Source organism: Haemaphysalis longicornis, unplaced genomic scaffold (assembly GCF_048455015.1).
Source record: "Haemaphysalis longicornis isolate Haplotype H1 unplaced genomic scaffold, Haemaphysalis longicornis Haplotype H1 scaffold_3, whole genome shotgun sequence".
NCBI classification, from domain to species: domain Eukaryota; kingdom Metazoa; phylum Arthropoda; class Arachnida; order Ixodida; family Ixodidae; genus Haemaphysalis; species Haemaphysalis longicornis.
Genome location: NW_027526335.1, coordinates 224,234,713 through 224,506,696, shown reverse-complemented (window position 1 = coordinate 224,506,696; position 271,984 = coordinate 224,234,713). Strand labels below are relative to the sequence as shown.

General features: G+C 48.5%; 2 protein-coding genes across 8 annotated transcripts; both read left to right on the top strand.

Annotated features, from left to right (window-relative positions):
• The first annotated feature begins 46,634 nt into the window (after positions 1-46,634).
• Positions 46,635-196,586, top strand: LOC144176015 (putative D-lactate dehydrogenase, mitochondrial). Of its 2 annotated transcripts, none has more exons than XM_077705118.1 (7): positions 46,635-46,787; positions 104,741-104,967; positions 126,522-126,863; positions 131,179-131,337; positions 152,173-152,388; positions 180,176-180,522; positions 195,911-196,586. In XM_077705118.1, the coding sequence occupies exons 2-7, from the start codon at positions 104,749-104,751 to the stop codon at positions 196,074-196,076; spliced, it is 1,449 nt and encodes a 482-aa protein (XP_077561244.1). In that variant the 5' UTR covers positions 46,635-46,787; positions 104,741-104,748; the 3' UTR covers positions 196,077-196,586. The 2 variants fall into 2 exon arrangements, with proteins under 2 accessions (XP_077561244.1, XP_077561245.1); XM_077705119.1 differs by lacking the exon at positions 46,635-46,787 and adding an exon at positions 72,222-72,363.
• A 39,497-nt stretch (positions 196,587-236,083) lies between these two features.
• LOC144176013 (uncharacterized) lies at positions 236,084-261,680 on the top strand. 6 transcript variants are annotated; one of them, XM_077705113.1, is made up of 5 exons: positions 236,084-236,614; positions 240,735-240,909; positions 243,795-243,926; positions 258,539-258,661; positions 261,060-261,680. In XM_077705113.1, the coding sequence occupies exons 2-5, from the start codon at positions 240,821-240,823 to the stop codon at positions 261,391-261,393; spliced, it is 678 nt and encodes a 225-aa protein (XP_077561239.1). In that variant the 5' UTR covers positions 236,084-236,614; positions 240,735-240,820; the 3' UTR covers positions 261,394-261,680. The 6 variants fall into 6 exon arrangements, with proteins under 6 accessions (XP_077561239.1, XP_077561241.1, XP_077561238.1 ...); XM_077705115.1 differs by lacking the exons at positions 236,084-236,614; positions 243,795-243,926 and adding exons at positions 236,625-237,840; positions 251,265-251,578 and having other exon boundaries at positions 258,539-261,198; XM_077705112.1 differs by lacking the exons at positions 236,084-236,614; positions 243,795-243,926; positions 258,539-258,661 and adding exons at positions 236,633-237,840; positions 251,265-251,363.
• The last annotated feature ends 10,304 nt before the right edge of the window (positions 261,681-271,984 follow it).

Genomic DNA, 271,984 nt, shown 5'->3' with positions numbered 1-271,984 from the left:
TTGGGGCCGCGGAAAATTTAGCATGGCGGTTATTTTGTGTGGATCGAAATGAATTCCATCTCGAGTGACTACGTGACCATGTACTTTGATTGATTTGCTGGCGAACTTGTATTTTTTTTTTGTTGTTAAGCTGAAAGCCGGCATTGCGAAGACACATCGTAACTTCACCCAGGCGCAGTAGGTGCTCATGAAATGTATATAAAAGAATAACAATGTCGTCCAAACAAAGGGAAGTTTTGCAGTTGAGGCCTCGAAGAACATTATGGATCATGCGCTCAAAGGTCGCTGAAGCGTTGCACAACCCAACGGGCATTACAATCAATTCATAGAGGCACCCAGGCCTGACAAAACCTGTATTAAGTGCAGAGCACTTTAGGGGGGACTCGCCTTGTCGTAGCTCGTTCGCTGGACTCAAGTAGAGATATACGGCGTTCCGTCTTCGCGGCGTGATATGGAACATTCGAAAGCCAAGCCAGAGTATGAGCGCAGACACGGGCACGGCAATAACGACAACGAATGAACTCGATCCACACGAACGTAACAAATGCCGTACCGATGAGGCCACGCGTACGACACCAATGAATGTGGGGCCGAACGGCCGAAACAAACCACGCCAGCTCTCCACCACAACGACTTCATTTCCGAGCACGGTGTACACCGTGCTTCCGAGGCAACCACGGCAAAAGCGAGCATGGAGCCGCAATGATTTTGAACGATCAGCGACTCCACCTATAACTCGAATCTGGTAAATCATAATGTTACTTCGAAACGAAAGTAACCTATAGCATAAAGGTTACAATGGAGCTAATTATATATTTTTATATCATAGTAGATCTGAAGGGTTACAGGCGTGAATTTAAAAGTGGTGTAAGGGTTACGGCCCCGATTTAGAAGTTACTTCAACAAAATCTTACATGTAACCTTTACGTTGTAACCTGTAAAACATCCTGTAACTTATAAGAGATGCTTGTCGCGCCATCTCGACAGGCGACATGGGATTTCTCCATTGCATGACGGGATATAGAGAAATGGCGGCGCCCGGAAGCCCGGTGGCCGCGTTTTCGCGCCAGTCGAGCCTTTTTAGCGCTGGGATACCCCTGCGATAAAGCAAGGATTGTTGTTACAGGATTTGTTTGTCGGCATGAGTAGCGGAGGCTTCGGCGAGCCCGTTTGTGACTGGCAGCGCTACACGGCCCATTTTTCTATGACCAGCATCAAGTTCGCATGTTGGACCAATGCCCCGGCGCCAGTGAAAGCTAACTCGGTGAGTATATTCCCGTAACGGTTTCTGTGTTTTCATTGGATCTATCTTTTCGTTGGGCGCTTTTCAATTTGAAATTGCAGCATTCGAGAGAGATTTTCGTTACCTGACTGGTTTCTTCGCTGGATGTTTTCTGTTGTCGGCGAAGGCGATTGAATGAAATCACGGGCTTGCGTTCATTGCGTCAAATTAGAGCGGGCGATCGGGCAAGCCCGAACGTTGTAACAGATTTTCGGAAATCTGTTACAACATGGTTTTCGGAAATCATATTCCTGCGAGACCCAGCTCATATCATTCACACACAAACTGCATTGCATTTTAGATCGTTCTTCGTGTGTTGATTGTATTTTTTTAGATTTTTCGAAAGCCTTCCACAAAGTGTCTCACAAATTACTACTTCATAAGCTTCAGCAACTAAATATTGACTCAAATTTATTGAAGTGGATTGAATGCTTTCTAACTAACCGATTGCAGTTTGTTTCAGCCAACGGTCATAACTCTCTACCCGGCCAGGTTCATTCAGGTGTACCACAGGGATCGGTTCTTGGTCGCCTCTTATTTCTAATATACATTAATGACCTTCCTTCTCTTGTAAATTCTAACGTACACCTTTTTGCCGATGACTGCGTAATATTTCGTGAAGTACTCTCTGATTATGACACTACCACTCTTCAATCTGACCTCAATGTTGTCGCTAACTGGTGTAATTCGTGGCGTATGGAACTAAATATTAACAAATGCAAAGCTATGCGAATATCCCGCTCTAATACCACTACATCTTCTTACTATCTAAACGACACTCCGTTAGAAGCTGTAGAATAGTATAAGTATTTAGGTGTCCACATAACAAGTAACCTAACCTGGTCCCTTCATATTCAAAATATAATAAACTCCGCTAACCGCATGTTAGGTTACTTACGACGAAACTTCTATAACGCACCGCTAGAGCTTAAATTACTACTGTTCAAAACACTAATTCGACCGAAATTGGAATACGCTACGAGTGTTTGGGACCCTCACCACGCTAATCTAATTAACGCACTTGAATTGGTACAGAACAACTGTGTTCGTTTTATACTATCTAATTATAACCGAGTGCCCTGAAGTCAAACATTGGGCTTCCATCCTTATCATCTCGCCGAAAGATTTCTCGATTAACCTTGTTTCATAAGCTTTATCACCATGTTGCTCTTCGCGATGAACTAATCCCCCGGCCTCTGTACCTTTCTTCTCGCATCGATCATCGTCACAAAGTGAGTTTTCAGCGAAGCAACACGAAATCGTTTTATCAGTCTTTTTTGCCGCTTACATCTCGTGAATGGAACCACCTTCCCGAAGATATTGTTACCATTGCCGATAACCATTTGTTTCGCGCATGCGTAGCAAAGATTGTATAAATAGGAGCAACGTCATGTATCTTCTTGTTAACAATTACACTGTATTTGTATTCTGTATTTCTTTGACTTGTAACCACTCCCCTCTGTAATGCCTCTGGCCCTGAGGGTAAAATAAATAAATAAATAAAAATAAATAAATAAATAAATAACGGCGCTTATGACCTGCCTTCTGCGCTGTTTGCGCGCCTTCATCATGTGTTGAGCGTTTTGTTTACGCTGGCTGCATAGTGAGTGAGTGAGTGTAGACTATTAAAATCGCCTGCAGGCGGCCTCCGTTACCGAAGTGCCGTGACGCGGCCCTACGTCTTTCCGGCTGGGCTCTTTACTAGGCAGCTCCCTCGCTACTAGCGTCGAGGTCCTCCGGCCTGCCCGCGCTGGGCGGCCGGACCCTCTCGGCTTTCGCTCGGGCGATGCTGTTCAAGTGCCGCCAGGATCTGCTGGACGGCCTGTAGTTGTACGTCCTTGTCACTGCTCCGCGCCGCGGTCAGGTACCACGGCGGGATCTTTGTCTCCATTGACGCTTCTGTAGGTCTTGCCGAGCAGTCCCACAGGATGTGAGCCATCGTAGCCCGCGCGCTGCGGCACACTTTGCACGTATCGTCCTCGTATTGCTCGGGGCACACATGCTTCATGATGACCGGGGTCACTAAGGAACCCGTCTGCAATTGTCTTAGTACCACCGCTTGCTCCCTGGCCAGGCCGGGGTGCGGCGGCGCCATTTCTCTTCTTCTCATCCTATAGTATGTCGTGATTTCGTTATATGTCCCCATCCTGTCTTTGGTTTCCCCCCACAGTTCTGCAGACGGGTTCGCTCCAGCCGCGCGGCCAGTTAACACTCGCGCGGTAGAGTTCGCCGTCTCATTGTGGTTCACATATTGTTCTGACACTTCGTTCCCCGCGTGTGCGGGGAACCACTTCACTGTCACGTGCCTGTTCGCGAAGTCCAGAGAGGCGAGCAACCTCACTGCTCTGCTACACACTCTCCCTCTGGCGAAGTAAACTATACACCATTCTGGAGATATGCAGCGAGAAAAATGAGCATTCCCCGACGCCTGAAAGAAAATGATAATACCCAAAGAATAGCGCGATAATATAAGTGTTTATTGAGAAAAAAATTCAATTATTCAAACAGACCTACCTGACAATTACTTGGGCCAAGAACTCGGGAAGTGCGCTCTATGCAGCCAGCGCACATCCGCCAGTGACTTCAGGCCGGCCGGCGATGCAGGCTATTTGTTGTTTTTTTGATGATACAGAAATTGTGACGAATTTGGTTGCAGGATGGGCTGGCCAAGTTACGCTGCACCCTCATCGGTTCCTGGCTGTTCAAAAAGAGTGATTGCATCTGGCTACCTTTGCCATGACTTATCAGCACTACTGTTTTTCTTGCAGGCAATGTTCCTTGAGCTGACAAATGGGACTCTCCTGCGTATGACACCAATTGAAATGAAGTCTGATTTTAGAGGGAAACAACGGTATGAAATTGCAATAACTAAAACACATTCATTCAAATATTCTTTGTAAAGATGGCAACCAGGCCTGCACAGACAAAAGTACAATTCCCTTGTAAAAATTCGAGGCCTTTCTTCAAGTGTTATGGTGCTATATTTCGTATCTTATTTTGCCTCATGTTTAGTGACTCTTTCTATCAGTTCGTTACTTCATGTTGGTTAGGAATTTCCATAATGATGTCCTCAGCATGGAGCTTTGTAGTTTTCAAGCAACTCTAGCTATTCTATTTATTTATTTATTTATTTATTTATTAATACTGCGATCTTTGTTCAAGATCTTAGCAGGGTGGGAGAAACATAATTTGCATGAGTAACTTTCGCGGCAAAACACACACACAAACATAGACCAAAATATACAGAAAACAGAAGAAGATGCATCATGTGAGCAGGTGCGACTCGAACGCAGATAGTGTTTTTTCGGTTACCGCATTGTTAGAGAGGTTGTTCCAATCGACAATGGTTCTTGTGAAGTATGAGTATTTGAAGCAGTTGTTGCGTGGATTGAGTGGTGTGACTGTTAGCGTATGTCGGCGTCTTGTATCGTAACCAGTTGAAAAGTGAAAGATGTTGGAGGTGTCAATAGCATAATGTCCAGTAACTATTTGATAGAAAAATTTAAGGCGTAGGATTCGATTCCTCTCAGATACTGTGGGCAGATTGCTCTTATGGAGAAGTGCAGTTAGCGACGTGCACCCGTAAGCATTGTATATAAACCTTACCGCCTTCTTGTGAATGTTTTCTAGTTTTTAATATTGGTTTGAGTGTATGGATCCCAAATAATTACCACTACTCTAGCATGGGACGAATAATTGTGCTGTAAGCTAGGAGGCGCACAGAGGGGGTTGAATATTTTAAGGCACGTCTTAAAAAGAAGAGTTTTCGAAGAGCATTAGCCGAGACAGTACCGATATGCTTATTCCAGTTAAGAGCGTTCGAAATCCACAAGCCCAGGTACTTATATTGGTTTACGTCTGTCAGACTAATCTCGCCAGCAGTATAGATATGTGAAAAAGGGGCTTTCTTGTGTGTTATTTTCATAAGAACGCTTTTGTCAAAATTAATGCTCATTTGCCACTGCCGACACCAATCCACAACTTTTTTCAAACTCACGATTCAGCCTAGTCTGTTCCTCAGCACACATAATTTTGTTGTATAATATACAATCGTCGGCGTACAGTTTGTCACCAACTGACAGTTCGGTAACAATGTCATTTATAAAAATCAAGAACAATAAGGGACCAAGCACCGATCCCTGGGGAACGCCAGAATCAACACGAACATATCTGGATGACGTATGATTGAAACAAACAAATTGTTGGCGGTTAGATAGGTATGCTGCAATCCATGCGACTAGTTTGTCGTTTTTTAATATGGTGTCTAATTTGTGCAAAAGTTTATTGTGAGAAACTGTATCAAAACCTTTTTTTAAAATCCATAAAAATAACGTCAGTTTGAATTCCATCATTAATTGAACTAGCCAAGTCGTGAAGAGTTTCAACTAACTGCGTACAGGTAGAATGACAGCGCCCAAAAGCCATGCTGAAATTTTGTGAGGACGTTATGCTCTTCAAGAAAATGAGAAATGTGCTTATGTGTTATGTGTTAGAAAATTTGGCATGAACAGGATAGAATTGAAATTGGGCGGTAATTTGGAAAACGCGACTTGCCTCCTTTTTTGTGTATCGGCTTGATTCTGGCTGTTCTCCAGTCATCCGGCAACTCACATTCACTCAAAGACCTAGAGAATAAAACAAATAAGTACTTAGCGCACCATTCTGCATAGCGCTTTAAAAACATATTGGGGATGTCATCTGGGCCAGAAGACTTCTTCATTTCGAGCTTCAAGAGTAAATTAAGAACACCCTGTTCAGAAAGAACTATGTCGGGAATACTCGGACAAATCGCAACGAATACAGGCAAATTACCGTCATCCTTCGTGAAAATACAGACGTGAAATATTCGTTGAACTGAGAACAAATTACAGAGTCGTCACTAATGCATTCGTTGTCTGTCATAAATCTATTGTTTGAGCTTGAGATGGGTGTTACCAACCTCCAAAATTGCTGGGGAGACGTCGTTATTAAACTTGGAATTGTTGTACCGTAATAGTAGGCTTTATCTGCAGCAATTTTTAGTTTTAATTGCCGCGACGCTTCATTAATTTTTACTTCGATTTGAGGAATGCTTGAGCGTTTCGATTTTTTTCTTAAGGCGCTTAAGCTTACGCTACAATTGTAACGCCTCCCGAGTAATCCAGGGGTTGTAGTGTTTCGATTTTTTGGCTATTTTGGGGACATAACGGTGTATACAATCGAAGACAATGTCTTTAAAAATGAACCATAAATTATTGATATCACAGGTACTGTTGTAAAATGTATCGAAGTGAAGGTCCAATGCATCAAGAATAGCTTCGTCATCGGCCCTTGAAAAATGTGGGTAAAACTGTACCCTGTCTGAACTGGTAGGAGGAACGTTTAGTAAACGTAATACTACAGCTAGGTGATCAGAAATGCCAGCTGTAACCTTACATGACACTTCGTTTTTGATAGTTCCGCTAACAAAAACTAAATCAAGGGTTGCCCGAGAGTCATTCTAGATCCTTGTGTAATTGTGTACCACTTGGATGGGTAGTTTTGCAGAGCCAACAAGAAAAAGAGCTCTTTGTTGAAAAGAACTCCTATAACGAAAAAAGGCTGTTTTAACAAAAAAAGGGGCTTTTTAATAAAGCTTCAGTTGTTAGTAAATGCTTGTGTTGTAATTTTTTTCGTCTTGTCAAGTTTGCGGCGTTTTTTCATTATGAATGTATACCAACTGTCCTAACTGTAACACCCAAATAACCCTTCGGGTCATTACAGGTAGAGACCTCCTGGAAATTCCACTTGAAGATCGGGGCAAGTTCTAGATGCATCCACTCCCACAACACATCCGGACGAAGAAAGAAATGCACGAGAGCGATTCCTTTTTACTAATCACCGAGGATGAAACCACCGATCAGAACACTTTACTAAAATGAAAAACTTTTCGGCTTCCACATGAGATCCTTATTTAAAATTAAACTGGCAGTACGAAGGGGGGAGAGTAATGTTTAAGTTCAGCCAAAAATGTTACGCGGATGGCGTCAGCATCATGAAAGCACGTTTCCTGGGTTGAGTGTGATGTTCATTCTGTTGCGTGTGCTGCTAGTGATTCCACATGAAGGCGCGGAAATGTTTTGTTTTCTTTTTTGCAAATGTATGTGCGGCACCCCAGTTTATCTCGTAGCCCGAAGTTTGTGCCTTTTCTGGGTGAGCCCGCAGAAACATTGCGCGAGATAAACTGGAACACGGCACGATTAAAATTCTAGAGGGTTGGCCGGTATGACTACAGTGGCTTCGCTTGTTCTGAACAATGCGGCCAGATTACTCTCTGAAACGATTACTGAAGTGATGTGAAATTATTTGAAAGGCTATAAATCGCTCTATCTCTGGTGTGGCCTTTCATTTTAGATGCGGAGCGTCTTATGCTCGGGGGTATGTCCCGCGGCCTCGGCGGTGGTCCGGCGTCCGCACACCACCTGCGCATGCGCCACCGTCGTCATCTTCCGATACGGGAACCGCTGAAAACGAAGAAGGAGAAGAAGACAAAGCTGCGAAGAGGAGGGCGTGTACGCTGCTGTCGCCCCGTCCGCAGCACTTCTGATGATGAGTTTGGCAGGATACCCCTAGGGATTGGCCACATGCTTCGCTTGACTCCGGTTGTGCTTGCGCTTGACTCCGTGATTCTTCAGATGAAATAGGATGAAAGCAACAGCCCCCTCAGTGAGTGTGCTGACGCAATTAAGTGAGAGCATCAGCGCAAACACTAACAGACCTTTAGATACCACTTCAATCTCGTTTCACTCGCGTATATACGCATGCAATAAGGAAAATTACACCCATCTCCCCGAAGGGAACCATGAGTAGGATATATGAGCATTACGGGGTTCGCTACATTTCCACCAAATTTAGCTAACCAACATCACGGAAACGCAAACGGAACCCCCATGACGTTCCGCATCCTACTCATGGTTCCCTTCGGGGAGATGGGTGTAATTTTCATTCTCTGGTCTGCGTCTTAATTTCCGCGCAATATATTTTTTGTACTTCACATGCGTGCGGTTTGGTGTTAGGGTGTGAGGTTGCACTGGATTTTGTTCTTTTTCTGAAATTTTCTGTAGGTGAGTCTTCAAGGTGGGGCAATCCAAGTGACGGCTCCTCACATATACACCTCCACGTACGGCAGCAGGGAACAAGTTATTCAGATGTCCTCGGGAAATCTTCAGCGTGCCCTGATTTTGTGCCTGCTTGTGCACTACGTCAATTGCGAAGCTTATCTCTGAATTTTTCCAAGTACCCTTTTTTCGTACAGGAATTTTCGATCCCACTGAACGTTTGTACAACAGACACCTTGCAATCGGCCTAAAAGTTGTTAGTGACGCATAAAAAAAGATAACTTGGCGTGGGAAGCACAACTCAGGTGGAATTGCAAAGAGGAACCTAAGGGGTAAGTGTAAAGATGGATTCGTAAAGACTAATGAATTTCTAGTGTAATATTACATACTCTGAGTGAAACGGAGAATGTAGGTAATATAGCCATAAACACTGCTTTGTATGAAACAGTGATTTCGTAATAAATGTTCTTTCTACTTTCCCACATTCTGCGTTTTTTCTGTGCGGAACCATGACAATAACGCTGTACTGGGAAAGTGCACATCTGAGAACCATGTCATAAATTTAGCTCAAAATATAACTTGTCTAAAATTTTTTAATGACAGTATCCAAAGAATTCGAGATTATTTGCCTACATCCGTGCAAATCTGGAGGTAAAGAATTTACATTTGGCCATGGTTATGAAGCTGTTCACACATTTATTAAATAGGTTTAATAAGGATATAAGAATAAACCGAATTTTACCTTGGAATCTAAAGCAATATAGGAGAAGTCTAATTCACATAAGGGACGATAATACCATTGGGGTGATTTGCAGCTTTGGTTTTTAATAAATAACCAACAGGTGTTTCATAATATTAAATGTGAATGATCAAAAATACTGATGCCAAAGTTCTGGAAATGTGTTCCTGTTGCATGTGCACGTGATGTGCATGTGCATGAAATGTGCATGTGATGATGTTAAAAAGCACAAGGACCAGTTGCAGAGACGCAGGAATGAGCACTCGCAACACGGGTTTTGGGAGGAGGCAGGACGAATACATTTATGACGGGCGATCACAAGGGCGGGACGGTAATAGAACAATGGGCAAAACAAAATTTATGTCATAGAACGTATCAAACATGAAGTCAGCTGACATGGGGAAATTAGTTCCAACGGAAGTAGAAATAAAGAAAGTTCCTCACACCATGTAACCGGTGGACGTGGCTCGGAAAATGGCGTCGAGGGCGCCAAGCGTCTCACATGCAGCGGGGCTGTTGAAGGAGCGCTGGGGAGGACGAGGTGAGCAGGACCACGAAGACAAGGGAGGTTGGTGGCGGTGAAAATACCACCACAGCCCAGCGTGGCCGGCGACGTGGTGCCCGGACGCCCTTACGACGGCCACAGGCCACCTGGCCGTCCCGAAGACAGGCCCTGGAAGTGCCGCCCTGGAGATGATGGTGGTGGTTCCGGTGAAATGGCGAATACCCACTCAGGGGGATTGACCAGGAAATGGGCGCCTTACCGAAAGAAATCAAGTAATTTTTCTAGGGAAAGAAAAATATTTAAATATTAGTATTGATTAGCAGTAGATGACTAGAGCAATAAAAGTAAGGAGATTAGAGAAAGAAATAAAAAAAGTGTAAAAACGAACATCATTTCATGAAAATTGGAAGTAAAGAACACGAAGAAAGTGGTACAGACGAAGCAGTGAGCTGGGCGCGCATATAGATGCTGCTTCTCCAGCGCGAGCTTCCTCCTCCTTGCCTTCTTTGCTCTCCGACCTTCCCCCGATTCCTGGCTCACTTGACTACGGCGACACCTTCCACTCAGCCTTTTCTTCTTCGGTTTCCTACTTGGTTTCGCGCACCATACCGCAGTTCAAGCATGTGTGCATGTACTGCAATTCTTTTTTGGTAATCATGACCAAGGTTGTCACACAAGAACTTTTGGCTTAAAGGGAAGGTGAAGAGGTTTTAGAATTCAAAGAAAAGTTGACTAGCAGCAAGTACGCATTGAATAGTTCCCGTGTACGAAATATTTTCGCAATACATGTTACAGAAGCGGCGCAATACGCAAACAAATGTGGCCCGATGCCCCGCCACCATCTCGGCGCGCGGTTCCGGAAGACCGAAGAGCGGAGGCGAAAACCGGCCGGAAATCGTCATACCTAAACTTCCGGCCGGATCGGTCGCCTCTGTCATGCTCTTTTCGTCGTGTTTCCTGTAGAGGCACGACACAGGAAGATGATACTTGTTGTTGTTGACGATGATAGCACTTATTTGTACAATTTTCGTGCTCAAAATGTATGCACGAACGCCAAACGAGGCATACGTTATCATGCCGTATTACTAATCAGGATAATATCACGCCCAGATGTTTTATAACATACGGAAGCGACAGCCGACGTGGCTGTGCTTGATTACAGAGAATATACTACACTACGTTAAATACTTTGTAAAACGCTCCAATGCGTTTTTCCTTTTTTTTCATGTGACGGACATGGATGTTCACATTAGATGCTAGATTTACGAAGGATGGTGAATATTGCTGTAGCGTTGCGCTGCTGAGCACGAGGTCGCGGGTTCGATTCCCGGCCGTGGCGGTCGCTTTTCTGATGGAGGCGAAAAGCAAAAACGCCCGTGTGCACGAGATTTCGGCGCACGTTAAAGATCCCCAGGTGGTCAAAATTAATCCGGAGCCCTCCACTGCGGAATGCCTCATCGCCTGCGTTGCGTCGGCGCGTTAAACCTTACAATCAATCAATGAATATTGCTGTACCTTGGCCCGGGATGTTTCGTTCAGTTCCAGATAAACAAAGTCACGTTTGTTCAGGAAATACCTGTTTCGTTAAACGTGACGGTTTTATTTTCCTGATGGGCTTTGAGCAGTGTTCAAAAACCCTGTTTTTTGCGGAAGTCAAACAAGGTGCCAGTCCTGATAAAAATTCTCTCCCGGGTAATAGGTAAACAGCATTCCTACAAAGTAGAAGAACCGAGACCACCACATTACTTATTTTGCAAGTATAGATGCCTCGAGAAGGTAATATTTGTCTGGAATGAAACAGCACCGCTCCGAACCACCACCGTGCCATAATTTGTGAGTGACTGCGGGGGCCTAATTCCTTGCCTAAGATTCCGTGTGCCTGCATATTATAACCTGGCAAGCACTTTTTGCCGCTGAACCTCAACTGTGCTCCACCGATAGTCGTTGATATATGTAACGATGAGATTAAAAAAAGTAAAAGCGAGAAGTAAATACACGGCCTTTGTCCGACTAGCGCGGTAAATGCTTAAATCTAGAAATCCTGAAACAGGCCAGCGATTCATTATCACAAACGTTTGGTGATTGTTACCCAGGTAACGTAACTACAACGTAATTGGCTTGTCCTACTGGTCAGTTAATTATAACGAGCTGGCCATACTATTGTAGCAGAATGCGCAACGCACACGCGAAAATCAAGCCCTACTAGAGCCGATAATGCTACGGAGGCACCAGCATCCTACAATGTTTTCAGAATAAATGCTAGTCAAGCAATAAGATGCCACTCATCGAAGTGCAGCTAGCGATCGCGGAGGCGCTTTAGCGCCGCTGCCCAAATGACTGGCGCACGCGCGTGTGGGTGTGTGTGAATGGGGATGAGTAGAGGGGGTGGGGTGGCGACAACGAACAAAGGAAATTCGGAAGCAGGGTCCCTTTGTTGGTTTGTGCGTGTACCGGCAAACATATGTCTCGCATATACGTTTTACAGCGGATGAACGCTATGTTTTCGCGCAGTGCACGTACGTGCTTTTCGCTGGTACATTGTTTATAAAACGCCGCTTAATCGTGGGCATAAATGGTTTGCATATAGTTGTAAACAGTTAGGCAGTACCGAATATTAACATAAGGAATAGAAACCCCCTATGCTGGTTGTCCAGTTCAGAAATATTCAGACGCGGAACCCTTTACCCGACGCCACAGTCACTGCTTTGGGGTTCTCGGTTGTGTAAAGCAAATTCAAGCTGCAAGGTTCTTGAACCAACAGAACGGGAAGTTGGAAAACAAGTTTGCAGTCATGCAGGAACACCAAAATGCAAGCTAAATTGCCGAAAAGGCAAGCGCCGCTGTCATGCAATCATTCCCAATGCTTCCACAACCCGCGCGGCCGAAGGGTGTCTTCCTTTGACGTCATGACGGGCGTAACCAATCAGAGGCGCCAAATGCGTTAAGCGCACGTCTTTCAAACGCGACCACGCGTTTTGCAAGATAAATGGCTGTTGGACTCATGTACGATACAATTCAACGTGATATTGATACAAGAAATGATACAAGAAACTATGCAAACGTGCCTCTAACTCATTTATTTGGAAAGCGATTCAGCTTACCTTTAAGGCTATGTTATCAAACATTTGGGGACCTTTGAAGTATGCTATCAGTGCATGTTTCCAATAAAGCTTGGTTTCACTAAAGCCTAATATTGTTTAACTAAAGCTCAAATTCATGCTCACAATTTACTCAAAGAACTATCATGCATGTTTGATGTTCGTTTCTTCAACGGCACAAAGCTCATGCAAATATCAAATTAAGTTATGCATGTTCGTAAGACTTAATTGTTGCCAATACTCGCGAATATTTTGGAGTGACAACCTGGGTAACGATTATCGAACAGGTAATGCAATGCGTGTATATTAAGAGAACATTGTCAAGTTTTCTAGCACCACAATTTTAGTAATTATAAAAGTAACTTCTTTTAGTCACAGCCGTGTGGCCGGCAGTTTATTCAAGGGACGAACAAAAGACACCCGAGGCTTTCCCAGTTTAGACGGCGCAATGGAGAGCATGGTCGCACATATCGTCTTCCACTAACGCAATGTTTGTTTACCACGTGGGAAAGGCGCCTTCAGGGTGTCGCCACAGCGGCGCCGCTGAAATCTCGCGTGGCACGCAACATGACACCTTCCAGGTGTGGGACCTTGGACGACGGTAGATGTCACTTATATGAAGGTATACATGCTTATAACTGAGTAACCCTTACGTTTGTACGTATATAAAGGTTACTAAGATATGGGTTACTTTTGTACCTTATAAATTATAGGTTACAAAAATTCGAAAATAAGCACGTCTATTAAGGGTTACCGACAAAGCCCTGCCACCGCACGCTAAACGAAAACAATAATGGCTCCCGCACCAAACGCAACACCCACCTCAATCAAAGCAACGTCCTCAACGCGCCAAGCTGTGCCAGCCGGGCACACCGCAGCTCGCCACTGGACAAAACGGACGCCTACGCTCCCACACGCTACCGCTACGCTCTTATGCGACGCTCCCAGGCTACGCTCCCACATGCATCAAGCACGCAACTAGCTACAAGAACACAATCGTCGACGGAAGCGACGTGACTAACCCAACGCCGTAAACGCCGAGGAAGTGATTCCCACAGCACGCAAAAAATCAAGCAAATTTGAAATACCCCGAACCTCATCAAGACGAACGCCCTCTTAACGAAGTTTCTAGTATCCGGAACAACGAAAAACAAACGCCATCATTGAGGAACTGTGAATAAACGGACAGGGATCTGGATACGAACGGACGTCAATCTACGGGAACCTCTAACTGTGCCTGGGGGCAGGCACAAACTTAAAGGAGCCATGAAGAGAAAACAAAAGTTTGTTTTATTCGAAAAATTAGGTGTTTCATTGTACCCTAATCGCTTTCCCGGAAGCAAATGATGCTTTATTCACTGAGAAATAAGGCAATTTAAGCCAAAATTTTAAATCTCCCGCTACATTGTACATTTCGTGACGTAAACAATGGCGTCATATGAGCCAGTACGTAAAACAGGTACTTAGTATGTCGCCTCCATATAGCACCGACAAGCGGGAATCAAACACGAACCGGAACTCATGCCGAAACTGAGACGGCGGCCATTTTAAAAATACTAGTAAAACCTACTATACCCGCAGCCCTACTCATGGGATCGCCTGATCTGGACAACAAAGCTCTCGCCGAGAAGCTCGGGCTTCTCGGCGAGGCTGTCTGCTTCGACCAGAAGGATACGAGCGTGAATGCGCGGTGTGTACGGCATTTTTTCCCTCAAGGTCAGAGCGCTTTGACGTCGATTTGACGAAGTCGGCGACGAGCGCCAGCATGTCCCAGGAGTGAGCTAACGTAAGGGTCCCTGCCGTAATCACTTCCTCGGAAATGAAGGGAGCACACTCGTACTTCCTTTAGATCTCTTTCTCCTCCGTTTGCTAAGTTCACGAAACGTGGCCACTTGCTTCGCCGAGGTTCGTCGTTGGGCAGCACATGGAAGGAGATCTCCTCACCAGCGGGGATGTCGCACTCCCTCGACGATTTGCCCGTACTACAGGGGCATTTCAAAACGTAGCAACGAAATTTCATTGTAAAGTACTCGAACAAACTGGTTTTCAGTGGTTGTAAACTGGAAACGAGCTCCTAACAATAGCAGCTAGCCAACATCATTCCGAAACTGCGACGACTGTCACTATCTCGTCGCTGCTTGCTGTTTTACTCCCCTCGTTTCTATTTTTACCTTTGCTGGTTGGCGGGCGATATGACGACCAACCTCCTGTGAATGGATTACGATACGAAGCAAGGTCGCGGCTGTGCGTGCTGGAACGGTTTGTTGGCCCCGAAGAGCCTCGAACCCCAAAATTCGTCTGCGCGACGGTGGCGACGGCGAGATGTCGAGTTCGGCTGGCGGTAGTTTCGTATGCATTGGCGTACACGCTTGCGTGTTTTTTCGGAACTTCAACCGTTTACTCCACCGTTCTTAGTGTCATAAAAGGAATGTGCAGTATGTTAACGGGCATATAGCTCACTATGCAAACTGGTAAGCCCTGCCTATTGCGTTTGTTTTTGCCGGCCTCAGCCAATCGCAGAGCATTCTCGTGTGACATCATAGGTTCTGTTGCGGGAAATGAGCTGGTGGGTCGCATGGTCATTCCCTTTTTTCCTAATTATGTAGCTTATTTGAGCGAAGTTTGTGTTAAAAGTGGTGTCAGTATGGTTCTAACGAGGCAATCTTCCGAATGAACCAAACTTGTGTTTTCTCTTCATGGCTCCTTTAAGGGGCAGCGTGCCAGATAGCTCCGACGATTCGGAGAATATCAGATCGCCGAGAAACGGAAACGAACGACAAAAGGTGCACTCCGAAGACACGCAGAAAACCGCAATTAATGGTCACGGCAGCGCCGAGAAGCCCCGAGCCCCAGAGAGTACGACGTGCCTCAGACTTCGTTGTTTTATTCCTGAGAACACAGGGAGACACCAGACGCAACGCGAATGTTTACGTTCCGTTTCTCTCTCACGCGCTTTACGTGCCCTTTGGCAGTGAATCGCCCTACGACAATGCACCGCGTCAGCCGTTTTCTTCCCCTGCTCCTCCGTCCTCACCTACATGTAACCTCAGTTTTCCTAATCAATTAAAAATGAAAATTTTTCCTATTTAGTATTGCACCCGAGCCACGACATAGCTAACAGGACAAATGAGTTGAGTACTCGCGAGTACAAATTAAGTGCTCATGAGTATATTGAGTACTCATGAGTACAGATTGAGTACTATTACTCGTTAGTAAATATGGGTGCGAGTACTCGTGAGTACAAATTGAGTATGATACAATTGAGTAAAGATTGTGTATGAGCACAAGTGAGTACAGAAGAATTGAGGACTCTAAGTACAGATTGTGTACGACTACGCATGAGGACAAATGAGTTTGAGTACAAGTGAGTAAGATTACAAATGAGTATGTGATTAGTGAGTACGAGTGATTTTGAGAACAGACAAGCTTTTTGAGTCTACGTTTGAGTGAGTACAGCGTTAAGAAAAAAATGCGGTTGATCCTTCTTTCATAGGTACCAGTAAAACACGAAAGTGAAATGTGCCTTTGTGCCTTTATTGTGCATCGATATTTATATTTCGTCGGCATTGCACCACTAGATACATCAACATTAGACACGGGATTACACGCGCCGGAACATTGTTGGAAACCCGCCGCAAAAAACTTACCATTAAAACTTTCTCATGCAATTTATCATTGTCAAACAGGCATAGTACGGGAAAAGTATCTCTTGGCTTCCCATTATACATCAAAACGTACGGATCACGCATGTAAGGTCAGGGAATACTTTTGATGAACTCAACCTTTTCGGTCGTATTTTTTTTTCCCACAGAGTATTCATGACCGGAACAACACTTCCTGCGACATTGTATCGGTGATATCTAATGATTCGTTCTTTTCGAAGTTGGTGCAGCGCGTTTTGTTGTTCTGAGTGTTTTTATTTGCGTTCTATGAACTTAACGATTTATGGGTGCTTATTTGTTGTGTATATCTCCATTGCAAGCATGTTTTGTACACTCGCAATGCTGTAACTCCGTGTTATTTAGTGGGGTTCTTCCCCCACATTGTAATGCTCCTGGCGCTGTGGGTATTAGGTAAATAAATCAATCCAATTGAAACTCCAGGCGCTCGCAAATCATGCGAACAAAACCGAACGGGTCAGCGAAAAGTTTGGTGAAGTCACACTACGCTACAGCGAAAGGAACATGACTTGCGGGTCGGCAGCAGTCTTGTGGGTGTGCTTGGCCAGCGACGTCCTGCTGGTGGGTCGTTCAGCAAAGGCGCGACCACATTGGTTCTGCTCCGTCGCGTGTACGCCAGACGCTCGCGTTGCGACGGGGTCAGCTGTGGCACGCGGCGGTGGCGTTCCACAAGCTGAGCGGCCTTCCACATAGATGGCGGACGGATAAACACAGCAGCTTCCGCTGCAACACGCTGCCCTATCGAGGCGCCAACTACCCGCTGTCATTACCCTTATGACTCACTACTTCGCTTCACCGCTCCTAGACGTGCAGCACAATCTGAATGGTCAAGTTAGAGGGAAAGACATACGGCGCATTCCTAGAGCTATCCAGGCATAACTTCATGGCTCAGTCTGTAGAGCGTTTCACACCTCCCGTTGTGGCCGGGATGATCGTGGGCCCGAAACTTAGCGCCACCACGCCAATGAAACTTTTCCTGGTGGTGCCATTTCCGTGACAGATATGACATCGGTGAGGTTTGTGTACCCCTGCATAAAACACTTTCGTGTTTAAAAAAATGTGGCTGTGTTTTGGTGATTACTTGCTGTTTTGCCGAGCTATGCCCTCTGGTTTTTTTTTGTTGGGAGCGTCTGTCCGCGCAAGCTGTCTTATCTAAGTTCGGAGGGGAGCGCGCGTTCATGTTTCTTTTGTATGCCACGCAGACTATCTGAATTGATAGGAAGAGTGTATTCGCTTTCGTCACTAGAAACGAATGTTCGTCTTCGATCATCAATCTATATCCCATTTGATGGTTCTCGAAGGTTTAACGCCGAAGGATAAGAGCTCGCAAGGCAAACACTCCGGCATTCGATTCGCCGACGCCAATCTCAGCACTTCATTTCGTTGTCTGCATCCACGGCGCTTCTATTAGATGCGACTGCATCTCATTCACTCGCCTTGTCCATGCAGCGTCGGCGTTGTTGTCGTCCGCCCCTCCCCCATTCTCCTCGCCGCGCGAGCTGCGCTCTTCGCCGCTCACCCCCTTTCCTCTCCGATGCCCCTCTCTCGTCCACACCCCTCCCCCTACACTATAAAAAAATAATAGTTAGCGGCGCCCGGTTTCGATCCCACGACCCTGTGGGCGGAACGCGAGGTACATGGTGCTCTTCCCACTGCGCCACAAAACCGAGACAGAATGAAATGCTACGAACGCGCCTTATATCCTTGACTCCTTCAAACTACGTCAAGGAGCTACTGATACAACGCATGATGGGGCAATGATTAACACTTGCAATAAAAGAAAATAAGCTCCCCCTTACAGCAACAATGATGGAGTAAAGGTCGTTGTGACAGCGAAGCCCCGAGCATACTACTTAGAGAGATTGACCAAGATTGGCCAATAAAACATAATAATAATCATAAAACATAATAATCATACGCGTTCCCGACACGTTTCACGCGATTTCAGAATCAATCCAACGGAAACACCAAGTGAACCCCACGATGCGTCGCATCTACACAGGGTTCCCCTCGCGGGGAGGTGGGCGCAATTTTTTCTGTGCGTTCTTGTGGAGCACACGTTCGCTCCAGTAAACGTTGTTCCTGCAAGAATCCTGCGTCGTCTCCGGCTACGTGACATCTGGTGGTGGACCTGGGTATGCACCGTTATGCTCCCCACGCCCTCTGGAAGCCAACAAGCCAGCCCAAGCCCAGTCAACCGCCGACTGCAAGGTTTACCGACCAAGCTTGGTCTTCTGGGATAAAGAGTCACGAGGAAGACTTCCCCACCGGCAGCATGGTGCAAGAAGCCACATCTTGCATCGTCCTACAACAGCCCGGGAACCACCGTTCCGCGGATCACCCGATAAACCCCCAAGCACTGGTTGGAGAATATTGAGCGCGTCCGGATTTTCAACAGGTGGGATGACGATGAAACTGTCCGGGATGCATTTGGGTGATACGGCTCGAACCTGGTTCGGGGACCACAAGACCTCGCTGACAACCCCAAATCTATTGAAACATGCCTACCTGAAGACGCTCAGTACGATTGCACGGAAGGAACAAGCCGAGCGTTTACTATAAACACGCAACCAACACCCCAGCGAACGGGCTGCCATCTTCTTTGAAGAGATGAAGAAATTGTTTCGTCGCGCTGTCCCGCAGATGAGCGAAGACCATAAACTGCGGTTTCTGATGCGTGGAGTTACGCAAGAAATTTTCGCTGGCCTTGTTCGCAGCCCACCAAAGACTGCACCGAATTCCTTTCGGAGGTTGCCACAATGGAAAAATCTTGACACCCGCTTCGCCCCTAACTTGCATAAGAAAGCTTGGCGGTGCAAGACGTTCGCAGCAAAACAAAACCAGAGAGTTCACGACAATATATGCAAGAATAAACTACATATTGCCGAAAACGTATGTAGTAGCCGAACGATTTTTCGGACCTGGAGGGGAACGAAAAATTGTCCGAATAAAAGAGCAGTCCGAAAAATCCGCGAGAAGCAAAAACGATCTTTATTTCATTCCAACAGGACTTAATTATTCCTGAATGGTTCCTGGTCCCAAATTCCTCCTTCGTGTAAGAATATCTGCTTGCATCTCTGCAAGGTTTACGTTTTCTTCGTAAGCATTGAAGAATAACGCCAAAACGTTGACAATGTCCAGATGTGCGTTGGCGATTGCGGGCGGTCGGGAGTGTCTTCGTCGGAGTCAGAGTCGCTTGGCGGCAGCGCGGTCACTTATCGCACGATCTCGTCGTCCATTAGCCCCGCGCACAACACTGTGCTGCTGTCACCTGCTGCAAACTCGCGAAATCTAACAGCAGTGGGAAAGTCCATGCAAAATTACGACCTCCAAGATCAAGGTTTGTTACGCCCGGGGGTGCGTTTCCAAATGCTTCGCTGCAGAGAGCAGCCACGTGACATGTGTGATGCCACTGCGCGCGCTATTCTTTTGAGCGCCTGCTAAAACACGCCCACCTTTCGGGCTCTGATCTGTAGCCTCGATGAAGTGTACTGCATACTGGCGCTTACGTCATGGGTCGTAACCCCAGAAGGTTTATCTTAGTTTTTTTTTTTCAATGATTACTTTCTTTTCTAAATTTGATTTCTTTTCCAAACTCAAATCTATCCGTTTTCTTGTTAATAATGGTGATTGGAAATGTTTTAGTTCGCTTTAGGTTTGGGGCGCAGCTGATGACCACGTTTAATTACCGTTCTCCATCGCGCGAACTGACATGACTCACGTGGGAACTGTGCGCAGCGAAGCGTTTGGAAATACGCCGGGGCGGGAGTCAAGACAATCCCCATCTAATCGGAAGCTAGTCAGGTGGCTTAGGATTCAAAATGGCGTCGTCCAGGCGTCGCACCATGGCTCTGTCGTGGGAAATTTTGTTCTGGAAATCTAACTTTTTGCTTTGTTTTGACTGAAATATCCGTTGTTCAAATAATTACTCGTATAGGGCAACTGGCGGTTAGGAAAGTCCAGAATATCCAGCTAGCCTGAATTTTCGGAGTCGAAATAACGGTCGGCTACTCAAACATCTTCGTATAGCTAGGTTTCGCCGACAGAAGGTTGAGCTCTCAAGGACGCGAACACATTATGGGAGGCAACATATAGAGTACTGAATTGTCCGAATAAAAGAGCAGTCCGAAAAATCCCTGGAATTTCAATATGGTATATAGGTTTTAAAAAGAAGGTATTGAATGATACATTTCAAGCTATATTAATAGAAAGTAATATTCCCTGCCCTTTATTTGTACCTGCGCCGATTGTTTGCTTCATATTGTGATGTGCTTAGTGAATAAGGACATTCTTACGTTGGTTCTACGCAGCGAACATGGCGATGAAGCAGAGCGCTTGTTTGCGAAGCGAATCAGCGTCATCTCTTCACACGTTGGTGTCAGCAATTCGCTGATTGAGTGCTCTGGAGGCTAGACGCCCCTTCTCCTGGTGTTTTAAACCCTCATGTAGAAACTCCATGGCCACCATCATTGCTGCACCGATGAGATCGCAATCATCGGCGCCCGCATTCGTGTGGGCAGCTACAGCACCAGTCTTTCACTCATCGCCATCTTTGTCAATGGCTCGGATTGGAACCACATCCCTGCTTCCATCGCAACAATCATCGACACTACTAACTTCAAGATGACCTTACATGACCTTCAAGATGACCTTGCTCCATTTTTTCTATTATTTGTAAAACGTTTTTCACCACTCCTCTCTGTAATGCATTGCCTTGAGAGTAAATCCTTTGTCCTCTTATTTTACACCTCATTAAAGCCCGCGGTACCCGGAACGCCATTTTTCTGTGCGCTCCACTGTGTACGGACTATCTCTTTTTTTCTCTTGCACGTTTTCTTGTGCTTGTTTAATATGGCTCATTAATGAAAAATATGTTAGGTATGCCATTATTTTCAATTAACAGCCGTATATTTTTATTTTCCTTCTTTGCGTGTGCTCACAGAAAAAAATATCTTTCTCTGCCAATTTGCTTCACATGTTCTGCTTTTGCAAATTAATAGCGACGAATTTGGTAAACGTGTACCTGCGCGGCACCTCTGCTCTGAATGGAGGCCTCTGTCAGGCTTGCCGCCTTGTGCCTTCCCCCAATTTTTCTGTATCCAGACTTTTCTGTGTCCTCATTTGCATACAGAGAAAAATAAATACATAAACAATCTTAGACATGAACGAAGACCATGTTTGCTACCGGTCTTCTCCCAGCGCCAAAAAGGGCTCCTGGGGGATGACTCAGCTCCACCTCAGTGAAGAGACGCGTGGCCCAGCTTTGGCTCGTGCCGGCTTTCCGAATCTTGCGCGCAAGTTCGGTCCAGTAACTCGTGTTTACTAAAAGGCCCTGCATGGTTTTTGGCCACGTAACAATACACGCCGTGGGAGACGCTCAAGAAAATATGGGTTGCGAGCGAAGCCGAAGAGAATGGCGCTTACGTGGTGCGTCCAAGTGGACACGTTTGTGAAACACGCGATACAAGTGCACTAGGGAATTTCTCGCAGAAAAAAAGAGGACCTGGTGTAGTCGGGAAAAACGTACACACAAAACACAAGTTAGCCTGAATGGGAGTTTCTTGGCTTGAATACGTCTTTGAAACTCCTCATGGCAGGCGGCCTGCTCCCACGTGAGGTAGTATGATGGAAAAACTGCAAGTTTACACCGGGGGCCACAATCCGTCGTAAATAAGCGCATTTACACGATTGTACCTCTTCACAAAACGCAGTATCTAGCTGTGATTACTGCGTTTGTCCTAATGGGAGTATTAAAAACTACCACGCCTCCTCCATTTACTTCTCCTCCTCCTGCACCCCTTCCTTTTCTACGCGTCCTTACAAAATGGCTGCCAGTTGGTGTCGTGTGTCGTGTGAGCTCCAGCGTCCCCGAAAATTTATTGCCGGTGTGAACTTGTGGCCGCACGAACGGATGTGAAGTGCTTCCCAACAACCGAAGCTCGTTGCGAACATTGGGGAACCAGCCTGGACTGACGTGCGACGGACTGCAACGTCGCCTCCGTATCACCGACCTTCGAGCCGCAGGAATACGCCAGCGAGCCGACGCGAGGCCTAAATGCAGTGATCGCTGTGAGTGGCTCGTTAAAAACAACGCGGTTGTGCCTCTGCGAGGTGGTTGAAGGTACGATTTTCACGTTTTTTATTGTACGCGACATTTTGGGAGACTTGTGCCCCTTCTAGTGTCAAATAAACTCAACGTGTTTCCCGCGCCAGTGCAAGGGCGATTGTCCGCCACTGGAGGGGAGCCTTGTGCGTGAAGGATGGCGCCATTCCCGGAACGTCATTGGGGAGGCTGAACAGTGTGAAAGCAATGCGTATTTGCGCGGGTCTCGAGCAGAACACTCACTCATTCACACTCGCACGCAGAATGAAAACTGTCCGAACTCTGAACGGCTGCTAGGTGTCTTTGTTAGGCTGTGTCTGTGGCTTACTGGCAGGCGAGGGTGAAGTTGGCCGGTCAAACGTTGCAGGGCGGCCGCTTTTCTTGAGAAGTACGTGTGGTGCCAGCCGCGCCTGCTACGAGGAGGGTGACTGCCGCGTGCCGCCGGCGATTAAGCTTTTACTGGAAAAGGAGAAGGTCGGGGCCCCGTGGGAGCTTTCCGTACGCTAGGCGGGTGTAACTATAACCAGTAAACGCCATTCGAGGGAGCATTCTGTAGAGTCGACAGACCACTGCTTATTATTTTTTTAAGTGCGAATGCACTTCTTAAGCGACCCTGAACCTGCGTCCACCGGCGATGTCCGCATAGCATACCCACGTGGGGGATTCGCCAGGAATCTTCTCGTCTTCCTTGGCAACTGGGGGAGATGGGCGCGCGCTGCCTGGCCGCTGACATGGCACATACCCACGTGGGGGATTGGTCAGGAATCGGGCGTGCGAAGGGCTAATGCACCCGCTTAAAGGAGTACTGACACGAAATTTCAAAGCTGAGATCCGCTCTAGCAATCAAGTACAACGACAACACAAATAGGTGTCTGTGAATAAATGCATCTTTCTTTCTTTGTAGTTGTGTGTGTGTGTGTGATCTCTCTTTCGCGAACATTACCGAACCGCGCAAATTCAACTCGTGCATTCGCACTTTCACATTCTTCCCCTCGGGGAAATGCGGGGAATTTTTTTGAAGGGGGGCAGGCGCAGGCGTCACACCGACCGAAATTTTTCCTTAACTTTCGGTGAGGGGAGAGTGGGGCAGTGCGGGTGGTAAAACCTGAAGCTCCTTCCCAGAACACTACACGCAAGGAAAAGAGGGAAATGAAGATTTTGAGAAGTTGGTCGCCACAAGGGTCGCGCACCCTTTTGAAAAGCAGAGCACTTCGTTTTGATGAACTAGTGAGCGCAGATGTCTCGGACAGAAGTGCAATTTTGCGTAGCTTTAAATAAACATTCAGACATTACGGAAAGTTGGACACAAGAGTGACAAGTTGAGCGTCTTTACAGTGCCGTTTCTTTTTTCTTTTTTTCAGGTCAGATGCCCAGTATTTGTTACCGCAGATTTAAAGCGTTTTGCTATCCCTCTAATGAATGTGCTGCCGTGGCTTCCAGGGGAACGTGCCAGGGGGTGCGGCAACGTCATCGTTTGGGAGGCAGGTGTAAGCAAACAGCGCACCGACGACATACTGACCTCATTGTTTGCAAATGGCTTAAAGTTTTTTCGCTGAGGAGTGTTGTAGTAGATAAAATTCTTACCAAGATACCCTGTGTTCTCTATGTAGGTTTTTTGTTGATTCAGTGTTTTTATTGTCTTATTAATGTGTTCACACGTATATCGTATTCATGTAATTTTTATACAATAAATTGACTGTGCAGAAAACAAACTTTTCACTTTTCGCCATTCAACGTTTGAAGCGGAGAAAGACTAGAAATTACGTGATCAATAAAAATGCGGCCTGTGCCCTTATTAAGAACTCCCAAATACAGTAATAAATGCTACTGCAGCGCATATATATGAACCGCACAAAAACACAAAAAAAACTCGAATGCAGGTCAACACTGCTCCCAACGCGCCCCCTGAAAACGCCCAGTTGGAGGAAACAATACACTCCCAATGGTACCCCTGGAAACTCCCATTGTAGTGGCAGTAAAATGGAACTCCCATATGCTACTGAAAAAACTGCCGAATTAATGGAATTAAGGCGAAACTCCCATTGGAAGGAGTTTTGAAAACTCCGAATTAGTACTGAGTTATGCAACAAGCCGTTTACTCCCATTCCGGCTTATTTGTGTTCTATGTGTATATGATCTCTACGAAAGAGAAAAAAAAGCTTATCAAATATTATTTTATCTCCGCTTCTGTTCAGTGAATAAACACGTAATAGCACACCCTTGGAGCACTGCCTGTCAGGTGAATTTTATAACAATACAGAATGTTAAAAACTATCCCGTCCGGCAGCTTCGAAGCCAGGTTGTTTTTTGTACGTGTGGAAGCATCTTCGTCATATGTATTTACACTTTTTATTCTTTAATGCTTCCGTTCGGTGATCTGTATTTGGCTTCTGTCAAGAAGGGAGAAGTATGGCACCTGCACTATTATAACAAGCAACTTTTGTAACCAAAAGTAGCATTCAAATTTATGTTCGCGTTACAATCGGGCTCAAAACCGAAATCGACATCAGAGCGGCCAGTAGAGTTTCTAGGGACGTGAACTTCTCCTAAACTCCATCTCTACCTAATTAAAAAAAATCCATCAACATCCCGTGAGTAAATTTTGGAGCACCAGATTCACCCTGCATATACTTAAAGGGGCCCTGAAAGGTGTTTTGAACACACTAAATGAACTAGCCAAATCGTTAGATTGGGTCCTCAACGTCATCTGCGCAAACTATTACTCTTTTACGTGCAGCGGAATGCTCAGACTTTTGTTGCAACGTTTGTCGCCCTTCTTTCACCTTTTCCTGCGTGTTTTTGGACGCCGCCATCTTCACATGTCTACGCAATCGATTCCCAGGTGTGCGTCATGAGGTAGATACCTGCTATTGGGTGGATTTTTCACGCACTTCCGGCATAGAGATGTGTCGTCTGCTCAGCGTCGACTCGCCGGCTCATCTTCCAGCGGACTGCCGGAGTGCTTCGACATTTTACGACTATCAAAAAAGTGTAAACAAATGCTTTACCGTTTGTACTAAATGCAACATGGCCATAACACGACATGGATATTCTCTTACCTGAGTACGTTCCATAAAGAAAGCGTTGAAGCCCCGTTGCACTGCTTTCGTGCAATCGCAGAGAACGCCCTGAGCCGTATGGCCCGGTTTGACGCATACATTTTATTCAACTTAAAAACAATCCAGAGATGCGTTTCGAACGAACACAACGTCACAGCATGCGTTGCAAGTCCGAACCGTGATTGTCAGACTATCACTTGCCTCCTCCTGCCCGCCGTAAATTCGGCACTCACTTCGCGCACGGTTTGCGGGTCACATAAAAAGTCACATAAAAAGTCACATACCGCCGATAGCAACCGCAGCAATGTACACCGCGAAAGGGCAAGGCCAGGCCGCACACATGTGGCGAGGTCTTTCGTTCGCTTTCCCAGGCTTGAGCGGAGTGCGGGATCCATGGTGTCAACAAAGATGAAAAAATTACACCATCTTCCCGTGAGGAACCATGAGGAGGATGCGAAGCATCATAGGGGTTCCGTGTAGGTTTCATTGTGTTGCCGTTATGTTGTTTCATGTATCGGAGCACGAATTGGAACCTAGTGTGAACCCCCATGTAGAGACAGAGAAATGTAGAGAAATGTACAGACAGCGAAGAGACTGATACCGGCGTTACCTGATCGAACACATCCTGGTTCTCGTCTTTCTTTATTTCGTGCTCAAGCTCCTACCCCGCTGCCCGCTTTCTTCGTCCTCTTCTCTGGTTGAGCTGCAAGGCGCGTGGCGCTTCCCGCCACAGTTTTCCCACGGGAAATTCAACATCCTCCTCTAAAGTTTTCAGTTTTTTCGTTTCCGTTGAGTAGTAGTAGTAACTTTATTTGAGCTCGAGGCGTTTTCAGACGCCAGACGGAGCGGTTCCCAGGTCGCGGGAACCGTATTGGACCAGCAGCTCCTGGCCCCTGGCCGTCAGCGCGAGCTGGGTCGGCCGGGCGGGGCTGGACCGCAAGGTCTCCCATCGCTCGTGGAGTGGGGTAGGGGGGGTGGAGGGAGGGTGGGGGGGTATAGGGGCCTTGAGTTTAGTGCACTCCGCCAGTATGTGTGCGAGCGTGCCGCTGTTTGCTTTACAGAATGGGCAGCTGTCCCCCTCGCGTTCAGGGTAAAATGTATGCAACAGGACGGGGTGGGCTAGTGACCCCGCCTGGATGCGCCTGAGTATTGTCTGTTGCTCCCTGGTCAGGGTGCGGTGTGGCTCGGGGAGGGTACGCCACTCGTCTGTGTATTCGTTCGTAATTTCTTTATATGTGAGTGCCGGAGTTGGGGTGTCCGTGTCCTGCCTTGCCCGGAGGGTCATTGCTCGGGCGTGGTAGTCAGCGATGACGTTGCCGGCTACCTTTGTATGGGCAGGCACCCATGTGAGCTCTATGGCTCGGCCCGGTACCCTCTTTTTCGATAGTATTGTGGCTGCCTCTGAGGAGATCACCCCCTTTCTGAAACCGCTGTAGGCTCTCTTTGAGTCAGTGACCACCACCCCGACGCCCGGTTGAACGAGCGCCAGCGCTATGGCCACTTCCTCCGCTGTCGTGGGCTCCTTAGTCTTTACCGCCGCGCTGTTGATGAGTCGTTCTGCATCGGTGACCACCACCGTTGCGCTATTGCTTCCTTTCACAAGAGAGGCGTCTACGTAGAGCACTCCATTTTCTTGTTGCAGTTGCTGGGACACTGCTTTGGCTCGAGCCTGCCTCCTACCATCGTCCATGCCCGGGGCCATGTTCCGGGGTAGGGGCTTGGTCTTTAAGGTCCTCGTCCATCCTGTTGGTATGGTGGTCTTGATTGTTCCCTGTTCTTTGCGCCATCCTATCTTGTCCAGCACCGCGCGGCCGGGAATTGTCTGGCTCAGGCGGAGACGCTGGCTGGATAGGTGGGCCTCGATGAGCTCATCAACCGTGTTATGTACGCCCATGGCTTGTAAGCACTGGGTTGACGAGTATATCGGTAAGCCGAGGGCCTGCTTAGTGGCCTTTCGGATGATGGTGTCGAGTGTGGTCTTCTGGGTCTTGTTGAGATTGAGATACGGTGCCGAATATGTAAGTCTTGATATTATGAACGCTTGTACTAACCTGAGGGCGTCGTCCTCCTTCAGGCCTCTGTTCCGGGTGGTGACTCTTCGCAGCATCGCAAGGATCTTCTCAGCACTGTTCTTAATTTTATCGACGGCGGCGTGTGCCTTTCCGTTATCTTGTAGGGTAAGCCCAAGGATTCGGCATTTGTCCGTCGGCGTGATCTTGATGCCTTCGATTTGGATAGCGATGTCAGGCGGGAGCTGTTGGCGGGGTCGTCCAGCTTCGCGTGCCTTCGTTGTATCAGTAGCTTCTTGACGTAGTTTGAATGAGTCAAGGACATAAGGTGCGTTCGCAGCACTTGCTCCTGTCTCGGTTTTGTAGCGCAGTGGGAAGAGCGCCACGTAACTCCCGTTGCGGCCAGAGAGTCGTGGCATCGAAACCGGGCGCCGCTAACTGTTTCTTCTTTTATAGTGGAGGGGGAGAGGTACGGATGGACGGACGACGGAGCCGAGAGCAAGAGATACTTCGCATCTAAAAGCCAAACGAGCTTGCCCGTGGCAGATGGCAGTCTGAGGAGCGCAATAGCAGAAGTACGTCACCGCTGAGGAGCGCAGCATCATGGGAGGGAAGGCCTACGCGCCGTCAACAGCGAAGAAAAAGTTGAAAGGAGGAGGAAATGCGCCGCGACGATAATGCCCGTTTTTTCATTTATGATTTCTCAGCTAATACTCATCGCTTTAACAAAAAATTTTCGGGAGGAGATTGCTAATACATTGCTTTATTTAGTTACATGTACATCCATGCATCGGCGGAAGGTATTTCAGGACCCCTTTAAGCTAACTGTAGCCAATATTTTCGCTGCTGCAATTAACACCTCGTGTAAATTGTTATGACTCCTAAGAGGTACCACTATGAAGCGCCAATGAAGAACCACTGCAAGAGAGCTCAACAATCAAAGTCCTTGGATAGATGATGCACCAGTCAGGAACGGCGACAGCTTGGCTAGCTCAGACTAAACACCAAGCTGCTCAAACGCTAGCACTAGCACGCCGTATCGCTCCCCAAGCTGGGGGAGCCAGCTCACACGTGGCGCGGCAATATCGCGGCAATAGCGCGGCAACCAAACCTTTTTTGGCTTGGGCTGGCCTGAATATGAATTCAGTGCTCTGAAATGAAGATTACCATTATTATAACCGCGCTTGGTTCCAGCATTTGACGGCTTGGTTCTACTTGGTTCTACTGTGTGGTACTTCTGGTTTGGTTCTACTCTGCTCGTCTTGGTTCTACTCTGCTCAGTTCCAGCATTTGACGGCAGCGCAGTGAGATCGATTGGAAGCAATTAACAGAGAGGCTGTGAGAGCAATTATTGCGCTCCCACGCACCACCCCAATAGTCGCCCTCCAGAAGGAATCATCATCCCAAGGACTGCACAACCGCTGCGCCCGGTCTCCCCGCCCGTGAGCTGGTCTGGAGTCGCCGCTGTACCACCCACTGATTCAGATAAATTCCCACCCCTCCCTGCATGTACGAAGTCCCCACCCACCCCTCCCATGGACCCCCAGTATTCTAAACTAGAACCGGAAAACGCCCAACTCCGCGAGAACTTTGGCGAAAACACTAAGAAGTTCGCGCTTCTCGAAGAGCACATAGCTCAGCTCCGTGCACAAATTCAACCGTCAACCCAACCGCCCCAAGAAATCATAGCAACCACACAAACAAATGAAAGCGCCCCAACCCAGCTGTAGTTTCACCCCAAGAAACCATACCAGCCCATCCAACAACTGAAAGCGCCCCGATTCCAGCTGTCGTATCACCTATGATTGAGGACCTCCTACGCTGCATCCATGGACTTCTTTCGGACTTGAACGCGGAAATTCAAGCGGTTGACACACGTGTTGCCGCCCTAGAAATTACCCAGAGGAAAAAGCGCGTTGCCGCCCTAGAAATTACAAAAAGGAAAAAAATCGCGCCAATCCACCCTGTGAATGTGGTTGGAAAGCAAAGCTGTAAACGGCACCCATAGCGATTACCCATGCGACGTCACTTAAATTCACTCACATCGCTCTACAAATAGCAAAACCAGAGAGAAGTGAAATGCACCTAACCACAATTACTTAAAAGGCGTATTCTTGGTAAGGTTAAATCAATGCATGAAGCATGAACGGTGTTTAGTTCAGTTGTATTGGTATAGCACAAGAGTGGAAACTTTTGAAAAAAATTCCCCGCATTTGCCCGAGGGGAAGAATGTGAAAGTGCGAATGCACGAGTTGAATTTGCGCGGTTCGGTAATGTTCGCGAAAGAGAGATCACACACACACACACAATTACAAAGAAAGAAAGATGCATTTATTCACAGACACCTATTTGTGTTGTCGTTGTACTTGATTGCTAGAGCGGATCTCAGCTTTGAAATTTCGTGTCAGTACTCCTTTAAGCGGGTGCATTAGCCCTTCTCACGCCCGATTCTTGGCCAATCCCCCACGTGGGTATGTGCCATGTCAGCGGCCAGGCAGCGCGCGCCCATCTCCCCCCGTTGCCAAGGAAGACGAGGAGATTCCTGGCCAATCCCCCACGTGGGTATGTGGCATGTCAGCGGCCAGGCTGCGCGCGCCCATCTCCACGTGCGCGGACATCGCCGGTGGACGCAGGTTCAGGGTCGCTTAAGAAGTGCATTGCACTTAATAAAATTAAAGTAAGCTCCAACTCGGTGTTAGACGATCTGTCTTCTCCGTCTTCGCGCCGCGGACGGAGGCGACGAGATTTGCGGCAGAGAAGGAGGAGGAGGAAGAAATACTTCTGTTCAGATTTCTCAACGGCCAAGAGTGCAGCCCTGGGGAGTGATTCCTTCTTCTGTGGGGCTCATATGCAGTCTGCGCGGCCTGTGTTCTGTCCACCCGCAGAAGCTGGGTAGACAGAGAGGGCCTGGACAGCAGCATCTCCCATTGCTCTGGTAGTTGACGGAAAGAGAGGAGGGTACTCAGGGCTAAAGTCGCACACCCCGATTACGGGGCGGAGTGTTCCTACTTCTGAGAAAAATTTACATTCAGCGTCGTAGCGATTCGGATACATTAAGTAAAGACGCGTAGGCTGTGGGAATGAGCCCGTATTGTATAAGCCGTAGGGTAGTTTGTTGTTCTCTGGAAAGGTCAGGGTAACGCGAAGGTACGGTCTGTCTCAGAAGGCGATAACGCTGGGTTATCTCACTGAACGTGACAAGCGGGTGACTGTCCTCGTGCAGCTCCATAGCACGGGAGGTAAAAGCGCAGGCATGTTGGGTGGGCGTATTTGTTGCCCTCCATTGAATCGTGAGGGGGAGTCCAGATGAGCTGAATGGAACCGTTTGGGGAGTGGTTTTTTAGCACGCGCAGTGCGGGTCAGGACACCCAACCCTACTGGTAATTCCAGTAGGCTGTTGGAAATCGTTGACTACCCTCCGAACTCCTGGTTGAGCGAGAGCCAAGGGGATGGCTGCCTCTTCTGCTGCCGTCATTTCTTGGGTCCTAAGCGAGGTACACGCAAGAAGGTTGGTTCTGGAGGTAGCCAGGAAGATGGCGTATTGCTGCCCTCGATGTTTAGAGGCGTGTGTGTAGATAACTGCATGATCCTCACCGAGGGTGGTGTATAGCGCTTGAGCCCGTGCTTTTCAGTGACCCTCGTCATGTGAGGGGTTCATATTTCTAAGCAAAGGGAGCATCTTTAGTTTTAGTCGCCAAGAGTCTTGGAGTAAGTCAAGCGGAGTGACATTCTGGGCTGCCCAGCCAATCTGGTGAAGCATGCGGTTAACCATCACAGTTCTGAGTCGGACCTTCTTGTTAGAAAGAAGGCCTTCCACCGTGTTGTGGAGCCCCGTGCTAAGCATCCTCTGTGTGGGCGCACTCATGGGAAGACCAATGGCCTGCTTGACCGCCTTTCTAATTATTATATAAAGCATCTCTATGTCTTCCTTGTCGAGATGAAGACAGGGGTTGACGTAAGTAACTCTCGAGAGGACAAATGCTTCTATTAATCGAAAGGTACCGGATTCCTTTAGGCCTCGCTTCCTGGTGGCAACTCGCCTGATCATGTGTATGATTTGATTAATGCTGTTTTTGAGGCGCTGCAAGGAGACGTCTCTCTTGGTGTTAGCCTCGAGATGTAGGCCCAAGATCTTGATGCTGGGGCTTGGAGTGATGGCCTGGGCATCAAGGAGTATTTGAATGTATTCCTTGTTTGGCGTGAGGGCGGACGACAAGGAGCTGTGATTCTTTACGTGAACACTGGAGGCCACAGGCTCTAGAATATTGGCGTACTAGAAGTGAGATGCCATGCATTGGTGTGAGCTTACTTTAATTTCTGTAACTCTTAGAACATGAGCAAGGTGCGCAGAGGGCCGCTAGATGGGCGTGAGTGGTCGCGTGAGGCTTTCACGTGGCATTCAGCGAGAGCGCAGGAGGTGAACCCGTAGATGTGCTTGGTGAGTACACCACCTGTCTTCCCAGTCTTCGCGTCGGCTCGTAGCTAAATCGGTCAGACAACGGGCTCTGGCGTTGTTAGTCTATTAGTTCCAGGTTCGATTCCCGGCGGTGCCAGTAAATTCTTTCATTTCTTCGCTGGAGTTTTCTGGTGACACCAACGGTCGCGAAAGAACCCTTGGGGGGTAGAGGTAAAAAGCTTTGCTTTAAAAATGCAAGAAACCCAAACAAGGCTCTCGCGCACATCCCACCGGGAGAACAGTCCCGCTCAAAGATGATGGGGACACCCCCTTCCTCTCCGCCTAAAGCCGTCACCCCACGCACCACCCTCGTATGGCAATGGAATTGTCGCTCATACCGTAGCAAGAAATCATCACTCCTTCATTTCACTCAACACCAACCCGACATCATCGCTCTACAAGAAACAGACACCACCAATGTCACCCTCACAGATTATGCGACATACACTACAGACACCCTTGCCCGCACCGCCACCACCACACCCTCCCAAGCCTCCCCATCAGCATCGATTACACCTTCGTGGAGGTCATCCCCCGAAAAAAGACGCACTCATGTCTATTCGTCCTAAACATCTACAGCCCACCCGCTGCTCTCGTGTCAGAAATTGACAAGCTCCTCCGAGAAGTGAAACTCCGCACTAAGGGACATAAATTATTAATACTAGGGGATTTTAATGCCCATCACATGATGCGGGGCTACCATAGCAACGATCGGAAAGGCATTCAACTTCATGATTCAGCAGCATCGTCTTCATCTATGCAACAACCCAGACACACCCACACGGATTGGAAACAGCGTCCCCCGAGATATCTCACCGGATCTAACCCTAACTTATAACTTCAAGAATGACGAATGGACCTGCCTAGACGAAACACTAGAAAGCGACCAGCACGTTATAGAACTCCGAATTACTCATCACAAAAACGCCAGGCAAAGAATTGGTACAGCCAGACTTACTGATTGGAAGGCCTTCAGGGAAGACTCGCCTACTGAGTCAATCCAAAAGATTTAGTATTGGGCTGCTGAGATTATCACGACATTCGCCAAGCACACAAAAGGTCTTCCTCTTACCGAAGACAATACGGCCATAGACAATCACCTCAAGCACTTATGGGAAGCCAGAAACGGCCTTCTGAAGAGGTGGAAAAGGCGCAAGACCAACCGGAAACTACGCACTCGTATAGCCTTACTCACACAATAAGCAGAAGAATATGCTCGACAACTAAGCCAGCAAAATTGGAACCAATTCTGCAATACGCTCCAGGGAACACTCGGCACCCGGAGAACTTGGCACCTTCTCCGTTCCCTCATAGGCTCCAAAGAATCAAAAGCCACGACTGCACACAAGCTTAAAGTATTATTCCACAACCACCCCGGAACAGATGAAGACCTTCTGCAAGAGCTGCAGAAATCATTCGAAGCTCAGCCCACTACACAGGTACAGCCGCCACTGCAGTACACCGGTCAACCGAACCCAGAACTGGATACGCCTTTCACCATTCAAGAAATTAAAGCCGCGATACACGTCCTAACAAGGAACACCACTTCTGGACAGGAGAACATCCCCAACAAACTTCTGCGCAATCTAGACCCCATCACCCTTGAAAATCTGGTCACATATATGAATGAACACTGGACGAAAGGAGCTCTCCCGCCAAAGTGGAAGCATGCCGATATCACGGCAATCCCCAAGCCCGGAATACCCCTCACACTCAAAAACCTCCGTCCCATTTCTCTCACATCGTGCGTGGGCAAACTTATCGAGCATATGGCTCACAGTGAACAAATGTAGCGCAGCAGAAACACAAGGGACGAAAGAGAACACACGGACGAGCGCTCACTTACAACTGATTCTTTATTCACAAGACGACAAATATATATGCTTAACCTAACAAGAAACAAAAAAAGACGTAGGAAACAAACACAAAACAGCAAAAAATACTGACAAAGAAAGATCGAGTACACCCAACATGCGCGACACATCTACACAATCACAGTGGCCTGCCGCGTATGGAATCACATTGCAGAACATGTAATTCACGGTCAGATAACGCAACCGACGGTTTGCTAACACAGTCGTTTTTTTTTTCGTGCAATCTGAGCTCCCTCACTGATTAAGCGCGCTTGCTTGTCCTTGATTATCTCAACGACTGTGGTGCTAGAGAACTGCGCAGTGCAATCCCTGCACGTGCTGACATGCTGTGCCAAAAAACCTTCCTTGCCATTGCGCACCTTATTGGCATGCTCGCGTAGACGCTCATTGACACATCTGCCAGTCTGTTCCACGTAGCTCGCACCGCACGCCAAAGGAATTCTATAAACTACATTTTGAACACATTCTACGAACTGTGTGCTGTGTTTGACAGACAGTGCATTGGACCCCACGTCGCTTAAAGGAGCCATGAAGAGAAAATGCAAGTTGGTTTTATTCGAAAGAGTTCGTGTTTTATAGTGCCCCCAGCGCTTGTCCGGATACAAACGGTGCTTTATTCACTGAGAAATAAACAATTTAGGTTAAAATTTTGATTTTCCCGCTCAATCGTGCGTTTTCGTGGTCCCAAATGACATCACAGGAACCGACCGCTCTGCAGCCTAGAGTACCTTCATTCACGCATCCGCCGTACAGGGTGGAGACACGTGTACGCTGGCGCCGCCATTTTCGGTTGCTCGCTCGCCGCCGAAGCAAGTCATTGTGTCAAAACCGAGCTACAATTATCGCTGAAACGCGGTTTACTGAAGAAGTTTGAATCATATTGTCTGTTTCGCGTTGCTAGGTCTCGTGGGAAACGAAAAGAATAACGCGTTGAGCCCGTTGGCCCAATTGCGGCGGCACGGGACCGTTCAGAGGTTGTCTCCACCCTGTACAGCGGTGTTAGTTTGTTCCCGCGTTTCTTTACGTTCCGTAACCTAGATGGCGCCACCATACCGTGGCAAGCGTTTGGTTTGTTTTTGCCCGCATTTAAACCTGGCTTGTTTTTGTTCTGGGAGAAAATATTCGTTCCCTGAAACAGTGTTCGCTCGACAAATGGGGTCACGTAAGACACCGTTGCTTGCGTCAATCGGCCAGTGTCGTCTGAGACAACCCCAAGCCCCGTAGTGCTGTGCAGCTAAACCAAGCATGCTGTGCGCAATACGAACAGCAGAACGCATCAGTACTTCTATGTTTACATGTGCTTTCGTAACTTCAACTGTTTGTTCCATCATTCTTATTCCTTTGTAAAGAATGTGCCCTAAATTTAAGCGCAAATCGCTCGTTCGTCTAGTTTGTAAGCTCTACCTAATTTGCGTCGGCTTCTGCCAGCCTCCGCCAATCGCAGAGCTTAGCTCATGTGACATCATGGGTTCTGTTGCGGGAAATGAGCTGGTGGGTCGCATGACCATTCCCGTTTTTCCTAATTATGTAGCTTATTTGAGCGAAGTTTACGTTAAAAGTGGTGTCACTATTATTCTAACGAGACAATCTTTTGAATGAACCAAACTTGTGTTTTCTCTTCATGGCTCCTTTAACAGGACAAGTGCTGCTGGCCAACTGGGACAACTCATCGGGAGCGCTGAAAAGAACTTTCACATTAACACGTTGTCCCATTTTTTTAAGGCCATGGGACACGGAGTGCATATACGGAATCACATACACTCTCTCCCGTGTTTCCGCTGTAGCTGGACCTTGTGTGCCGCGGTCAGTACCTCTACTTTTCTGTTTCCTACGCATTGTCTCAGCTACGGAGACAAGCAAAGGGTGAGGGTACCCCGCTTCGCCTAGGCCCTCAGACTGAGCCAAGAGACTGGCTGACACGGCGTGGTGGCAAGACATCTGCAAAGCGTTCGAAAAACATGTCTGCACAATCGCTCTCTTGACAAGTTTGCTGTGAGCTGATGTGAACGGCAGAATTGGCTTCTGCGCTCGAGGCTCACAACACCAGCACGTGTGGTTCTCAAGGAACGAATCCCCAGGTCTAGAAACCGAATATTGTCCCCGTCAGGCAACTCGTGAGTTACAACAAGCGGCTTGAGGTATTGTCTGAAAGTTTCTAGTACCCGCGCAACCTGAAGGTGGAACGTTTGCGGATCACAGCACAGAAAAATAAGATAATCATCCACGTAGCGGAGTGTCTTTACGACAGAAAGTTCACTCAGCCGTTCCTGCACCGCCCGGTCCACCTTCGCCAACAGCAACTCACTCAAAAAAGGTGCTATGGACGACCCGATAGAGACGCCTTGTTTTTGAATGTGCACTTTCTCATTCCATTCTACAAAAGTCGACGTGACGTACAACGACAGAAGAGAGTTGGCCAGCAGCACTTGTCCTGTTAAGTGACGTGGGGTCCAATGCACTGTCAAACACAGCACACAGTTCGTAGAATGTGTTCAAAATGTAGTTTATAGAATTCCTTTGGCGTGCGGTGCGAGCTACGTGGGACAGACTGGCAGATGTCTCAATGAGCGTCTACGCGAGCTTGCCAAGAAGGTGCGCAATGGCAAGGAAGGTTTTTTGGCAAAGCATGTCAGCACGTGCAGGGATTGCACTGCGCAGTTCTCTAGCACCACAGTCGTTGAGATAATCAAGGACAAGCAAGCGCGCTTAATCAGTGAGGCAGCTCAGATTGCGCGGGAAAAAAACGACTGTGTTAGCAAACCGTCGGTTGCGTTATCTGACCGTGAATTACATTTTCTGCAATGTGATGCCATACGCGGCAGGCCACTGTGATTGTGTAGATGTGTCGCGCATGTTGGGTGTACTCTATCTTTCTTTGTCAGTATTTTTTGTTGCTTCGTTTTTGTTTCCAACGTCTTTTTTTGTTTCTTGTTAGGCTAAGCATATATATTTGTCGCCTTGTGAATAAAGAATCAGTTGGAAGTGAGCGCTCGTCCGTGTGTAATCTTTCGTCCCTTGTGTTTCTGCTACGCTACATTTGTTCACTATGAATTACCAACTAGCCCAGTCTACAGCTTTACTATGGTTCACAATCGTCTCGCCCATTACATAGAGGACAATAACCACTTTCCAACCACCATGCATGGATTTCGGCCGCATCTCTCCACCAAGACATCCCGATACAACTTAAAGAAGACATACTAATGAAACTCTCAAACAACCACAAATATTCCATTGTCGCACTGGATATAAAAGGGGCATTCGACAATATCACACACCAAGCCATCCTACAAAGTCTAGCTACTACCAACTGCGGACCCAGACTTTAAAACTACGTCGCGGAATCTCTTACCAGCCGAACCGCCACTGTGCGCATCAGCCATCTGCGATCTGACCCTTTTGCAGCAATTCCCAAAGGAACACCTCAAGGCTCGGTTACTTCACCCCTACTTTTTAACCTTGTCATGAAGGACCTCCCACCCTTGCTCCAAGATATTCCGCATCTCCTACACGCTTTCTACGCGGACGACATCACGCTATGGACACCCACTGGATCAATCGGAGATCAGAAAGAGGCACTTCAAATGGTAATTGACACCGTTCAACGATATCTACAATCCAGAGGACTGGAGTGCGCCGCCGAAAAGTCCGGTTTACTTGCGCTCAGCAAAAGAACTACCCGCAAGATCACACACAGAATACCACAACCAGAATTGTATATAAATATTCACCCTGTCCCTAACTTCCCCCACATTCGGATACTGGGCCTCATAATACCTAGAGACGGATCTGGCTTGCAAGCCATACCGCACTTACGGCGCACACTTAACCAGCTCATGCGCATCATCCGCGGCGTCTCCAATCGTCGCTTCGGACTTCGCGAACACGACACCCTACGCATGGTCCAAGCTATCTCATCAGCAGGATAGCGTATGGCACGCCATACCTGGCCCTCAGACCACAATAAATACGGAAACTCGACGCCACCATACGCCAGGCCTATAAGACCACTATGGGGCTCCCAATCAGCATGGCAAACAAGAAACTTTTGCAGCTAGGGGTCCACAACACCTGGGAAGAAATACGAGAGGCCCACCACGCATCTCAGATACGCCGACTACAGATCACGCCCACGGGAAGAGAGACACTTCACCGTCTACACTATAATGTCCCACCCCGACAAGATCAGAAGATTCGAATCCCAGCAGACATTCGGCAACACATCCGCGTAGCCCCCTACCCCGAAACATGCACCCGGTTTTCAACAAGCAACGGCGCACGGCACGAGCTCGATTAATTCATAAGGACAACCACCATCTATCATGCATTCGATACACAGATGCATCGCCCTACCCTCATCAGAAAGCGCATGCAGCCTGTGTCGTTAACACGCAAGGCACAGAACTGGCAGCAGCGACCGTTCTCACCACTTCCATCGAGACTGCTGAGGAGTGTGCCATCGCCCTTGCTTCAACAACAGACGAGGAATTTCTTACTGTTATAACTGACTCACAGACCGCCTGCAGACACTTTCTAATTGGCCGCATATCTCAACCCGCACTGTACCTTCTTCGTCAAGTAAGAAGACTACCAGAAATTAATATCATCTGGTCACCCGGCCACCAGTCCCTCCAAGGGAACGAGGGGGCACACGCCGCTGCCCGTGCTCATACACACCGGGCCGTTACCTCAGAGGGAGAAACCAACTACCGAAGTGCTTCAAAGACAGCACCACTCCACACGTACACCGAAATCTTAGCTGACCACAAAAACGACCGCTGTCGCTTCCCGCTACCTCATTCACTATGACGAAGAAACCACTTTCCGGCGCCTACAAACCAATTCGTATCCCCATAACACCCTACTAAACGCTATGTACACCACCCAATACCTAGCCACCTATAACTTCTGCCCTGCTGCTGGTACCCTATACCACGTGGTATGGGAGTGCCAACGGACCCCCACTCTAACCCAAAATCACAACCCTACCTAGCAGTGGGTGGAGCAGCTGACCAGCTCCGAGCTCTCGGACCAGCGCCGACTGGTGGAACGGGCCCGGACGGCCAGCCTGCTCCAGGGCCTCTTGAAATAGGGATGCCTCTCACTGGGTGGAGGCCCTACGAACATCTTCCTGCTCAACAGTATAATAAATGTTTGTCTCTCTCTTTGTCTCTCCAGGAACATGCCCAATTGAACACGTTAGAGGAACTTGCTCATCAACGTCGCAAAGCTCGAGAACAGAAGGCTTCATTGTGTGATCCTGCGCGAGCATTAATAGCTTACGCAGTCTCGCAGACGCTGCCAGCCCTATATCACAACGAGTACTTCCCCCGTGGCTGTTCGTGCAATTGAGCGGCAACAAGCCAACTGGTTCATGTTTAAAGCGCGGACAGACGATACCCTAGAAGAGGACAACACGAACGCTTTCTATCAGCTGTTTGTTCAATAAAAGCGCACACACCCATTTACACTCGATCGTTCATTCACAACACATGCGCGAAGAGCATGAAGAATGAATGAATGAATGAATGAATGAATGAATGAATGAATAAATAAATATGCTTTATTTAAAGGAGGTACGAAGCCCTTTGGAAGTAGTAGGTAAGTAGGGAGGGGATGAAGAGGGATACCACTAAAGTTCATTGTGGGATCATAGGTCCTTTTGTAGGCGTCTTCTTTCTTGTGGGCCTTTCTTTCTTGTGGGTTTTCTTTCTTGTGTGTCATCATTTTTGGGTTACGTCTGGGGTATATGCCACGTTTGCGCAGGCCTTATTAATAAAAATTTCTTCTTGCCGTCTACTTCTTGCCGTCTGAGGGAGATTCCAGCAGGCAGGAAGCCGTGAGGGGTAATGTCTTCGAGCCACTTACCGCTTTCTTGTTGCAAGCGTTGGCGATGCGCATACCATGTTACTGGAGTAGGCGCCGGCGGAGGGTTGGAAATCATGGGAGGAGAGGTTAGGAGGCACTCCCTTGCAGCGTCGTTGGCTTGCTGATTTCCATCCCAGGTGTCCATGCAAGTCGAACAATCATGCCTTGTTGCTGGAGGGTCTGTATTAGTGCTATGATGTGATTGGCAGTTGCATTGTGAGTGTAGGCCTTGTTGCGCTCGTGTAATGCTGTATGAGAGTCCGCAATTAGTCTGAACTTGGTGACGTTAATTGGGGCAGAGTGTTGCAGTTGTTGAAGCACCCCGAGTATTCCAAGCAGTTGAGCTTCTTAGGCGAGGCTGTAGGTGTGCGCAATTTGGCGGTGGCCATTTAGGGCAGGGTTTTCAGGGCATCCCCAGGCAATGGCCGCTTGCGCCCCCTCAAGTGAGACATCTGTGAAGATGTCCCATTCATCAGGACCTTTGTCTTGCTTAAGTTTGCGTATATTTCGTTCCCATACAGCCGTGTTTCGTCTTGAGATTGGTTTCCGGCGCACGATACCGGTTGTTCGACGATCCCAGGGTGGGGTTGAAGGGGGCATTAGCGTGGGGTCGACTTCGCTGTTTCGCAAATCCCATCGTCTGAGTGCTTGGCCTTACGGCGTGAGGTCAAGGCGTTGCTGGTGCCTAAGTTGTGTTTCCTCCACTATGCTGGTGAGTGGCGGCAGTTGAGCGGCCTGTTCGAGGATATCAATGCGGATATGTTTAGGGAGCCCGGTGATTGTGCGGATTGATGCGCATGAAGATAAATTTTGTTTTTATGCATCCCCATCCCGCATGAGCCTCGATTGTTGCATTCAAAAATTTAACTTCATTTTCCTGTAGTATTACGTTTTTCGCCCAGCCATCGATAACACTACAGGAAAATGAAGTTAAATTTTTGGATGCAACAATCGAGGCTCATGCGGGATGGGGATGCATAAAAACAAAAGTTATCTTCATGCTCTTTGCGCATGTGCGGTGATTGAACGATCGAGTGTAAATGTGTGTGTTCCACCTCCGACTTCCCCCTTAGAGCTGGATGATGCGACTCACCTGCTGACTAGAAAGGAACATTTCCGGCGCCACACACGCGCTCTAATTCCACCGTGTTTGCCACCCTCCCCCAGGGTCTTACCTGTTGCGAGCAGATTGCGCTTAGGAGGATCCGGGTGGGGGTAGCCTTAACTCCCGCCGCGACCCGCCAATGTCCTCACTTCAAAGATTGTTTTACAGACCCCGGTTGCCCAGTTTGCTACCGCAGCGTTGCAATAGCCGACGTACACCACTTGCTGTGGTCTTGCCTCGCTTTGCGTCCTACGAGAATGCGACATCTTGCGGCGATGGGCCTCTGCGTAGACGACGCATCCGCATACAACGCATGGATATATGATCCCCAACATCGTTCCATCCTAGACTTTATCCGCGAAGCGAACATCATCTAATCTACTTTTCCCATCATCAACTCATACCCCTTATCTATGCCCTGTGGCAAAATAGGTGGTGGTGGTAACACGCATTTCTTTTATGTGCAAGGGATACAAAGACGCCATGTCACGCTGTAGCGAATTTTGCTGTCTAGGGGAGAGGGATTATGTAATTGGAGTTGGGAAAAAGTATGATATATTCAATGGTACATACATCATCATCATCATCACCAGCCTATCTATGCCCACTGCAGGGCAAAGGCCTCTCCCATTATTCTCCACTTACCTCGGTCCTGTGCCAACTGTGACCAATTTATCCCCGCAAACTTCTTGATCTCATCTGCCCATCTAACTTTCTGCCGCCCCCTGCAACGCCTGCCTTCTCTAGGGATCCACTCTGTTACTCTTAATGACCAGCGGTTATCTTGCCTTCGCATTACATGCCCTGCCCACGTCCATTTCTTCTTCTTAATTTCCACTAATATGTCTTTAACACCAGTTTGCTCTCTGACCCACTCCGCTCTCTTCTTGTCCCTTAATGTTACACCTATCATTTTCCGCTCCATTGCCCGCTGAGTCGTTCTCAATTTAAGTTGAACGCTCTTAGTGAGCCTCCAAGTTTCTGCCCCGTAGGTGAGTACCGGTAAGATGCAGCTGTCATACACTTTCTTCTTCAGCGACAATGGTAGGCTGCTATTCATTATCTGAGAATGTCTGCCGTATGCACCCCACCCCATTCTGATTCTTCTAATTATCTCTGCCTCATGGTTGGGATCCGGGGTCACAACTTGGCCTAAGTAGATATATTCGCTTACCACTTCCACTACCTCGCCACCTATCTCAAACTGCTGTGCTGTCCCGATGTTATTGATCATTACTTTTGTTTTCTGCATATTAATTCTCAGGCCCACGGTTCTACTCTGTTCGCCCAGTGCGGAAAGCATGCTTTGCAATTCGTCCCCCGAGTTACTTAGCAAGGCAACGTCATCAGCAAATCTGAGGTTACTGAGGTATTCTCCATTAACCCTTACTCCCACCTGTTCCCAATCCAACGTTCTGAATACTTCTTGTAGGCATGCTGTGAATAACATTGGAGAGATTGTGTCTCCTTGTCTGACACCCTTCCTTATAGGTATTTTACTGCTCTCCCTATGGAGGATGATGGTAGCTGCAGACCCACTGTAGATATCCTCTAGTATTCTTACATAATGCTCATCTACCCCCTGGTTCCGTAATGCCTGAATGACTGCTAGGGTTTCGACCGAGTCAAATGCTTTCTCATAATCTATGAAGGCTATATATAGGGTTCAGTATACTCAGCGCACTTCTCTATCACCTGATTGATCGTGTGAATATGGTCCATTGTTGAATAACCTTTACGGAACCCTGCTTGTTCTTTAGGTTGACTGAAATCTAAGGTTGCAGAGATTCGGTTAGCGATTACCTTGGTAAATACCTTGTAGACGACTGACAGTAAGCTGATCGGCCTGTAATTTTTCAAGTCCTTCATGTCGCCTTTCTTATGGATTAGGATGATGTTCGCGTTCTTCCAAGATTCCGGTACCATTGCGGTCATTAGGCATTGCGTATACAGGTTTGCCAGTTTTTCAAGTACAATTTCTCCGCCATCCTTCAAGAGGTCTGCTGTTATCTGATCCTCACCAGGTGCTTTGCCCCCTTTCATTTCTTTCAAGGCCTTCCTTACTTCTTCGGTCGTTACTGGTGGGATGTCTATCTCCTCTGAACTGCTGTCTCGTTCGGCATTATCCTGTATGTCCCGGCTACTGTACAGATCCCTATAGAACTCCTCAGCCACTGTGACTATTTTATCCCTATTTGTGGTGACATTGCCTTGGTTATCCTTAAGTGCATACATCTGATTTTTCCCCACGCCAAGACGTCTCTTCACTGCTTTCAGGCTGCCTCCGTTCTTCACAGCGTATTCGATCCTCTCCATATTATACTTCCGTATGTCAGCTGTCTTACGCTTATTGATTAACTTCGAGAGCTCGGCTAGTTCTATTCTGTCAGCTGCGGTAGAGATTCTCATGGTTTGCCGTTTCCTGATTAGATCTTTCGTATTCTGTGAAAGTTTACTAGTATCCTGTCTGGCCATAGTGCCCCCGACTTCTATTGCACACTCCGTGATGATGCGTGAAAGGTTGTCGCTGGCTTCCTGGGTCGTAGGTTCGGCTTCCTCGTTAAGTGCGGAATATCGGTTCTGCAGCGCGATCCTGAATTCTTCTACTTTACGTCTTACTGTTAGTTCGCTTATCGGCTTCTTTCGTACTAGCTTGTTGCGGTCCCTCCTCAAATCTAGCCTAATTCGAGATCTTACCATACGGTGGTCACTACACCTTACCCTTCCGAGCACTTCCACATCCTGCACGACGCCAGGGTTATCGCATATTATGAAGTCTATTTCATTTTTGTGCTCCCCATTCGGGCTCCTCCAGGTCCACTTCCGACTCTCCCGTTTACAGAAGAAGGTATTCATTATGCGGAGGTTATTCCGTTCTGCAAACTCAACTAGTAGGTCCCCCCTGCTATTTCTACAGCCCAGACCAAAGTTCCCAACTGCCTTGTCTCCAGCCTGATTCTTGCCTACTTTAGCATTGAAGTCCCCCATAACTACGGTATACTGTGTTTTTACTTTAGCCATTGCCGATTCCAAATCTTCATAGAAGCGTTCCACTACTTGGTCGTCGTAGCTGGATGTGGGCGCGTAGCCCTGTACCACCTTGAGCTTGTACCTCTTATTGAGCTTAATTACAAGACCTGCTGCCCGTTCGTTAATGATATAGTATTCGTCTATGTTGCCAGCTATGCTTCTATTGACTAGAAATCCCACTCCCAGTTCTCTTCTGTCCTCTAGACCACGGTAACATAGGACGTGTCCATTTTTCAGCACCGTAAAGGCTTCGCCTGCCCTCCTAACCTCGCTAAGCCCTATTACATCCCATTTAATGCCGTCTAGTTCCTCGAACAACACCTCGAGACTTGCTTCGCTAGATAAGGTTCGTGCGTTAAACGTTGCCAGGTTCAGATTCCATTGGCGGCCTGTACATACAACGGCCTGTACATGGTACATACAACTTGGTATTAAATTAAAGGAAATTGTGAAGGCCACAGTTCTTGACGAAGTTTCGTAGAGCGGCGAGCAGGCGCCGTTCTTCGCTATGATTAGAACGGCTTGGATGAAGCGAATAATTAATAACCGATCTAAAAAAAGATAGTTTTACTTGCGGACCGCGAGGGGAACCGAGTAGAGTCATGCATGCTGGGCGTTCCGGAGACACGAGTGCGCGATTGGCGCCAACAAAGCTGAGCCATATTTCCGTGCAAAGTTTTACCTGCCCTGGGCACGAACGTCTCCGCAGAAAAAACTCCCAGGTGGAAAGATTAAATTAGCAGCGAATGAGCATCTCAAATATTCAATACTTGCTGGTCCAATTCTAATACCAGCAGGAGCAGGAGAGGAGAGTTCAAAAAGCATGGGGTTGCTCGCTCTCATGGTTACGTGCGTTAAATAAAATATCTTCTGCCGGTACGTGGAGACGTGTTTTGTACATCTTTCGCGGTAGAATCGGCGACAAATCATTATTTTTTTCGAATTTTCACAGGTCAAATTCCCTGCGCCTTATGAAGATGCGGTATACCCGATATCCTCTTTCTTATCTGGGGGTGGTGGTCCCAAAAGATATGGCTCATACCCACTCAGGGGGATTGGCCAGGCCTGGGGCTAGCACGGGAGACGGCCAGATTCCGAGATGAATAAGTGCACGGCGCAGCAAAGATCTGCGCTGCTAAAACCCAGTGCTTCGCCCCGAACGATAAGATTAGAGCAGTGGTTCTCAGCCATGACTGCCCCGGGGACCCCTTTTGGGCTTGCTAAAGTGATGGGGGACCCCACGATGGAGCATACGTTGTTTGGTGTCATAATGTCAAACAATTTCTACTTGCAGCTTACGTAGCCCACACACTTATTCGATACCCGCATTTTATGGTTGACGCTAATGACGATGCGCACCATGTCAAACAATCTGTTCTTGAATTTAAAATTCTTCTAAACACCTATATATTGCCTCTTCTGTGTATGCTTTTTTCCTTCTCATAGCTGGCTTGTCGTGCAAAAAGCAGTTGTTAAAATAGGTGCTACGCGGAGAACCTAAACGTACATGTAATGCGACAAAGCTACATTTTTTGCATTGCAAGAAAGTGCTGGCAAAATCGAGAAAAGCTTTGAGTAAAAGCTTTGAGGTAGGCTTCGCAGACCCCTCGAATGCTCTCGCTTACCCCCAGTGGTCCGCGGAGCCCCATTTGAGAATCACTGGATTAGAGGAACAGGCAGAGGGAAGGCCAATCGGTTCACACGTGTTGTGCAAGCTCCTTGTTTTCTTTGTCGTCTTCGGCATTTTCTCTGCGATGCGCTGTCTACTGGTCATGTACATAATTTTCCATGCGGTTGTTTGTTTCTTTGTTCTTTGTTTTTTTTTTTAGTTTGAAGTTTATTGGAGGGTCACTGTTCATAGAAGATGAACCAATAAGCGGAATACATGAGGAGGGCCCAGAATAAGAACTGTTCGGGGACGCGTCCTAGCACATAGTGTATTAGATAATGCATAATGTGCAGCAGACAATGGATGTCATGGAATAGTTTTCACGAAATGTGTATGTACGCTGTAGGTACGGAGTACTAACTGCAACAAAGGGAATGATAACACTTCATGCAATTTAAAAAAAAACGAGGATAAGGAACAAATCTGCAATGATTATAATAGCAGGACCAAGCCGTATGTAAAACAATGTTTTTGTTAAATGGAGTGTAAATCTCTACTTACACAATAGGAACAGCGACACTAGAACTACACCTATAACATAGGACTCATAAAAGCAATGTAAAACAAGCAGAAAGTGCAAAAAAATGAACCAATGTCAATTTCCTAACCAATAGTACATCTAAAATTGTGGGATTAGTTAATAACTATGCATTTTTTTGTATGCAAAATGAGCCTGTCGTTAAAGGCTGTTTTTTTTTTCAGGGGGAATCGAATTCCACGCGGAGGCACCGCCAAATTTAGCAGTCGTTTTTCCATAGTTTGTGCGAACCTCGGGCAAAATAAAATTTTCACCCGCTGAGAACAGAGGTTCATCATTGTTCAGGGGTGAAACTTTCTATGCGCAAATTGTGATAAAAAATGAGAAAGATGATGACTGCTCACTTTAAAGTAAACAGAGACCATTCTCCCGCCTGCTTTGTGTCTCCAAAGGTGGCCCTACCGAAGTAGTAACTCGTTGAAGTGACGATTGCGTTTCAGGAGGAACGAACCTGAGCAGCATACCCAGCCGCAAATCCCATCTGCGCTGGCAATCGCTAACGATCGCTGCGCTCACCTTCGCAAGTGCGGCATTCAGAAGCAGCGCTCTGTCAAACTCCGTAGCAGCCTCACTAGGCGTCGCCCGCGGTAACAGCCACCGCCGCCAACCGCCGAGCCGTTCAACACCGAACGCCCTCGCCTCCCGTCCTCGGACGGCTGCAGCCCGTGGAGACCCGAGACACCAACCGCACACGAGGTACGTCGCCGTCGGGCTTCTCTGTCGAGCAAAAGATGCGCCGAATGCAATGACTTCCGCCGTGACGCCTTTCCACACAGCTGGCAAACCGGTCGTCAGCGCTCCAACGTCGGTCCCTTTTTCCGCGTGGTTTTCGCTGCGCGCCTGTTCATTCATTCGTAGCCGGTGATTCGCGCCGTGTGACAACGCGCTCTGCAAAGTTTGTTCGCTGCCGCACAAAATTTTTTTTCATACCGCTACACGTACGGCCAGTTAAGGGCTCTAACTTGGTTACCGTTCGCACCGGCCGTTTGTATTGAGCAACTAGAGGACTTCCAGCGAAGTTTGTGTCCTTTCGGAACCAGCTTCTGGTTGGTTTCTTTTTTCGCGCCGGCCACCGCTGCTGCCCTGATGTGGTTTCAAAACACCGACCGGTAAAGCGCCCGATAGCGCTGGTCTGCATCCATTTAGAGCAGCGAAGCTGGCCTACATTTTTGCTCACCGTGGCTCTCAGGCTGGCGTTTTGGGCGCATTTTGAGCTTTTAATCTGCGTCTCTGGAACAAGCAATAATGAGGTGATAATTAGTGTTCAACACGAAACAATCTTCATGGCAGTAAAGGTAGGGCCAAGGTCACTGGTTTCCCCAGACGTCGGCGAACCTGGCGATAAACTGTTTGTAAGGGGTAGAAAGGGAAAGGGCAATGACGCACTTTCAGGGGCACATCAGGGAATTGTAGATAGTGGCAGGAGAAATCTTATCTTGCGTGCTTCGCCCTGTAGTGGATTTTGAGCGGCCTGATAGAGCTGAAGTTGTTCTTTGGCCCTGTGCGTTGTTTTACGCCTGCATTATCAAAAGTGAAAAAAATGGAGGGCACCGTAACGGCGCACAAAATTGTGCGACGAAGTGAGGTGGATTTGTTGTTTTGCACAAACGAGCCTCATTTCGTTCATTTGCGTCATTGGGTGAATCTATGCGGATCTCTCGTATTCTCTTCAACGCCTAAGACTTGGCATAACTCGGCGCTAATAAAGCGCCGCCGAGTGCACCTGTGCGGCTTCGGGCTTCGGGGCACCCTACTATTGCTTGCGCATACTTTAATTGAGTAATTAAATTATAATTAAATATTCGCTATAAATGTTTTCGTTATGTTGACGATTTTCTAGTGTGCATACCATCCAGTAGCCACGTTCATGACGCTTTTATAGGTATTTTGGAGATGTTTAAGGCTGTCCACTGTGGTCTCCAGTTTACATATGAACTTCCTGTCAACGCCTGCTTGCAATTTCTAGATCTTAGCATCAAAAAATGTTCTGAACACACTTGCTGGTCCTATCGAACTCGGTCAGAAAAGGGCTTACTCCCTTTCGACTCTGCCTATACAAAGCTAATCAAGCGTGGAAACGCGTTTTCCTGTCGGTCAAAAAAATCCTGCCACCACCGTATCACGGCGAGCCTTAGCTCCTCGTAGCCTTAGCTCCTTAGCCCCTCTCTTCCTACCCAGCTTCAGCTGGTGGACAGAGCACAGGCGGTGCCAACTATATATGGGCTCCAGTGAAGAAGGAACCACTCCCCTGGGCAGCGCTCTCGGCCATTCAGAAATCCGAATAGAAGTATTTTCTCCTCCTGCTACTCCTCCACCTCCTTCGTATCTGCAGCCGATCTCGTCGCCTCCGTCTCCTGCGGCAGCGACGGAGAAGTGAGATCGTCTAGCACCTGGTTTGAGCTGGCTTTTATTTCATAAACAGTTTCCACTCATGCCCTTCACCAACAAAACTCAACAAACAAACCACCGTTCATGCATCATGCATTGATTTAACCTTACCAAGGATATCTCTTTGAACTAATAAAGGGTGTGGTTAAGTGCATTTCACTTCTCTCTGGTTTCCGTAATGTAGAGCGACGGGAGTGAATTTAAGTGAAGTCGCATGGGTAGTCGTTTTGGGTGCCCTTTACAGCTTTGCTTTCCAACCACATTCACAGGGTGGATTGGCGCAATTTTTTTTAGAGGCGGTACTCAATCTTAGGCTACTTAAACGCAGAAATTTTGGTCTGTCTCTATGTCTGTCTGCCTGTGACTCGATTCAGCTACCCGGCCGAAGTGAAACAGAAGCTACGCACTAGTCTTATATGCCCACAGCCAAATCTAAACGTAGAAGCCCGGTGTCAATGTTCATACTTGTAAACATTGTTGAACAAGAACAAGACATTACGGAAATATAATGCGGAAAATCAATGAATCAGTGATATTTGCAGTGTTCCCTAGTTAAAAAAATCATATATGCTTGGTTTTTGCGATAGCAAATGAAATATTACATCAGTTGCAGAAAATCGTCGTCTGCTGTGGCCCGCGCTACTATAGCTCCTGGTGGCATTCAAGAAATCAAATGGCAACAGCAACGAAAGGTTCCACTAGATAGGTTCCACATTCCGCTTGAAGCGCACGTGGATAAACGTTGTAGTAGGGCGCCTCAATTCACGCCCGTCTCCGCCCTACGGCAGCGCTGGCTTCGACGCACCCGGCCTGATTGACTTGAGCAAACCTCCAGCGTGTTTACCATGGGAGAAGCGCTACGGGAGAGGAACAGCATGAGAAGTGAGCGAGAAAGCGAAGGGAGGCATTTACTTGGTCTATCGCCTATTGAAAAGTCTCTCGTATTTCGTCGACATTTGCGACGAAAGGAGCAGATTGTACTGTCTGCTCGGTGAACCCTTAAAACTCACTAAGTGCGTGATCTCGGTGTAATGATGGATGTAAAACTACTTTTCAACTCAGATGTGAACTACCTCACCAAATCCTGTCTGCCTCCGAACGCCTTGTGTAATTTCCCGGGCAACCCATGAATAATCGAGCGATCATACTTCGTCTAATGGCGAATTCCATTGGGAGAACAGGAGCAAGTGGAGCGAGCAGCCAGAGCAGCACACGGGAGTAATGGGGACGTGTGCTTTCGTTCCGCGAATGAAACATTCGCGCTGCTCCGGGAGCAGTGAAAAGAGGGGGAGGGCATGATGGCAAGAGTCATGTGACCAAACTTTTCCCGCTCTCGCTTCCCAGAGCATTTCGCGTGCTCGTGTTTTCCGCACGCTGTTCCTCGCCAGTTTTGCCAGGTACGTGCCGGTGCTTTTGTGTCTGCCTTCCGCATGGCGACGAATGAAGAAGCCGAGTGGATGCTCATGTCCATGATAGGGTCACCATCGTATCTCCCTAAAATTAGCTGCGAACGATAACAGCATCTGCCGTCTTTTCCAGATACGACTCTACCTTCGGTCGCTGCTCCGGCGGGGTGAACAGGTGTTCGAACATAAACTCATGCAATGTCAAATCGTCGTCGTCGTCGTCGCTGCTGCTGCTGTCCGATGATGAGTTTGCGCTTGAATCTGTGGTGCTTTCATCATCTAAAAGTTGCAGCATCGTCCAGACAGCCGCGCTTAGCTGCTGCCGTACGCACTGAGCGACTATCGCGGCTGCTGGATTCCGCCATTTTTCCTCCGCCGCCCGGGGATAAAACCATAAATGAAGTAAAAGAGGTCATGTCACTTCCTCGACGTTCCCTGTTACTCCGCCGCTGGCGACGGAGCACTGAGAACTGCTCTCGGCTGCTCTCGGCGCCAAAAAAGTGCTCCTCCTCGACCAATGAAACACAAAGCCCCTGCTCCTGCCCGACCACTGGAAGAAGCCAGAACTTGCGAGAGCACTTTGGGTGCAGTTAGAAGTGCTCCTGTTCACCCAATGGAAAGCGCTATAAGGCACGTTCCCACTGGCGATTCGCCTCCTCGCGCGACGGCGCGCGAAGTCGCAAAGCGATCAGCCGGTCGTCGCTTTTCGTCGCTTTGCGACGGCGGAGCAGATCGCTCTCGGACGGAATTCCCTCGTCGCGGGACGGCCCCGCAAAACTGGATAGCCAATCATGGCCGCGGAGAAGGCTGACGTAGGCTGATGTAAACTAACGAAGCGTTTGTTTACATCCGGCAATGCAGCGGCGGCCTGCGGCGGCCGGCGAGTCGCCGCCGCTGGGCTCGCTCGCCCCGAGTGGCCCGCTATCGCTGGACACGGCGGGTCGGGCCGGCAAGCAACTTCTCGTGCGCTTCGGTTCTTTGGTCAGTGGCTTCAGCGTACGCGTGTACTAATCAACGAACAGCGTGGAACTCATCAGTGTGGAGAAAGGTGTATGGATTGTAAAATCAAGTAATCATCGTATTGTCACATAGCCAAAGACGACGCAGCTGTCTTGGAGAAAAAAAATAACAAGTTTCTTGGAGTGAACTTGTGCTCCCCTAACAACTCAAACAATACACAGGCGGCCAAACAGCAGTCAACAAAGTGGCGTGCGTAGACTGGTGTCGACGATTCGAATGTTGCGGCATCTGCTCAGCGGGAAATTTATCACTCGGCGCGAGCGTTTCTGGAATAGTAGAATTGTATCCAGAACACTGTAGATCAACGAAGATTATTATAGGCTGTTCGCGTTAGTTGGGAACGCTCTCCCTATGAGAAGAGATAACACATGCTGCACAGAAAGAAAGAACGGAACACGCGCCTCCCTTCGCGCACACAACACCGATAACACAGACCGGAGCAGGCGGGCGGCAAAAGCAAAACACAAATAACCAAACCCAAACCATGGTTCGCGGCATTACCCCCCCCCCCCCCCTCTAAGAGTGCATCGACCCGATGCTAACACAAGCGACAGTCCGAACAAATAAAAAAATCGCTCCAATCCACCCTGTAAATATGGTTGGAAAGCAAAGCTGTAAACGCCGCCCACAATGATTACCCATGCAACGTCACTTAAATTTACTCACGTCGCTGTACAAATAATGAAACCAGAGGGAAGTGAAATGCACTGAACCACACCATTTATTACTTCAAAGAGATATTCTTGGTAAGGTTAAATCAATGCATGATTCATGAATGGTGGTTGCTTGAGTTGTATTGGTGTAGCACATGAGTGGAAACTTTTTTTTTATAAAATAAAAGGAAGTTGAAACTCGGTGTTACACTATCTTGCTTCTGCGCCGCGGACGGAGGCGACGAGATTTGCGGCAGAAATGCAGGAGGAGAACGAGGAGGAGCAGGAGGAGGAGGTAGAGGAGGATATACTTCGATTCAGATTTATGCACGGCCTAGAGTGCGACCCTGGGGAGGGGTTTCTTCTTCACTGGAACTCAAAATGCAGTCCGTGCCGCCTGTGCTCTGTCCACCAGCTGAAGCTGCGGAGGCAGAGAGGTGCTGAACAGCAGCATCTCCCTTCTCATGTTTGGTAGCTGACGGAGAGAGGGGAGGGAGCTCAGGGCTAAAGTCGCACACCCTGATTTATGTGGCGGAGTGTTCCTACTTCTGAGCAAAATTTGCATTCAGCGTCGTAGCGATTCGGGTGCATTTAGTACGCGTCGGGAGTGGGAAGGAGCCGGATTGTATGAGCCGTAGGGTAGTTTGTTGTTCTCTGGAAAGGTGAGGGTAAGGCGAAGGTAGTGTCTGTCTCTAAAGGCGATAATGCAGTGGAGCTCCCTGAACGTGACAAGCGGGTGACTGTCCTCGTGCAGCTCCATAGCACGGGAGGTAAAAGCGCAGGCTTGTTGGTGGGCGTTGTTGAATTTATTGTGTTGTACATAGCAAAGTAACCGAGAGGAAGAAGAGGACATGGCTCGAGGACGCTAGGGAAGAAAGATGAGAACGACGAGGAACTTTCGGACGCCATGATCGTAGTGATAAGCACGTCCATGTGATTGAAATGCAGTTCTTGTTTCGTTGCGGCGGCTACGGACTCCGTTCTTCCGCAACAGGCGTATTCGCTGCCCTCCATGGAAGCGTGAGCGGGTTCTGGATGTGCTGAATAGAACCGTTTCGGGAGTGGTTTTTAGCACACGTAGTGTAGGTCGCAACACCCAACCCGACTGGTAATTCCGGTAGGCTTGCTGGGAATCGATGACTACCCTCCGAACCCCTGGTTGTGCGAGAGCCAAGGTGATCGCTGCCTTTTATGCTGCCGTCATTTCTTGGGTCTTGAGTGATGTACACGCAAGGAGGTTGGTTCTGGAGGTAGCCACGATGATGGCGTATTGTCGCCCTCGATGTTGGGAGGCGTCTGTGTAGATAAGTGCATGATCCCCACCGGGGGTGGTGTTGAGCGCTTGAGCCCGTGCTTGTTGGCGACCCTCCTCGTGTGAGGGGTACATATTTCTAAGCAAAGGGAGAATCTTTAGTTTTAGTCGCCAAGAGTCCGAATCGCATCAAGTGGAGTGACATTCTGTGCTGCCCAGCCAATGTGGTGAAACATGCGGGGACCCGTTGCAGTTCTGAGTCGGAGCTTCTGGTTAAAAAGGTGGCCTTCTATCAGCTCTTCCACCGTGTTGTAGAGCCCCGTGCTAAGCAGCCTCTTTGCGGACGCACTCATGGGAAGACCAATGGCCTGCTCAACCGCCTTTCTAATCATCATATAAAGCATCTCTATGTCCTCCTTGCTGAGGAGAAGACAGGGGGTTGACGTAAGTGATTCTCGAGAGGACAAATGCTTCAATTAAGGTATGAGATTCCTTGAGGCCTCGCTTTGTGGTGGCAACTTGCCTGACCATTTGTATGATTTGATGAATGCTGTGTTTGAGGCGCTGCAAGGACACGTCACTCTTGGTGTGGCCTGGAGATGTAGGTCGAGGATCTTTATACTGGGGCTTGGAGTGATGGCCTGGCCATCAAGGAGTATTTGAATGTGTTCCTTGATTTGGCGTGAGGGCGGGCGACAAGGAGCTGTGATTTTTTACGGAAACACCGGCGGCCACAGGCTTTAGCACATTGGCGTACTAGAAGTGAGATGCCATGCATTGGTGTGAGCTTTCTCTAATTTTTTAACTCTTAGCACATGCACAAGGCGCGCACAGGGCCGCTAGACGGGCCGTGGGCGGACCGCACAGCGACGCGAGAGGTCGCGTGACTCTTTCACGTGGCATTCAGCGAGAATGCAGGGGGTTAGCCCGTAGATGTGCTTGGTGAGTACACCACCTGTCTTCCCCGTGTTTGCGTGGGCTCGTCGCTAAATCGGTAAGACAACGGGCTCTCGCCTTGTTAGTGTACTAGTTCCAGGTTCGATTCCCAGTGGTGTCAGTAAAGTCTTTTATTTGTTCCCTGGAGTTTCCTGTTGACACCAACGGTCGCGAAAGAACCCTTGGGGGGTAGAGGTAAAAAGCGTTGCTTTAAAATATAGAAGTCCGTCATCGTGCGTAGAAAGGTTTTAAGCGAACCACGTGGACGACGTCGGGCCGCGTGCGTTGTCGTGATGTTCCAGAATCACCATCGGGGATCACATCGTAGGTAAGGCGGCCAACACGTTGGAATCTGGTAGGGTCCAAAATACCGTCATAGAAGTTTCTCACGGAGTCCACGTCGTCGGATGGGAGTCGAAACCCACACACGATCCCCTGGGCGGTACTCGGCGTCTCGGCGTCGGAGGTTGAAGCGTCTCGCATCCACCAGCTGCTGGTCCTTTGTGCGAACTCAAGCGAGCTGTCGGCCCTCCTCCGCGCGCTGAAGGTATCCTTCGACGTCGGCGTTGAGGTCGTCTTCTTCCACGTGGGGAAGCATGGCGTCAAGCGTCGTAGTTGGCCGTCTTCCGTAGACAAGCTCGACCGGTGTCATCTGTGTGGTTTCCTGAATAGCCGTGTTGTACGCAAACGTGACATACGGAAGGACTTTGTCCCAAGTCTTATGCTCAACGTCGACGTACATAGACAGCATATCCGCGATTGTCTTGTTCAGGCGTTCCGTTAGTCCGTTCGTTTGAGGGTGGTACGATGTAGTTCTTCGGTGATCCGTGTTGCTGTAGCGTAAGATTCCTTGCCTAAGCTCCGCAGTGAAGGCCGTCCCGCGCTCCGTGAGTAGTACCTCAGGGGCTCCATGTCGCAGCACAATTTGGTTTGTGAAGAACTTGGCGACTTCTTGTGCAGGCCCCTCGGAAGAGCAGCGGTCTCTGCGTAGCGCGTCATGTAGTCCGTCGCTAAAACAATCCACTTGTTCTGTGATCGTGACGTAAGGAACGGGCCTAGAAGGTACATTGCGATCTGTTGAAATGACCTCGACGGGACAGTGATCGGTTGCAGTATTCCGGCGGGTCTTGTCGGCGGCGTTTTTCGTCGCTGGCAGTCACGGCAAATCCGAACGTACTGGGTGATTTCGGATATAAGTCGGGGCGAGAAGTACAGTGGGGGACTTAATTTTGCAGACCACGCGAGTGCGTGGCAAAAGCCACCGACGCGCGCTCTGGAGGCCCGGCGCCTGTTGTCGAGACCGGCGCGGCGTGCATGCGCGTCCTGTTTTACTCGCAGGCACGCCGATTTTCTCGCTTCCTGCAGCGGTGCTGCAATGGTCACTCGCGCACCGCATAGGGACGCCTTCGTAGCATTCCTTTCTTCCCGATGGCACATTTGGGGCCTAACGCGACGATTGCGAGGGCTTTGGCGCAAATGCTCTTCGCGTCCTGATAAAGACTTGCGCGTAATGTTTTATTTGTTTGTTTCGTGCTTTATCGTTTATAGACGATGAGACTAGCGGCTTGCGAATGGCGTCCCGGAATGAAGCGCGTACGAAGCACAGTCTCACGGTTCCGTGCTGCCGACGACGAAATGCCAGCTATATGAATAGCGGACCTTTATTCAACTTGTTCATTGTATAATTTGGCCCATGAACATATATTCCAGTTTGCTCTCCGCTGCCCATAAAGTAGGCGATTTGCAATTTTTATAAAATATATCCTCTGTTTTATTTTTAATGTCTACTTCCTTACTTTTTAACGATTTAAAGACATACCCATATGATTTGTCTGTTCGTTCTGCTCGTCGGCATTATTCAAAACGGCACCTCGGGTTCCCATCGAAGAACGCCATAACAGTATTCGCTACTTTTCTCCGTAATATTAATCACTACTTAGGGCCTTCCGAACATTTTTGTCACTAATGAACGGGTGTTTAACCACTGAAAAACAATCAGCTTGTCCTCTTTCGTTGTTGACCTTGCCCTTTCGCTCCGCTGGGCATCTGCAAGGTGGCCATTTTCTGATGGAGCCGAAAAGCGAAAATGCTCAAGTGTGTTCGGGATTTCGGCGCATGCTACACATTCCCAGGTAATCAAAATTAATTCGGAGCTTTCAACTACGGCGCGCCTTATCGCCTGTGTAGCATCGGCGCGTTAAAACCTCATAATCAATCAATGCAAGCCGACCTTGAAGAATTGCTCCGGTCTTGGAGCAATTCATACCCGTAGGCGTGAATTCCTCGGCTAACAGCTTCTCTTGGCCTATTAGTAAGCCGGCAAATGTCCCTTTGAAAAACAGCTTCTCAAAAGTAGCGAATAATTTTACGGCATTGAATGGGAGCCCGAGGTGCCATTTTTACGAATGCGACGGGCAGAGCGAACAGACAATTTATGTGAGTCCGTATTTCTATCTTTTTTAAGTAATGAAGTAGGCAGCAAAAACGCCGAAATAATTTCTTTTATATAACTTGCGAATCGCCTACTTTGTGGGCAGCGGAGAGCGAGCTGGAATATATGTTCAGTGGCCAAATTACACAATGAACAAGGTGAATAAAGGTTTGCTATTCATATAGCTGGCATTTCGTCATCGGTAGCGCGGTACCGTGGGACTGTGCTTCGTACGCGCTTCATTCGGGGACGCCGTTCGCAAGCCGCTAGTCTCATCGTCTATAAACCATAAAACACAAACCAAACAAATAAAACATTACGCGCAAGTGTTTATCAGGACGCGAGGAGCATTTGCACCAAAGCCCTCGCAATCGTCACGTTAGGCCCTAAATGTGCCCTCGGGAAGTAAGGAATGCTACAAAGGCGTCGCTGTGCGGTGCTCGAGTGGCCATTGCAGCACCGCTGCAGGAAGCGAGAAAATCGGCGTGCCCGCGAGTAAAACAGGACGCGCATGCGCGCCGCGCTGGTCTCGACAACAGGCGCCGGGCCTCCAGAGCGCGCATCGGTGGCTTTTGCCACGCGCTCGCGTGGTCTGCAAAATTAAGTCCCCGACTGTACTTCGCCTTGATTTTTGCAATAGTGCGAGCTGTTCCTAGATATCGGGAAGACCGGTCGTCGTGGCACGCTTCCAAAATTTTGTCACGAAGGTCTGCAGGGATGACAAGTAGATTATTCGTTCTCGTTCCGGGGCTGAAATTATTCTTCACGACGACGGAGTTTTTGAGGGTGAATGCTGGTAGGTTCCTCTTGAACGCCCTGTGCACGGCGGCGTGGGTCCTTCGAGGTAGTCGATCATGACGTGCAGGTCGGGGTCGGCACGCTGCTTGGCGGCTACGTCGCTCTCTGTCACGACTTCGAAGAACGCGCTGCCCTCATCGGTGTGTTGTGGTGGTGGGTCCACGGGAGTGCGGCACACGCAGTCGGCATCGGAGTGTTTCTTGCCGGATTTATAGACTATTGTAACGTCGATACAGGCGCAAGCTCCACCGCCCAAGACGGCCAGAGGGGTCCTTCAAATTAGCGAGCCAACACAGAGCATGGTGGTCTGTCACAACCTTGAACGGTCTGCCATACACGTATGGACGAAATTTTGAAATGGCCCACATGATAGCCAGGCACTCGTTTTCGGAGGCAGAGTAGTTTTTTTCCTCCTCCTTCGACAGACCACGCATGCATAGGCGATTACCTTTTCGCAACCCCTTTGCTTTTGGACGACTACGGCACCCAAACCTATATCGCTGGCGTCCGTGTGCATTTCCGTTTCGGCGTTGTCGTCGAAATGAGCGAGCACGGGCGGGTTTTGCAGGCGTTGTTGCAGCTCGCAGAATGCTTTTTGTTGGGCTCAGGTGAAAGCGGTGCTATCTTTTGTCAGGCGAAGCTTGCGACGAAGCGCCGGTAGTATGCGCATAGTCCGAGAAATCTTCGCACGCTCTTTTGGTCTTTCGGTCTTGGGAAGTTCCCTATGGCTGATGTTTTCGCCGGGTTTGGCAGGACTCCCGCGGCGTTGACGGCGTGTCCCAAAGACTTGAGTTCCTTGTAAGCGATGCGGCGCCTTTCGGGCTTCAGCGTTAACCAGCGTTAACCCCGATGAGCGAAAACCTTCGAGTACAGACTGCAACCTTGCAAGGTTTTCATCGAAAGTCCGGGCGAATGCCACAACGTCGTCAAGGTATACGAGGCAGGTGTGCCACTTCAGACCAGCTAGCACAGTGTCCATGACCCTTTGAAACGTTGCGGGTGCCGTGCCGTTTGCGGCTGCTGCGGGTGCCTTGCGTTTGTGGGTGCCGTGCCGCTTGCGGGTTGCTGGTGCCGTGCCGCAACGTTGCGGGTGCGGGGCCGTTTATTTGTGTTGTGCTTTTGCCGCTCGGCCAGGGGGATGAAACTCCGCCGTTTTTCTGTCCCGTGACTGCAGCGATCCTAACATTTGGGGGCTGTACTACATGCGAGCATAAATGAACGTTGTTGTTGCATCTTGTATTTAATACTAGGTTAATTATTAATTATGAAGTTTTTAATATGCAAGTAAGCGTAAACGTTGCAGTTCGAGATTGCGAAAATACGAGCGCCACCAGCAGTGGAAAACAGGAACCGCGCCTTTCGGCTTCGCACCGCTGAAAAGGGGCGTTTCTTGTCGCGCCCATAGGTATGCTACGATCCACGGTGTTCCGAGGGCCGTTTTTACCACTGTAAAGTCTGTTTAATCAAAACAGACGCATGAATGGATTCGCGCCGTCATCACAGATCGTGCTGTACTGAGTGGTGTCAAAATTCTTCACGCCAGGCCGGCATAAACTGCTTTTGGATCCCGGCGGACGAAAGGTACGGTCTGCATGCTGCTTGTTTTGCTTTTCTACGCTTGCACGAGATAGCTGGATGCGGTTGCAGCAGTAGCTGTATAATTTAAGTGAGCATGCACGTGCACTATCTATTTATTACATTCTTATTGTCTCCTTTGACTCGTGTCTGAAGCATGAAATGCGCGGCAGAGCATCTGGTAATTAATCCAATCACAACATTAGCTACACACGTTTGTTTATACGTGCGTTATTGATTTATTGCCTTTAGATCGTGTGTTTTGCATTTTAGCGCAAGTGAATGCGCGGTATGCAGCAAAGTGTATATGAGGCAACACATACACTAATACAACATATACACTAATGGAACAGTGTGAGCTTATCTGCACTTTTTTTATTATCTTTTGATTGCCTGCGTTTAGTTTGTTTTCGTAGCATGCGTTGCTGTTATTATTATTATTATTATTGTGATTATTATAATATTACTACCAATATTATTGTTATCGTTATTATTATCAGCCTGTTTATGTCCACAGCTGGAGGAAGGCATCTCATACACTTATGGCTTAAAGGAGCCATGAAGAGAAAATACAACTTCGTTTAATTTGAAAGAACTAGGATTCAGTATCTCACTCAGCTCCATTACAGCCACAAAAGATGTTTTTTAACGAAAAAAAAAGCAAGAAGTATTTAAAAACTTTCAAATTTTGCGCCACAGTGACGTGTTATGAGCAAGAATGACGTCATACGGGCCAACAATAAAATATAATTTTCAGTGCGTTAACGGCACGTTAGCATTCAAGTGATGCGGTAAAATGGAACTAGAGGGCCCATTACAGACGTCCAGTCATGTGTCGTCGCGACAGGTCAGTTAGGCGACCGCCAATCGCACAAACAAGGTTCCGTGACGTCATAGAAAAGTTGCGGGAAATTGGCTAGGGGGTCGCCACGGCTTCACACGTTTTCTTTAATATCTCCGTTATTTGTTCGAAGATTGCGATGATATTGGTATCATTGTTATCGGGACTAAGCAGTCTTTCTAATAAACCCAACTTGTATTTTGTCTTCATGGCTCCTTTAAAGGGTGGGTCCGCAGGTTCATATCGTGTTGTTAGCACTAGGTTAACTAAGTAGTGACTACATCAATTATTTTATTGCGTTTCAATTGTGTGTTCTGTGTGTTCTGCATTTTGTCGTCACGTGAATCAATGGCACATAGCAGAATAAATTTGTAGCAATAACTATACAAAGTAAGCAATTACTTTATATGTTTATAATACAATCATAACTATAAATACGCCACTTATAATTTATAATTTAACCTTCAGTTCCGTGCTTGCAGTTTCAGCTTTAGCACAAGAACAATGGATGTATTCACAAGAACGCAGTTACAGCTATAAGCCAATAAATAATCACAGTGCAGGCTTAACCTTTGCTAGGAATTTATTAGAAGTTTTGAAATAAGGTTTTTATAACCGGTTTATTGCAGCGCCCGAAAAATACAGTCAAACGCTTGTATAACGAAGCGTGCGGGACCGTGGTAATTGTTCGTTATACACGTCACTTTGCTATATGCGTCATGCAATAAATTGACACCCTACAAAGCAGATAACCATATATAAGAAGCAGAAGTTTATTCAATCTTACAAGAAGATGAAGGTTACAAAACAAAATTATACAGACGAGGGTCCCATAGTCGAGACTGCACCAGGACCCTCGGGTAAATATTACATAGAAGAATAAAACAGTGAAAGCCGCTAGAATCATATCATACAGTAGCATATTATAGAGCTATATGCATTGCAGAGTAATAATATAAATTATAAATAAACATTGACAATATAGCAATACAAAATAAGTGGTATATTTAGGGCGGACTCGAAGGGGGAGAAAAAAAAGGACAAATAGAAAAACAGGAAACGCAATATTATTTATGTAAAACTATAGTAATATTCAAAAGAACACTAAGGAATTTTCACGAGATAGAAAACACTAAACCGCGCATCTATGTGAAATTTCTAAACACCCTATGCCACAAGAAACAAAAGCAGGCATAATTACATTCACTCAGTATGAGAAAACACAATGAAGCAAAAAGGAAAAGAAGGAATTAAAGTGAAATGTAACATAAAATAACAAAACCCAGAGCAGCACTACAAACATACATTCAGCGAGAAAAAACAATACGCAAAAGTGCAACAAATAATACTCAAAAATACACAAAAAAATTTAACTGACAGTTATGTACCATTCAGCACTCTAGCAGAAACTTTTTAAGAAGCCTTTTAAATAACGATAAAGATGATAGAGCTTCAATTTCATCGGGCAGGCTGTTGTAGTTTGCAATAACTGAAAAATGCGAATGCATTTTACCGTAGTGACTACATCAATTATTTTATTGCGTTTCAATTGTGTGTTCTGTGTGTTCTGCATTTTGTCGTCACGTGAATTAATCAATGGCACATAGAATAAATTTGTAGCAATAACTATACAAAGTAAGCAATTACTTTATATGTTTATAATACAATCATAACTAGAATTCCGCCACTTATAATTTATAATTTACCTTCAGTTCCGTGCTTGCAGTTTCAGCTTTAGCACAAGAACGATCGATGTATTCACAAGAACGCAGTTACAGCTATAAGCCGATAAATAATTAGTCAGTGCAGGCTTAACCTTTGCTAGGAATTTATTAGAAGTTTTGAAATAAGGTTTTTATAGCCGGTTAAATTGCAGCGCCCGAGAAATACCTGATGAATACATAGGGCGCCAAAGTATATATATGCATGAATAATTGCTTAGCGATTCTGGTGTGGGATGGCTGCTTTTGTCTGCAGAAGTGTATTTTGGATTAGGAGGAAAGGTGGGTCGTTGCCACCGAACATTATCAGCGCACAAATAGAAAAACGTATCTGCGTCTCTTAATAATAATGGCTATATTTAATTTAAAATTTGCCTTTACAATTGGTCACAAGTCGTATTTGTAGCCAAAATCAATTTAAGAAAGAAAGATTCCTAATATAACGTTTATTCCGAATACAGATGCTAGTTGAAAGCAGCAGTAAAGCTAGTATTAATGCTAACCCAAATATACACACGTGCTTGATGTTCCAGATCTCGCTTTTGGCTCCAGTATGCGAGAAGGCAGAACCTGGCTCATGTACCACCTCGACAGATCTACAGCAGCTACCGGCTGTGTCCTGCCCATATCACCACCAGAGACTACGAGGACCATGGACAGACAAGGCACTGGACAGATATGCACTGGCTGGATATCTATTTAGCATGCGGCCATGTGCCATACACTTTTGTTTGCGACCAAAAGTGTAAAATACCCAAGTTGTGTTTTTACTGTATGAATGGTACATTTAGCAATAAAAATGAAAATACCTGTACTTTTATCCTTGTCTAGATTGTGTGTACTAACAAACCAAAACAACGTCGTACTTAGAATAAGTGGTGCAAAAAGAAGTGGACGCGTAAAACTTCATCAATCAGAACAAAACAATTGCCCTTTCGATAATGTGGCGGGCTGCGCAACAGGAAAAAGGTCGTGCGCTGGCCATCTGAATATCTTCCACTCGCTCAATTTACCTTCCATGTGCGTCCCAATTGAATTTGGCGCTAATTTGCCCCCTCCACCCATTCCGCTCGGCTTTTCAGTCCTCATCAAGATGGCGTTTCCTAGCGCATGTCTGCAACACGCCGCCATGTTTTTAGTACCGCCCCCAAACACTAGGGGTTTTTCCGGCGCTTCGATCGAATATCGCGTCCCATGCAAGGTATAGGAAGTTTCACTCCCCTGGCTCGGCTGCGCCGGTCTGTGTTATCGGTGTTGTCGGTGTGCCAAGGGAGGCGCGTGTTCCGTTCTTTCTTTCTGTGCCCCATGTGTTATGTCTTCCGATAGGGAGAGCGTTCCGAACTAACGCGAATTAATCTTCGTTGATCTCCAGTGTTATGGATACAATTCGACTATTCCAGAAACCCTCGCGCCGAGTGATAAATCCCCGCTGAGCAGATGCCGCGGCATTCGAATCGTCGACACTAGCCTACGCACGTCACTTTGTTGACTGCTGTTTCTTCGAGGAACGTAATTGCAGCGCCCTTGTTTAATTGCTGGTACTCCTCGGTGAAATTGGTGGCCAAAACGTGGCATCTGCGTTTCTTAAACCGCACAATGCCTCTTGCGACATACACACCGCGGTCGAGAAGCAACCTTTGGTCATTCTCCACGATAGCGTCGACGTTAGGAGCACCACCTTCACAGTAGACGCTGATCCTCACGCTTGCGCGGTGTGGCAGGGTGACATTTATTTATTTATTTATTACATATACCTATAGTGCCGGCATGGCATTATTGTGGGGGGTTCTAATCTTGATGCATAAGGCAATCACTGAAAAGGGCAATACACAAAAGGGCAACGTCACCCAGAAATACAATGGCGGAGCATAATACACAACTGTTACATGTTACATCACGAAATCACCGATGGCAGTGTGAAAATCAGATGCGGCAAATACTTCACTGGGTAGAGCATTCCAATCTTCAATCGTTTTAGGGAAAAATGAGTATTTAAAGACATGAAGTATATAAAGACATCAATGCGACACTGATACGGTCTCATTTTTCTTGGGTTATCTCGTCTAGTAGTGATGTAATGAGGTTATTTTATATAAATGTTTTTATTAATTTCTGTCTTGTCACTTAGAATGTTAAATAAAAATTTTAACCTCAATACTTTCCTACGTGCTTCCAAAGTTTTTCATCCAAGTCCGTCAACAATACTCGAGCTTCTGACAGTGAAATCGTAATTGGCTGTGGCAAAGCGTGCTGCTCCTTTTTGTACGAGCTCTAACTTGTCAATATTCTTATTAGTAAATGGATCCCATGATTGGCAAGCGTATTCTAGCACAGGCCTAATGTTAGTGACGTACAACGTTTCCTTCAAACCTGTAGGGGCATGCTTAAAGTTCCCCTGAAAAAATACAACATCCGGGACGCTTTCGCCGCAACTGTGTCCACGTGTGCAGACCAATTCATATTCGAAGAAAATATGACACCCAGATATATAGCTTCATCGCACATTTGCAAGGCAGTTTCATTTTTGTGGTATGAAGTTACTAACTTATTTATCTTATTTGTAAATTTACATGGTAGCACTTCTTTATATTCAATGACATTTTCCATTTACCACACCAACTAGTTACGGCGTCCAGGTCAGACTGCAAAATTTTCGCGTCATTTATGCACGGAACTGGAAGGTATAACGCACAGTCATCTGCGTATAGTCTAACAGTAGATTTAAGATCAGCTGGCATGTCATGTATAAATATTACAAATAACAATGGTCTGAGCACAGACCCCTGTGGTACACAGGATAAAACTTCAACAGGGCAGCACGACGCGCCATTGACGACGACGCGTTGTTCACGCATACGTGGGTAGTCTTTGATCCAGGCGAGTAAACGCTCTGGAATTCCTAGACTTGATAATTTAAACAAAAGTAGGTTATGCGACACCACATAAATCGCCTTTTAAGGTCCAGAAATACTGCATCTATCTGTACGCTGTTGTTTATACCAAGTGTGATATCGTGGATAAATTCTATTTATTGGGTTGTGCTAGATAATCCGGAGCGAAAGCCGTGCTGTGTAGCTGAGAAGAAATCATTATCCTGGAGGTGTTTCAATAGGCCTGAATAAATTATATGCGCTAAAGTCTTACAGCAAACCGATGTTAAGGACAGCGGCCGATAAGTGCGCACGTTTCCTTTATCACCTTCCTTGTGAATCGGAGTTAGCCAATTTCCAATCCTTTGATAACATTGCTTCATGCAGTGATTACTAGGAAGGGAGAAATAGTAGATGCGCAACGCTTCAGTACAGGATTTCCTGTTCACGTGTTTCGCCCAAACAAAGCTGTCCGAGGGCTTTAGTATTTTTTTTTCTACGTACTGCCTTGGAGTAACAACATAAAAGCCTAAGGGGGTAACATTGTGTAATAAAACACAATTCTGGATGTAGTAATAACGCTCTAAAGCTTGCTTTGAAAGAATCCCGGCCTGCGCTAAATGTTTGGCCGTGGACCCACTATACGCCTCGAGCTTCGCGATGGCTGCGCCGCCTGCCGCCGCTTCTTCGCGGCGTTTACGGGATGAGCGCTGCGTGGCTGATATGTGGTCATGCAGTGTTTTGGTTCTGTTTCGCTTCTCTTTGCCTTTCCGCGCAATAAACAACTTGTTATGGTGACGTCTGTAAGCAATTTGCACGTTTGGTGCACTTACAAAAAACAGCCGCGTCTTGTTAGGGCGCTGGAACGCCAACAAGAGCTGCCCGGGGAGGCGGCTCTGCGCGCTTCTTGGCCGCTCTTGCGGGCGTCGGCAACAGCAGCAGCATATCACCACTGTCATGCACAAATGATTTCTGTTGTCGCCTCGTTTCGACATGATATTGGCACTGTAAGAGGTTGGTTCGCTTTGCAGCGCAGACAACAAATGCGGCTTTGCTTCAGATATGTACGTCCTACAAAAATATGTTTCGGGGATGTGATAACGCAATAGCTGACAATAACTTGGGCCTTTTGTGGGAATATAAGCCACTCAAAGCCTGTGCCTTGTTAAATATGTGCCCACTCACGCCTTATAGGAAGAACCAAGGTATAAGTTTATGAAACCACGGAGAAATGAGTGGCCTGCAAGACAGAAATAAATAGAATAGTCAAACGGGAATGAAAAAACCTAGTGCAGCTTCGGAAGGTAGTATTCACCAGACCAACTAGATGTGAAATGCGCTGATATTTCGCAATACATTTGGGAGGGGGCGGGGGACGCTTAACTATCGTTGTTTAAAATTGAGGGTTGAACGGAAACCCGTCTGCTCAGGAAAACACGTGACAATAAAAACTGGCACTGACCAAGAGTGTTTAAAATCCAAAAAAGATGTTTCGGCTCCCGTACGGGTGCCCTGTCCACAATAAAAAGTGGGGGCGAAAGTGATCCGGTTACTTTTCTTCAAGATGTGACGTAGGCAATGTGCGTACACGTGTGGGAAGTTGCCGTCATTGCGATTAAGTGTGTGCTCCGTGGTCTGAATTGTCAGGAATTCAAGATAAAGTCGTGAGGTGCAATTCTCCTCTTTTCGGATTATTTTTGCATTGGCCCAATCTATTTCATGGTGAGTTTCTTCTGCGTGTTCAGCGAGAGCGTTAGAAGACACGTTCTTCTTTCTTACGTCGTACATGTGCTACTTGAATCTTTGCTGAAAACTTCCTGTCTCGCCGACATAGCTTCGGTCGCACTCAGCGCTGGGAATGCTGTAGACAACGCCTGGGAACTTTTCCTCTATGAGCTTATCCTTCACGTTCACGAGGGAGTGCCGTAACTTTTGAGTTGGCACATGCGCTACCTGTACATTGTAAAATTTTCAATAAAGGCTGAAGCAGCACATGTACGACGTAAGAAAGAAGAGCGTGTCTTCTAACGCTCTCGCTGAACACGCAGAAGAAACTCACCATGAAATAGATTGGGCCAATGCAAAAATAATCCGAAAAGAGGAGAATTGCACCTCACGACTTTATCTTGAATTCCTGACAATTCAGACCACGGAGCACACACTTAATCGCAATGACGGCAACTTCCCACACGTGTACGCACATTGCCTACGTCACATCTTGAAGAAAAGTAACCGGATCACTTTCGCCCCCACTTTTTATTGTGGACAGGGCACCCGTACGGGAGCCGAAACATCTTTTTTGGATTTTAAACATTCTTGGTCAGTGCATGTTTTTATTGTCACTATCGTTGTTTACAAATGCGGAACAAAAGAAACGAATGAACGTTTTAGTAATGACACACACAAGCTGCGTGTTCACTTTAAGTTTGTTTTTCGCCTTCGACGAACGGCTGATCACTCGGTGGACGCATTTTTTTAAGAATACAGTGTAGGAAGTTCACAAGCGATGCGAAGTGTCGTTGGAAGAGTTGATTGATTGATTGATTGATTGTAGGGTTTAACACGCCGACGCAACGGAGGCGATGAGGCGCGATGAGGAGAGCTCCGGATGAATTTTGACCACCTGGGGATCTTTAACGTGCACCGAAATCTTCTACACACGGGCTCGTTGGAAGAGTGTGGTATCTGATATGGTATCTGATAAGGCCTTCTGATTTCGGTTTATGCTATATTCTGCAGTCTGCCTGTGTCATATGACGATGTTTCTTAGAAGACTTTAACCGTGGAAGCGGATTATTCTACACGCCCGTCTACGCGCTTCTCGTGGAGGATAAATGTAACAGATGAAACTTTGCGAGCGCTCACCTCGCGACGAGGCGACCCAGCGTTAAATTTGTCGTCGTGTGCTGACTCCTGAGTACAATTTTGCACTATCCATAGTACTTCTTTCGTTGAATGCTTGTGAACTTTATGCCGCATTTCCTTGTCCAGAGGAGTGATCAATATCTGATATGTGATATTGCAAAGCGTAACTTGCGTGCTGTCAGGTATGAGTGCTCCGCTAGATTATGTAAGCTCACAAAGCCGATTTACATCATAATGTATGGCCGCAACATGACCATCGGAGGAAACACTGCTTACGGAGACACTGCCACTAAATTTCAGGGCAGCGAAATTGCAATCAGCTGTATGCATACGCCGGCTTCGGGACGCCGGCCTGTGAGGCGCTCATACAGACCGAATGCACCACACTACGTTCGCGTCATAAACCTTTATACTCTCGTAAACACAATACGTTTGCAAACAGATTGGCTGCTCCACATTATTCTGTATTTCGAACACGTACAAACGGTAAATCGCAGTCTTGAACGAGCCCGAAAATCAATGGCGACCGGGGGGCCGGGGACTCTCGCGGCTGCTTTCGAAACGGGCCGCTAGGGGGATTTCAGTGGCGCCCCTACAGGCCGCACGTGAGGGGTACATTATAAATATGAATGACTGCAAAACAAAACAGTCGTGCATGGTTGTGGGAGTTGTCTATTATACCTTTGCCGCCTCTTGTTGTTTCGACGTACGATGAAAAAGCTGCAGCGTCAGCGTTAGGGTCGTCAGCTGACTTACAGCTGACCCGGTCTGTTTTGTATACCAGTACCGAATTATCTATCAGCGGTTACCTGTTCGCTATGGGCTAAATTGTGGCTGTGGAAAGACACACGTTGAAACTGCCAAATGGCGCATTCGGTGGACGGAAAAAATCGCATGTTCGTGACTTTTAAACAGTCTTGTACGGAACGGCGTTCTTGGAACAAGTTGCTTTTGTGAGGAACCGAGGAACTAAGGTAGATAGCTGTGCAAGTTGGTTCATATTCTTTGAATAGGGAACCAGCGTTTAAGGCGCTACACAAGGGACGAATACAGACACAGACGGCACTAGACTTACAACTGATTTATTGAAAACACACTCTGCTGGCTAAATACAAAAAATTCCTTCGCTTTCGCATGCGCAGAAAAGCCACACCTTACGCAACAAGGAGGCAAGCAAGGCACAAAACCCAATCTTACACGTGTTGCAGTCGGTTAAAAAAAGCAATTTCTTTTTCGGTGATTACCACAGAAGGTGTTGTAAATAAATGAGATGGGCGCAGGCAGAGGGCGATAGCTGGGGTGAGGAAGAAGACGAAGCTGCGCCCACTGCCTCGCTCACAGTTGGTTCCATCGCCTTACGAGAACGGGTGCTGGGTCGTGCTTCTCTCTTGGATCCTCCATACGCTGGTGCCGTGAAACCCGGGATTCGAGGCACGAGCGGACCTGACTTTGACGGCGCAGCGGCTGCGAGGCTCGCGGGGCCTGGAACCTTCGCGCTATTTGATCCAGGAGGCCTTGCCCTCGACCGCTGCCAATGATGGCTCGTGCCCAAGCCGACCCTCGTTTTTCTACGCCACCCCTTCCATTGGAACGCCTGAAGCTGCGCCGCAGGCTCCTGCGAGAGAAAATCACAGGGCTCATTACGGCAATCGACGCCCTCCTCCAGGACCCGGCTCTGCACGTGACCGACCTTACCGCCAACATTTACCACTTCCACGACACGCCGAGCGAGATACGGGCCCTCGACGCTGCAATTCAAGGAAACCTGACCGGAGACAAGCTAAAGGAAGACGCTGCCGTATCCCAGCATTTTGACGACAAAATGCGCTCGTGTCAATGCGCGTGATGCTCCACCCGGTTGGCAAAGCCGCTGTGAATTCAGCCGCCGATGGCTACGTCCGAACCACCTGGAGGAGTGACAATCGAGAGCGCACGGGTGTTCCCAACGTACCGCAGAACACCTAATTTGTCGCTCTTCCGAGGGTTCAGCCAGAGACGCGTCAACAACAGCCCGAGCACACCATGCACGACGAACACACAGCCAATAGCGGCTCGTCCATTTGGATGACACCTGGTGACTCTGCTGTCAACGCCACTCACGGTGAGTCTCCTGTAACGAAACCGTGTACTGTGAAAGCAGAGGACCACACCCAGCGTCAATTGACTGTCCCGATCTGTCATCAAAGTACCATCCTCGCCGTCTTTCCCGACAGTGAGAGCATGCTGCTTTCGAGCGACAGGATAGAGGCGCAGGGTGACGATCAGGCAGACGCGTTCCTGCCGGTCTCTTCTACAACCGATTGCCGTGCCTTCAGACCTTCTGCTGAGGCATATCCGCGACCGCACCAGATCAAGGAGCTCAGTGATTATGGCGAGAGCGAGCACAGCGGGCCTCCTTGCCAGCCCAAGATATTGGCACCTGGTGATACCATCCGCAGTGTGCACCTAGATGACGCTCCTAAAGAAAAGAAAACCGCGCGTTTGAAGTCGCGACGGAAGGAATTGAATCGACGCCCACCTACCCGAACGAAGCTGAGGAGCCACGCCTTGCGTCACGTCATGGAAAACCGCGACCGCATCCCAGCTAGACGCCGAATATTTCACCGAGTCCACAGATGCCTGCCCAAATCGAGTAATTCGAAAGTTTTGAAGCTCCGGTCCACATCCCGCTTCAGAATCTGGCGCCTTCCCCGAGCGCGGAATCACCGCCAGTTCAACTAGACAGCTTGAGAACCGAAGGTGACAGCCATACGAACACCACGAATTATGCTAGACTTCTTCTGTTTTCCCCAGCTACAATCGTTTGCCCACCGACCAAGCAGTGCACCTTCTGGAACGTGCTCGTTATCAAGAATCACATGAAGCTACCCAAACTTATCGGATTCCCTTACGACCCCGGCGGCTACCCCAAGACCTGTGGTGCGAAGCGCGTGATCCTGATGCGCAGGGAAGCGGGGACGCTTCATCAGATGAGAATCATGGCTTCAAGCTCCACCCGCACCAACAGTCCGACATCATTTATTTTCACCTCATCACTTACTTGGACAATGTTCAGGCACCTCATATGAAGGGTCAGCTTGAAGGCCAGTCCTTGGCTTTCTGGCCGGGGGGGGGGGGGGGGGAGTGTGTTGTAAATAAATGAGATGGACGCAGGCAGAGGGCGATAGCTGGGGTGAGGAAGAAGACGAAGCTGCGCCCACTGCCTCGCTCACAGTTGGTTCCATCGCCTTACGAGAACGGGTGCTGGGTCGTGCTTCTCTCTTGGATCCTCCATAGAAGGTTCACTGACACATTTTTCACCGGGTTTATATATCAAGAAGGCTTCGATAATATCCCGCTCCTGCTTTGTCGCACCACGCCCCACTATGCTGTACTTCAATTGCGCATAAACGTAACGAAGACTGGAGAGAAACGACACGAGACAGAGCGCACATTCGGCAAACTTTATTTAGAAGTCACAAATTTATACTACCCACTTTCTCTCATACACACTCATCCAAAAAAACAAGGAACAAGCGCCTCCTCCCCTCTTTGCATTACCACAGTCTTAGGGCACGTGCAACTGCGATTGCGGTTTCACGACAAACCGTTGTCTTGCCTAAGGAAGTGCATCGCCTTTTCCGTAAGTGCGAGGGAGGGAGTGCTTGCACAGCAGTCCCCAGCACTGCACTTTCATTGGCCTCAATGATCTCGCGGGTCGTTTGGTTCCTGTTAATCGCTATAATATAACACTTATCAAGCATGGGGGTACATTTGCAATCCCGACAGTGGATTGCCTAATAGCCTGAGTTGGCATTTTTTACATAGTTGGCATGTTCGCTTAGTCGATCACTGATGCAGCTCCCCGTTTGCCCTACGTAAATCTTTTTGCAGTCTAACCGAATGACATACACTACACACGTAGCGCAGTCAACAAACCTAACCTTGTGCTTGACTTCACAAGGTTGCTTTTCTGATGGAGGCGAAAAGCAAAAACGCCCGTGTGTACGAGATTTCGGCGCACGTTAAAGATCCCCAGGTGGTCAAAATTAATCCGGAGCCCTCCACTACGGCGCGCCTCATCGCCTGCGTTGCGTCGGCGCGTTAAACCCTACAATCAATCAATCGACTTCACAAGGTTATTTTTTGTGTTTACAGAAGGTAATTTTGCACAAGTATCCAAGCTTCAGGGGTGCGGAAAACACGACATTGACGTTAGTTGCGGCTCGATCTTTTTTACCCGGTGCGATAACCCATGGTTGTATAGAATGACGGCATAGGTTTGTTTTTGCTGTTCGTTTGCACGGTCCGGTTAAAAAAGATTGTAGCTGCAACTAACGTCAATGTCGTGTTTTCCGCACCCTTAAAGCTTGGATACTTGTGAAAAAAGAGCTACTGTAAAGACAAAAAAACACCTTGTGAAGTCAAACACAAGGTTAGGTTTGTTGACTGCACTACGTGTGTAGTGTATGTCATACCGTTAGACTGCAAAAAGATTTACGTAGGGCAAACGGGGAGGTGTATCAATGATCGACTACGCGAGCATGCCAACAATATAAAAAATGCCAACTCATGTCATTTGGCAATTCACTGTCGGGATCGCAAATATACCCCCATGCTTGATAAGTGTTATCAGAGGCCTTCAATGCTTTTCTGGTAATGAAACTCCCGGCCAAGTTTCGCACGGGGACAAGGGCTACCGCGAGGGACGCCACCGCAGATCGGAGGGCATCGGGCGGCCGCCGCTGCCCCGTAGCCAAACCGGCAGGATGCCCGTTCGCACCATATTTTTTCGCCACTCACAAAATGACAAGTCCTTTTGAGCGGCCCACGACACCTAAAGCTAGAGTTCCTATATAGAGCTCACCTAGGGCAGCAGAGTTGCGCGTCCATCCACCATCTTGAGTTCCAGTTCGTGTGGGAAAGCCACCCTCCTCGCGTGAAAAAGCTGCCGCCGGGCCGCCGCGCCAGTGGCAGCGGCGAGGAGGAGTGGCGAGGAGCGGCCGGGCAAAAACTGGCGCACGATATCGGACCGCTTATCAGATGAGCGGCCGCCGCTGCCGCCGCTTCCACAACTGCGGATGCCCAGTAGAGTAGAACTGACTGTGCGCAGCACGGAAAGCGGGCTTTCTGTCGAACTGGAACCCGCGGCATGTGGCAGTCAGACGCGCAACTCTTGCGCTAAGCGATATACAGGAACTCTACCTAAAGCGAAAGCGCACTGCTGATAAGGCGACGAGCGTCTGTTTTATCTTACTCCGTGGTCCGTTCCCTGCCAAACGCACTCTGATCACGCCCCCGGCTGCCCTCCGATCAACACCAGCGCCGCGGCGCGGCCTCCCTGGGCAGCGTACGAAGCTCTCCCATAGCGTGACGGCGAAGTTTCATGACCAGAAAGGCATTGAAGGACTCTGGTGTTATATTGTCACGGGACCGGTGGACAATGCCCCATTGCGCCATAGCCCGGTGTCGAAGACGAAGAGGAAAAACCGGGCTTGCAGACAGAGCGGACTCTGCCATGGCGGATTGTAAATAGTGTAAGTAGATCATTATCGTTCATTGTTCGTGTCCTGCCGCCACGTAACAATGTTAAGCGATGAACAGGAACCAGACGACCGGCGAGATCATTGAGGCCAATGAAATTGCGCGTACTGGGGACTGCTGTGTAAGCATTCCCTCCCTCGCACTTACGGAAAAGGAGATGCACTTCCTTGGGCAAGACAATGGTTTGTCGTGAAACGGCAATCGTAGTGGCACGTGCCCTAAGATTGGGGTAATTCTCAGAGGGGAGGAGGTGTTTGTTCCTTTTTTTTTAATTATTGTGTATGAGAGAGAGTGGGCAGTATAAATTTGTGACTTCTTCTAAATAAAGCGTGTTGAAAGGGCGCTGTGTCGTGTCGTCTCTCTCCAGTGTTGTTACTTTTGTGCGCAATTGCAGTACAGCATGCATTACCAACTTGCCCGAACCTACAGCCTACTAAGCCCCACTATGGACACGCTTTTTAGATCCGGGCTGCAACGACATTAACGCCCATGTTCCGCCAAGTTGGTGCCCCTACGATTGTTGAGGCACGTGCGGGGTTCGCGAATTCGGTCATTAATCCACCGGCCCGTTTGGCCGATGTACACCCACTTGCAGGACAACGGAATCGAATATATGACACGGTCTGCGCAGTCAACGAATCTTGTTCGATGCTGCGTTTTGGACGGCTTTTTCTTGGTCTGCTTGTTGTATATACGAGCACACAAGTCCGAAAGATTGCTAGGGGCAGAAAATACCATTTTTGCATCATGTTTTTGGGCTACCCTTTTCGTGTTGTGAGAAATTGCGTGGAAATAGGGCATGACTTGCACCTTCCACCGTTCATTTTCCGGGGATTGAGGTTTTGCGTTGACTGTTTTAACTTCCTGGACAAGGTTTCGGCCACCGCATGCAAAAATGTCTCAGGGAGCCGTGCGCTAAGAAGGCGCTCAACTTGCTGGCGAAAGCTTTATTCCATCGTGTGACAAGAGCTCTTGTTTACGCGTTAGAAAAGCATATATTGGCAATGCTGCGTTTTACCAATTTTGAATGGGCGGAGACAAATGGTAGAAGACCTTTCTTTGAGCGGGGTTCATACATCCAACGCAGATGGTCGCCAATGCAAAACGTTACTCTCAAATCCGGAAACCTGATGGTGTTATCTGGGGGTATCGCGCGCGTGAAATTTAGTTGCTTGGAACAGTTTTTAAAAACGGTCATGATGTTATCAGCCACACGTAAAAGCACGTCATTAGTGCTCAAATTTAAAATTATCAAGAAATCGTCAACATATCTAAAATCTGATCACACGTGTATCGTCAGAGGCTTCTTGGAGCATGCCGTTAAACTTGGCTTAAAAGGCATGACATAAAACTGGAGCAATGCAAGAAGCTATAGAGATGCCTTTCTTTTGTACGAACAAGAAATCACCGTATTTCACTACTGTAGATGAGAGATACATGTTTAAAAGCTCAAGAAAGGTCTCCGTAGATAAACCGCGGCCATTTTGGAAGGCAACTGCCCCACAAGTATCAATAAGTTCGCGCAGTGCCACGAAAAGTTCGTTGTGCTGATTGAGTACAGCAGGTCTTCGATATCGACCGAGAATGCTGCGTTGCCTCCAGCCAGTCAAAACTTCAACCACTCTGAGAGCTGTCCACTTAAAAAGGGGTCAACGGTTTCCAGCAGTCCAAATGAGTGTTTCAGGAAGTTCCCTATCAGCTTTTGCCAACACTCTTCTTCTGTCACAATTGCCCTGAACGGGCAATCCGTTCTGTGAGTCTTGCCAGCAAAGGACACTTGATGGACGTTTTCCTGGCATTTCCTAACTTCTTTCCCTAGGGTGGATAGGTTCTGTTTGTTTAAAAGTTCGAGGGCTAGTGCTTTTGCCTTCTGCAATTTCACTTTGACAGGCCTGAAATGTTTCTGCATCGCCTCAGAGGCTTTTTCAGAAAATGTGGCAGATGGCAGTACAACGAACCCACGTTCTTTGTCGGCTTGTACAAGGCTGAGCTGATATACTTGGAAGTGCTTTACCACTCGTTCCAAATCCAGTCTGTGTCAACGCTTTTTGTTCCCAGTCTTGCTCAGGCAGTCCACACCTTCTGATACACACGCTGCTTTTTCTTCGCAGTGTACCTTGTCGGCCACGCAGTGTACAGTCCCCAGACGCTGAGACTTCTTGGCTTCGGGCTCCATGCTGAACTTTGGGCCTAGCTTCAATATTCCTTCAATGTCACTTGGGACTGTGATGCCCTTATGGTATGTTACCGTAGTGCCCGAGGGTTCGTTTCTCTGTTTATTTGGAAGTCTTCGACGAACCTCATTCGAGTAAGCTTCCGTTAGTCGCGCGGCAAGGCGGCGGTGTTCACGGAGTCTCTGCTGGGCGTACCACCCGTCTTGGTTGTGAAGGCACAGGATGCGAAACCAGTCGTGAAGATGACGAACCTGCCGGTGAACCTTGGACTTCAAAATCATGGACGTACGCTTCCAGTGTCCATCCGAAGGCAGCAAAGGGCCGAAAAGTGCAGCGACGTCCGGCGGCGGTGACCCCACCTTGATCAAGTGCGACAGGGTGCGGGCACGGCAGGAAGTGATGGCAATAGCATTGACGTATGCCAGGGCTTGATCCCGGCGAGTACGAACACGTAGAAAGAAGCCCAAAGTACAAGAATAATAGTTGACCAAGGTAGAGAGCTTAGCCAGCTTGTTCACTGTCTTTGAAGTGGGAACCAGTGCTTAAGACGCTACACAAGGGACGAATACAGACACGGACGGCACTGGACTGACTACTTATTTATTGAAAAAACTCCCGTGGCTAAATACAAAAATTTCCTTCGCTTTCGCATGCGCAGGAAAGCCCCACCTCACGCAACAAGGAGGCAAGCAAGGCAGAAAACCCATTCTTACACGTGTTGCAGAACGCTAAGAAAAGCAATTGTTTTCGGTCATTACCACAGAGGGTTCACTGACACATATTTCACCGTGTTTATATATCAATGAGGCTTCGATAATATCCCTCTCCTGCTTTGTCGTACCACCACGCCCCACTGTGGACACGCTTTTCAGATCCTGGCTGCAACGGCATTGGCGCACATGTTCCGCCAAGTTGCTGCCCCTACGATTGTTGAGGCACGTGCGGTGTTCGCGAATTCGGTCATTAATACACCGGCCCATTTTGCCGATGTACACCTCCTTGCAGGACAACGGAATCGAATATAGGACACTGTCTGCGCCGTCAACGAACAGTGTTCGATGCGCGTTTTGGAGGGCTTTTTCTTGGTCTGCGTGTTGTGTAAACGAGCACACAAGTCCGAAAGCTTGCGCGAGGCAGAAAATACCATTTTTACATTATGTTTTTGGGCTACCCTTTTCGTGTTTTGAGAAATTGCGTGGAAATAGGGCATGACTTGCACCTTCCACCGTTCATTTTCCGGGGATTGAGGATTTGCGGGGGCTGTTTTAACTTCCTGGACAAGGTTTCGGCCACCGCATGCAAAAATGTCTCAGGGAGCCGTGCGCTAAGAAGGCGCTCAACTTGCTGGCGAAAGCTTTATTCCATCGTGTGACAAGAGCTCTTGTTTACGCGTTAGAAAAGCATATATTGGCAATGCTGCGTTTTACCAATTTTGAATGGGCGGAGACAAATGGTAGAAGACCTTTCTTTGAGCGGGGTTCATACATCCAACGCAGATGGTCGCCAATGCAAAACGTTACTCTCAAATCCGGAAACCTGATGGTGTTATCTGGGGGTATCGCGCGCGTGAAATTTAGTTGCTTGGAACAGTTTTTAAAAACGGTCATGATGTTATCAGCCACACGTAAAAGCACGTCATTAGTGCTCAAATTTAAAAGTATCAAGAAATCGTCAACGTATCTAAAAATTCTAATCACACGTGTATCGTCAAAGGCTTCTTGGAGCATGCCGTCAAACTTGGCTAAAAAGGCATGACATAAAACCGGAGCAAGGCAAGAAGCTATAGAGATGCCTTTCTTTTGTACGAACAAGAAATCGCCGTATTTCACTACAGTAGATGAGAGATACATGTTTAAAAGCTCAAGAAAGGTCTCCGTAGATAAACCGCGGCCATTTTGAAAGGAAACTGCCCCACAAGTATCAATAAGTTCGCGCAGTGCCACGAAAAGTTCGTTGTGGGGAATTTCCTTCGCGAAAGGGAAGGAAATTTTTGTATTTAGCCAGGGGAGTTTGTTTCCAATAAATCAGTTGTAAGTCCAGTGCCGTCCGTGTCTGTATTCTTCCCTTGTGTGGCGTCTTAAACGCTGATTTCCCACTTAAAAAACGGAGGAACGCCACCGTTCCACCAAGAGTGGGTGGAACTGTAACGGTAACTCGTTACGTTTACGGCGGAACGTCAGAGGGAACGGCGTTCTTTCTGGAAACGTTCCATCGCAAGTATTTGGTTGTTTTTGATGACAACGCTTTAGGGCGCTGATGCTCGTACAAAAAGCTACAGGCCGGCCTCTACTTTGTTTATCTCTCTTTAAGCTGCCCAATTTGCCCGTCCTTCCGCAGCACGTGCTTCCTCGAATGTCAAAGACAGAAAACTAACCACGCAGCGAGTGTGCACGGCCTTATCGCCACGTCGGCTGGAGATGTGCATGAGACAGTTGTTTCGGCACCCCTTACATTCGTTTTCTGCGGCGACCTCTTCTTAGTTCATAACAGTGGAACGCGAAAGCCGAGCAGAAGAAGACGCGACTGTACCGTGTTCATCGCACACGTTATCTACAGTACAGGCGGCCGTGCCAGCCGAAGGTGGTGTACGAGACTTCTGTGCTGTCTGTCAATGGACATGCCGGGGTTGCGCTCACCGCGTGTAGAAACAAGGCATCAAGTTCTTAGCCTCAGATTCTTGAAATATTACCGCTGCCGCCCAAAGCGATGCGAGGGCTCTCTGATCTCATGCGGAACAGCAACCACCCCGAGAGCTGCAAGCCGAATTTTACCTCGGACGTTCTATCGTCCCACGTCACGGACAAGGCGCTAGAACGCGCCGCCGTAAACTTCCTCGCGCAGAGGGCAGACCATCGGTTTCAGGATGTGCCCACTGCCAGGTTTGCTTTGACGATTGGTTTTCGAATTTTGCTAGGAGTTATTCCGCCACCTTCCCTTCGCATCATAATAGTAGTGCGACGATTGTAACGTATAGTTACAGACCGGTTTCGACCAGTAGTTCAGCCGGACACCGATGGCGAACCAAGTAGCGTATAGACCTTATGCAAAAGTGCCGCCATCTACCGAACGAAAAACGAACGAGCGCGAGGCGCCATGTTAAGGGATGGCGGTCGCGGAATTTCTTGGTACGCGGAGCATGCTTTCTCCATGAAACGGAGCGTGTGAGGGGCTTTCTCGGTTTGGCGATCCTTTTATTTACAGATTAAGCGCAGCATAATGAGCGAAGAGTGGTCTGTGGACCTTTCTCTGTTGCCTACATTTCCGAGCGACGTCGTAAATACGCAATATGCATCGAAAAAGCAGTCATAAAGGCACCGACAGAGAACCTTTTGGGGGCTGTCGCGTTTTTTTTTTTTTTGCTTTGAGAACACAGTGTTGGTGATCACATCCTGCGGGTTTCTCAGGAAGTCATTCCTGAAACGCTTCGAGCTGATGCGGGCCGTCCTGAGGTTGCAATGGGGGGGAGGGGAGGGGCACTCCGCGATATAGCTATACGTTGAGAGGAAATCTTCAAAAGAAAAAAATACACGTACTAACAACAATTGCTTTCCTGGAAATATTTTTAACAGCGGAGCTGTTGTACCTGGCCGTACGTAGTATGCAAATCGTGACGCCTTTTGAGTGTAACGCGTTAAAGGGACACTGAAGTGATTTGTAAACAATGCGGGATGACGAGCGCAAACTGTAGTCCGGAGTCCCTGGGGCCTGTTTCGACCACTCTGTGCGCGTTTACGCGAATTTATTTAGTAGAAAAATCAATTCGAAAATGCTGTCCTCCTCTCTTTACGCTCGCCCATTTTCTGTGGCGTTTTCGTGTGACGTCAGCAGGAGCCGAGCTGACAATTGGCTGCGCTACTGCGCGGCTCGCCGACCTTCTGCGGCCGAGTCAGTCGGCCCACCGTTTAGTCCGCCGGCTGCCAACGGGCGGTCGCAATTCGCTCGATCAGTTGAAACTAAGCCACAACACGTTTGGGAATGGAAGAATGCGCCTTTATTTACTTCGTTAGTTTGTAGACTGTATCTAGCAAGTCAAGGTCGCTTCACACAAGCGCTGCACAAGCGCACATGCGACGCTTCGCTGACTGGTACGCCAGTAGGAAAATATAAGGCCTCTTGAAGGGGGAGAAGAGTGAGCGAAGTCAATATAGGTACTAAGGAAATAAAATCAACTGATATTGTTACCGTACAGCGTAAAACTAGGGTGCGGGAAGCACTTTTTTGCGCTGGGCGAACAAGCAGAGCGGTCAGCAGCACGACTACGCATCTGCGAACGTTTTCCCGTCTACGGAATGCAATTGCTAGACGTGAGCTATTGTGGAAACTCGGGGGACGCTTACTGCACGAACGCAATACAACAAATAGTCACCTAAGCTGCTTAAAATACTAAAACTAAATAAAAGTGTAAACTGGTCATACATTATATACCTTATCTTTTCCATCGCCGCCAGCGGCCAACACGACGTTTTCGAGAAGGACGCGTCGAGGAACAGGCTTAAAAACGAGATTGAGCAGTACGAGGACGTCTGGCGGCAGAAGATGAAGAAACGGGGCAGCGCCGTCGCTCAGCTGCAGAAGGAAAACTCCAAGCTGAGCAGCTCCCTCAAGGAGAAAGAGTGCCGCCGTTCCCAGCATGGCCAACCGTACAGCGTGATGCTGGATGATGACGTCGTTGTGCTTGAGGGACTACGGGATGCCTTTCACAAGCAGTCGGCCAACCTAAGCCAGTGCAAGGGAGAGATGGCCACCAGTGCTGCTGACATTGAGTCGCTGCAGCAGCAGATGGAAGCGAGCAAGAAGGCAAGCCAGGAGCAGTGGCGGCGGAAGGGGCGACTTTCTTCTCTCGGAAGGTCCTCGGGCATCCGAAAATTGTTCCAGTGCGTTATGCACAACCTACAGGTGCCCGGCGAGGATCCCCGCTCAGAGATCTTGCCCGAACGTTTCAGTTTTCTCAGCGCCCTGTGGCCCCACGTCAAGCCTGGATGACCCCGCCGAGTGGCCTGGCGGGAAGCCTTCTGAAGGGACTGCTCGCCCAAGGCCCGCCACCGGAGTGGCCAGTTGACATCGCACCCTTCTTCGAATTTGCCACAGCCTTCCTTTGCTTTTCCCCTCCGGACTCTGGACTCCTGCTGTGACACCGCGAAGCTCTTCTTCTCGCGCTGCTGATCAGTGCTTGTGTGTGACACATTCCATGACCAGCGGGTGTCCACTGGCCAAAACACTAGGGGCGCACTGGGCGCTTTCTGTGGCAGTGCATTGTTTTATTTTGCAATTTCAAGTCTCAAGACGTTCCGGTCTAATGTCAAGATCCCTCACCCAGCTGCAACCTGTTGCTTCATATCTGGCCGGCCCGGAGCCTGTTACATATTTAAAGCGACGGGGACCAGAAGAGGACGACGAACCTGGCATGAACTGAGGGTATGGGGGGAACGAGGTGGCGCGTGCCATCATCATTAGGTTTTTTAGGAATAATTCTGGCCGCTGGCACAATAAAGTGGTCCTCCCTCTACGTCGCCCGCTCCTCGGTTTTCAACAGAATTGGTCTAGTCCCTGTGGTCTAGTCGTCTGGGGTGCTAGGTATGTCAGCGCAAGTGTTTTGCCAGTCACAAGTTCGAATCGCCGCGGGCACACGCTGTTTTTTTTTTTTTTTATGAGTTACCTGTTTTGTTTTTCGCCGATGTTTTCTATACTGAGTTCACCTTTTTTTGGGCCGCAACGTTCATTGCTCCGCGAACTAGTCCACAGAACTCGCGCAGGCTGGCACTGCCGCGCTAGCGAGTTCTCGTTGGCGTGCTGTTGCCATAAGCACCGACTGCTTGCGGGCAGTGGGCACAGGCCAGAATCAACAGACCCTTGGCCTGGTGCGAACACGCTTTTTACGATACAGGCATGAGCGAGGGAAGCTCCAAATATGGGGGAAAAGCGCATGCATTTGAGCGTCTGCGGGGACACGGAGGGCGTTCGTGCACTGCGTAGGCCTCAGATAGTGAATGCTACGATTCCAAGCCGTCCTGGGAGGCTTATCTTATGCATTTTACAGCCGACAACATGGCAGAAGCGCGGTACCACGATAACTGGGATATTGAGAATTCCCGTCCAACGACGCCATCGAATGTCAAACATGTTGTTTTACAGACCGAAACCGAAACCGAAACTTGTTTGATTGCTAACCTTGGGCATCGTCCAATCACGGCGCCCCCTCCTCCCAACGTCACAGCTTAGTTTGTGCGGCCGCCGCAAACCGCGCATGGTAGTTTTTCTTCTTTCGCGCTTTGTAAAATAATTACCGATTTGTCAACCGGATAAACGATGAAAAGTGTGCTAATTTGAGTCAGTCTACACAGTGCAAGCAAAAACGGGAGCTTGACAAATTCACTTCAGTGTCCCTTTAAGCATTGCCAATAAATTACCAATAAATTGCCAATCAATAATTAAATTACTAATAAATTGCCGAGCGCTGGCGAGCACGCGCCTCACGGTGACCGCCGATCGTCCGAAAGAAACTGCGAGAACCATGAAGAGCGAGGAAAGGCCGAGTGCTCTTGATCGCGTGCCTCGCGGCGACCATCAAGCGTCCCCGCCTCGCGCCGTGAATAAAACTGGGAGCAAACTACCGCTTAGAAAATTCCACAAAAAAAAAATTGATATTGGCAAAATAGGCTAAAGTCGAACAGACGGCGACGAGCGGTAAATGACCGATACACGGGTTACTGCGGACGTTACTTGCGCCAAACTCATGGCGCTACGTGAAGGTTGTAGCTCTCGCGGATCCCTTATTTCCTGTAACGTTTGGCAAACGAAAGAATGCGTAGTACTTCCATAGAAGCCCACCGAACTTTCAGAATAGAAAGAAAAAGTGGGCGCGGAAAGCCGAACGGCAGACTCAAAACTCATCCCGCATGACAAAGTACGAGCTGACCGATGCAGTGCGCCTTAACTACCACCAGGAAGGAGTGCTCCGCGGCCAATACAGGACAAGAAAACGGCTCACTTTTGTATTTTTTTGGTCCAGCACATATCCGTTTCGTGGCTATGCATGCGATCTAGCTATAATATTACTGCGCGAACGGAAGTCGACACCCGCAAGCGGCTTCCCTCCGGCCTCGAATCATGGTTCCGTTGAGAAATAAAAAAAATGTGTACGCTAATTCCGTGGTCGTCCTTGGATCATCTTTGTGCGGAGCAAGTTACGCGGCAGTATTTGGGTATCTTGGGCAACGATAAATGCCGACGCGCGCTTCGCTAACCCCAGGCTATCGTGTATACTGCGGTATCCGGAGATCCGGGAATCCCCCAACATGGCGGAAGCGCACGCGATCACCTCAAGCGGGCGCCAGTTTTTGCATAAGTTCTATCCGTCCCGAATTACACGGAAACGTCCCGACTTCTAATTCAATAACCCGAGTCCCGTGCCGTCCGTGTCGGGACAGCTGTAGGTCCCGGATTTGTTTCGGACCGCCCTGTTAGGAACTTCTTCCGATACAAAGCGCGCTTAAAAAGGCGCGTCACCCTCCGGAACACAAAGCGAGCGCTAACTTGTCCAGGAAGAGCTGCAGGTAATGCGGAACTTCCACGTGAAGTACGAGAACATTTACGAGTACATACTCCAGCAAGAGCATTTGTTGCGAGCAGCATGTAGCCAGGTGGCCGCAACCATAACAAGGCCGCAATAAAGAGGCCGCAACCATAAAAAAAACAATGAATTTGTCTGGAAGATACTGCCATAAAGAAAGCTGATTTCGTCGCCTCCCTAGCTACCCCCCCCCCTCCTGCGCTTCCCCTTCACGACTTCCTTTATTGAAGAGTTGGTAACCCTAATTTGGTGGCTGCTGCCGTTCGCAGAGTTCCTCCGTTCCGACAACGAGAAGCCGGAGGCTAAACTTAAAAATTGTAGTATAAAGCTACAACAGACAAGGTGGCGGGAAAAGGCCACCATGAGCTCTCAATCCCGCAGAGTAACACTCTGAAGCTCTATTATTGACGCTCTGGCTCAGATGCTCGCGCGGGCCAGAATTTAAGGGGCAATCCAGTACGGTCAAAGTTATGCGCACGGCCCCACATAGTGTTTGAGCGGGTGTCAAACAAAATGTACACAAAACAACCAATTTCCATGGCAAGCGCGCGTTGTATGCTAGCACATGCCTGGCAGCGCATGTGGAGGCAGACTCCTGACCCTGAAGGACTGAACCAACTTGTATTCAAGTATAATTCGGTAGTACCCCCGAGAGCCTAGGTGGTAGGGCTCTTCAACATTGTATAACGAAGTGTTGACGAAAAAAAACGGGTTCGTCTGTCCGACACGAACATCGAGGTGCAACTCGTGCTGAGTTCAAACAAAGGACTCTAGTAAGTTGTGAATATGTTTTCTGCACGTTCTTTTTCACTCATACTGTAATATTGAATCAGTATTCATTAAACGCGATTTCTTGTGCAAGACATTGATGTTTGGGCGCGGGGTAACTTTCTTTTTACATATCTGAAGCGCAGTATCCTGGCTGCGCATTTGAAGACCCAAGTGGAAAGAGCCATATGGGTTGCACTAGTAATAGACGAGCGCCACACTTGCAGTTAAACATGTCTGGATTATGTCCGCCGCTCCCTAAAAAAATTCGTTATGAGCATTTATTTGAATTCATTTTATCTATAGATAATCTGCAGCCGGTGGTATTCATATTCGCACAATATACGTAGTTTGATGTGATTGTTAAATTGCTCACTTCTTTTCGCCTTAGGATTATCCGACACCGGATTTTATTTTAAAAATGAAATGTAACGTTAATGTAACGGCACGTTACAATGTCCGAAGTGGAATTGGAACGCGTTCCTTTCTCAATATAGGAACTTGTAACGGGAACTCGTTTCAAGATTGGGAAGGAACGAGGAACGAGCTTTCCTTCCGGTTTTAGAAGAACGTGTACAACACTGCTTTTAAAGTAAGGCGCGCTCTCCAGCAAATCACGAAACACTTCGCGCGTACATTGAATTTTATAAACGCTCACATTGGCGAACAAGCTTTGTTAACACATACAAATATTTCCCGAGCTGGCACGTAAGGCTGCGGATGTGGGCATTTTTTTTTGTATTTTGATATCCATGAGTGAAACTTAACCGCAAACTGGCCCAGCGACGAGAAAGGGAAACGAGACCAGCGCTGGTGTCGTTTCCCTTTCTCGTCCCGGTGTCAGTTCGCGCTTACGTTACACTCATGGATATTCACCAACTAACTCGTCTCTTCATTTTGCTTGAGTGTATTCCTATATTACATATGGTTTGGTAGCATACGCGACATGACCACTTTTGAATATGGCCTTGGATTTGATGTTTTTTTGTTGTGCATTCCTGTGTTCATTTTTTTCAGATTTGCTGCAGGAAGTTTTATTTATTTGTGAACTAATGACCTGACTGCGATAACCATGTATGCCGCCGATTGGAGCCCTACATAGGATTTATCTCCAGAGACTTTAAGAGGCGAACTTCCGTTTTGTGCAGCGCATCACTTGTGGCTGTGCATTGGACCACGCTCAAAATAGACCGTTCGAATAATCTACTTCAATCACTTCCGCAGTGATATGTATTGCTGAAGATATCGAATACTGCGGTTCTCAAGAAGGTCTTACGCAAGGCACGTGATGCTCGCAGGGCGCAGGCTGAGCATACGTTCCCAGCCGCAGTTGTAATCGATAACGTTTTTTCTCTGCTTTTATACCCTTCGTCTGATCTACGCGTCAAAAACACGGGACGTGTTTACATGAATGCGACAGAATGCGATAGCAGCGCGTCAGATTTCCTAGAGCATCACGAGTAATGCGATGCGCTAGCGTTTACATGTAGCGCATTACCCCTGGTGCGATGGTGGCGCCATACGGTGCCGCACATCGAAGGTAAAGCAGCGTTTCTGGCGCTTCCAAAGCTTCCGGCACGGCTGGTTCTGTTCTTTTTTCACGACTCGCATTTTCTGGCATCTTACACTCGATTTAGACGTTTTTAAATATAAAGCTGCGGTTGCAGGGCTTACTTTTCTTGTCGACATAATTTCTAATGCGATGCGCTCGCGTTTACATGCACTTCGAAAATCGACCTACGCGTCTCAATCCACACCGGTCTGGCGCATTAATGCGACGCGCTTTCCTAGCGCATTAGCCCCGTTTACATGGATGCGATGCGCTAGAAAATTGATGCGATGCGATGCGATGCGCCACTTGTCGCATTCATGTAAACGCGGCTTATGGGGGGAACCTGAAGTCTGGGAGCGAACGACTGAAGCACGGTCGGCGGTGTCGCGCTGGAGACCGCACATGCTTCCGCACATCGGAGCGTTCCCGCGAACGTCCCGTTCCATTTGTGGACGACCAACATGAGCTCCGACTGCATCCACAATATTAAATTACGGCATTTCTTCGTGCCTAACACATTTTGCTAACGACGCACTTCGAGCGGATAATGGGAGTCTACTTCGAAATCGAGACTAGAAAAGGCCAGTAGTGGCGAGTGCAGCGTTGGCGCCATCCGACTTGTGCAGGCCTAACTGCTCGCTGTAAACGGTCTGTACTGCGTTTATGTTAGGTGTATACGCTAGTTTATTAATTCTTGCTGTTCTGTCACGGCGTCAGAAATGCACCGACTAAAGAATTTTCAAGTCCCTTTTTTGCATGTTCGGTATGAAGGTGCGCGCCAAAATTCCAGTGTTTCCATAACGATGAGCTTTTTCCGCCTGCGAATACTAAGCGAAGCACTAAAGGGGCCATTCATACAAAACAGAAGTTCGCTTCATTCGAAAAATTGCCTCGTTAGAATCATACTGACACCGCTTTCAAAGTAAACGTCGCTCGATTTGCCGTATAATTAGAGAAAAAGGGAATGTCCATGCGACCCACTAGCTCATTTCCCGCAACAGAACCTATGATGTCATGTATGCTGTGCGATTGACTGAGGCCAGCAAAAGCAAACGCAAACAAGGCGGGGCTTATAAGCTTGCCTGATCAGCTATTTGCGCTTAAATATAGGGCACACTTTTTATAGCAGGAATAATAGCGGGATAAACACTGGAAGTTACGATGCGTTGGTACTGCGCGCATTTTAGCTGCACAGCACTGCGGCGCTTTGGGGTTGTCTCAGACGGCCGATTGGCCTAAGCGATGGTGTCCTATACGCGACCATATTTGTCGAGCGAACAAAACGTTTCACGAAACGATTATTTTCTACCTGAACAAAAACAAGCCAGGTACAAATACGGTGAAAACAAAGCAAAGGCAGACAACGTCCCGCCGCGTTTGGAAACAAGCCTGCGCGATCATAGCAATTTTAGCTTGGAAGACCTGTTCATGCAGACGTCATGAAAAGGCGCGATGTGGCAGTGGAATCAAAATTTTAACTTAAATTGATGAATTTCTGAATGAATAAAACATCGTTTCCTTCCGGAGAATTCCTATAAAACTCGGAAAATTTTTCGAATAAAAGAAACTTGTATTTTGTCTGCGTGGCCCTTTGAAGCACCTGCGCAGGTCGGAGAAATCTAGCGGTGAATCGGCGCTACGGTGAGAGTGGAAGTGTTTAGCCCACTTATCGGGGGCGGCCAGAGATGCCGTCATGAGCTTCTGTTAGAGGAGTACCTTTATCACGGCCGTAAAGCGCTTATCTTCGCGGCCCTTCACGCTATCTCCTAGTGGGCCGGCGCTGGCCGTTTGTCGTGTTAACCAAATGAGGGTTTCCAGTTCACGGTCATATTGCGGGTCATATTCTTCGTGTGTGTTGGATTCTCTCACTGCCTGGCGGTTTTATCTTCCCTCGACCCTGACCGCTGTGGACCTCGGCTGCTCCGCTAGAGGTGATATAACCTCACCAATGACGGCAACAATGTTAAGCCCTCTTGGCGGCAACAAAGCTGTCTTTTCGCCAGCAATCAGGCCAGCATTTTATGGATGTTGTGGCGTGTGTTCCGGGAGGAAAGAGCGGAATTCCACGAGGCAATACGAATCGGGGAGGAGTTTCTTCATTTGTCGCCGGTCGTGGCGATCGTGTTCCCCGCCCCGCAGCAGTCCTCTGTGGTCGTCAGGAATTCTGTTTCGGTCCACACGTGACGCTCGCTCACGCCAGTGGCTTGTTAACGCAAAATGGGAAGACATTAACGTGCGGGAATGCGGCCGGATCTTGCGCCCGGGAAGTCGCAGTTTGCGCATTCATGTCCGAGACGGCGAAGCTTAACGCGGAGCTCTGGCATAGCAACTTCATTGTTGACAGCACCGCATCGCTAGATGGCGCGACCACTCCTACAGTTTTGGCGGCTCGCCCTTGTAAAGTTAGCTTTAATGGGTGTCTAAAGGAGGCCGCATTTCGCCGAATCGTCCAGAGCAATCCACGCTGCAATTCAGTTGCGCGAAAAAGGGGACCAATACTGAAGCGAGACAGAGCGCTCTTTCAACAAACTCAGGTTTATACTGCTCACTTTCTCTATCTTACACACTCATACAAAAAAAACAAGGAAGGAACACCTCCTCCTCTCCTGTTTGCATTACCTCACTCTCAGGGCACGTGCCACTGCGATTGCGGTTTCATGATAAACCGTTGTCTCGCCCAAGTGTAGAGTCCCTTTCCGTAAGTGCGAGGGAGGGAGTGCTTAGACAGCAGTCCTCAGCACGTACTGTTTCATTGGCATCAGTGATCTCGCGGGTCGTCTGGTCTGGGATCGTCAAACAGGGGCGGGGAAGGGGGGTACATTTGCAATCCCGACAGTAGATGGCCGGCCTGAGTTGGCGCTTTTCAGACTGCTACCATGCTCACGCAGGCGATCATTGATACACCTCCCCGTTCATATTTATAAGGAAAAAGAAATACACAATACACATTTATAGACAAGAAAAGAGAAATGCGCAGTATACAATATTCTATTGTAGTTACAAATTAAATAAAAACATTCGTTTTTAAAAGAGAAAGAACTAATGGTTCAGTGTTAATTTCCGCAACAAGTGCTTGTCAGGAGGCAAAAAAAAAATGGCGCAGCTTACACTGGCGGTGCAAGGGTGGAGAAAACCGCAGAGCTGGCGGCCGCTCTTTCTTCGTCGGCCGTTGCACCTCACACGGATCTCTGAAATTGCCGCAGAAAGTTCTCCATGACTGGCCGCCCGATCCGTTTTGTCCGCAGGCTTTCGCGTCTCTCCCAAAGTAGACCGCGTGAGCACGCGATAGAACCCGTGGCAACCGGCGTCGTCTTCAGGCGTGAACGTGCGTAAACTGGCAAGAACAGCACGTGGGAGATCACGCCACGAACGCTGAGTAGAGTGTTCTGTGGAGGTCGAGCTGGCCGTCGCCGGGCCCTCTTCACGAAGCGCACGCTCACGTGCAATCGGTTATGAATGACGATAGTCTTTTTTGGGCTACTTAAACCCAGCAATGTTGGTATGTCTGTATGTCCGTCTGTCTGTCTGTGACTCCATTCAGCCACCCGGCCAAAGTAAATAATGCCTGCGCAATAGTTATATAGTCACAGCTAAATCTACCCGTCTAAGTCCGGCGTAATGTTCATACTTGTTAACATTGTTGAAGAAGAACAAGACATTATGCAAATATAAGACAACAAATAATTACAGAAGTGATATTTGCAGCGCTCCTCTATAAAAAATCATACATGCTTGACTTCTGCGAAATTAAATACTTTCTCAACTGCAGAAAAAAATTCACCCCGCCGTCGCCTGCTGTCGCCCGCGCCACTATAGCTTCTGGTGCCATTTTAAGAAATCAACTGGCAACAGTTACGAAAGGTTCCACTAGATAGGTTCCACGTTCTTCTTGCAACGCACTTGGAGTAGGGCATAGAGTTTCATACTAATATATACTAGAGGGAAATCTGGCGCTGCATTCGCGGGCCGCCGTGGGCGGCGCCATTGCAGCCAGCGACGTTCCTCGCCTCCTTGGCTTGGTTAGCCACATGGCTTCTTTTTCGTCTTGAAGCCAAAAGGGGTAACATTATTTTTTGTTCATCTTCCATGAAGCTTCTAAATAATCCCTGACAAATAAATCTTTCTGGAGCTTTAATTTTATAATAACAAAACAAATTCAAATAATCTTCTGCGGTAATAATGTTGCATTTTTGCAGCCAAAGCCAACTTTTCAGACTGTTCGTGAGCCATGCCAAGGACAAGTGGAACGTGCCCGCCCGGTACATGACGGCACGCTCGCTGAAGCGTGGCTCCCCTAGACAGTGGCGCCAGATTTCCCTCTAGTATATATTAGTATGAAACTCTATGGAGTAGGGAAACGCGTTTCTATGAACGTTGAAGTAGGGCGCCTCAATTAACGCGCGTCTTCGCCGTATGGCAGCGTTCGCATCGAGACACCCGGTTTGGAGTAGTGGAACGCGGGAAATTTAAAATGATTTAAGCGAAACTTTGGCGTCTTTACATTGGGAGGAGCGCGACGCAAGAGGAACAACATGAGAGGTGAGCGGGAAAGCGAAGGGAGGCATTTACTTGGCAAAAGTCGACAAAGACTACCGTCTTTTGACGACATTTGCAACGAAAGGAGCTGATACGCGGCTAATTTTTTTCTTTGTATTTTTTGCAAGCTGGTCACGTGGCGCAAGCCTGGCCGACGCCGGGCGCTCACGAAACGCCCGCTCACGTGAGCTGGGAATTTTGCTTAGTATTTTCACGGAAACGCTGGACGGTGGAACTAGAAGCTTAAACGGATCTGGTGTTAGAAATCGCGCGCTATAGGGCATTCTAACCTGCGCATCGTGACGCACGGACGCCCTACACCTAGTGCTTCAGACCACTCGACCATAACCCCAGGTATGTTGGGGGTAGGAAATATGAAGTATATATCGTAAAGGCTGTTCAAATTTTTCAGTTTCAGCATTGGCGGCAGCTTATGAGAATTTCTTGAATAACACTTGCGCAGTAAGCGTCCTGCAAATCTCCGCAAATATCATACCTGACTAGCGACTGCGTCTCTTAAAGGGGTCCTGAAGTACCTTGCGCCGATGCATGTATGTACATGTAATCTCCTCCCGCAAGAGTTTTGTTAAAGCGATGAGTATTAGCTGAGAAATTGTAAATAAAAAATTGGCCGCGTATCTGCTCCTTTCTTTGCAAATGTCGTCAAAAGACGATAGTCTTTATTGACTTTTGCCGAGGACATGCCCCCATTTGCTTTTCCGCTCACCTTTCATGCTGTTCCTGTTCTGTCGCGCTCATCCCAAGGTAAAACACTAAAGGTTTGCTCAATGCGATTTGAATTTACCGCGTTCCACTGCTACAGGCCGGGTTCCTGGATGCCAGCGCTGCAGTACGGCGGAGACGCGCGTGAATCGAGGCGGCCGACTTCAAGGTTTATAGAACCGCGTTGCCGTGCTTCCTGTGCGTTCCAAGCAGAACGTGGAACTGAGCTTGTGGAACCTTTGGTTGCTGTTGCCGCGTGATTTTTCATATGCTACAAGGAGGTGGCGCGGGCAAACAGCAGGCGTCGGTTTTCTGCAGTAGATGTAGATTATCATTTGCTGTAGAAAAACCATGCATCCATGGATTATTTTTTAAATAAAGGAACACTGTAAATATCCCTTGTGTATTGATTTTTGGTCCTATATTTGCGGAATGTCTTGTTCATGTTCAGCAAAGTTTGCAAGTATGAACATATAAACCGGGCTTAGACGCTCACATTTGGCTGTGAGTATATAAGAACATTGCGTAGTATGCATTTTACTATTGGCCGGGTGGCTGAATCGAGTCAGACAGGCACACGGACAGACAGACAGGCATACAGACAGACAAATTTCTGGGTTTAAGTAGCCCAAGAAATACTATCGTCTTTAATAGCCGCGCATTATCGTCGCGCCGTGTTTCCTCCTCCTTTCAACTTATTCTTCGCTGTAGACGGCACGCGAGCCTTCCCTACCATGATGCTGCGCTTCTGAGCGGTGACGTACTTCCGCTATTGCGCTCCTCAGACTGCCGTCTGCTACGGGCAAGCTTTGTTGACACCATGAATCCCGCACTCCGCTCAAGGCTGGAAAAGCCAACGAAAAATGCGGCCGCATGTGTGCGGCGGCCTGGCCTTGCCCTTTCGCGGTGTACGTTGCTGCAGTTGCTATCGGCGGCACGTGACTTTTTATCGGCGGCGAACTCGCACCCGCACGGGGAGTATCGTGCGCTCGTTCCCTTTGATCACCGCGCACTGTTTATCCAAAAAGCGGCGTATCAGATGTGGCCCCCCTGGTGCCGGGTCTTATTTTGCGGCGGTGGTAATTCCTGCCGGTGGCATGTGAAAAAGACATTTTAAACCGAAACAGAACCAGTGCACAAAACGCTACAATCATGTGACCAGTTCAGCTCGGGGCGACGCGTGGTGGAGAGCGGCAACGTTGGCAAAACATGCTCTGCCGCAGCTCTGAGCTTTCTAGCGCTGGAGCGAGCGCCATTTCTTTGACAATCTCAAGAATCGGTTGCCTTGGCAGCAAGGCACAAACCGCTCTAGAAGTCAGTTACGGTTGCGTGATCCCGGTTCAGCTCGGGTCCCCACCCACGGGCAGCCCTGTGGTCCCTCTTGGCTGCCCACATTGAAACTCTTTGTGCACCTCCGCCAAGCCCACCACCGTCGGAGGACCGTGGAACACCCCCTTCCTCCGTGGACTGATAACTCCGCGGCTCGGACTTGAGCTGCCTAATAAAGTTTCATCTCTCTCTCTCTCTCGCGACATGTGGGCACTTCAGTCGTACCACTCACTCCCATTGGAAAGTGCCAGATGCGTTTGGCTTTACAGGTGGCGATGGTGTGTGTGTTGTGGACGCCTTTGTTTCGCGATGAAACGCGACGTTGTGCTTCTGCGGGTGGATAGTGATTCCCATAGTCGATTATCTTTCTCGAGCGACGTACGACTCAACCTCGCATAGGGTATGTGCAGTGTGCCTGGCTGAAAGCCATCCCAGCTTGTGCGCCAGAGTTAAGTGACTTGCTGTTCGTCCCCGCAAACCGCTTGCGAGGCGAGTGCCGAATTTACGACAGGCAGGGGGAGGCAACTGATCGTCTGTAAATCGCGGTTGAGACTTGCAACGCATGTTGTGACGTTGTGTTCGTTCGAAACGCATCTGTGGATTGTTTTGAAGTTTAATAAAATGTGTGCGTCAAACCCGGGCATTCGGCTCAGGCCGTTCTCTTCGCGAAAGAAGTTTCACGGGGCTTCAACGCTTTCTTTATGAAACGTACTCAGGTAAGAGAATATCCATGTCGTGTTATGGCCCTGTTGCATTTAATACAAACGGTTAAGCGTGTGTTCAGACTTGGTTCGTTTGTCGTAAAATGTCCAAGCACTCCGGCACTCCGTTGGCAGATCAGTCGGCGAGCCGACGCTGAGCAGACGACTCGTCTCATTGTCAAAAGTGCGTGAAAAAGCCGCACAATAGCATGTTGTCTAGCTCATGACGAACATCTGGGAATCGATGACGTAGACATGTGAAGATGGCGGCGTCCAAAAACACGAAGGGAAGGGTGAGAAAAAAAGCGACAAACTTTGCAACAAAGTGTGAGCTTTCCGCTGCGCATAAAAGAGTAATACTTGGCACAGATGACGTTGACGACCTACTCTGACGATTACGCTAGTCCATTTAGTGTGCTCAAAACGCCTTTCAGGGCCCCTTTAAGCAGAAAAGCGATCGCAAATGCGTGGTCGGGCTGCTGCTCGCTGTGCTTGTTCACCCTTTGCAATAATTGCTTCCAGTGCCTTGTTTTCACTTTTTACAATGAAAGTGTCATTGATTATAATTCCTTGTTACCGATGTTACCTTCACTGACTCTTCACCCGCCTTTCATTGACCATTGGTTATCAGTAGCCCCAGTGAAATGAAGTCAGCGAAGCGTCGTATGTGCGCTTGTGTGGAGCTACTTTGACTTATAAGCTTGATACAGTCGGCAAACTAGCAAACTAAAGCTAAGTTCTTCTGGGCATAAAAGTGACCGTGGCTTAGTTTTAACTGAAAGAACGAATTGCGACGACCCGCCGGCGGTCGGCCGACTCACTGCCGGAGGGCCGGCCAGCCGCGCAGTAAGCGCAGCCAAGCCAAGGCGGAAAGACAGTTCCGCCACAGAAACTGCGTCACATTCACTGACTCGCGGTTCGCGCACGTAGAAGGGCCTCTCTGGTCAATGGGGCACGTCGATCAAGTGACAGAAAGAATACGAATGCGCACGTGCGGAAACCGTATCTCCCTCTGATCCTTGTTATTCCTTGCAGGATCCTTGCATGGCCTATTGACGCACGGCAGGGGAGGAACAGCTGTTGCAATTCAGGGGGAACCAAAGCATTGTTGACGGCGCAGGACATCCCTCTCGACCGACCGCTGGCGCTAGCGTCGAGGTTGACGTAGGTTGCAGCAGGACTAGCACACAAAGCCCACTTTTTGACGCGGTGCGCCAGCTGGTGTGCGTACGGTACTGCTACCAGCCTCTACCTGGGTTGGCTTCTGCCGTCTCCTGTTGGAGAAAGGGTACCCGCTTTCACCGCTTTAGTAAAGCTCTTATCAACAGATACAACCAGTTCTTGAGGGAACACAGAACTTGCCTTGCAGGCCACTTGCGCATCCATGCTTTCAGCGACCCTGTGTGCACATGACTTATCTAGAAAGCTACGCAAACTGATCATCGCTAGGCCTCGCTTGACCAGTTTTGAGCGTGCTGCTGCTTAAAGCGCACAAGCCCGGCTCTACAAAGCAGAGTAAAAAATCAGGAAAGCAGAAAAAACAATCGGCGTTATATATGTATTGAAGATCTGTAAATTTAGTTGTCAGTTTCGCTTCGTCTTGTGTTGCTGTATTTCTGGTCCCTGTTGCTACTATTCAAAGTTTAAGCGATTTCCACTCCAAACTGTGGCACATGATGGCTCCTTTAAGCTGTCTGTGAAAAGGTTCCATCATCCCGTTGGCCAGTGGCCCAGGAGTTGTAACTGGTGGTCCGCAATCTCTCGATGCCGGTGGAAAGCCGGAGCAGCCTGAGGAGTTCACATTAGAACTGCTGTACTTTTTCCGTAGTGACACGATGAAGGGTGCCGATGTGGGATATCTATCCATCGAATAAATCTGATCCAGCTGGAGAATAAATCTGAGGGGATGCCGGAAGCAAATCGAGACCCGCTTCCGGTCGCCTGAGGAGACCGGAAGCGGGTCTTGAGGAAACCCGCTAGGACTAATCAGGTCGGGAAATTCTGCGAGAAGGGCATGGTACGGCGACTGATTTTCAACGGCAAGCTCCTTAATGCTGGGCCGTAGGGTGGTCGTACGATGGCCCGGCGAGGAGAGACCGGTTGCGTCGATAAGTCGGTCGTGTCGAGAGTCCAGTGAGAGATTGGGGGATGTTAAAGGGACACTGAAGTGATATGTAAACATTGCGGGATTACTTGCGCAAATTGTAGTCCGGAGTCCCCAGGCCATGTTTCGACCACCCTGGGCGCGTTTACGCGATTTTATTTAGTAGAAAAATTAATTCGAAAATGCTGTCCTCCTCTCTTTACGCTCGCCCATTTTCTGCGGCGTTTTCGTGTGACGTCAGGAGGGGATGAGCTGGCAATTGGCTGCGTTACTGCACGGTTCCCCGGCCTTCAGACAGAGTCAGTCGGCCCAGCGTTTCGTCCGCCGGCCGCCGACGGGTCGTCGCAATTCGTTCGCTCAGTTGAAACGAAGCCAGGACACGTTTGTGAATGGAAGAATCTGCCTTTCTTTACTTGGTTAGTTTGTACACTGTATCTAGCTCCAAGTCAAGGTCGCTTCACACAAGTGCTGCACAAGCGCACATGCGACGCTTCGGTGACTGGTACGCCAGTAGGAAAATATAAGGCCTCTTGAAGGCGGGAGAAGAGTCAGCGTAGTCAACATAGGTACTAAGGTAATAAAATCAACTGATATTTTTACCGTACAGCGTAAAACTAGGGTGCGGGAAGCACTTTTTTGCGCTGGTCGAACAAGCAGAGCGGTCAGCAGCACGACTACGCATCTGCGAACGCTTTTCCGTCTACGAAATGCAATTGCTAGACGTGAGCTATTGTGGAAACTCGGGGGACGCTTACTGCACGAGCGCAATACAACAAATAGTCACCTAAGCTACTTGAAATGCCAAAACTCAATAAAAGTGTAAACTGGTTGTACAATATATGCTCTATATTACCAGGGTCTGCCGAGCCCGCTCCCGTGGCCTAGTTGTCTGGGGCGCTAGGTAAGCGAGGATTTTGCAAGTCACGAGTTCGAATCCCCGCGAGTACGTGCTTCTTTTTTTTTTTCTAAGTTAACTTTTTTGTTTTCTGCCGATGTTTTCTACATTGAGTTCACCTTTTTTTCGGCCGCAACGTTCATGGCTCCACGAACTAGTTCACAGAACGCGCGCAGGCTGGCACTGGTGCGCTAGCGAGTTCTCGTTGGCGTGCTGTTGCCATAAGCACCGACTGCTTGCGGGCAGTGGGCACAGGCCAGAATGAACAGACCATTGGCCTGGTGCGAACACGCTTTTCACGATACAGGCATGAGTGAGGCAAGCTCCAAATATGGGGGGAAAGCGCATGACATTTGGGCGTCTGCGGGTACGCGGAGGGCGTCCATGCACTGCGTAGGCCTCGGCTAGTGAATGCTACGATTCCAAGCCGTCGTGGGAGGCTTATCTTTATGCATTTTTACAGCTGACAACATGGCAGAAGCGCGGTACGATGATTACTGAGTTATTGAAAATGCTTATCCAACAACGCCACCGGTTGTGTTTTACAGAACCGAAACCGAAACCGAAACTTGTATGGTTGCTCACCTTGGGCATCGTCCAATCACGGTGCCCCCTCCTCTCAACGTCACAGCTTAGTTGGTGCGGCCGCCGCAAACCGCGCATGGTAGTTTTTCTTCTTTCGCGCTTTGTAAAATAATTACCGATTTGTCAACCGGATAAACGATGAAAAGTGTGCTAATTTGAGCCAGTCTACGCAGTGCAAGCAAAAACGGGAGCTTGACAAATTCACTTCAGTGTCCCTTTAAGGCGGAGCGAGCCATTGGTGCTAATGCTCGAGGGATTCTCCACACTTAGCTTAAAGGACGTGCGAGGACGGTTGTCGTACCGGAAGGCTCGTGGATGCCTGAACCGAAGCCGGTCCGAAGATGCCCGAAGTCAGAAACAGCCGCTTAGGTACATGGTCGGTGACAAAAATGCCACGGTTCCTAGGCTGGCAGAGCGCGGCCGTCTCTTACGGGCTGCCGGTGGTGTTTTCCTGACATTCGGCTGAACTCGCAAAATGCAAAATGGTGGTTGACATTTCTGGGCTCTGTCGCCAAATAGACGATGGTAGCAGCGGCCGCTGTCATTGCGATGCGATGAGTCGGCGTTGCTATCATGGCTTTGTGAGCGGTTGCGGGGACGCGACTGTGGGCGTTGAACCAGGTGCCTTTCCATCGAGTTCAGCTCAGGGCGATGTCGTCGATGCGGCGCACGAGCTCAGTGTGGGCGCCGACGCCATCAATGGTGAGTGGCATCGATGGCAGTGACTCGGTTTGCGATCTCGGCGAGTTGGTCTAGCGGCAGAGTCGGGTGAACCTGATAATGGCCGGTGTGTGTGACGGTACAGGGTTCGGAGGACGGAGTCATCGACTCGCATGTTGACTGAGAGGGCACGCATAGGGCGCAGGAAATGCGATGGCTTGCGGTCACCTGGCTTTTCGTGCCGTGACCCACTTTCTGGTCTTCGGAAGGTGAAAGCCGTCGGATATGTTCCGTATTCGAATGCAGGTAACGGTCTTTAGCCCTAGGAGTTGCGAGTATATCGCGGCGCTCTATCGCGTGGTTGGGGTCCAGGTGCGCGATGACGTAATCGTAGCGTCTCCGGTCCTTGGCGATGCATGGCAGGGAAAACTGAGCAGCGTCGACTTGGGCGAACCAGACGACGGGTGAGTTTGCCGAATACTTCACGGGGACGCGAGCGACGTTCGTGGTAGGCACTAGTGACTCCCGCAGTAGTAGCAGCGCCTGCGTTGTAAGCGACCATGCTGACCCGGACCTGTGGGGGTCATGGAATCATCATGGAATCGCCGTGCGGAATCATCGAGCAAGTTCAGATCGTTTTCGGTGCGCTGCTGCTGTCACTGAAGTTGCTGCTTTTGGTTCGGTATCACCTGTGGCTGATTCTGCAGTTGCTACGGAAGTTGCTGCATTCGTTGGCTAAGACCAGCGAGGGATCCACATCGGCCATGACGGTGATGTATGTTCGATTTCCGGGTCACCAAATATGGGAAAGTGTGCCTTACAGTCAAGACGCATTACATAAACTCAGCCCCTTTCGGGGTACGCACACGGTCTTTTCTGCAGTGGGTCCGCACTTAGCGCACCTGCATGCGGTCAACGTTATCTTCTCGCGTGCCGCAGCTCATGCAACTCCAGTTACATTATAATGACTTTATTTGGCATCAAGGGTACATGATGCAGGAGACCTGCAGAAAAAGCTGGCGTGATCCCAGCTGAAAAAGCCGCAGGCCCCCTCCCCCCTCCCCAAACACATGGCAGCAGCCGTCACACTTTCATAAAAATATTCGGGATCGTACGCGTGAAATAAGCAGGTCTACAAGAAGAATCATCACTGTACATGTGTGATAAAACGAAACGTGTAATGCTCGAACAAGAAATCATTTTCAGAAATGCAAAAATGTAGGCGCGTTTGCCTTAAAAAAAGTAAGCATACGCGTAATGCATACGAGTGAAGCATACGAGCAGGTCTGCGAGGAAAATGAGCAATCAACACTGTACAGGTGTAATAAATTGGTACGTATAATGCTAGAAACAAATAATCCATTTCGCTATGCGAAATAAAGGCGCATTTGCCTTGCAAACACAAAAACACCATCATAAAAAAGAAAAGAGCCTAATTTATCAGTTTGGCAACATTACAATACCTACTCATTTTCCAAACAACCAAAAAAAACAAGACACCAAGGAGCATATCGCGAGATAAACACAAAGCAGTCACCAAAATACACGTCAACAAAAACAGGCTACAAAAATACATTGTTTAAAAAATTCCAAGTAACAGAACTAATGATCATGACGCCAGGAGAAAATGATTTCGCAGTTAAACAACTGCGTTAAACAGAGGTGTCTTTGTCTAAGTCAGTTTCTTTATCCCTAAGTTCATTTAGCCCTCTTCGAAGTTTATTTCCCTGCGATTGAAGACCGTATGTTGTTCTAAAGTGTCGAACAGTCCACACTTCATTTTTTCTGGTATTATACTTAGCCTGGTTGAGTACTAAATCTGCCAACGGCTTTAGAAACGGCTTAGTTTTTATGTATTGCTTATATTTCTTGGACAAAAGAAAGTCGTACATTTTATTACTGGCATAAGGGTATATTTTTTAAATAAGGAGCGAGTATAATGAGTACTTGGCACGTTCTCTACCGCCCGTACAAGCCATTTTTGTAACATAAGAAGTTTGTTTGTTTTCTTTCGAAGTTAGAGCCCAAATTAGATAACAGTAATTGATTCTTTATAAAAATGAGGTATTTTAAATTGACGAAACATTGCGAGGAAGCAAGTGCTTGTTTTGGCACACAAGGCCGGCTACCTGAGAGACCTTTGTAGCCAGAAAGTGTATGCAGTGATCCCATGATAGTGTTTCTTGAAATATTACGTACTCCTAATGCTCTCCAGACGAATACATTCCCACATCCTATCCGACTTCACCTTTTCTACCGCCAGAACTCCCCGCTTTGCCGATTTTCCGGAGAACCCGGAACGCTACGCCATATGGTCGGCTGAGTTGGAATCCCCACCGATTCCGCCCAACCTGCAACTTTCTACTTTATTAAACGGGTTCATGAACTGAAGCCCTTCCCGTTTCACTGAGGTAACTTTCTACTGTCGCGCTTTGGGAGGGTGCCTTGGCGAGCACCGGCCTGGACGGCAAGCTTCGGCTGGCTCGAAGGGCCGTCGATGCTCCTGTCTGAGGCATCCTGTCTGAGGACGCCTCCTTCAAGTTTCAGTACAATCCCCCCTGTTGATTTAAATAAACGTTTGTTCTCTCTCTCCCTCTTAATATTTTAAGAAAAGACTTTCTCTACAGGGGTAGAATTTAAAAGATCGTTTCATTTACAATTTCCGCTTTATTTTTAGCATGAAACACCACAGCCTTAGTCTTCGCAACATTTAGTTCTAGACTGTTTTCTCTTGTCCATTTTCCTAATCTAATCAGCCGTAGATCTCCATGTGTTAGTAATTCGTTCACTAATTTTCCCGTTGAAAATATATTCGTATAATTTGCATATTTTATAAATCTAACGTTAGAGGAAATGTTTACGATATCATTAATGTAAATATTGAAGACGAAAGGTCCCGAAATGGTTCCCTGTGGAACTCCTGCAATGATTGACAAGGAATCTGAATTGTAACTACCCACGCTCTCCGATTACGGTGTTGCAAATGAGACTGTATTAATGATCCCGCCGTTCCAGTTTTTGTACAAGTAATTCGCGGTTAATGTGGTCAAAAGGTTTCGTAAAATCTACGAGCAAGCCTAACACAGCGTTTCCCTGTTCGATTTCCTCATAAATGCACTCTTTCTGTGCCATGAGAGCTTATTCTGTACTGAGGCCTTTGCGCAAACCATACTGCGAATCGAGAAACAACTAATCAACTAATCGTGAATCAACTAATCGTGAAGTTGCCTGTATCATGTTCTTGTCTTTCCGGCGCTCCTACTGAGAAGCACCGCCGCAGCGCGTTTCTGCGGCAGCGGTGCCGCACCGTTTCGCCGCACGTTTCTTTCCGGTGGCACGACCGGCGCAGATTTTACACCTCACAGCGTGCACACGTCAACTCCTGACGTCAAACCCTGACGAGAGTCGGCTCCATTGCACGCCGCTCTATCCCGCACCGATCTGCACTCGTTGCGGCCGAAACAAAAGAACGGCACGCGAATGTCGTAAGCTGTGCCGAAGAAAGGAAGGCTTAACGGAGATGAGTATCTCGACTGCAGCACGCTAGAGCATACAGGAACGCGGCCAGACGGGGTACTTTCCTAGCCAGACGGCAGGCGTCGGATTACGCAAGCTGCTCCTCGCAGCCTGCGCTGGCAGCTTGCGTTTGCGGGTTGCGGCCTTAACTGCTGTGCATGATCTTGCGTCAAGAATCTTGGAACGCGTTCAAAATGTCTGCCCATTTAAAAATGCTGCGTCGCGTTAACCAAGACTGCGGCAGAACCGAGTGCCGCGGTGCTAGTCTGATCCAGGTGTGGCTGTGATTCAACATAACTCCTGAAGAAAGCTTTCTAAGGAAAGAGGTTGGACTAATTAGGCTGTAACTAATGTATGCCTAGCCGACAACGGTTATCAATCATAGCTATGCTTTAATTTTTTAAACGATTCAGTTGTTCTGGCCTAATTACTTCTTATTGTAATGTTAATCACTCTTTATTGGAATCAGCCGTGTACAATTTTGCCGTGTTATTTTTAATTCTAAGCATGTCTTGCGGTATCTATTTTGGCACCGATTTTTCAGCGTGCCTTTTCTTAGCTCATTTCAACCCATGACCTTGCCATCGAAAATGACAGTTCTGCCCCTGCACCTTTTATGATGACTAACTACATGCGTAAAGACAGAAAGCCTTCAAACTTCTAGCACTGCTGGCACTGTTCTGACGTGTCAGCACTGCTGAGTCAATTTATGAACATGCACAGTCGGCATACAGAGAGGGGAGGACGGTTTATACTCTAGTTTGCAGTGTTGCGTGAATAGAACGTGTGAAAATTAACGAAATAAATGAAATGTTAGCGGTCAATCAAACAATCATTCAACCTCTGCCAGCCAGGAAGTCATTCAAGCGATCGATCAATCAGTGACGCTGAGAGGCAGTAAGGTCCGTCAACCAATCAGTAACCGACAAATCAACCACTTAACCCGTCTGTTAACACATCTGAGTCAATCACTTACGTAGTCAATTCATAGCTCATTCGTTGGCATCCTTTTGTCGCTGGTGAGCTACGATAGGGGGGAGAGATGTGGCCTGTTCTTCCAGTTTTCAGCGTGCTTTGGAAGGGTAACGGCAATCGACAGCTGTTTTGGGGGAAAATACAAATAGCTTCATCCTTTAGTTTAAAGCGCCGAATGGGGCCCCATGACCGGCATCGCTGTGGTAAACAGGGCTGCCCGTTTCAAACACCTACTTTTTGTTTATCAGGCGTCCTGGCCTCATACGCGTGCTCGTCGCTCTGATTTGGTGCCCCAGTCGGAAAGGAACCTTCGACTTCGGCGCCGTAAGGTGCGAAGCCGTTCGCTTGGGACAAAGCACTGCTTAAGTGATCCCTAAGTGTCACTGCCTGAAACTCACCGCGCGTATTTCGAATAACGTTTAGTGTTCTTACGGAAGGATGACGGCGGCCTAATCCGTGCCCCTGTCAAGTTCATCTGAGCGATATTTTTACTGCTTCCTTGCACAATCAATCTGATTTCTTCCTCAATCATTTCTTCCTCTCATCAATCAATCTCCTGATCAATCATTTCTTCCTCGTTTTTGTAGCGTTCCTCAATCATTTCTTCCTCTCATCAATCAATCTCCTGATCAATCATTTCTTCCTCGTTTTTGTAGCTCACGCTACAAAAACGAGGAAGAAATGACGCCACCTGGGTTCAGCCGTTTTTTCACCGACACTAAAGAAATGCAAGGGTGGTGGAAAGGAGTTCGGTGTTTGTGCAGCAGTTCTGGTAATCTTTTTCTTTCAGCCTCACATCGCGGGGCGGGTGGCGACGCTTCTGACCATTGCCACTTAATCTATCTTGTCTTGCAGGAGTAAATCGTTCATGTTCGCGATTACTTTCCACAGAAAAAAATGTAATCATGTATTGTTCCCTGATCGTGCACTCGAGTGCGGGCCGTTAGGAAAGGAGCGGGCACTCGTGCTGGGACAGAGATATCCCACGCCGTTATCGGACGGCTCGTCGTCGGACGCAATCAGACGCAACATAATGTAAGTAGGTGAGATAATAAGGAAAAGCAGGGAAAACAAACCCGACATGCGAGAACGCCAGCAAGGAAACAGATTTGCGGCAAGTCGTGGCAGCATGTTCGTGGCGATATCTGTTATTCTCAGCCTGAGGACTGCGTTTCGTCATTTTGGAGAACGCTCTGGTTCGAACGCGGCAGAAGCAGACCGTCATTGGAACTGTTGTAATCCCCCGTTATAACGAAGTCAGTGGGACGGCGAAATATTCTTTATAAGCGGTATTTCGATATTGCGGTAACCCTGGACCGCACGGCACCATGATGTCGCCAGCTGCCACTTGCGTCCAAATGCCACCGCATCACCGGACCTCAACGTGCGCAGACCGCTTGGCGCATCACTTGATACCAGCGCCACCGCCCACCAAGTTTAAAATTGCCTACCCGCCGGCTCCGCAGCTACTGGGCACGGCGGCTCTGCCAGAATGGCGTCTAATCCGTTCGTCTTCCTACCAGTTTTGCGGAGTTACCAGTCCGGAGTCGTAATGAATCCGGAACATTCCACATTTTCGGGACCCGGGAATGGCATGGGAATGGAATTAAGTGGTTTTTGCCCGGATTGGAATGTAAATGGAATTACATGTACTTTCCCAAAATAAAGCACATATAATAAATAAATTAAATAAATAAATAAATAAATAAACTAATAAATAAATAAATGAATAAATACATCTCCGTCACTTCATGGGCGATAGCGCCCGGGTAGTGTGCAGAATAATTGGTCTTGCCTGTTTCTTTTTTCTAAAAGGACACGGTTTAATTTTACAAGTGTGTGGCAAAATTACGGGTCTTGTCGTGTCTTGCCCGTTTCATGTAGTTAACCTCTGTTTTTTAAATAACCACCACGCCCCCTTCAACACGGCACCCTTTGTTTGACGTTCCCAGAACGGCAGGCGACTGAACTCATCGGTAAGAAAAGTGCAAACTGTCGAAACGATGTTACTAACGCGTCCACGCTTATGCGGTGACCACGGCAACGAAACTAAACTAGCGCTTTATCCCGCAAGGCGGCTGATTATTGCGTTCATAGATGAAATCCTCATGTAGAGGTAACTATGCCCTTGCTTACCGCCAGACAAGTGCACATATTTTTTTATCATGTGCAGTACGCGTCTTGTGACGCGTGCGCGACGTGAACGAGCAGCCGACGCGGGAGCGGCATCCGCGCTAGGAGCAGTTCGTCCCTCCGCCGCCAGGAGACGACTGTGTTCGATCTCGGGGCGAATACTCGAGGGAAAACTGGCCCTGCCACATCATGTAACAATGGGAATCGTGGGAGAATACAGTTCAGTGCTTTGCTTCGCGATTAGCTTCGCTTGTGGCGTTTTAGCGAAGGTGGCAATACGTACAGTGCAGCAAAATCGACGATGAAATTGTTTTTTACACAGCAAATAAGAACACGCCGTATTAGTGAAACAAGGCGCATTTATTCCCCTTTTTGGAGGTGTAGGTTAACATTATCGTCTGCGATATTGACGGGCCAATTGAGCGGCTGCAAAATGCTTCTCACTTATGCAATACCGCACGAAGACGCGTTCAATCGCTTTATTATTATTTTATAGGAATAAATCATCAGAATAGTCCATAACTGTTGTGTGCATACAACAAAACAGTTGCACCGCGGTCAACCCATAGCTGGCCGACACTCCCAGGCGAACTGCCTCGGTGTGGTTCACGTGAACGGTGCAAATGTGCACCCGCCGCGGTGGCTCAGTGGTGCTCTGCTGTTGAGCACGAGGACGCGGGTTCGATTGCCGGACGAAGCGGCCGTTTTTTTGATGGAGGCGAAATGTGAGAACGCCCGTGTGTTTGAGATTTCGGCGCACGTTAAAGATCCCCAGGGGGTCAAAATTATTCCTGAACACTCCACTACGGCGCGCTTCATCGCCTGTGTAGCGTCGGCGCGCTAAACCTTATATTCAATCAAAATCAGACGAAATGTTTTATCGTGAGGATACAACATTTGCGTACTGTACTGGTAATTGATTCTTTTAAAAGAGCTATAAAGCGAATGAAGTATTTTGAAACAGCCGTCCTGACCCGTCAAAATCGCAGACGATCGCAGACTACAATGTACAGCTACAAAAGCAAGCAGGACACGGAAGAAATGCACCTTATTTTACGGCTACGGCGTGTTCCTATTTTCAATGTAAAAATCAATTTAATCGTCACTTTAGCAGCTTTTTTTTTTGCATATTTTCGCATTCGCTCAAGCGTTACAAGCCTAGCCAATTACAAAATCAGTTTATACTCTTCCCATAAGTTTCTATGGCGACACGCATGGCCTACAGCGATTTGCATTGACTCCAGCGTCAGTTTTGGCTCTAGTATATCTAAGAACATTTATGGCTGAGCCCTCTGAACACACTCCTTTTGTTCGCATTTGGATCCTTGATAGGGCCCGTTATGCAAGCGGAGTGCGTAGCATTGTTTATGTACCGCTGCTGATTCAGCGATACCCACGGCAGCAACCGTTCTTCTCTCGCGACTTGTGAAGTGGCCGGTGCCACGTGAGCGGACTGCGATGTGTGTTGGTTGCATAATTTTTCGCAGAAGTGCTGCTCTTTACTGGCCCGTCTGGCTGACCTTATGCACAAATACATCGATGGTCATAACGCTCTTTCTTATTAGCGTTTGTGCGTGTCTTGTCATCTCCAGGCTTCAAAGCATCAGGCAAAAAACGTTCATTGCTTGTTTCCTAGACTGTTTCATGTGTTGTCAGAAAACTTGCCAGGCCCTGGAGTGTGTAGGTATAGATAAAATTTTGTGATGCGCTAGAGTCGACGGAACCATGAAAGGGGACCGGACTAAGGCTACCAAATGACTTATCGCCATCGGGCGCAACGACATTTCCCTGACAGAAATTCCATTCCGCCCGCCCTTGGTTCTGTTAAAGTGTGCTCGCGCGGCTTGCCTGCCCATTGCTCAAATGCGTGCGTTATTATACATGAGTGTAATCAAACAGCTAGCAGCGCATGTCCCGTCGCCGTTCGCGTGTTCGCCGTTCGCCTAATTTAGCGCTAAAACCGCGTCGTCAAGGACTCACCAGCTTGGGGGGCAGCAAGTTCTTCTCAGACGCACACACATGCAGACAATATGTCAAGTTGAGTTGTTGAACTGCTGGTGCAAGAGGGTTTCCAGCCACCGGCACACGTCATTCCGCATGCACTGCCACCGCCGAATGCTGACGAGTGGGGTTTTCTTGGCGCGTGCAGCTCCCAGCATGCTGGCGTCGAGGGTGCCGTGGGGCGCGCTGCTGCACCGTGGGGCGCGGCCCGGTCGGCGGTGGCTGTCGCAGGACGTGCTCGCGGAGCTGGAGAGCATCTTCGGCCCTAAGGGCGTCAGCTCCACTGACGCCATCCGTGAGCAGCACAGCCGCGACGAAGGGCCCCACGCGGCCGCAGCCCCGGATGTGGTCGTCTTCGCGCAGGACACCAGCCAGGTGAGCCGCCGCCGGCGCCACTGGGATTTCGTAGGCAGCGTATATGTGAGTAGACGGGAGGAGCGTTACGAAAGAAGTGCCGCTGGCCTGCAAAAATGAATAAAGCTTCAAACAATCAATCAATCAAAGCACAACCCGGATGCCGTTTTGATAAACTCAGTAGGCGTAAAAATAAGACCGAACAAATGGCACGACGTATCGAGTCAGGGAACGGTGGCATAGTTATGGAATCGTGGCTGCACCACGATACCAGCCACGGGGAAGTGTTTACAAACGACGTTTTCGAGTGAGCGGAGGCAAGCCATGTATGTTTGCTTGTGCGAACTTCCCTGAAATCTTGTAGGCTAGGCATTCCACGTGATATGGAACCCGCTTGGTAAGTGGGTGTGTCAGATGACAATTCGTCGTTCGCTGTTGCATTCTACCGAATAACCTATGGGTAATCAAACTTTGACTACTGTACAATTCATTCGCTGGGGACGTGATCTAGGAAATTTCAAGCCAAAGTTTTATTCTTCACTTCACACTAAACTTTTTTACATCCTTTTTGGCAACAAGGGCGTAGAACAAATAGAAAAGGGTGTTGGGAGCCCATTACGCCCTTTTTCTTGAATCTCAGCGCCCTTTTTCTTGCTAGAAATCTTTTTTGTGTGAAAAAAAGGTGTTGATCAACTTCAACACCCTTGATCAACCTTTCTTAGGTTGTTGAAAAGGTGTGGAAAGGGTGCTCAGCTGTTCACTGAACAAGGCCATGCATGCATGTATAATTGCACTGTAAAAAACAAGGCATCTTCATACTTTCCTCTACTCGTAGGAAATGTTCAAAAGCAAAAACGTGAAATACCAATTTCCAAATATAAAATTAAAAAGTTTATAGTTGTGCAGCGAAAAGGGTGTTGACCGACTGCACCACGCTTGGCTTTCCGTAGAGTGTTAAAACGGTGTGAAATAGGTGTTCAGTTGCAAAACCAGAGCAGCAGAGCTGGGGGTCGACCTAGTTTTTTCCGGTGTTGCTCAGTTTTGCTACGTTTGCTAGCCTTTCCGATGTTCTTGCCAAGCTAGGATAAGCGCTGAGGGGCGAGGCCAAGTATTACCAGATTTTACAACGTTGATCCAGTGCGTCATAAACACTGACAGCGGATCCAAGGGGGAAGCAAGCTAGGTCGCCCTCCACCTATGCTGTTTCTCTAGGCTTGCACCACCATTTCAAGGTGCGCCAATTTCTTTCCGTTTTAGAATCTCAAAAAGACCAGCACCTTTAAAATGGTATCGTAAAAGGTGTGCATACTTCCGCCTCCGGTGATCGCACTGGAACAAGCTCCAAAGCCGGCTTCACGGTTTTAAAACCCTATCTGCGGAGGTGCACCCTTTACTCGGGCGCAGTTCTTTTTCTGTCTTTTTTTTAACGCCACGGAACCTAGTTCGAGCTTAAACAGCTTCACTTGTAATAAATTTTGACAATTTACATTGTGTGAAACACCCTGAGGTACGAAACATACTCCGCTTATAGAAAATGTTCTGTCCACCCATGTAAACAGGAATGAAATACGTACGTCCGAAGTTGGAGCTGTCATATACCATTTTTGCCCAGTTGGCGGCCTTTTATTACACCCTTTATTAGTTTCAAACACCCGAATTTGTAGCTCTACACCCTTTTATTGAAAAAGGGCGTTAAACTAAGGAACACCGTTCTTGAAGGGTGTTTAGATGGCGGAGAATATTTGTTTGGTATTTAATGAAATTCTGTGACTTATCGGACGTAATAACTACCTCGCGATTAACACGTTCTTGCAAATCTGCGTGCTCATTTGCATATGCTCGCATGAAGATGCAAAATTTGGAAATTAGCGCTAAAATATCTTTTTTTTCGACAAGCCCACCGACTCTATCGGACGGCTTTCCTCTGCGGGCATTAAAAGAAAGAAGAGCAGATGTATTACAAAGTGTATACTCGCTGTCCCCATGCAGCCCGTTGGTTTTCTTGATCAATTCACTTGATGATTAAGTGTGACTGGTGCGTGTTGATTGTGTCTGTATGTCATTAACAGGGCATCTGTTGGGGCTAGTTGGTTATGCATAGCTTGAATGGAAAGCGCTGAAACTTTGACTAGTAAACAAGGACGAGAAAAACTACAACACAGGATGAAGCGCAAACTAACAACTGATTTATTTACGTGGGTGAACATATATATACACACGTGCTTGTGTGGAAAGGAGACACAAAAAACAAAAAGATACAAAAAAGTTTGAACGTATGTGATTACAACTGCACACTGTGTTACAAGGAGCGCGTGCTCAGTTCTTAGCGCGACAAGAAGTCTATTTCTCTTTTTGATAATGTGATAGATGGTGCGCTGACGTAATCCCCTTCTTTACCAGACACCATGCTGTATGTTTCCCATATCTCGCGCTGCATCTTGTTTCTGGACCTCAGGAGCACTGACGTTTTATCGTACTCAGGCGTGCATCCAGACTTTCTACAATGCTGTGCCAAGTTGCTCGTGGCATTTATCAACGAGCACGCGTACTTGTGCTCCCGGAGCCGTTCATTGAGACAGCGACCAATCTGGCCGATGTATGACTTGCCACCAGGAAGCGGAATCTTGTACACAACACCTTGTTCACATTTCACAAACTTCTGCTCGTGCTTAACACCACAGCTCGGTTCGGTAGTGCCGTCATGTCCCTCCCTGTTGACTCTCCTACAAAGGCCCCTTAATTTGTTGGGCGCTGAAAAGACAACGCGCACGTCGTGTGCGCCGGCTACCTTTTTTAGTCTGTGCGATATAGCATGAAGGTATGGTAACACCACTGGCCTTTTTTGCTTTTCTTTTTCTTTGCCGTCTTTTTCCGCTTTTCGCTCCTTCCCCGCCTTCTTCAACACTTTTTCTGCGACTGATGCAATGACTTGGTCCGGGTACCCCGCGCCCTTCAGTCTTTTTTTCTGCAGGGTGATGCTCTCGTGCACGTTGTCACAACTTGACTGCTTGATGGCCTGTTCCAGACATGACACCGCAATGCCTCGTTTTATGGTTTTTGAGTGGGCTGACGCATACGGGAGCAGACCTTTTTCTGTACGTGTCTTGTACATCCAGCCCACACTGCTGCCAAACTTGATCGACAAGTCAAGGTACTGCAGGCAGGTCTCCCGGGGCCGCTCAAAGGCGAAATCTAGTCCTTCGTGCGCTTCTTTCAACTTTTCTAGTATATTCAGCGCATTGTCCCGAGTGCAGCGCCCCATCTCAGTACACACAAGGAAGTCGTCCACATACCTGAAGCACTTGATAACCCCCATGTCATGGAAGGCCTCCTGCAAGGCTCGGTCACCATCTGAGAGGAATAGGTCACACAGCACAGGGGCAATGCTGGAACCTATACAAATGCCGTCCCTCTGTGAGAACAGCTCTCCTTGGAACTCTATGATCAGCGAGTGCAGATACATCTTGATGAGCCCTAGAAAATCCGCAGCACTCACACCAGCATTGTTCATGAACTTGACCGCGCCATACCTGTCAATCGCTGATTCCACTGCGTCCAGACCTGTTCTACAGTGTACCACAACAAGGTCTTCTGGACGCAGTGGAATCAGCGATTGACAGGTATGGCGCGGTCAAGTTCATGAACAATGCTGGTGTGAGTGCTGCGGATTTTCTAGGGCTCATCAAGATGTATCTGCACTCGCTGATCATAGAGTTCCAAGGAGAGCTGTTCTCACAGAGGGACGGCATTTGTATAGGTTCCAGCATTGCCCCTGTGCTGTGTGACCTATTCCTCTCAGATGGTGACCGAGCCTTGCAGGAGGCCTTCCATGACATGGGGGTTATCAAGTGCTTCAGGTATGTGGACGACTTCCTTGTGTGTACTGAGATGGGGCGCTGCACTCGGGACAATGCGCTGAATATACTAGAAAAGTTGAAAGAAGCGCACGAAGGACTAGATTTCACCTTTGAGCGGCCCCGGGAGACCTGCCTGCAGTACCTTGACTTGTCGATCAAGTTTGGCAGCAGTGTGGGCTGGATGTACAAGACACGTACAGAAAAAGGTCTGCTCCCGTATGCGTCAGCCCACTCAAAAACCATAAAACGAGGCATTGCGGTGTCATGTCTGGAACAGGCCATCAAGCAGTCAAGTTGTGACAACGTGCACGAGAGCATCACCCTGCAGAAAAAAAGACTGAAGGGCGCGGGGTACCCGGACCAAGTCATTGCATCAGTCGCAGAAAAAGTGTTGAAGAAGGCGGGGAAGGAGCGAAAAGCGGAAAAAGACGGCAAAGAAAAAGAAACGCAAAAAAGGCCAGTGGTGTTACCATACCTTCATGCTATATCGCACAGACTAAAAAAGGTAGCCGGCGCACACGACGTGCGCGTTGTCTTTTCAGCGCCCAACAAATTAAGGGGCCTTTGTAGGAGAGTCAACAGGGAGGGACATGACGGCACTACCGAACCGAGCTGTGGTGTTAAGCACGAGCAGAAGTTTGTGAAATGTGAACAAGGTGTTGTGTACAAGATTCCGCTTCCTGGTGGCAAGTCATACATCGGCCAGACTGGTCGCTGTCTCAATGAACGTCTCCGGGAGCACAAGTACGCGTGCTCGTTGATAAATTCGCCGAGCAACTTGGCACAGCATTGTAGAAAGTCTGGATGCACGCCTGAGTACGATAAAACGTCAGTGCTCCTGAGGTCCAGAAACAAGATGCAGCGCGAGATATGGGAAACATACAGCATGGTGTCTGGTAAAGAAGGGGATTACGTCAGCGCACCATCTATCACATTATCAAAAAGAGAAATAGACTTCTTGTCGCGCTAAGAACTGAGCACGCGCTCCTCGTAACACAGTGTGCAGTTGTAATCACATACGTTCAAACTTTTTTGTATCTTTTTGTTTTTTGTGTCTCCTTTCCACACAAGCACGTGTATATATAAGTTCACCCACGTAAATAAATCAGTTGTTAGTTTGCGCTTCATCCTGTGTTGTAGTTTTTCTCGTCCTTGTTTACTAGTCAAAGTTTCAGCGCTTTCCATTCAAGCTATGCATGTCATGCTGCGCTCTCGGCCCATCCACACCGTCACGCGTAGCTCCGCTACCCACACCCTTATTTTCAGGTGTTGAACACCCTCAAACCCTTTTTTACGGTGTTCACGAGACCAACCTTTTTTTATCCTTACACCCTTTTTTAGCCAAAACCTTTTAAAAGTATTTGTCAGGGGACAACATTCGTACACCTTTTTCGACCAAAAAGGGTGTAAAAAAGTTTAGTGTGTTCTATCTGCCGTAGTGCGAATGCCCCTATAGGATTATAATGCACGGGTCACTGGGCGCCGCATAAACGAAGAAAGGAAAAATGCAACTGACAGCTTCCTTATAATACCGTGAAGTGCAGCAAAGAAGACAAAGGACGAAGGAAAAAGGACCGGTGCTGCTTACAATTGAATTTTAATAACAACCACGGGACAAATAAAAAAGAATAAAAAAACGCGTTAGCATGACTATAGAAAAACAGATTCTCCCATACGTTGTGCAGGCACTGTCGTAAGGAAGGTCGTCTAAAAACTATGTGATCAATGTTCTTTTAAAGGTTATAATGACTGCATATGCTTCAAATTTAGAAGTAACTATATGCTGGCTACCAGGTCACTGTGGGATCCCTGGCAATAAGACCGCTGATCAAATGGCTGGTGCTGCTGCTCTAATGAAAACAGTTGACAACAACAGTACCTTACACCGACCTAAAGGCACACATCAGACGACAGCTTTGTAACGCATCGGAACTACTCTCGAGTCAACAGACAACAAACTACATGTCATAAAACCATAATTGGGACGCTACATAACTGACTCACACAACAGATACACTGAAGTCGCCCTGGCTAGGCTGCGAATAGGCCACACACATGTAACGCACTCCCACCTACTCACTGGATCTTCGCGACCCATGTGTGGCGGGTGTGGAAGGGACCTATCCGTAGTCCGCATACCAATCACATGGAAGGCACTTGAAACAACACGACACAAAAATTTCCCTGAATTATACAGACGACACATTCAACTTTACCCATCATACTTTCTAGCCAATGGACCTGTTTTCTAGTGAATGTGTTTTTAAATTTTTAGGTGAGCTAAAATTTCTGCAGCTCTTGTCATATCACGTGTAATCATCCTGGCCCTATACACCAGCCATCACCATTGTCTGTTGTTTTGCGTCACTTTTACTTCTACTCACAGGTTTTAGTATTTACAGTCTCATCAACCATTAAATAACTTCTTCTCTGGCGCTCTTCGCCCTTGTTGGCCTTGCGCCATTAAACACCAACTATGCAGGCCTCACAGGCAGCCCTCGACTTACGCCAAGAACGCCTGCTTTCCTGATTGATGACGACAGTACTGACGATTAAAACCGAAACTTTATGATAAACTGAATAAGAATACATATGGTGGTTAAAATCAACAGTCCATGCCGTAAAAAGGCAGTGGTGTGCGACCAGCTGCCACACCTTGGCTCATTGTCTCTGAAGTGGGCTGCCACACCCGGGTTCATAGTCGAAGCAGGGCGAGGGTTTGCCCCAGTGTTGTGTGCCAATGGGGGGAACACGCCAGATGGCGGCAGACAGCCGGAAGGTGGTTTCGGTTTCGTTTGTAGGATTCGGGTGCCCTTCGTAGCGATGGGCAGCACACTCCCCGTCTGGTGCACCGCTTCGTGGGCGCCACAATGGTATCATGGAGTCATCAGACGAACAATGTCTGATATGGGACGGATGAACATCTTAACGATCCCGTTTTTTGCTGTCTTGACTTCAGCCTTTCGACTGTGCCCGTCGGCGCTGAGTATGCACTGAGTGACGACCCCGGCCATTCACACCGGTTGGCTTGTTTCTCCTTGAGCAAGACGAAGTCTCCGACCTTGAGGTCAGGTAGAGCGATCTGCCACTTCCTTCGCTGTTGCAAGGTAGTCAAATACCCGGTGCGCCATTTCTTCCAGAACTCACTGGCCAAGTTTTGCACCTGGTGCCACTGACGTCGGTACAGATTGCTTGGTAGAGCTTCCCCAAAGGCTGAAGTTGAAGCTCCCAGCTTCTGCGTCAAGATCGCCGTTGGTGTGAGAATGATGGGGTTTTCCGGGTCAGAGGATACGGGAACGAGAGGCCTTGCGTTTATGATAGCTGAGACCTCTGCCATGAATGTCGTGAGGACCTCGTGGGTCAGACGGTTATGGTGCGTCTGAAGCAACATGGAATCCAATATCCGACGAGCGATACCTATCATTCTCTCCCAAACTCCACCCATGTGAGACCCATGCGGAGGGTTGAATACCCACGTACAGCCTTTCTCGTTGAGAAACTTCCCCGGTGTAGAGCTTCCCAGATCATTTGGGTTGATTCCCATCTCTCTGCACGCTCCCACAAAGTTTGTGCCACAGTCAGAGCGGATTTGTTTGACGGGTCCCCGGATTGCCATGAATCTTCGGAGTGCATTGATGAAACTGGACGTGTCCATCGCCTCGATCACCTCGATGTGCACTGCACGAATACTTAGGCACGTGAACAAAACCGCCCAGCGTTTAGTGTTGGACATTCCACCTCTTGTACGGCGAGCAACAACCAGCCATGGTCCGAAGACATCGACGGCTACGTTGGTGAAAGGGGGCTCGGTGGTCAGCCGGTCTACTGGTAAATCGGCCATCTTCTGCTCCTGTGACCGCCCTCGCAGTTTCTTGCACGTGACGCACTTCCCTACGATGGACGAGATGCGTCCCTTGCCGCCGATGATCCACAGACCAGCCGACCTGACTGCTCCTTCAGTAAAGTGTCGGCCTTGATGCTGCACTTGCTCGTGGTAGTAACGTATGAGCAGTGTGGCGACGTGGTGTCGGCTCGGTATGATGAGAGGATGCTTTTCCTCTTCGGGTAGATCCCCTCTGCTGAGGCGGCCACCGACTCGCACAAGGCCGTTCCCATCAATGAATGGGTTGAGTCTTCGAAGGGGACTTTTCTTGAGAACAGGTCTTTTGTTCTCGAGGAGGCTTATTTCTTGAGAGAAGCAGTCTTGCTGAACAGCACGAATTACTACAGTTCTCGCTGTAGAAAGATATTCGGCGGCACTTTCCTGCGCGGTCAGACCCTTGACATGCTGCGCAGCTCTAAGAAGAAATGCCACTGCGCGAACAAGTGTTTTCCAGCTCGAAAACCTAAGGAAGCGCTCCGCACCCAGTTGCCTGGATGACGTAACTGCTGTGGCCAGCGTGTTGACTTCCGGGCGTAATTCTTTGTCCTCACTTGGAGATACAAGATTGAAGACAGGTGACGGTAGGGCTGGTTCATCGCCTTGTCGGAGAAAGTGGGGGCCACTGAGCCAGGTCGTGTGCTTGAGCTTCATCGCTGACACCATTCTTGTGCCGTGGTCCGCAGGATTCTCACTCGTGTGGATGTATGTCCACTGTTCTGGCCGTGTGGTCTTACGTATACGTAACACTCTATTTGCCACATAAACGTAGAATCTTCTGGTCTCATTGTAGATGTAGCCCAAAACGACCCTGCTGTCGATGTAGAACTTCACTGCATCCGGCTGAATGTCCAGCTCGCGTTGCACGAGTTCAGCCAGTTCGACTGCAAGGACAGCTCCACATAACTCGAGTCTTGGAACAGTAGGTTCGGCCAGGGGTGCCAGCTTTGTTTTTCCCATTATGAAACCCACATGTCGCGTTCCCTCTTTGTCAACAACTCTGAGGTACGCCACAGCTGCGACGGCTTTTGTGGACGCATCGCAAAAGAAGTGAATTTCCTTTCGCTCAGCTTCAAGCATTGTTGAAGTTGCGTAAGTCCGGGGGATCTGCAGGTCATCCAGTGCCCCAAGCGAGCTCTTCCAGTCTTCCCAATCTTGCGCTCTGTGAGCTGGAAGCGGAGCATCCCAGTCATAGCCTTCCGCTGTGATCTCACGCAAAAAGTGTTTTGCCCGTGCTGTCACTGGAGCCACAAAACCCAACGGGTCATAGAGGCCATTAACAGTGGACAGAACACCACGCCGCGTGCAGGGTCCGCCTTGAGGTGAAGCACGGTATACGAACGTATCCTCGCGCACATTCCAAAGGAGCCCAAGACTGCGTTGCGCGGGCATCGTCTCTGCAGTAAAGTCGAGTTCCTTTAAGTCCTTTGCGTGATCTTCAACCGGAAATGCTTTTAGCACGTTCTCCCTGTTTGAAGCGATCTTGTGCAGACGCATGTTCGCCGTTGCCAGCATCTCCTGTGTGTTTCGCAGCAGGTTGATGGCGTCTTCCTCGGTGGGAACTGACTTGAGGCCATCGTCGACGTAGAAATCTCTTTCCACGAACTTCGCCGCTTCCTCCCCGTACAGCAGTGAGCCTTGTCGAGCCGTTCTCCGAAGTCCATAGGTAGCCACAGCGGGCGATGGGCTGTTCCCAAAGACGTGCACTTTCATGCGGTATTCAACAATCTCTTTTGACATGTCGTTGTTCTCGAACCACAAGAACCTAAGAAAATCGCGATGATCTTCACGGACAAGGAAACTGTAAAACATTTGCTGAATGTCTGCCATCACTGCCACTGGCTCCTTCCTGAAGCGTATCAGCACTCCTATGAGACTGTTTGTGAGATCCGGACCTTTGAGAAGGACACTGTTCAAAGACACTCCTTTGTACTGAGCACTGGAGTCGAAGACGACCCTGATCTTCTCTGGCTTGTGAGGGTGGTACACCCCGAACAAAGGCAAGTACCAGCACTCCTTGCCATCAGCGAGAGGTGGAACATGTTCTGCATAGTCATTCACAAACAGTTCCTTCATGAAGGCCACGAAGTGCGCGTTCATTTCAGGATTCCTACGCAAAGTGCGACGTAGTCCGAGAAGGCGGGACAAGGCTTGTTGCCTGTTGTTTGGCAGCCGGGGTCTCGGTATGCGAAACGGAAGGGGACCAACCCAGCTGTTAGACTGATCTTGGACGAACTCGTTTTCCATTATGTCAAGGAATGCTCTATCTTCTATAGAGGGAGCGAGCTCATTGTCCTCACTAGTCGTTTGGAACAGCGTACAGGCAAAGTTCTTCGGTTCCGTTGCCAACCCGTAATCCAGCGTGGAATCATGCTTGCCGGGTGACGCCAGGACAGGGTGCTCTTTCACCACAAAATGGTTGTCACAAGGTTCTAGCAGAGATGGACGTCCGTCGCTCAAGATGTGAGTCTTCAGCACGTTGATGGTACCTGGCTTCCGCGTCCGGCCGATGCAAATATTCCCAACTATCACCCAGCCTAAGTCGTGCTTCTGGGCGTAAGGCGCATCATGCGGACCGTTGCATGTCTGACGCACCTTATGGGCCCTAATGATGTCCCGGCCAAGAAGAAGCGATATCTCTGCCTCTGGTTCCAGCGGAGGGATGAAACAGGCTATCGACTGGAGATGTGGGTAGCACCGAGCAGCTTCAGGTGTTGGTATTTCGCTCCTGCTGTTAGGAATGTCATTGCACTCAAGCAACGGTGGAAGCTTCAGATCGACGTCACCACTCACACTTTGAACCGAGAAGCCGCTCGCCAACCTTGCAGTGACCTCCGTTATTCCAGAGCATGTCCTCAAAGTGTAGCCTGTGGGTACCCCATCAACACGGAAGAGATCTAGGAGCTCCGACGTCACCAGTGACCGATTGCTCTGATCATCTAAAATGGCGTAAGCCTTTACTGCCTTGTGCGGTTGAGAGTCGTGGGTTACGTTCACCAGGCAGATCCTCGCACAAGACTTGCTTTGATCTCCCTTGTCACCCACCTCGGTGCGCGTAGCAGTTACGCTTCCTCCTGTCTCTTGAGTGTTGTCTTCTCCTTCTGCAGCTTTAGAAGGGCTGTATGTGCGCGTAACCATCGGGTGAAGCGCTGCATGGTGTTCGGTAGAGTCACACACAGAGCACCTAACGGCTGTCTCACATTGCTTCGAGAAGTGGCTCATAGACTTCAGGCACTTGAAGCAAATCCTTTGCTTTCGCAGAAAGGTGATGCTGTCGTCGAATGTCTTCCCAAGGAACACACGGCATTTTTCGAGAGAATGTGGTCTCTTATGGATGGGGCACCACTTACCTAGGTCCCTCAATTCCTTTTCTTTTTGTCCGTCGGCATTCAGGGTTGTCGCGTAGCAGCTTTCTGGTTTCGAATCCACATCAGTTTTCCTGGAGGACACTGTTGTCTTTCCTTTGCCGGCGTTGGAAGCCTGCTTCTCCCTCCTTGGTTGGATGTCAGGCAAAGTATTCTGCTGACGGAGTATGAAGCTCGGGTCATTCCGCATTTCAGCTTCGTCTCTAACGAATTTTGAGAAGAATGAAAATGGTCGGAATGCGGTGTTATTGTCTTTTTTATACTTTGAGCCCGCCGACATCCATTTCTCCTGAAGCCCAGGTGGAAGCTTTGCAACGATGGCGTTGACACCTCGTGCTGTGTCCAAGTACTTTAGACCAGCAAGGTATGGGTCAGCCTTCGCTGTCTCTAGTTCAAGGAGGAGGTCGCCGAGTTCTCGGAGCTTCACGTTGTCCCTATAGGGTATTCTCGGGAAGTCTTCTAGACGCTTCATGAGGGCATCTTCAACGACCTCAGGGCTGCCGTAGGTGTCGTTCAGCCGTTTCCAGACAGCATTTAGCCCTGCTTCGTAGTCTTGCACGTACACGGACCGGAGCCTACTAGATTGTGCAGACGACTCCGGCCCAAGCCACTTGATGAGCAGGTCTAGCTCTTCCTGGGCAGAAAGGTCGAGGCCACTCGTCATTGCCTTGAAGGAGGATGCCCATGCCCGAAAACCATCGGGGCGGTCATCAAACCGTGTCATCCTAGTTGACAGGAGGTCCTTCCGGCACAGAAAGTTTACGACGCCGGTCATTTCGGAATTGGCGCCGCCCGAGGCCAAGGCGTTCGTTGATAGCTGATCCGCCTGCCGGCTAGTCTGGTGCTCCTCAATCCGTGCATGCACATTCACTTCATCATGGACATCTCCGTGATCGGCCTCAGTCATGCGAGGTTCCGAAGAGACATGCCTTGGGTCATGCGTGGTGGCCTGGGCCAGAACGTAGCCCTCAGTGCGCTTATTTGAGTCAAGCAAGGGGAGCGCACGAAGGCTCTCCCCGCCATCCTGCTCCGCAGCAGCCTCTAGAACACCCGCATGCGCGTCTGCCGCAGCTGCTTCTTTTTCGTGGTGCAGAATCTCGAGCTCAGCGTCGAGTTTGGCTTTCTCCACCTTCATGGCTGCTTCTTTTCGACTGAAAAGCACCTTCGCTTTGGCCGCTTCTGCTGCCGCGCGTGCCTGCGCCGCCGCTACGGTAATCGTAGACGAGCTGGTTTGCTGGGATGACGAAGACCGCTCGGAACGGGTGAACCGAGAGCTCTGCGACGTTGTGTCCTGCGCGGTGTTGCGAACCGCACGGAACTTGTCTAGACCTCCCATGACGAGCTCCTCACGCTTGGCGTCAATTTCCCTTTGTTGGTCGCGTTGTAGTAAGCTTTCAGGACAGTTCGTGGTCACCAAGAAAGCCTCGTATTTGGCAGCTGCGTCTTTATATTCTGCGAAGCTCGCACGAAGCGTGTCCTCGGTGGTTTCAAACTCCCTTTGCTCCGCGCCCGATAGCTTTCGCAAGACGCGTTCAACATTTGACCAAGCTGCATCTAGTTCGGTGCAGTGTTCTTCCCGGTCGGCCTCGTACTGCTCTTTCGCCTTCAACGAGAGCTTGACTGCTCGCCGTGGTCTGGCCCCACTCGCAGCTCCCGCGCTGGCGCCCCGGCATGTTGATTCAACGTCGTCCATGCCAGCGGCGGGAAGGCTCGTATTTCATGCAGCGCCTGAGTCTCTCGTGGACGCGCGCCGTGCGCAGAAACGTGATATGAGCCCACCTTGCGTTTCGCGTGCCGTCGGGAGTTGGAGCGCTTGTAGCGTGCACCGTGCTTGGTGTAGGCGATTGTCGCGGCGAAGCAGAAAGATGCCTTGCAGTAACGACGTATCCTCAAGCACTGGAGCGTTGCTTAAACGTCCGTAAACTTCCGATGGCGTCCGAAAGCGTGGGTTGGCGTCCGGTGGCGACGAAACCTTGCCTTTTTACTATGCAGGCCTCACAGGCAGCCCTCGACTTACGCCAAGAACGCCTGCTTTCCTGATTGATGACGACAGTACTGAGGATTAAAACCGAAACTTTATGATAAACTGAATAAGAATACATATGGTGGTTAAAATCAACAGTCCATGCCGTAAAAAGGCAGTGGTGTGCGACCAGCTGCCACACCTTGGCTCATTGTCTCTGAAGTGGGCTGCCACACCCGGGTTCATAGTCGAAGCAGGGCGAGGGTTTGCCCCAGTGTTGTGTGCCAATGGGGGGAACACGCCAGATGGCGGCAGACAGCCGGAAGGTGGTTTCGGTTTCGTTTGTAGGATTCGGGTGCCCTTCGTAGCGATGGGCAGCACACCAACCATCTTCAACATGACTCTAGAAGTCCATCACGTCATTGCCCAGCCCACCACGCACCCCCTCAAACACTCATGTGTGATGAACATTCATCCCAGAAGGCCCACTCTTACGAGGTCCAAAATACGGACGTCGTGCTTACACAGTCGGCGACCCGCTGCATTTCCGCGGCCTCAACAATCTCTCGCGTGAGCTGATCAGCGCCTCGAACGATGGTGGTGCACGCATTGTACTTAAGCTCGCAGTTTTCGCACCCTTGGCAATAAATATGCAAATAGCCATCTTTGCCTTTCTGTACCCTGTCAATATGCTTGCGTATGCGAGTACTGAGGCACCGTCCCGTCTGCCCTACGCATGCCGTATTACAAGAAAGGGTCAACTTGAAGATTAGCCCTTCCGGGCAACGCAAGTACTGGTGCCGGTGTTTAACGAGGCATTTGTGTTTTCCTTTTCTCACGGGGAGCGTTTGGCTGCAAGGTCTACATTCACAGCAGTGTTCGGCGCCTGCTGGAGCCACACAAAGTAAGGTTCCAGCAAGGCCCCGCGCGCCCCCGGTGGAAGCAGCTAGTGCTGCACCACCACCTCCAAAGTGGGCTGCGCGGATGCCTGGTTCGGCAGTCTCCAAGGCTTCACCCCACACGGTGAGGTCAAACAGTTCGACACACATGCGTTCTGCACGAACCTCCAGCGTCTCTGAAGAGACGATAGACACAACTGAAGGAGGATCTGCGCCCACTACGTCGGATGGGTGGCGGAACTCCCTAGACAACACAAAGAGAAACAAGCAGCGAATCACAGGACCGAAAACCTAGTTTTCAGTCCATCACAAAACCAACATGACATTCATTGTCCACTGGAATTGCAGAGGACTTTTAAATAATTTAAATGACATCAAAGACATCTTCGCCACACTCTCCTGTGGCCGTTTGTGTTCAAGAAACAAACTTATGTCCTAAACACAAGAATATACTGAAAGGTTTCCAGGTCCTTCGCTGCAACCGAGAGCAAGTGAGTGGGCTCTCGGGCGGAGTGGCAATAATTGTCCAAAATGGTGTAGCAACTCGAGAAGACAAACTTAAAGCTAGGCTAGAAGCAGTGGCTGTCACGCTGCTTACATTTAAAACAATAACAGTGTGCTGTGTGTACACTGAACCACACCTCACAGTGACACTGCAAGATTTTGAAAACTTGGTAAACCAACTACCGGAGCCGTTTTTAATAATAGTTGGCGATTTTAATGCCCACTCTCTTTGGGGGAGCGAAAAAACTGACGCAGATTGTATTCTATCCAGTAATGTCTGTCTTTTAAACACCGGCAAACCTACATACTGCTCTCCAAGCTCAGGGAAAATAAGTTGCATAGATTTATCCGTTAGCGATTTTAAGTGGGATGTCATTGACAAACCATATGGGAGCGATCATCTACCTGTAATCATTAGCGTAACATCATCACCAACCATTATCCCGACGAAACCACGCAGGTGGAAACTTCAGTTTGCCGACTGGGGTGTTTTTACTTCCGAAGCTAATTTAGACCAAGTTTTTTCGGGCACTCTGAGCATCGATGAATTGCATGAAAGGTTTAGATCTTGCATTCTTAAGGCTGCACGCTTAGCTATTCCACAGTCCTCGGGAATGGTGAGACAAAACAAAGTATGGTGGACACAAGAGTGTAAGGAAGCCAAAAAGCAGCAAAATAAAGCATGGGGAGTCTCGCAAAGGTATCCAACGCAAGAAAATTTATTAGAGTTTAAAAGAAAAAGATCTAAAGCCCGATACATTCGGCGGAGTGCCGAGAAAGATTCATGGAAAAACTACGTCTCGTCCATAAACAGCTGGGTCACACCAAAAAAATGTGGGAGCAAGTTCGGAAACTCAATGACACGTACTCCCCGTTTACAGTTCCTCTTCTAACAGCACCTGGTGTACCAAGTAACCTAGAAGAGCAGGCGGATATACTGGGTGAACATTTCTCCAGCATTGCCAGTTCTGTGCATTACACAGAAGCATTTTTAAAATACAAACACACTGCAGAGAAACAAAAACTCCCAACACACGATGGCATAAACGAACCTTATAATAGTTTAATAACGCCCCAAGAATTGAAGAGAGCTCTGAATTACTAAAAAAGGAAATCCGCTATCTGGACTCATAAAAAACTTAACTGTTCAGGATGTCTTGCTTGCATCGCGCCTCTGGCCACGTCTTATATCAGCGTTTCTACCATTTAATCAATGCACGCGTACGTGTATCAATCCTGTGTTTTGTGTGCAATGTTCGATGCACTTCTTTTTTTGCGTGCTCTTTTTCGTGCTTCCTCCGTTTCTATCGTGTTTCTTCTCTCCTTCTTTTCTGGGTATATTTCGCAACCCGCGCAATACACCAACCAGTTGTTAGTCAGCGCCTTGTGTTCCTTGTCCCGTCTTTTCGCGCTGTTTCAAATTTCAGTATTTCAGGAAGAGAGCTCTATCGGACGGTAAGCAGACTGCACCCGCCCCAGATGATATACATAATGTAATGCTTGCACATCTTTCGGGTTCTTCTGTAGAAGCACTTCTGAAGTTTTTTAATAAAGTTTGGGTATCGGGAAGGATGCGGGTAGCCTGGAAAAAAGCATTCATTGTAGCCTTACTAAAACCCGGAAAGCCGCCAACCTCCCCAAGTAATTATAGACCAATATCCCTTACAAGCTGTCTAGGCAAAATGTTTGAGCTTGTCGTGAATACCAGGTTACGTTTTGTCCTACAATCAAATGAACTTCTAGACATTCACCAGTGCGGTTTTAATAAAGCATGCTCAACAACTGACCATCTTGTTCGCCTCAAAAAAACCGTACGAGAAGCATTCATACACAAACAACACTACTGTCTTGCTGTCTTTTTTGATCTGGAGAAGTCTTATGACACTACATGGAGGTTTGGAATAATGCTGGATTTAGTGGAGTTAGGCATCCGTGGAAGAATGCTGAATTGCCTAAATGACTTCATGGCAAACTGTTCATTTCAAGTACGCCTGGGCTCAACCCTCTCGAGAACCTTCGTACAGGAGAGCGGGTCCCTCAGGGCTGTATTCTAAGCACAACACTGTTTGTTGTAAAAATGAACTCCATATGCAAAATAATTCCAAAGCCGATTATTTACTCTGTCTGTGTTGTTGATCGTCAAATAGCTTGCACATTTTCCAATGTAGCAACATGCGTGAGACAAGTAAAGTTGACCATAAATAAACTGACAACATGGCAGACAGAAATGGTTTCCAGTTTTTAGCACACAAAACAGTGGCTAGTCTCTTCTCTCTCAAACGAGGCTTACAGACCAATCCGAGCCAACACCTCAAAGAAATCGACTTACGCATACAAAACGAACACAAATTTCTAGGCATAATGTTCGACAAAAAAAACTCACTTTCCTGCCCCACATCAATATGCTTAAAAAGAAAGCTTCGTGAGCTTTAAATGTACTTAAGGTCCTGTAACGCAAACAGTGGGGTTCCGACAGGGCCTGCCTTTTTCAAATTTACCGCTCTGTTGTACGCCCCTGCTTACACTATGGTAGCATTGTGTATGGCTCCGCGAGACAGTCCTACTTGAAACGATTGGACCCAGTTCACAATTTAGGTTTACGTCTCTCGTCGGGGGCGTATAGAACAACACCCATAAACAGCCTCTACGTCGAAACAAATGAACCACCACTCAGACATAGAAGAACAATGTTGTCATGCTCATACATAATACTAAAGATCCGTTCACTGCCGACACATCTGTCCTATGCCATAGTTACAAAATGCCCGTCTAGGACACTGTTTAAAAATAAACTCCAAGTTATCAGACCATTGCTTCTTCGGTTTAAAGAAAGATGCCAAGAGCTCAGTATACTGGACACATTAACTCCAAGTTATCAGACCATTGCTTCTTCGGTTTAAAGAAAGATGCCAAGAGCTCAGTATACTGGACACATTACCTCGAATTGCCCATAAACAGAACCAACTATCCCCTTGGTATAGTTTTCCTTCAACGTGTGACTTCACACTAACACGCCTTGAAAAAAACAGACGCCGCGAGAACATATTTTCCAGGAATTTTTAGCGCTAAACGAAAAATACAAAGACTACATCTCATTTTACACAGACGGTTGCAAAACACCATGCTAACCATGCTAGCAAGGGAAATGGGAAAAGGTGATCAGGCTACCCCAGTGCGCTTCGGTTTACACAGCGGAATATTATGTCATTGCTGTGGCAGTAGAAAGGATAATGAAGAATAAAATTAAACACAGTATTGTATATGCAGACTCTCTCCGCACACTCACAGCAGTACATTATACAAATGCAGCTCAACCTCTAATAGGAGACATAATAGACAATTTAGTAACAGTCACAACACAAGGACAGGAAATAAAGTTGTGCTGGGTCCGTAGCCATGTTGGAATCAAGGCAAATGAGAGAGCCGATGCGTGGTCCGCACAGGCACGTAACGGAACAATATAGAAAGTACCGATTCCTCACAGCGACTGCATGAAATTGACACGAGCAAACTGAGAGAAACTTCGCAGTCCTCATGGGATAAGGAACCGACAACAATCTCCACGTAGTTAAACCCACGATAGCAGAGTGGGAATCAAGCAGATATGAAGAACGCCTCAAAGAAGTGATTTTATGTCGTCTCCGTTTTGGACACACACATCTTACACATAGCTTTCTTCTTATGAAACAAGACAAACCGAGATGTGAAGATTGTAACAAAGACCTTACAATATATCACATCTTAATCTCATGTGCAAAATTTGAGGCCTTGAGGAAAAAACATTTTAAGCTGTTCTACAGCGAGCAAATTCCATTTCACCCCAGCCTACTCCTAGGAGAGGATGCTGTTGTCAAAATTTCCTCTGTCTTTAGTTTTTTAAAAGAAGCTACACTTCTAAACAAGCTATAACAAAATGGAGCAATTGGTTATTATCCACAAAAAATACCAAACTTTTATTTGGCGTATGATGGCATTAGTTGCCATAAAACACAACACAACACAACATACACCAGCGGGATGTAAGCGGGAGCTTGACTGTCGCTGTGGCCGATTCGATTTGCATCAATGGAACGAAGGCGGTGACAGATCCACTATAATCAGGTGACCCAAAAGGACAAGAAAGTAGTGCTCATCCCGAATATGCATTGCATATCCCACAACCTTAACATGACTAGTGGCAGCGCTGGCGGGAAAGTTGTCATGTCGCCCCGTGATACTCTATCTTGACTTTTCAGCCAAACGTGCCCCGTCAGAAAAGGAAAACCCGAACGCCTCGTTAAACGACGGAACCAGTACTTGCGTTGCGCGGAAGGAGCGGTCCACAAGATGCCCCTGTCTTTCAAATAGGCATACGTAGGGCAGACGGGGCGGTGCCTCAATGCTCGCTTGCGAGCATTTTTAACAGGGCATAGAAATGCAAAGATTGTTATTTGGCTATTCATTGCCAAGGGTGCGACAACTGCGAGCCTCTGTACGATGCATGCACCGCCATTTTTGGAGACGCTGATCAGCTCACGCGAGAGATTGTTGAGGCCACGGAAATGCACCAGGTCGCCGACTGTGTAAGCACGACGTCCGTATGTTTGACCTCGAAAGAGCGGGCCTTCTTGGATGAATATTCATCACACATGCGTGTTGGACGGGGTGTGTGGTGGGCTGCGCAATGACGTGATGGACTTCATGTGAACGTGTTCTTCTTTCTATTTATTTCTTCTGTGGTTATTAAAATTCAGTTGTAAGTAGCGCCGGTCCTTGTCTCCTTCGTCCTTCGTCTTGTTTGCTGCCCTTCATGATGTTATAATACATTACCAACTAGCTCGTACCCATACGTTCTTAACTGATAGCTTCGGTCTTACTGAGTGTGTTATTCAACGAATTTGATATCAGTTACCTTTCAAACTTTTATCCTCAAATTCGCCTATATCGCTCGGTAATGTGTTTTTCCAGGTAAAGGAAATGGTTCTTTCTATTCACTAAGGTACATTATGAAACAATTATGATCGTTTTTTTCTTGCGGCTGCCGGGAGCGTCGATACAGTGACGCATACTTTTGAAATCAGGCCTTTGTTCATGTTTCATCTGTCACAATCCTGCACCCAAATATGGAGCCACACCCGGCGGACTCAGGAGCATTAAAAAAACTCAATTTTCCTGTCGTTCTGGGACAGGATCTGCAGATTTCTTTGCTTGACTGCACGGAGCCGAGTGCAAAGCGGTGTAAGTAGGGAAGAAGGTTGTACGGAACGGCGTTCCAAGAAACGGCGTTCCTGGAACTCGTTCCTTTTTGGAGGAATGCAGGAACGCCGCCGTTCCATTAAGGGTCGGTGGAACTGTAACGATAACTGGTTAGGTTTATGAAGGAACGGCAGGAACGGCTTTTCTTCTGCAAAGCGTTACATCGCTATAGGATTCGGCTGTTTTTTATGCTAAGGCTCGAGTACAAAGCCCACAAGCCGCCACTGTGTTTCTCTTTATATAAACTGGCCAACAAAGCCCACAAGTCGCCACTGTGTTTCTCCTTCTATAAACTGGCCAATTTGTCTGACCAACAGCGGAACGTGCTTCCTCGAAGGTCAAGGGTAGAAGAATAACCACGCAGCTAGCCGCAGATTGTGCTAGCTCATGCCGCTTTAGCTTACGCGGCGGAGTTCGACGGGTGAATAGCGCAGCCACGAGAATGCTTTTTACCTTTCAATTGTTCCCTGCTGGGGAAAGGTTGTCTAACCTGGTATTCTGAGTCCTTCCTCCACTCGAGCTTCCAGTGGATGAGATCCTTTAAATTGATCTCCCCCATGCATAAGCATTGCGGAATCCTTTCCTCAGCCGAGTGGAGGGAGCAAATGGAGTGGAGGTGGGAATCAGAATGTGGCCCTTAGTCCGAGTGGCGCCGCATTTCCCTTGTAAACCATCGTATGCGTATTTATTCAGGCAGGAGTAATTACCGCATTAGTGAGCGTAAAGCGCGGGTGCGTTGTTGTCGGGGGAGTTGCGCTCCCTGTGAAGTCATTCGAAGGATCACCGGCTGTGGGCGCGTCGCAGTATTTCGGGATGTTGTACTGCACCAAGGTACAGAGTACGCGCAGTTCGTCACGGCGCGGTCTATCGCCTATCTGGCGGGAATGGGTCGACGGGAGTGCCAGGTCCTTTTGTATTGCACGCGTGGTGTGGACAAAGGACAGGAATTTCGTCATTGTTGGGCCTAATTGCGTCGCCCGGCGACGCAATTAGGCCAAATTTACTTTGCAAATTTACTTTGGTTGGTCGGATTCAACCTGGGTTATACATGTGCTTTGATGAATAACTTTGATGAAGGTGCGATGACGTTCCCGCACAGCAAACATCACGCAATTGTTCGTGAACAAATCTTTGGGTTTTGTTTACCTGGCCAATCAGCGGCCCAGTGTGTGTTAGTTTCTAGGTTCTCAATGCGTGTAATAAAACCGAAGTGTTTGGTTTTCTTGGACAGTCAGAGCGAGAGCTAGACAGGAATTGAGTCGGGTCAGTTGACCGAGCGAGCGTGAACCAGGAGTCCCTCGTGAGTTTGATATGTTTAGCTGAGATAATTTCATCATTTCTCTGTTTTTTATGTAAACTTTGTATATCAGGGGCACAGTTAGACATGTTTGGAGTTTGTCCGGTGCTCCCTCGAAAAATTCGTGTAAGAGCGTTTTTTTGGAATTATTTTCATCTCCAGATAATCTGCTGCCGGCGGTGTTCATATTCGTATAATACAAGTACTTTGATGTGAGTTTTGATTTTCTCACTTAATTTCGCCTCAGGGTGATCCAAAACTATATTTTAATTTATAATAAATGCAATGTAACGTAATGTAACGACACGTTTCAATGTTCGAAGTGGCACTGGAACACGTTCCTTTCGCAATAAAAGAACTTGTACCGGGAGCTCATTTCAAAATTGGGACGGAACAAGGACACGTTCCTATTTTAGAGGAACGTGTACAACACTGAGTCAAGAATAGTGAAAAATAATTTGTGCGCAGAGCCGCTACGTGCAAACCACGACTAAAAGGTTCCGCCGAAGGGACTATATTTGGCTTCGCCTCGAGTTCACGCTGCCCAGGTTTTCTTGACAGTGGTCTTCGCGCAGGTGAGCCGGGCGGCCAAGCTGTGCTACCAGAAGGGCATCCCGATGATAGCGTTCGGCAGCGGCTCGGGCCTCGAGGGTGGCGTGCTGGCCCCGCAGGGCGGCGTGTGCGTCGACGTCTCCCAGATGGACAAGATGGTCGAGCTGCACACGAGCGACTTCGACGTGGTCGTCGAGCCTGGGCTCACGTGGCGCAACCTCAACGCCCAGATCAGGGACACGGGCCTCTGGTTCCCCGTCGACCCGGGCGCCGACGCCTCGCTCGGTGGCATGTGCGCCACCAGCGCGTCCGGCACCAACGCCGTGCGCTACGGAACCATGCGCGAGAACGTCCTCAACCTCGAGGTACTCACTTCCGTGGCAATAGAAGTCAGTGTATCCGCCACCAAGCAGCGCAAAGGACTACGGTTCTGCGAGAGGCAGTTCAGTGATACCTCTTGATCAGTCGTCATCGAAAAACGAATTACATGTTCGTACGCTCAAAAATGAGACTTCCGTTATCAAGGCGCCTATGCCTTCGTTAGCATTCCGTGCACCTGGAAGAACCAACAAGCGGACGTAAAAGATGTCGCGCCAGCGTTGTGCGGAGTAACGCCTGGTAACGCCACTTACGGCTCGATCCTCTCGCTGTAGCGTCGCCCCCGACCACAGATGTTCATTGCTTGAAACCATTCTAGCTCGTCTGCTGCTATCCAAAGTATCGTCGTGCGGTAGGAGATTCGCAAACACAGCGGCCCTGTTTAATTCTGTCGCTGAAAACTCGCGAGTTCTTTTTCGCCAGGTGACGCCACTTTTCGAGAGAGAGGAGCACTGGTAGCTGTAAGCGGGCCGCCAGTCGGGTGACGAACAATGCTTATTGCGGTTGCAATGAAGTAGATATAGAAAAGAACGCTGACGTAAAGGGGTCACGTGTTTTTAACAAAAGGGCTGGTTCCGTCAGAGTGACTTAGCCTTGCTACATCTCCCCTTTCTTAGGGAATCAAATAATTACAATTGTATTTCAGGTTGAGGGTAGCAGCAGGTTCTCCGGCGTGCCCTTGTGCTTCTGCGTAGCTTTTGAGCGGCGCTGGGCGTCGTCTAGTTTCTCGGACCCAGCAGGACTCCCTTCGCGATGTGGTGGAGGTGCGTCTCACAGATGCTCGCGATTGCGTCGAATTTCCTCAGCCCCTTCCGTCTTCTCCACCAAGGATCGCGGCGTGACTGCTGGCCTCATAAAGACCGCAGGTGTCTGTCTTTTCGTGGGTATCGTATGCAGTCACTCGTTGCCCAAGTGACAGATGTGTCAGGTTCCTGGAGCCGCGGTTTTAGTAGATTATCTGGCGTTGGCGGATCTCCTGGAGGCGGTTATGGACAGCTCGTTTAGGCACGACCTCCGGCACCAGGTGGCTAGCGGGTACGGGCAGCAGGGTCCTCGTCTACCCCAGTCCTCAGTCTCTGCTCTGGCGACTTCAAAACAGCATCTAGAGGTGTATTACGCCATTCAACCAGAGCTTTATCGGAAAGTCTGTCATTATAAAAGAGCACTTCTTTAGTAGTTTTTTTGCTTCTTGCACTACCCTCCCCGTCATTCCATTTGAGCGTGGATGATATGGGCTTGACGTTACAAGGGTAATACCCAGTCCATTTAAAATTCTTTGAATTCTGTAATGTCGAATGGCGGGCCGTTATCGCTACACAGTTTAAGCGGTAATCCATGAACTGAAAAAATTTCGGCTCACCAAGACCTAAGCAAGTCCGCAGTAGTATGGCGAAATTCCTTTATTTCAAAAAAGAAGGGATACAAGTCAACTATAATAGCAAACTGTTGGCCCCTGTAAAAGAATAGGTCCATTCCTACAGCCTCCAGGACAAGTTTGGAACCTCATGGCCCAAAGCGGCATCTTTGTGTTTCGTGGCTGATACTTTCGGCATATTTCGCCGTTTCGGTAAAATTGTTCCATGTCGCTCGCCATGCAAGGCCAGAACATGACGCCTCGCGCCCGCGCCTTCATTTTATCGGCTCCGGGATGTGCGATGTGCAGAAGAGCCAGAATTTGTTTTCATGGAGCGTGTTTGCTGCGAAACAGAATACCTTCTTGTGCGTGCGTCTCCTCCCAATGAGACCAGCAGGTGCGGATGGCTTCTGCAACCTCGTGTCAGGCCAACTGGTCACCGCATATTCCCGCAGCTTGGCGAGAACAGGGTAGTTGTTTGTTTCTGCGACAATGTTTTTTAGACGTTGTTCCGAGGCAGAAAAATTCTGGCACATTGACCTGTAACTGCTCAGTTTCCTCGCTCGTGCTCACTCTGCTCGGAAAACGTGGCAAAGCATCCGCAAGAAACAGTTCTCGGCCACCAGTTTGATCGGGTAGCGCTGCAGAGTCAGCCTCATGGGCTGCAAGCGGAGGGGGCGCTGATGCAGCGGCTGGTTAAGTACCGGTACCCAGGGCCCGTGGTCAGTCTCTACAATCACTTCTGCGTGCGCAAACACGTAGTCGTGAAACTTAGTTCAACCATACACTATCGACAGCCTTTCTTTCTCGCGTTTCTTTGCGCCTAGCTTTGTTGCGCATCTGTGAGCCACCGGGACGAAAAGGCGAGAGGGCGGCCGTCTTGCATTAAAACTGCGCCGACTCCTAATTGGCTTGCCTCGACCGAGAGAGTGAAAGGCTGCGCAGAACTCTTTTGTTGCGCCTCCGTCCAAACCCGTGCAATATCCTTACGCAATAGCGTTCGGAGCGGTGCGGTTACAGCAGACATATTGGGAATGAGCGGTGCACGACATTCATTATAACGAGAACTACTTGCAGTTCTTTCTTGTTGTTCACCCTATCCGAGTGCAGGCGTTTTTAAAATCGGCAAAACACGGCCCAATTTCCAATCAATTGGCAAGGAGGCTGATTTGATGGAACATTGAAATATCATGGCTAGAAACTTAGCCAGAGCTTCGGCATAGCTCCGCAAAAACGCATTTGGTCTGCAATCTGGACCAGGTGAAGATTTGACTTTGAGTCGCAGAAGCAAATTGAGGGCACCATCCAGGGTAATTAAATTAACGTCTGGAGATGGAAACCAAATTCCAGTGGTTTGGGGGCAGGAAGAAAAAGTAAAAAACACTATGGCTAAATTCATTCAATTGTTGTGCTATAGTGTCCGGGTTCACTATCACGCGGTCGTTCAGTGAAATTTGATTAATACAGGGTTTACGCTCTCTAACAAAGTCCCAGAACTTCTGAGGATTTTCATCGATAACGTTGGGCAAGGTAGTGTTAAAATGAAAGCCTTTGGCGTGCTTAGAGGGGCCCTATACGATCTCTTGGTGTACGATCTCTTGGGCATGGTGTATCGCATGCACTTGACGCTCGACACCGCCTCGGTGACCCGTATCATCACGATGTTGAACAGCAGCGATGAGGTCACCGAGCCTTGAGGCGTGCCCACGCTGCCAACGTTTCGCTCGGGTAACTTGATCTCCTCCGCGTGCAACGCGATCTGGCGGTCCGATAGAAAGTCTCGGATGTAGTCGTAGCTTCTCTTTCCCGTGTTGAGCCGCGCCGCCTGCGCCAGGATAGCCCAGTGTTTCAACCGGTCGAAGGCGCTCTGAAGGTCGAGGCCCAGGATTACGGTCCTTCGTCTCGTTCTCGACGATCTCCTTCTTCAGCTGCAACGTCGCGTCTTCAGTACTCAAGCCCCTCCGGAACCCGATCATCGAGTCACCGCTGCAGAGAATTGCCTCCCGCCGTCTCGGCATAACGCTTTCCCCCTCTCATTTTCGCCATACTTTCCTTGTTTGCTTTCCTGCTCCTATCTTGTTTTGTGCTTGGTGCCCGCTTCGCTCACTCGGTTACGAGGGACGACGGTGCTGTTGTATAAGAGCGGGCGCCTAAGTACTGCGCACTACAAAGTGCGTTTTGTAAGGAGATAACTGTGACCTGTGCTGCCACGGGGGTGGCCAAATTTTTACAATCTGCGCTCGTAACCCAAAGCGTTTGATTATAGCGTAGATGGTACGAGGGCCCAACACAAGCAACGAACAGCCTAACAGAATTCTTGGCTTCTTGATATCGACGGTCCTTTGGATACTCGCCAAAGTTTTTGCGTCCGGTCCTCGCTAAAGAAAAAGAGGGGTTTGCATTGAATGGGTCTGATTCCCTACCCCTAACAGGATCAGTAAGCAATTCGGCATCGTTTGAGATGCGTTCAGCGGGAAAGCTATGCCGGAAAGCTATACCACTAGAAGCGCAGTGTTCTGGCTAACATCTCACGTACTCAATACAATAGCCAAGCGTGTTCTTCTCCTTTGCCTCGATGGAAAAAACACGGGTGAAGAAAGAGGCAGGCAACAACATCTTAACTCGCAGCTCCTAGTTTAAAGGAAAAGTACACACGAGTGTATAGTGTCCAAAATATCACTAAGTGTTCATTCTCGTCGAAAATGACGCAGAACTTACTTGTTTCGTCCATGGGCTTTTGATGGTGTTTCTCAATTTGCAAAAAAGCAGTTTCAAGGCGCCATTTCCGGCGAGAGTAAACATTTCTGGATACACTTCAGACGCTTCATATTTGTGTGGTTTTCCAATGAACTATAAGTTGGCGCCGTGTTTTCTGCCTCTTTCTTTGTCCGTGTTTTCCATCAAGACTAATGATTACCAACTCGGCCCTCCTTCGTCCCGGCCCGCAGGTGGTCCTTCCCGACGGCACGGTGATCCACACGGCCGGCAAGGGCCGCCGCACGCGCAAGACCTCTGCCGGCTACAACATCACCAACCTGTTCGTCGGCTCCGAAGGAACGCTGGGCATCTTCACGCAGGCCACGCTCAGGCTGCACTCCGTGCCTCAGGTGAGTCCTCGATGTGCGGCGCCCGCTTGGTTAACAGAAGCAGCCAGGGACGGGGAAAACAACGCGCTGCGTGAAAGGCTCTCGGCTCTTAGGCGTCGCTCATAAATATCGAGGCAGCACCTCTCGGATATCACCGGCTCCCTGTATCTCCTAGAACGCCATGTAGCGGGTGTGGAGAGGGCCTGTAATCGACATGCTCATTCAATATGAGGCAATAGACACAACACGGCGCAAACGTTCCAGAACTTTTCAGGCAAAATATCCTACAACGGCCATCATACTGTTTAGGAGACGGTCCCATGGTTTCTCCTAAGCGGACTAAGTGACATCCAGTTCTCACCCCTCATTTCTTTTCGAACACAATCACAGCCCGGCCATCCACACCAGCCATCTTCATTGTCTTTACTCGATTTTGCTGTTACTTTTCTTACCTATTTTAGTGTATACTTCACGAGTAAAACAACCAAGCTACTTGGTAAAATATCGTCCTTAGCCCGGGTTTCGCTGCGCTTCGTCCTTCGCTAGAGTTTCGCCAACACAAGAACAAATTTAGGAAAGCCACTATATATTTTCTGCTTTCCTATATTTTTCGACGTTCAAACATGGCACTCCAAAAACTTCCAGTTGAGTTTTATAAACTTCTCAAAGCGTATTGTAACATAATTGTCACCTTTTTTTAACCACTTCCGGTGTAAGTTGCGCAAAACAGCTAGTTGCAGCGATACCTGTCTTCACGTTTTCACAGAATTTTTTACCTTATTTTAGAGAAGGCTCTTCCCAAATTGGGGTTAGTCGTGTTCTCGGTCAGCTTAGCTAGACCTAAAGCAACCTGTACTTTGTCCCCAGGGAGCCTTTAAATCCTCTCACACTGTGAGAGCGATAATTTTATATTTTCCTACTTCTCACAGCCTTAATGCTTTCCCTTCGTCTCCTTGGTACTGATGCAGTTTTCAGAGACGCGCACAAGTCGGGTCCATCACGTATACCGCGACGCCACCAGCCTGCAACTCCGCGCACTCGCCACACATAATTCCAGTGCAATCCACGACGTGAAGCAGTGCATTCGTCCGCAATTTCAAAAGAGAGAACACGTGTCTGAGAGCGGCATCGTGCGTCCGGTCGACACCATCCCACTACTACAGCCTTCACTATTATCGAGAGGTCAGCCAAGGTTCGCAAACGAAGTTCTTTTAAATTATCTTGCAGACGTCTAATTTTTAAAACCCATGTCGTATAGGGCGTGACCTCAGACATAAGTGTTCAGGGAGGTCCCTATGATTCCTTTGTGCGCACAGGGAGCCCCGCTCGCACAGCACGCTCTGAGGCTCCAGGCGCCGTCACGTCTGGACTACAGTCCGCTTCATCCACCATCACGCGCACCTTTACGTTTCAAAAAAAAGCTTCCTTGGTGGGACCGATGGCATCTTGTCGAAACACAACGGCATTTCCCCACAGACCGGTTCGTCGACCCAACGTTCGGGTAGCATCTCTGGGCACATGCCGCGTAAGACAACATACGCGTCGATCATAAAGAAGGAGCGCAATAGTATACCTTTATTTCATAAACCACGTATGGGTATGAATTTCGACCGTGGATGCGTTTGCTTAGTGCGCAGAAATCGTCGTCTGGTTTCGTTCTTGGTTTGCAAGCTGGGTCTTTGGAGGATTGACGACGCACCTTCCTTGGAGGCTTTTGGCAAAGCTTCTGACGCAGTTACAGGTTTCCCGTTTCTCTCAGCTTCTTTTAGGAAGGGGTAGTAAAGCTTTTAGTATAACGGCCCTCTGCACCCATTTACCGTCAAATCTAGATATAACGCGGGTCCGCCGAAATTTGTTATTTTGGAGTATCGTCGTAATGAAAGACTGGCGGATATAAAGCAGTGCTCAAACCTGGGAATGAAAATGACCTACGTTAGCAATATACGCGTGTGCAGAAGGGCAAGTTCTCAAATAAAAATGTTGCACTCACTTCACGGCAGCTTTATTTGAAGAAATCTGTTATTTTCTTCTGGCGCGTACAGTATGCACTACAATGCCTCTACATATTCCATTTTGCACAACACCTCAACGGGTACGTCACTGCACCGAGCAATTAAAGTGCGGAATTTGCTCATGTGCACCAAAACATTAATGTTCGACACAATCTCATCTTCCTGTGTGTTTGGGGAACCACAGTAGCCTTCCTTCGCACCGTGATCGTCACCGAAGACGATGACTGCCCTCTCTTCTTTGCTTTGTCGCCAGCGGCATTCATCTTTGGGTTTCGCACGAACTTCGCAGCAAGATCACCCACAACTAAGAAATACGTTCCCGCACACGTGATTACCGTGAAGAACGACCGACCGGCCACCGACACCCAACACAGCGTGAGAGTAGTAGAAGCAAAAGGTGGCACAAGCGGCCCGGGTGTGAGGGAGAGGGCACTTAAGGGTGCAGGGGAAGGTAGAATACTTCAGACATTAACACGTTCACATAAAAGGGTCGTTCATGTTCAAGTTCACTCAGCACTGGCAGGTTTCACATGGCTTCTCGTAGAGTAGCTTCAGCAAGCATGAGGGAAGTCTGTTCAGATCATGATTATACAAGTTTGTGTAGACCGTTGGCTAAGGCGTATTCGGTGCTCTGTTCAATAAATGAAGGCTCTGTTACTCCCTGCAGGTGTGCTGCATCTGACGTGGGGGTGGAGGGGCATCGCTTAGGAGTCGCGCACGACCATCGCTGAAATAAAAAAGCATTTCCAAAGTAAATGGAACAAGTTCGGCGTGCAACGGGTACAATGGGGGCTACATTGCGGGACGGAACTACCGGCTGCTGTCCATTTATGCACGATGTGACGGTTCAGGGGCGGCTTGGCAAAGATTTTGTTAGCCATGATTTCGCCCGGGCGTGTGAAGGCTTTCAGCAGACTAAGAATGCTGACTGGAGTGCCATCCTTCAGGCGTTGGCCACTTTGAATTAATCTTCCGGTCTGTCTGAAGGGGGAGCGTCGGTGGGCTGCTGGTATCTGTGGGAGCTGCTTGAAGCTTCTCCCTGGCAGCGGCATGTTCCGAGCGGTTACCTTGCGCTCCGATGGTATGCCCAGGTGTCCAGACAACGCAGAGGGGTAAACTTTCCGCTTCGAGATCTCTGATCATGCGGATGATGTTCGTGTCCGTGTGATTCGGTGAGAACGCACGATTCAATTCTAGAAGGGCTGCGTGGGAATCGGTTAGGACGCGGAACTGTCGGTGCATGATGGAGTCAGAATGATCGCGGATGGTTTGGATAACCCCTAGTATGCCGAAAAGTTTGGCCTCTTCAGCTAGTCCATAGGTGTTAGCGGTGTGTCGCGATCCATTAAAAAAACGGCAGATCCAGGGAGGTCCGTGCTATGGCAACTTCAGTTCCGTTGAGAGCAGCATCTGTGAAGATGTCTACTTCATCTGGTTTATCAGCCACAATGGTTCGGACATACTGTTCGAGGGCCGCTCTTTGACGTCGGAAGATTGGACGGCGGCGGGCGATACTAATCGAAGGGCGCTCCCATGGGGGCTGTTGCGACCGAGTGGGGGCACCCGGTCCGAGCTCCGTAGCCTCCGGCATACGTGTGGTAGCGGGGTTAAGCGAGCGGCCAGCCGCTGTTGCAGCCGTGAAGAAGTTCAGAAGCCGTAGGCTAACGTAATAGCGAGAGGTGAGCCGAAGCCAAAGAACAATGCCCCGACGGGCGAGGTTACAATACAGGACTCCAGCAGAGTGACAGCATGGATTCGCTGCTCTAACAGGAATGATTACAGCGCTTGGGCAGCTCTATTTATACCTAAAAGCGGTAATGGTCAAAACGCCAACAACCGTCAACACGCCACGAACGTCACAGACACACACAACGCTCTTTCCAGAGTTCGTGACAGTCGGTAGCCTCGGCGCACGTTGAGTCCGAGAGAGGGGAGAGAGGAGTACTCCGGTGCGATCGCGGGGCCTCTGTGTCCTTGAAGAGCGTTGAGACGAGCCTCGCCGGCAGCCGCCGAAGTTTTGAAATGCGCTGAAAGCGTAGCGTCTGACCCGGGCTTGTCGAGACGTGAAAGAATGATTCACCGACATGGCGGCGCCTGACGGCTGAAAGGCGCACGCAGTGGCTTCGCCGCACAGCCGAGGAGTGATGCGGGAAAGTACGGCGGCGCGGGCCGATTCGTAACAGGGCCTGGTGGCTGAAAGATTGCAGAATCAAACCTGCTATTCATGTTGTCCCATGAGCATACAATCTTGCCTTGGGGGGATTCTTCCAAATGATGTCGAAATCGCAATTTGGTCTTTTCAATGAAGGCTTCAAGAGGACGAAGTGGTACAGCTTGTAGAAGGATATCGGCGGGAGTGAATTTGGGGAGGCAACTGATTGTTCGAAGGAGGAGTCTATTAATTGTGTGGAGGGGCTTTAGGTGAAATGGACGCAAGTCCTACAAAGGGAAGCCATGTGCGAAGCGTCCATGTTCAGTCGCGCGGCCGAGAATAGTACTCACTTGCTGGCGTGCTCCTCCACACTTGTTAGAGAGACGGGTGACGGGCTCAGCGCGTTACGCCAGGTCGTATTCAAACCGGGAATCCATTGGCGGGGGCTGTTACAAGTGCTAACCGGAAGGCCAAGGAGGCGAATGATGCCGTTACGCGAGTTGAGCGGGGTATCTGCTATGTGTAATGAAATAGCTTGGCCCTGATTCGTGCGGTTTCTGCCATCAACACTAAGAAGTTTGGTTTTATGAGGGGACAATTCAAATTGTAACAGAGAGAGAGCGTTCGACGCTGACTACAGCAGCCTGTAGCTCCGTCGGCGTATGGTTCTTAGAGTGGCAATCCTTGGTCTCAGTCCATACCGCAATATCATTGGCCTAGAAACCAAATCTGGCGGCGGTGTCTTGTTCAAGCGTGTGCGCTACATGGTTCATGGCCAAACTGAACAGGAACGGTCGTAGGATGGAGTCTTGCGGAACGCCTCGGTCGAGTTAGAAGGGGGTCGCTTAATATTTCTTGGGGTCGCTTGGTTGAGACGGATGGGTCGGTTGCTGGAGGAAACTTCTTATCCAGTTTCGGTCTTTCTGACTTGGGAAAGCAAGCAAGCAACAGTTCCTGCAATATACCTGCTTGATTAATATTTTCGAGTGCCTTATGCATCTGCAGTGCAAGGACGCAATCAGGCACAGCCGTTCCAGCGGTCCTATTAATGACGCGGCGAAGAAGCCACAGGTAGTCGTGGGTGCTGAGATGAGGCGGGAACCCGGTCAGGGCTGGATGAAAACAACCGGAGTGCTCGAGGGGACGTGCTAGCCTGTTGTTGATCGCGCGTTCGTTGAGTTTACATATGACAGGAGTCAAAGCTATGGGGCGTAGATTTTGCGGATTGGTGGGGTCTTTGCCGGGCTTAGAGATGGGGTGAATGGTAGTCAACCTAAGTCGGGGACTATTCCCGAGTTCCATTGTTCATTGATTAGGATAAGGAGTGCGTCCAAACCTTGAGGAGGGAGATTCCGCAAATCTTGCCGTTTAATGCAGTCGTGACCCGGCGCCAATTTTGGGCGGCCCTGTGAGACAGATGTCTGCAGTTTACCCATGGTGAAAAGAAGGTCGAGCTGCGGAACAGGGTTAGCAATGTCGATCACAGGGAGGCGAGGAAGAACTATTGGGTCATCCACAGTGTGGGGAAAGAAGGCGCGGGTGGGTGTGGATTCCACTTGAGAATAATTTTGTTTAAGACACATATCCTCAATGATGGGGAGTCGTGTTTTTTCGCGGCCATTTCTGCTTCGGAAAACGCTCCAGAGACGAGGAAGTCCTGGCTCTCGTCCGAGTTTTTGACATAAATCGTGCCAATTTTCCTGTTGAAGAGTCAGCTGGTATTGAGGGATGACGTTATAGTGATGCTTCAACTGCATGAAGGGACACGACGCTTACCATGCGCCCGATAGCGTTGCGTGAGACATTCAACCTTCTTGAGCAGGTGGAGCATGTGCGCATCAGCACGTTCAATCCCTACGGTACTGGTAACAGTTTCTGATGACATGGTTCGGGTCGCCATAAGAGACGTGAAAAAATCTTCGAATGTATTACTAGGGTCTGCAGGAAAACTTTGTCTGATGGTTTCCCAGTTAATATGTTGCACAGTGTGGCAACTACGAAGCTTCTTCCTATTAGTATAAACAACGTAGTGGCGACACCGCGGCCCCCAGGCCCATGTGGGTTGGACCCACCCATGCCCCAGCGGTGCGTGGCTTAGCCGTGTCCAAAGAAAAGGGAATCCTGCTTGCTGAGTTGATGCTTAGGTTGTTTTTGGACCTTTTACGGCCCCTCAGATGAAACAACAGGCAAATTCGCCCCTGCTTCTTGCACATGGCACCCCAGGACTGACCCGCCCTGGGAAATCAGCTCGTCGCCTTTTCCTTACCTTCCTCTATTTCCTTTCTCATTTTTGTCATCTTTCCATCCCTTTCCTGTCACCTATTCTTTTCCTGAACTTGTTCCTTTCCACTTCAGGCGGCAAGCGTTACCCTGTAGTTATAATCAGCCTTGATTAGACATCAGGGGGTTATAGTAGCGCTGTATGGTTAACGTGTCTCACTCACGTTCCTTTGTTGGGCTCCGTGGTGGGCGACCAGCACCGCTTCCGAACTTTTCACTTCTCATGAAGAAGAAGAAAAATCTTGACCCTGATCGCCGTCCTAAACGAGGGCGCACCGAAGGTAATGCCTCGCAAAGCTCGAACAGCAATCGTTCACCCACTGAGACGACCTTCCCGAAAGTTCTGGTGATGCAATTTGACGACCCTCAAACTTCCTTGAGGAAAGTTCCGCCGTTTGCCGTAGCCAGAGAGCTGAGCAATTTACTTGGACCGAGTGTTAAAAAGCTGTCGACCCGGGATATCGTTGTGGAGGTCCAAGCAAAATTTCATCAATGAAAGAACTAGCAACATACAACGTTCACGTAACTGCCCACCGCAACTTAAATACAAGGTTGAGGGTAGCGTCGGATGAAGACTTGATTGATGTGTCTGAAGATGAGATTCTGGAGGGGGGTAAAGAATAACAGACAAATGTTATTGTAGTGCGAAGAATAAAGATCCGCAGGAAAGATGAGGAAATTGCCACGAAACATTTGGTTCTAACCTTCAACTCCACCACATACCCCACAACGTACACCTAGGCTACCTGAACCTACGCGTGAGACCGTATGTACCAAACCCCAGGTGCTGCTTCCGCTGCCAGAGGTACGGGCACACACAGCAGTCATGCCGTGGAAAACCGACTTGTGCACTGTGTGCTATCACCGAACATGGAAATGATCCCTGTTATGTAGAAGATGTCAAATGTGGGAATTGCAGTGGTGAACACCCTGTGTACTCCAGGAAGTGCCCACGATTCAGAGAGGAGAAAGAGCTGCTAGCCATCAAGGTAAAAGATAATGTATCCTTCCAGGAGGCCAAACGACGCCTGCTGGCCTTCGCTCAGAAAGGGTCTTTTGCTGAGGTAGCCCGTGAGGGGGTGGGGCTGCCTCAATTTCTGGCACTGGCACAGTCCACTCAGGGGAACGGCACAGAGCCACAGCCCCCTGAACGAGCCAAGCCGGCAGCCAAGCTCCCGGCCACTAAAGAAAGGGGTGTGGCTTCCAAGCCACCGAAAGACTGTGCAGGCTCCGCCCCTGCCACACCATTGACCTCCTCTCCTCTTGTTACGGTCGGCGCACCTCAGAGGCAGGCGCCCTCAGGAAGTGGCACTGCTGCAGGTACTGCTCCTGGGCGGCAGCGACCTAGTGACCCCCCTGACCCTCGACAGAAGCCAAATGGCCGGGGAAAACCACCTGGTCCCCCTTCTGGTATTCACGGAACTGAAGGCAGTGCAAGAGAGGTAGTGGAGGAGATGGAGGTGTGCCCTAGTGCCTCTGGGAGCATGTCTTCGTCCACACCTACTTGACCCCAAAAGCGAAAACTCCAGAAGACATCTGTATGGTGCAAATAGTCCAATGGAACTACCGTGGGTTATTGCACAATATAGATGATATTCATGCAATTATACACAAATACAAATATTAACCTAAAATAATAGCCTTGCAGGATACAAATCTAACGAAAAGACATGACAACATCTTTCGCAACTTTCACCTCCTTCAAAATGACAAAGGCTGCACCCGTGCCTCAGGCGGTGTGGCTTTGGCTGTGGCACCAGGCACAATTCTGAAGTCGATACAACTTAACACTGCGCTGGAGGCTGTTGCAGCACAAGTCTATATTAGCAAGCTTGTCGCTGTTGTTTCACTGTACTTGCCATTATCAGATCATGTGTCCTTACAGTAACTGAATGACCTCGTTGAACAACTTCCAGCTCCAATAATTATTATGGGGGACTTCAATGCTCATCACTACTTGTGGGGAGGTGAAAGAATAGACAGCCGGGGAAAACTCATTGAACAGTGGGTTACTACCAACCGCTGAGTTGTTTTCAATAACAGAGATAAGACGCATTTTTCTGCAGGCAATTGACGTTTTTCTGCTCTAGACCTTTGTGTTGGGTCGCCGGACCTCCGGATGGATTATGAGTGGAGTGCTGTGAATGATCCATATGGAAGTTATCACTTTCCTGCCTTACTGCGCGACGTGCAAACCCTTCATTCCCTCAAGAGCTGTTCACCCAGATTGAAGCTCGAGAGGGCACATTGGGAAAGATTTAAAGAGTTAGTTTGCTTTGATCATTTTGACAGCATCATGTCCACTGATGAGGCAAATACCTACATCTGTGCGGAAAGCAGCCCGTGCTGCCGCCCGGAAAATCAGAAAAGTAGCTAAAGCAATTCATGGCAAACCTTTGTAAGTACAATAAATACTGCCACTCCCACAAAATAAGTCTGGGACCATTTGCGGAAAATTAAAGGCAACTACAGACGGTTCAGCATGCCCCTTTTCTCTACAGACGGTTCGTGCAACTTACTGAAAACTCAAGCAGATGTTTTAGGTGCCCACTTTGCAGAAGTCTCTAGTGATAAAATTATACCAAAGCATTCCTGGCATATAAAAATAATGCTGAAAAGTTCAAGATCAAAAATAATAGCAATAATACACAGGAATATAATAGAGAATTCCCTTTGTATGAACTGAAACTAGCATTAGCTCACTGCAAGGCTACCTCCGTCGGCCCCGACAATATTCACTATGCCTTTCTGATTTTGGAGTTCAACAAAATCTGGAAAACAGGTAGGCTGCCTAGAGCATGGAAAAATGGTATAGTAATACCATTACTGAAAGACGGAAAGCCCCCAAAGTGTCCATCAAGCTACCGACCCATAACTTTGACCAGCTGTTTGTGCAAGACCTTTGAGAAGATGTTGAATTTTAGGTTAGTTTTTATTCTTGAAAGTTCTGGTTATCTAGATAGGTTTCAATGCGGGTTTCGGCAGTTTCGGTCTACGACTGACCACCTGGTGAGACTTGAAACAACGATACAAGATGCTTTTGTTGATAATCAGTTCTGCCTTGCCATGCGAGAAGCTTTTGGTATGGCAAAGGCTTATGATACAACCTGGAGTTTAAAATTCTCAAGGATTTAGGAGCAATGGAAATCAGCGTGCGAATGTTTTCATAGATCGAAGATTTTTTCCAGGAACGAACCTTCAATGTAAAACTTGGCAATACACTATCCCGTACATTCAGTTAGGAAAATGGAGTTCCTCAGGGCAGCGTACCCTCAGGAGAGCGTACCCTTTTTGCCATCAAGATAAATTCTTTGGCAAAGGTTATTCTCCGGCCAATCATGTACTCCCTATATGTGGACGACTTGCAGATCGCTTTTTGCTCTGTAACCTCTCGATCTGAGAAAGGCAGGTCCAAACTATGGTAAATCGGTTACAACGATGGGCGGATGAAAATGGCTTTCTTTTTTCACCCGAAAAATGTGCATGTGTGTGCTTTACCCGAAAACGAGGTATGCATCCCAACCCTGATATAAAAATTAAAGATACACCCGTTCCAGTACACAACGAGCACAGATTCTAAGGTGTCACATTTGACTTGAAATTTACTTTTGGAGCTCATATAAAGAAACTCAAAATGTCTTGCACGAAAACATTGAACATACTGAAAATTTTCTCGCACAAGTCATGGGGTGCAGACCGAACATGTATGCTAAGAATGTATGCTTCAGGGGTTCGGTCTCACCTGGGCTATGACTGTATTGTGTATGGGTCAGCCCGCCAGTATGTTCTCACCTCACTCGACCCAGTACACAACCTGGGCTTCAGACTTGCCACAGGTGCATATCGCACCTCCTGTGGTGATGTACTGCGCCGGAACGTGGTTGTGTGGGGTTAACCAGGCGAAGAAGGACAGGTATGTGACTCTACAGAGGAAGAGGAAAAAAACGACGTGCGCTCGGTTTTTCTGGTGGCTCGAATCACGTCACGGCGGGTTTGCTGCGTGGTGTGCTGGGTTCCTGAATTCGGACTGCCAGAGCTTCACTGTTCCCGAGCTGCGCCAAGCACCCAAGGCCTGACGTGGCGTTTGTGCGACCCGGCAAGGGCACCAGGGTGCACGTCGTCTAGCGACCCCCGCGCAACGTCCACGGGCCAGCGAACACTATCTCAGTATCACGTGACTGTGTACGCTTTCAACGTCTCCGGCTGCCGTTTCCCTTGTGTGTTCTCTTTGTGCGCGGTCGCGTTTTCTTCCTGCTAATCAGAATATATCTCCTCGGTGTTGCCGCACCTGTTGTTTTCGCTCCGTGTGAAGGTCTAGTGCGAGCTGCTAGCGGGGCCCTCCTTCACAAAACTTGGCGAGCCTGCCAGGATTCCCGTTAACACACTGACCTGTGGAACGCTACTTCGTCCAGAAAACCTCGCGTAATGGATCTCGAGAAATTAACCGCGCTCGGGGTACAGTACGGATTATCCGGGCCTGAGCTGCGAGCTTGGGTCTGAAAAGAACGCGCCGGGCAGCGCGAAGCACGAGCTGCGGAAAGAGGCGCGTCGGGAGGACGATGAGACGGAAGGCCGAGGACGAAAGGCAGAGGGCCGCGGATGAGCGGAAGAAAGAGCTTCTTCTGTTAGAGATCCGACTCCGGGAGACTCCACCAAATGAGACGTCCCAAAAAAAATCTTCACCAGGAGAATGGCGGCGGAGCGACTGGATCGTCAGCCCCCGCTGCAACTGTTAACCCACAAAAACTTCTCCCCGTCTTCGATGAGCGGCGGGACAACTTGCACGCGTATTTACAATGCTTTGAGCGCGTTGCGGCCGCCCAGGAATGGCCGCAGGAGAAGTGGGCCAAAGCCATTAATATGTGTCTGTCCGGGGAGGCCCTGACTATGATAGGCCGCATGACGGCTGAAGAAGCACTGGATTATCAGGCGGTGAAAAAACCCTGTTGCAGCGCTTCCGGTTTACCTCCCAGGGCTACCAAGACAATTTTAGGGGAGCTAGAACCATGGACGGCAGACCGGGCGACAGCTCGCTGCCCGACTTTCAGGGTACTTCGACCACTGGATCGAGATGGCGGGAGTACCGAAGACGTTCGAGGGACTCAGGGACCATGTAGTCTCTTAGCAGTTCCTTCGGTGCTGCCACTCCAAGCTTGTGGTCTTCTCGAAAGAACGGGACTGCAAGACGCTGAGCGCTTTGGCTGACCATGCCGATCGATTCTTGGAGGCGCGAAGCATCCATAATCTTGGGAAGATTCCTGGTGACGAGGCAGTAGAAGGGGGCCGCAACAATCCAAAGAAGTCGCCACCAAAATGCTTCCTTTGTAACCGTATCGGACACAGCGTAACCGACTGCCGCATAACAAAAATTCCACTGGAGTGTGCTACGTGCGGCAAGGCGGGACACAACTCCGAACATTGCAGGACCCGGCCCTCCGACAACAAACACGTGGCGCCATGCGTTTTCGCCTTATCTGCCGAACCCAGAACGAGCCCCACTACATCAGCGGCCTTTGGTGGAATGAAGATAGCGGCAAGTTGCGTCCGTCAAGCGGACAAAAAGGTGTCCATGCCCCTGTCCGAGAACGTACCAGTACTTGAAGGCCGTCTCCTAGGGAGACCCATACGTGTGCTGAGGGACACAGGCAGCAACACTGTCATCGTTCGGCGTGACCTAGTGGCCGATTACCTCCTCAACGGACTAATGAGGAAAATTGTACTGCTGGATGGGTCGGTCAAGCATCTTCCAGAGGCAAATATTCAGGTGGACACGCCATACTTCGTCGGGAAAGTCACAGCTTTATGCATGAATAACCCCACCTACGACCTCGTTCTTGGCAATCTCCCTTGCGTCCGAACACCACATGATCCAGATCCATCTTGGGTACGCACAATCTCCAAGTACGGGGACAGGGAGGGAGCGAGATAAGGCAACAAGACGTCACGGTGCGTATGTCTGCCGTCGCCAAAGCCGTGAACGAGAACGACATCCTTTTGAATGTTCCTCCGGTGATTGGTTCCCTTGTTTCTCGGGACGAACTGGCCTAACAACAGAAGCATGACCGTACGCTCAAGGCTATATATCGGAAAATCGGCAAGCGACTCTGTTCTGGAAAAGGACGCCTGTACATCTTCACAGAGCAAGATGGCTTCCATTACCGCCATTCCCACTTAAGAGATGCCAGAACTTACCGCCAGATCGTCGTGCCGAAGTCGCTCCGCACAACGATTCTCCGCCGATTTCATGAAGCTACAACCAGTCATCTTGGAAGACGACAAATGACGTACCGAATTCTGACCGAATTTTACTGGCCAGGCGTCCACGTCGACGTACGGCGTTTTATCAAGGCTTGTGATGCCTGTCAGCGGAGAAACACACCAACAGCGGGCCCACAAGCACCGGCCGATCATCTTAACAGTGCTTAGATGCATCGGAAACAACCCCGTTTTTCTTCCGTAACAACGTCTACATATGTGTGAACGTTTTTCGCGTCTATTTTCGTGTAAATTTCCACATTTGTGCTTCATTTATGCATGCCCTCGCGTCGCAAGGGTCAAATAGTTGTGGGACAACTTTCTGGGAAGGGGGTGATTGTGTTGATGTACTGCGCCGGAACGTGGTTGTGTGGGGTTGACCAGGCGAAGAAGGACTAGCTATGTGCCTCTACAGAGCAAGAGGAAAAAATGACGTACGCGCGGTTTTTCTGGGGGCTGGAATCACGTCCAGGCGGGTTTGCTGCGTGGTGTGCTGGGTTCCTGAATTCGGACTGCCAGAGCTTCACTGTACCCGACCCGCGCCAAGCACCCGGGGCCTGACCTGGGGTGTGTGCGACCTGGCAAAGGCACCAGGCTGCACGTCGTCTAGCGACCCCCGCGCAACGTTCACGGGCCAGCGAACACTATCTCAGTATCACGTGACTGCGTACGCTTTCAATGTCTCCGGCTGCCGTTTCCCTTGTATGTTCCCTTTGTGCGTGGTCGCGTTGTCTTCCTGCTAATGAGAATATATCTCCTGGGTGTTTCGCACCTGATGTTTTTGCTCCTTGCGAAGGTCTAGTGCGAGTTGCTAGCGGGGTCCTTCTTCACACCTCCCCTATCGACAGTCTGTACGTTGAGTGCAATGAATAGTCCATGGAGTACCGTCGAGCATACTTAAGTGGAGTATATGTAGCCAAAACAGCATGCATGAAGGACAATTCCTGTGCTGGTGAAGTGTTTGAGAATAGGTACAAGAAACTGTATGCAAACAACCCCAGAGTGGGCCGCCCTCTTGCCCTTCGTTTGGAGGAATACTTGTCTCGGTATTCGTTCAAGACATGCCCGTCAAACCTTCTGAGTTTTTCCGGACGCTGTGGCCCCCTGGGCCGTTGAATGTGATCTGTCCTTGTTAAAATACGGCAAAAAGACGTTTCCACACCAAATTTTGCCCCAAGAATTTCACGAACTTAAAGACAAGTACAGCAGCTATTGCCACTACTTTACTGATGGCTCAAAAACCTCCTGTCATGCAGGTTTTGCTGTTTTTAATCCACCGCTGACAGTAGCAAAGAGTATTGCAGATGAGAGTAGCATTTGCACTGCGGAAATGCTTGGTATAACCTCCGCTATTGAAGATTTAGTAGCAAAGGGAGTACGAAAAGTGGCCATTTTTACAGATTCTTTGAGTGCCATACATGCTGTAACCTCCCTTGTCCCTTCAAAGAATGCAGCTGTAGGTGAGCTAAAAAACCGAATGTGCTGCCTTACACTAGCAGGGGTCAGTGTTGTCCTTTGTTGGGTACCAAGCCATATCGGTATCCCAGAAAATGAAACCGCTGATAATGCAGCATATGAGACCAAGCATCTTGAAATAAGAGTTAAAGCTTCCCTACCAGGACCTTCGAAACAGCATACGGAAGTCCATGAAGTTGTACTGGCAGTCTGAATGGGATAAACAAACCACAAATAAATTACAATTACTCCAACCTTGCGTATCTGAATGGAAAAGTTGCAGACACCGAGATCGTTTCTTCGAGGTTATTTTGTGCCGGCTGCGTATAGGAAACATTGTGCTGACACATGTCTTCCTGTTGAAAAAGGAACAGGAACCCATTTGCGCATTATAACCGAAAGTTGCTGCGCCAAAAAACCTCAACTTCATCATCACCATTAGGATAAACAAGAATCCGTAAATGGTCACTACCCCGGGGGGTGTCATGCGTCCGCCACGTCCTTATGGCATCATGGGAGGGAGGGGTCAAGTCCGGGGTAATATCGCTTAAAGCGGAGTGAAGAACAATGCGGGTGACGGAGCTGGGCTCATTTCGGATATGGAGGGGGCTAAACTCTAGTGCCTGCTCTAGGAGTTAACTTTGGGTGTGGGAATTTGGATAGCCCCATAGCGTATTGCGTGCGTTTAACCCCGTCACCCCCCCCCCGAAGGGGATAGGGACTGAGAAATTAAGAGAACCTAAATGCGGTATCCAAGCCTATAGGCTGGCAAGTACGGGGCCCTTACCTGGCGGATAGTATACCGACACGATAAGCATTGGTTTGCCCCCCGGGGGGTAACCTTTACAATGATGACTTCTCTGTGCTCTGTACTTTCTTTGTCCCGTTTGTGCTACACTGCTTGTTGTGGACCGAGACGGCGGCCTGGCTCTGAAAATGTTTCCTAGTGAGATGCTGAGTGTAGGTTGGGATGGCCGGATCTACAAAGGTCGTATAACTTGGAATCTTACAGGATGAGCGCATTTCTTTCAGAAGTAGGGCAAGGGGCTGCCACTTGTGATTTTAAAAGGGGACCTTAAAAGGAAACTGCGGCAGTTTCATTGTATGATGCACCGGATTGGCGATGTAGCAGGCGGAATATTAAGGCTTATTGCTTCCTGCGCTTCGCTTCGTTTGTTGGGGGTGTTTAGGATTGAGAAGCGTCGCAACGTTTTCGTATGCGCTCTACCATCTGCCCCCTGATAGAGGTCACCTGATCCTGAAGGGCGAAAATCTCACAAGGGGCCTTGTCATTTTAAACCTTCCGGTGAGTGCCGCTCTGAGCTGGCACTTGCTCTGTGACGTACGTTGAAGTATTAATACCTTCGGCTGACGGGTGATCCGCTGCAACCACGAGTAGCGTGAGTGAAAAGAGGCAAACGCGGATAGGCCTGCTAGGCTACTTCACATTAAACCACAGCTTTACATGTGGTTGCGCTAGCTGTTGGCACTCGAAATGGCGGTGATGATAGCTACTGCCCTCGCCGAATAGACACAAAAGGCGGTTTATATTTCACGCGAAAATTGCAGCACTGCTACTTCTAGCCGAATTAGTAATACTGATGTTCCTCGATTATAATCCCCGCAGGGGCACCTTGTGTGCTCAAGGTGTTTTGGTGAGTAACGCCACCACAGTCCCGAGCTCAGCAGGGGTGCCTACTGAAGTAGGCACTTGGTGTCATGCAACACCACGGAACCGAGCACATGTGGGTTGGACCCACCCACGTCCCTGCTGTGCGTGGCTTTGCCGTGTCCGGGGAAAAGGGGAACCTGGTGGCTGAGCCAAAGTTGGGGTTGTTTTCGACCTTTACGGCCCCCCAGCAGCGGCAACAGGCCACTTCGGCCCCCGATTCTCACAGACGGTAACCCCGGTCGGACCCACCCCCGGGGGGAATCTTTTCCTCTCTTCCTATCCATTCTTTCACTTTCCTATCTCCGCCGCTACCCCTGTCCTTTCATCTATTTTCTTCCTCATTTCTACATTGTGCAAGGATATCACCCTGTGCAAGGATATCAACCTTGGTACCAAGTATAGGGTTATAGCGGCAGGCTACTTTATTGTGTACTTTATCATCACGTTCTCTTGTCGGGCTCGGTCTCGAGCGACCGGCTCTGCCGCCGAGTTGATTCCATGTTCATATGGCTTTTTCTATCTCCCACCCCCCCAAAAAAAGTGATCGGCCTTCTAAAAGGGACCGCACCGAGGTACGTCAACTGACACCAGTCTCCCAAGCTGAAACTTTCACAAAATACCTTTTAATCAACTCTGAAGGAGAAAATGACCGCTTGCTAAAAACCCTGTCTTCCTCATTGCAAAGTGCCTTAAAAGAATTGTCGGCCGGGATTACCAAGCAAAGAATCTAGCATCTGGTGATCTGCTGGTAGAAGTGCAACGAAAGAACCAAAGTCAGACTCTACTAAAACAGGACACCTTAGCTGAACTCAAAGTAACGGTCACACCGCATCGTAGCCTGAATACAACGAAAGGCATGATCTCTGGGAGGGAACTGCTTCAGGAGACAGATGACGATTTGCTTGAAGGACTCTGGAACCAGGGCGTCGCGCCTGTGCGGCGGATCACCATGCGTCGCGCAGGTGAGGAAATTTGAACTAAGCATATTTTTCTCACCTTCAACCGTACAACGCTTCCTGAATCCGTCCATGCTTCCTTCATATCCTGTCCAGTACGCCCTTACATACCTAGTCCTCGAAGGTGTTTCAAGTGCCATAAGTATGGCCATGGAACTCAGTCTTGTGGCCGACCCACCTCTGCACACTGCGCACGTGCTGACCACACCAGTGATGACTGCAAAAATTAACAGGTGAAATGTCCAAACTGTGGTCAACCACACTCTGCGTACTCACGTGCATGTCCTGCATTCAAAAATGAAAAAAATTCAACTCAAAGTCACTGAAAACCTAACCTTTGCACAAGCACGCCTGAAGCATGCCCTGCTTTCAGGCAGAAGTTACGCAGACGCTGCTCGCCGGGGGGTAGAGCGTCGTGTGGTGGATGCGGGCACCCAGTGCAACCTGGTCCTGTCACAGCCCCCCGCTCAGCAGCATAAAGTTGCTCCCGTGGCTTTTGCTTCTACACACTCCTCCAGTGCTGTGCCTCCAGCAATTCTTTTAAGGCTCAAGTGCTGTGCCTAAGGCCTCTAGCACGAGCTCAGGTGCTGTGCCTAAGGCCTCAAGCATGAGCTCAGTCCAGATGAGTGATGATCTGGCGCCATCCCGGGCATCTACAAAACCCTAGAAGGCTGCTCCTGCAGTCCCTGAAGTTGCAGCAATGTCCAGTCTGTGGCTGCGGCCTCTAGCTCAAACAGTGCTCCACTGACACTTCTACTTCAGAAACCTTCGATAAGGCCATGGATGTCTCTCCAAGTACACCTGCTCCTGAAACACAACAGGAGCGTCGCAGTTCATCTGGTCGTTGTAAATCAAACAAGTCGAAGTCGCCCTCGATCAGTACACCGGGAACTAACTCGGCGACCTAGGTAGACTATACAAGGGCCCCAGAAACAAAACTCCTTCACTTATGACCCTCTAAATGGAAAAAGAAGATCTCATGATCTATATTTCTCTTCTCTTGTTATTTATGGCTGCTGAAAGTATTATCCAGTGGAATTGTAGGGCTCTATTAAATAATCTTGATTATGTATATGATATACTCTCAAGTCACAAACCGAAGGTATTGTGCCTCCAGGAAACACGCCTGCACCCATCACAGATAAACTTTTAATGCAGTATGTTGTCTTCCGTAAGGACAGACAAAACTGCATCCAGCCGTCTGGTGGTGAGGCAATACTGCAAAAATCTGGCTTGCCAGTACGTCAAGCTACAGACACCTCTTGAAGCTGTAGCTGTTAGAGCCATAGTTTTTGGGAAACTAGTTACTGTGTGCTCTCTTTACATTCCGCCTGACCATCGCCTCTCCAACGTTGAATTTGAAAACCTAATTAATGAGCTACCAGAACCCTACTTCATAACCGGTCATCTGAATGCTCACAATCCCATTTGGGTATCTGTGCGAGCCGACGCTCGAGGGTAGCTCATTGAAAGGTTTGTCACGTCGTTGGGATGTTGCATCTTTAATAAGAAACACCCCACATATTACAACACCACTCACCACACTTATTCAGCAATAGACCTCCGCAATCTTACTGCCTACGCTTCAATGGAACGTAATTAACGACCCCTATGGCAGTGACCATTTTCCCGTAAAACTAATACCTACAAACAATGACTCTCAAGTCACAGAACCCCTTCGGACATTTAAATTACAAGCAGCTGACTGCAAAACATACAAAGAACTTTCCAGGCTACCCCCTACATTAATAAGCCATTAAACGTTGAAGCAGCCACTTCACTCATTACGGCCCATATTCTTGACTCTGCGCAGAAAAGCATTCGAGTCTACATCCAAAACTTTCTTAAACCCAGACCATGGTAGAATGAAGACTGCAGACGTGCACGGTCTGAACGGAACAAGGTGTGGGCACTCTTACGCCGCTATCCCACAGCCGACAACCTGCTCAACTTTAAACGGGCAAACGCCAAAGGAAAGCGTACACGTCGTATGGCTAAAAATGAAAGTTGGACAAGGTTCATTTCGTCTATAAACTCTTGTAGAGATTCTAGGAAACTATGGAACTAAAAGGCTACAAGACCAATCCTATTCCCCTAGTAAGTAGTGTAGTTAACACTGTAAAAGATCAAGCAGATGCTCTTGGGAAACACTTTCAACATGTATTTAGTTCATCACATTATACACAAAAATTTTTGCTGCACAAGGAGACAGCTCAGCGTCAGCCCTTACGTGTGAAACAGCGTTCGAATGTAGGATACAATACACCATTTGACATGCATGAATTAATTAGTGCACTCACGACATGTGGTAAGTCAGCCCATGGAGCGGATAAAATTAGCTATGACATGATTAGACACCTACACAGGGACGCTCTCAATGCAATACTCTGTCTTTTTAACAAAATATGGCAAATAGGTCACTTTCCAATAACATGGAAAGAGGCTATTGTTGTACTTCTTCTTAAAGAGGGAAAAGAATGCTCTCTTTCTGCTAGTTACAGGCCTATCGCCTTAACTAGCTGTTTATGTAAGCACCTCAAAAATGATAAATCGGCGGGTTTTTATTTTCTCGAGTTTCATGGTGTTTTAGACAAAAATGAGACGGGTTTTAGGTCCAGAAGATCAACTGCAGATTGTCTGGTTGCTTTTGAAACCTAGGTGAAAGATGCCTTCATCCATAAACAACACTGCTTCTCCTTGTTTTTTGACATGGAGAAGGCATGTGACAGAACATGGCGATAAGGTATATTGCAGGATTTGCAGTCATTGGGCCTTAGCGGTCAAATTCTCAATGTTGTTGAGGACGACCTGTCTCATCGTACATTTCGTGTTCGTGTGGGTAATGTACCGTCCAGAACCTTTGTTTAAGAAAATGGCGTACCCCAGGGGGGAATGCTGAGCTGTGCACTTTTCCTTGTTAAAGTGAATTCGCTAGAAGTGTTGTACCCCGAATTGTGTTGTACTCCTCTTATTTCGACGACATTCAAGTTAGCTTTAAGTCCTGTAATTCATCTATATGTGAATGCCAGTTCCAATTAGGTGTCAACAGACTGTTTACATGGGCTGAGAAAAGCACGTGTTTACATTTAACGCTGATAAAGCGCTGTTGGGGTATTTTTCCAGGCAATGCGGTGTCCATCCCCTTCCTTGCATTACGCTACAAGGTCAGCCCATACCTGTGAGAAATGAGCAAACGTTTCTGGGTATTTTACTTGACCTCAAACTCACATTCATTCCGAATATCAAATTACTACATATGAAATGCCTGAAAACTATGAACATTTTAAAAGTGCTATCCCATCAGTCATGGGAAAGGAACACGAAATGTCTGCTTGCACTTTTAAATAGCCTTGTGAGGTCGAGGATAGACTATGGATGTATTGTATACCAGTCTGCAAGCAAAACAGCCCTGAAAATGCTGGACCCATTATACAATTTGGGGCTTCGCTTGGCCACAGGTGCATATCGAACGAGCCCCATTCCATCTCTTCATGTTGAATCCAATCAGTGTTACCTAGAGTACGAGCGCAGTTGCACATCTGTGATGTATGCTGCAAAGATCACTTCCCTGAAGAAACACCCTTTGAACACCATCATGAACAATAGCACTACTATTCAACTTTTTAAAAAACGACCGTCCATAGCACCTCCATTTCCTTTAGCACTGTCACGCCTCGTATAGGACTTCCAACTTCCTGTTACTGATGTTTACTGCACCTCTATTCATGAGCCTGTTGTTCCGTGGGACACTTGCCTAATTCAATGTGACATGTCCTTCAGAGAAATACAAAAGAAAAATGTACCAAACTTTGTTATTGCTCAGCACTTTCTGTCACTCAGGGACAAATACAAGGCAGCTGGAACGTGACAGCTGTCAAAACGCGTCGATGGGCGATACTCAAGCAAGTATAGCGATGATGCTCATCCATCGTCCCGCCGCCGTACCCTGGTAACTGTCAAAGTGCCAAAGTGTTAAAGTTGTAACAGCAGTCTTTGCCTGAGGACACAATAATAGCACGTTACAGTGTCCACTTTTCGCGACGGTGACTGGTGGCTCGGGTGGCGGTGTGGCAGGTGGTGGTGGCGGCCGTGTGCCCCTTCCCGACGGTGGCGGCCGCGTGCGAGGCCGTGGTGCAGACCCTGCAGTGCAGCATCCCTGTGGCGCGGATCGAGTTCCTGGACGACGCGACCATGCGGGCCTGCAACGCGTACAACAAGACCAGCTACAAGGAGACGCCCACGCTCTTCATGGAGTTCCACGGCCCGTCCGAGCCGGCTGTCCGTGAACAGGTATACACTGCGCTATTTGTGTCGCTTCTACAGCACTGTTTATAGCGACCAGTTAGTCGCGCCTAGACCGGATGGCGCTAGCTCTGAACTCGCCGTCACCGCCCTCAGCGAACTTGAAGTTTTCATTTCCGCCGTAGACTGCCATCGTCTGCATTTAAGTGCGTTGTTAGAAAAATGTAGATGGTGTTACGCTTGGGCCCACAGAACCCGGGCAGCGAGGACTACTCGACACGGGGTCCGCGAAAGTCGTTTCTTCACGTTAGCGCGCCGATGGTAGACAGGCGTCGGTGATTAGGAGTTTCCGTCGGTGTGTCGATCATGCGTGGAGCCGGCACTGTACCCTGATCGCTTGCTACCCTTGCGTTTGTCGCGTACGGCGGCGGCAAATTTTCCGTAGGGTTGGCTTCTGCACCTCGCTGAATCTGGTCAAGGTGCGGACGAACTATTTTGTGCTTGGTTAACCAAGACCGATGTCCAAGTCTCTGAAATACGGTTCTTTTTACCCTAGTAGGGTTTCGTATCTAGTTACGTAATACCGATTATCCTACGGCCGCTACTCGAGGCGGCAATTTAGCACTGCTGTGGTCACATGCCTCATTTTGAGCTGGTGGGAGCTGAATGCGTTCAAGTGCGGTTGAGTGTTTGCGACCAAACATGAGCGCGGCTGGAGGTCTGCCCGTCACCGTTGAGACGTGCGTTGCATGAGCAGATATCGAGCTAATTTGCATGCGAATGTCCACTTTTGGTCTTTTGGACTGCTTTATCTCAAAGATCACTGTTTCTGCTTTCCTGTTCGTAGCTGGGCGTAGCTCTTGTAGCGTGCGTTACCCCGTTCCCCTTTAGGAAATCTTCCATTTCCGAAGAAACAAAGAACGGCTCGCCGTCTGCTACCAGCCTTTCGGGAATGCCGAAAGTTGCAAGTTGGTTTTGTAGTTTGCCAATCAGCGTCTGTCATTGTATGTTCCGCTTGCAGCGCACCTCAATCCACTTGCTGTACGCGACGACGATAATTAGCAACGTCCTCCCCTCGACGGGGTCAGCGCATTCTGCGTGAACTCTGTTCCAGGAGGTTGTCGCGCTCTTCCAATCTGGAGGCGAAGCTTTAGACGTTCACCCAATCAGCGAACGCCACGTTCGGTGATGCTAGCAACAAACTGCACAACTTTTGATCCGGCGTTCGATGTCGTTGTCAATACCTGGCCACCAAAAGTAGCCTCAAGCGCATGCCTTCTTGGCTGCTACGTGTGCTAAGTAGAGGCCAGTTAAGGTAGAAAGTTGGGCTAGTTGGTTATCTGACTGCATTTTACTGGCGAAAAACAGACGCGGACGTAGAAGTACACAGGACTAGCGAGTGTCCTTCGTACTTTTTTTTCGTCCGCGTCTGTTTTTCGCTAGTAAAATGCAGTAAGTAGAGGATGTTTCGAGTTAGCACAGGCTAGTCTTTCTCGCTTTCGTCGGAACGGCGAGTCTGGTGCCTCTGACAACCCTCGACGAGCGAAAGCTCAGATTCAAGCTTTGTGATAGCGGAGAACTCATGTCTGGGAAATTTGTGCATATCTATGCTTGAGACAGCTGCCATCACGCGGGACACGACCGGATCTTGCCGGGTCAACTCCGCGAGTTCCCGTGGCGAAAGTTCTGGGCCTGTCGTAAGAGGCATAATGAGTACATCCGCAGGAGGCAATGGCTCGTCTACTTGGTTGAAAAATGGCAGCCTACTGAGTGCGTCACCATTTTGATGCAGCCCTCCAGGCCTGTACACCAAATTGGAGTCATAGGTGGCTGACGTGAGACATCATTGGGTCATCCTAGGGTGAAGTATTGGGGACCTGTTTCTTTTTGCTTAGTGCTTAGGGGTGGTTGATGATCCGTTAGTACTTTCACGTGCCGGTCAGCAATGTACTGTTGAAAATTGAGAACACCATAAACTACCGTAAGGCCTTCCTGGTCAAGCTGCGAGTAGTTTTTCTCTGCGTTTCCCAGAGTTCGCGAGGCGAATGCAATGGGGACCTCCCTGCCGTACCCATCCTTGTGAGCAATACTTGCGCCAATGCCGTCACGGGACACCCCTACAGACAGATGTAGAGGCTTCGTCTCATCTCAATACGCCAGCACCGTCGATGATCGAATCATTTCCTCAAGCACATCGAAAGGACTTCGGTGCTTTTTTCCCCATGCCCAGGGCGCGTTTTTCTCGAGAAGCTAAATAATGTTTACAAGTATGAAGTGTGGTTCCTATATAGGGGTTGAAAGACGGGCTGGTTGGACATGGTCCACTTTAAAAACAACAGTGTATAATTCGACCGGACAGGAACACAAAAAGACACGACAAGCGCTGACTTGCAACTGTTTTTATCGACACGCCCTACATATGTCAGAATTTTATTTGCATTCTTCCGCTCATACAGAAAACAATGCAACAATCTTTGAACATAACATTTCTTAGTAACTATACTACAGAGGCAAATGTGCCTCAGAATCTATGTCGCATGGGGTTTTACTGGAAGAACGCAGCTCTTCGGGATAGACACAGAATGTCACATGTCACACAGCATGTAATCGAATAGACACAGCATTTCTGTCCATATCTTCAGTGTATTCTTCGATATGCTTTCTTAAATGTCAACTGTTATGTCTACGAGGTAGCCCAAATGGCCGAAACTCGCTTCGCTTGCATAAATTGGCTCCATTAGTTCATGCTAAGAAGGCTGTGCTTTAATATAAGCAAGAGGGGGCATTAGTGCTGACGAGCGACCATTGGGTACATATTTAAATAAGTACAATCCCACAATCTAGATACGGTAGTTTGCGGTAAGAAAAGTTCGCTTTGGGTTCTTTTTCGCAGTAGCAGCAGATATGTTAACGCGCCCGGACATCTTTACTGAGCGGGTGATTTGCCGCCGCGAAAGCACTGGCAGATGGTCTGTACGCCGGTTCACCGTGGAGGCGATGTTTTCATAGGTACGGCAATCAAACCTCTGTGAGCATATCAATTTATTATTTTCAATATTGGCCAAATAAAAACCTTTAATGAGTTTCTCCAAAAAATTTACATTATGGTTAACTACCAGCTTGGTCTCCAGAATAGCGGGCACAACCATTCCGGCAGACGAGTTTAGTTAGCTTTAAAACAGCGTGTTTTATAGTTGTACTATTACACACTCTTGTTTGCGTTTTTGTGGCACTGTATATGAATTTACAGCCACTTAAACTTTTCAACCCAAGCCCCCCGTACGGGGCATCTTGAGTAACCTTGGTGACGGTGTTGGCGACACCGCGGACCCCGAGCTCCCAAAACATAAGCTGTATCCAACCGTGGCCATGTGTTTTAAAGTGAAGGGCAGAAACCTCAAACGGTGGCCGCCACAGCCCAGGTCAAGATCCGGCGGATGGGCACCCTGTCTGTTTACCAGGCAAGGAGCTCCAGGACCTCTCAAGCTATCGGCATAAGGTTTGAGAAGGAAGTACCCTTGTCCCCTGCTTTTTTTTTCCAATGCCTCATGGTTAAATAAAAAAAACCGTAAACCTTATCGGTCCCTGAAAAGTGGCCGCACTGACGTTGCGTACCCACCCCTTCCAACTTTCACTCTCCCAAAACCTGATAATTATCCCTGATTCTTGATTATCGAATCCCTTAAAAAAGACAAGCCTGTTGCCTCAATGTCCGTGTTTCTGATTTCGAAATTTATAGAAGAAATAATCGTAGAACACTACAAAGCCAAAAAGCAAAGAACTGGAGAACTGCTGGTAACAGCAACAGGCCACAAATCTCGTGAGCCAGACCCGTATTGCCGATCTGGGCATCAAGGTCACGCCCCACCTCAGCCTCAATAGCTCGCAGGGCGTGATCTCGGAGCCAGATCTGGCAAACTAGACGCAAACCGATCTGCTAGAAGGCCTGAGAAATCAGGGTGTGACCGCAGTCAGGCGGATATCCATAGGACGAGATAATAAGGAAATACCTACCAGGCACATCATCCTCACATTCGACCGTTCAACTCTTCCGGACCATGTCAATGCAGGATTCATCCAGTGCTCCGTCCGAGCGTACATCCCGAATCCGCGGCGCTGTTGCAAGTGCCAGCGGTTCGGGCATGGTACCAACTCCTGTCGGGGTCAACTAACATGCGCGAAGTTTGCGCAACAAGGTCATCCCGCTGATAATTGTCCCTCTAATCAATTGCTTTGCGTGAACTGCCAAGTACCGCACGGCGCGTATTCGCGAGCCTACGAGACATTCAAACTCGAAAAGAAAATCATCAACATCAAAGTCACGGAAAACATCACCTTCCCGGAGGCGCGAAAGAAAGCCCCCTGGGGAGGTACACTGACGCAGCTCGCGGGGGAGGGGAGGAGGGGGGAGCGGAAAGGCGTCTGGTTTCGACGGGGACCCAGTACCGCGAATCACACCTGGTCCCGCCCCCGCCCCCCACCCACTCGGGTTGCCTCCGGCAGCCCAACCCGTCGCCACACCGCCTGCTCAGTCAGCAGTGGCTGTGGCGGCAACCACGTCCGTTGGGGATGCTGCAGCATCCATTGTTTCCTCTGCACCGGCCCGAAGCACAGCTACAGCACGAAGGAGATGGAGACGGAGGAAACCGCAGCAGTTCCTATCCCCGCCGCACCGCCTGTTCCACCTGGGGCGCTTCTGACGCCCTCGGTGGTCGCGGCTCGAACGAAGAGCACCAGAAAGGGTGCCAAGTCCGGGGCTCCGATCCGCCGGGTACCCCTTCCAAATCTGATGTGATGTGATGGATGTGGGACCTTTCCTGTCTGCTTCGCAGCGAAAAGATCGGGTTCCTCCATCTGAACCTCCAGAGAATTTAAAACAAACCTTTCCGAGAGTGCAAGTCCCGAAAGACCTTACGCAAATAGTCACACTCCAGTAGCTCTAATACATCATAATGGCAAGAGAAACTATTGTTCAATGGAACTGCAGAGACTGAATAATCTTGACGACGTGTACGAGATTCTGCATGCTAATCAGTCAAGTGTAAGGTGTGTTCAAGAAACACATTTAAATTCCAATAATACAAATTTCTTAAATACCTATATGGTATTCGAAAAGGATAGGGTTGGCTGCACACACACTACGGGCGGTGTGGCCATTATCGCCCGGAAATCCTTAGCGTGCAACCCTATCACCTTGAACACTGTCCTTGAGGCTGTAACAATACGCACAATAATATTTATAGGTTGATAACATTCGTCCTGATTTTGCACTTTCGAGTTTTTTCTTCGAGGCGTTGGTTGACCAGCTGCCCGAACCATGTATTCTCATAGGCGGCCTTAATGCGCACAGTTCTCTTTGGAGCTCTTCTCGCACATCTGCGCGAGGTCGCCTGATAGAGAAATTTTTTACATCTTCAGGAGCATACTTCTTCAACAAAAATAAGCCCACATAGCTTACAGTTTCTTACTTTCCCATTTCAGAAGACTTTTTCAGAACATGTGAGGCAGCTAAGCCCTTCCGCGATAAAGGCTCGATTTTTCGCTTAAGCTTCGACCACGCGTTTATTGATAAGTTCGGTACAACTGGGACGATAACACTGACACCCTCGTCAGGGTTCCTTCTCGCCCTCCAAAAACCGCATCCCACGCTGCTACTGTAACCCCTTGACGCCCATGTAACATACAAGAGCCATTGCGTGTCCTTAATGTTAATGCCCGAAGGTTAGTTAATAAATTTCCGAATTTTCTTTCACTGGTCGCCACCCATTCACTCCATATTGTTGGCGTGACTGAGTCATGGTTACACGATAACGTTTACGACAGCGAGGTAACACCACCAGCTTTCACTGTTCTTAGAACTGATTGTCGACATGGGAGAGGGGGAGGTGTTGCGTCATAGAGAAAGAAATACTGGTAAGAGTGGACACTCCCATAGAGCCCTGCGGCCGAATGACTGTACTGTAGTGTAGCGCACCGAGCGGACGGAGAGCCAAACTACTAACCATACTTTCGTACGTTCACTTTCGGTTTCGGTTTCGCGGACACCGATTTTGGCGGGTAGTTTGAAGGGCTGGAAAGCGCTGCTCACAGCGACGGGAATCGGTACGGTATTCGGACGCTTTCATGCAATAATTAGTGTTTATTTGAATATATCATTCTCAGGCTTAGTGCCCGTATGCTTTTACAAAAAAAAAAAAAAAAAAAAAAAAAACCTTTTTCTGAAAACGTGAAATTGCAATTTACAGTACCACTCACATTTGGTTAAGAATTCTGTCGCGTGTTCACATGTTGCCGAGCGACATAAAAGAGACACACCATAAATGAAGAAATATTTATTGCATGGCACTAAACGGAACAAGTTCAAATTGTCATCATTCTTTGCAACACACATATAATAATAAACTGAGTAATACACAACAGAGACGATACACAGTAGTGAGAGGAAAATACGTTTCCAGGAATGAAAAAAAATGCACAAGTAAAGGTATCACAACCACACAAAGGATTTTTTCTCCACGGTAATTGAAAATGCAGAAAACCCAGAAACTCAGCCATCCACAGATTTACTTGTATCTGCGACACCCTCAGACGCTGTGCGCTGTTGTAGTCGTACTAAAATATCAACCATAACATAATCTAGACACTGGGATACTTGCAACTGTGTACAACCACTATCTCCGCAGATAATTTTCTTAGTCTGGCAATTTCTCCAGTTAGGATGTGAAAGAAGGGAAAAACTTTGGCTTTGATGGCCTCGCTTATTTGATGAACGCTAATGAGATCTATTGCCTCGGGGCAACTTCAAATCAGTAGCAGTAATTGAACAGAAATCCCATTTATGTGGAGGTGCACACGCAAAAGGTTAAGAGGAAAAAAATCAACTTCCTATTGGTTCCTTGCAAGGGTGCATTTTCCCAAGAAGCCGGGTTACCTTCCGAAAGCGTTGCCTTCCCAGTAAAGGCAAAGGGCCAGGCAGGGATATTTTAGGTACGTGCACGTAGTCAACCGACAGGTTCCAGGCTCGATTAAGGCACACAAATTCATGCCTTCCGCTGTCAATACGAACAGTCTAATATAAGAAACAGGGAAGCAGTATATGCTTCTCGTGTATGAGACAATGATGGCACATTACAGAATCCCATAAGCATTTGACAACGTAGGTCGCAACATGGTTCTCTTCATCTAGGCCAGTCCGACAACAGGCAGCACGTATGGTGACAAACGACATTTAGCATGACCTCTTACCCTGGCAGTCTTCATAATGTAAAAGGGTTTTTGTGAATGTACTGTTTTCACAATATTACAACTAGCAGCAACAATAACTTGCGAGTGGAGTTTGGAGACTATACGCTGTTGTTAGTGGTTTTAATGATATGAGGCATGTCAATGATAAAAAAAACCGTTTGTTCCTTGAGTCAACGATAGTCTTTTCAGTGGTCACGCCTGATTGAGTGCCGAGACTTGCGTTAGATTTTAGGTGCTAATGGCAAGGTTCAATAGATGGAATACAGTTGCGGTATCCATCAGAAGCATCAATAAGGTAGCAAGAAGCATTGCAGGCAGTCATCAATACAACTGAATAACTCTGGGAGAACAGTTGGCACGGCCACTTTTGTGAGTCCTGTGAGGGCACGATTCATGAAGTGCTTGCACCATGTTTGGTATGACGAATGCAGCTGGCTGGTTGGCTCTGTCTTGAGGGCACCTGTAGACCTGCACAGGTGATAGGTGATATAGTACACAAACTGCTTGCAATGACAGATGATATGCGAATAGTCTGTAAATTTCAGTGCAACTAGTATTCAAGTATTGCCTCCAGTGCATGCCACCTATTTAAAACACACGTTCTCTTATTCTATTCAGCAATCATGCGGTCAAGCTATTAGCAACACTTAAAATATGGGTCTTTGTAATTTCGCAACACTGGTTAGGCACATTCTTAATGCAATTCACCTATTGTTTGGGTTAACAAGAATGATAACGCTGCTCACATAGCCTGAATCCCTTTGTCTTTTTTTGTAAAATCAGGACGAAGAGCGAGAGCGAGCTGAACGTTAAACAAACCTGTTGCCCCACGGGCTCGCGAAAGAAACGCATCCCGAGAACGGGCACCTGGCAAAAGTATATTTGGGCGCTGTGTGGGCACCATGGCAAGCAGCAGTGAGCGTCGTACTGAGTACTACTGACCGCCAAAGGCCATGCCTTAAAAAGATATGACAAGAAACACACAGTTCCGACTGAATAGGTGCAATCTGCGCAATACGTGTTTAATGAAACTAGCCAAAATATGACCAGAGAAAAGAGAGCAAACGCTTGAAAAAACGGCAAGTGTGGAACAGTTGTATGCAATGCCTGCGATACCGGAATTGATATACGATGTAGAACGAAGACCAAATTTGAAGGTTTCAATGCACTGCACACTCACCCCGCCTCGAGCAAAGCTGTTATCTGCCGACGAAAGACGCGTTTTTACCGTACCTGGCGCGCCAAAGCGAAGCGACGAGCGCGCGTTATCTGCGTCGGCGAGCGGGTTCGCTTTGTACGCAGGCAGCTTGGTATGTACCCATGTGTAAAACTTACGATGAGTGTAGGGCTGCTGGTTATGCCCAGATAGGTCAAATTAATGCAGATACGGCTACTTCGCCGTGTACGTTAGCCCGGACGGCTTTGCAGCGCATCACGGCCATAATAGCAGTAACAGTTAGCCAAGCTAGCAATGGCTAGCTAGTGTAATACAACGCAGCCTGTGGCTGACGTAATTCAGTGCAGCGACAGCGCACAACGCCTGCTTCGCCTACGGACCGCCGGCCGGCCGGCCACTTCCGCAACTCACAGCCGTCGTTTGCGGCACGTAAACGCTACGTGCGACGACGAGCGCGTACCGCTGGCATCCCTCAGCGCTAGATAAAACGGCACAACCAGCCTAAAATACCATTACGTCCAGCTAAAAAATGGTGTCTTACGCCTTTCCGGGGCGTTTCCAAAGCGCTTATCTTAAAGACGCAGCACTAGCTATGCCTGATTCCCTGAGGTTACGCAGTGCTCGCAGCGTTTGCAGTACAAGGAAACGTAAATATGATACGCCACACCAGCACTTTAAAAAAGAAAGTCTCACCTTTCGTTCAGGATGCAAAACCGATGTCGCAAATAAAGCGCTAGGCGTTTCCTTCTCAACAACAGAGGTTAGCACGAGGCTGCAGAAACGCACGTGCAAACGCTGCCGAAAGAGCCAAAGGGCGGCTTGAGCTTGCGGCTTGGCGGCTTGGCCAGGCTTCGCGCAAAGAAGCCACAAAAATTTACATTGACAGCCATTCAACTTATTACACAAATAAAAATGTGTAGTCTAATGCGTAACAAAATTTTAAAAGTATAATATTGTGTGTTAGCTTAATTTTAAATATATAGTTTTTTACCACTTGCGCCGACTGCCGGACGGCGCGCGAGTCACGCCACTCGGCCGCGATAAGCCCGTGTGTCCACTCTTCTAATTTTTTTATTTCTCTATGGTTGCGTTATTTTTGCGCTCTCACCTTCAATTTCCAGTACTCCCCAGCCCGCCTGACAGCGAATCCGTTTGGTGCAAGGTCGCGAACTTTTCCATTACCTTTCGTGTTATCTATCGTCATCGAACGTAGCTCAGATGCTCGCCCTTACTGCGTTCATGCACGAGCGTATCTCGTCTTCAAGCCTGATCTGTCTCGGCGATTTCAACGCTCCCGGTATTCTGTGGCCTTCTTTATCTCTCACCGGTTATGACGCGGAAATAATCAAAGTTCTTTTAGATTTTTCATTATCTTTTAGTCAGAAACGAATCAGCGAAGCCAACACTAGAGGTGCCGCAGTTTTGGATTTAGCATTTGTTAGGCCCCATCTATTAGATAACGGCTGTGAATGCGAGGTTACTGATGGCATTTCAGATCACATCGCTTTTCTCGTTTCCATACCCGTTCGGGTTGGCAACAATTGCTTTGTTTACTCTACATTTCCTGATTTTTTACGCGCCGACGATTCCTTCATTATCGATTATTTAAGCGATTCTTTTGACGATTTCGAACAACTTAGTTTATCGAATGATGTGAATTCCTTGGTGGCTTCTTTCGAAAATATTGTTGCAATTTGTCTGCAGCGCTTTGTACCCCTTATAACAAAAATCCTCGCCTTCCTTGGATCTCGCGTGGTATACTTCACCTGTCGCGTCGTGTTGCGAGGTTAGTGCGTGCAAGACGAAAAGGTAATCCCCCTAAAAACGCCGAATTTAACGAAGCTAAAGAAGAGCTCCGCCTCAAAAAGAATTCATCTAACGATTTTTACTTTAAGGTTACATTACAAGGTTTACTGAAAACTAACCCTAGGAAATTTTGGACTTCAATTATACCCTCTTCAGCCTCTACTAATACTATCGTAGTTAACAATGTCCCGTCTAGTGACCCAATAACTCGCCACTGCCTTCAATAAGTACTTCCAGTCAGTATTCATAACAGACAACTTCGAAATACCCGATTTCCCACACGAGTCGTATTACTCAATTGGCGATATAACCGTGTCTGTCGAGGGGGTTCTAAATTTAATTTTGCACCTGGACACTAAGAAATCCTGCGGTCCTGATGGAATTAACAATGCTTTTCTGGTTAGATATTGTGTTTGGACGAGCCGGTACTTAGGTGTAATTTTTAATAAATCATTATCTACTGCGACTGTCCCGTTAGTATGGAAATTGGAAAAAATATTTCCCATGTTTAAATCCTGCAACAAACAGTCACCATTGAACTATCGTCCGATTTCATTAACGTCTCAATCATGTAAACTTCTCGAACGTATAATCATCATACATATCATGAAGTTTCTTGAATGTTATAACATTTTGTGTAACGTCCAGCATGGGTTTCGCCGCGGCTTTAGTACAATAACTCAGCTTGTTGAATTTTCCCATGGCATTGCCACCGCTTTTGACAAAGAAAAACAAATTGACGCAATTTTTATAGACTTATCTAAGGCTTTCGACACCGTTACCCACTGAAAACTCCTTCATAAACTTCGCGTTATACTTAACAACTCGGCCTTACTTGATTGGATTGCTAGCTTTTTACATGATCACTCCCAGTATGTTTCGTTTAACTCCACAAATTCGCCGGTAGTACATGTGTCATCAGGAGTTCCCCATGGTTCGGTCCTGGGGCCACTTTTGTTTTATTGTATATAAATGATCTGCCTAATATATCCGCAAACGTCCGTCTCTACGCTGACGATTGCGTGTTATACTATGTAATTAACACGAATGATGATAATATTTTACTAAATGATTCTTTTGCTCAATTTTGCAGGTGGTGCCAGACATGGCAAATGAATATTAACTTTACAAAAACAGTCACTTTATCTTTCAGTACACACAGTTCTGTTTCTTTGTTTAATTATTCTTTCAACGGCTCTTCTCTACTGCGGGTGAAAGAAAATAAGTACCTGGGCGTCATCTTCGCACCTACCTTGCCTTGGTCAAGGCACATTGATTATACATGCAACAAAGCTCTAAAAAGGTTAGGCTACCTAAACCGTACATTGCGGGAAACTCCACTTGAAAGGAAATTACTAACATATAAAACGCTCATCCGACCCATCTTAGAATACGCCTGTACCATCTGGAGCCATTATAAAGTATCTGAAATTAACACACTTGAATCTGTTCAGAAAAAATCCATTCGTTTTATTTTCCGCCCTTTTGATTGGAGCTTTTCGCCGTCATTCCACCTTGCTACACTAGAATTACAACCACTGTCCGAGCGCCGTGAACGCGAATGTCTTAAACTTTTACATATTCTTACGAATACTCCGCGCTCCTCACGAATACTCCGCGCTACTACTACAGCTATATTTCGCCCGATAAACTTCAATCTACTAGAAATAGCCAAAAACTCAACCTTGCAACTTTCCCTCCACGAACTAATCTATTTAAGTACAGCTTCTTCCCGCGAACAATTGAAAAATGGAATCTACTACCAGGTGAATTTAGGTCATTGCCTTTGGAAAAAATTTTTTGGAGAATTTAAATTGATTGCGTTATATCAGTTTTGCGTAATTTCAATATCTTGCTGTACTTATTATCTATTATGTCTAAGCGTTATCAATAAGTGAATTTGAATGTGTTGTGTTTTTATGTGTTATTCTGTCCAGAAAAGAGTTTTGCATTCTATGTACCAACCCACTTCTGCAATAGCCCAATTCGGCTGCAGTATGTATAAATAAATAAATAAATAAATAACTACGTTAATATAAGACACAACACACACTCATATCTTGACTTGGCTATTGCCTTCGCAGTTCTCTTTCCTCTTTTCGAGTGGGGTGTGGGCACTGACCCATATGTCAGTGACCACCTCCCCACCTCACTAACATATATAGGTAAAGGCCCATGCAGTCCATCTTCCCAGAACAGGTTCAATGAAGCAAGAGGTAACTGGAATACATTTACTGAGACATCCAAACTACACTACACAACCATAAGACACCTACACATAAGACACCTACACAAGCTTCCTAACTTCTCACGGCGCACATCGTCGACGCCGCCGATAAGTCCATTCCTCACGCCTCTGGTGCCCCACGCAACCAGAGGAGGCCGGTGTGGAGTGAGGACTGTAAGCGGGCGCGAGAGGCCCAGAACAAGGCGTGGGGTACCCGCCGCGGTGGCTCAGTGGCTAAGGCGTTGCGCTGCTGAGCACGAGGTCGCGGGTTCGATTCCCGGCCGCGGCGGCCGCTTTTCTGATGGAGGCGAAAAGCAAAAACGCCCGTGTGTACGAGATTTCGGCGCACGTTAAAGATCCCCAGGTGGTCAAAATTAATCCGGAGCCCTCCACTACGGCGCGCCTCATCGCCTGCGTTGCGTCGGCGCGTTAAGCCCCACAATCAATCAATCAATCATCAAGGCGTGGGGTGTCCTTCGTCGGTACCCCACGTCGGGTAACCTCGTTTTGTTCAAACGGGCCAAGGCGTTTGGAAAACGTGTGCGCCGTGAGGCAAAACGAGAGAGTTGGCACACGTTCTTGACATCCATTAATTCATACATGGACGCACACCAAGCCTGGACACATATACGTAAGCTCAAAGGAGAACAGACACACAGCCTGCCCTGGTTAGCGTAACAGGGGACACCCTCGAAGACCAGGCTAACACGCTCGCACAACACTTCGAACACGAGTCTAGTTCAGCACACTACACAAACACTTTCCTGAAACAGAAAACATCTGCAGAGAAGTCCCTGCGTATAGCAACAAGTCGTACACTTCCTACAATTCTCCTTTTTCAATTCATGAGCTGAACCCGCCGCGGTGGCTCAGTGGCTAAGGCGTTGCGCTGCTGAGCACGAGGTCGCGGGTTCGATTCCCGGCCGCGGCGGCCGCTTTTCTGATGGAGGCGAAAAGCAAAAACGCCCGTGTGTACGAGATTTCGGCGCACGTTAAAGATCCCCAGGTGGTCAAAATTAACCCGGAGCCCTCCACTACGGCGCGCCTCATCGCCTGCGTTGCGTCGGCGCGTTAAACCCTACAATCAATCAATCAATTCATGAGCTGAAGGCAGCCCTGACCACATGTTAGCCTTCAGCTCCAGGTGCAGACAAAATCACATACACCATGATACAACACCTACACTCAGACACCCTTGAAACACTTCTACATCTATACAATAAAATATGGCTTTCGAGAACCATTCCATGCTCTTGGAGTAGTGTCTTTCCTGAGGGAAGGGAAGGACCCTTCCTCTCCCACCAGTTTTCGGCCCATTGCTTTGACAAGCTGCCTGTGAAAGCTCATCGAGAAGATGATAAACAGGAGGCTCGTGTACTTTCTTGAGTTCAATGGTCTTCTCGAGAGCTGCCAGGCAGGCTTTAGGGCAGGGCGATCCACTAACGATCAACTCGTTGCACTCGAGTGTTTTTATTCATAAACAGTTTTGCGTAACAGTGTTTTTTGACCTTGAGAAGGCCTATGACACGGCCGGCGCTACGGGATCCTCAGTGACCTGAAGTCATTTGGAGTCTCAGGCAACATGATGAACATTTGCTAGTCGTTTGTCCGAAAGAACATTTTGTGTGAGAATTGGTAGCGCACTCTCAAGGGTTCATGTGCAAAAAAATGGTGTTCCGCAAGGTGGAGTTCTAAGCTGAACTCTTTAGATAAGATGAACTCCCTTGCGGAGGCATTGCCACCAGCAATTTCTTATTCAATGTATGTAGACGACGTCCAGGTATCTTTTCAATCATGCAATATGTCCATCTGTGAGCGTCAAGTCAGCTCGGTGTCAAAAAACTTGCTAGCTGGGCAGACAAAAAGGTTTTAAACTTAACCCAGAAAAAAGCACTTGTGTTGTCTTCTCCAGGAAGCTTGGGATCCATCCGCACCCAGACATTACCCTTAATGGCGTTTCGATTCTTGTGAGGAAGGAACACAAGTTCTTAGGTGTAATATTCGATAATAAACTACCATTTGTTGCACACTTGAAAAAATTTAAACAAAAATGCTTAAAAACTATGAGTATTCTTAAAGTTCTCTCCCACCAGTCGTAGGGTGCAGACAAGCAACTCTTTTTGCGTGTTTATAGCGGCCTAGTTGGATCTCGCTTGGACTACGGCACTAAAAATGATGGACCCCGTGCTGCATTTAGGGCTACGCCTTGCTTGGGGCGCTTTGCCCAATAGCCACGTCCAAAGACTTTATGTAGAATGCCATAAATGGTCCCTCGATCACCAGAAAGTGTATATGGACGTTTTATATGCCTCAAAACTCATGTCTATGACAAATCATCCTTTTACTCCGACCATTGATGATACATCCTCACAGCAAATTTGTTAAACCGCCCATCAATCTCTAGGCCGTTTCCTCTAAGACTTCGTGAAAAAGCTTCTGAGTTAGCAGTCTTGTTGGGCAGCTGGGTACTGTCAAAAAAACTTCCGTTGGGCACAAGGGATGACGACGTGGCGTGGGAGGAAGATGAAAGCCTGATTTGTCGGAATGTCCGTATATTTGTTAATACGTGCACCGTTAGCGTTATTTTTGTCTCTATGCTCGAGGCGTGTAGCTTTCAGGCAGACAGAAAAATAAAAAGCCGCAAGACACAAGAAAAATATTGTGTATTGATCTAATGAATTGTCATGCCTGTAAATAATTAAGGACTTGCACTATCAGCTACGTTTTTCGTTTCTAGGCTGGTTAGGTTCAAAAATGAACGAATACACACAGAAAAACAACCCTGGCTCGAAACAAAATTTTCAGGGCTGACAGGGTAAAAGACGAGATAAAAAACAACTTGCGAGTCGGCGTTTTTCGCGTTTTCTTGGGTTCCCGTCCCCGTCGAATTGTGCGCAGTCATTTTAACCACGTCTTCCCAGATTTTGTGGTGTGGGAACGTTTCACCTGTGTAAAGTTTTCGTTCAAGTATTCCGTTAAATTTTGGCTACAAAGCTGACTCAAGGGAGAGACAGACTCACAAACAGACCACTGTATCCGGGTTGAAGTATCCCAAGAAATACTATCGTATTTTCAATTTTGATAGGCTGTGTCGCGCCCCCTTATCCAGTGCCCCGAAAATGAAACGGGGAAAGCAGCGCGTGCCTCGTGACTTCCCTGCACGTTTCCCAGAAATTTATTTTAGATGCGACGCATCTCTTGCTCTGAGGCATGTCCCTCCTGCGTCGGCGTAGTCCGGCGTCCGCACGCCAGCTGCGCATGCGCGACTCTCCTCCCGTCTTCTCTCCGACGGCTGTACGCGCAATGATCTCACTCCGCCTCATTATCATAAACAACAGCTGTGTGCGCGCGCTTCGCTCGCTTCGCTCCGCTTTTGTCGCGCAAGTGTGCGCATGCGCGACTCTCCTCCGTTGTCTCCTCTTCTTGAGGTGCTGTGAATATAAAGCGGGTATCGCGCTGCGGCGGTTCAGTCAGCGCTCGCTCTCGTTCGACTCCGCGTGACTGTGCTTGACGACTGCGTGCTTGACTTGATTCTTCCGATGAAGATGTGATGGAAGCGACGGTCTCTTCATGAAAAGTAAAATTACACCCATCTTCCCGCGTATGAGAACACCCGCATGTGATGGAATGCATCATACGCGTTCACAACACGTTTCACCCGATTTAGAGAATCAACCCAATGGAAACGCCAATTGAACCCCCCGATGCATCGCATCACACCAGGGTTCCCCCGCGGGAAGATGGGCGTAATTTTTTTGTTAATTTACAATATACTACAAGCCCTTTCTCAGGCCCAAGCAGGATTGGGGTACAGAATACAATGTTCTGTGGTCCATGTCAACAAGGCAAACATGTAAATGAAAAAGTATGCATAACGCAGTACAAAAATTTCTTCGAGAGCTGGTTTTCTGCCGCCTCTACTGCATGAGTCCTCGACGCTAACCGATACGTGAGAGTCACCCAAATTGTCGTCCAAGGCAACAAGCACGAGGTCAGCGCCTATGAATCGGCCCCACACGGCATGAGCAAGGGAGTCATACGAGGCGTCCCCCTCGGAGACACGGTTCAAGAAATCAACGAGAACATCGTCACCGAATTTAATCCCACTGCTGTAGAGGCCAACCGCATCGCCAATACGACGTCTGTGGTGATCGCCTTCAATGGACCCAAGGTGCCGAATTACGTTCGATACGGGGGCCTGCTCGCCAAATGCTCGCTGTACAGGAAGCAGATAGATATCTGCTACAAGTGTGGTCGCCTGGGTCACCGCATGGATGTTTGCCCGAATCCGACAGACCGGATTTGCCGAGGATGCGGTGCTCCAAATCCCGATGAACAGCATACGTGTACCCCCAAGTGTGACCTCTGCGGAGGCAAACATTTGACCGCAGACAAGGTGTGGAAAGCTCGCTTCAAGATCCCGTACGTGGTACGGAAACGTCAGTGGGAGCGGAGGAACGCCAACACGTCACCAGAAGCCTGCAAACCACCACGTCAGGAGAGACCAGCTACGTCAGGGAACCGGAGCCGCTCTCTATCCCGTGACGACAGGAAAGGGCGGAGCAACAGCTGTGCCTCAAGGCCGGGCTCGAGAGCGTCGTCGCCGGGTGACGTGGCCGGGAGCAGCTGCAGCGGGCGCCGCCGGGAGTCGCGCTCAAGGTCGAAGACCCGGGGACAGACGCCAGCCAAGAACGCCGCTAAACAGGTGGGCTGGGCAGATAGATCTCCTATCGCTCTTAGCAACAATGATTTCCCTCCACTTCCCAGTACCCCTAAGAAAGATTGTGAGGAATGCACGCAACTCAAAGCGCTTATAGTTAGGCAGAATCAGCAAATCAGCGAGCTTCTTGCGCGCATGGAGGCGTTAGAAAAATCAAAAAGCAGCGAGGATGACACAAAACGCAAAATTGCCAAGAGGGACGCTCAGTCAGAGCCCCCTGTGACAGCTATGGAGGCAGAGAAAATTGAATCGCGTCCATCGGAGGAGCCAGCGTGGGCCGAGCCCATTCAAGCCCTCACAGCGATGGTCACACAGCTTACCAGCCAGCTCGGCTTGGTAACGTCCAGGATGGCCAAGTTCGACACGCTCGAAGCTAATGTCAACCAGTTGATTCTAACCACCCAGAAAGCCAAAAAGGGAGCGCCGTATGGAAAACCATGCATGGGAAGTAGTCTCACGACCACCAGCCTGAGCCAAGATGGAGGACAGTCGTAAGAACAGGAAGTGAGATACAACGACCTTGGTCCAATGGAACTGTCGAGGAATAAAGGACAAAATAGGGGAATTGCAGCAGTACATATATAATGCGGAAGACAAGCCGGATATCCTTGCAGTACAAGAAACGAATTCGCGACCGAAACTCCCTGGGTACATCACATACACCGATCCCAGTGAGAAAAGCACGGCAATCCTCGTTCGAAGCAATATAGCTGCTACGCAACACATGACTGGCCAGAGAGGGTGTGAACATGTTCTATTGGAAATCCACAGCAGAAGCATAGGAAGCAAAGACAACATCTTTATACTCAACGCGTACTGCCGGCCCTCTAAGAAGGACCTAGACATAGAGGGCACGTTACTCGACAGCAAGAGAGAGGCGGGCAGCCGGCCTTTATTGATATTAGGAGATTTCAATGCGCCTCACTCGATATGGGGCTAAAAATTCTGCTCAAAGAGAGGCAGGATGCTGGTGAACCTCATGGATCAGCACAACCTAGCCCTCCTCAACGAACCAGACACTCCCACCCGCATGGGTACAAGTACGTCCCGTGACACCACTCCAGACCTTACCCTGCTGAGTGGAACTTTAGACGTGTCGTGGCGGAACACGGGGGTAAACCTGGGTTCGGACCACGATATACTAAACATCACGATCAGGGGGCCCATGTTCAAGGCAAGAATGGGAACAGCAAAGCTAACTGACTGGGACAAGCTTCGACAAAGGCAAGCAGCCGACGAAGATGAGAACATGAACAGCACCAGACCATATGGGGAATGGGCCAAAGAGCAAATCGAGCTGGTAGCGAAATATACCCAGAAAATTGCGCCCACACTACAGACACCCTTTGTGGACGCAAGGCTTGCCCACTTCTGGGAAGCTCGACACAGCCTCACCAGAAGCTGGAAGAAACAACGGCACAACAGGAAACTTCGCAGACGCATCCATGAGCTCAACAAGCAAGCTGCTGAATACGCGACCCAGCTGTGCAAAGAGAACTGGCTGAGCGTGTGTGACGGTCTACAGGGCACCCTGTCTACCAGGAAGACGTGGTCTCTCCTCCGTCACCTGATCGACCCTCTCAGCAGCAAAAGCGCCACTAATTGAAGCCTCATACGCACCCTCAACAACTATACTGGCGGTGTCGATGAACTCATCAACGACCTGAAGGCCAAGTACCTGAAAACTGAGAAGGGAGACATCGCACCTCAGGACTATGCAGGACCTACCAACGAAGCAATGGACAAACCATTCACCGACACCGAATTGGTCGCGGCAATCTCCGAGAGCAATAAGGCCAGCGCGCCAGGACCCGATATCATTACCTACAAGTTACTCAACAACCTCGGGGACAAGGCCCGCAGAGAGCTGCTCCAGTACACTAACCAAGTCTGGGAGACTGGCAAACTCCCACCTGAATGGAAAGAGGCAGAAGTCCGCTTCATACCCAAGCCTGGGAAGACACCTCACATTGACAACATGCGACCGATATCCCTCACGTCCTGCGTGGGGAAGATCATGGAACGTATGGTACTCAAGAGGTTGCAGCGACATCTGGATGCCACCGACCAGATGCCGGAGACAATGTATGGCTTCAGGCAACACCTAGGCACCCAAGATGTTCTCATACAACTTAACGAGCTAGTAATCAAGCGGGCAACGAAACAGGCGCCCCGAGCGATACTAGCGCTCGATCTCAAAGGTGCCTTTGACAACGTCACGCATGATAGTGTCCTCCGCAACCTACGCAACACGGGTTGCGGAGTGAGAGCGTACAACTATATCCGAGACTTTCTTAGCAACCGAACGGCCATGATCAGAATAGGAGAGAAGACATCCCAACCGATCTTACTGGGGGATAGAGGAACACCGCAAGGTTCAGTTCTCTCCCCACTCCTGTTCAACATTGCTCTCCTGCCGTTGCCCCAGCTTCTCGAGTCCATTGATGGCTTGGGACATGCATTGTATGCCGACGACATCACCCTCTGGACTGCGAGAGCAGGATCGGATGGATGGATCGAAGACACGCTCCAAAAAGCAGCTGAGACGGTTAACAGCTATGTGAAGGCCTGTGGCCTTTGCTGTTCGCCTCAAAAGTCGGAGCTGACCATTGTTAGACCACGTACATCAGGGAAACGATCAGAAACCATTGGAATCACTCTAGAAGGGATCCGCATCCTTCCGGTACCTCAACCCAGGATCCTAGGCCTCTTGATCCAGGCAGACGGCAAGGCAACGGCTATGATCAGAAAAATCAAGCTCGCGTCAGACCAGATCTTGAGCATGATCAGGCGAGTGGCCAACAGGCGGAGGGGTCTGAAAGAATCAGACACATTGCGCCTCGTTCAGGCCTTTGTTACCTCAAGAATTATCTACGCAGCGCCGTATATGCAACTCCTGAAAAATGATGTAATACAACTTGACACAATAATCAGGAAAGCCACAAAGCAGGCCCTGGGTATTCCCACAAACTCGTCCACAACAAAATTACTAGAAATGGCAGTCCACAACACAGTAGCCGAGCTTATAGAAGCCCACCTGTCCAATCAAAGGGTCCGCCTTAGCCATACCAAGGCGGGCAGAAGCGTCCTCCGCAAGATCGGATGGCAGCAATCCCACTATACCTGTCACGGCCAATTACCCGAAGAGTGGACTGACAAGATGGAAAGCAAACCATTACCCCGCAACATGAACCCCACAAGGCACGCCGGACGGCGCGACGCCCGGGCCAGAGCCCTCTCCAGGACCCTGGAGGAAGACGACACTGTCCTCTACACAGACGCCTCCCTGCCCAAACACTCCACAAGGGCAACGGTCGCGGTCACCGGGTTGGACAAGCTGGTCACCTGCGCATCAATCAACACTCCATCTTCAGAGGAAGCAGAAGAAGTGGCGATAGCCCTCGCACTCCTGCAACCTAACGTCACCAAGATCGTTACGGACTCACAAGCTGCGTACAAGAACTACAGATCTGGCTGGGTGTCCCTTGCGGCTCTAAAACTCCTCGAAAAAGCTAGGCCTCCTAAACAAAAGATCGAATTAGTTTGGGTCCCGGCCCACTCCTCTGTTGAGGGCAACGAATATGCTCATCAACAGGCCCGAGCGCTGAACTCCCGGGCCACCGAGGAGGAGGGAAGGGGATGGCAACCCATCACCAGCTACACAGATATAGTCAAATATTACAGGGACAGTAGGAAGACATTCCCACACCCCCACCACTCCTTGACTAGAGCAGAACAAGCAATATACAGGCAAATACAGGCAGGCTCCTTTCCTCACCCCTGCCTCCAGAATAAAATGTACCCTGAAATCTACAAGAACAGATGCCCTCACTGCAATCTACTAGGCACTCTCCAGCACGTCATAGGAGAGGGCAATTTCTCCAAAGACCGCCCCCCACCTATACCCATAAGTAATTCGCCTACTATCCTCACCGTTGACGAGCGATGGGAGATCTTGCTATCCAGCCCCGCCCTGGAAGACCAGCTCCGACTGATCCACAGGGGCCAGGCGGCCCTGGAAGCATATGGAACCCGTGAAGAGGGAGCCACCCCATCGGGCGCTTAACGCGCTCTGTCTGACAATAAAAGTTGTTCCTCCTCCTCCTCTTTCCCCCGCCCACCCGTGATGCTCTCCCCCGTCCGTTTCCGTCCTGGCATAAGTGCAATGGAGGCTTGTTTGAGATTTCATTTTGATCGCGTTGTCGCCGAAGGGTTGGAAAACAGACGATTCGCGCGTCGCGCGCCAGGTGTGATTCGTGCTGCCTCCGGGTGCCCCTGAACTCACGGTCTTTCGCTAGCCACTCGGCTCGTTGCTTGGACGTTTCCTGGGCCCGCTTCAGATGACGGTCGTCGGCACGCCGGCACTTCTCCGCCACAATGTCGCCCTCCGCGTTTTCCTTGCGTTTTGCGGGCATGTCTTTGCGTCTAGACTTGGCACGTCATCACCGCTGCCATAGTCGCTGAAGGATGGAAAATAGCTTATCTGGCGCCATCCTTTCCAGAGCTATGTGCACTCCGCGCACAACTAAATCCAACGCAGCGTAATGGAGACAAACACGAGCCGCGAAAAGTACTGGCGTTGATATTTCTGCTGACAACAGTGCCGCCATGTTCCACTGGCCTTGAGAAAAAAACGTACTCTTTCAGAGCCAAATTGAGATGGCGCCTTTTTGTACAGTCATTTTTTACAGTCGCTGTAGTATTTCATTTGCTATCGCAACAATCAAGCATCCGTATTATTTTTCAGAAAGGAACACTGCAAATATCACTTATGTATTGATGCTTCGCCTTAGTTATACGGAATTTTGTTCTTGCTCAACGACGTTTACAAGCATGAACATTGCCACCAGATCTACATTTATAAAAATGGTTTTGGCTATATGAACGTATTTTTCAATGTCTACTTTAACTTTGGCCGGACGGCTGATTCGAGGGACAGACAGACACAAACAACCATACAGACAGACCGAACTTTCCTCGTTCAAGTGTCTGTCTAAATGATCAAGAAGCATTCTAAAAGCGAGTTCCGGCAATAGGGCACACAAGACACGAGCTGGAAAAAACATTTATGATGCAGTACAGGTCATTGAACTGAGGATAAGAACAGGATAAAGCTAAAGTTTTACATGTTTAGGAAATTTTCAATGGATCGGAGTACATTTTCTTAGAGAAATATGTGGCTGGAGAGGAAATTAATATCTGGTATGGTTTCTGGGGAGGAAATTGGAATCTGGTATGGTTCCTGGAAAGAATGAATGTTTATATTGTCACGGGACGGGACAATACTCGCACCGGCATGGCCCACCACTAATGACGCACGGAAGATGGGTGCGGGGCGCAGCCAGCCCGGGATCAGAAATGGCTTCCTGTAAAATAGTTCTTTGCATCATGTAAATACATCACTTAATCGCCACATGGTTCGTGTCATCTGCCGCTACTTTATATTTGGTGGTGTCTGCGGGTTCATCATCCCCATCCTGGCCCCAGCATCGCATCGCGTCCGTGTGGACGCAGCCGCCAAGGACAACGAAGCCGCGCCGGGCCGCCCCAGCCCAGTCGAGACCAGAACAAGACGACGTCCCCCGCCCCGTGTTCCCCAGCCCGAAAGACCCGAAGGAGTTCCAGCCGAGACGAGCCGTGTGTAGTGTGTCGGGTCTCGACTAGATGGCGCCACGGCGACCATCATCATCAGTGGATTCTAGGTTCTCTAATAAAGCAAGCTCCCCGCCGGGGCGGGTTATGTTTCTGCTGGTAGCATCGTGTCTGTACGTGTCTCTCAGGGCTGCGTGCTCTGCCGGGGCGGTCCCTCGGCGTACCCGCTCGGCCACCCTCAACACCGTGCCCAGATAAGCCGAAGATGTGTTCCCCGGTGGAACACATCTTCGGCTTATCTGGGCACGGCTCGTACCCAGTGCGGGGGAACTTCCCCCGCCCTTCCGCCCGACGTGGCTCGAGGACCTTCGGTGCTTCGTCGCGGCTTAAGCCATTGCAGTTGCTGAGCCAGGCATCATCAACGCCGTCATCGTCATCCGTGGCGGCAAGTGATTCGTCACTGCATTTTAAATGCAGAGCATTTCTTTAACTCACGATGTCACCCGGCGTTGGCGTGCCTCGGCGTCCGCAACAGCCGTTCCAGGTGCGCCCTCTCCCCCACTCCTGCTCTCCCGCATCACCCTACCCTCCTCGCTCTCAACAACAGGTCCACACCCCTCCCCCTACACTATATAAAAAATTAATACTTACCGGCGCCTGGTTTCGATCCCACGACCCTGCGGGCGGAACGCAAGGTACATGGTGCTCTACCCACTGCGCCACAAAGCCGACACAGAATGGAAGGCTACGAACGCGCCTTATATCCTTGACTCATTCAAACTACGTCAAGAAGCTGCTGATACAACGCATTCACTACCTGTGGGCGGAACGCGAGGTACATGGTGCTCTTCCCAATGCGCCACAAAACCGACACAGAATGAAAGGCTACGAACGCGCCTTATATCCTTGACTCATTCAAACTACGTGATGAAGCTGCTGATACAACGCATTCACTACCAACAACTACCCAAACACTACGCGTTAACGCAATACACCCACCCCCTATGCGACGCATTTACTCGAGTCCCCCTCGCGGGGAGATGGGCCCTTTTTCATCCCAACACTCAACCGCATTCCATCGCCAATTTGCTCGGTCGTCATCGACCGGGGAGGGGATGTCACGGGACGGGACAATACTCGCACCGGCATGGCCCACCATTAATGACGACAAGGACGAAGATGGGTGCGGGGCGCAGCCAGCCCTGGATTAGTAATGGCTTCCTGTAAATAGTTCTTTGAATCATGTAAATACATCACTTAATCGCCTAATCGTTCGTGTGATCTGCCGCCACGTTACAATGTTGTCATGCACGGGAAATATAGTTCGGCTAATCTGGTAACTCCAGCCTCCTTGACTAAGCTGAAGAAGAAGAACGGGGCTGTTCAAAAAAGAGGAGAAAAAAGCTGGGACTTCTTCCTGTTTTGGTAATCGGCGCCAGTTTTCCCTCCGCCTTCAGAGCCAACATTCTTCTACAAATAGACCAATCCCGGATGTAATAATATTGATCTCTTCGTGCAAAAATAAAAGTTGGTCTCCAACAATGGTGATGTAGCGTGTGGTCTTGTGGTTGAGGGCTAGAGGTGCGTAGGTAGAGGGTTCAAGCTTTAAATTCCGATTGCCAGAGTTACACCGAGATTTTAAGACGCTAATTCCATTAGTGCGCATAAGTTCACTAGCAGAACCATGCCAGTTTTAGCGATAGTATATAAAACGAACTGCAAGTCTGTTAATTTGTTCGAGCTTGTTGATAGTTCCCTTGTAGCACGGGTCCCAGACAATACACAAATATTCTAACGTAGACCTTATTAGGATCATCATCATCAGCCTATCTACGCCCACTGCAGGGCAAACGCCTCTACCATAGATCTCTAATTATTATGGTCCCGTGCTAACTGAAACCAATTAATCCCCGAAAACTTCTTGATCTCCTCTGCCCATCTACCTTTCTGCCGCCCCCTCCCATGCTTGCCTTCTCTAGGGATGCACTCCATTACGTTTAATGACCACTGGTTATCTTGTCTTCGCATCGCATGCCCTCCCCATGCCCATTTCATAATTTGTACTATGTCCTTAACACGATTTTGTTCCCTGACCCACTCCGCTCTTTTCCTTTCCCATGATGTTACATCTATCATTTTGCGTTCCATTGCTCGCTGAGTCGTCCTCAATTTAAGTTGAACCCTTTTAGTGAGCCTCAAGGCTTCTGCCCAGTAGGTGAGCACCGGTAGGTGCAGCTGTTATACACTTTCTTCTTCAAGGACAATGGTAAGCTGCCATTCATTATCTCAGGATACCTGCTCAATGAACTCCACCCCATTCTAATTCTTCTAATCACCTCTGCCTTATGGTTTGGATCCGGGGTCACTACTTGGCCTAAGTAGACATATTCGCTTACCACTTCCACTGCCTTGCCACTTATCTCAAACTGCTGTGCTCTCCCGAGGTTATTGAGCATTACTTTAGATTTCTGCATATTAATTTCCCGTCCACGATACTACTCTGCTTGTCCAGTGCGGTAATCATGCTTTGCAATTCGTCCCCGAGATATTTAGCAAGGCAACGTCATCAGAAAATCTGAGGTTATTGAGGTATGTTGTTCCCAACCCAATGTTCTGAATACCTCGTCTAAACATGCTATTAATAACATTGGAGAGATTGTGTCTCCTTGTCTGACGCCCTTCCTTGTAGGCATTTTGCTTCTCTTCTTATGGAGGACGATAGTAGCTGTTGCCTGTTGTAGTTATCCTGTGGTACATTTACGTAATGCTCGTCTACACCTTGATTCCGGAATGCCTGAATTACTGATTAGGTTTCGACCGAATCAAATACTTTGTCATCACCTGTGAATTCGATGAGTATACTCCGCGCATTTCTCTATCACCTGATTATTCGTGTGAATGCGGTCTATTGTTGAATAGCCTTTACGAAACCCTGCTTGTTCCTTAGATTGACTGAAATCTAGGGTAGCAGAAATTCTGTTAGCGATTACCTTGGTAAATACTTTGTAGACTACTGGCAGTAACCTGATCGGGTTGTAAATTTTTAGCTTGTGGTGTCTTCAGTGTGTTCACGTCCTCGTTAATTTGCGCGCAGTTGAATTTTAAGATGCGTCAATACCAACTCGCCCAACTTTCGACCCTTTTACAGTTAAATTTTTAGGTCCTTCATGTTACCTTTCTTATGAATTGGTTGATGTTGGCGTTCTTCCGTGATTCCGGTACACTAGTGGCCATTAGGCATTGCGTAAATGCGTATAATTAAGGTATATCAACCTAAAAGTTTAACATGCGGGGGTGAGCGTTTGATCCGGTGTCTTAGGAAACCAAGTTTGCGGCAAGCAGATGCGCAGACACCATCGATGTATTTGAATCAATGTGTTTGAACCATGCGCAGGTGTGCAGACGCTGGTAAGTGGTATGCCCAGGTACAGTACACTTTTCAGTTTGAGGAATTGTAAAACTATTTACACAGTGTCGGTATTCAAAGGCACGTTTCTTGTTGGTTAGGCGCATGAACAGTTTTTTTATTTCGGTATTTAGTTTCATGTACCACATATCGCACCAGTTAGAAATACAGCTTCCGCTATCGTTTAAAAGAACTAAGCAATCGTCGCAAAGAAGCTGATACTGAAGCTCTCATCAGTGCACGTTATAAAATCATTGATATATATTAAGAAAAGCAACGGCCCTAGAAAGCTGCCTTAAACAACAGATTTAGGGGAAATATCCAACGAGGAGTACGTTTCTGCGAAGGAAAGTTTGACATCCACCTAAATGCAGCCACAAAGGAAAGCTCTACAGCTTTCTCAGAAACTTCGCAGTTGAACAAAAATCGTCCTCGTCCAGGATTCGAACTCGGGACCACCGCTTAACCGGAGCAGTCGCTCTACCAACTGAGCGAACCAAGAGGCTAGTCGTTTGTAGCGCAAGAGCGAATTGATCAACAACCAGAGGTGAAGGATAGGTGTTAATACAGCAGATTTAGGGTACATCCCAAGGGGATCTCCCCTAAATCTGTTAACGGGGCGAAGCGAAGACGAGACACACAAGCGCTTGGTCCCGTTCATTGCGTTGCCTTCTACTCTCGAATTCATGTACCAACCGGCTCAAGTTTCCACTCTTCTGCGGTTCCTCTTGAGTAAACCTTGTATGTCGGGCATCATGCAGAAGAACCGTGCAGACATTCTTTTGCGGTTTTGCTCTTTTGTTGTATTAAGTGCTAAATCCCCAAAATGGCATACGCCATGCTTCTCACTAGTTTAGAATGGAAGTGAAAGAAAAAGATGATGTTGGTAGCACGTCACTAGCGCTGGGTTCGTTGGTCAGTAAGGACGAAGTCAAAAGCAGTAGCTACGAGGCGTTTTGGAAAGCTAGTGCGCTGGATGGGTTCTTGCTTGCCATTAACGTCAATGAAGCATCACTTCAATTCCTTCACTTCATTTATTCTGAAGCAGCGCTGCTAGCTGTTGTTTCCATTGTTTACCCCTTCCCTCCGCCCGCCCTTTTTTTCCTGGTGTTGCACAGTGCGTATAAAACACCATGAGCCATTCCACTCGGCGATGGTGGATGACCAGCGCAGCTTTTTAGTGCACGACATTGACGTGAAAAGGAATTCAGGCCAAGGGTATTACCAAAGTTTAACATGGTAAGTGTTCATGGTGGCTATCTCTAAGAAAGCCCATAGTAAGGTTGAAAACACATTAGGTAGAAGGGGACATAATGTAGAAAAGATATACAGGCGCAAAAGCACGTAGAAAATATGCAGGCACACGCTTTTATTTTGACTGTACTGGCATTGAAAATGGTCCCCATTAATAACTTATGTGCTCAATGTGCATGCCTAAGTGATTAGAGGTCTAAGTAATGTTGTGATTTTGGAAATAGCGCCTATTATTAACCAGTCTACGCAGGATAGCGTATATAGGGGAAACACGACTAAATCGTGTTTCCCCTAAATCTCCTAAAGGGCACGCATGTGGAACCCTGGCCACGTGGATTAGCTTGCAGCAGGGCAGTGATGAAATGAAGCGAAAGCAGCGGCGCTCTTCTTTTTTGATCCCCCGCGCAGGTGGACTTGTTCACGGAGCTGGCCGAGGGCAATGGCGCCTCGGGCATCGAGTGGGCGCGCGAGCCCGAGGATCGCAGCCGGCTCTGGAAGGCGCGGCACGCCATCTTCTACGCCACGTGTGCGCTGCGGCCCAACACGCGCTGCTACGTGACCGACGTGTGCGTGCCCATCTCGCGGCTGCCCGCGCTGGTGGCGGCCGCCAAGGAGGACATCGCAAGCCATAACATCATGGCCACCGTGGTGGGCCACGTGGGTGACGGCAACTTCCACACCATGATGCTCTTCGACCCGGCCGACGAGCAGGAGTGGAACACCATCAAGGAGGTCGCCAACAAGCTCGCCAACAGGTGCGCCGCCGCGCAGCTCCCCATGCGTCCACAACGAGGGCGCCCTTCGCATTCTTAAACGCTTGTACATCATAACCGCTTGTACATCATAATGTCGCGCTTTGGAATGGGCAAAGGCAGAAAGCTGCCACTTCGCCACACCTTCCCGGTGTCTTTCTACCCAAACTCGGCGTGTCCACAAACAGATGCACAAACAGGGTTTGAGAGTGCGTGAATTCGCCCGTCGCTTTCTTGTTTAGTTTTCATTGGTCCTGCTGTTTCGTGCGTGGACGTGTCGTGGTACTCAGAGAATGCAGGCGATGAGGCACAGAAATTTCGTGTAGCAGCCCCTAACGAACAAGCAGCGCCACTTTCTTTTCTTATTTTTTTAGTTAGAAATACTGCAGGAAGCACTGCCGACCAAGCAGGAGAGGGGTTATTGTAGTTGTGTCAGTAGCAATTTTTCAACAGGTAATATTAGTACACTGAACAATACATTCAGGTAGCGCGTTCCATTCTTCAATTCTGCAGCGGAAATATGACATTTGAAAACGGTTACTTCGGCTAAAGTAGGGGCGTACAACTTCAGAGCGATTTAACCTGGTTGATTTGAGCGGCGTGGTATATATACTATACAGTCATAACATATACAGAAATAAGGGGTGGCAGTCAAGAAAACCTCGGAAAGCAAAAGGGAAGATGTGGTAGGTCATTGAAACAGATAAAGAATTTGAAAAAAAAACAAAGTGGAGAAAAAATGCCCGCCAGATGGGATCCGAACCCACGACCTCCAGAACACCGGTCTGGTGCGATAACCACTACGCTACCGGCGGGGCTATTTTTCCCCTCCCCTTTCTGGGGTATTTATGTCAATGTATTTTTTCCCCTGTGTTTGGCGGTGGTAGCCAGCGCCACTTTGACTTCTCGGGGTGAAGGGGATCTTCTTTTTAACCCCCGGGCCTTGACTCGAGTGTCAACGACATGTCGAGAGTGGTCGACCAGCGTTGAACACTCTTAAGCTCCCTATGGCACCAAGACTGCCAGAACAGAGGCCCTTGCTATGCATGTAGCGAATAAGAATAATAAATGAAAGGCTCATTGAAATAAGACAAAAATAAGGGTTGGCAGTCACGAAAACCTCGGAAAGCAAAGGGGAGGATTTGGTAGGTCATTGAAACAGAAAAATATTTTGTAAAGAAAGTGGAGAAAAAATGCACGCCAGGTGGGATCCGCACCCACGACCTCCAGAATACCGGTCTGGTGCGATAACCACTACGCTACCGGCGGGGCTATTTTTCCCATCCACTTTCTGGGGTATTTGTCAGTGTAATTTTTTTACACGAACACAACATAGCCATATACATATACACAACATATACACAAGATATCCATATACATATACATATACATATCCATATACATACACATCAATCAATTTTACTGTTATACAGACGGAAAAAAAGTTACCCTTGCAACCTGTATAGACGCAGGTGAAGCGGTTCCAATTCCAGGTGCTGCAATATGTTTGTTACACATGACGAGTATCCGTAGTCATACATTATAAGCCTTGCCGCCAATCGTTTATGCTCTCAACCAAGGCAATATCATTGGCATAGAAAGACGATATAATCGTAGAACGTAATCGTACTCCGCTAGCAACTTAATTCATTCTTTTTCGCTCTCCGAAGCGTTACATACGTTCATCATAGGTAAGTGTCCCCTTTGAGAATAGCTTTCCGCGCTTTGTCGTGTGGGTAACGGTAAGAAAGGTTTATGTTTGCGCGGAAGCTAGTCTTCGAACCATAAGGGTACATGGTCAGCCACCGCCTTCGTTTCGAGAACGAAATTGTCGCCTCTGGGGGACGAGGTGGTCGTGGAAGCAGAGGCCAAGTGTGGCAGGGCGTTTCTGACCGCAGTTGCCCTGAGGAGCATGTGATATCTAAATTCTGATGACTGGTTGAGGCCACCCCCTTGGTTACACTTGTATCTACACAAGTGTGCACACAGAGAGCAGTAATGTTCTCCCATGTTGCTTTATTACATCACTCTTGCATTTTCCGCCATATCGAACTCTGCTTTCAGTTCACGCTGGTTGCAGGGTCTTGTTCAAATACAATTAATGAGCGTAGTCATCATAACGGGTACCACCCCGCACGGGAAACCTTGAGTAATCTTGGTGACGGTATTGGCAACACCGCGGACCCCGAGCCCCCTAACATAGGTTGTAACCTAGCGTGACGATGTGTTTAAAGGGCGAGGGTTAGAAACCACGAACAACGCCGTCGGAGTCCAGATCAAGCTCCGGCAGTTGGGCTCCCTGTCTGTTTACCTGGAAGGGAGCTCCGGGACCTCTTCAGCTATCAGGGTAAGGCTGCAGAAGAAAGTACCCCCGTCCCCTGCATTTATACTATGCGATATGGTATTCTCAAAACCCCCCTCCAAACATGCTCGGTATCTGAAAAGGAGCCGCACCGAAGCTTCCTTTCCTCCTTTGCCTTTGATCTCACTCTCAAAGCATGATAATTAGTCGCGCTTTTTGATTATGAAATCTCTTGATAAGACAATGCCCATCATATCCCAGTCTGTGTTTCTTATCTCCAAGTATCTTGAAAGCCTTTTCGGCAAGTCGCACATGGCTAAGAAACTGAAAACGGGAGAAGTTCAGGTTGAGGTAGATAACAAACCACTAACCTTCTACACTACCTTCTCGCACAGACACGCATGGTTGATGTTGACATCACAATCACACCCCGTCGCAGTCTTAATAGCTGTCAGGGTGCAATATCTGAACTGGATATAATAAATGAGACCGAAGCAGATCTGCTCGAGGGCCTTCATAACCAGGGTGTATGAGAGCGATGTGGATCACCATACGTCAAAACCACCAAGTAATACCGACTAAACACATCGTCTTGACATTTAACCGCTCAACACTTCCCAAGTCAGTCGACGCAGGCTTCATGAGTTGTCCAGTCCGAACCTACATACCGAACCAACGCCGCTGCTTCAAGTGTCAGCGGTTCGGGGTCGACACAAACTCCTGCCGCGGCAGACTGACATGCGCTAAATATGCGTCACAAGAAAACCCGACAAACAACTTCAAATCCACAACCCTCGCTTGTTTAAACTGCCAAGGACCTCATGCAGCCTTTTCCAGGGCTCACGAGAAGTTCAAACATGAAAAACAAATAATCAACTTAAAGGTCACTGAGAAAACATCACATTCCCAGAGGCGCGAAAGAGGTTCGCCTCTTTCCCCCTGGGAAAGTATGCTGACGCAGCTCGCCGGGAGGGGGGTGGAGCGGCGTCTGGTTTCAGCTGGGACTCGTTACCGCGAGTCAGACTTTGTCCTGAAGCCGCCCCTCCTGGGTTGCCTTAGGCAGCCCAACCCGTCAACCACACTGCTTGCTGAGGCAGCAGCGGTTGGGTTGCCAATCGTCTCCGTGGAGAACGATGCCGCTGCCGCTCTGCCTCCCCGTCCTCCAGTACATTGAAGGATGGACACCGGAGGCCCCGCATCGGCTGCCTACCCCGCCGAACCGCCTGTGCCGCCTGTGGCTCTCCGGAAGCCGTCGGCGCTGGCGGCTCAAACGACGGACACCAAGTGCCAAGTCCAGGGGGCCCGGTTTGTCGCGCACCCCTCTGACATCTTACGAGGAGATGGATGCCGACGTCCAAGCAAAGAGAAAGACCCAAAAAGCCCATTTCGAGAGTACAAGCCCCGAAAGACAACACATGAAGACGCACACACACACTCCAGTAATTCTTAAAGGTAAATAATCGGAACAGAAAACATTATCCAATAGAACTGCAGAGGCCTCCTCAAAAGTTTTGATGATGTGTATGAGATGCTGCATGCTAATCAGCCAAGTGCCATGTGTCTCCAAGAAACACACCTAAATTCCAAACAAACAAATTTCTTAAATAGCTGCATGGTATTCAGAAAGGACAAGGTTGGCTGCAGCACACACTTTTCAGGTGGTCTGGCCATTGTCGCACGGAAAACATTAGCATGCCACCCTCTCTCGTTTAACACTTTCCTTGAGGCTGTAGCTATCCGCAGATAATATTTCATAGGTTGAAAACGGTATTCTCCCTCTACATCTCCCCTCACTTCCAACTTTTAAGCTGTGATTTCGAGGCCCTGGTACATCAGCTACCCGAGCACTTCATTCTCATAGACGACCTGAATGCTCATAACTCTGATTGGGGCTCCTGCCGCATGGATGCCCGAGGTCGCCTTAAAGAAAAATTCCTATCTACAGGGGCGTGCCTGTTTAACACAAACAAGACTACATACCATAATCTAGGTCACAACACTTACACCTGGATTTCGCTATTGGCTCTGCAGTACTCTTCCCATCTCTGGGATATTGGCACTCACCCATATATAGTAGTGACCATTCCCTACCTCACTGACATATTTACGCAAAGGCTCAAGCCGTCCATCTTCCCATGACAGGTTTAATAAATCAAAAGCAAACTGGAGTACATTCACAGATACATATAAACCACAGCACACAGCCATAGCACACTTACATGTAGACGACGCCGCCCACCTCCTTACGGCCCACATCGTCGATGCTGCCAGAAAGTTCATTCCCCAGGCCTCCGGTCCCCCGCGCAACCCAAGGAGGCCCTGATGGAACGAGGACTGCAGGCGAGCACCTCAGGCCCAGAACAAGGCGTGGGGTGTCCTTCGCCGGTACCCCACGTACAATAACCTTGTATCTTTCAAACGGGCAAAACACTCGGGAAACGCGTGCGCCGTGAGGCAAAACGGGAGAGTTGTCGCACATTCCTCACATCCATACACTCATACACTGACACACATGAAGTCTGGACACGTATAAGAAAACTCAAAAGACATCAGACACACAGGCTTCCCCTGGTTAGCACAACAGGGGACACAATAGGCTAACACACTCGCACAATACTTCCAACACGTGTCCAATTCAGCACACTACACTAACACTTTCATGAAATACAAAACTTCTAGTGAAAAGAAGTCCTTCTTGGATAATAATCAAACATCTCTCATAACTCCCCTATTCACTTCATGAGCTGAAGCTAGCTCTCAGTAATTGTAAGCCTTCAGCTCCAGGTGGAGGCAACATTACATACACTATCACACAACACTTACACGCACACACACTGGAAACACATGTACGCCTCTACAACCAAATATGGCTTTCGGGGCGCCTTCCAGGGCCTTCGAGGGAGGCCATCATAGTGACTTTTCTGAACTAGGGGAATGATCTGTGTTCCCCTGCTAAATATAGTCCCATCGCCCTGACAAGCTGCCTTTGCAAGCTGCTCGAGGAGATCATCAATTAGAGACTCGTGTACATTCTAGAGTAGAATGGCCTTATCGAGAGCTGCCGGGCAGGCTTTCGGGCGGGGCGATCCACGAATGATCAAGTAGTTGCTTTAGAGGCCTACACTAAAGATGCGTACATACATAAGCATTACAGAATGACAGTATTTTTTTATATTGGAAATGCGTATGATGCAGCCTGGCGATACGGCATTCTCCAGAGTTAAAATCTTTTGGTATTTCAGGTAACATGCTGAACACTCTATCTAGTTACATGTCTACGCCAGCATACCGCGTCAGAGTTGGGTCGGCACTATCAAAGGTTCACGTGCAGACGGCGTGCCTCAGGGTGAAGTTTTGCGCTGCATATTGTTTATCGTTAAGATGAACTCCCAGCGAAAGGCACTGCCATCGTAAATGACGTTCAAATATCTTTGAAATCATGTAACATGTTCATATGTGAACGTCCGGTCTAGCTAGGGGTAAACAAACTTTCTCGCTGGGCAGACGAAATTGGTTTCAAACTAATTCCTGCGAAACGTACCTGTGTTATATTCTCAAAAAGGCGCGGCATCCAGCCCGATCCTGGCCGATGTCTTTCTCAATCGTGACTCGATTCTAGTAAAAAAGGAACACAAGTTTTTGGGTGTGGTGTTTGGCGAAAAACTCACATTCGTCCCCCATATCAAAGGACTCAAACAAAAATGCCTAAAAACAATGAATATTGTGAAAGTCCTATCTCACCAATCATATGGTACAGACAAACAAGCCCTGCTTCGCCTGTATACCTCGTTGGTAGGGTCACGGTTGGACTACGGAAGTGTTGCGTATAGGTTATCCACGAAAAGAGCACTTAAAATTCTCGACCCAGTGCTTCACTTGGGGCTTCGCTTCTCTTGTGGTACATTCTGTACTAGCCCTGTCCGGAGCCTTTATGCAGAGTCCGACAAACGCTGCTTAGCGTACCAGCGAACTTATGTTGACCTCCTATATGCCTCTAAAATCTCATCAATGGATGACCATCTCTTTAAACCGGTTTTTAAGGATACGTCCACAACTTAACTGTTTTTCAACCGCCCATCAATTTCTGTTCCCTTCTCGCGGAGAGTGAGGGACCGGGTGACTACTCATTAGGTCTCTTTAGATACATTCAAATCATCTCACACTGATAGCACCATGGCATCCTCGCCCTGTATCACGTGACTTGTCTTTCTCACAATACAATAAAAACAGGACACCAAGAATTTGGATTTTTGTGCATTTCATGTATCTGCAAGAAAACACAGGGCTGCAGAGTTTTTCAGTGGCGCGTCTAAAACTTTCACTGCGGTGTCCTGTGCTGCGCGTGGACCCAATTTTTAAGCAGGTAGAACCATGAATGTAAAGAGGAGCATTTTTATGGCAGAAGCATGTGGCATTTTTTTGGTTGTAGGTCGCATAGTTCAACATCACATTCCCAAGTCCAGATTCGTTGAGCGTCTTCCGTACATTGTAATCCGCAAAGTCATCGAAAAACCATGTCAATGTTGTGGTGAAGTTAATTAATGCTGGCGTATTCTTCAAACCTTAAGGTGACTGTGTGTTGTGTGCCAGGTGACTCTGGCATCGGCGGAAATGAACTGACGGATGAAATAGCCGCCAGTGCTACACTTCGAAGCACAGTAAACGTAAAAACACTACCTTACATGAACCTCAAGCCACACACTATATAACTTCGTAAAACATACCAAGCAGACTGGAGCGAACAGACAGGCAACAAATTACACGTAATAAAACCACACTTGATGCAATAAACTACTAACTCACATAACAGACACATTCAAGTTAAGCATTTGACTCGGTCAAAACCTCAGCAGTCATTCAGGCATTCGGAACCAGGGTGTAGGCGATCATTATATAAAAATACTAGAGGATATTTACAATGGGTCCACAGCTACCATCATCCTCCATAAGGAGAGCAGTGAAATCCCTATAAGGAAGGGCGTCAGACAAGCAGACACAATGTCTCCAATGTTATTCACAGCATATTTACAAGAAGTATTCAGTACATTGGATTGGGAACAGGTGGGAGTAAGGGTTAATGGAGAATACCTTTGCTAAGTAACTCGGGGGACGAATTTCAAAGCATGCTTACCGCACTGGACAAACAGAGTAGAACCGTGGGCCCGGAAATTTCTTCTTTCTTCTTTATTACATGGCGAAAAAATAGGAGACGTTGATGCCTAATATGAGCGCTGGCTACTCCTTTTCGCGTAAGATACTGTTCTTAGAAGACATTTTAAAAGTCTCAAACTCGCTGCCCAGTTCGGTGAAGGTGAGCTCTTCCGAGGAGTTCTTGCAAGGTTCATGGAGTGAAGTAGAGCGCACACAATACACTGCAAACACAAATTTGTTCTCGGTGTCCCTTAACTGATGTCAGTGATAATGCTAGTCACTTGATGTGGGTCAAAGGAAATTCACATAAAACAACAGATCACAAATCACATAGAAAATTACAAACAAATGACACACTAGAGAAGTGATGATATACAGTGCAGAATGGAGGAAGGAAAACGTGCACAACAACAAACGCCATAAAACGTAATGTGGCTGTGCTTGTAGACTCTAAGGGGCGTTAATATCGAAGCTAGAATTACATTTCAATCTAATCAAATCCTAATAAAGCAGTCTCTAGAAATAGTTTAAGTGCATAAAACGAACGCCGTCGCTGACTCTGTGTTCACCATGGTACGAAAACTTTGGGTAGGTTAAACGGCCTATTGTCTGGAGACATGAGCACACTTTTGAAGTGCCTCGTTGCATCGTCATGTCTGGGACATTCTAAAATTACATGATGAATCGTTTCATTAGAATGACCACATAAACATGTTGCACTCTGAACTTTGCCGATTTTGTCGAGAAAATGCTTTGTGTAAGAAGTGCCAACCCGCAGGCGGTGTATAAGCGTCTCTAAGCCTCTGGATGTAGGTATTGGAATTTGGAATCGCAATAAGGGATCAACCTCGAAGAGCAGGCTGCTTTGTGACCGTTCGTCAAACCATGTGGTATGGCAAAGGCTGCCGAAGCTCTCGTTAGAATAAGTCGCAAGTCTGAAATGTAGGGGGGCAATATGTCAGTGTTTGCAAACTGGTGCGCTTGGCGAGCAGCCACATCTGCCGCTGCATTGCCGGAAATATTGCAGTGGCCAGGAATCCACTGAAACACAATATTGCGCACCTGAGAGGCTCTAGTGAATGCTTTCAAAGTTCATATAGTAATGAATCATTGAAAGCATTGCTAGTGTGTTTCATATATGCTAGTGCTGCTTGAGAGTCAGAAAGAATCAACCAATTTTGGGGGACTGCCACACTGTAGATAAACCGCAGGGCCAACAGAACAGCGTAAAGTTCTGCCGTAGTTGAAGAAGTGTATTGGGATAGTCTAATTTTGTGTTCGTAATGCAGGCTCGGTATTACAAATGCAGACGAAGAGGAGGTATCTAGGCAAGACCCATCTGTCTACACATGTGTGAAGCCAGGGTTGGGCATATATATTTGACAAAGAGACAGTTGCTGCGCGGCGACAGCAGGTAAATCCCCTTTTCGGAATAGACCCTCCACAGACAACTGAATAGCAGTACTTGAAAGAAGCCATGGAGGATACGCAGCAGGGTTACCTGGCCAAACGTCGTAAATAGGTAACATGCTTTTATTTGCATCAAGCGTCCTGTGCATCTTAGAGCCTTTCCTTTCTAAAAGGCCTTCTTTAAGATGATGGCGGGAATTCTGGGTTGATATTTGAAAAAAAAATGCCGACACGTTTTTACAGTTCGCATCACTGGAAAAGGAGGCGGATGAGCTTCAGCAATTACAAGAGGACTTGACGATGGTCTACGAACGCGTAAACAAATGCGCAGACTCCTGGCCAACAGCCTTTGAAGTCTTTCCTCAGTGGTGTTGGAGAGCCCGTTCAAAATTGGCGCTGAATACGCAATTCTTTGCCTAATTAATGCAGAGTGAACCTGTAGTAGGGATGATGTATGTCCACCCCATGATGTCCCCGTAAGCCTACAAAGAATATTAATAACTGCATTGACATTTCCTTCAAGCACCTTGATGTGTGCAGCCCGCGAAAGTTTTTGATCTAATGTGACGCCCAGGAACCGATGTTTTTTTACGATTTTAATTGGTTGAACTTCAAGGGAGAGGATGAAAGTTTTTAGTTGCTTTCTCATGAAACGGCAACACGGCTGTTTCTGCATAAGGTAACGTGATCCCACACTCTTCTAGGAAGTTTCGCACGCTAGTTAAACCTTCCTGTAAGATGGATTGAAAGACGATAGCATTCGGACCCGACTCCCATATGCAGACATTGTCGGCGTAAATGGAATGCTGCAAGCCTGGTGGCAATATGCGTGGTAAGTTGACCATGACACAATTAAATAGGAAAGGACTAAGGACACTACCCTGTGGTACTCCCTGTGAAGGAACGTGCTCGGCACTACGACCATTAGATGTTTCCATAAAAACGCTTCGGTTGGTAAGGAATTCTTGTATCCATCTCAGTTCTCGCCCATGTATGCCCATTTGCGACATACTTTGCAGGATACGAATGTGACTGGCTGTGCCAAACGCGCGCTTTATATCCAAAAAAAACCGCAATTGTTATGTTCCCACGACTGTGCTCATGCTCGACCCATGTCACAATGTCAAGTACTGCGTCAATTGAGGAACGCTTCCTTCGAAATCACGACATGCATTCAGGGAACACTTGTGTCACATCACACCACCATTGAAGCCTTGCCGCAATCATGTTCTCCCTAAGTTTGCACAAGCAGCTTGTCAGGCTTGCTGGACGGAAAGACTCCAGCGACAGTGCTGTCTTGCCGGGCTTATGAATTGCATTGAGACGCGCAATCTTCCAAGATTCCGGAACAGCCTCCTGACTCCACAATGGGTTAAATAAAGCTAGCAGGGAGGACGTACCCCTTGGGCCAAAATTCCTGAGCATGGCATACGTAATGCCATCGGGGCCGGGAGCCGTTTTGTCGGGGCAGGAAGCAAGTGCTCTTTGTAATTCAGTGATCATAAAAGGACAATCAAGTTCCGGATGCTGGAGCTGGAGCTTCTGATACACTTCGTCTTTTGCAAACTGGACTAGGGCTCTATATTCCAGAGAGTTTGTCTCGACACCTGGTTGAATTACCATTTTACAAAATTCATCTCCTACAGTTCTCCCCGGCTGCCCGCGGGCCACAGAAAGAGTGCTGAAAGGGTAATTCTGGGCTACTGACCCACAGAAGGACCTTATAACTGACCACATTTTATGACAGGGGGTCATTGGTGATAACGAGCTACAGAAATCACGCCGCCGTTTTCTTCCTAACACTTGAAGTTGACTCCGTTTAACTGAGTGAATTTTTTGACACTGGTAGTATGCCTCGAGGCTCCCACTTCGGCAATAATGTCGCTCGGCTCGCCTCTTAAGAGCACGCAGACGCTCATATTGACTGTCAACAGCAGCGTAATGGTCTGGAACGGTGACTGCACGTGCGCACGTCTTGAAGGTGTTATGTACGAAGTGTGTGAAATTTTCAATGTCCACATGTGCACCAATATTCGCTGATATGTTGCGACGGAACAGCTGCCAGTTCGTGAACTTGGCGTACCTCTTAGGCGCATTTGTGCACAGCTTAATATGCTTTACTAGAATAGGGAAATGATCACTTCCACGAGTGTCAGCATCTATTGTCCAGCTGATTCCGTTCAAGATGTCCTGGGAGCACAGTTATATCAATAGAGCTCGAGTACCGAAATTCACGAATAAATGCCGGGGACCCATCATTTACAACTGTCAAATTACATCTGTCGCCAGCACACTCAATGACATATCCGCGGACATCGCAGTGATCACTTCCACAGATTGGATTGTGAGCATTTAAATCTCCGCATATTATTGCATTATTCGTTTGTAACTGAAATATGCGAGTCAATGTATCCACAGTAACACGGCAGGCGCCCTGGAGGTATAAACTTATAACAGTGATAGAAATGCTACCGAAAGATACCTTACAGGCAACATATTCGACAACATCTGAGTTGCTGATTTCAAGCACTTAATAGTCCTTTCGAACCCACAACATTGCTCTGCCCACTCCTCCAGGTCGCGAAGGTTTGTAAATTACATAATTTGCTAATCGAAAGGTGCTCGTTACGGCAGGCTCTTGAATACAAATAATAGGGAAATTGAACTGAGCAACTAATTTTCGGAAATCATCACATTTTGTTCGCAAACTGTTCGCATTCCACTGAAATATAATGGTGTTCTTGTACCAGTTATTCATTGCCACAATTTCGAGGTACCAGGGTATGCAGTGAATACAGTACAGGTTCCATGGGAAGGAGCACTTTTACCTCGGGTACGTTCCTTGTTTCTGGAACTGCTTGCACGATGGCTCGAACGGCGGGGAAAAGCATTTGGAAGATCAATTGATCCACTTAAACGGCGTTGGTATTAGTGGATACCGACTTGGGCATTGCTCCAACCTGAGACTTTGGGGAGATGTCTGCTGGTGGGAGCACTTTCACAGAATCCTGGAGTATCGCTGAGTTGCGGGAGGCCCTCTGATTTTCTAAACACTGGAGATGTGCGTTCTGAAGTGCAGACACGTAGCGTTTGTTTTCTGTAGGTTGGCTGTCATCTGTGGCTCGTGGAGGGGAAAGTTGCACATGGTTAACTACTTCAGGATGGGGAAATGGCATCTGGAAACGCGATCTTGGTCCATTAAGAAGCTCCTCTTTACGAATTTGTGAAGCCTGTTTATACTGAGGACAACCAGAAAACGAAGCAGCGTGATCTCCTCCACAATTATCACAGTGAGGCTGTCGGAGCAGATTACATTGTTTGTGGTCGTGATCTTGCGCAAAGACTTTGCATCGACGCGTTTGGCGACAATTTCTAGCCATATGGCCAAATCTCTGACAATTATAACAGCGCACTGCTGGTCCAAAGTATTCCTCCGAAAGGGTGACTTTTAAAGCCCAGGAATATCCTCTCTGGCATGGGTTGATCAGAACGGAACTGTATCACTGTTGTAGCTGAACGCGGGTCAATGGAACCATCCTCTTTCCGCCAAAACCGCTGTTGTCGACGAGCAGACAGAACACCGAAACCTTTCAAGTAGTCGAGAAGCTGATTATCGTTGTATTGTGGTGGTACGAAACGTATTTTCCCGACATAAGAGGTGTAAGACTCAGGAATCGATGTCTTCACACGTAGTCCTACTACAGAGGTTAATGACAGCAAGCGTTTTGCAGAAGACATAGATGCCACAGTGACTTAAAATGAGCCATCCTTATTAACTCTAAATGATTGGACCTTCTTCTTTGCAGTAGAAACGATCTCAGAAGCAACGGATTAGGGTTGACATGCCAAAAAGTTAGAGTCGTATTCAACGGCCTAAACAACAGCGGAATGCCTTGTAGCCTCTGTTTCTTATAAGTTAGAAAAGTGAAGGGAGTATTAACAGCGTCAATTTCTTCATTTACTTCTCAAACGTGAGGTGTGAGGTGCCATATTTTAGAGAACCATCCTTTCCTTCTAAGCGTGGTTTCATCGAGCTTGCGATATCGTCAGGCATGTCTTGCAAATACTTATTTGAAGAACGAAATGCAAACGCCGATAGTGTTATGGCATGACTGAATTGTTCCTTTGCATAAGTCTCTTCATGGGATTTACGAGTGGCACTCACACGTTTGCAGTGCTGTCTCCGAGCGTAAGGCTCACGCCAATGATCTTGGTTGACCACCGCCGTGGCGAAGGAAATGCAAGGTTTTGAAGCCTCTCATCGGCTTTTTCCTGGTTTCCCATAGTGATACAGGATCTCTTGCTTTGCAGTGCACGTAGAACATTTATGAAGACGTGGAATGTTGTTCAAAACCAGGAAAAATAACACAGGGCAAGGTAATAGCTACGGCCGCACCTTCATCTTGCCTGAAAATTAATATGCAGAAAACTAAAGTAATGATAAATAACCTCGCGACAGCACAGCGGTTTGAGATGGGTGGCGAGGCAGTGGAAGTGGTAAGCGAATATTTCTACTGAGGCCAAGTTGTGATCCCGGATCCCGACCATCAGGCGGAGATGATTAGAACGGTAAGAACTGGCTGGAGTGCATTCGGCAGGCATTCTCAGATAATAAATCGCAGCCTCCCATTGTCCCTGAAGAAGAAAGTGTATGAGAGCTGCATCTTACTGGTACTCGCCTACGGGGCAGAATCTTGGAGGCTCACTAAGAGGGCTCACCCTAAATTGAGGACGACTCAGCGAGCGATGGAACGAAAGATGATAGGTGTAACAATAAGGGACAACAAGAGACCGGAGTGGGTAAGAGAACAAACGCGTGTTAAGGACGTATTAGTAGAAACTAAAAAGAAATGCACGTGGGCATTGCATGTAATGCGAAGGCAAGATCATTAACAGTAACAGAGTGCATCCCTAGATAAGGCAAGCGTGGAAGGGGGCGGCAGAACGTTGGATGGGCAGATGAGATCAAGAAGTTTGTGGGTATAAATTTTGCGCAGTTAGCACAGGACCGGGATAATTGCAGATAAATGGGAGTGGCCTTTGCCCTGCAGTTGGCGTAGTCAGGTTGGTGATGATGATGATATTGATTATTCTGATGACGACGATGATGATTATGATGATGTTTCTGTCAGAGGTTCACTTCCTTCAGCTCATCTCATACCACACATAGTTTTAGCCCCGGTCCTATACCTTTTAACCACTTTTAACCACATCTTTTAACCACTCTTGGTCCTCATCCTAGCCCTGTACACCAGCCGTCCTCATCGTCTTTAATTGATTTTATTCGTGTTCACTACCCAATTTTATTAGTCCCCTGTTCATCAAAACTCTTGCTTGGTGCTCTTTGCCCTAGTTGGCCTTGCTCCATCGACATCCAAACATCATCATCATCATAATCACCATCATCATCATTATTATTATGGGGACCAGCCATGAAAAGTATTGCAAACTTTCTCTTTGCCACATTTATACTATTCGCGTGCCCCCAAAGCCTAATTTATGGTTTGCAGCTCTTTCAAAGTGGACAAAAAGGGCGAGAAACAACTATGTCTCGACGCCACTTATACACTTTTGAACATATGTGCGAGTATAAATTCCCGGTGTAACATCAACCTAAGTGTCTGCGGTGTATGACAACAAAGAGCAAAAACACTGAAACAAAATCACCCATCGCTTGCAGTGTATGGTCATCTGACTACATTTGTATCACCTCGCAGTTCCCTTTCATTCGCTAAACTTTACTCCTTGCTTGTTAGCACTTATACAAGCGTCCATGGTTTCTTCAGACACGGTAAAAGTATTTATCAACAGCGAAGCTTTCCTGGCGCTGGCCTTGACGAGAGTCTCTGCTGTTATTATGTCATGCTCTCCCTGGAGCTGGTCTCCGCCGCGCAAAAACCGGTCCCCCGTACCTGTGCGAAAATTCATAAAAATAGAGGGGTCCTAGGGCTTTCATATTTTGATGGAAGACGGCTTAAATTCACCCTAAATTCCCAGCTATACTTTCGGGTTTAGAGGTGAAGCCGACTTCATGGCGATCTATGTAAGCTTGGTCTTCGTAAGATAGCTTTCCCACATCGAGGTTGCACAGTGAAGCACGACAACCTACGGAAGGAGTATGGATGCAGAAAACGTCTGTAATTGTTGTTTTACCGGAAGTATCCAGAAACAAATTATTTGACGATTCGCCGCAAAGACCACTTTCACATCATGCACGAGAGAAGCCGAAGCTAAAGGGAATCTTCGTAAAGACAGCCCATAAGTCCGCTTTTTCAGTAGATATCACACTGGGTAGGACTGGGTTTTCCTTTTTTATTTTCCCGACTTTTTTGTTCCTCGCAGTAAGTGTTCTGGCTTGAAGTACAGGGATTCATGCACTCCGTAGCTTTCTTGTCGTGCTGCGTGTCTAGTGAGTGCAAGTTTCTTATCAGTATGTATCACGATCTAGAAGAACGTCTAGCGCCATTGAGAATCTATGTGCGGGTGGCAGCGTAATTTCTCAGCCGATTGCCCCTGCTCCGCTTGCAGGGCCTTGGACCTGGACGGCACCTCTACGGGCGAGCACGGCATCGGAATAGGGAAGCGCAACCTACTGGTACGAGAGCTTGGCGAGAGCGGCGTCAACCTCATGCGCTCCTTAAAGACTGCCGTCGATCCCAAAGGCATCATGAACCCCGGAAAAGTGTTCGTCTAGTCGCTGGCCTGCGCTGGCGTGAGAGGGGGCTCGGACTCGCAGCTGCCCCCGAAGGCTGCCCGGAGGGCCCTCCTGCCCACCTCCTTGCACGCACCCCCCACGACGCCGGTTTCACCTGTTCAAGAAACGAACGATTTTACTCTTTAGATGAGTATTGACGCTTTGCGAGAATCAAAATTGCGAAACGTACTACCGTGAGTGGCCCCTTCGCTCATTTTCGACAGTGTTGTTTTCGTTCGCACTGCGACCGCATTGCGGCCGCGTTTAACGATACGAATGAGGTTTCGGCTGGGAGAGGAGTCAGTTTGAGACGTCCCGCCCTTCCTCCTCGATCCCGAAACGTTGTGCCTGTTTACAGGCGCGTAGTGAAACCTTGCGTATGAAATAATGCCTAGCAGAAGCCACCGTTTAGTCTGATGCGTATGTGGCATAGCGTGCGCAATTATTGCAGCCACGCTCATTCCTACCTCCTGTACAAAAGAGACGACGAACAAATATATCAATAAAGAATCTGCATGTTTCCACTCTGGTTTGCAACGAAGTGGTTTGCCAGAGTCTGCATGTTTGCAACGAAATGGTCTGTTTTGACCTCGGAAGAAGGCCACTCGTGCAAGGCGGGATATCTCGGCGCGAATTGAGTGTGGTTTTTCTCCTGCTTCGTACAAATGAGAGCTGGGAACGCTGTTTTAAGCATAAGCCGACACTTATGAATGCCTCAATAAATTACGTATACGGCTATTATCAAAAATGTGCCAGCTATTTTCGAGATATTGTACATGCCACCACAAGGAATGGATTGGTACTCGTGACAATAGCCTGACGATAGGGTTATTTGTCACAAACGGATGGTCAACTTGATTTAACTTTGCCCAAGAATTGCCTTGGATCTCGGCAGGTTTTTTAAAGGGCGAGACCCTTCACCGTCTCGACCTGAGTAATGAACGTTTAATGAGCAGGCAAAGAGCAGGAGTAAGGATGACGTGGTAAGCCTCCAAAGTGCAGGAGGCCGCGAGCCCGCCCCGATTCATGTGTCAACTCGACCGGAGCTTGCTGCCGCTTAAATTCCAAGCTAGTCAGCGCAAACTCCCACTGCTGCGGTGATGGGTTGGTAACTGGTTTAGGCTGTCTATCATCATGGTGCAAAGTGGTGCAGTGAGAGGAACTTTGCAAGTGCGGCAGCCATGTTGCGTAATGGCGTGGGAGAGAGCAGTGGGTTTGAAGTACCGGTCTGCATCCGGCGCCAGATGTCAGCTTGTCTGCCGGCGCCTGCAGCTTGTCGGTTACTGTGGATAGCGGGGCGTGGTAGATCAATCTCTCCGGAATAGTTAGCCGGATAGGGTGGAATTGCAGGTGGGCATAAAGACGGCAATACCTGGAAGTGAAGATCGCGGGCGGTTGCGGGAGCTGCAAGACCCGATTGGCCCGGGGTCCTGGCGATGTTGTTTTTACGGTCTTAGGGCAAGGTTTGACACAGATAGACCATTTTAATGAGCGCTACAGTTGGATTGGAGCCCCAGTAGGGTACCGCGTGTTGCCCCGGCCCCCCGGTCACAGAAGGGACTGGTCCTGCTGAGGAGTAAGTATTGCGCGCGAGTTGAGTGGCGGCAGTTTAAAATGAGCTGCCCTTCGCGTGGAGCGGGATCACTAGTATTCTTACCCCGGTCTTTCCTCCACTCGAGTCTCCAGTGGAGGAGGTCCTTGAACTCGCTTTCCCCATGCATAAGCATTGCGGAATCGCCCCGTTAGCCGAGTGGAGGGAGCAAACGGAGTGGAGGAGGGACTCGGAATACGGCCCTTAGAGTCGTGACAGTTGTGATGTGGGCTGACTGGAGATCGTTACTTGGGGCTGCTGGACGGCCGCAGGTGCGGGCTTTTGGGACAACCAGGGCATATTTAGAAGGGTTCGTACCCCATGTTTGAAGGTAGGACATTGTGATATGAGCAATGACTGGGCGTTGCGCTGTAGATGCCAGCGTCGCTGAGGGTCCAATTGCACCTCTGAGCCAAGTGAGGTACACTGTAGGTCTGCGGTGCAGCCAGGCCATTTTGCGGTCTGCGGCTGCAAGACCTGTGCAGCCGTGCTCGCCCCATGCTTCGAGCTCCCTCCTACCAGTGCGCTTCTCTGCGTGTGCTAAGCTGCCTGGACGGCCGGAATGGAGAAGCTTTTCGAGCAGCTTGTACCTTGGTGGCCAAAGCGCTCCCAAAAGAGCGACAATAGAAGGAGGAGACCCCGGCGCTAACTCGCCACTACTGCAGCTTTAATGAAAAGACGTACAAATAGCGTATTTCCACGATTGTAACCCGCAGGTAAGGTTACGTAGGTAAAATCGAAAAAGTAATTTTTTGCCGATTCTACCGCGCAGATGTACGAGACATGACGCCATGTGCCCGGCAACGGTCGTTCATTTAATTTAAAATAGATTGCTCTTCATAAAGTTACTTGTCCACCTTGTGCCAGCGTTAGAACTGGAGCAGGGAACTTTGCAAGTGTTGCGATTCTAAGTGCCTGGGTTTCATAGGTTCTTTCACTGCCAATTTATGAACTCCGTTTAGGAGCCTTCGACTTCTCAAAAACATCCGTGCTCAGGGCATAAAATATGGTTTGCTTTGTTTACATCGTAGGGCTTGATTGCTGGGTAGTTTGTTCATGACGTACGAAGGAATAAGTTTGAGCAAAAGACGAGGACGAATAGAGGACAAGACGAGCGCAACTTCCAACTTTGTTTTGCGTGAAATACAGCCCACATATATACCTCCCACCGGTGTTACCCTCTTTCCTATCAGCAGCCGAACAACCCAATTCGCCATAACAAAAATCACATGTCAAATAAAACAAACAAAAAAATTTGATAAAGCGCGGTAACCAAACAGTTTGGACCAGTTAATAGATACTACTTAGGCTGTGTACATGTTTTCCACAATTAACACGTGTCGCACTTGAAATGAAAGATGAACCGCATAGAGAGATTTTGCAAGCGATTTGGGGAGCCACGCGACTAGCGATAAACTACTTTTCGCCGCGGACCAAATCGCTCATCTAATCGCTCGGTTCTGGGTCGCCAGAAAAGTTGCGGGTCATGTTATCGTAACCATTATCATAACCATTAGCTGATAACAAGACTGATATTCAACGGCTCTTAAATATTAGCGGCAAGGAAGCCACCGACCTCAGTTTAAATTTTAGAGCTGAAAGATTGAGTACAATGGTTTGCAATGACACTACCACTGACGCAGTGTCTATGCAACATGGCGAATTACCGGGAGTGAACGAATATAAATATTTGGAAGTGTGGATAAACGAAGGGGATAACTACTTAAGAACTCACGAGGAGCAACTTAAGGGTAAGGGAAAGCGAAACGCAGCTATAATGAAGCATAGACCCCTGTGGGGGTATAACAAATATGAAGTAGTGAGAGGAATGTGGAAAGGAGTAATGGTTCCGAATCTCACATTTGCGAATGCAGTGCTCTGCTTAAAGTCAGACGTTCTAGCAGGCCTTGAAGTGAACCAGAGAACAGTAGGCCGTTTGTCCTTAGGCGCGCATGGAAAAACAACAAACGAAACAGTGCAGGGAGATATGGGCTGGGCGCCGTTTGGAGTTCGAGAAGCGCAGAGTAAAATATGCTTTGAGAGAAGTTCGAGGCAAGTGGATCAACGTAGGTGGACAGCTAAGGTGTTTAGGTACCTATACTTGAAAAGCGTGGACACGCAGTGGTTAAGAAAGACTAGAAGGCTAACGATGAAATACGGAAAGAACAGTGGAGAATCCAAAACAGCCAAGGTAACCAAAAAAGAGGCAAGGCAGACAGAAACTGATAAATGTAAAGAAAAAATGGAAGCTGAAACGTCGTTGGAGGTGTACAGGGCTGAGAATTTTGACATCAGAGCGGAAAATTTCGACGATAATTCCCGGGGCAGTGCTTTGCTTTTTGAGGATAGAGCAGGTTGCTTGCGAACTGAGAGCTTTCTGAGAAGTACTCACAAAATGATGGGGTATGCGTGGTCTTCGGAAGACAAACCAACTATGCGGCACATGACGATAGAATGCGAGGGTATCCATCCAAATCTACAGGAGGGTAATATTCGGCTTCCAGAAGCGCTAGGATTTAAGTGTATCACAGAGGAAGTTAACTTCAAGGCTGTCGAGGGGACGAAAAGAAGATTAGAATTCTGGTGGACGAAAAGTAGAGAGGGGAATATTGCCTAGGACGGTTGCCACCTGGAGCAGGAAAAAAAGTATTTTTTGCCGAATAAGTATTTTCTGCCTGCCCTAAGCAGACCCAGTATTAAAGCAATAGAGTAAAACATAGGTATTTTAGTCCTCTTTGGTGAGATGACACATCAACACCCCGCTACAAAGCGGAAACGATTAGCAATCATCATCATCATCAAAGTCGCTCACCTCCCGGAAGTGGCCTCAGTGACTAGCCCATAGGAGAGCCGTAAGGGGCGCATCTTCCGGCCAAGGGAAAGAACGAAACGTACGACGCTCTGCTTGCCGAAATACGCGTTTATTTCTCATTTTTGTGACCCATGCGCTCATAAAAAAACCTTAATGCCGTCTGTACTTCGATAATCGTATTGGTCGCTGTGCGGCAATATTGGGATCGCTCGTCGCGTCGCTCGCGCGATCGCTCTCATGTATTTGCCTCGGTGACCGATTGAGACGAGAGACAGCGGATCCCGTCGCATCGCTCGTCGCGTCGCTCGCAAAAATCGCTCCATGTGGTTACTGTTTTAAGTGTTCTCTGAAAAGCCCTGTTCGCGCGTTGTGTGCAGTGTTCTTAACATGCTCGGTAGCGACAATCGCTAGGGTGTTTTTTCTTTTGCTGTGTGGGCGCTCGGCGTTGCCGGGAAACAGCCGCCGCTGCTGTGTACGCTGTGTACGCTGTGTACGCTGTGTGATACAAAGCGGTCGTCATCATCCTATGCCACTTAAACAACCGCGAAAACAAAAACAAAAAAAATACCCTGCAGAGATTTTAACCCGCGACGTTGTTGATTTCAACTCGCGAATGAGCGCTAGGCGTTAGCCCACTGCGCCAAGGCACTTTTTCTTTCTTTGTTGCCTGCTTTGACAAATAACAAGTACGAAACACAAAAACTAAAATAACGCGTCAGTTATTTTGCCACCGGCGCGTTTATAGCAAATTTTTTTCAAAGCAACTGGCAACCACTCACGTGGTTTCGTCCGAGTGCGATACACATCCCATAGATACACACTTTCATTGATGTTCTTGCGCACAGCTCCCGCATTCAGATCAGCATAAACCACAGCCAGGTTTATATTGTTACGAACAAGTGGACAATTCCCGATGTCCAACCGTCGACGACAACGAGGGAGTGGCGGACGCGCAGCCGGTGCGAGCTCGGCGAGGTCACATCCTCATTAGGCACAAAACTTCTTGGCCAATCCCCCGCGTGGGTATGTGCCATGGTGGGAGGCAACCAACCAACCAACCAGCTCGGCGATAGCCGCCGTGTAAATAATGGGTCATTCCATGCCAAACGTCCCAGCCGTAAAATCGACCATCACTGATTTGCTCAGTAAAAATTGTGGGTCATCCTCGCGTGGCCCACAATGCTCCCTGAAAGTGTTTTTGTCCAAAAAAATTTTGTTGTGTTTCTAGCGGCCCTTTTATCTCCAGGGTTTCAAGCAAACTTACGTCTGTGAAAAAATTCATGAAAAAGTAAATTCTCTTACAATAGCCACCATTTTTTGTGAACATCATGTCGAGGCCCTGGGCTGCTGTATGCCGAATTTTATAAATATTTTTACTTTTCTTTGCTGTGATTACGCCAATCAGAAAATACACGACGTCGAGCATTTTCAAACATTTTTAGCAAACACAAGCACATTCTCTCAGACAATGAAACCTTTGTACCTGTATCTCAGCATTGTGGAAAATCGGTAAAAACTATATTTACACTAAAAAAAGATTAAATGTGCCAGAAAACGTCTGTCAGACGTGGGAAAATCTCCCTTATGGCCCATATTCACCTTGAAATTGCGCATTGTTGTGCTCTAGTAACAATAGCGGTGGAGCTAGCGCACCACCGCTAGCTCCACGTTGTTCTTTTCCCACTAACACGCGAATTATTCCTTTTTCCTGTACTGACGGTACGAACTACCATTGCGGCGAAAGGTATTCCTGTAGCGCAAACCCGCTGGCTCGCCGCTCTTTCATGCAGGCAGGTGCATGCCGTGCGGAGAAGACGCTCTGTGGAACAACGGGGTGGGTTAGTGTCGCTGTACAAATTGAAATTTTTTTCTCTGCTAAAACAAAAACTGTTCTGATTAAACTTTATGAAATAAACTGCGGTCATTTGCACTAGTGAATGGCTCGCATTTGATATTTTTACTAGAGCACAACAATGCGCAATTTCAAGTTGAATATGGGCCATAAGGGAGATTTTCCCAAGTCTGACAAACGTTTTCTCGCACATTTAATCTTTTTTCAGTGTAAATATAGTTTTTAGCGATTTTCCACAATGCTGAGATACAGGTACAAATGTTTCATTGTCTGAGAGAATGTGCTTGTGTTTGCTAAAAATGTTTGAAAATGCTCGACGTCGTGTATTTTCTGAATGGCGTAATCACAGCAAAGAAAAGTAAAAATATTTTAAAAATTCGGCATACAGCAGCCCAGGGCCTCGACATGATGTTCACAAAAAATGGTGGCTATTGTAAGAGAATTTACTTTTTCATGAATTTTTTCACAGACGTAAGTTTGCTTGAAACCCTGGAGATAAAAGGGCCGCTAGAAACACAACAAAATTTTTTTGGACAAAAACACTTTCAGGGAGCATTGTGGGCCACGCGAGGATGACCCACAATTTTTACTGAGCAAATCCGTGATGGTCGATTTTACGGCTGGGACGTTTGGCATGGAATGACCCTAATGTGAAATATATCGTCCGCATCTCATGGTTCATGACCTGCGCCACGTACCATGTTTGGTGGAGTGTGCTGGTTTCTCCCCGTCCTGGCCACAGCATCGCTACGCCTCGGCACCGGCGCAAACATCGAGGGTACGTGGGCCGTGGCGGGCAGCCCCGGCCCCGCCGCGATCAGCACATGACGATGCCCCCGCCGCGTGTGCCCAGCCCATGAGAAGGCGATCAAGAGCCGAGACCTGGCGAGATGTGACCAGCCAAGACGTGCCGCCCATGCCGTGTCCCCAGCCTTTTCGTTCGGCGCGGTTCCCAGCACCCTCGTCGGTTCGTCGTGGCCTTGTGGGCGTCGATGTTCGGGGACCAGTCGACATGAGATACCGCCATCGTCATTCGCCGTGGAAAGGACTTCAGTGTTAATACGCATCACATCTCATCCTCACCGCACCCATTCATTCACGGTGACCGAGCGCCACCGGGACGGCCGTCTTTGGCCGGGGTGTGATGTTACGAACAAGTGGACAATTCCCGATGTCCAACCATCGACGACGACGAGGAAGTGGCGGACGCGCAGCCGGTGCGTGCGAGTTCGGGGATAGCCGCCGTGTACATAGTGTGAAATATATCGTCCGCATCTCATGGTTCATGTCCGGCGCCACGTAACAATATCATCATCAGCAGCAGCAGCAGCAGCAGCAGCCTATCTACGCCCACTGCAGGGCAAAGGCCCCTCCCATTAATCTCCAGCTATCCCGTTCCTGTGCTAACTGGGAACAATTAATCCCCGCAAAGCTCTTGATCTCATCTGCCCATCTAACGTTCTGCCGCCCCCTTCCACGCTTGCCTTCTCTATACGCCTCGAGCGCGGCCTGTAGGGGCGCCACTGAAATCCCCCTAGCGGCCCGTTTCGAAAGCAGCCGCGGGAGTCCGCGCCCCGCTCCCCAGTGCCGCCGCTGCTTTTGCGGCACGTTCACGACTGAGATTTATCGTTTACGGGCGTTTGAAATCTATGTTTAGGTAGAGCAGTCACTCTGTTCGCAAATGGGGTGCGTTTAAGAGTGCAAATGTTTCTGACGCGACCTTAGTGTGGTATATTCTGTCTGTATAAGCGCCAGTTGTGTGCCACAGACCAGCGTCGCGGAACCGGCGTATGATGGAGCCGATTGTAGTTACACTGACCTGAATGTACTAGCCGTGTCTCCGTAACCACCGGTTCATCAGATGTTCATGCTACGGCTGTACACTACAATTTAAATAGGTTTTGCGCGCTTACATAATCAGCGGAGCACTCATACCTGACAGCACGCCAGTTACGTTTGCCTATATTATACCTCAGATATTGATCACCACCATTTACAAGCCAATCTGTGTTAATTTCGGGAATACTCAACAAAAGTACGATGGACAATGCATAATTATAGTACTCGGGGATCAGGTCGTTTTGTCGTGAGGTGAGCGCCCGCAGACATTCATCTGCTACATATATCCTCTGCGAGCTGCGCGGAGACGGGCTTACAATATAATCCGCGTCCGCGAATAAATGCTTCTTCGAAATATTGTCATGTGGCACACGGAGCCTGCAGAAAAAACCAGAAACTGAAATCAGAGGGTCTTATCCCATACCACACTCTTCCAACGACACCTTTCATCGCTTGTTGAAGAGCCTACCCTGTATACTTCCAAAAATGCGTCCGCCGTACGATCAGCTCTTCTTTGACGTAGAAAAACAAAAGGAAAGTGAACGCGAGATTTGTGTGTGGGATTACTAAAACATTCATTGCTTGATTCCGCTCCGCATTTGTACACGCGTGTTTCCGTCTCCAAAACGCTGTAACGCCAAAACTTCCGGTGACGTCACACAAAAATAAAAACAAAAAACAAATACGCAGAAGCCGTTAATGAATTAAGTAGTAATAAGGATAATCATAAAAAGTAAAAATATTGCTGCGCGTGTAAGCATTTGCATCGAAACGTTTCACGCATTAACGAAAGTGGGGCGGATGCGCCACGAGCGCCTACTAGTGGTAGAAAGCACCCGTAAAAAAAAAAGAAACAATGGCGTCTTTTGATGTGTGCGAATTGTCCACGAAGTTTGTGTTTGTGTAGCAACTGTTACTGCTGTTACGAATGTAGTGCATCATAAGGCTCTAAAGTCGTCTGCGCCGTTTGTGTCTTGCCAAGTCGTCATTTGTATGTGAGGAAGTCGTGGTGGGCTGTTTTTACTCGGAGCGTCGTCACCTATCTCCTGCCGAGAACGTCCTGGCTTCATTTGTTGCTGGTGTGTTGTGTGTCTATAGCAGATATCAAAAAAATAATAATAATAAACAGCGGGCGAGCGCGATCATCGTACAGGAGGCGATGGCGCGCTGCTTGTGTTTACATTCTCGAGTGACAATGGTTGTGATGGTTGTGATCGCATTGTTTTTCAGCAGTATGCCAAGCCATCGCGATGGCCAAGCTTTTCACATGGACCATTTCAGTGCGGTTGCTTGCCCCGAGGCCCGTCGCCGAAGCTGTAATTATCGATGTAATTATTCAGGGTATTTACTAATTAACAGTGAGCGGTAGCGGTATGGTAAAAATGCACACAGACTGCCTTCATTGCGAGTTGTGAGCCGGGAACGCTGTTCGGCGTTCCGCCTGGACGGAACGATATAAGCAAGGGCTTTCTCGAAATCCCCGTCACCTTATCTACGCTTGATAAAGAGCGCATCCTGCACCTGTAGTAACTATTTTTAGTCAAGTTCACGAACAAAAACACAGCCTCCGAAAAAGTTGTAGTTCTGGGTATTGTATTTCTGAAATGCAAGGGCGGAAAGTACATTGCACGATTTCTTTCTCAGCCAGCTAACAAACGGTGATATAATCGCAGGAATAATATTGGAATAATACTGCAGCATCTGAGTTGGGACCATTTTTGCAGGGGCCGTGCTCACATTTCTCGAAATTTCTATTTCCCCGGAACGCGTATGTCAAAATTGGAAGGTCAGCAGCAAAAGTAGATAAAGAGAGCGTTAAAATTAAACTGCACCTGTTGACTGTCATTTGCGAACGGTTTTGTTTATTGCCCGTACCATCTTACAGTGGTTCAGAGACCAGAGTCACGTCACTTCGTTGGTACAGTGTAGGGTATGGGGCATCTCATAGCACCATTCCCTAGTAGGCTGCATTGCAGGTGCTTAAAATATAAATTATAGCCTACATCTGAGAATCTAATTCCCAAAACCTGTGTCACCGAAATCATGCAGGTGCCATTGACAAAACTTTTTTCACTTATTCTCTACAGCTCCAATGCCACTATCTACCACCAGCTCAGCTCCAATTTCTAAAATTTCAGTAACTGGCGACAGTGCCAGTGTTTCAGTAAACTACTTATGTACTTTATTGCCGCTTTCTAGTTTTCGCTACAATTTGCGTAGACTTTTTGTGCCATTAATTGCAATTTTTGAGGTGAAGATTTGTGCTAGCAGTCTCTTTTTCTTATATTGATTTCATCAATCGTGTGGGGACACAAACCAAAAAAAAATTGCACTTTCCAGCCACCTCATTGCATAGAGGTGATTTCCTGTACAAGCTGGGTCAACTTTTCAAGTGTAGTCACACGCCAGGAGCATCTTCTAGTGGTAACAAGGGCCGAGCACCAGGCTTGTACCTATTTTCTCAATAGGTGCCCGGCACCACCAAGGCACACGAATGCACATGGTGACTTCCACAGCTACGCTGCACACTCTACTCAGTAACCGCCTGTGGTAGGACATGCCGCCAGACTCTTCCTCCCTTCGGCAATGCGGTGTTGTAGAAGGCCGGGGCCCCACCAGATTGACAAAGGTCGGAAGCCCCTCGCAAGGGTAAAGGCAGCTTTCCAGGCATGAGTTATCCTTTCAAAGGTCCGCACTCCACCAGGGACACCTGTACCCATTAAAGAAACCAGTGGGTGCCCGGCGGTGCGCAGATTCGAACCCAGTACTTCCCCCATATGAGGCGAGTGCAGTACCTCTGAGCCATCGCTGATGAGGCATAGCCACATTACGTTTCTGCAGTGCGCTGCAGAAAAGTTGTGTCCACGTAACCCAGGAACACACTGACCGCCAGACTCATAGGGTTTTCTGCAGAGGGTTTTCTGACACCAGTGCTTAAGGCGGTTGCTGACTGCCTCCATATCAAGTTTAAAAGGCAAAACGAAAGTGCAGAGGCCCGATGAAAACAAGGTGAAAGTGATGCCGTATCTTCATAAGCCGTCGCACAACATAAAGAAAATTATTTCATGGCGCAGTGTTCGAGTAGTGTTTTCCACACCATGAAAGCTGTCCAGGCTGTGCACGCACATTGAAAACGCCAATACTGGGAGATCTGGCAAAGGTGATGGCGGAGGTGTGGGTCCTATACAAAAATTACACTGTTGTGTTCATGAGAAGCACCAACTTCACAGTCTTAAGGCCTGGCATGTTCTCTCACCGCGGCTTCATGGCTGTAAACAAGAGGTGTGCTTGAGAAGCAGCGGCTTTACAGCCCGAGGGCCTCACATGAATCCATTCCAGCTTACTACATAAGTCTGCAATTCTTGCCATAGCCTTCTAGTCGGAAGCAACAGCCCACCTCTGCAAAGGAGCAACATTAGCACCTCGAAGGACTGACATCAAACCATTGCAACCTGCTGGGCAACTGGTTCCCATTCTTACTGCAGCTGTACAGCCAGAATATTCTTGAAATGCAGCAACATGAAGAGCTAAGGTCCTGAACTATTCTGATATGCCGCATCATTTTCTATTCTTACCGCAGCTGCATAATCAGATGCAACTGTGCATGCTTGAAAATCAGTGACACAGCACTCTGAAGCCCCTCCAACTCGTCATAGTTGCTAGAACAATAATAACTTCCAAGTGTATGGAAGAGGTGTTGAATCTAAACAAACTAAAGATTAACGGGAAGTCTGAAAAAATTGTCCCACTTGGTAGAATAATGGCTCTATCGTTGTAAGGGGACGCTGGACACCTGACTGTTTGCCAATACACTTTGTAAACTCCTTTGGAAAAATTTATACTCTACTGTTAAACTGCACAAGCACCAAAATGTAATCATTGAAACTCCAGCCATCACTATGAAGCACAATTTCAAAAGCACATTTTTATTGCTCACGAAGGTCATTCTACAAACTCTGAAGAAAAATAAAGGAAAGATAAATTGCTGGGTTCATTCCTCAGAAATGCACTGCACAATTCCAAAATAACTTTAATAGCTGATGACACTTCAGACAGAATCCAACACTGCCAACAAAATAACGGCAATTTGAGATCAGTACACCCTTAGTCGGCCCCTTTGCTGCCACCTTCATTAGCAACGGGAACAACCAACCAGCAGCGTAGCAGGCATAATAAAACACTGCGTGTATGTGGATTTTTAAAATCAATTTATCAAAAACACGTGAAGTAATGCCGCGGGGCCACATACTTTCAGATTTCTGCAATGGCGGGGTCCAAATCCAGCAATGTCTTTGGTTCCTTTTTCATTACTTGTAAAGAATACTACTGTAGTGTCCTATGTAGTGGCGCCGTCATCCCGTACTCCGGAAACACAGCCGCGTGTGGAAATTGCAGCGCACAAAACTGACAACTGTCTACCTCCGTAGCCCGCGGTTGAACCTGCTTCACGTGTGGCCACCTCGAGGTCACTTTCAACAGTACTGTCGAAGTTTGCGTCGCGGGCGTGGAAGACGGCCGGCCTGAGTCGCTGAAATTGTTCCAGAGGAAGACGCTGAGAGTGTCATGAACATTCTTACTGTTCACACTGATAATTAAGCGTACGGGTGTCTACTTTTATGTCGGGGTTCAACCTGTTTCTCTGGCATCACCCCGGCGCATCATAAAATTTTTAGTGGACACTGGCTCAGCTGTATCGATAATGGGAGAACAAAGCTTTCAAAACCTATTCAGAGACCAAGTTGAGCTGAAGAAATCGCAACCAACATTACTGGATTTTTCACGTCGAAAAATTCCTGTGCTTGGACAGTTCCCTGCCCTCACTGTGCACAAATCGGAAACAGCTGTAGTGACCTTCCACATTACCCAAGGTGGAACATCACTTCTGGGTATTGATGCCGTACAAGCTTTTGGTCTCCAGATTGTGGGCACAGAATTACACTGCCTTACTATGGCCAAACATTGACACAAACCAAGTAAAACGTTGACACAAAGCCCCAAAATGCCTCCACAGCACTCAAACAAGTTGTCACCGCCCACCACGAAACCACGCGAGTCTGAAGAAATAGTCTCTGGTGACGTCTGTACATCAAGATGAACTGAGACAAGCGACAGTGGAGGATAACACTCTCCGAGAAGTTTCCCGTTATGTGCAGACATCGTGGCCGCCCCGCAAGAATCGGGCACCTAAGCCGACTCCATACTATGAAGTCCGAAAGGAGTTGACAGCAGTTGATGGCATGCTCTTCCGTACTAAGCCCATCGTAGTTCCTGTCAAACTCACAGCGACTTTTGTCCAGCTGGCTCACAAATCCCACCCTCGTATCGTGAAAACCAAACAATGCCTACGAGAGAAGTATGATGGCCAGGGTTAGGCAAACATGATGAAACAGCTATACGCAGTTCCATTTGTCAGCACGCGGAAAAAAGTGCCAAGATCTCACCCACACCACTTCAGCCAATTCCTCTTCCTGACAAACCTTGGGACAAGATAGCTATTGACGTTGTTGCTCCTTTTCAGCGTGCACCTGGAGACTACCGATTTGCCATTTCAGTAGTTGATTATTTTTCAAAATGGCCAGAAGTGGCTTTTTGCACTGACGTTACCACTCACACGGTGACGAAGTTGCTTCTAGCACTCTTCGTACGTGAGGGTTACCCTACTGAAATAGTGTCTGTTCATGGTCGGCTTCACATCAAGGGAATTTGAGTCCTTCCTTGAAGACCGTGGAATCAACCACATCTTTTCTGCCGTGTACAACCCACAGGCAAGTGGTCTCGTTGAGATTTGATCGTGTACTGAAGTCATACATTCAACTGGCTCTGCTGGAGCAGCGTCCAGTGAAGGAAACTGTGACTGAGTACTTGGGAGTATGCAGAGCCACCCCTCGCAGCACCACCGGTCTCTCCCCGGCCGTTCTTCTACATGCCCGACACATGAGAACTTCTTTGGACGTCATTGGTCAGCTGACAGCTGACTTCAGCACAAATCCTTCACGGGAGATGAGTCCGCTCGGAAAAAGAGTCGCAGAGTGTGAACGAAAAAGTAAGGCATACGCTGAACAACAGCGAGCTGCAAGAGTCCCCAAGTTCCAAGTTGGCGCCTACATACGAGTGAAGAAACCAGTTCCTGGACCAGTTCCTGGCTCCAAGTTATGGACCACTATTAAAGTTCCTCAAAAAAATTGGCCGCTGGTCCTTCTATCTGGAAGACGGTCGAACTTGGAACGCTTCACAGCTATCAGCGGTACCAAAAGAGGCATCACCAGGGCAAGAAACTAAGGACAACTCTTGCACGTACAACATGCCCCCGTTGACGGACTACCAAAGTAGAGCTGCACCATCGAAGACTTGGATCACTGCACCTGGGGGTCCGCCACAAACACAATCTGCGAGTTCATCCGCAGATCAACTTGAGTCTTCACGCGCTGTACCACCACATGTGCCACCGAGCCCACCACAGCCGCAAGGTTCGCAGCCACAAAGTCTGGCTCCAGGCTCTGGCACTGAGGAGTGCAGTGTACCGGTAGAGGGAAACGGACTCAATGCCAGGGCCACCACCTGACCGGCCCAGGAGAAATCGCAGACCTCCAGTGCACTTCCAAGATTACGTGCAGTGATTCGACAGCTGTCAGGGCTCATACAGACAGTGACTGTATTGGTGATTTCTGCACACAAACGGTGACCGTATTGGTGATTTGTGCAGACAGGACTGTCTAGTCTAATGATTGTTTGTTCCCCGGGAGAAAAAGATGTAGTGGCCCGCAGAAGCACCAGGTGCCGCCATATTATCCGTCGATGCCAACATATGGCACCACCTCTGTAATATGCGTACGCGCGCGCGCGCACGCACGCACACACACACACACACACACACACACACACACACACACACACACACACACACACACACACACACACACGATGTGCAGTGCAGTGTATCTGTACAGCCGACATAACTACTTATGCTTACGAACAACCATAGTCCATAGCAGTCATGAAACACTCTATATAACGCCAGCGCATTTGATTACCTGAACAATATTCGCGCTCATTCATACTGCTTTGTTTGTAAGATACGCAGTCTCAGACGATTGTGTACAGGATAAAAACGCATCGTTGCTCCGATTGTACTACCACCCAGAGCAACCTGCGAAACCACTCCGTAAAGGATACCTTCCGTTGTCAGTAGTGAACTAGAATGTGAGTTGTAACACCAGCTACGTAGGCCTCACGTTTAACGTCGGGTGAGCCCATGTTCACAGCCAGAAAAAGAACCCTTGTAGCTTGTCACCACTGCTGTCGTAGAACAAAGCCACTCAAATTCCATCAGGGAGATTTACACAGACACACAACACACCAGCAACAAATGAAGCCAGGACGTTCTCGGCATGAGATAGGTGACGACGCTACGAGTAAAAACAGCCCACCACGACTTCCTCACGTACAAATGACGACTTGGCAAGACACACACGGCGCAGACGACTTTAGAGCCTTATGATGCACTACATTCGTAACAGTTCCTACACAAACTTCGTGGACAAATCGCACACATCAGAAGACGCCATTGTTTCTTTTTTTTTTTTTTGACGGGTGCTTTCTACCACTAGCAGGCACTCGTGGCGCATCCGCCCCACTTTTGTTAATGCGTGAAACGTTTCGATGCAAATGCTTACACGCGCAGCAATATTTTTACTTTTTATGATTATTCTTATTACTACTTAATGCATAGACGGCTTCTGCGTGTTTGTTTTTTGTTTTTATTTTTGTGTGACGTCACCGGAAGTTTTGGCGTTACAGCGTTTTGGAGACGGAAACACGCTTTGTACAACGTTCTCCTCCCCCCCCCCCCCCCCCCGATGTCTCGCGAAATAGTAGTGCATTTCGCGTATAGTTGGTCCAGTGAAACCTACCTGGCTTAAGTTTAGACAAACGTCTTTAGCATGTCAGAAGCTGCACTGTTTTTTTTTCATTTCCCTTAGAGATATTGTGTTTCTTAATTCCGCACTTGCACAGCATTTATTTTTCCGTGGTTTCATTGATTACTTTCCTTGGTTCTTGATATATGGCGTGTGTGAGCACATATTTAATGACGTACAGACTTGGAATATACTTTACATTTTCGCGTTGTTTATGTTCTTATAAAAGGCGTAAGTTATTGTCCGGGATTGGGTAATCACATCCCCGAAACAAATTTTTCTGCGTCGTATATATGTGAAACGAAGCCGCATTCGTTGTCCACGCTGCAAAATGAAGCCAACCTCTCATTGTGCCAATATCAGGTTTAAACGAGGCGTCAGTAGAATTCATTTGTGCCTGATGTTTTGGAGGTGACATGGGTAATATGTTGCTGCCGTCGCCGACGCCCGGAAGAGCGGCGACGAAGCGCGCAGAACCGCGTCCCCGGGTAGCTCTTGCAGGCGATCGCGTACTCTACGAAGACGCAGCTGCTTTTTAAGTGACCTAAACGTACTCTTTGCCTATAGTCGTCACCATAACAAGTTTTTTTAGGGCGCGGAAATGTGAAAAGAAACGAAATAGAACCAAAACTGTGCACGAGCCCCTATCAGCCACGCAGCGCAAATCCCGTCAACGCTGCGGAGAAGCGGCGGCAGGCGGCGCAGCGATCGCGAAGCTCGAGGCGTATACTCCGTTTCATACACAACGCTGTCAAAGCTAGCGCTCTTGTTCGCGCTGTGTGCTTCCGCGACCAAAAGTAGTGGGTTGCTTAAATGCTTCGAGGGCAACCTTAAAGCATAAATATTTATCATCAGCTTGACAATAAACGTCCGTGTTACCGTACAAAGTATTGAAATATGCGAGTTTGTATTTTATGTTTGTCGCTTTCGTATCAGGTTTTCGCTCTCCGCGCAACCTTGAACCACTTGAACGCCGTTTTTTGTTTACTCTTTGAGGCAGCGTTGAAAAAATGGCGTCCAGCTCTCGGGCTTCGACCACGTCACCTGTACGCATTTTTTCGAGGGTTTGCACATCAAAGTTGTTAAAGAACGCCAAGCAAGTAATTGCAAATGTATACGCCCGTGCCAGGATGCGTTTCCCGGCGAAATCTGTGCAGGAAGTACTGAGTGTTGTGAGCGAGGACACCGGAGTATCTCCCCGTACCGTGGCGAAATTGAAGGCGGAGTGTCTGTGTGGGAATTTGGTGTCTACAAAGAGAAGACCTCGCGACGTGACGATATCAATCACGCGAACCGTCAAGCATGACAGCTTCACATATCACGTGAACCGTCAAGCATGACAGCTTCACAGTCTATGCCATCCGACTGAAAGCGCAGAGCATGTACGCCAAGAGGGAGATCCCGATACTGGACAGTGTGGGAAAGGCTGTCAACGAAGACGACGACTTGCCGAACTTCACGAAAACCACCTTGTAGAGGTTAATGAAGGACATGAGCTTCACCAATGATAAGAGAATATGGAATCTCGGCATCATTGTATGGCGCCGCAGGTATAGGCCTCCTGCGCTGGAGTTTTGGCGACATGCAGCGCCCCCAGCGGCCGAAGCCTCTGGGTAGTACAAAAGCAGACGACCCTCGCCACCCTCCATGTGTTTTCAATTACAAGCCAGAGTGAAAGTTGGTTGTGGCGCTTTGTGGCGGGTTTAAATGACTGCATGCTGTATGAAATAGCCCTTAAAGTAGTTGCAGAGGCTAAACAAAATAATATCCGCTAAAAGAAGCCGATTTGTGGGCTTTCTTTTGAGCGAGCTGTCGCGGTGGTCGCGGCGTGGGACAATATCGCCAGGTCGGGTGGTTTAACTGTTTGGCGACTGTTACAGTTTTTTCTTCTTGCGTGCGGTCGACAAAGAAAAGTTCACGAGTAGCATAAGCACGGAACGCTGCTCATCCTATATCCTGAGGTAACTGCAAAAGGTTGCTTCAACGGGACCATGCAAGCGAACGCAAGAATTGCGCAGCCTACTCAGCTGACACTGCTGGCCTGGCACCGCGCCTTTGAAACGAGTGGAAATTTTGTTCCGTATTTTCGCAAACAAAATGCGTGTATACTAGCGAGTAGGTGGGGCAATAGCGCCAAATAAACAAATTAAAAGGACGCAAAGCATGCACCAAATCACACGCCCGCTGCCTGCAGAGATGTGTACTTCTATAACATCACGTAACACAGCCGCATACACGGCGCGGAGCCCCGAATATTTACATACGATCATCACTGACTGTGTTGGTTTTCTACTGCAGGGGTCGTCGAATCTAGACGCCGACACGCTTTTGAATGGAGTTAGACAGCGGAACAAGAACAGAGAATTGGCGTCCTACAGTTGAATTGCCCCTCCTCCATCTTCACACTTCGCCAGATTATTGTCAAATATTACTAGAAATTCGCTTATTTTTTTCTCTTTGCATTCAAAGCCCCCCTCCTCCTCCCACCCGATCTGCCTTCCAGCCCTCCGCCGTGTAGGCTGCATGGAACTCGGCCGTTGCTGACCCTCATTCTAGGCTATTAAGTGGGAACTGGGAATGTATGCTGCAAGAGCGTAATTAAGTAAAGTGAGAGCAAACAAGGAAAGCGAGCGGCCTTTTAGTTCGCCCGACCACTTTGTTTTACGGCCACTAATTTCGGAATCGCAAAACGGATTTCACGCTTCTGACGGTCGCGGTACTTTGTCACTGAGACACGTAACAAAACGGCAAGCTAACGCTGCACCATGTATTCGTAACGGCGACGCAAACGAGCACTGTTTAATGAAAGTGCACGCATAGTGTGCAGGTACGCAAAAGAGCGGCGCACCACAGCAGGTGAGCCTGCGGTCCGCCGGACCCGCTGGCTTTTTAAAGCGCGATCATCGCCGATTGCGTCCCTCTTCTTTTTTGATCGGCCATTTTTTAGAAGTCTAGAAATTTCACTTAAAATTTCACTTCGTACGACCATCGATCGGTGAACCTGCGAGTAGCAGACGCCGTCACGGTCCCGGCACTTTCGTCGGCGCTGTAAACGTGTTTAGCGCTGCAAAAGTTATTTGAAAATTATTTGCATGGCAGGCGGCAGTGCGTTAAGATAGGTCGAACCTATAGTGATTTCACCACGATCACAGCGGGTGTTCCACAAGGCTTTTTTAAGTCTTTTATTATTTAATATCTATGTCAATGATCTTAGCTCGCATATAGCCCTTCCCTTGTTCCAATATGCAGACGACACACTAATTTTATCAGTTGCGTCAAATTATTCTGATGCGATATCGCCTTTACAAGCAACTGCCACAAAAGCCATGGATTGGTTTGCGGCTAATGTTATCACGGTTAATACTTCGAAAACTCGCCTTATTTGTTTTCACAATCCATTGAAGAAAATTAATCTTGCTTACTCTTTCTTTCTACACACATCTGATTGTTTCCCTTGTACAAATACCGTAAAATATCTTGGCGTACATTTTGATAGTGATTTATCATGGAATACGCACCTCGCCTATGTTTGCCGGAAGCTTCGAGCTGTGTCATGCCTGATGCCGATGTCAGTACGAAAAACTGTTGTTCATGCTTTGGCCTATAGTGTGCTGCGATATGGTGTCACGGTTTATGGGTTCTGTGTCTCACGATGGAAAAATAGGATTGATTCTATTTTGTGTTCACTACTGCGTAATGTGGCGTACGACCTGGACCTTGCCAGGGATGTTAACATATTTGCCATGTTATCTATGCCAAATTTCGACTCTCTGTTGCTACAAACCATTGTATTGAAGCATTACTGGAGTAGTAGTTTTAAGACTCCGTACATTCCGACGCGCTGCCTCCGCCCTAAAGAACCGTATCTGATACCTAGATGCGCCACGAGATACGGAAAAAGAAGTCGAATTTATTATGTGCCCCATGCCTTCAATCAACTTCCTCCAAACTACCTCTCTTTTCAAACTAAGTATAAACTAAGGAAAGCGTTAAGACATTATATTGTATAAGTACTTTCAGTATTCTGGTGATGTTTACCTCATTGACTGCCCAGTAAACAGTGTTATGTTTGTTTGCTAGTTAGCTACAAATGTCTGTTATATTAGTTTTCTTTATGTAGCATGTTTGTCCGCTCTGCCAGGCATTGCCGTTCAAGCCCTATGAGGCTTTGGTAGGCCTGACTTCTGTACAGTTTCTCTTTTTGCTGAAAATAAAGTATTATTATTATTATTATTATTATTATTATTCCAAGCATGACTCCTATTTTTCTTTTTGTGTAACTGTTGACGCAGAGTGTTTCAGGCGCCTGTGCGACCCGTCTATGTGGCCAAAGGGCTGCCTCTTCAAGCCGTTCCAAGGCAAGCTCCACCCTGGCATGGTGCACAGCTGTGAAACTTCTGAGAATGACCAGTAAGAACGACACTCTCGACATCTATTATCAAAATGCTCGGGGTCTACGTACTAAGTCCTCCGAATTTCTTAGAAATGTTGTGTGCTCCAAATTTTCTACTATTGTTATTACTGAAACTTGGCTTTGCGATGATATCTCATCTTCCGACTATTTTCCTCCGACCTATGAAATTTTTAGAAGTGACAGAAAGTTAACTGGGCCCAAGCAAAAGGGTGGCGGTGTTCTCATTGCCATCGATCGCTCAGTGCAATGCGTGCGTCGTGCAGACCTCGAGACTGAGGAATCAGTCTGGCTTGAGGTAGGCCTCAAGAGGGGCGAGAAGCTGCTCATCGGTGCATTCTATATAACCCCGGATATTTTACCTGCTGAATATAATCTAAAGCTCACATCTATTGAAAATGTTTCCAATTCACACTCCAACCATAAGCTAATTATACTTGGGGACTTCAACACCCCAGGTATTCACTGGAACAGTCTTTCATTTCAGCATAAAAACCATTATGCAGCGCAGAAATGCACCATGTTATTAGATTTTCAATCATTCACCTCCTTGCAGCAGTTCTGCCACATAGAAAACTTCTGTGGTAATGTCCTAGATGTGTGCTTCTCGAACTTGAAAAACGTACAAGTGTGTGCCTCCGAAATATCTCTTGTACACCCCGACAAGTTTCACCCCCCTCTTATTGTCTCTGTCTCTGTCGCTGCCCAGCATTGCTATGGTGGTGTTGACGATTGTGCAGTCCCGCGATATGCTTTCAAGCGTGGAGATTATGTTGGGCTGTATCACTTTTATTCATCTGCTGAATGGTCTAGTGTTTTTGATGTCAATGATGTTGACGAACAGGTTCGACGTTTTACCGAAATTGTCAGGAGTGGCATGGAAAAGTACATCCCTTGTTATATGCCTGTTCATTCCAAATTTCCCCATTGGTTCTCTAAAGAACTTCGAAGTTCGCTTAAACTTAAGGACAGCGCCCACAAAAAGGCCAAGCGTTCTGGGCTCGACAAGTGGAAAGCGGAGTTTAGTCGGTATCGCTCACTTTGTAAAAGCCTCTACCGGCGTGACCACCAGCTCTATATAGAGTCGTTAGAGGCTTCTGCGTCTCAGAAACCGGCTGACTTCTGGAGGTATGTACGCGGCCGTTCTAAGGAGTCTAAAGAACACATTAGCCTGCTTAATTCTGATGGGGAACAGGTTGAGGATGTCGCCACTAGCTTTGCTCAGTACTTTCATTCTGTCTTTCAACTGCCAGATGGTCACGACGAACGCCTATCATTTAATAATATGTCTAATTTTAGTACACTTATGTTCGATGAAAAACTTGTCAATGATAGCCTTAAACGGATGAAACCGTCATTTTCCTGTGGTGCAGACGGAATTCCAGCAGCCCTCATGAAGGTTTACGGCAACATTTTTGTGCCTGTCTTAACTTCCATTTATAATAACTGTTTACTTTTCGGCAAATTTCCTCGTGCATGGAAGATTGCTCGAATTTTTCCAATATTTAAGTCTGGTGATAAGTCAGCCGTTACCAACTATCGCCCAATCTCACTCCTTTGTGTCGCCTCAAAACTCTTTGAGTCAGCTCTGCACAACGTTCTTGCTGCCTGCGTCAAGAATGTTCTGATACCAAATCAGCACGGCTTTTTCTCGGGTCGATCGACGGTTACAAATCTTGCAAGCTTCATGACTCAGGCTTCGGCTGCAGTTTGTGAAAACGGCCAGTTGGATGTTATCTATTTTGACCTCAGTAAGGCGTTTGATGTAGTGAACCATAAATTATTAATTAACAAGCTTACTATGTCCGGTGTTGATGCAAGCCTTGTTGCCTTGTTGTCCAACTATCTCCTTGACCGGTCCTTTTATGTAGATGTTGTTGCGTGGGTTTGGCTCGGACGGTCCTCCGCACGCGGCTTCCGTGTATACGGGCCGGCGTGAGAGGCAGGCAACACAAAGACAACCGTCCAACAAGCAATGGCGGGGTTTATTGTGCGAACCCTTCTTCTGCTTGCTCCGATGTGGCGGCGGCCGGAGCCGTTCGGCTCGTGACGGGGCCGCCCGCGTATGGAGATCGCCTGGAAAGGGAAGAGGGATTACCTGGCAGCCGATCTCCTCGCTGTCCCGAACCGGACTGCCTCGGCGCGCGCGCCGTGCTTCCTCCCGCCCGGCCGTACGGCTCGTGACGTCACCGCGTTCTCCCCCGCGCCCCATTGGGCCGTCTGGACTCACGTGGTGCGTGACGTGAGGTGACGACGTTGCCTCCGGGCGAGGAGCGATCGCCCCTCCGTGCCCCGCGCCGGTGGGTGCGGGATTCCGCTACTACCCTTTCCACACTCCTCCTCCCTTAAGACTGTCACCACCCCGGTTTCAAGATGGTGTCCGAATCCAAGATGGCTAGCATTCTAACCACCTTAGGCTAAGCGGTTTCGCCTACCTTTCATTCCGCCTCCAGCTCCTCCAAGAGCTTCTGAAGGCGGGCTGCGTGTTCGTCCGTGTCGTCGGGCTTTCCGCACCCCAGGTCCAGCATGTCGGCGTCCCCATCGCTGGAGGCGTTTGCCTCCTCATGCTGGGCAGGGGCCGGCTGCAGGACGGCCGCCTCGCAAGATGGCGACCCCTCCCACAGCCTCAGTGCCTCGGGGTTAGGCCTGGCCGGAGGGGCCACCGGTGAACGGCCCCGTCGGCCCGCTGGCACGCCTCCCTCCTGGATGGGACCGCCCGGTCCGGCCGCGTCGCTGCTGCCCGCCGGTGGGGCCAAAATGGCGGCCCGGTACGCGGGGTCCCGCAGCATCCGGGCCCGCACGGCCGCCACGCTGGTACCGTCGTCTCCGTGGTCCAGGTCCGGCCCGTGCCCCGTGAGGGCCCGGTGCTTCGCCTCCGACACCAGCAGCACGCCGCAGTCGGGGCAGTAAGTGGCCAGCGGGTCCGAAGCCACGACGCCGTCGGGGAAGCGGGCCAGGTAGTCCCGCGGCGTGTGGCCCCGGAAGACCCCGGGGACGAGCTCCAGGGGTAGGCTCGGCTCGATCCGCAGCTGGGCCTTCCAGGGAGCCGAGCTGCAGTAGCCACGTGGGGGGCTATTTCCCTCCTGGACCACCCACGTGGCCACGCTGCGCTTTTTGCGGGGCTCCCCGCTGCCCCCCGGGGCCGGCTGGTGTCGAGCGGCTGGCACCGGGCCGCGGAAGTTGTGGTCCCGCAGCGGCTGGACCGGTGGTTGCTGCGCGGGGCACGTGGAGGGTGATGGGCCGCCGCGGCTCGCCCAGTTAGGCCGCGGCGCGCACGACGGCGCCCCTGGTCGTGCCGCTTCGGCCGCGCGTGGCACCACGCCGTCGTCTGTGGCCGTTGGGGCGCCTCCGCCGCGGCCGGGCCTCTCCATCCGCTCGTCCCACGTCCGGTAGCGCGCGTCCCGGCGATGCTGGCCGAAGTTGAACCGGGTCCTTCTCCGGGGCCCCCGTCCGCCCGTGCTGCCGCTGCTGCTGCTGGGTGGTGGTGGCGGTGGGCAGTTCTCCATGTCGGTTCGGTAGCCGCTGTGAGACTGGTCCCGCGGGTTGCGTGCCGGCCGCTTCTCGCCTTGCTTGGGACGTGTTCGCCGCCAGGGGGTCCCTTGGCCCGCGATTGGGCGGCTGACGTTGCAGGCTCCTCCCTTTTTCCCCAGCCGCCCGCATGCCGCTCGACCGCCGCGGGCGATTTCGCCGTCCCTGTCGGGTGTTGTAGCGATGAGAGCCTGCCGCGTTCGCGGGGGGCGCTTTCGCCGGGTTCTGCTCCTGCGCTTCCTCGGTGCTGCCTGCCGTTTCTTCCCTTTGGAAGTACGGCTTGAGCTCCCCCACATGAATCGGCCGAGTGATACGACCGGTTTCGGCCTCTCGAAGCACGTAGTTAAGCTGCGAGACTTTCTTTGCCACGACGAATGGTCCGACCCACTTGGGCGCGAGACTGGCCGCGAAGCCTGCGTTTGCGTCGCTGAGTGCGTGGTTCCGTCTCAGCACTGTGTCGCCCGTTTGGTACTCCATGTTTCGGTGGGAGCGGTCATAGGTGGCCTTTTGCACTGCCCGAGCCTTCTCCCTGTTTTGGTTTGCGGTTGTGATGGCGGTTGCCAATCGTTCCCGCAGGCGCCGTGCGTACTCGGTGACTGCCGTCTGCGCTTCCCCGTTGTCGAGCCGTTTGGCCAACACTGTGTCCGTAGGCGTCGGTAGCTCTCGCCCGAACGTGAGGAATGTCGGCCGGTGAGGGGTTTCCGCGGCCTGGCCGGCGAGCATCATCAGGTCGCACCACTCGCTGGTGCGTAGCGCGAAGGAGATGGCGTTGAGATGTTCGTCCCAATCGCGGTGGGTGCGCGCGTAAGCACCGAGGAGTGGCTTCACATCCCGGTTGCGGCGTTCGGTTACGTTGGCCTGGGGGTGGTAGCATGAAGTGGTTTGCTGCGCGACCCCCATAACGGCGCACGAGTCCCGAAAGACTTTCGACGTGAAGTACGTGGCGTTGTCGGTAATCAGCCGTTTCGGGAATCCGTACCGACAAAACACCTCGGACAGCTTTTGCAGGATTTCCTGCGCCGTCGCTTTGCGCAGCGGGTAGATTTCTGCGATTCCGCTGAAGTGGCATGTCACCACGAGCACGTACTTGAACCCCCGTTTGCTGCGCGGCAGCGGGCCCATCAGATCGCACGCTAGGATTTCCCACGGCTTCGTGCTTACTATGGGGTGCAGCAGGCCCGGCGGTTTGCCTCCCCTCGGCTTGCGCTCCTGGCAGACGTGGCACGTACGTACATACTTGCACACCTGGGCTTTCATGCCCGGCCAGGTAGCGTGCCGACAAAGCTTTTGCCATGTCTTTGGTGCGCTACCGTGACCGTCTGCGTCGTGATAGTGCTGCAGCGCGGCCCGTCGGAGCCTGCGAGGAATTACGGCCTTAAAACACTCGTCTGAGTCGTCTTTTGCTGGCACATATTTCAACAGCACTCCATCGCTATCCAGCAGGAAACTGTCCAGCTCGCCTGCGACCATACCGGGTGCGCTCGGGCTCGTCCCGTCGGCGCTGTGGGGTTCTGAGTCTTTGCTGAGGCCCGCGGCTGCTTTCCGGCAAAAGTCGTCCTCTCTCTGGGCCCGCAGCAGCTCCGTCCGGCTGAATGCTACCTCTAGGGGGGGCCTTGTTCCCACCATGTGCGCCTGCTCCACGCTTTCGGGTCGCGTATGCTCCCGCGCTTCGCTGCGCTTTTCTCTCGTTGACAGGGGTCGCTGACCCTCGGCCTCCTCCTCGGCCTCCCCCGCCGGCTGCTCGTCGTGTACTGGTGCCCGTGACAACGCGTCGGCTACCACGTTTGTGGCCCCTTTGCGGTATCGCACCTCGTATTCGAAGCGCTGTAGGGTCAGGGCCCACCGCGCGAGCCTTCCGCTCGGCTCCCGGAGGCGAGACAGCCACGTGAGTGCCATGTGGTCGGTTTCGACCGTAAATTTGGTCCCCTCTACGTACATCTCAAACTTCCGCAGTGCGTAGATGATGGCCAGGCACTCTTTCTCCGTCACCGAGTAGTTTCTCTCAGCGGGCGTTAGTGCGCGGCTGGCGAACGCCACCGGTCGCAGCTGCTCTCCCTCCGTTTGGAGGAGCACGGCTCCTATGCCGAGGTCACTTGCGTCCGTCTGTATCACGAAGGGCTTGTTGACGTCCGGCAGCTTCAGCGATGCCGTGTCGGCAATGCTTTGTGATAGCCGCCGGAAACTGCGCTCCTGCGCTTCTCCCCACTCCCAGGGAGCGTTCTTCCTGAGTAGTTTTGTCAGGGGCTCTTGCAGGCGTACGCAGGCCGGAATAAACTGACGGTAGTACCCTACCATTCCGAGGAATCGGCGTACCCCGCTCACGTCCTTCGGCGCGGGGAATTCCAGGATTGCCTGTAACTTCCCTGGGTCCGGGGACACTTGCCCACGCTCGACCTTGTACCCGAGCAAACTCACTTGAGAACTGCAGATTTGGGCCTTGGATGGGTTCAGTGTGATTCCCGCCGCCTTCAATTTCCCCAAAACGTCCCTCAAGTGGCTGAGGTGCTCCTCGAAGGTGCGGGAGTACACGACGATGTCGTCCAGGTAGGCGTGTGCGTGTTGCCACTTGGCATCTCCAAGCACCCGATCGATCAGCCGCTGGAATGTGCTCGGGCTTCCGCACAGACCGAAAGGCATGCGGACGAACTCATACAGCCCCCGGTGGCACGTGAATGCAGTTTTGCATTCGTCGCCCTGTCGCATCTCGACCTGTAGGTATCCCTTGCTGGCGTCCAAGATAAAGAAGTAGCCCGCACCCCCGAGGTTTGAGACGATTTCGTCCACGTTCGGGAAGGGGTACGCGTCTTTCTGGGTGACTGCATTCAGCCTCCTGTAGTCCACGCACAAGCGCCAACTACCGTCTTTTTTGCGCACCAGCACCACCGGGAATCCCCACGGGCTCGTTGAACGGCGAATGATCCCCTCTTTGAGCAACTCATCCAACGCGGCGTCAGTTGCCTGCCGCTTAGCGGGGCTTACTGGGCGGGGATTGCATTTCCAAGGCTGGGCCTCCCCTGTGTCGATACCGTGCTGTACCAGGTTGGTACAGCCGGGCCGCTCGGTGAACATCTCCTTGAACTCACCCAGCAGTGACAGGACGCGATCTTGCTCGGGGGTGGACAGCTCGCAAGCGTTTGCTAGGCTCCTGCGCTTCCTCGGTGCTGCCTGCCGTTTCTTCCCTTTGGAAGTACGGCTTGAGCTCCCCCACATGAATCGGCCGAGTGATACGACCGGTTTCGGCCTCTCGAAGCACGTAGTTAAGCTGCGAGACTTTCTTTGCCACGACGAATGGTCCGCCCCACGTTGGGCGCCAAAATGTTGCGTGGGTTTGGCTCGGACGGTCCTCCGCACGCGGCTTCCGTGTATACGGGCCGGCGTGAGAGGCAGGCAACACAAAGACAACCGTCCAACAAGCAATGGCGGGGTTTATTGTGCGAACCCTTCTTCTGCTTGCTCCGATGTGGCGGCGGCCGGAGCCGTTCGGCTCGTGACGGGGCCGCCCGCGTATGAAGATCGCCTGGAAAGGGAAGAGGGATTACCTGGCAGCCGATCTCCTCGCTGTCCCGAACCGGACTGCCTCGGCGCGCGCGCCGTGCTTCCTCCCGCCCGGCCGTACGGCTCGTGACGTCACCGCGTTTTCCCCCGCGCCCCATTGGGCCGTCTGGACTCACGTGGTGCGTGACGTGAGGTGACGACGTTGCCTCCGGGCGAGGAGCGATCGCCCCTCCGTGCCCCGCGACGGTGGGTGCGGGATTCCGCTACTACCCTTTCCACAATGTTAACTACAAAAAGTCTAGTGTTTACCCTGCAACAAGTGGTGTACCCCAGGGTTCCGTGCTGGGTCCCTTATTGTTTTCTGTCTTTATCAATGATGTTTCAACAGTGTTAACAAACTCTTCTTTTCTTCTCTATGCTGATGATGTCAAACTATTTAGGCACATTAGCGGTGTTCAGGACTGCTGTGCCTTGCAGAGGGATGTGTCGGAATTATCGGTCTGGTGCAGGAAAAACTGCCTAATTTTAAACCCCACTAAAACAAAGGTTGTCACCTACAGCCGGAAAACCCACCGTCTGCTGTTTTCCTACAGTATTGAGGGAGCTCCTCTGCAAAGGGTTGATGAGATTAGGGACCTAGGGGTGCTTTTCGACAGTACCCTCTCTTTTTCTTCTCATATTAGGCTCATCACCCGGCGAGCGCTCCGAAGTCTTGGAAATGTGTGTCGGATTACAAAGGAATTCTCTTCTCCAGATCCATTTCTAATGCTATACAATGCAATATGTATCCCCCAGTTGGAATATGCTTCTGTTGCCTGGAACGGCATCTCCAAATCTAGTAGTGAATTAATAGAACGTGTGCAGAAGAAGTTTTTATCCATATTTGAGCACCGTCATCACAATCACAGTCCGGGTCCTGATTCTGACTTACCAATAGTTCCTTCCATTCCTTCGTTGACCTGCAGACGTATGCGTGCAGACCTTACATTTCTTCACAAAGTTGTTCATGGTGACCTTTCTTGTGCGGACCTGCTTAACTGTTTAGAGTTTAGTGTTCCACAGAGCCCCACCAGGTCGCATCGCCCTTTCTTGACCGCTGCGCGCAACTCCAATCATTCTCCAGTGCGCAGAATACAGAATTGCTACAACCGCTTCTCTGAACGCCTTGACATCTTTCAAAGCTCCTTTACAATTTACCGTACTGCGCTGTGGAACACAGTATGTTAAACATCTATGATATCTCTGTAGTTCGTTTTTCTTTTTTTTATTGCTGAAATTTGGTTTCTCTGCGGTTCTGTTTAACCAATATAGTTGCCTGTTTTTGAAACTGTTTACTTATCATGCTTGTCTTATCATTTGTCTCTATACTCTTGTCATTGTTTTTGTCGTCTTACTGTCAAACTTTGTTCTCTGCTTGTTGTGTATTCATTACAATAAGCTGAGCCACAGAGGCATCTTTTTTCTTTTTTACCTGTACCCAGGCTCCGCCTGTGCTTTATTTTTGTAATTTTCGCTACTTCAATATGTTTGTGTCTTGTCACTTGTTTGTTTCTTGCAATATGTTTCTTGTATTTTGTTTTCATATAACTATCCGTGCGCCAGCACTCAGGCCTCTGGCTGTTCCTGGGCACGTAAATAAACATGATTGATTGATTGATTGATTGATTGATTATTATTATTATTATTATTATTATTAAAGCTTTTTCCCTTAAAGGGGTCCTGAAATACCTTCCGCCGATGCATGGATGTACATGTAACCAAATAAGACAATGTATTAGCAATCTCCTCCCGCAAGAATTTTGTTAAAACGATGAGTATTAGCTGAGAAATCGTAAATCAAAAACCGCGCATTATCGTCGCGCCGCGTTTCCTCCTCTTTTCAACTGTTGACGGCGCGCGAGCACTCCCTCCCATGATGCTGCGCTAGTCAGCGGTGACGTACTTCCGCATTACGCTCCTCCGACTGCCGTCTGCTACGGGCAAGTTTTGTTGACACCATGAATTACGCACTCCGCTCAAGGATGGATAAGCGAACGAAAAATCTGGCCGCATGTGTGCGGTGGCCTGGCCTTGCCCTTTCGCGGTGTGCGTTGCTGCAGTGCAGCACGTGATTTTTAATCGGCGGCGAACTCGCAGCCGCTGGGGAGGATCTTGCGCTCGGTCCCTTTCATGCACCGCGCACTGTTTATCCAAAAAACGCCGTATCAGATGTGGCCCCGCTGGTGCCGGGTCTTATTTTGCGGCGGTGGTAATTCCTGCCGGCGACATGCTAAAAGAACATTTTAAACCGATACAGAACCCGTGCACAAAACGCTTCAATCATGTGACCAGTTCAGCTTGGGGCGACGCGTGGTGGAGAGCGGCAACGTTGGCAAAACATGCTCCGGCGCGGCTCTGAGCTTTCTAGCGCTGGAGCGAGCGCCTTTCTTTGACAATCTCAAACATCGGTTGCCTTGGCAACAAGGCACAAACCGCCCCAGAAGTCAGTTACGGTTGCGTGATCCCGGTTCAGCTCGGGGCCCCACCTCGCGACATGTGGGCACTGCAGGCGTACCACTCACTCTCATTAGGAAGTGTGAGATGCGTTTGGCATTACAGGAGGCGATGGTGTGTGTGTTGTGGACGCCTTTGTTTCGCGATGAAATGCGACGTTGTGCGGTTGTGCTTCTGCGGGTGGATAGTGCTTCCCATGGCCTGGATTATCTTTCTCGAGCGACGTACGACTCAACCTCGCATGGGGTATGTGCAGTGTGCGTGGCTAAAAGCCATCTCGGCTTGCGCGCCAGAGTTACGTGACTTGCTGTTCGTCCCCGCAAACCGCGCGCGAGGTGAGTGCCGAATTTACGACGGGCAGGAGGAGGCAACCCATCGTCTGTAAATCGCGGTTCAGACTTGCAACGCATGTTATGACGTTGTGTTCGTTCGAAACGCATCTCTGGATTGTTTTGAAGTGGAAAAAAATGTATCCGTCAAACCCGGGCATTCGGCTCAGGGCGTTCTCTGCGATTGCACGAAAGAAGTGCCTCGGGGCTTCAACGCTTTCTTTATGAAACGTACTCCGGTAAGAGAATATCCATGTCGTGTTATGGCCGTGTTGCATTCAATACGAACGGTTAAGCGTTTGTTTACACTTGTTTCGTTTGTCGTAAAATGTTCAAGCACTCCGACACTCCCCTGGCAGATCAGCCGGCGAGTCGACGCTGAGCAGACGACTCATCTCTTTGCCGGAAGTGCGTGAAAAAGCCGCCCAATAGCAGGATGTCTAGCTCATGACGAACATCTGGGAATCGATGATGTAGACATGTGAAGATGGCGGCGTCCAAAAACACGAAGGAAAGGGTGAGAAAAAAGCGACCAACTTTGCAACAAAAGTGTGAGCTTTCCGCTGCGCGTAAAAGAGTAATACTTGGCCCAGATGACCTTGACGACCCAATCTAACGATTGCGCTACTTCATTTAGTGTGCTCAAAATGCCTTTCAGGGCCCCTTTAATGCCAAGTTGATCGCTGAAATATATCGGACGCGTCGGGGACGAGCTGGTGACCACGTCGCAAAATAATCGGGAGCGTCGAACTGATTGTGCTACTGTCAACACGAGATCCTATGGGACCCGCGCAGTTTTGTGCTTCCCGGAAGTACCGCCCGGAAGCCCCTTGCGCAGCGCCCCCTGGGCAGCGCAGGAGGCCTTAGCGGGCGGTCAAGGAATTCCGAAGACAGGGCAGGGGGAAATCGTTGATGAACTTCCGAGGAATGTGTGACCTGTCAGTGGCGGCTCTGTTCACGAGGGTCAACTGGAAGTTCTGGAGCGTGGACACCTTTCTATACAGCCTGCTCGCGCTGCTTCATGCTGAGCCGATTCCCCGAGAAGGCTTTGTTACCGCGACAAAGCAAACTGTGTTTCCTCGTGGTGGTTTTGTTTGGGGGGTTTACTGTCCCCAAGTGACCCGTGCTATGAAAGACACTACATTGTAGTGCTGTCCTGTTCGGTCGTGAAGTGTATACAGCCGGAACAGTCATATAACTTCTGCAAAAACTGGGTGGAAGAAGGGAACGAAAGGAAGAAGTCGGAATGTACCAGGAAATCGACCAGAGGTACTCTCCTATAAATAAAGTTTGTTTTTTAAACCGCGAAAGTCAGCATGCTCATGCAATATTTGTGTATGACACACAATCCGTATTGCCCCTGTGTGCATTTATGTGTGGCAACAAATCTCCAACTCATGAGATAGTATTGTTTTTTTTTTCACAGCATTAACATATACCATAGACATTTCCTTAACACAGAAAAACAGGCCATTTCAAGGTTCCGTATGTATTTTTACCTATCCATGATTCTGTTGCCAATAAGACCCTAGCTTAAAGATCTCTCTTTTCATTCAGAAAAGAAAATATAACTTGTTTCCGGGGTGAAACATTTTAGTGAAGGAATAAATAAATCACGCACACGAATTCACAAAAATGTTGCATATATTCGGATGGAAAGAGGCGAATAACAAATTTAAAATATTTATTACGCGTTTCTGTGCCAGAAATTAGTATTCTTAGTATTCTAAGGTACAGAAATCTGCTTTCTGGCCTTTCCCATGAATACCAAATGATACGTTCTTCGCACCAAATGCTCCGGGCTACTCTTCAGTGCAGTGCCAAAGTCGGTTCCAAACTGTTTCGATAAAAACTGAACCCGTTGCTCTGCTGGCGGCCCGGCATAATGAGTAACAATGCTGAGTGTTTTAAGAGGGGCCCAAAAAGAAGTGGAGCATCAGGGCAACGGCGAAAACGAAAGTTGAAAGAAACACCTGTTGGTAATTCACCCTCGTTGGAGCAGCTAGCTGTGCTAACTAATCAATGAATTAACGTGTTTTTCGTCCACAAAGTTCTCGCTAGAATCAATGAGGTAAACTGGCAATGCTGCAGAATCGCGACAAAATGGCCATTGCTGGTCAAACATCGGTGTGAGCTTGTTTCGATTGATTGATAGTACGGTTTAACGCGCCGACGCAACGCAGGCGATGAGGCGCGCCGTAGTGGAGGGCTCCGGATTAATTTTGACCACCTGGGGATCTTTAACGTGCGCCGAAATCTCGTACACACGGGCATTTTTGCTTTTCGCCTGAATCAGAAAAGCGACCGCAGCGGCCGGGAATCGAACCCGTGACCTCGTGCTCAGCAGCGCAACGCCTTAGCCACTGAGCCACCGCGGCGGGTGTGAGCTTGTTTCGGCCCACACAAATGAGCACAGTATGTATCCAATGAACCCATACGTGCAGTTCATTTCCGCATGCGCGTAGTGTTTAAGTTATTGGGAACGAAACAAGATTCAGAATTGAACTCGCAGAAGATGTGATAAAAAATAAGAAGAAACATCGGAACGCGGTTTCGAAGCCATGTACATCAAAATTCAGAGTCTCTTCTCCAGAGCGACGCGTTAGACCACACAGCTACAAAAGCGCGCGGAGCGATACACCTTCTTTCCTTGCGGACTACTTCTGTAGCCTTCACAGCGTTGCACTTGATATGAAACGGAGTATTGGGGTCCACTCTGTTCGCATTACATGCAATGCCCACGTGCATTTCTTCTTCTTAGTTTCTACTAATACGTCCTTAACACGCGTTTATCCCCTGACCCACTCCGCTCTCTTATTGTCCCTTAAAGGGACACTGAAGTGATAAGTAAGCATTGCGGGATTACTAGCGCAAATTGTAGTCCGGAGTCCCCAGGCCATGTTTCGACCACTCTGGGCGCGTTTACGCGATTTTATTTAGTAGAAAAATTAATTAGAAAATGCTGTACTCCTCTCTTTACGCGCGCCCATTTTCTGTGGCGTTTTCGTGTGACGTCGGGAGGAGCCGAGCTCACAATTGGCTGCGCTACTGCACGGCTCCCCGGCCTTCAGACAGAGTCAGTCAGCCCAGCTTTTCGTCCGCCGGCCGCTTACGGGTCGTCGCAATTCGTTCGCTCAGTTGAAACGAAGCCAGGACACATTTGTGAATGGAAGAATGTGCCTTTCTTTACTTGGTTAGTTTGTACACTGTATGTAGCTCCAAGTCAAGGTCGCTTCACACAAGCGCTACACAAGCGCACATGCGACGCTTCGTTGACTGGTACGCCAGTAGGAAAATATAAGGCCTCTTGAAGGGGGAGAAGAGTGAGCGAAGTCAATATAGGTACTAAGGAAATAAAATCAACTGATATTTTTACCGTACAGCGTAAAACTAGGGTGCGGGAAGCACTTTTTTGCGCTGGGCGAACAAGCGCAGCGGCCAGCAGCACGACTGCGCATCTGCGAACGCTTTTCCGTCTAAGAAATGCAATTGCTAGACGTGAGATATTGTGGAAACTTGGGGGATGCTTACTGCACGAGCGCAAAACAACAAATAGTCACCTAAGCTGCTTGGAATGCTAAAACTAAATAAAAGTGTAAATTGGTTATACATTATATACCTTATATTTCCAAGGTGGGCCGGGCTCGCCTGTGGCCCTTGGTCAGACAATTGCCGCTTGTGCAACCAACCAGAAACTATTGACCACAGTTTTGTGCTGTGCCGTGACGCGGTGTTTTTCTGGGACGTTTTGCAACGGACACTAAAAAAGGACATTGATATCACCCCATACACCATTCGCTTCTTGCCATTTGAGGACGTTAATCGGGTGCCGTATGACGTTTTTGTGCTCCTAGGCTTGTTTAGCTTGTGGAAGTGCCGCATGACTGATCGGCATGCTGAACCACCTAGGCCGACCAAGGTCATTTTTCGGGAACAGGCGGCGTTGGTATACGTTTACGTTGCGCAGAGTTATCCACCAGAGTGGCTGCATCTTTTGGATGCGTGCGTTTGCTTGCCTGAGTTTTGAATTGGTGCCGACCTTTGTTAGACTGACGTGCTTACCCTTTGCTGTCTGTTAGTGTTTATATTGTGTGTCAATTGTCTTGGCTGACTTCTCTCTAAAATTTCCATGTATTAAAGAAAAAAAAAAAGCCGAGTGGTTTGGAGCGTTAGGTCATCGTCCAGGCATATGGTTAGGTATGTCATCGCAAGTGTTTTGCAAGTCACTAGTTCGAATCCCCGCGGGTACATTTTTTTTAACGTTAACTTTTTCGTTTTCCGCCGATGTTTTCTATACTGAGTTCACCTTTTTTTGGGCAGCAACGTTCATTGCTTCACGAACTAGTTCATAGAACGCGCGCAGGCTGGCACTGGCAGGCTGGCGTGCTGTTGCCATAAGCACCGACTGCTTGCGGGCAGTGGGCACAGGCCAGAATCAACAGACCCTGGGCCTGGTGCGAACACACTTTTTACGATGCAGGCATGAGTGAGGCAAGCTCCAAATATGGGGGAAAAGCGCATGACATTTGAGCGTCTGCGGGGACGCGGAGGGCGCTCATGCACTGCGTAGGCCTCGGCTAGTGAATGCTACGATTCCAAGCCGTTCTGGGAGGCTTATCTTATGCATTTTACATCCGACAACATTGCAGAAGCGCGGTACGGTGATTACTGAGATATTGAGAATGCCCATCCAACAACGCCATCGGTTGTGTTTTGCCAGTTCTAGCAGCAGTACCCCAGGGCAGCATTTTAGGACCTTTTTTATTTAATATGTTTGTGAATGACATAGTCAGTATCGGGCCGCATGCTAAATTCGTCATTTACGCAGACGACACCTGGTAGCGTAGCCGATGATTTAATTGATGATGCAAACCTAGGTAATTTTACTTAAACTAGATGCATGGACGCAAAAAAATTGTCTGAAAATAAACATTGCTAAGACTAAAGCTGTACTTTTCCGGGCCAGAAATAAAACCGTAATAATCAACAACACAATATCTTTAAGATCAACCGCTGTGGAAATTGTACCAAGAATTAAGACCTTAGGGGTAATTTTTCACGAAAACCTTTCATGGGATAGTCACGTAACTTCCCTAATCGTGAAGTTATCGCAGGTAGTTGGCTTACTGTACCGCCACCAGCACATATTACCACGTAACATTATGTTGTTAGTATATAATACTTTATTTTTATCCAGAATTAATTATTGCCACTTAGTATGGGCATCAACTACGCAAACGAATCTACAGAGTATACACAGATTACAAAAAAAGTTTATTAGAGTTCTCGAAAACCTTCCTACGCGTTCACCTACGCAACATTTATTTCCGAAATATAATATAATGCCTATTGCAAAAACGTTCGATTACCTACTGTGTAAAGCTGTAAAGCAGGCTACGCTTAACAACTCCCCCTTTTTTTTCTAAGTTAGCAAAACTTCAAGAGAGCACCAAAACATACCGAACAAGACATGTTGAACCGTTCTGTGTCAAAACGTACAAAACTACATATGGACTGCAAACCCTACAAAACAAACTTCCCAGACTATTAAATGAACTAAATCGCCAGGACATTAGACTCCACGAAACGACTTTCCGAGGACTACGAGATTATTTTAAAAAATGTTGAATGTACTGATTGTTTGTTGCGCATCGGATTGTTTGTTGCGCATCTTCCCTCGCTTGTATTGATGTCCCTACAAAATTGTATTGTTTTTATTTTCATTTTTTTCTTTCTTTTTTTCCAGTGTATAGCCCTGTCTTTGACTGTGTTATTCTTTGTATAATAAATGATATTATATTCTCTGTATGATACATGATATTATATTCTTTGTTATTCTTTGTATAACACCTGATAGCATGTGCACTTTGTGTGCGTATTTACTGTGTTGGCAGTTAATTTTTGGTCCATTTTCTTTATTTTTTTTACTCTCTCTCTTTTGCTCTTCTTTTCTTTTCAATATGCAAGTTGTATTTGATGTTGCCGTTACGCTGCCCAGTGCTTGGGGGCTTGCAGCTCTGTCAAGCTGTCGATTTTTGACAGCTTTTACTGCTCGCTCCCAGCGTCATGTACGTTGTGCAAGATGCGGATAAAGACAAACAAACAAAACCGAAACCAAAACCGAAACTTGTTTGATTGCTAACCTTGGGCATCGTCCAATCACGGTGCCCCCTCCTCCCAACGTCACAGCCTTAGTTGGTGCGGCCGCCGCAAACCGTGCATGGTAGTTTTTCTTCTTTCGCGCTTTGTAAAATAATTACCGATTTATCAACCGGATAAACGATGAAAAGTGTGCTAATTTGAGCCAGTCTACGCAGTGCAAGCAAAAACGGGAGCTTGACAAATTCACTTCAGTGTCCCTTTAATGTTACACCTATCATCTTTCGTTCCATCGCTCGCTGAGTCGTCCTCAATTTAAGTTGAGCCTTCTTAGTGAGCCTCCAAGATTCTGCCCCGTAGGTGAGTACCGGTAAGATGCCGCTGTCATGCACTTTTAAAGACGATAGTCTTTCTTGGGCTACTTAAACCCAGAAATTTTGGTCTGTATGTATGTCTGTCTGTCTGTCTGTCTGTCCGTCTGTCTGTGACTTCATTCAGCCACCCGGCCAAAGTAAAACAAAGCCTGCGCAATAGTCTTATATAGTCACAGCTAAATGTGCCCGTCTAATTCCGGTGTAATGTTCATACTTGTCAATATTGTTGAAGCACAACAAGACATTACGCATATATAAGACAACAAATTAATGCAGAAGTGATATTTGCAGCGTTTCTTTATAAAGAAATCTTACATGTTTGATTTTGGCGAGATTAAATACTTCATCAACTAAAGAAAAAATATCACTCCGCCGTCGCCTGTTGTCGCCCGCGCCATATAGCTTCAGGCGGCATTTGAAGAAATCAAGTGGCAACAGTACCTTTTCTTTCCTCCATGGATTCCACGTTCTGCTTGGAACGCACGTGGACTAGGGAAACGCGGTTCTATAAAAGTGGAAGTAGGGCGCCTCGATTCACGCGCGTCTTCGCCGTACGCAGCGTTGGCATCGAGACACCCGGCCTGGAGCAGTGGAACGCGGTAAAGTTCAAATGATTTAGGCAAACCTTTGGTGTCTTTACCTTGGGAGGAGCGCGACGCAAGAGGAACAACATGAGAGGTGAGCGGCAAAGCGAAGGGAGGCATTTACTTGGCAAAAGTCGATAAAGACTGTCGTCTTTTGACGACATTTGCAAAAAAAAGGAGCAGATACGCGGCCATTTTTTTCTTCAGGGACAATGGTAGGCTGCTGTTCATTGTCGGAGAATGCCTTCCGAATGCACTGCACCCCATCCTTATCCTTCTAATTATCTCTGCGTCATGGTTGGGATGCATGGTCACAACTTGGCCTAAGTAGATATATTCGCTTACCACTTCCACTGCCTCGCCACCTATCTCAAACCGCTGTGCTGTCCCGAGGTTATTGATGATTACTTTGGTTTTCTACATATTAGTTTTCAGGCCCAAGGTTTTACTCTGTTCGTGCAGAGCGATAAGCATTCTTTGCAATTCGTCGTCCGACTTACTTAGCAAGCCAACGTCATCAGCAAATTTGAAGTTACAGAGGTATTCTCCATTAACCAGGCCTTGCTCCCGCCTGTCCTGAATACTTCTCTAAACATGCTGTAAATAACATTGGAGAGATTGTGTCTGCTAGCCCGACGCCCTTTTTTATAGGTATTTTACTGCTTTCCTTATGGACGAGGATGGTAGCTGTGGACCCATTGATCGTCTACACCCTGGTTCCGTAATTCCTCAATGACTGCTGAGGTTCCGACCACTGATCTCCACTAGAGTGGCTGGATAGCGCTTCGAACTCCCCGGCGCGCGGCCGCCGGAAGTTCGAGCGCTCGTCCCGTAAGTCGGGCAAATGGCCGCCGTTCCAGTAGAGTGAACTAGAATTCTAGTTCACTCTAGTTCCAGCATAGCGCATGCTACGTATGTTCACGTATGTGCTCATGGAGGAAAGGAAATGTATTCTTTCCTCCATGTATGGGCTGGTTTCGCGCGCATTCCGCCAAAAACGCCTGCTTGTTGCGCCGTCAGCTGCACAAGCAGACCAGAGAAGTCGTCTGGGAAGACGTTCCACTTGGAAGTATTACAATATTCTGTACGACGTGCGTATACACATTGGGTAGGACACCGCAATGAGATCTGGCTGCTGGTACCCTATGCCACTGCCCTTCCATGGTGTCGCCTAGAAGACACATGGAAGGTTGTGCGACCGGCAGCGTCAGGTACGACATAACGTCGTAACTACACTGGATTTGTTGCAGCACTTCCTGCCTCACCATCTCATCACAAATGTGCATGTAGCACAAAAAATGCGCTAGTGCAGTGTTGCACCAAAATTCTGCGCCAGGCACTTGCAATACATGCAAATTAGGTAAGAACACTAGAGAAACCAAACTTAACTGTGCGCCTGCCCCTCTCAATTTCAAACATTTCAACAAAGACGGAAAAAGAAAATGCGCGCCGCGAACCTGTTTGCTTGCTAAAGACAATATACCATTTATTGTCCGTGTAGTTAATACTGGTTACACTAAAATGTGTGCAGGTCCGCTCCCCCTTGCTGGTTTACAAGTTCCCCTATCCCTCTGTAGATATCCACAAATCTAATGGTCCTGTGCATAAAGTATTAGCTGTGCATAAATACATTAGCTCCAGTTGGTTCTACCATATTGAACGCAATGAGACGACAGCGGTGCTTCCTTGGCGAAAACAACCTGCCAAATTCTAACCTCTATTACTAAAAATAGTTAACCAACAAAGCTGACACCAAAACCACAAAATTTTGATACATCTTTCAGATTCCAATGTTTCTTCTATTTAATCCTACCTAACAGTGGTTTTAAAACGTTGAGGAGTTCATGTTCTGCAAAAATTTCCGCCCCGCATTTCGTGTATCTAAAAGACATATGGTCAACAAAACACTCACACAATGTAAAATCAAGATGTATCACTGCTTTTCCTCACCACAGTATCTTGCACGTGCCTGCTGTACTCACATAAAGTATCAAGCGCTCTTTTTCTAGAAATTTGCATATTTGAATGAGCAGCACTTAACCGCTGAACACGATGGTTCTCCGAGAACTGCTCATCGGTCGCATATGATAGAGCCCAGAAAACCTACAGGGGTAGAGATTTTCCCGGTGGAACAACATCAGAATGCCTACCGGAATTACAAAATAGAAAAAAGTAAACGGCGGAGATAAGTCAGCTTCAATACTGAACTCACCGAAACACAATTCAAGCATCCAACCAAGAGCAACTCGACGTGTGGCCCCGCGGATCCAACATGTTTACAAACGTGTTTATCAAATTTATTGCTGCAACTAACAAACTATTGAGCTACTTACTAACACAGATTAGCCAACAGCTATGCGGGCAACTTGACAATGCTAAGCTTGAGGTATGCCAACAGAGACAGAGTGATTCGAAAGGGACAGCGCAAGCCGCGCTGGTCGCGAAGCAGGCGAAGTGGGCGAAGGCTCAAAGGCGTGCGAACAATTTTTATTTTTTGTTGGCACGCGGCGTGCGAAATAAAAATAAAAATTGTTCTTACGCGGCGTGCGAATAGGGACACGGGACCATTTTTGTGATCGCGTCATCAGCGCCAGCGCTGCAGCGCTGCAGTTGGCAGCGACTGCAGCGTGAGCTGCCGGCAGTTGCCACCATAGATGGTTGCCACCAACTAAAAACGTTGGTTGCCACTGCATGCGCGGGGCATACGGGAAGAGTGTCACCACTGACAGCAGAATATTCAGTCTACGACCCCCACTCAAAAAGCCTCGTCCAGCCGCTTTGTTTTACGTCGTCCTGTTCGGTCCGACCAGTTGCCGTAGGGGCCGAAAATTGGGCTGTGTGGCCGTGTTTTGGCAGTCGATCATCCTGCTGCGCGTGTCGCGTTGTATTGCGCGGCTGCGGACGTGCGAGCAGAGTGCGCGCCTTCCTCAAAGCCGCTTTCCACCGCGGCCGCCTTCTTCTGGGACGCCTCGGCCCCTCGGCAGTTTCGTGGCGCGCCCACCTTCGCCGTGAAGGCGGCGCCGGGCGTCCACAGGATGTGCCGTGCGTAGGAGCCCTGATCGAGAGACCTGCCGGTCGCTGGAGAGGTGCACCGACAGTCGTCAGCGGCCGTGCTCTCGACGCAGCCAAAGGCTCTGTGTGGGCGCTTTTGCCCCTGTGGAGAACCCAAGTCTCGGCTTGGCGGGAAGGCGTTTGCAGTCAGTGGCGTCGGTAGGGTGAGAGCGGAAGTGGTTTTGACAGTCATTGAGCCTTGTGAAGTGAGAGTCAGTCAAATTGCCTCGGCCGACTCCACCGAAGTGTAACCGGCTCAACCCACTCCTTCCGGAGATCGTTCTGAACGCGTGCAAGCTTTGCTTACAAACTGCTTTGACTCTGTCTGGAAGCTGATACTTCGGCCGATGTCCGTGCGGCAAGTTGGTCGCAGGAATAGGGCGCTTGCTCACTTAACGTGCCGTCAGTAGAGGTGTCGGGAGTGAGGGTGCGTGTCCCACTGCGATATGGTGCCTCGCTTCCATGCTTGCCATGCCGCAAGAGCGCTGAAAACAATTCTGGTTGCGATGCGGCGCGAGATAATAACTACAGGCACTGCGTGGTCGGCGCACACGAGCGCACGCCCCCATTTGTGCCGGCGCCACATTGCCTACATAGCTTTGCATGTGCGGTGCAGTAACTTGAGCATATAACGATGAACGCGTGGGTCAGGCCCGAAAGCATGATCAGTGCTGCCCGCTCGGGTTCTACAAGCACTGAGTTGCCTGCGAAAAACAACAAAAATAGCGGCCGCCAACGTTGTTGTGCAAGGGCAACTGGCCTATAGAGTAACCGGTTGTAGCTGCCTAACTTGTTAACTTTTATGAACATTAGAATTCTGCTGGTAATTATCCCACCACGCACAGTGCTAGCAGTCAATATATATCACTGGAGACAAATTCTACTGGTATATTGTTTTCTACAAGCACCCAATGCATGAGGCGATTCAGCCTGGTCTGCGTCTGCGTGTTCTTGGCAACCAGCTCGTTCAGTTCCTGAACCACCGCACCACGAAGGCAAAACAGTGCACTGCCATCAGAAGTTAGGCGGCTGCTTTTTTGGCTCCATTTATTTACGGTGGTTTTCTTCAAGAATACATGATTAACTCAACAGTATGCCTTCTGAGAGCGTGCACATGCTTCCCGCGCAAGCACTGGTCGCAGCTGCAAGCAATTACGTGCCGCATTGCTCTCCACACGACCAACCCCCTCAGCTGCGGCGACAGTAGTGCTTGCAGGGCCTACAGCGCTATTGCGGCATGGTGACAAGGCAAGCGTGGGAGCAGGGAGAGGGCACCATATCGCAGTGGGACGCGCACCCTCACTCCGGACACCTGTACTGCGCATGTGCGTCTCTTTTCCCCGGCTGCTGCCAGGCAACCGCACCAATATCTTTGGCCGTGCGTTCCGTGGTTCGTATTCCAACTGTCCATGACTGTACTTTTCACTTTACATCTGCGTAGGGGATATAAACCAAGTGCATAGACCGAATAAGGGGCTTCGATTACTGCGAGAAGCAATATTTCGCCTAAGTTGCCGCAAGGAAAAGATAGGTTGAGACAAACTGAACCCTAACTGCATCGCACCTTGTTGTACAACCTTTATTACATTACATTATATACATTACACTTGCATCATAATATACTAACTTGGTAAATTACTCACATGATAAAATACTCACTTGAACGAAATTTTTCTGCTTTGAATTTTCGAGCATTAAAATACCACGCATTTTCCAGGGACACTCAGTTAACCTAGAAAAATTTTTCATTGCACAAGCTCTAGCAGACTTTAAAGGAAATAGGGGACTCGCCAGTCTCTCCAAAAATTTGATTTAGCAAATACGTCCAGACTGACCGCGGTCGCATGCGTCCGGACAGCATTATGTCAGTCCCAAAAACTGTGAAGTGATACACAATGGTGGGAGAGTGAGAGACAAAACTTTTTTTGCCCGAAAGGCTGATTCGGGGGAGGGGCGGTGACCGAGGGAGGAAGGCCCCCAGCGGCTTTAACAACCCGGGCGACGATGGCTTCTTTTACCGCCTAATGCGAGCTGCCCAACGCCCTCACCCAGTGCTCACCATCTCAATATGGGGGGAGTGGGTTGCGGGTTCATTGCCAGAGGAGGTGATCCATGGTTTGGACCGCCCCACAAGCGGGGCAGTGGGGTGAGGAGTACAAGCGGTGCAGGTGAGAGAGGTGTGAAAGGGTGTGCGTGTGCACTAATCGCCGTAGGCGTTCTTTGGCGTGAGGGAGCGCTGGAGGTGCAGGGGGCAGTAGACGAGACGCAATCTCATGAAGGAAAAGGAGGCCGATCTCGAACTGACAGGGCTCCATGGAAGTGATCAAGGCGGAAGGGGAGCTCTGGAGCGTCTCTGTGTGCTGCCTTCTTCCCTCCCACACCCATGTGGGCTGGGGTCCACCCCAGCTCGGTGGGGGATTTCGAGTGCCTAGGGTGAAATGCGACCCCAGGAAAAATTTCGAGTGGCCGTCTTCGATTTGGAGGTTACAATCGCAGGGAAACGCCGGAGTGTTAATTCAAGAGCAATAGTTAATTCAAGCGCTCTTCTGCAGTCATGGGCAATGAAGTATGAAGGGTGGGTGGGGGTGGTGAGAGGGGAACTCTGCTGGGACCATTGATGATTGCAACCGCGTAAGCTTTGTGGTGCCTGTAGCTAGCTGCCTCAACATAAACCATTGGTGGATGTCAGGGTATCGCTTCGTAAGGGCCTGCGCACACTGCTCTCGGCGGGCTCGATTGTGCGTAGGGTGCATGATACGGGGAATGGGGTGGTCAATGGATATTGATAGGGATGGGAGGAGAGTATTCTGTTACAAAAGGGAAGTTGCTGGAGGAGAGAAGACTTGTTGTGGTGGTTGCAAAGATGGGTGTAAGATGTGCTTTGACGAGCTCAGATGCAGTGTTGTAGGCACCGAACGATTTTACACAAGCAGTAGCAGCACTCTGCGGAATCCTTAGCGCCATCTTGTTAACCTTACGAATTAGACAGTTCACCTTTTTGAGTTCCTTAAAGGAGGGTGCTAGATAAGGAGAGGAGGAAGTGATGTGACTTCTGATGAAAGCCCGTATCAGCCGCAATCACTCTGCCTATTTGAGCCCTTCATGGTGGGTGGTGATGGGGTGTAGGAGGTTGATGGTCTGGTTGGCTGCGCGGTGAGCTGTGCGAGGAATGTGGCATTGGCGTGGTTCTGTTGGATATTGAGGCCTAGGAATTTAAGCCGTGGCACCTGGGGGATGGAGTGGTCATCCAGCCGGGTGGTAATGTCCGGAGCTATGAGGGCGCGTTTGTGGCTGTTGGGCAAGAGAAGAAGAAACTCTCCCTTCTCGACCAAACAAGTTAAACCAAGATCACGAGCATAGGCAGCGACACAATCTGCCCCGCGTTGGAGGGCGGTTTCACAATGTTCACGTCACTGCCACCTGAAACCCATAGTGGGACGTTGCCAGCATACAAACTGTGGTGAAGCGAGGGGATACTATCAAGAAGAGGGGGAAGGTTTATCATAGTGATGCTGAGTAGTAGTGGGGAGAGACTGCTCCTTGTGGGGTAGCTATGGAAGGGAACGGAATGATGTCGGAGCACAGATCGTCAGTCCGAATGACGGTCGAGCGAGGAGTGAGAAAAGCCTGCACACAGTTGTAGGGGCAGGCTCCAGGAGACCGAGCGGCCAGGTGGCGCCGAGTGGCATGGTGGGGGACGCGATCTGAGCCTTGGCTACGTGCGGGCACCCTGATGCCGTCAGTCTGAGGCGAGGTGCATGGCAACGCGTCATGGTATCAATTCTGAGCTTTCTCGAGTGTGCGAAGATTAAAATTGATTTAAAATATGTTATACTGGATGGTTACTGTTGAAACTTCCTAGAAGATATCTCCATATACAAACGAAGATTTTGTGTATTTATCTCAGCTTTGAGATTTCGTGTCAGTACTCCCTTTAAGAAGAACATGCGTAATGAACAACAGACGAGGGGGTGAGCACATAATAAAGTGTCGGGCTTCCCAATTATCCCCTCACACTGGGCAATATGGCATTGCATTGCATGTGCAGCTGCTTGTAATTGAAGGTGGCGGCTTTGTTTCGGCTAATGCCGCCCGTGTGCAACATCTGAAAATGTGGGGGAACAGTCGAAACCAATGCGTACAATTAGGCCGGCCTTGTAGCTGTGGAGTTTAGTGGTTGGCCTGATTTGCGTGATGCACCCTGCGCATGCAGTATTCAAGGGTGCATGCTGTTTGTGCCACTGGTGGCCCACACGTGCCAAAATGTGGGCCCATGGTTTCCAGTTGAGCTCCTGGTGGCTGGTGCAGAGCGAGGGACCTCCGGCTGTGTTGCTGCTCCCTGGGCTGCTCCCTGAGTGGTGGCCCCTGGCATGCGCTCCACTGGGCCACCGGCAGCTGCGCTCGAACTGCAACCCCCCTTTTGGCGACATCGGCAGCATTGCTCTGCGGACGGGTCGAGGTGAACACTTTGCCGGCTGCTTGCACTGAAGGGAGCGAAAGGGGCTTCACCAGCAAAGCCTGCGGTATTATGATCCCAATGCCTCGGGACTTCACAAGGGGTCTGCAAGAATGAAGGAGTGCTGCCTGCAAGAACAACTGCCAACCTTGCACTCAAGTTGGTCACCTGAGCCACAGGGTGGTGCCCTAGGCTTTTATCAGCGGAGAGAATGGGCTGGGCTGAGGAGAGGTTGCTCTACAAGGGATCACATTCACGCCATCAGCAGCGTGATGGAGGCATGCACAGAATGCAACAGACCTGTGTACTGTGCCTTTGTAAATTGAAGACAGGTGTCTGAATTGTAGAAACCACTGCTGTCATGGACAGACTGAGAGATCACAGAATTAAGAGTACTTCCTTAAAGGAGTACTGACACCAATTTTCAGCGTTAATATTATTGCACAGTTTGCTTCATTTGCTCAACAGAATACTCTGGCTGAAATATGAGCGGCCTGTCATGCGAAGAATGTACTTTAATTAGATCTCATTTATCGTGCTGACGGAAGCATGCGGAGTGGCACTCAGCAAATGGACATCAGGGTGACATCATCCCGTGTTAGCCAAAAGAAGTGACGCGGACACCGCTTGTCAAAAACTCATGACGTCACTTCACACACGCCAGCCTCGCGAGCGGCGACTGGGCGCTGGTGCATTCACAAACAGGTGCACAAAGCCAGAGCTATAGGCAACCGCTGCCCAGAAAGGCACTGTTGGCAAAAATAGAGGTCCACACACGAGAAAGGAAGCTATAATATAGCCCGCAATTGCAACAGAAGTCGCCATCAGGGCTTTTATTGAAAGCGGTCATTGAATTTCCGCCGCAATGGTAGGCCTAGCACCTTCAGGCAGCTCAGCCGTTCAGCTCCGGCAGTGGCGCAGTGGAAACAACGCCCCACCGGCCTCCGCAGTGTTTTGACGTCCGCACAAAGCGGTGAGGCCATGTTGGGATTCTGTCATGTGCGCCTTTCGGGCTGAAAGCGCAGGAAATTGAAACAAACGGTTTTCAGGCTGTTCAGTGTAATTAATTATCGCACGCTGAAGTATTGAAAGCGCTGTGTCGGGTTCGCCAGACCATTAAGCATCTATAAAAGCAATAAAAATGGATCATGAAATTTTCGTGTCAGTACTCCTTTAAATTAAGGGACCCTGCAACACTCTTTGTGCAGTGCAAGTAAACCTGCGCGATGTTTAGATTAGACTTCCAGGAATACCCGAGCCAAATATTACACCTGCACGTGAAGCGGTAAGCGCGCAAATTGGCGTGAAAGACGCGGAAAAATCAACCGCGCTCTCTTCAATTCTCCTCATTATGCACCCCTGGCATGGCCTCTGCGACGTCAATCGGGCCTAGGCTGTCCTGGCTGTCCTATTGGCTGTCGCTGGTCAACTTCGCGGCTAAATTCTGGCATTTCCTGTGACAATCAGCCGTCGTCGGCACTGTGTCTGAACCTCTTCTATGTCTGAACCTGTCCGCATGCTTTTGGTGTTTCTTTTGTTTTGAGTGCGCGCGGAGTTTGAGTGACGAACTAAATATTCCACTTTCAACGAGCCCACTCAACAACAAACATTTATTGCTCCAAAAACGCCCTACCAGCCTGAGCGCTTGCTTGCGAGCAGGCCACCATGCCTGCTTTTTTGTGGCACCAGACCGGAAACAGACCCGTCCACGTTACGGGAAAAAGGACGAAACTCCCCGGCCTGTAACATATCGAAGGCTGCCGAACAGAACGCTGCACGCCGCCCCCCTCTCCGGGAGAGAGCGCCCAGCTTTCGTCGCGTTGTCCGCGGTTGAGTTGAGAGGGAACATTTATCCGCGATTTTTCATCGCGCGTAGTTTCGGTGATAGTGAACGGATTTTCATAATTCTTGCGGGAGGAGATTGCTGGGACAATAAACTTTACCCCAAAATACATTCTGAGTAGTCGATGGTAAATGTTGCAGGGTCCCTTTAAGTCTCATGGACAGCACTTGCACCCTTCATAAAAATAGTGACAAGTTCCTTGTCAAGGCGGGCTTTGCTCGAGGAAAGACATGTCTGAAAATATTTGCAGCATCTCTAGGCAGAGTATTCAAGCAGCTTGGGTCAGTAGGTTTGGGAATGCAAGCAGACTAAATGCTTGAGTCATTTGAAAATTGCAAGTGACATCATCTTGTTTAGTGACTCAGGAGAGGGTACACAAAATAATGTTTCAGGACTTGCTTAGGGGAAATCCAGTTCAGTGTTGAAAGACAGATAAGGATGGGTCTAAAACAGTTTTGTTGTTATTAACGTTAGTGTAACGCAGTGGCAGCCCAGGTAATACAATGCTGCAGGGGTTCGGTAAAAATCCGGGGAAGTTTTCAGTATTGACTTGAGGCACAATGAGGAAATTGGCAGTAGAAGAAGTGCAGGCAAAGATGCACTGGCGACCACTGTCACGGAGAAGATCATGCCTCTGATGGAACCTGCGGTTTCAGCAAGCGCCTTGGAATAAGTCCATGGCCAGCTGGAAAAGCAAGGGAAAGGGTGATGGGGTTTAAGGCTTATGGATGGGGAAGGATCCTCTCACGGAATTTTTGTGCTTTTTTCTCTTCCCATTAGACAGGTGCTTTCTGAAGGCTGTTTTCCTTGCACTGTAAACTTTGCCAGTTTTAAGGACCATATCACCTTTAAGGACACTGCCAAATCCTGTTGCGGGCGTCAAGGTAGAAGGAAAATAATGTCAACGTAATTGTGGTGATGCAAAGCGGCGCTTCGTGTGTGGTGTAAAGAGTGCATGCACACGCAAGAGAAAGTTATGTTTGAGAGGAAGGCCGATAATAAACAGTCAGTTGCTGTTTGGGACGCAGGTTGTTCACTTGCGCAGCTCTGCCGAGCAGCGTGCCCCAACATTGGTGACCCCGAATACAGACGCAGCCACCGGAGTGTCGGACCAGCCGCAATATGGCTTCAACGTCCACGACCGACGCCCCTCCGACAGGCTCCTCCTCAGTCAACGGTAAGCTGCCCCCCCTTTTGGATTGCGGACCCCACACTTTGGTTCATACAAGCGAAGCCGGATGCATCACCGCAGACCTTACGAAATACCACTACGTAGTCAGCAGTCTGCCACCTGCCATAGCCAGTGAAGTAAGGGATCTTTTGCTCGCACCACCTGTCGAAAATGCATATGCAACGCTAAAAGAAACCCTTGTTCGCCGAGTTACGTCCTCCGAACCAAACAACTGCAGCAATTGCTTCACGGCACGGAACTCGGCGACCGTACTCCTAGCCAGCTTTTGCGGCACATGCAACAGTTGCTCGGCGAGACATCAACCATGCTAGATGGAGCATTGCTCCGAGAACTTTTTTTGCAAAAGTTGCCTTTAGGCGTCTGCGTGGGTGTCGCGGACTCAGAGCACAAAGATTTAACCGCAAACGCTGAGCTTGCCGACCAACTGGTAGCGATGACCCCGCCCACAGCCGTGGCTGCCGTGCAAGTGCAACAGTCTCGAAACGAACTTCAAGAGATGCGTGTGGAGATTTCTCGACCCGCCGAAACAGTATCAGCTTTGCACGCCAGTAGAAGTGCGCGAACGATAACGGAGCCTAACACGGCGCTCTCGCAAATGCAGCACCAGCATATATGCTGGTATCATCGGATGTTCAGAAATAGTGCCCGTAAATGTGTCCCACCGTGCGCGCACTCGAGAAACAGCCGCGGCAAGCACTGAGGGCGGCCAGTGCTACTACGTTGCCTCCAAGTCGCCCCTCGGTATTCTTTGTTACCGACCGCAACAACGGAGTACGTTTCTTAGTCGACACAGGCGCTGAGCTGAGCGTTATACCGGCGTCACAAGCAGAAAGAAAGAAACCTAGTGCATCACCCTTGCAAGCTGTCAATAACACGGTGATAACGACATATGGCCATCGTTCACTTTCGCTGAACTTCGGTTTTGGCAGAATGTTTAGCTGGGTGTTCATAGCTGCCGATGTCAAATTCACCATATTGGCCGCAGTCTTTCTACAGTTCTTCGGTCTGTTGGTCGACGTCCGCAACAAACGACTTCAAGATCCTGTTTCTCGGGAAGCGGTACAAGGCACGCCGTGTGGCACCCCCCTATCAGCCCGACCTTGCTTAGTCCATCTTGAGAAGCGTGCTTCACCGCAGTACTACAAGAGTTCCCAAAGCTGACGCGACAGCCACTGGCATTTGCTGAAGTAAGGCACGGCGTCCAGCATCACATCAAAACCACAGGCCCACCGGTCTATGCGCGACCACAGCGCCTGTCACCGGAGAAGCTGCGGCTGGCCCGACAGGTGTTTGCACATGATGGGACTCCGGATAGGATGCCTTCATCCAGCCCATATGCGTCACCTCTGCACATGGTGATTGGTGCCCTTGCGGGGACTATCAAGCGCTGAACCGGGTGACCGCACCAGACCGTTACCCAGTGCCGCACCTTCATGACATGACCTCCTTCCTGCATGGTGCTGCCATTTTCTCTAAAATAGATCTAGTACAAGCATATCATCAGATACCCGTAGCACTGGAGCATATTCCCAAGACAGCAATAACAACGCCGTTTGAAATGTTCAGAGTTCTTACATATGCCTTTCGGCTTACGCAACGCCGGCCAAACTTTTCAAAGGTTCATGGATGGCGCTGTCCGTGGCCTCGACTTTTGCGAGGTATACCTCGATGAACTTTTGATTGGTAGCAGCACTCCCGAAGAGCACGAGCTGCACCTGCGCTGCGTACTTCAGCAACTGACAGAGAACGGCATCGTTATCAATACGGCAAAGTGCGTGCTTGGGGTACCGACGTTATCATTTTTGGGCCACAGCATTTCAAGTGCAGGAGTACAGCCTCAGAAGGACAAGGTGGGAGCAGTACGGCAGTTTCCACAGCCGAAAAACATCCGCCAGCTTCGAGAGTTCCTGGGACTCGTGAACTTCTACTGTAGGTTTATCCCGAAATGCGCCAACATCCTTCAGCCTCTCCACAGCCTACTTGCGGCATCAGGATCTAAGGCAACTGCCATTCAGTGGAACGACCAATCCATACAAGCATTCCGGATGATTAGGGAGCTCTTGCAAATGCTACCATCCTTACGTACCCGCAGACAGGTGTGCCTCTATGCGTAGTGGTGGACGCCTCCAATGCAGCGATTGGAGCCGTGTTGCAGCAGAAGGTGAGCGCAGTGTGGTGACCCATTTCCTTCTTCTCCAGAAAATTTAGCCCATCCGAACGAAGGTACAGCACTTTTGGTAGGGAACTCCTGGCCATATACGCGGCTATCCGGTAGTTTTGACACTATGTAGAACGGCAAGAATTTTTTGTGCTCACGGATCGCAAGCCGTTCACCTATGCATTGCGCGCGAACTCTGATCCTGGTGCGCACGTGGCACGGGAGCTCTGCCAAATGTCGTACATCGCAGAATTCACGACAGATGTACGCCATGTCAGCGGAATGGATAATGCTGCTGCTGACGCTCTTTCGCGCAGTCCAGTGAATGCCATCAGTCTGCCGGGCGGCGTGGACTTCACCACGCTAACGATGGCTCAACGCAGTGACGGTGAATTGAAACATCTACTAACGTCTTCAACCAACGCCTTGAAGCTGCAATGGTTGGCAGAACCCGTAGGGCCCGTATGCTGCGACATGTCTACAGGCAGGGCTTGACCGTTCGTCCCCTTGAACCTCCGTCGCAGCATTTTTGACTCGCTCCACAGCCTGGCGCATCCCGGGATTCGAGCCACGCATCGGCTACGCACAGCGAGGTTCGTGTGGCCAGGAATAAACCGACACTGGACACGAGAGTGCCTCGCATGCCAGCGCTCCTAAGTTCAGCGACAGACCGTGACCCCCTTGGGATGCTTCCCTCTGCCGGACTTTCGATTTGCCCACGTGCATGTGGACATTGTGGGACCACTGCCCTTGTGCCAGGGGCAAAGCTACTTGCTAACTTGCATTGATCGCTTCTCGCGATGGCTGGAGGTCATGCCCATTCCAAACATGACTGCTGATACCGTTGCCCGCGCATTTATCTCCCACTGGGTGGCTCGCTTTGGAGTGCCAGCAACCGGTACTACAGATCGCGGAACGCAGTTTGAGTCGGCCCTATTCGCATGCGTCACCCGGCTCTTGGGTACTTCCCGCATCAGGGGCCCTATTCTTGACTGCACAAATTGTCGGCAATTTTTTGCGTAAGCACAACATAAGCAATCAGTGATGTGCTGCACCTATAGCTATGACGACATGCAGTGTAATTTGACGATTCACTCATAAAGATCGCCACCAAGGTATCAAATTACTGCGCAAGAAAGATATAAAAACACTTTGCATGTACTATAAAAATTAAGACGGTAGCTGAGGCTGACAAGAAAAACACATTTCTGCAGGTCAAAATTGGCGTCAACACCACAAGGCGATCGAGTAACGTTGATCCAAAAGCGAGCGAAAGGTGGATGTCGAGCTAAAGAACATCACACAATTTTTTTACCGTATCTATTTATTTCTTCCAATCGCTTTTAGTAACATAGCTGGGCTCTCTGTTTCAATGCAAGCTTTATTGCATTATCGCCTTCCCACGCCGTCACGCTATCGTCTGCTGCTATGTTACAAGTTTATGACGTGATCACAGAAAAAGACGGCCGCGACCATCGCTTGTGTGACACATTAGAGCAGCAATGCGCTACACCGATAACTGCAGAGCGCACTGATGTCGCCGATTCACTCATTCGTCAATCTCGACTTCAATCAGCACTGTAATGAACCAGAGTCACTTTCCTTTGTTATTTTTCTCTTGAGTTCAATCATGCGACCCAACAGCTTACTAGGACGAGTGTGGACAAATACCATGCATTGGGTTCTTTGTCATGGGGAGACTTGTACTGCCCTCTTATGTTGTGGTTACGCCGAACAAATCATTTATATATTTTATTGCCAAACATAAAAACAAAATACTGCACGTTATTTGTATGCTCTATGATAGCTGACTTGGAAGCAGTTGAAACTATAGTTTGTTTCGATAGGAAAGATGCTTTAAACAGCGTGCATGCGAAACTGTGCCTGCTGCAAATTGGCGGACATTTTGCGGCGCCGAACGTCGGGGCAATTTTTTGCACTATTTTGCTTGTATTTTGCGACAAAAACAGCCACCATTTTCAAGCTGTTGCGTAGCATTACGTCACTTCTACGCAGCCTGAAGTTACCAATGCATGACGTAATCGTTCCCGCCAATTGTTTAAATTACGTCATGCCTTCTCAGCCAATCACAGAGAGGGCGTGTATTACAGGCATTATTGTTGTTGAATAGCAAAGACAGGCCTACGTTGTCATGTCTAGTGCTTTTAGTCTGGTTTTTCATTGCCGGCCAAGCATTATGCGCTTGCGGCTTTCAGTAAAGAGAAATAAGGCAGACTTTAGAACTAGCGCCTGTAAACGTCATGAAACGTCAAAAGGACGACAACACACACAACCGCTCTGTCAACCGGAAGCACGTGACCAAAGTTGAAAGCCAATGAGACAAGATTTCCGGCAAATTGCCGGCAATTCGTGCAGTCGAGAATAGGGCCCCAGAACAACGGCCTACCATCCGATAAGCAATGGTGTGATGGAAAGGCTCCATCGGCAGCTGAAGACGAGCCTGACGGCTACTGCGAGTGGCAATTGGTTGGAGGCACTGCCATTTGTTCTGTTGGGAGTTAGGACGGCTCTGAAAGCAGATATTGGATGCTGCTCTGCTGAACTGGTGTACGGAACAACGCTTCGCCTCCCAGGGAAGTTTTTCGCTGCCAGTAAGAATGAGAACGTGTAAGCGAACATGGACTACGCCATGCGACTGCGAGACATCATGAGCAAGCTATGCGCTGTTCCTCCGCATCCGCCAGCAGCCCAGCCAGTCCGCGTGCACCGTGAACTCTCCTCCTGCTCTCACCTGTTTGTGAGGCACGACGCCGTCCAGCGTCTACTCCGGCCGCCGTATGACGGGCCTTTCAAGGTGCTGCAACAGGGAGATAAGCGCATTACGCTCGACAGAGGTGGTCGTCACGACGTGGTTTCCTTGGACCGCGTAAAACCCGCCCATGTGGACTAAGACAGCGAAGTATCTGCACCACCTAGAGCTCCATCTCCGCAGGGGCCCCCGACAGACCACATAGCACAGCCCCAACAAGTCCTCAAACGGTTCACGCGGAGCAGACGGTGTATGAGACCCCTGGTGCGCATGAACTTATGAATCGCAGTGTTTCGTCCAAGTGCGGCCGTTGTGCGCGCACTCACTAGGGGGGGAGTACTGTGGCGACGCAAAGCAGCGCTTCCGTGTGTGGTGCGAAGAGCGCATGCGCACGCAAGAGAAAATTACCTTCGAGAGGAAGGCTGATAATAAACAATCAGTTGCTGTTTGGGACGCAGGTTGTTCATTTGCACAGCTCTGCTGAGCAGCGCGTCCCAACATAACAATGCAGCCAATCTGCAGTCAACCTGCAGCCAATCGGTGTTAAAGCAAGTTCACCTCTTATACAAAGCCTCAGCAGCTTCTTCAGCCACCCCCTGCAATGATAGCGCACGAGCGGAATGCTGTAGCTTTCTGCAACCAGTGCCAGAAAGCCTCCACCAGAACCACAGCCTACGCCAGTAGAAAATGCCAAAAGGACAAAGGATTTCAAGTGAATTTGTTTTGCATAAGCAGTGCCAAAATGAGCGCAGCATTAATGCCTACAGTAAAATAAGTTGGCACAAAATTGCGGGTACTTGGGGACCAGCCCAAGTTTCAAGTTGGTATGGTGTCATTAACGTAGCGTGTTAGCTAGCTGCAAGATTCATATTACACTCTTATAGTGTCAGCGTTCCGATGGAGCCACCCAGTGAAGCCACACAAGAAAGATCTCCCGAAAACTGTCTCCTGGGTTATTTCCTGGAGTTCATAATTGTAGCATTCACCATCCCCGAGCTCTTTCCTGCATCCTGCCGTAGGCATGCCCGCTGCCTGTCGTGACAGTGGAAACGGAGCCCATTCTTGCCGTTGCCAGTGTAAGGTTGTTGCTGGGTGCATTCAGGCTTCCTGTTTCCATCTACAACATCTTGGTGTTCACTGTTTCTTTTGGCATTTTCTACTGGCGTAGGCTGTGGTTCTGGTCGAGGCTTTCTGGCTACAGCATTCCGCTCGTGCGCTATCCTTGTTCGGGGTGGCTGAAGAAACTGCTGAGGCTTTGTATAAGAGGTGATTAACACTGATTGGCTGCAGGTGTTACCATTGTTACGTTGATATCATTTTCCTTCTGCCTGAACGCTGCCCCAGGAATTTAAACACTAACCCTTCGTGGTCCGAAACCTTTGCCCATTTTCCGGCTGTCTTGTTGTGAAACTATATTGCCGCTTTTAGGCGCCGCAAAGAAAAACACAACTGGTGCAAGAAAAATTCACAGGATAAATATTTCTTCTCTTGCATTCTGCACGCAACTCATTTACCGATATTTGGGCACTCGCTTCTGTCAAATCACTCTGATCACTATGTGACGGAGGCATGTGGTCACTATGAAATCATTATCGCTTTAGCTAAATGCACCAGCGTAAAATGCATGCTGTTAAAGCGCGGCCATGCTTCTCGGTGAACAGGGCACAGCTGGGATCCAGAGGGCCCATGCTGAACATTGGGCTGCAAACAAAGTTCACTTACCCCTCAAGAGATGGCGCGTCAGGTTTGCAAAGAACGTGTGCACGTTGCAGTGGCAAAAACTGCGGATTCTAACCTGGAACAGCCTGGTTGAGCAGCGGCCGACAGCAGAGTGCGATGGCCCGGTTGCATTGTCGGACAGGGCACGACAATGGAGCACGAGTAAAGCAGCCTGATGCTCTGTACACATCAATGAAAGGAAGTTGGGTCTTAAGTGCATATTTTGAGTCGCATATACCACGGTGTGAGAAAGGGGTGCAAGTCGTGTCTTGTGCGCTAGGCTTGAACTCAAAGGGCAGCTTCAGCATCCTGGCAGGAGTAAACTGTTTTCTTGCAGTTTGCAATTATACTCGATGAATAACGGCTGCTTCTCTGCATCTGTCTGAAATTTACAGCACCTGTGAGCATCAGCGCAACAATGCAAGCAATGTCTTCGACCAGAGTAGGGTCAAATAGCAGCACCAAAAATTTCTGGAATTGTCTGCTGCCGGCCAGACAGCACAGGCACTGTACTGTTCTCGTGGGTTCTGAGCGATTGCCCCGCAAGAGCCTGGTTGGATTAGCTTGCTTTTATCGGACATTGTGTCACCGGCCGGACAAGCTGCAAGCCTGTTTCGGTTGCGTGCCACTTTGTTTCTCTTGCCCTGAAACTGCTTTCGTCGGGCTGTGTATGCAGGACTGCTTGGCTGGGCCTGCTTCCTTGGTTCTTTGGTGTTCCTGGCGCTAGTGACTGCTCCATTCACCGGTCTGTGTTGCTTCCGAAGTTCTTGTTCCAGTGAGCATTGGGCCTGTCCGATTCAGCCTGCAGCAGTTCAGTGCCTGTTCACCACCCTGCACCAACGTTGCTCGTGCCCTTCTGCGGCCAGGAGTGTGCAGGCTGAACCGGAGCTTGCCCTGCACTTGTCTACACAGCCAGTGAATCCAAGAATGTTCAGGTGCCCAGAGAGACGATGAAGTGCTACACCGCCTGCACTAGTTCCCCTGGTGCAGGTGAATCAAACGGACCTGTTGTGTTCCCCGGTGCATTCTTCCTTTTTTTCCCCCCTTTTTTTGCTTTTCTCAAGGCCTTTTTCTTTTATCTGATCAATCCAAGTGGAAGCCACAGAGAGCGCTGCAGCTATTGATTTTCTTTTGTTTTATTTTGGCTGCCATAGCTGAAGCCATTGATTGAGGGCATCGTGCATTTCGTGCAAAGCTGCTGTGTGTAGAATGTATTCTCGTAAAATTGTGACGTAGAATGGCTGGAAATTGGAAACTGGAAATTTGCCGGAAGTCTTTTCTGATTGGCTTTCAATTTTGGTCACGTGCTTCCGCTTGGCAAAGCGGTTGTGTGTGCTGTCGTCATTTTGACGTTTCATGACGTTTACGGGCACCGGTTCTAAAGTTTGCCTTATTTCTTTTCACGGAAAGTGCATAATTCTTGGCCGGCAAGGAAAAACTAGACTAAATGCACCGGACATGACAACGTAAGCCGGTCTTTGCTATTCAACAACAATACTGCTTGTAATACACACCCTCTCTGTGATTGGCTGAGAAGGCATGACGTAATTTAAAAACAGTTAGCGCGAACGGTTACGTCACACATTGGCTACTTCAGCCGGCGTAAAAGTGACGTAATTATACATAACGGCTTGAAAATGGCGGCTGCTTTTGCCGCGAAATAGGGCAAAAATTTCACTGACCTTCGGCGCAACAAAATGTCCGCCAATTTGCAGAAGGCGCAGTTTCGCATGCGCGCTGTTTAAAGCATGTTTCCTACTGAAACAAATTATACTTTCAACTGCTTCCAAGTCAGCAATCATGGAGCATACAAATAACGTGCAGTATTTTGCTTTTGTGTTTGGCAATAAAGTAAAAAATTATTTGTTTGGCGTAACCGCAACATAAGAGGGCAGTACAAGTCTCCCCATGACAAAGAACCCAATGCATGGTATTTGTCCACGAACCTCCTAGTAAGCTGCTGGGTCACATGATCGAACTGAAGAGAAAAATAACAAAGAAGTGTGACTCTTTGGTTCATTACAGCGCTGATTGAAGTCGAGATTGACAAAGGAGTGAATTGGCGACATCGGTGCACACCGAGGTTATCAGGCGTAGCGCTTCGCTGCTCTTATGTGTCATAGAAGCGATGGTCGCAGCCGTCTTTTTCTGTGATCACGTCATAAACTTGTAACATAGCAGCTGATCATAGCGTGACGGCGTGGGAAGGCGATAACGCAACAAAGCTTTCATTGAAGCAGAGAGCCCAACTATGTTACTAAAAGCAATTGAAAGAAATGAATTGTAAAAAAATTGTGTAATGTTCTTTAGCTCGACATCCGCTTTCGCTCACTTTTGGATCAACGTTACTCGATCACCTTGTGGTGCTGACGACAATTTTGACCTGCAGAAATGTGTTTTTCTTGTCAGCCTCAGCTACCGTCTTAATTTTTATAGTACATGCAAAGTGTTTTTATATCTTTCTTGCGCAGTATTTGATACCTTGATTGTGATCTTTATGAGTGAATCGTCAAGTTACACTCCATGTCGTCATAGCTATAGGTGCAGCACGTCACTGATTGCTTACGTCGTGCTAGCGCAAAAAAACATGGCGAATCGCCGGCAATTTGTGCAGTCAGGAATAGGGCCCCAGGTAGCGTAATACAAAGGCTAAACACGGCTAAAGGCTAAACACCAAGTCAACAAATAAAATGACATTTTGGGTACACAGTGGTGTAGATGCCAAGAAAATCCTCATGAAACCCCCCTAGCCAAAACGTAGGCAGACAGCGATGGCCCAAGGCGACGGCCGACCATCGCCTCCTTTCGAAGCCGCCAGTAAGCGCTGCAGTGACTCTCGCAATGACGCTCGCCCTGTTTGCAATGAAAGCAGTCACTGGAAAGCTCCTCAGAGGTGGAAGGCTCTTGAGAAACCTCTTCAGACATTTGGTGTAGCCACGATGCATGCAGCCATCTTGCCTGTTAATTGGTTCTGGATGAAATCTAGGGTTGGGCGGAAACCCGTCTGGTCAGGAAAACACATGACAATAAAAACTGGCACCTTTGGGTTTCTTTGGATTTTAAACATTCTTGGTCGGTGCCAGTTTTTATTCTCATGTGTCCGGATAATCAAAGAATCCAGATTAAGGCTTGCCCAGTCAACCCAGTTGATCTCATGTCCAGCTTTGTTTTTGAGGTATTTGCAAGAACTATCAGAATCACAGATGGGCAGTCAGTGCAAGCGATCTAATAACTGGGGCATTTGCGACGGGGCAGCTGACTGTGCAACTTACTTGTAGGTGCGTGTGCAAGTTTCACATTGCGTTGGTGGAAAACACGTGCCTCATTGATCCCGGGTGCACACGGAACCAGGGTACATTTTGGGCTTCTCTCTGCTCTGGCTGGTTGCACAAGGCCATTCTTTTCTGCGTGCTTCTCACAAATGAATGCGGGTGACCAGTCTTTGCGTGATCTTTTTCAGTTGTGAACAACTCTCCCTTGTGCGCCACTTGGTCGGGGCAGGGTCGCCTGGCAAGCGCTCGGTCAATGCTGTGACCACAAACCGCTTGTGACCAATTGGTGGTGCCAACGTGAAATCGAGCTACCTTCCAGGGCGTGTTTGCCGGTTCCAGTGTGGACTCTGGTTATCCAGACAGTGCCACACGCAATGGACCTCCCCCCGTGTGTAAACACAGTGGTGTCACGAAACGCACGAGCGTCACTGCAGCGCTCACTGGCGGCTTCGAAAGGAGGCGATGGTCGGCCGTCGGCTTGGGCCATCGCTGTCTGCCTATGTTTTGGCTGGGGGGTTTTCATGAGAATTTTCTCGGCATCTACACCACTGTGCACCGTACGGTCAACTGATGACCGGGCATATATACCATCAGACAATAGCAACGCTGCACGTCATTCTGAAGCTTGGTGCTCTTGCGGCACGTTCCAAGAATGTTTTTGGGGGTGCATGTGTCAGTTACATACGGAGGCGGGCTTATTTATTTATTTACAGGTTACTGCTAGCCTGGATGCCAGGCTTTGAGCAGGTGTGGGCGATACAAGAAAGAGAGAAAAAAAACGGGATAACATACAAGCATAAAAATACACTTCTATGGGTACAACACTTTGAACTAGAAAAAAAAAACTGTACAAGTGCAATCGGTAGGATAACAACTACACAAGAAGACTACATCATGCTGAATTCAACAGGGCACGAAGAAATGATGAGACATAAGGACATTGCACGACATTAGCAGGTAACAGATTTCACTCATGGCACATACGGGAAAAAACAGGAATTTTTAAAGGCGTTTGTTTTACACGAAAATTCAGCGACTTTCATTGGGCGATTGGATCGTGTTGGGCGGCAAATGCTTGGCTGGATGTATGCTTCCTTGTCAATATGAAGTCTATCGTTATACAGGATGTAAAAAAATTTTAGCCGATCATGATAACGTCGTACCGCAAGGCTTTCCAAACCGGCCCTGCGGAGAAGACTCGTAGGAGATGTTTTCCAGCTGTATGAACTATAAACAAATCGCACGGCTTTTCTTTGTATGCTCTCAAGCTTATTGGTATAACTTGTTCATTTCATTTGTTCATTTAGTGGAACCTCACTTTTTGAGTTCACAGATTCATGAGTGGCCCACCTCTTTGGTGAACAGGCACGATGCTAACTGTGGGCACTGCACTTTAAGACAATCATTGACCAAGCACTGTAAATGAACCTGTTGCGCTTACAAGAATGCAATTGTATTGAACCCTCTGCTCCCACTCTGCTCCCATATGGTCTGCTCTCTGCTTACACTCTCTGCTTACATATGGTCCAATTACTCAAGGTGGATTTGGCTGGAGGCAGTACTCGCTCGCGGATTATTTGTCAAAACATTAATTACGTGTCGTCTGTGCAGATTCGGCATTTAGCATCTTCGTAGTCATTAGTACTGTGCTCTACCTCCTCAAAACATCAAAAATATCGTAGCACACGTTTGAAATCCCCCCCCCCTTTTTCTTCCCCAACCATTTGCTGTTCGCATTACATTTAATTCAACCCCGTTTTACTGGACAAAACGGGGTTGCCTGTGCTTATTGCAGAGCATGGACCGTCGTTCCATGGCTTGCGCGAAGCACCTGTTAATGCAAACACGCCAGGCACCTGATCGGAGTGGACTGCAGGTGTGGATGTTGTGCCTGCGTTCAAAGGAACAGCATATGTTTGAAAATGAGAAATGTAGCTGGGAACAAAAGCACACGCTGTTGGTTTCTGGCTGCAAGTCTTTGCGCATTGCACGCTTCCACAATGTCCACAATTTCCTTTTTGGGGGAAGCCAAAGAGCCTGGTGCCACTGCCTTTGCTTGCACGATTTGCGTAGCATCGGAAAGCCAACAGCTGAAAGAAACAGCACTGCTGAGCGTGTCCAAGGCAGCCTCGCTGCATCTCTGCAGTGCACTGGTTCCACTGTTTTGCCAGCCACCTGCCCGGCCACTGCGAGCAGGTGCGCTGGTCGGGACATCATGACTGCCATGTGACATACCCTGGGAAAGGTCCGTTGGAGTGATTTTGAATTAGTATAGCAAGCAATTTTTTTTCTGGTCGCAAAAAATATGCAACATAGAATTGAATTGTAGACGAGTAAATTTCCATTGCAGTGCTAAGTATTTCACGCAGGAATTCGTAATTGAAAAAAAAAAAAAAAACTCTACAGAAAAGTTTTGGGACAAATGCAAACAGGTAAGAAAAGCGTTGGTGTTGCTCCACACAGAAAAAAACAAAAATTTGAGATATACATTTTGTGCAGAATGTATCTGTGCAAAACACCTGCCAATTTCAAACACCTAACTGTAAAATTTTTTTACTTGCAAAAAGAATGTTAGGACCAGTGGGTTTCGAGCCACTGTGCAAAGCAGTTCCTCGAAACATAGGTTGCCCACATATCCATTGCAGAAAACATTGGTTTTCTGCTTCACTCTTTTTTGTTCTTAGCACAGTTTGCAGTTTCGATACTTTCGCATTTTCTGGGGCTTGTGTTGAACAGGGTTCTGGGCCGGTTTGGCACACTGTCACTTTTGGGGCTGAAATCTGATAACGAAAAGTTGCCCTCACACTCAATGCTGCTAACGTCATCCAAAATGTCGCATGTAGAATCGTCCAAATTGGTGGCGTCATAGCGCACAATGTCGACACCATCTTCATATTATCCAAGTAACTGTCACATTACAGCCGCGTTGCTTTAAAAAATCGGTGGCATGCAGAAAAACAAACAAAACAGGATGTACGTGCCTTTACTACTCAGTAGATGGTGCCAGCTCTCGGAGTGCACTGAGAAAGCGCCAAATTCAAATGGGAAAACGGCAAAGTTTGAACTTGAAAGTGTCGATACCATACTATCGATATGAATAGGCGTGGGCAGGAAAGTGTTAACAGGGCTGACAGATGCATGCACCGTGGCTACACCAAATCTCTGAAGAAATTTGGGCGGCTTCCAGTGACTGCTCTGAAGAAATGGGGGCCTTCCAGTGACTTCTTTCATTGTGAATGAAGGAGCCATAGCATCCTGAAATGTCGTTTTTTTTTTTTTTTGCTTTTGGCTTGGTCAGTTGTTATATTTTGTAGCATGCAGTTCGTTGACAACTTTTGAAATGTGAAACAGATCAGAATTCTAGAAATTTGATTTTATCTGGCTGTGTGTGTATTTGTGTGTGCATGTCGATGTAAATTAAGCTGCACATTCTGTCACTTTGTTCCTCTTCGTAATGCTTCTAGCATTGCCTGGCTGAACTGCTTAGAAGAGGGCGAAGGGCTGCTGGTGTTTTGTGGGTATGCAATAAATGTAAAAGGGGAGGCTGAATCGAAGGCCTGACCTTCAGTACAGCCTTCATGGGGGAACATGGTGGAGTGTCTGTTATGAGATAACATTGGCTGTTCCTCTGCCACATTCAAAATTTTCCCATGGCTTTTTTCACCTTGAATCGTTTCAGTGGCAGGCCTCATCACTGCGCATATAGTCAGAAATGGTTGCAGGATACAGCGGAAATATCAGTCCACAAAGGCACTCTCGTGAGGGAAAGTTACCAGGCCATGCGAGAAAAAAAGGATGAAGAAATGATTGTATTGCCGGCCACGGTGGCTCAGTGGCTAAGGCGTTGTGCTGCTCAGCACGAGGACGCGGGTTCAATTCCTGGCCGCGGCAGCCGCTTTTCTGATGGAGGAGAATAGCTAAAACGCCCTAGTGTTCGAGATTTCGGCTTACATTGTAGATCTCCTGCAGGTGGTGAAAATGAATCCGGAGCCCTCCACTACGGCGCGCCTCATCGCCTGTGCTGTGTCGGCGCGTTAAACCCCACAATCAATCAATCAAAGTGATTGTTGCGGGTTGGGGAGGGGGGAGGTAGGGGCCTGTAATTCTGGCGTGAAGCCGACACCTTAACAGGTTGAGGGGAGGGAGGGAGGGAGGGAGGGAGAGAGAGAGAGAGAGAGAGAGAGAGAGAGAGAGAGAGAGAGAGAGAGAGAGAGAGAGAGAGAGAGAGAGAGAGAGAGAGAGAGAGAGAGAGAGAGAGAGAGAGAGAGAGAGAGAGAGAGAGAGAGAGAGAGAGAGGGGGGTAGTTGGAAGCAGAGGAAGATATGGAGAAATGAAGAGTGGCAGTGATTAGAGAGAAGGAGGCCGAAAATAAAGTTTTGGCTCTCCACGGGCCACGAGATTCCTGATTGCAAGGAACTTCTTTGCATGCTGGCTCAAACAAAGGCAAATGTGTGAGGCACTTCTAGCGACGTCACGAGTTGAATAATCCCCCTTGGGAAAAAGTCATTCACTGGAAGTGGTCCACAAATGTCTGCGGATATGAGTGTACAAAGTGAAGTAAGGACAAGTGGCAGCAACATTTTTTCTCCTTTAACATGCCAAGGCCACCAAACTTGGCAGCAGTGCAGAGCTTCTGCGAGCTCAGTCCAACACAAACCTGTGTTCTCCCTTTTTTCAGAAGCCAGTGCTCCTGCTTCAATGTCAGCATTGCCACATGGAGGGAGGAGACCAGCTCCACTGTCCTGGGACGGTGTTTCTTTGGAAGCGTGGGCTTGACAACATGCTTTTCTGAGGGGGCACTGTGGGCTGATTAATCACCTGCCTTCTTGCTGTAACCACCTGAAGCCTAGTGCAGTGCAGCATAAATCCTGTTTCACTGAGAGAAGCATACGTACGATCTTAGCAGACTATCAGCCATCACAAACAAGTGCTTAGAGTTATAGAGTTTTTCTGTTTTTGCAACCGAGGGATAATGCTGTCCAACCACACTGTAAACAATTGCAAGTGGTTGGAAAGTAGGTTGATACAGCCGAAACTCAATCCAGCAAAACCCAATCTTAGGAATTTCTCGATATAACGAGCAAATTCAGATTATCCCTACGGTGCCTAAATGGCTCAGTGCTTTCATGAACTTGAACTAACGAGATAGATTCAGTGCAATTCCTGATTTAATGCAATATTTGGAGAAACAGACACATTTAAAAATGAGAAATTTCAAATGTGTTTTGTGGGAATGCCGCAAAGAATATTGTGCCATGTCAGAAAAAAAAAAAAAAACTGGGCATCTAGTTTCGTTCTTGCGGATCTCTACGAGATAAATTCAGCAGTCCCTTGGTCGCAGACTACAGCGTCCGGGCTAGTACGCTTTCCACAGTCTTGAAGGGAAAGGACGCCATCATACATGCCATTTCGTCTTGAATTGTGTCGAAGAAAAGTAAGCTCAAGACCCTGCACAAGGAAATTGAGGAAGCCCTGTTTATGTAGTTTGAGGATATGAGAGCGTTTCACTCAATGGAGAAGTGGTACAGCAGAAGGCGCTGTGTTCCGCATGATTGCTGGGGTGCAACGACTTCAGGGCAAGCCTCGGCTGGCTTGCCATTTTCACCATTGCCTAATTATCGGCAGCCACAATTATGATGTCATGGTGGCCACTGGGATGTGACTGCCGTTAAACATCGAATTTATAGAATCAACTGCTTGTAAAAGTGCAGTCCCAATTCTACAAAGTTCTCGATTTAACAAAATAAAATGTGCTTCCTGGTGGCTTTGATAGATTGGGTTTTAGCTGCCTGTTGCACAAATTTTTCCCTTTTTCTTTTCCCTCTTTTTTAATTCTCTTAAATTGTGTAATGGATTCGTGGTCTGTTTATATATGTGCATTAAACTGAAGTGTTCTTGTTTGGCGCACAACGTTATCTCTATATAGGTGTACCTAACGTGGTATGTTATTTTTATAAATGCAGAAAATGTATTAACTGATCAGTGGGACAGTGTTGTTAAATTGAAATCGTCACTTGAACTGTGCTTCAAGAAAATGCTGATGTGTCACCCTGGAGCGAACACTTAATGGCCCCTTAGTGTAAAATTATAATTTCCACTCGTAGTGCAAAGCGGTTGGACTGCTTTCACTTTAACATTATTATTGGTCAGCCGAGACACTATTTCCACTGAAAAACATTGAAAGCTTTAGAGTAGCATGTTAAGAAGCACGTTATTGCGTTGAATATCACTTCAGTTGCATTTAAAACATCAGGTGTGTGATATCAGTGTGGAACCTTGTATTTTGGTGCACCTCCTCGCTGCTGCTGCAGCATGTGGAGCCCCATGTTTGACTCTGGCACGGCTCTGCCGCAAGGTATGGCAGAACGGTGGCATTATTCTGGAGGAGTTTCTGGACAGTTAGTTCTTGGACAGTTAGTTCTATGAGTCTTGTCGAGCTGCCCAGTGATGTGCAGTTGTAAACATTGAAATTGCATTACACTGTTTGTCGCAGTTCCTTAAAGACAGTGCTTCGTAATTGCTAATGTAACACCGTGCCCTGTGCTTGCTGCCGTCATCTGCTTTTCTGCATGCATTGCACACGTAGGGGTTGATGAATGTAGAAGGAATGGATAATGGTGTGCACAAGTGTCAAATTTTGTGTGTACTTTGTACCTAAGCAGTGAAAAGGTGTCCCTTTATTAACCAGAAGAATGTGGCTGCATGTTGTGATTGAGCAAGTGTTTTTGTCCTTTGTGCAGCAGCAGCACAGATAATTTTATTTATGCGGCCTTGTTTTGAGTGCACCTGGCAGTGCAACTTTTTGCTGGTGCGGTGGGCAAGCTGTGAGGAGGCCACTGAGACAGGTCACAGGGGTTACAGCTACAGCCAGCCGTTGAGAGATTAGCGAAGAAGACCTAATGGGTTAAACAATATCGTTGCCGTCGCGCCTGCAATAGCCGCTAATATTGCTCAAATGCAGCAGGACGGCCAACAGGTGTTGGCCTAGTCATATTCAAGGAAGCCGCGGTTAGTTGAGGAGGTGCCCTTGTGCAGGTCACCAAGGAGTCGGTGCCAGGCTAACAACTCTGGTAGAGGGTTGCACATTGCTGGATGCCCAGAGGCCGTGTGAGCTAGTCGTTCTTGCAGTATAGCGGGAGAGGGCTGTGCTGTTGCGAGCGAGCTTGGCCAACTGTGGAGGACTTGCTTGCCCCTCGCAGCAGGCCGGGAGAGCCGGCCCTTCACGTGCCACTTCTGCCCGTACGCGGCCAGCCTGAAGCACCACCTGACGCGGCACTTGCGGCGCCACACGGGCAAGAAGCCCTTCCAGTGCGCCGTCTGCCCGGCTGCCTTCATCCGCAAGGACCACCTGGGCATCCACATGCGCAAGCACACGGGCGAGAAGCCCTACCGCTGCACCCTGTGCGCCCTCGCCTTCAGCCACCGGCGGAGCCTCGTCTCGCACATGCAGGCGCACCAGGCGCCGCCCGCCTACTACTGAGCACCTCCTTCCTTCCTCCCGGGTTCGGTCTTCCTCCTCCGTGCTGCTGCTGAGTGCACTCTTATTGCTGCACGGCGGCGGCTTCGAGCTGCCCTCTGTGCTGCCCTGTCTGCGTTGCACTCTGGCAGTGAAGGTACCGTGCAGCAGAAGTTGCACCACACCCAGCATTCCTGTCCATGTACTGGCTATGGAACTGAGCATGTTGTCGAAGGATTGCTAGAACTTGCTTTGGACGTAAACCAAACTCGTGTAACGATTGTTTGGGCTGCCTTTTCTTAATAAAGCTACCCAGCTGGGAATTTCTATCAGGGTGAAACTTGGCCGAGATTTCAGTCATTTTTGAGAAGTGGTTTTTTCTCTGAAGGAACTTTGCCGCAAAGTGGTACAGCTGCGCCAATGGCACCAGAGTGCTACATCTGCGACTGACTGCTTCAAGGTACGCCAAAATCACAAGATTTCAATTCAATTTCAATTTCATTCTTTTTTTTCCTTTGGGAGGAGGGGGTTGGAGCTAAAAACTGTATCCAGCTTGACAGAGACTCCAGCCCCGTGACGACTGTCGCACTGGCAGCAGTGTCGGCAGTGCGACAGTCGTCAAAAACATAAGTAAAACATAATTCGCGTAATCATAACTACCAAAAACATACGCAACATAACCAAGAAATTCATTATAGATATCGTAAACAAGTGCATGAAACTTTTCAGGATAATACATAATGTTGCTCACAAAATATCAAAGGCATATACAAATACAGGCGTATTAAACACTTGCTTTTAACCAAAAGGTCAAGTCAAGTGCTTTCTCTCTCACAAAAAAAAAAGGTATTGAGCATCAGAATAAAAAATTCTTCGGTAGCATTTCGGCTCGCGTACCCGCAAATTTTCCCGCCATTTTTTCGCGGGGCTACCATGGTTGCCAGACCAGGACTTTCCTCCCCTTTACGGACCGTTTTTAGTACCTCCCGTAGGGGTGAAGCGAAAAAAAAAAGAACGAACCTGGGCCCGAGCCGCGAGCGCGCAGGGGTTTGAAACCAGAGTGGGCTGACCGATCCGCGGCCTTTACGGGCCCCAATACATTTGTAGTACTTCCCATGGGGACGAAGCGAAAAAATAACAAACCCGGGCTTGAGCCCGAGCCCGCGGCGCGAGCGCGCAGAGGTTTCTAACCAGAGCGGGCTGACAGATCCGAGGCCTTTACGGGCCCCAATACGTTTGTAGTACCCGCGAATGGGGCTACCTGGTCTGGCAACCATGGTAGCCCCACGAAAAAACGGCGGGAAAATTTGCGGGTACGCCAGCCGAAATAAAAGGAACACACTGATGCCCAATTGTGATCTCAAATGTGATCTCAAATGGTGCTACACGATTGCTGTCAACGCAATCTAATATGCGAGTTGGGATGGCAAGTTTCATCAAATTTTTCTGAGTTAGCCTGCTAAGCAGGACTGGCAGACTATAGGTTAGCGACGGTGTGTCGTAACTTGTTCAGGGAGTAGGTACAAACCATTTCTCTGCATGCCTTGTTGGAGGAGTTGAACCTTTTCTAGTCAATTTTTACAGGCATGTAATGAAGTCGTCATTTTTATTAGGGAACAAACTATATGTTATTAGTAGCCAGTAATTATATAACGAACACAGGAAGAATGGCATATTTTAGAAAAAGCTGGCTGTGAGACGAAAGGGTATATATTTAAAATGCACCGAATGGCTCTCTTTTGAAGCAGGTGTAGTTTTTTTGTTAGTGATTTCTGTCGTACCCCAAACTAAGCAGAATGGAGTGCTCCAATGCATTGTAGAGTAGTAATTTGATTTTCTCAGGGAGACTAGGCTGCATTATATTCATTGCACCAACCGGTGAAGACATTTTAGATTTGGATATAGTGCACATGGCCATTACAAGTTGGATTCTTAGAAAAAATAATGCTAAGTGTCTTTACGTTGTCCACTGTTTCTATTATTTTGTTGCTTAAACAAACATTGATGTCTCTCAGTGCTTTCCCCTTTGGTCGTTATGGGACCACTTTTATTTTATTGCTATTTATTCCTGAGCGGTTTGCATCTGGCCATTTCTTTAGTTCAACTAGTGCATAATTTACTTTTCCCTCTACCCCTGCCTCAGATATGCCAATAACAAATAGGTGCAGTTGCGTCATCAGCATGAGAAACCATTTCTGCATTTTTAACACTTTGTATTAATATACATTATGAACAAAAGTGGTCCCAATATGCTGCCTTGGGGCACACCTGCACTGATCAGTTCAGGAGCTGACGTAGCGTTATCAATGTTGACAAATTGCTTCCAATGAGGCATGTATGATTCAAACAGAGCATGCGGGATTCCTTTAATCCCGTATTTGTACATTTTGAATAGTAGAACATTATGATTAATTAGATCAAATGCCTTACAGAAATTAATATAGATGCCTGCAATAACTGTTTTGTTTTTGAATGATTCGATTATTATTTCTTTGTGCGTTAGTAAAGCCGTCTCTGTTGATCGGTGCTTTCGAAAGCTGTGCTGAAATTCGTGGAGTAAGTTATGCTTATTGAAGGGAATGTGAAGAGGTTTTAGAATTAAAAGAAAAGTGGACTGGCGGCAAGTACATATTGAATAGTTCCCGTGTACGAAATATTTTCGCAATACATGCAATAGAAGCGGCGCAATACGCGAACAAAAGTGGCCCGATGCCCCGCCGCCATCTTGGCGCGCAATGCCGGAAGACCAAAGAGTGGAGGCGAAAACCCGCCGGAAAACGTGATACCTGGACTTTTGGCCGGATCGGCCATCTCTGCCGTGCTCTTTTTAGCCTGTTTTTTGTAGAGGCTCGCCACAGGAAGAATGATACTTGTTGTTGTTGATAGCACTCATTTGTACAATTTTCATGTTCAAAAAGTATGCACGAACGCCAAACGAGGAATACGTTACCATGCCGTATTCCTAAGCATGATAATACCACGCCGGGATGTTTTATAACATACGGAAGCGACAACTGAGGTGGGTGTGCTTGATGACAGAGAAAATACTACACTGCGTTAGATACTTCGTAAAATGCTCCAGTGCGTTTTTTCTATTTTCTTCTTTCTTTTTTCTTTTTGCGATGCGACGGACATGAATGTTCACATTAGATGCTAGATTTAGGACGGATGGTGAATCCTGCTTTACTTTGGCCCGAGATGTTCCGTTCAGTTCGAGAAACAAAGTCACATTTGTTCAGGAAATACCTGTTTCGTTAAACGCATCTGTTTTCTTTCCCTATATGGGCCTAGAACAGTGTTCAAAGACTGAATTTTTGGCGAAACTAAAAAAAAGGTGCCAATCCTGATAGAAGTTCTCTCCCGGCTAATAGGTAAACAGTATTCCTACAAAGTAAAAGAACCAAGACCACCACATTACTTATTTTGGAAGTATACATGCCTCGAAAAGGTAATATTTGTTTGGAATGAAAAAGCACCGCTCCGAACCACCACCGTACCATAATTTGTGAGTGACTGCGGGGGCCTAATTCTTTGCCCAAGATTCCGTTGCCTGCATATTATAACCTGGCAAGAACTTGTTGCTGCTGAACCTCAACTGTGCTCCAGTGATAGTCGATGTTTATAAAGATGATATAAAAAAAAGTAGGAGCCCAGAGTAAATATACGGCCTTTGTACGATTAGCGTGGTAAATACTTAAATCTAGAAATTCTGAAACAGGCCAACGATTCATTATCACAAATGTTTGGTTATTGTTACCTAAAGCGCTGCTGAGCACGAGGTCGCGAGTTCGATTCCCGGCCGCGGCGGCCACTTTTCTGATGAAGGCGAAAAGCAAAAACGCCCGTTTTACGAGATTTCGGCACACGTTAAAGATCCTCAGGTGGTCAAAATTAATCCGGAGCCCTCCACTACGGCGCGCCTCGTCGCCTGCATTGCGTTGGCGCACTAAAACTTACAATCAATCAATCGTTACGTAAAGTAGCGTAACTATGACGTAACTGCCTTGTCCGAATGGTCCGTTAATTATAACGAGGTGGTCGTAATATTCTAGCAGAATGCGCAATGCACACGCGAAAATCAAGGCCTGCGAGAGCCGATAATGCTGCGGAGGCACCAGGATGCTACAATGTTTTCAGAATAAATGCAAGTCAAGCAGTAAGACGCCACTCATCGAAGTGCAGCTAGCGGTGGCGGAGGCACCTAGCGCCGCTGCCCAAATGGCGCGCGCGCGCGCGTGCGTGCGTGCGTGCGTGCGTGCGTGCGTATGGGGATGAGTAAGGGGGGTGGGGTGGCGACAACGAACAAAGGAAATTCGGAAGCAGAGTTCGCTTGTTGGTTTATGCGTGTACCGGCAACAGATGTCTCACATATACGTTTACAGCGCATGAACGCTATATTTTCGCGCAGTGCACGTGCGTGCTTTTCGCTGGTACATTGTTTATAAAACGCCGCTTAATCTTGGGCATAAATGGTTTCGTATATAGTAACAAACAGTTAGGCAGTACCGAATATTAACATACGGAATAGAAACCCCCTATGCTGGTTGCCCAGTTCAGAAATATTCTGACGGAACGCTCTAGCTGACGCCACAGTCACTGCTTTGTGGTTTTGGTCGTGTAAAGCAAATTCAAGCTCCAAGGTACGTGAACCAACAGCACGGCCGGGAAGTTGGAAAATAAACTTGCAGTCATGCGCGAACACTAAACTGCAAACTAATTTGCCGAAAGGCAAGCGCCGCTGCCGTACGATCGTTCCCAATGGTTCCGACAACCCGCGCGGCCGAAGGGTGTTCTCCTTTGACGTCATGACGGGCGCAATCAATCAGAGGCGTCAGACACGAAAAGCGTGCGTCTTTCAAACAAGACCGCGCGTTTTGCAAGATAAATGCAGGTTTGACTCATGTATGATAAAATCCAATGTGATATTTGGAGTCAGCGCGCAAGAAACTATATCAACGTGCCTCAAACTCAATTTTTTGGAAAGCGTTTCAGCATCCCTTTAAAGTACGATATCAGCCTAGTATGATGTATTTTTTTCAACTCCTTTCAAAAATATCGGTACAGTTGAACCTCGTTATAAGAGACATGGATGTAAAAGACAAATGGGTATAAGAGACACTAATCACCCACATGGTTGGCTGCCCTATCTTTCCCATCGAATTGAGCTCTTTTATAACATACATTGGATGTAGACGCGCAGTTGGTTATAAGGGACAAGCCATCCTTGAACTTTAATCAATAATCTCGCTCGTAACAAACATTTTAACTTCAGATGCAGCGCCACCAGTCACTAATTGCAGTTTCTTCCATTGTGGAAACGCAGGTGGACGACAGACGCCTGCAGTCGCTATTTGTTATAACTTCAAAAAACACATACTGGTTCAGTCTGCTATGAAATGACGATGAGTAGCCCTGCCAATGGAAATGCAACTTACAGAAGTGGTTGAAGCGTTGAAGCTTACTGCCATTCATTGGAGCGCGACCGTACGTGCGGGCTCTCCCACTCGCGTAGCTCCCAATCAAGAAGCATCGCAGATATTGAGTCCTGCAAGCGTAATGAATAGCCTGAGCACGCAATGGAAGAAGCTGTGCGCTCTGGCTATTCATCAGGCTTGTGAACTCAACAGCTATGATTCATCTTCCACAAACAGGGAAAGAAAAAAAAAAAGCTTGTAGAATCGGTTGTAAAAAATAGTGTAAATACAGTCATGAAGCAAACAAAGATTCAGAACTGTTTCGTAAATTCTGGGGGCCAAACATACATTAGAATAAATCTTTTGCAACATGCTGTAGCGTTCTTTTGAGCTTATTTTAGTCATGCGGTGCCCACATTGAACTAGGGTCTGATTAGTAAGTGAAAACATGGTTCCCTGCTTATAAGAGACATCTCATATAAGAGACATAAACTGCTCCCCAGTACGTGTCTCTTATAAAGGGGTTCAACTGTAATATAGAAATTGGCCTGTAATTATTTAGAGTTTTTGTCACCATATTTGAAAATGGGCGTTACACGGCCAATTCGCATCTCTTTAGGGAACGCACCAGAACAGAGGATTAAATTATAGATGTGGGCGATCACAGGGCATAAAATGTCGAGCACATATTTAACAGGTCCAATCTGAACGCCATTTATATCTCTAGATTTCCTGTTTTAATGAAACTAATGCCCGAAAAAACCACTGCGCATAAGGTGTAAGAAACAGTGATTGTTCGGTGTTACTTGCATGCAATGAAGAATCGTAGCCAGCAACTTCCATCATTATTGTCACCCTGACACTGCTGGATAAAGTATCGGTTGAAGACAGTGGCCAGTGAGCTACCACGCAAATCCGGTCCCTTGTGTACAAAGTTATCAGGAATGTTTGCAGAGGCATTAGGGTGCAACAGAGAATTTAACTTCTTCCAAACAATATCAGAGCATTGGACATTATTCTCAGAAAACGTGTTGATAGTTTTTGGCTGCTTTTAATTTAGATGTAAGCTTGCTTCGGTACACTTTCAATCCTCTGAGCATCTCAGGATCCCTTGTTCTCATAAAATTCGCATACTAGCACTTGTTTTTATGTCTAACCTTTTTCAATAGTTCATGAGGTAAGCCATGGCTTTTGAGCTTTTCTAGGTTTCTTCATTTCTTGGAATGGAAAATTAATGTGACTAACCATTTCAATAAAGCATCTATAGGCGGCATCACTAGACCCCGATTCATATGCCTTATCCCAGGTTTTGCTGCTCATAGCGGCACGAAAGGATTCCTGTGAATTTGTGATTGGTTAGACATGAATAACTTGTGAAACATTCCGGGAATGGTAACTGCACTTTGAAACCAGCATAAATATTTCAAGGGGATCACAAAGCCCGTGTAAACAGTGTCTGGAAGAACTTGTTGCGTGCTGTAGTTTGTGATGGAGATGTCTATCAAAGGTGCACTTTCTTCAGTAACCCGTGTTGGCTTCATGATGCAATTATGAAAGCCATAAGCTATCATGACCGAATCGAGCTCCTTTTTAGACTGAGAAGTTGTAAGCATGTTTACGTTAAGTTCTCGACCATTAGATCAAAGTTTTGCTCTGTTGCATAATTGAGCAGCCTGTCAAGAAATGAGATATATTCCTGAAAATTACTGGATGGTGGCCTGTACATTACGCGAAAAAGGCTCCTAGTCTGTAGTCTGGAGTTACTGAGGTGAATATATAAAGAGAGAGAAATAAACGTTTAATAAAAACGAGCAAATTTGGTGCTAGATGGCAGGGGCACCAGCCCTGTGGGGGGCAACCTTAGTCCGGGATGCCCTGGTCCTGGCTGGCTGCCCGGGCTCTAGCGACGACTTCTTGTTGCGCCGCAAGGTCCAAGCTGGTCAGCCGGTCCGCCCACTGCTCGTAAGTAGGGTTGGGGATTGGAGATAAAGACGGGGATTGCTGGCATTCCCATACCAGGTGGTATAGGGTGCCAGGGGATGGGCAGTAGGCACAGGTCGCGTAGTATTGGGTAGGGTACATTTTGTGGAGGAGTGTACGGTGGGGGTAAGAGTTAGTTTGTAGCCTTCGGAGGGTAGTGGCTTCGAGACGACTAAGGCGAGGGTGAGGGGGAGGATATCTGCGGCGGCTGAGGCGGTAGTGGGTGAGGAGATCAGGGGTATCTGAGAGGGGTATCTGGGCAAGGAGACTGCCGGTCGGAGACGGCCTGGCGTGCATACTCGCAGGCAGCGGCGTGGGCCGCATCGTTTCCGGGGAGGTCAGCGTGGCCGGGTGTCCAGATGAGTTGGATGTCGGGTAGTTCGTAATTAGCCTGAAGGATGCGGAGAGCTGTGGGAGTAATTCGGCAGCGAAGATATCGGCGGCATGTCTCTTGCGAGTCACTAAGTACGGTGACGTAGTCTTTGGCTGTAGTCGCTGCTAGCGCAATGGCTGCTTCTTCGGCCGTTGTGGCAGTGGTGGTGCGGATAGTGGCTGCCGAAAGCTGTTGAAAGCGGTGGTCGACAACGGCAACGGCGAAAGCTTGCTGGGTGGAGTAGCGGGCAGCGTCCGTGTACCGAGTGATGGGGCTAGTGGAATGTAGCCGGTGCAACGCGGCCGCACGAGTAGCTCGGCGGGCGACGTTGTATTTCGGATGCATATTTCTGGGGACAGGAGCCACCGTGATTCGATTCCGGATATCAGGCGGTATGCCAACCGGGCAGTCGTCGGCTGGGGGAGTGGCATAACCCAAGCGTTGAAGAGTGCAGCGCCCCGTATATGTAAGGAAAAGGTGTCGTTGCTGTGACAGCTTGTGCGCTTCAAGAAGTTCTCCCCAGGTGTTGTGGATTCCTAATTGGAGCAACTTGCGGGTGGATGTAGTGGGCGGAAGGGCGAGCGCGGTCTTATAAGCCTGGCGAATGATCACGTTGAGCTTGTCTCGCTCCGCAGGTTTGATGGCCAGGTATGGGGTCCCGTACATAAGGCGGCTGGTCAGTAATGCCTGAATGATGCGAACCGCATCGTGTTCTTGAAGGCCGAACCGACGGTGGGCAACACGGCGGACTAGTTGAGTGAGTTGAGTGAGCGTCCGCTGGAGTTGGGGGATGGTGCTAGACCCGCTACCGTTCTTAGAGATGTTTAGTCCTAGTATTCTTAGTGAGGCGACATTGGGTACTGGGTGGTTGTCGATGAAGAGGTCAGGATCTGGAATTGGGTCGGTGCGTTTCTTGTACGTGCGAGCGCACAGTGTGATGAGCGCAGATTTTTCTGGGGCGCATTTGAGGCCCCTCTCCTGCAGGTACTCCTGAATGACATCAATAGCAGCTTGGAGCGAATCCTGCTGCCGGCCGGTGGAGCCCTGTGCCACCCACAGTGTAAGGTCGTCAGCATACAGAGCATGATTGACCGTAGGGATTGCGCTAAGTAATGGTGGCAACTCTCGCATCGCTAGGTTGAATAGTAGTGGAGACACCACTGATCCTTGCGGTGTCCCTCTGGAGCGGAGAGTGAAAGTCGTGGATCGGAGATGCCCGAGGCGGACGGTGGCCGTGCGGTTTTGGAGAAATGCAGTGAAATAGGCGTGCATTCGCGGACCGCAGTTTGTGGTTGCTAGTCCCTTGAGTATGGCCTCGTGTGTGACGTTATCGAATGCACCTTTAATGTCAAGGGCAAGGATAGACTTCTTGCTCGAGGTGGTGAGGTGATCGATGATGTCCGCTTTGATTTGTAAGAGTATGTCCTGAGTAGAAAGGTGCGGGCGGAATCCAAACATGGTAGTGTGGAGGTAACCATTGTCCTCGATGTAAGGAGTGAGGCGGTTAAGAACCTCACCTATATAAACATTCGCACATACGATGTGTTCATTGACTAGGAGTAAGACTCCAACCCACGAGATCACGAGAAAAGGAATTGTAGCCTAGTGGGTGAAACATTTGCGATGCCCCTGCATACGAAGTTTCTGTCGACAGTATCATGGTAAATTCAGATACGAATATGTCCAGTGGTATTGCCATTTCACTTTGTTTATTTTTTAACGAGTGAACATTGAGATGAAAAAAAAGATGTAACTGGTTGTTTTTACATTGATCAACTGATTGGTCTCAGTAGGTTGAATACCCATTATTAAGATGTGTTTCGCAGTTACCAGGCTCTATTGACTCGAATTGTGCCCCCGCTGCACCAAAGCACAATAATCGACGACCCTTTTGAGGCTACACTAGTTTTAGTGGGAAGTTACAGCTATTTAAGCAACCTGTAGTTTGTACGTTTTGCGTTCAGTGGGTCAGGAGGCACGGCAGCGGATAATGTCGCCCCGACCTATTCCCGACAGGTTGGCAGGTCATTGCTACTGCTGGCTACTTTTCACCAAATTGGTGAATTTGAGAGGCCCGTGGCAACCTAAAATCATCAGTGGCGGCATGGCGAATTTCTGGCGACTTTTGGCTAAGGACTGTGTCGATCATGTTATGGGTTCCACTCGCTATTGTGATTCCCTCGTCTGCTTCCCTCACCCGCTTCTTTTTCTTCATCCATCCCGACGGCAGTGCAAAGCTCTGCTCATTATGCGGCTCTGAGGGGTTGTTTGTCTCGTTTCTCTCAGGGTGCGCACATGTATAACAGGACTGCGGGGGTGGGCATCGGGCAGCGAAAGCGGGACGCAACTGGCACGCATTGAGTGAAATCGTCCGCCACGGCAGCTTGGGAACCGTGCAGCTAGGTAATTTTTAAGTACGATTTTGTATACTTCTCCATCTAAGGGCAGACACTGCTTTTTTTTTCTGCGTTTGCAAGATAACGAAGGAGGCGGGCAGCAAGAACAGCTTTGCTGGTTTGCAGCCTGGCAGGCGCCCTAATGGACCTTTTTCCAGTCGCGATCTGTGCATGCGCGGGCTGCCGATACGCCGTTCTTGGCAGGCGCCTCGGGCAAAATAAAAATTTCCCCGCATTTCCCCGAGGGGAAGAATGTGAAAGTGCGAATGCACGAGTTGAATTTGCGCGGTTCGGTAATGTTCGCGAAAGAGAGATCACACACACACACACAACTACAAAGAAAGAAAGATGCATTTATTTACAGACACCTATTTGTGTTGTCGTTGTACTTGATTGCTAGAGCAGATCTCAGCTTTGAAATTTCGTGTCAGTACTCCTTTAAGCGGGTGCATTAGCCCTTCTCACGCCCGATTCCTGGCCAATCCCCCACGTGGGTATGTGCCAT

Excerpts from the sequence above, each read along its gene's own strand:
- LOC144176015 (XM_077705118.1), top strand. The coding sequence starts at position 104,749 with ATGCTGGCGTCGAGGGTGCCGTGGGGCGCGCTGCTGCACCGTGGGGCG. Across the intron at positions 152,389-180,175 it reads AGCCGGCTGTCCGTGAACAG|GTGGACTTGTTCACGGAGCT; the intron begins GTATACACTGCG and ends TCCCCCGCGCAG. Across the intron at positions 180,523-195,910 it reads GCCAACAAGCTCGCCAACAG|GGCCTTGGACCTGGACGGCA; the intron begins GTGCGCCGCCGC and ends CTCCGCTTGCAG.
- LOC144176013 (XM_077705111.1), top strand. The coding sequence starts at position 241,020 with ATGAAGGAGTGCTGCCTGCAAGAACAACTGCCAACCTTGCACTCAA. Across the intron at positions 241,066-251,264 it reads ACTGCCAACCTTGCACTCAA|GACTGCTTGGCTGGGCCTGC; the intron begins GTTGGTCACCTG and ends CTGTGTATGCAG. Across the intron at positions 251,524-258,538 it reads GTGAATCCAAGAATGTTCAG|AAGCCAGTGCTCCTGCTTCA; the intron begins GTGCCCAGAGAG and ends CCCTTTTTTCAG.